This window comes from Phyllostomus hastatus, unplaced genomic scaffold (genome assembly GCF_019186645.2).
Source record: "Phyllostomus hastatus isolate PE091 unplaced genomic scaffold, TTU_PhHast_1.1 phas_contig_40, whole genome shotgun sequence".
Lineage (NCBI taxonomy): Eukaryota > Metazoa > Chordata > Mammalia > Chiroptera > Phyllostomidae > Phyllostomus > Phyllostomus hastatus.
This window is the reverse complement of record NW_025333872.1, coordinates 6,723,883-6,998,661: the sequence shown is the minus strand read 5'-3', so window position 1 is coordinate 6,998,661 and position 274,779 is coordinate 6,723,883. Positions and strand designations below refer to the sequence as shown.

Below are 274,779 nucleotides of genomic sequence, written 5' to 3'. Positions count from 1 at the left end.
TCGCCCCCCGGCCTTGACATTCCAGGCTTCTGTGGTTCTCTACACACTTGCAGACCACAGCCGACCTCACACGGACGTACTGCCCCGCGCCCCGACACGCATGGGCACACCTATGGACACACCCACACACTGGTGCGCCCTCCTGCACGAGCTGACACAGAAATGCACACACAGTTGTAGAATACTAACCAACCTCACTTCTCTCAGAAAACTAACACCTACAACCTCTGACACCCCCTCCAGACACACTTGTCATCGCTCACGTAGACAGGCAGTGCCTGTCCATGTCACAAGCAGAAATTGGCTCAGCACTAACTGACTGCACAATAGATAGGCCTGTGTCTGCACCCCCAAATCTCTCTCCTCACCCCCTTGGACAGAGCTCCCCAATGTGAGGATGACTCCAAAGACCGGGGTGGGAACCACAAGCTCTGCTCCCTCACTGTGAGGCCCAACTGGCATAGTCACCAGAGCCAGAGCCTGGGCCTCCTGCCTTTAATTCTGGGCTTCCTCTCTGCCCCACGCCACTACTGTCTGGCTCCTTCCCAGAATCTGTACTTCCTGGGGGCACCACCTGTTGTGCATATGATTTCTGATGCCTCGGGTACCCAGCCCCGAGTAGATGCTCAGTAGGTGTGGAGTGAATAAATGAGTGAGTGAACAAGTGAATGAATGAGAGGGCAGTGGGGGAGCCCCAGACAGATCTTGCTCCTACTCTCCTCCAGGAGAGCAGTAGGTCCTGGGGGAACAATGTCTGGGTCAGCCACACAGTCGTGCTAGCCCACACCCTGTCCCAGGGGAGCCTCCCGCTCAGGCTGGCTTGGACCTCTGGGGATAAGGCCCCACGGTATCCCCTTTTTGAGCCACCAATTTTCCAGAAACCAGGGCAAGGCCAGGATGCACACATCTCAGGATCTCAACTCAGAAGTCCTCTCTTCTAGACACAGGTGTGGGGCCTGAATACAGTCCCGCCTGGAGCTGCCCTTCTCCAGGGCAGCTGCACGTGCCCAGACTGGGCCTCCCAATCCGAGCGCGCTGCACATCTGGCCCCAGCCCTGCACCTCGGCATCTTCCAGAGCCACCTGGGGCTCGTCTCCAATGTGGCAAGATAAAGGAAACACAGCACAGCCCTTGAGCCCTCCAGCATCCCCTCCTGGGCTCTCCCCAGTCCCTCTGAGAGAACATGGGCCCCATTCGGCACCATTCAGGGTAAGAGTCGGTGCCACTTCCTGAGTCAGACAGAGATTACCCCACTTCCCTACACAGAGAAGCCAGGCCAGGCCAGTGGCCTTCTGCCTATTCTGACATCCCATCCTTGCCAGAGAAAGTAACCAAAATACTGTGAGACATGCTGCAGATCCTCAGCCTGGCATTCACAGTTGGGCCACCATCTGGCACCCCTCCAGCCCCTGTCCTTCCAGCCTTGTCCCTCAGTCCTCCCATACAAGAAGGGTCCACGGCAGCCTAACGGGTCCTCCCAGGGCCCCCAACATGCCCATCCCTCAGCCCAGCCTAGGACCCCTCCGGCCCTGGCTCCACTTCTCCCCATCACTGTCTGTCAGTCCTGGCTGTCAGGGTTCCCCTCCCGCCTGGAGCCTATCGCACCCGCACGAAACTCCCCTGGCCCTCCCTGCTGCCCTCACCCCCTTCAGCCACCCCTTCCCTGGTTGCTGGGACCCCTCTGCCCAGGTGCTCCTCCTACGATTTGGCCCCTCTTTCTCAGTTTCTCAAGGGCTCCTTTTTCTCTCCTTCTCTCCAAAAGTGAGTGTTTCCTGGTTCTGCCCTCACCCTTGACTCTCCCCAGCCTACACAGCTGTCTTGGGCGACATCACCCTCTTCTGCGGCTTCCATGACTCCCAAATCCATATCTGCAGCTGAAGCCTCTCCTGAGCGCTAAGGCCTCGATGTGAACATGGTAAGGTCCTTGTGTTCAAATCTGAATCCATGTTCCCTTCAAACCACTCCGTGACAGCACTGCCATCCAGCCCGAATGCTGGGCATCAGTGGAGGCCCCCTCCAGTCAGTCACAGCCTGGGCACCTCCTGGCTCCACCCACCTTGCCCTACGTCCAGAGCCCCCATCCTCATCCAAGCCACCAGGGCACCCTCCTGCTGGTGCCGGCCACGTGACCTCCCCACTTAGAGTGTTGTGCCCCTCCAACCCACTTCCCACACAGCAGCCAGAGGGATTATTCCAAAGAACCAATGTAAGTATGTTGCACCCCTGTTTAAAAGACTTCAATGGCTCACCAAGCTTTCATATCGAGTCCCAACCCCTTAGCTTAGCCCCAAGGCCCTCCAGGATGGGGCCCGGGACCTACCTTGCAGCCTCATCTGCTACAACATGCACTCAGCACAGTGTTTGCTGATTGTCACCTCCAGGCCTTTGCACATGTTGTCCTCCTGGCCTAGAAGGCCTTTCTCCTGCTTTGTCACCTGGGTGACACTACCCATAATGCAAGACTCAACTCTGAACTTGGAGGGGACTTCCTCCGGGAACCTTGCCTGCCCCCCAAACATAATTCTAGGCCCTTAAACCTGTCTGTCTTCATCAAAACATGCAACTGGCAGCTGGCCCACAGCCCCTGTGGGACATGTGGGGAACACTTCAGGCTCCCATACCAGCACTGTGGGCATCCAGGGTGAAGGGTGAGCTGCAAATCCAACCTTACCTGTCTCTGAGGGCCAGTGGGATCCGACTCTCTCCGCCGAGGGCGAGGTCCCGAGTGCAGGGGTGAGTGGAAGGGGCTGCCGGGTGTGGGGGGCTGCGATGTCTCTGACCGGCCATCGGCCTGGCTCAGCTGAGGTTGTGGGGGCTGGAATGGCGTCTGCCGTGGGTCCTCCTCAGCCAGTGTCTGCATGCTGCGTCCCCGGGGCCGGACAGTGGGCTCTGGCCCTGGCCGCCGCCGCTCCTCACCCTCCTCAGGCAGCGGCCGTAGCTCCTCGGGCTCCTCGTCCGTGGTGCCTGACGTGCTGGGCTCGGCCCCTGGGGGGAAGTCCTTGAGCTCTGTCTCCTTGTCAATGATGACCCACTCCTTGCTGTCGAAGTCCTCCTCCTCAGCCAGCGGCACGGAGCGGAAGGCATTGCTCAGGGCCTCCTGCTCCACCGAGGCTGACACGTCCATGCGGCCGCTGGCCTGCCGGTCCGCCTGGCCAGTGTCCACTGACAGCATCTGGGCCGGCTGTGAGGAGCAGGCCTGGCGTGAGGGGGAGCCAGGTAGATCCATTCGTGACCTGCAAAGCCATTCCAGGGGGGGCTCAGGGCCCAGGTTCTCTGGACCCCCAAGGACCCCACGCAGGGGGCAGGCCACCGTGACACCTGGACCCTCCTGACCATTGTCACCCTCCACCCCCAATCCCTGTAAAGATCTCATTCATTCATTCATACATTCATTCAACACATTTTTGAATGCTGAATTCCAGGGATATAAACGTGCAGGAAATAAAATCTGGTTCCTATGCTCAAGGAACACTCTCCACCAGACCACCCCCGGGAAACTGAGTCTTGCTAAAGCCAGTTTTCTGTTCTCTTGTCCAGTGCTCACACCCCGTCAGGAGCTCCCTCCGTCCAGGGCAAACAGCCACCTGCCCTTGAGTTTGCAGATGGTTTTTCTAGCCTGCTCTACTACCACCCTCCAGCCCTGCCTGTCCGGTTTCACAACCTTCAACAAACTCCAATGGCCTCCAGCCCCAAGGACAAAGTCCACATTCCGTAGTTTGGCACTCCAGGTCCTCGGCTGCCAGTCCTCCACCCGCTTCCCCACCCTCCTAGCCAGGCCCCTTCACACGCTTCCCCTAGACTGCCCATGGGCTCACACCTCTGGGCCTTTGCTCCTTCCGTTCCCGCCACAAGGTCTGTCCTTCTAGCCTTCACTGTCCACCTCCGCTCAGATGTCACCCCCTGTGGGGAGCCTTTCCATCCTCCACAGGGGTTGGTTTGCCTCCCTGGTGCCCCTTGCTGCCTCTCATCCCAGAGCAGAGCACGTGCGTGTTTCCGAGTCCTCCCCAGGGGATGGGAGCTCCGCCAGGCAGGGAACGGGCCATCTGACTGCTCACGTCTGGGGCACGCATCCTGGCTTGGGGCATCTCTTTCATTGCTACCCTAAACTGCGCTGGGAATCTCACATTACTTCCGGAGTTTCTCCACCACGGGTGTGCTGGCCCCAGTGTGAGGAGGACAGGCCACTGCACAAGGAAAAAGTATCCTCCCCCAAATGCCTGGGGAGCCCCCAGTGAGAACTGGGAAGGCTCGGCTCCTCTGGGGCGCGCGCACCCGCACCCTTGGCCTGTGGGCAGCGGGCTGAGGCCTGCTCTTCCCTGCATGGGGCCTGCAGGAGGGGGCGGTGTGGGGCTGGGGGCGCCCGTGGGGTTTGCTCCACATACTGCCACCCGGCCTACGCAGGACCGCCAAATCAGCACAATACCTTTACTGATTTGTTATTAGGCTTAAAATAAAAACACTCCTGAGGGAGGACACTCGGGGTCTGACATGTATACTCCCAAGGAACAGCTGACGTCACTTCCTTTCCTGAGAGCTTGGTTCCGATGGACAGAGGAGAGCAAGGGCACCAAGGGAAAAGGGGGGCTGAAGGTCAGGGGTGAGGAGGGGAGCGGGCACTGGGGGGGATGGGCAATCCCATCTGCTTCATACTGCCCCACTTCCCAGTGCCCCAGAGCCCCCCAAACCCATCTGCCCGCCTATGAGACCCTGAAAACTGTCAGGAAACCTCTCCTCAGCTCCCTCCTTTTCCACCATCTCTGGAACAAGGGTTCACTCCGAGCCAAACCAACTTGCTCTTCAGGACTGTTTCTGTTCGGGGCATTTCCCACCTCTCTTCTCCACTATATCCCTTCCAAACCGCCCCTCGTCATTTCCTCCTGTCTCCAGAACCCTCCAGGCTGCCGCAGATGAAAATGTAGGCCAACCTGTGTGATCGTGAGTGTAAGAGCTGCCAGCTCCCTGAAGACAGGGTCTGCATCATCTCTCTGTCCTGGGGTCATCACAGGGACTGGGAGAGTGAGCCCCCCGCCCATCTCAAGCAGCTCCACACCTCAAAGGAGCACTGTGACCCATTTGGGAGGTGGAGTATAGTTTGGGGCAGGACCCAGAGGCGGGGCCATGGCTGAGGTGGGGCCTGAAGAACCACACTGCCTGGGTGTAGAAGTGACCTCTCCCCCCGCCCCCCGCCCAGAGCTGGGCCCAGGGAAGAGATCCCCTCCCTGGTGCAGAGAAGGCCTCAGCCCTGCTGTGTGGTGAAGCCCCACCCAATGCCAAGGGACAGCAGGGACATCTCTCTTCCACCTGAGGAGGTTATCCTACCCACAGGTCCGGCCCTGGTCCCTGCCTGCCATTGGCCACCCAAGGTTCATCTTAGCTCTAAACTTTCCAACCCTTACTTCCATCAACCAGGTCCCCTCCCTGACACTCAGATCCCTGAGCCCTGACCCCCAAGACTTGGTCTATCCCCTCCTCAAGCTGAGCACTCCCTGAACCCCTCTCTCAGGTCCCTCCTCCCTCCTCAGAAGCTGAAGGGAACCTAGTCAGCTCCCTGAGGCATCTGTGATTAATCTCTAGAGAAAGAGGTTCTGGAAGGACATCCACCTACTAACTTGCTCCTCACCTCTTGCTGGGCATGGGGACCCAGCCTACCCCTCCTGCGGCCTGTCCCCTCCTCCACATCCCTTCGTGGCACCAGGTGGGACCTCTGCATACCCCACTCCTTCTCCAGGCCCCATCACTGCCTCTGCCCCAGATCTGACCTTTCCTCCAGGCCAGCCATGTAGAGGGGACTGGGGGCCTCAACCACCCCTTGGCCCCAGACACACCTCCTCTCGTGTAGCTCCACCCGCCCGTCCGCAGTGGAGAGCCTCTCCGACTCAGGGCTGTTGACCCTCCGGTAGCGCAGAGAACGGACCGGGGTTGTGGGTGAGTCTGGTGGGGCACGCACGGGAGAGCTGGGGACCCCCACACCTCGGTTCTGCTCCTCTTCCACCATGCAGGGAGTCTGCAGGAGAGGGGAGTCCCGTGAGTGGGTAACGGGGTTTTCTCAGGGTGGAGACAAAGGGAGATCAAGCAGGAGAGCGCTGGTGACCAAGAGGGGGCAAGGGCGGAAGCAGGGCAAGCAGGCTCGGGGTGGGGAGAGGGCGCTCAAGAGGACAGAGGGGGCGGGGCATCGGGGAGCCACCCACGCTCTTCTCCCCGGCTGCAGTTACTTTGCCGATGTTGATCCGGAGTTTGTTCCGGTTGACATCTGTCTCCTCCCAGACTTCAGCCTCAGGACCCCCAGGATGCGGGGCAAGGTGGAGGCCGGGGCCCAGCCCCTCCGGGGGCCGCCCAGGCAGAATGGGGGGCGCGTTCTCCTGGTCACTCAGGTGCTCGCCCTGCAGCACGTCCTCGGTGTTCTCCCGGAGCAGGTCTCCAGGCACCGGCGTCACGTTGACCACCCTGGAGAGGCCAGGAGGGGGCCATGGGCAAAGCTGGCAGGGTGCTGTCTCCTATCAGCACAGCCCTAGAGGCCACTGCCACCAATGGACGTGGGCACAGGGGAGGCCCTGGCAAGGGTGGGGGTGTCCCTAGGCCCACCAGCACTGCAGCTCATAAAACCTCTGAGACAAGACCATCCTTAGGTTGGCAGAGGGCTGTAAGAAGACGTGGCTGCCGGGATGGGCGCGATACCGCCCAGCTCTGTGTAAGAGATCCCACTGCCTTCCAGGCCCCGCCGGATTTCCACTGCAGCTCTCTGCTTGGGTTCCTTTACACCGGGACTGGGTCTGGAGAGAAGAGTTGCTTTGGAGCTCCTTGAGCAATGTCTTTACAGGACTGGGCACCTAATGTGCTGACAAGTTCTGTTGAGGCTCCTTCCCGAATGTGTACCCGAAGCCCCTGCCCATATCTCTCTCTGGCTTGCTCCTGGGGTTGGGCGGGGAGCCCTGCTCACACCGGCACCTCTGCCTTTGTGCTTGTCACATGGTTCTCACACTGCTGACCCATGGACGACAAGTACCCTCGACTCAATTGAGAGCGTTCGTCTCTGTGCCCCTAGTGGTGGGGCTCAAGACATATTTGCTAAATGAACGCACTTGAACGTGGAGAAATAAACTGTGGGGCTCAGGCAGTTTCACCAGGGCTTCCCGATGCCCACTAAGGTCAACAGCTCCAAACGAGGACCCCACTCTGTGCCCAGACTGAGAGTGCAGATGGAGCAGAACTCCCTGGGGTTCGAGAACTCCACTGTTGAACACCAAGAATAGGATAGATGGCCAGGTGTGCTCAGGTAGGAAGAGGAGTAGAGAGAGCTGGATTCTAGGGTGACAGCTCCAGGCAGAGGTCATATGGTTGCCCCCCAGCCATCGCCCCTCCCGAGACTCACCCAAACATGGCTGCTGTCTGCCGGGTGTTCTGCTGGGGTGGGGTAGAGGTGCTCGTGGACAGGAGGGCGTCGGTGCCCGCCTTCTCCCAGTCAAAGGCCTCGTTCTCGGCGATGCCCCGCTCCTTCATGCTGTTCTCAAACACTGACATGATCAACTGCAGGGGTGAGGGTGTGGGAGGACAGAGAGGTGACCCTGGGGCTAGCCAGGAGGAGGGGATAGTTGCTGGGACTGCAAGAGGCAGAGAGGGGCCTTCCAGGACAGGGATGGGCCAAGAGGAGGCATTGGGAGGAGAAGGGCACATTGATTTTTAATGAAAACATGCACACAATATGCAAATCAGCATGCAAATTATCACCTTGGTTTAAGCCCCACTGGCTAAACATAAGCCCCCTGATATCTGTCCCCTGATTACCGTCCCCAGGCTCCTTTGCCATTTTCGTTATCTCAGCCTTAGCAACAGCAGCCTGGAACCACTGGGAGCTTCCCAAACCCACCACCTGGGGGCAAGGCTGTGCACAGCAGCTTCCTCCGGCGGCAGTGCCTTTCCCACTCACCCATCCGCAGTCCTCCCTGAATCCCTCTCTGATTCCCCATCTTGGTGGGGCACAGTGCATCAGCCTGAACTGCTCACAGGCCTGCCTGCCAACTCTACACCTCTAGCAGCCAGCACGGGGCTCAGCACAGGGTGTGCTCTCAGCTGTTTGGTCTGGGGCACCCCCTTGAAGCTGAGCGGGGGTGGGGCATGGCCTCCCACCGCCCAAGTGAGGCATCTCTGCCAGCCACCAGGGTTCTGTGCTCAGAAGGTGACGGGCAGTTGCAGGCCGTCTGCGCCCCCGACCACTCCACTCTGACTGCTCTCTCCAGAACGCAGGGCGGGCGCTCCCGGCTGCAGCACCCAGTTCACTGAGTGCCCACTGCGTGCCCAACACTGTGCTCCCCACGCTGGCACACAGTGGGTCCTGGGCAGAACATGGCTGACGTCTTCCCCGCTCTTGGGTCAGGGTCAGCGGGCCCCATAGGGGTGTGGGGATGGCACCTTGGGAAGAGCACTGGACATGGGGCCAGAAGACGAGTCTGGCCCAGCCCTGCCCCCAGCCAGGCTGTCAGGCCTCCGTTTCCTCATCTATGACATAGGGACAACCATCCCGCCTGGACTCCTGCAGAGTTTCGGTGAAAAGTACTTGGAAGCACTTGGCTTAATGAATTGTTAAATGCTAAAATAATAACATAAGGAACACACAATTACCACCAAAGGCTTGTTTTGAAGCTTAAATGAATTAATGCATGAAAAGCACTGAAAACAGGGTAAGCTCTTGATAAATCTTAACTATGCCTACTGTTGACAAGAGTGCAAAACAGTTTCGTGCAGTTGGAAGACGAGGGGGAGATGGTGAGGGCCAAGCCGGCAGGGACGAAGGGCCTCGGCAGGAGGGTGCTGCTGGTGACGGTCGCCCACAGAGAGGTATCCGGGGATGCAGGCGGGCGGCAGGCTCCCACCTGGTAATCAGGCTTGGTGAAGTAGTCGAGGCTGGCGATATGGTCCAGGAAAAGGTGGAACTCGGAGGGCATGTGCTTCAGTAGCATCCGGTGCTCATACTTCTCCTTGATCATCCCTACCTGCTCCTGGAGGCAAGAGACACAGGTAGATGGAGCCCCAGAGGCATCCCCTACCCCCCGCCACCTCCTCAGACCCAGCTGCACAGGGCTCACTTTGTCCTTGATCTTCCTCCAGGGCAGCTGGCCCACTGCAAACTCCACCAACATGTAGAAGAGGGACCACAGGTCATCGTGGCGGCCCATCTCCTGGGGGTGGAGGGATGGGGGGTCACCCACAGCTCTCAGGCCCCTCCCTGAGGTATATATATACTGAGGTATATCGGTCAAGAGGCCTGATGCCCAGGCTTCTACAGGCAGAGTTGAAGTCTCCCTGAAGTCATGGACCCCTCCGCAACCCGCCAGCACACACACAAGCCCAGCCTAGACTTCTGTGTGTGCGTTCTCCCCCCACAGAGATTTATTTGTGTTGGGAACAGAGAGGAGCAGGTCCCCAAAAACAGCAAAGAAGGGGAAGCCAAGGGCAGAGCCTCCTTCCCGCCGGGGTCTCTGCAGTGGCAGCTCCCAGCCCCTGCTGCATACTTCTCCCCCCACCTCCCGAGCCCACCCTGCCCTCTCCCTCAGCAGCACACTCTGCCCCTGACCTGTGCCTTGCCAGCCCTCTCAACGCTCAGCCCCAGCCCTGCACTCACCCGGTTCTTATGGGCGTTGACTGAGGCGTATCGAACAGTCCCGCGAAACCCGGCCACATTCCGAGGCTGCAGAGCAAAGAACACCACCAGGAACCTCATCGGCTGCCCCTGACCTTGGCCACATTTCTACCCCTGCAACCAAGCCTACCTCTGCCTACTTTAACCTGACCGTCCCCGTCCCCCGAGGCAGCCCCACCATGCTGGCCTGGTCAGGAACAAACCTGACACACCAACCCAGTCCTAAGAGTGGGTGTGGCATCCACCGAGAGCCCAGGCTAAGGGGGAGAAGGGGTGGGCCGACTGCGGACAGAGGCGGGTGCCGCTGACACCGAACACCAGCTGCAGAAAAGCCGGCGAAGGGCCCCAGGAGGCCAGGATGCCCGTGCACAGCGGTACTCACGGGCCGGACGTCCCCCGTGGTGTTGGTGTACTGCCGGGCCAGCCCGAAGTCCAGCATGTAGCACTTGCGGTAGGTAGACGGCAGCCTGCCCATGGCAAAGTTCGACTGCAGGGAGACGGCGGCGTGAGCATGGGCTCCGGCCCCGCCTGGGTCTCCTCACGGGGCGCCACAAGATGGGGCAAGGGACCCTCGGCCCACATACACTCACATAAGAGAAAAACACCAGCACGTGCAGCCGGTTAGAGCACCTCATCTGAGGGGCAGGTGAGATTACCCTCATTTCAGAGATGAGGGGACCAAAGGTCAAAGAGCTTAGGTGGCTTGTCCGGGATCACACAGCAACTGATGACCCAGCCAAAACAAGGTCCGCCTGGCTCTAAATCCTTGGGACTCCCAGGCAGGGCAGTGAGGCTTAGTCTAACTAAGGCAGCAGGATACCTACATTGTCCTTGCTGTGTGACCTTGGGCCATTCAACGAACCTCTCTGGGCCCCAGTTTTTATCCCTTAAGATTGGCGGGTTTTTCCAGCCAAGATTCAAGGTGTTACAAAATGAGCTATTTGAAATTCCTAACGAAGCCCCAGCCCCTGGCCCCTTTCCTCAGTCCCCTGATACTGCCCGGCTCCCTGCACCTTTTGAGGCTGAAGGACTGACTGGTCAGGTCAGGGCGAGGGAAAAGAAAAGAGCCGTACAGGAGAGGGCAAGGGCATGGCCAAGGGGCGGACAGGGGTGTGTGCTCCTGCGAGGCAAGTGAGAGGCAGAGATGAGGCTTGGGAAGAGAAGAAACTGTTCTGGAGAAGAAAGCGGACCCAGAGAGGGAGGGAAGGTGTCTGTTGAGGGTCGTGCTTGGGGCGGATGCGCCGGGCGGCGCTCACCGGCTTGATGTCGCGGTGCAGGAAGCCCACGGAGTGGATGGCCTCGATGGACTCCAGGATCTGCTTGCCCAGCCGCAGCGTGGTGCTCAGCGTGAAGGTGCCTCGCGGCTGACTGCGGCGCAGGTCTGCCAGGTTCCGGCCCTTGGGGGTAGGGAGAGGGTGGCCCTGCTCAGCACCGATCCCAACCGCCTCCCCCACTGCTGTGACGGTCTGCCCGGCCTCGCCCCCAGGTCCTGGGCCCACCCCCCGCCCCGGGGCCCCAGTCTCCCGCCCGCACTCCTCGCGGCAGGAGTCGCACCCACGTTCTTGGGTGGGACTGGAGGGAGGGCAGGCCACGGGGACTCACCTGGAGCTGCATGACCACGTAATTAAACTTCTCATTCCGGCCGCAGCCGATGAACCGGCACACGTGGTCTTTCCCTGAGGGGCACAGACAGGGGTCTCCTGGTGCACTCTGGGTTCCTGAGCCCCCCCCCCCCGCCCACGCCCCACGACCACTTTGCCCGCCCCCACCCCGGGCCCTTAGCCCCATCAGCCCCATCATCGCTCTTAGACTCTGGTCCCACCTCACCTCCTCCACCACCTCCCCCTTAGCCCCTCCCTTCACCACACACCCCTCCTCCCCCGCTTCTTATCCCAGCACTTCTCCCGGCTCCTGGCTCCATCACCTCGCCCTTCCCACACTCCTGCCCTAGGCCCGAACCTTGCAGCTTTTTGAGCACAGCCACCTCCATCTTGAGGACCTGCTTGGGCTGCTGGGCTGACTCCACCTTGAGGGCCACATTCTCCCTGGTCAGCAGATCCATGGCCTCGTAGATCTCACCAAAGCCCCCGCCCCCAATCTTTTTCAGCTGCAGAGATGGGGGGAGAATAGGGGACACAGGGATCAGACTGAGCAGCTCCTCGTCCCACTCACTGCTGGGGGGGCCATGTCCTTCATTGGTGAGGGCAGAGGCCATCCTTCGAGGGGAGGGCCTCATGTCTCCTTTCTTTGCCCCACCCACCAGGGCCCCCACCTCCTGTATTAGCACTGGAGACAGAGAGCTCAGCCCTGGGTGGACACACACAGCCAGATGTTCGAGTGGGCAGTGGGAACCGGTATGAAGCCCGTGACTTCATACAGACATGGAGAAAAGGTTATACAGGACTGGGGAGAGAGAATGCGCTCTTGTGAAACGTTTCTTCTCTGGAAGGACAGTAACTGTCATGCTCATCCCAATCCCCTGCCTAGACTGAGCAACCTCCCCAAGGAAGATGAATTTCCAGACCCTGCCAGCTTCAGGGCGGATTCCCCAGGAAGGGGTTGGCAGGACCCTAAGGTGTCACCAGAGCAGGTGCGGGGAGGAGTTTTGGGGGAGGAGACTCAGGAAAAGGCACTCACTGCTCCTGAAGCTCACATCACTCCCTAGACCCCGGTCACGTGCCCAAAACCAAGGTGAGCCTCTTCTCTGGGGCAGGGGACGCTGTGGGAGCATGTGGGAATGTTGGTTTGGAGAGAATCTGTTTATTCCTGGGGCAGTGCTGTGGAGACCTAACCTCTGGGTCCTCCTCCACTAGCACCCCAGGGCAGGGAACTGGGATGGAGGAAGAATCAGAAGAATCAGCAAGGGGAGATGAGCAAAGCTGTGATGGGAAGGATGAAAGTCATGTCAAGTCAGCAGCCCAGGGGTCTTGGAGAGTGAGGGTGCTGCTGGCAATGATGGGGGGAAGGGCGAAGGTTCAGTGTTCTAAGTTCGGACTGCTTTGATTTAAGAAAGATGTACAGCTCAATTCTCGCCTCCTCAGGGAGCCTGCCCCTCACGGCGGGGGGGCTCGGGTTGCCCTCCAGAGCCTCACTGGTGACCTGCTGGCTTATAACTGCTCTGCCACAGCTGGTCTTGCTAATGATTGGATGGAGGCCGCTCTGATCAGCCAGCCTGGGCCGGACTCCGGACTCTGAGCCTCCTGCATGTCTGAGCCCGCCCCTAGCATGTACTCAGTACTTGGGTGCCCAGTAAACATTGAATGGCGGTTGTAATATGGGAGTGAAGGGAGGAAGGAGGCAGGACAGAGCTGAGGACTGGGAGTATCCGGCAGGTGGCAACTGAAACCACTCTAGGAGAAGGATGAAGGGAAGATTTAGAAGAGAAGTGGAAGGCTGGAAGGAATCTTGAAGATTCCCCTCTTGAAGAGGAAGCATCTTGCATCCAGGGAGGAGGCAGGGAAAGAGGGAGGGGGAAGAAGAGTGAGAAGCCACAGTCCCCCTCTGCTTGAGACAAAAGTTGAAGGTCAGCACTGGCTGGCGTAGCTCAGTGGATTGAGCACGGGCTGCGAACCAAAGTGTCGCAGATTTGATTCCCAGTCAGGGCACATGCCTGGGTTGCAGGCCACGGCCCCCAGCAACCGTGCATTGATGTTTCTCTCTCTCTCTCTTTCTCCCTCCCTTCCCTCTCTAAAAATAAATAAATAAAATTTTTAAAAAGTTGAAGGTCAGATTTCTAGAGGAATTTCAGAACCAGGAGGGAACAGACACAGACTCGGGGGAAGAAATGGTATGATGGTATGTCTTCCTCTGGGGACCTTGAAACTCAGGGGAGATTTCAGTGTCTTCTGAATTCCTTTGTGGTTGCTGTGTGCCAGCGTGAAGGAAAGGGCCGGGGGAGGGGCACCACTGCCGCCTCGCGGTTCTGTGCTCCAGACTCACAGGTGCCATCTCAGCTCATCCCCAGAGGTTCCCAACAACACAGGTGAGCAAGGTTGTAGGAGTCACTATTTTTTACAGAAGAAAAACTGAGGCACAGAGCTAAGAACCTTGCCCCAGGTCACACGGCTAGTAAGGAGCACCGCTGGGTGTCATTCAAACCCAGGCAATCTGACGCAGGGCCCACACTCCGCACCGCAATGTTACGGGAACAGTGGATTACACTGGGATGCAGTGTCAGGGTTGAGATGTAAGCTAAGCTCAGGTCTACTAGGCTCCAAAATCCCAGCTGGGGATGGCAAGGGGGCTCGGGCAGCCAGACATTTCTGACACCTATGCCTCGATTTGCTGGGGTGCCCAAGGGTATTTCCCTACCACCTTCATGTCCTCACAGAGCTGATTTTTCCTTCCTTAGTCCCCTTCTTACCCCCCACCTGCCCGTTACAGAAACCCCCCCAGGGGGAAGAGCTGGGCCTCTGCAACACCCATGTGCTCGACACCCTTCGTCCCTGGGCCCTCATCCCTGGGCCACAGCGGGCACAGAGACAAGGCCCATAACACTTAGGAGACAATGAAAATGTTTTAATTTCTTTTAAAATCAGAAGGAGAAAAAATTAACTTCTAGGTCAAAAATTTTTAATATATAATATTAATGTATTCCTCTTTATACCAATGTGGTAATAAAATACAACTTCAGTGCTTTATTATTGAGGAAGGGGCTCAAGGAGGACAAGTGCCCAGGACCCACGAAAGTCCTAACACAGCCCTGCCCCAGCCCAGACCCTGTTCATGACCCCGTGCCCTGCAGAAAGACCTCCCTAAGCTGCAGGAGAAATATGACATAACAGGACCAGCATGCACTTAGGGAAAAGGAAGCCTGGGTTTCTGGCCCAGCTCTGGGTGACCGGGGGTGAGTTTCTTAAATTTTCTGAGGCTCCATTTTTCCTCCTCTGTGAAATGAGAGGGTTAGACTGGCACTGGTCACAAAGACTCCATCGGCTCCTGGTCCTGACCCTTCTTCGATGGCCTCATTCTTGGAAAACAGTATGTTGACCCAGCCATCAGACAGACCTGGTTCTACCTGCCAGTCCCAGTAATTTGGCAAATTACCTAATCTCTGTGCCTCTGTTTCCACACCTGTGAAATGGGGCTAACAGTATCGACTCTTTTTCACAGTGGCTGACAATAGTCAGTGCTCAAAACAAATGCTAAGTTTCTGTTGCTATTATTGTTTGCTAGTCTAATTATTCTGGGAAGTCTGCCTCAACAAGAAGAAAATGTTATTATTTTTAAAGACTCCACCTAGTGCCACTGACCCATATCTTCTCCTGGCTACAGTCCATCTCTGGGCAACTCGTTCTTGGTTCCTGAGCTCTTCCTCGTGTCTCTTTTCCATCCCTCACAGGGAGAAGGCCTAGGGGAAGCATCTGGCACCCCACCATTTCTAGTTCTCCAGATGCGGGGCGGGGTGGGGGGGGTAGAGGAGTGAGTGTAAAGAGAGGTGAGCTGGCAAAGATTGCATGCATGGCCCCTTTCCCCACCTTCCTCTTGTCGCTTTTCTTTCCACTCATCTCCCACTTCCTCCCTCAGAAACACAAGAAAGTTCTAACCCAAACTCATGAACACAATCCTGTTCTCACCTCTTCAGTGTAAATGTCCTTCTGCCTCCAGGTTGCCAGCACCAGAAGCTGCATCACACCCCTCACATTACCATCGTAGCTCCACCTCCTTCCCCTCCACCCACCCCACCCCCACCCCGGGACGGTGGAAAAATTGTCTTCCAGGTAACAGGTCCTTGGTGCCAAAAGGGCTGGGGACCGCTGCTTTATCAGATCTTCATTTCTCTGATTATTGTTCTGGCTCCTTCTTCCCCAGCCTCTGTCTCCTGTTATTCTCCGTCTCAGGAAGTTCCCCTCTGAGATATACACAACCGTACCCTCAGCTCTCCAGCTCCTCCAGCTCCTCCCCCCTCAAAAAACATCTCTGACGCTTGCGCTACCTCTGCCCCTTTCTCTGCCCAGTGGGGTGGCTGTTGCCAAGGAGATCCACCTCCACTCAGGCCCACTCTCCTCTCAACCCCGAACCCCATGAGCTGAGTCTCTCCCCACAACACACACAACACACACACACACACACCACCAGACCTGTGCTATGGTCCCTCTCTCCCCCCGCCCCGGCTCCCCACCCAGGTGTACACCCACAGCTCACAGTCACCCCACAACCCCACAATCAGCCCCAGTTAGCCTGCCTCCACCATGGTAAAAGGCAAGCAGGGAGCTCCTATGCAACGGAAAGAAAGGGGATAGGGCAGGATTGATTTACAGTAGCTCTTGCTCCCCAAATACTGCCTTTCCCCTGTCCCTCACGTGTTCCCGTATCATCCAGACCCAAACCCCCCGAGAGACTCGGACTACAACTCCCAGCAGGCCGAGCAGCCTGAAGTCCTGGGCTGAGGAGCAAGGCACGCTGGGAGATGGAGTCTCGGCTTGTTGCACCTGCCGCAGCAACCAGTGAGGGGAGGAGGGTAGATGGAGAAGATGGAGTGCGGCTGCGGTGGGAGCAGCCTGCAGGGCCTCTTTCCCGTAACCAAGCCTTTCCGTCCTCTGCTGCAGCGGAGGGACACATGCTCTCTCACTGCCCTTCTCCAAGGTCCGGCAGAGGAAGAGCCCCCTCCCCCACCTCCCTTTCTCCCCCAGCTGAGCTTGCAGCTCCTTCTCCGACAACCAACCAGGAGTTGTTCCAGGCTGGGACCCACCAACGTGATCTAGCTGGGAAAGGGGTGAGAGAGGGCGGGGCTAGAGAGAGGACACTGGGAGAAAGCGGTTGTCCACAAGTGTAGGTAAAAATAATGACATGCAAGCAGTATGCAAATAAGCTCAGGGGCACCTCCCAGTTAAGGTAGGTGCGCGGCAGCACCAGTCTTTTACAGGTTTCCAGATCCCCTCCTCCCTGGGCCCCTCCGTCTGCCCCACTGGGTCACTCACTCACCACCTTCCAGCGATCCTTGACCACGTAGTTGGCCGGCAGGATGTCGGCCTGCTCCCCTCCCCCACTCATGTTGGTTTCGTCCTTAAGAGCAGCCGCTAGGCACTGCATCCGCCAGCCTGAGGGAGGGGTGTCCGCAGGGCCTGCCCTGTGGGGGCCATCTACCTGGGGGAGTAGAGAGGGACTGTGAGTAGGGTGGGCCACAGGGCCAGGACCACCTTGCAGGTATGATGATGGGAAGCTTCATTCTAGCAGGCATCCTTCCCTGGGCCCACTGGACAGATGCTCCGGGGTTACGGGGGAAGCATTGTGTAAGCACGGGCGTGGAGGTCAGAGGAGAAGACAGATACTCTCCACAGGAAGGGAGATACAGACTACAAGCTGGAAATGTGAAACCAGCAACACACAATAATGAAAAAAGGAAAGGAAAGTGATGTATGAACTGTCTGTGGGGAAAGGGCTTCCCAAAGAGACATACGCTAGCTAATGTGGGGGAGACTGGCTAGCCAAGGAGTACACTAGACTGGGACCGTTGCTTCTACTGAGGAGACCTAGGCCAAGAAGGGCCAGTCTGAGTGACTCGATCTGTGGCCCTCAGCACCCACACCTCTCCTGTGCCATAAAATGCCAGGGAGCTGTGCATCTGAGTCTTATGAAAGGGGAGAGCTGCCGATGAAGGGGTGACCCACGGAGACGCACACCAGGGTGACAGAGATCTGCTAACCAACCGTGGGAGAGGCGATGACCAGAGAGTGAAGAGAGAGCCGACAGCCCCTCGGGGATGGTGCTGAGTGAGGAGGAGGCAGCTGCTGAGAGGCACACCCATTCTCAGTGGTGAGCTCCCCAACCAAACAAGGATGGGAGCGAAGAAGTGAACATAAGGCAGTGGACTCGACATGGATTTTAGAGGAATAGCAGCTGTGTGGACACTCGGAGAGAGGCGGGCTGGACTTCGAGGAACTGGGGACTCCAGGGGAGTGAGAGCCACCTAACAGGAGTGACAGGGAGCAGCAGGTCTGAGTGGGCATGGGGGGACAGAGCCTCTGACCACACCTTTCTACTGTCTGCTCAGGAACCAGCGAGAAAGAACACAGCCCCTGTTGCATTAGGATAGGTAGAAGCTGAATACCAGGGAGAGTATCCCAACTGTAAGGGTTGGGGGCCAGCTAGTGTTAGAAAGATGCAAGTGTGTGCACATACATGTCTGCATGTGTGTCTGTGTGTGTCTTTGTGGTTCTGTCTGCACACCTGTGTCTGTGGGTGCTTGTGCATGTTTTCATGTCTCAGTGTGTGATAACGTGTGTAGGCAGGGGCCAGGAGAGATAACATTTTGAGCCCTCTGCCAACCCAGTGCATGAACAGAATGAAGATCTTTTCTTCTTTTCTTTCCCACTACACTTTTTACAAGCACACTGCACTGCCCTCACAATGACCCTGGAGAGTCACAGATGGAAGGAAGTCACTCAGGCTGGGTTTGGGGTGGTGGGAGAGAGGAGGAAAGTGTCTAAGATATCGATGGATAGCATGGGAATTCCATAAACCTGTCGTTCCTTGGAATGGGATGACTCCCCAGGGCTCCTGATACAGGGAGCAGCACGGAACGGTGAAGGCATGGAACCAGCCTTCGACAGGGCATGGTATGCCGTGAGGGACATGTGGAGAAGGGATCTCCATGGGGAGAGAGCATGTCACTCTTTCTGTGTTCAAATGACTCAGCTGACTGTCTCCTCCAATCCACACTACTTCAGAGTATTAGAACTGTGGGGCCATCACTCGGGCCTCTGCGCTCCTTCTGTCAGGTGGCCTGTGGGGCAGGAACTTGCAGGGCCCAGAGGGCCACGGCAAGATGAAGGGAGAGGTAGGGGTGGGAGGGCGCATCCTGGAGTATAGGTGGAGGGGACAGGTTGAGGACAAGATGAAAGAAGCAATTGAACCAGTGGGAGGGAGCCTCGAGGAGCTGAATTGGGTGAACTCTGGTGAGCCTTCCAGCCCTGTGATGGTGGATTCTACAGGTTGATGAGAAAAATTTGGGTCCTGCTCCCATTTTATAGGTGGGCAAGTCAAGAAGGAGCAGGTGAGGTGGGAAAAGAAAGAGTGGAGGCAGGAGGATGAATGAGGGTTCCCTGCCTCTCCCTACCCACTATCCCTCCCCCTCTCTGCCTCAGAGGACTACACTTAACTCAGACTAGGACTGGGAGCTGTGAACAAAAGTCACTCGGCTGCCCCGTTACTGCCCCCTTAGAACCCTTGGTTTGGGCGTGTGGGGCCTGTGTGTGCAGTGAGAGAGGGCTCGTGGAGGAGGTCTCAATGAACATGCGGCAGAGAGGGCATGTCTGAGAGCGAGGGGCTAGTGATGAGAGAGACAGACAGACCGACAGCAACATGCCTAAGTCGTCGGGAGCTTCTCACGGTGTGTGAGCATAGGTGTTCATGTGTAACTCTGCAAGGTGTGAGCCAAGTGTGTGTGGGAATGTGGGACCGCAGGTAAGGAGGGCTACAGGAGACCGGTGAGGGGTGATGGAAACAGATGGAAAGATGTGTGGGAGGGGGCAGAGGGGAGTGAAAGGGACCGGGGTGACAGGGTCAGAGGAGGGGGCTGGGTGAGACAGAGAGACAGGCGAGATGTCGAGATGGCGGAGGAGGACTCCAGGACCAGGAGGGGTTTCTGGGCACATGAAGGGGCGAGGTAGTTGGTAAGAAGGCTGGTGGAAGAAATGGAGGGACCGAGGACAAGAGAGAGAGGTTATGCAGAAAGCTGGAAAGACTTGTCGGGAGTGACAGGAGACTGAAGCCACACGCACAGGGACTGAGGTGAGGAGCGAGGAGCAAAACCCCTGGAGCGCAGGCGGGAGAGGGTGGGCATGTGTGGGGGGCAGGGAGCCGGTCCAGGCCTCGGATGCGGCCCAGGATGTGTAGGCCGGCGTCCCAGCCCGGGCGGAGACAGCAGCAGGGGGGGGCGCTGGGGAAGGCTGCGCTGGGAGGGGAGCCAGGCCGAGGCCCGCCGGGCCCGTGCAAGCAGCCCCCACCCGACCCCCGACCCCCGACCCCCGCCCGCCCCGCCGCGCCTCACCTGCTCCGGGCCCGCTGCGGCTGACGCTGCGGCGGCGGCGAGGGCAGCGGCTTGGGGCGGCGCATCCCCCGGGGCTGCGGCGGGGCGGGGGCGGGGGCGGGGGCTGCTCAGTGCGGCGCTGGGCGGCCCGCTCCCTCCGGCGGCGGCCTCCCGACCGGGACCATCCCGGCCCGGCCCGGCCCGGCCCCGATCCTCCTCGGGCGGCGGCAGGGACAGCGGCAGAGCGGGGAGCTGCCCACAATGCACTGCGCCGCCAGCATCAGCACCAGCCCTGACATCACCGCCCCACCGCCCCGGCTCTTACATCACCGCCCTTTCTCTGACATCACATTCTGCTCTGCTCTTTCTCCACTCCGACAGCTCTAGGGCTCTCTCTCGCCGCGCGCGCGGTCCTGCTCTGGCTCTTAGGGTCTCCTCGCGGGTCTCAACCGTTCACTTGATCCCCGTCCCCCAGCAGAGCCCCATCTCTCCTTACCTGTCTCCATAAACCTCACCTGTCCCCATCACCCTTTTTATCTTCACTCCCAGCATGTTTCTACAACTCCGCATCGGTCCCCGTCAGCCTCAACTGATTCCCCACTCCACCCTCCATGGTTCTGTTACTTCCCTCTAAACTCATTTCCCCTCACCTGCCATCTGTTCCCGCCGCCGATTCCTCCAACACCACCCCTCACCTGTAACTCTCACCCCACTACACATGCACTTTATCTCTTAGCTCAGCCTGTCTGTACCCCTCCCTCCCTCCCTCCCTCCCTCTCTCTCCCTCTCTCCCTCCCTCTCTCTCCCTCTCCCCCCTCTCCCCCACCCCTTGTCTCTTACCGCTTACCAAATAAGATGCACGCTCTTTACTGTGACATGAAAAATCCTTCCCAACATAGGCCCGCAGAGGCTGTCCCTGCCCTTCTGGATCGCTCCACATTGCCTGAACACACTTTGTCCTTCGTCTCTCTCAGGTCCTTCCTTCCACCCTCATGCCTTCAGTAAAGCACACTGAACACTTTCAATAACGGCGACAACAACAATAGCAGCAACTGTTTACTCCTGCCAGTCACTATTCTGACTTTACACGTTAACTCATTCATGTCTCAGAACAGCCCTATGAGGGAGCAGTGCTAATATGGTACCTGTTTTACAGATGAAGAAACTAAGTTACAGAAATTTGAATAATTCGCCTCAGGTTGCACAGCTAGCAAGTAGCAGAGCTGGGATTCAAACCCTGGCTCAAGCCCATGCTCCTCACCACTCTGCTGGGAGGAAGTGTCCCTGAGTCTGCAAGAACAGGCAGAGGAGGAGTCTCAGAGGAGGCGCATTCAACTGTAATCCGAAGGATTAGAAGGAGCTTTCCAACAGATAAATGGAACCCAGGCAGAGGGTGAGAGAGATTTCCAGGTGGAGAGGACAGCCTGAGGTGAGCTGGGCATAGGCCTGTGCAAGATGAAGGGCCTTTTGTGCTGTGCTAAGAAGATAGGGTTTTCTCCACTTCATTTTGGAAAGTGTACTGGGCAGTGTGGTGAGCCACCCAGATGCCCCGTCAGAATCTGGGCTGACTCCTTCTCTGGGAATTGCCCCTGGCCTGAGGAGATGCCTCATCCAAGACCATGCGCCCCTCCTGGGGCATCCCATCCCTGATCAATGATTGACCCGTGAGTACAAAGGCCTCACCTGTGCCCCCGGCTTGGGACAACTCTGAAGGGACATTCATTTTCAAAACTCCTGATAGGGTCAGCTTCTACTGAGATTGCATCAGAGCTCAACTCCCCCTCTACTCAATACTGCTCTCTTCACTCCTCCACAGAGGCTGGGCCTCAGAGCACTTCCCAATAAGTCTGTACCGCACGATCATCTCTGTCTCAGAGTCAGTGCCCAGGGCAATCAGGACTTTAGACAGAAAATCATTGAAGAATTCTCAGCAGAGCCCCAGTCGGGTAGCTCGGTTGGTTAGAGCGTTGTCCTGATACACTAAGTTTGCAAGTTTCACCTCAGGTCAGGGCACACACAAGAATCAACCAATGAGTGCATGAATAAGTGGAATGACAAATTGATCTCTCTCTCTCTCTCCCTCTCTTCCTCCTCTTCTCTCTCTAAAAATCAATTTTTAAAAAGAATTCTGACCAGAAATAATATACAGTCTGACTGGGTTAGAATTTTTTCCGTACTTAAAAAATGTTGCTCTAGTTTCTTCTTGTTTGCATTGTCTCTGATGGGAAATCTGCAGTCATCCTTATCTTTGTTTCTCTGTCACGTGTCTTTTTCTATTCTGACCACTTTTAAGATTTTCTCTTTATCACTGATGTTAAGCTATTTCGTTATGATGTGCCTTGCTGCAGTTTCATTTTTCTTGTGCTTGGGATTTGTTGAGCTTCTTGTGTCTATGGATTTACACTCATCAAGTTTGAAAATGTTTCAACCATTATTTTCTTAAATATGTATTCTGCCCTCTGCTTTCCCTCAGGGAACCCAGTCACCCTGAACACTGGGTGCTTGAAGTCATCCCCCCCCCCGCCCCCACCGTGCTCTGTCCGTTCCCCTGGCCTTCTACTCACTGCATTTCACGTGGGTAGTTTCTACTGCTCTGTAGTCAAGTTTATTAACCTTTTCTTTTGTAGCATATTTTCATTGTAGCTTACATCTCTAGAAGTTCAATCTGGGTCTTTAAAAATCTTCCATATTCAATTTTTCTTCTAACTTCTTAAACATATCAAATAATTGTGACAACTCTTTTAATGCACTTGTCTACTAATTTATTATCTGAGTAATTTCTGGATTAGTTTCAATTTTTTTCTCACCATGGGTCATATTTTTCTGCTCCTATCCCTACTGTAATTTTTTACTGGATGCCAAATATTGTGAATTTTACTTCATTGGATCCTGGATATTTTTCCATTTCAGTAAATATTCTTGAGCTCCATTCTGGGCTGCAGTTTATTTACTTAGAAACAGTTTGATCTTTCCAAGGCTTTCTTTTTAAGTCTTTGTTATGTGGGACCTGAGCAGCCTCTAGCCCGGGGCTGATCTTTCCCCACCACTAAGGTGAAAACCTTTGGTATAACTTACCCAATGCCCCATGAATTATGAGGTTTCCCACATCAGCTCGAGGGAACAAGCACTCTTTCCATCCTTGAGTGAGTACTGAGGACCGTTTTCTCTGCTCCTTTTAGATGGTTCTTTTCCCACCTCAGAGAGAGTTTCCTCACACCTATGTGCTGGTCAGTCCTCAGCTGACTGTCACAGGAAACCCTCTGAATGTTCCAGAGCTCTCTCTCCTATCCTGTGCTCTCCCCCACAAACTAGCTACCTAGGCCTCCCTGGACTCCCCATTCAGTCTCCTCAGCTCCGAGACAGCCAGGCTCAGCCTGGGTTCCTGCTGCCTACAGCCTGGAAATCCCGCAGGCAACATGCCGAGGCAAACGCAGAGCTCACCTGGCTTATTTTCAGTCCTTCCAGGATCGCTGTCCTGTGCTGCCTGATGGCCAGTGTTCAGACATACTGTGTCATACATTCTGCCTGGTTTTTGGTCATGAAACATGGAAAGGTATACAGTCAAGGAAACCATCGACAAAATAAAAAGGGAACCAATGGAATGGGAGAAAATATTTGCAAATCATATATCGGGTAAGGAATTAGTATCTAAAGTATATAAAGAGCTCATAGAACTCAATAGAAAAAAAACTGATTTTAAAATAAACAGGATCTAAAACAGACATTTTCCCAAAGAAAACATACAGGTGGCCAACAGGTACATGGAAAGGTGCGCGACATCACTAACCATCAGGGAAATGCAAATCAAAACCACAGTGAGGCACCACCTCACACCTATTCCAATGGCTGCTGTCAGAAATCGAGGAATTTACTAGTGTCAGTGAGGATGCAGAGGGAAGGGCATCTTTGTGCATTGTTGGTAGGATCGAAAATTGGTGCAGCCACGATGGAAAACAGTGTGGAGGTTCCTCAAAAAATTAAAATAGAACTACTGTATGACCCAGAAATTCCACATCTGGACATTTATCCAAAGGAAGTGAAGTCACTATCTTGAAAAGATATGTGCACCCCCACGTCACTGCAGCATTGTTTACAATAGCCAAGACCTAGGAACAGCCTAAGTGTTCACTGATGTCATTGACGGCTGGGTGGGTAAAGAAAGTATAGTATGTGATTCAGCCAACTTCAGAATGTTTCCACACCCTCGGAAAGGTTCCTCAGGCCTTCTGCACTCAATGGCCGCTCTCGTCCCAGCCTCTGCTGCCCTCTTTCTGTCTCTCTAAAGAGATGCCTTTAGAGAGGGGCATCCTATGCCTTTTGTGGACATTTCTTCTAAAGACTTTATTTATTTATTAGAGAGAGGGGAAAGGAAGGAGTAAGAGAGGGAGAGAAACACTGACGTGAGAGAGAAACATCAATCAGTTGCCTCTCATATGTGTCCTGACCAGACAGAACCCCCAGCCCAGGCATGTGCCCTGACCGGGAATCAAACCAACAACCTTTAACTTTGAGGGAAGACACCCGACCAGCTGAGCCACACTGGTTAGGGTGGACATTTTTTTTTTTAATAGAGTCATATACTAAGCAGTCTTCTGATATTCTCCCTGTTAGCACACGTCTGACATTTTTTGACATTTTCCATAATGAAAACAATTGTGTTGACTTGAACGATGACCTACCTTCATGCAGCACTGTGTGTTTTGTGAAGCGCTTTCACAGACCAGGGGAGTAACGCAGAACAACATTTTTCACCAATTTTACGGATGAGGAAACTGAGACTCAGGTCACAGAGCTCATTAGTAACTTAATTAGGATTTGATTCTGGCCTCCCGTCACCCGGTGATTTATTTCCCCCCACTGTGCTGCCTCACCAGACTGCCCACTGTCCTGGGTTCCTCTTCCCATCACTTGGTGCCCCACCCCCCTAGCTCAGGCCTCTCTGCATTGAGCCGGGAGGTCTGAGCTGCCAGCCACGGAGGGCTCTGCATCCTCACCAGCTGACAGTGGGTATAGAGCCAATCTCAGGGAGTTGTTTTCCATGTGGAGAAAAAGGCAAATTATCCCTTCTACTTTATTCAGCCTGAGGTGGAAAGAGGACATCAGCTACATCAGAGGTGTGGGCCCTAAGGAGATGGAGGCTGCTTTGTTTTCTTTAAGACACAGAGGCAGGAACAAGATGCTCTGTGTGTGTATGTGCAGGTCTGTTCCTCACCTGTGGGGGGAAATGGAGGGCAGGTGTGAGCATGGATAACAAGGGTGAAGGAGGGTACCCATCACGTCATCTGGGTGAGGTTTCCCCCGTAAAGGCGTGTGTGTGCGTGTGTGTGTGAAGGTGCCTGGCTCATGTGTCCGTGGCTGCACTCATCAATGGACAGAAATACCCTGAAATCCCTCTTCCTTCTCTTTGACTTTCTGTGTTTTTTTTTAAGATTTTATTTATTTTTAGAGAGGGAAGGGAGGGAGAGAGAGAGAGAGAAACATCAATGTGCGGTTGCTGGGAGCTGTGGCCTGCAACCCAGGCATGTGCCCTGACTGGGAATCAAACCTGCAACACTTCGGTTTGCAGCCTGCGCTCAATTCACTGAGCTACACCAGCCAGGCTTTGATTTTCTGTGTTTTAAAAAATTATTATTATGCCTTCCCTGGAACCCCATACTTTGATATTTTAATCATTACCGTTCAGAAGAAACTCCATGGTACTTTTCTCTGGGGAATGAGTTTGGGGTCTCAGGACTCACTTCCCACTGTATACCACCCTCTTGTTCCATTTAATATTTTATCCTATATTTGTGTGTTTTTTAAAATATTTATTTATTTATTTTTAGACAGAGAGGAAGGGAGGGAGATGCGGAGAGAAGCATCAATGTGTGGTTGCCTCTCTCGAACTCCTACTGGGGACCTGGCCTGCAACCCAGGCATGTGCCCTGATTGGGAATCGAACCGGCAACCCTTTGCTTTGCAAGCCAGCACTCAATCCACTGAGCCACACTAGCCAGGGCTATATTTGTGTGATTTTTATAATAAAATGAGAGGGAAATCATTATTATTACCAGTTAATAATGCTGGATTTGCCTATCTCCCTGAATATCCTGCTTCTATCAGCTTACTGCAGGGCTGAGCAGATTACGAAGTGCTGTCAAATGCAACTTCTCATTTAATCCACTCCTTCATCCAACAAATATTTGATAAACGTTTCCTATGTGGCAGGCACAGATCTAGAAGCTGGGGATATTAGCAGTGAACCAAACCGATAAAAAGTCCTGCCTTCCTAGGGACTTACATTCTACTAGGTGTAGAAAGATATACGACAGAATCAACAAAGTATATGGTACATGAGAAGAGAAAAGGCTAGCAGGGAAGGATGAGAGAGAATACTGGAAACAGGAGGCTGCCCTATAGAAGAGGGTGGTCAGGAAAGATGATGTGTAAACAAAGACTTGGAGGAGTTGAGGGAGTGATCCAGGGACAAAAGAGCAAAAAGGTCCCAAGGGAACAGCCAGGAAGCCAGTGTGGCTGCAGAAAAGTTGGTGAGAGTATTAGAACTGGGGTTAGAGAGGAGTTACCAGGTCACGTGGGCCTGGTGGGCCACTGTGGAATTTGGGTTTTCACCCTAAGTGAGGAAGGAGGCACTGGAGGGTTTGAGCAGAGGAAGGTCAGTGCTCACATGCGCAGTCGGCCTGCTGAGCGGAGACCGGACTGCGCAGCAGGGGACTGTTGAGGGAGGTAACAGAGGCTTGGATGAGCATGGCTGCAGCCCAGGTGGTGGGTGGACATCAGATTCTGGAAGTCGTCAGAAGGAGAGCTGACAAGAGTTGCAGATGGGTTGCATGTAGGGTTTGAGAGAAAGAAAGGAGTCGAGAATAACTCCAAGCTTTTGGACCTGAGCAGTTGGGAGGATGGAGTTGCCTTTGGTGAGATGGCAAAGAGTGGGGTCGAGGGGAGCGAAGTGGGTGAGGTGCAGAAGACTGCGACTTCCTCTGGGACAAGTTAGAGTTAAGATATACAGGAGGCAGTGGGTTCCCCAGACATGGGCACCGTCACCTACGTTCCCCACTCCTCCCCGTTTCACAGGTGTGAACACTTGAGCACCATGTCCCCGGCGCAGGCTCTGCTCGGATCACGTGGCCTCAGGCTAGCGCCCCCTGGCGCAGAAAGGTGAGCGGTGACGGCAGCCGGATGGCGGCGACCGTAGCCGGCGCGCGGGAGCGCGGGGAGCCCGGGCAGTCGGGCGACACTTGCCGTCGGGCCCTGTACTTCTGCGGGAGTATCCGCGGCGGACGCGAGGACCGGGCGCTGTACCAGCGGATCGTGTCGCGGCTGCGGCGCTTTGGGACCGTGCTTACGGAGCACGTGGCGTTTGGGGAGCTGGGCGCGCAGGGTGAGGCCGCAGGGGCGGGGAGCGCTGGCTGCGGGGTTGGGGGGGGGGGCGGCGGGGACGGGAAGGGTGCGGCCCCGCCTCTTTACTGAAGCTGCCTCCCCCGGGCGGCGGCCGCCCTCCGCTGTGCCTTGAGGGCCGTTGGCTGGGAGCGAGCGCCTCGCGCTAAAAGTAATTGGAGCCCGGACTCAGACCTCGTGTGTCCGGATCCAGCTGGACAGTCTCTGCACTCTGTTATTATCCTGACCTTTACATTCTTCATGGAGAACTTTCTCCAACTCTTGCCGGGGTAGTTTGTAGGGAGGGGCAGAATGGGCGTGGACGGGACTGCTAGGGTTTCTGCACCCGCTGGCATCTTCTCCCCAGGGATAAGCTCCCCAATGAAGCTTATCCTCCTGTGCCGTGCGCCTTTGGCGTGGGGGTGTCAATCCTGTCTTAGACCCGACAGACCCTAGTTCTCTCCATCACCACAGTCTCTCACGCCTTCTGATCAGGCTTCTACTTATGTGTTTAGCTCCTGGCCGCTGTGGGTGTTTGTTTTTTTTCTTCCCAGTGTTACTGAGCTCTAATGAACTTAGCACTGTACAAGTTTAATGATTAGACCTTCATGTGTTGTGAAAGAATCAACACAATAAGTTTAGTTAATGCCCATTATCTCATGAAATAATTTTTCTCCTTGTGATAAGATCTCTTAGAATCTACTCTTATAACAACTTTCAGATAACCACACAGCAGTGGTAACTATAGTCATCGTGTACATTACATCCCTAGTACTCATAACAGGAAGTTGGTACCTTTTGACCCCTTCGTGTATTTTCCCAGTCTCCGGCCCCCACCTCTGGTAACCACAAATTCAATCTCTTTTGCTAGGAGTTTAGATTTTTCTGTTTTTTTGTTTTGTTTTGTTTTTTGTTTTTAGATTCCACATACAAGTGAGATCATATAGTATCTGTTTGTCTGACTTATTTCACTGAGTATAATGCCTCCGAAGTCCTTCCATGTTTTCCCAAATGGCAGGATTTCCTTCTTTCTCGTGGCTGAATAATATACCATTTTATACATACACAACTTTACCTATTCATCCGCCCACGGACACCTAGGTTGTTTCCGCATCTTGGCTGTCGTCAAGGATGCCGCTTTGAACGTAGCGTGCAGACACCTCTGCGACAGTGTTTTTGTTTCCTTTGGTTATATTCCCACAAGTGGGGTTGCTGGGGCATATGGTAGTTCTGTCTTTTTTACCCTCACCTGAAGACATACTTACTGCTTTTGGGGGGGCGGGAGAGAGAAAAAGAGAAACACCTATCGGTTGCCTCTCATATGCACCCCAACCAAAGATCAAATCTGCAGTCTTTTGGTGTGCAGGATGGCACTCCAGCCAACTGAGCCGCCAGGCCAGGGCTGCTTCTGGGCTAGAGATTCCGTTCTATGGGTCTATGTGTCTGTTTCCATGGCAGTACCATATTGTTTTGATTTTATAGCTTTCTACTATAGCTTGAAATCAGGAAATATGATGGCCCCCCTATTTGTTCTTCTTTCTCAGGATTGCTTTGGCTGTTCAGGATCCCATAAATTTTAGGATTGTTTTTCTACTTCTGTAAGAAATGCCTGTGTGACCTAATAGGGATTACATCGAATCCGTAGATGGCTTTGGGTAGTGCGAACATTTTAACAATGCAAATTTTTCCAGTCCATCAACACGGGATGCCTTTCCATTTATTTGTGCCTTCTTCAATTTCTTTTATCCATGTCTTATAGTTTGCGGTGTACAGACCATTCAGCTCTCTGGTTAAACTTATTCTGAACTACTTTATTGTCTTCGACACGGTGGCAAGTGGGATTGCTCTCTTTATTCCTTTTTCTGATAATCCATCGTTAGTGCCGGCTCTGTCTAAAACATGGTTGGTCTGATTGAACTCTTCTAGTTTGAAAACTGTGTCTAACTGTTGTATCTCTGCTCACAAAACTTGAAGTGGTTCCCCATGCCCTGCCCAGGGACAGAGCCAGGATCTGTGGGCCCTAACGAAATTCTGGGAGACATCTTTAAAAAGATGAAATCACAAAATTGCTAGGGTATTGGGAAGGGCCTGTGCAAGTGAGGTTTGTTGGTTTCCACAATCGGTCCGCCCCTGCCTGGTGGTCCCTGGACTTCAGTGTGCTCCAATATAATGAGGGAGTTTGTTTAAATGCAGAATCTCATAACAGTAGTCTAAGGAAGCCTTCAAATTGCTTTTAACAAGTTCTGTGGTGACTCTGTCCTGGTGCAGGTAGCTGTGGGCCTTAACAGTACTGGAGGGTAACATTTAACCAAGCTGGAGCCGAGATCCTTGGCCTCTTACCCCAGGATGCCTCTGCCACCTCGGTTCCCGTCACCAACCACGGGTCACTTTGCATGCATTCAGGCAGTGGTTGTCAAACTTTGGTGGGGATGAGAATCACCACTTGTGAAGTGGCTGGGCCCACTGACACTTGGGTCTTTGTAGTTTTATCAAGTTCTCAGATGATTCTGGTACCTACCAAAGCTTGAGCGCCACTCCATTAGGCTCTAATCTAGTCTTCCTCCATCCTTCCTTTGCGTGGACCAGCCCCTGCCTGCCATTCTCCACCTGGGATGCTCTCCCTCCTTCTCCACCTCTAACCACTCTGACCCACAGTGAGTGAGTCCTCCCCTTAATTTCATTTGTACCATTCATCTGGCCCTGTTCACACACACCCCCTTGCACAGGATCAAATTTGTCTTGCAGCTCTTCCATTTCCTTACTCCTTTCCGTGGACTTTCAGTGTTGGGCCATCCGCCCGCCCTCCCTGGGCGGGCACAGCCTTGACCAGCTCTCTCTCAACCACAGGGGAAGTGGCTGCTGGGGGTGACAGGCTCATCCACGATCGGGACCTGGCCTGGCTGCAGCGGGCGGACCGTGAGTGGCCCCCTCTCCTACCTGTGAACTCTCTTGGGCACTGGGTTCCCCCAACACACCTGGCCTCCCCACCCAGGACTCCCTAGAGCTCCCTCCTCACCACTCACTTCCCTCTTTCTCTTACAAGCCCAGGCATGGAGCCTCACTCTGGTTTTTCTTCCAGTGGTTGTAGCAGAAGTGACCCAGCCATCCTTGGGTGTCGGCTATGAGCTGGGCCGGGCAGCTGCCCTCAATAAGCAAGTCCTGTGCCTGTTCCGCCCACAGTCGGGCCGAGGTGAGCACGCTGAGCCCAGGAAGGCCACTCCCTCCCTCCCCAGCTTTCTTGGGACCCAGTCCTCAGCTGCCTTTTTTTGGGGGGGCGGGGGTGTCTCTGAGTACAGTGTCTCCCCCTAGGGCTGGGGAAGGGAGCACAGACAGGGGGTACAGAGGGGGGGCACCTTGGCCTTCTTTTGCCTTCCCAGTGCTCTCAGCCATGATCCGGGGAGCAGCAGACGGCTTGCGGTTCCAGGTGTGGGACTATGACGAGGGAGAGGTGGAGGCCCTGCTGGATCGGTATTTTGAGGCTCATCCTCCCGAGTAGGTGGCTTCTTCCCTCGGCCCAACCGCTTGACTGAACCCCACTTTACCCAATTCTTCTGATCCCAGACTCGGCTGTAATACCATCCCTGTCTTTTATCCCAGTGCCAAATTAAAAGATATGTTTACAGTTCTGACTTTACATATGTATGTGTGTGTGGCGGGCCATGGCCGGGCCTCAATAGTATCTTCTTCCCACCCTACCGCACTTCACTTCCAGATGCAGAGAAACCCCAAGAGGGGCGTACTTCTAATGCCCTCGGGCCCTTGCCTGGAACATTCAAGAGCTTAGAGGAAGCCAACCACGGGGGCTGGCTGTTCCGTCTCCTCTGACCCGGGGCTGGGTCGGGGCAAGTGGGCAGGCCTGCGTCGGCCCCACCGTGTGGACCTTCACTGGCTGCGATCGGTGATCGGCTCGGGTCAAAGGGGCCGGCTTTGGGCCGTCTGCGACCAAAGAGTCTGGGGGTCTACGGGAAACTGAAGAATGAGGAGGGCTGGTGTGTGGGGGGACACGGCGGGGAGAGCGGCCCAGCGTGCTTCAGGGAAGTATGTGAAAAAAGTTTATTCAGTAAACGTGAGAAGGTGCTGCGGGTACTGGGAATCGTTCCCTCTGCATACCCCACAACAACAGGGTGAGTCCCGGCCCCCTCGGCCCCGGCCCCGTGGCTCTGGGGCGGCTCCAGGGGCTCCCTGTGTCCTGACCCTCAGTCGTAGCCCTCATCATCCTCTTCCTCGTCACCAAAGAAGAAAGTGTCTCGGTCTAGGTTCTCGGACTCCTCGTCATAGGAGAAGCTGTCGTTGTCCAGCTCCTCGTCAAACTCATCTTGCTGCCACGCGGACACCTCATCCTCGTCCTCCTCATCACCTTCCTCCTCCTCCTCAGCTGCCTCCAGCCCCGAGGGGCCCTGGGGCCTAGAGAGAGAGTGCTGCTCAGCCCCAGCGGGAGCCTGGCCTGTCCCGCTCCTCTGAGGCTCTGCCCATACTCACTGGCTGCCGGGCACATTGGACCCTTTTGCCTCCCGGGCCTCTAACGAGGGACCTTGGAGACTAACCCGGAAATCCTGCGAAGAGACGGGAGGATGCAGGAGTAGGACAATAGAGGCCACTGGGCCTCTGAGCCCAGCACTCCTTCAGCCAGCATTCTCCGAGGGCCCACTCGGTGCCATACCCGGGCAGGAGTGCTCCCGCCTGTTCTCCCTCGCACGCCGCGGCACCTCACAAACCACTACCTTGTGTGATTTAACTAGGACGTGGGTCCAGGGACAAGGACCCGATGGTGAGGCAGACCAGCCCTGTGTTCCTGGAGCTCATGGTGCTGAGCATGTCTCTTCTGCCCGAGTTACTACCAGTCTGTATGCTCCCTGAGGGCAGGTTTGTAGCCAACATCGGCATATTAGAGCTGAAGAGAAATCTCCGAGATATCTTACTCTGGTGGACCCCAGCCCCCTGGCCCCCCACTCCTGGGATTCTGAATCCACATCTGGGTACTATGTCTGAAAAAGTTCCCCAAGTGAATCTGATGAGCAAGGATCTGGCAAAATAGCCTGGATCTGGGTTAATTCCTTTATTTTGTAGGAAATGCCAGGCGGTTAAGTGGCAGGGTCCAAAGCATCCAGCGGCCAGTCTGGGAGCGGGGACACACACCCAGGTCTCCGAATACCCGTCCACCCTTGCGGCCTTTCGCCTGGGCGCTCCCAGAGCAGGGGCAGCCTACCTGGGTGGAATGCTGCAGGATAGCGAGCACCCTCTCCTGGATCAGCCGCAGCAGCTCCAGGCCCATGTGGAGACAGTCCGCCCGCAGCAGGCGCAAGGCCGCGGCCAGGTCTCTGCACTGCAGCAGGAGCTCCTCTGCAGAGGGCACAGGGCAGGGGGCTCCACCCTGCTTCCCTCCCCTCCACGCCCTCCTCCAACAAACCCCCACGAGACATCTACCAAGTTCTACTGACATCCACCAGACCCGGCTCTAGACACCCATTCGTGAGGCTTACACTCCAGTGATGGAAACAAAACCGAATCAAATCAAAGGTCAGGTGAAGACCTGTGTCCTCAGGCACTGACAGCCCGTACCAGTGACGAGGCCATGGAGAATTAGGAAGAGGAAGAGGACAGCGGCAGGTGGGAGGCTGGGGTAGGGGTGCTGTGGAGTCCCTGCTCCTTGGAATGGGATGCTCAGAGGGGAGGGGCAGGCAAGAGGGCTGTGCAGGCGGGCGGCTCACCGAGCAGGATCTGCAGGGCAGTGGTGTGCAACTCCAGGTGCTCGGTCTGCTGCTCCACCACATCCAGTTGCTCCGTGTCCTGGTTGTAGAAGCTGTACACGCAGGCGTAGGCCAGCACCTGGGGGAGCCCGAGTCAGGTCTCTCCCACCTGTTTCCTCACTCCCTCCAACCAAACAGGTCAGAGGACGGCTGCCCAGCCCACTAGACCCCCTTGGCCCATCTCTCCCCTCCCCCACCCACCACAACCTTTCGAGCCTGCTCGAGTCCCCGGCAAGCGTTGCTGAGGAAGGTGAAGGATTTGGGTGGGGGCACCTCGTGCAGGGCAGACACTCGGTTCCATAAGTTCACGGCAAACTCCTGCACAGAGGAAAGGGGCTCAGCACTGCACGTGCACACACGTCCCCATCTGGACCACACCCATCCGCCCTCCGACCTTCCCACAGACCCAGCTCTTTCCCCTGCCTCACCCGGGCCTGGTGATGGAAAGTACACCTCTCATTGTAGTCCTGGAACCGCTTCTCTTGGCGAGCTGCCTTGCTCACCTGTAAGGACACGTCGGAGAGGCTACTGTGCTTTGCTGGGGCGGAATGGGGCTCATCAGACTGGCTGCTATTCACAGAGGCCTTCCAACACTTTACCCAGATTTTTTCATCTAACCCTCGGAACTCTGTGAGGTTGGTCGTGTTACTAACCCGTTACCAACGAGAATGCTGAGGACCAGCACACTGACCCAAAGCCCCACCCTAAGCGCTGGAACTGGTCTGTGACTCGGCCCTTGTTCTTCTCCACTCTGCCTTGCTGCCCCGGGAAGGCCCAGCCAGCCTCGGCCCTCCCGTAGCCAGCTGGGTGTGAGCAGTCCTACTCTGGGGCCTCTGGTCCCTTGCACAGGCCCCGCAGGGCAGACCTCCCAGCATCTGTAGGCCTAGCTGGCTTCTGTCTTCTCCCCAGTGTCCCAGCAACTGTTGGGCTGCTCTGCACAGACCCTCTGCACAGAGCCCCTCAGAGAGCCCCCCCCGCCCAACTGCCCATGGGTCTCTGCCCTCCCTGGTGCCCTTACCATGGCGGAACAGTTGTAATAGTCTTTGTGACTTGGCTTCCAGGGCTTGAGGCAGCGCCAGCAGAATCCGTGGTTGCATTTGGCACAGGTCATGCTATGGAGGAAGCTAGCTGGTCAGGACTCCTGCCTTTGGCCAGGGCCACACCAAGGATGCCAGGAGCCTAGATGCACTGCTGACGATGTCCCTGGTTCCTCCATGCCCTTAGTGTCCTAACCTTACCGGTTCCTACTGAATACACCTTCGCTCCTAAATTCCCCTTTACTGTCTTGAGTTAAAAGTGGGGTAAGGGCCCTGGCTGGTATGGCTCAGTGGACTGAGCACCAGCCTGCTAAATGGACGGTTACCATTTCAATTCCCAGTCAGAACACATGCTTGAGTTATGGGCCAGGTCCCCTGGTGGGGGTGAGCTAGAGGCAACCGATCCATGTATCTCGCACATTAATGTTTCCCTCACTCCCCTCTCTCTAAAATATAAAATCTTTTTTTTTTTTAAGTGGGGGAAGGAACATGAGCTCTAGGAATCACTCTGGAGGGGCTGAGCGTGGGTGGCTGAGTAACTGCCCTCGCCGCTCAGCTCTGCAGCAAGCCCCTCTGCCTCTTTCTCACCGCCAGGCCTCCCTCCCTCTCGCGCCTGCCGCCTCCCCCAGGGCCCACAGCACCCCCTTCTTACTGCAGACACCCTTCATTCTTCTCGATGGGAGTCTGGCAGCTGGGACAGCGCTTAGAGATGAGCTTGGCCAGGTGCTTGCTCTGCGCCTCCACACTCATGCCATCGTAGTAGCCGCCATCATCGACCCACTGAGACATGTGGCCACAGCTGGCAGGGTAGTGTGCCTAGAGCGGGGGGGGAGGCGAGGACACGGCCAAGCCCTTACTGAGGGCAGCCGTGCTGCTGGTGTGCATGGGGGAGCGGGAGGGAGGGAGGGAGGTCCCGCTTGGAGGCCACAGGAGGAGGAACGGAGCTCAACTTGGTGGCAGAGAATGAGGACAAGGCCGAATCTGCGTGTGTGTGGCAGGCAGGGGGGCAGAGCGGGGTGGGATGTGGGCAGGGGCTCAGGATCGAGGCCGGGGTGGGCACCCACCTCAGGGAAGCTACAGTTGAAGCAGGAGGCCCAGCCGCACTTGGAGCAGGTGGTCCCGCAGCCCAGGCCTTGGCGGCACAGGATGCGGTCACAGCCTTGGGGGTTGGTGCACCAGGTCAGGTTGGAACAGCTCTCCACGTAGCCACGAAGGAGGGCCTTCTCATACTGTTGGGGGGGGGGCGCGGGTGGTGTCATCAGGTGAGGGCCTGGCTCTCTGGGATGCCGCCTCTCCAGGCTCCCCAGTATCCCGCACAGCAGCCCACTCCCGGGGGTCTACCCCTCTGGCTGTGCCCCAGGGCCTCTCTCAAAGGAGGGGGTACCTTGGAGATGACCTCTGGCGAGGAGACGATGGCACGAATGAAGGCTCCCGTGGGCTGGGCAGGGCAGTCGGCAATGGGGCAGGTGCAGTTCATCACAAGGTTCTGCTCTATCCGGGTCGTCAGATACTCACTCCAGCAGGACTGGGAGGGAAGGCAGGCGCTGCTCAGGGACAGCGCGGGAGTGGCACAAGGAGATGGCGTCCCGGTCGCTCATCTAGCCCCTGTCCCCAGCGACGCAGAGGGCCAGAGACAAGCCTGCCTCTAGATCAACTTCGAAACTGACCCTAATCTCTCTGGCTTCTGTGTGTTTTCCTAGGATTGGCCCAAGTCACAGTCATCTTTGGGGATGTGTGGACCAGGATAGCAGCCCAATTATTATTGTTGGGATGACATGGAGAAAATGGAGAAAGAGAATCAAAGAAGAAGAAAGAATCAAGTTCTGAGCAAGAACTGGAAAGAGCAAGAAGGTCAGAGAGGAAGGGGGCCTGGGGGTGGGTCCCTCATCCCCGCCGGGTGGCTGGCCCCGGTCACTGCGAATACAGCTGAGGCCTCCCCTCCTGGCCCACCTGCTCACCTCAGTGCCTCTCCTGAGCTCCTCCCCCCGAGCCTCAAGCCTCGATCTCTTCTCCACAAAACAGACTTGCCCACAGCACCGCCCAGATCCTGATAAACAGCCCCACGGCTCCCATCCAGTCCCAGGGCCAGAACCCCCCCACCTCCTGAGCCCTTGTCTGGCGCCCATGGCGCTGCCCCACCCTGAGTCAAGCCATGGTCCTCTCCCAAACTGCAGCAGGAGCCCGTCCCAGACGTTCTCCCCGCCCTGTGCCTCCCGGTCAAACCCACTTGGTTTTTGCGTGATCAGCAGCCTGAGCCTCCTAAAAGACTCCATTAGTAGCCCCTTCCCTCACACTGCCAACGGCCAGCTTCTGCAATAATGTGTCTGACCCCAGGAAAGGACATGCATCCATGGCATCAAAGCTCCAGGACAAACGGGAAGCACTTTACTGGGCTATTTTTACTCGGAGGAAGGTACAAAACAAAACAAAACAAACCCCTTTTGACAAAGTGAGACAACCCCAGATAAACTGGGATGTTGAAGGCAAAATTCCTGTATTTCCAAGATAAAACAGGAAATTTCTCCAAGTTCAGAGGGCTCACCTGCAGCCACACAGAGGCGACGGGGACCACCCCCCCCCCCGCCCCCAGCCACAGAGGACAGCCTGGCCGACGCCTCACTCCCCTAGGGAGCCCCTCTGCTTCGGGCTTGCTCTCGGCTCATGCTGTCCCCACTGCCCAGCCCAATGGGAACTGGAACTGCGTCTCTGGCCCTCTGACAACCCCCTCACCACTCAAGGCTCACCCCGGGAAGCCACCTCCAGTGCTGCAGACCCCAGGGTTCCCCAGCTCTGAGCTCTCCGGGGTGCCGTGTGTGCCGTTCAGCTGCCGCTAGCTCAGGGCTCCGCCTCCTCTTCCATCAGCCTACTTTTCTCAGCTGAGTTTTCAGGTCCCCTGTCTCCACACCTCTGTAGGGTGGGTGTGCCCCGACTTCAACGCCCTGGGCCTGCTTCTCTCTCCTTGGACAATACCAGCCAGGCTTCCCCACTTAATCCGGAATCCGAAAACCCTGTCCACCTGCCAGTCCCACATGGGTGTTCAACAAGCAGCTCAAACTTCATGGACACAAAAGACCTGAATCCCCAGTCCCAGGTCTGAGATCGCCCTGAACTCAGCCAGAGATGACACACCCCTTCCACCCAGGCGCTCAGGTCAAAAACCCAAGAATCACCCTCGACTCCCCAGTCCTAAACCCCACCTCCGATCCCCCAAGTCTGACCTGCTCTACCTGCAAACGTAGCCCAACCCACCCACTCCTCCTTTCCCCTCTGTCCCCAGGCCCGCGGCCACCTTCTCTTGTCTCTTTGCACAAATCTCCAAATGCTTGTCTCTGCTTCCACTCTTGTTCTGTCCAAGTTATTTCCCCTCACAAAGTGATCTTTCAAAAATGTAAGTCAGATCACATCACTCCCCTGCTCAAAACCCACCCTGGCTTCCCCTATAGAAACCCTCCCCTCCCCCATATACCAATCTTGACCAATCTGGCCGTGCCCACCTGCCAAACTGCCTCTCCCGCCACCGCCCGACGCGTCCCCGTGCCTTCACCCGCTCCTCCCTCTGCCCACCACTCTCTGCCCTAAGACAGTGGCCTCCCCGGCCTCCCCGGCCCCAGGCCCCTGACAAGGCCCTCAGCACACTCCCAAACCAGTTACTTCCAACAACGAGACCCCACTGGAGTCTCTTCCCTGCACTCATCCTAAGGGTGTGGAGGGAGAGCCCTGGTGTGAGACTGCCGAAATCCAATCCTGACCCTGGGCACATTCCTCTCCTCCCAGCGCCTCCGCCCGCAGCCTGTGAGGTGGAGATAGCACAATGCCAGCCTCACGGGGAACTGGGGTGGGAATTAAGCATGACAAACCAGTAAAGCAGCACAACGGCCCAGAGCAAGTCCCGGAGACTACTCCCTGCTGTTATTCCCAGCGCCCGGCAGCTTCTTGCTTGGACTTCCCCAAACGCCCACGCATGCTCTGCACACAGCACATTCATGACAAATATCGGCTGAACGAAAAAATGGAAGTGTCAAGGAAATAAGAACCTGGCAAAAAGCGAGCACAGGCACCTATGCGAGAGGAGGAACTTGGGGCCGAGCCAAAGAGCTGGAGAAAAAGTGCTGGCACACACGCACGCACGCACACAATGCCCGTGCCCCAGGCTGCCCACCACGGGGAGACGCTGCTGGAAGAGGCAGCAAGGGTTCGTGACCGCGGGGCGCACATCCTGACGACGATGAGGGCCTGACCCTGTCCTAAGAGCTGAGAGGCAGGGAGTATCGGGCAGCACTCGGAACCTCAACCCCTCCTCCCAGCCCCGGAGAACTAAGCGCTCACTCCCCAGCCGCCCGCCTTCTCTGCCTTGGCTTTAACACAGCAAACCCTGCCTTCCCACAATCCCCTTCTATTATTCTGGCTTACAGCACTTTTTATTTTTGTATTAAATGAGATACATGAGTGCACACCAGGGTAGGGCAAAAGCAGGTTTACAGTTGTGAATACATGAAACAGAGTTTATTCCTGTATTATTATTAATTATTGTATTGCTTCATATATGAACAACTGCAAACCTCCTCTGGCCTTACCCATATAAAAGAAGCGATGATGTTCGAAGGTCAGGAGACTCGAATGGTGAGGAGGAAACCATAAACTGCGGTCATCACCAGTTCAATCACACTTCTCATAGAGTGTCTTACCGTACACTGTGTGTGTGAGACCTGTGTGTGTCAGTGCACACATTTATATTTCTCAAACTTGGCTGAACACTGGAATCACCTGAGGTGCTTTTAAAACTCCATGTGCCTGGATTTCACCTGCAGATCTGACTTAATTGGCCTGGGGTACAGCATGAGCCCCAGGATCTTTAAAAGCTCCCAGCGTGGTTGTAATATGCAGCAGAGCTTGAGAACCACTGATGCTGGATCCTAACCGCCGCCTTCAGGATGTCAAGGCAGATGACAGAACTAGGTTAAGAGGGACTAGGAGACTGTCCAACATTCCCAGGCTAGGAGCAATCGTTCCAGGCTGGGGCTGGAAGCAATTGTTCCCAAGGAACTGTGCTGAGCAGAGAGTCGGGGCAGCAGAGAGCGGGTGGCCTCACCTTGCAGCAGCCGTGCAGGCAGCAGAGGGCGGGCAGGTCGGCGGCGGCCTCCAGGGGGCTGACACAGACAGGGCAGTGGTCAGGGCGTGCCGGGGCGGCCTGGGCCTTGGGCACCCGCAGCCCGGCTGCCAGCAGCAGTGGCTGGGGGTTCTCGCTGTAGCTCTGCAGCAGCTGTTCGGCGCCCCAGTGGGAATGCGCCAAAAGGTGCTGAGCCACATCTGGTTCTAGGTTCAGCGTCTCCTGCACCTGCCGCACCGTCCACTCCATCAGCCCTTCTACCTCCTGGGGGCTCATGGTGCGGCCTGCAGGCAGCTGAAGAGATGCCAGGGCGGCCACAGCTTCTGGGCTTGGGGGCAGAGAAGGATCAGTGGTCAGTCTCCCTGTCCTGCTTATGCAAGCTACAAACTGAACCCCACATTGTTCCCCTGCTCCCCGCTTGCACACCCCTGCTCGTGACTGCTTAACCAGCCTGAGGATAACCACCCAAACCAACTGTCACAGCAGGTTCCTCCCCAGAAGCATCTGCAGTTGCAGGGCCTGGGCTGGCTGTCGCAATGACAGGGGCACTACAGGAACCTAGTGGGCAGAGGTTGGGACGCTAACTGACCGACAGTAGATGGGACAGCCCCACTGTAGGTCCCACCCAAAATGCTACCCGCTCTGATGAGAAGGAGCCCACGGCCCTCCCAGTCAGTGCGGCCTGCGGGCCCGAAGTGCAGGTATCGCAGGCGGTTCCCTGAACCGGGGTCTGCATTTCAGCAAGCTCCCAGGTGATGTGTGCGCATGGACAAAGTTTCCTCTAGAGAACGCACTTACACCCCATGCAAATAACAGGCATCAAAGTGGTGCTGTAAAAACTTCTGGTGAACTGGATCCAACATGAAAAGTTTTAGTTAATTAGGGGGCACCTACAGCAGACTCCTCTGCAGGACAAACTTCCCAAAAACTAGAGATTGTACATTTCACTGAACAGAGTACACAGTTAGCACTCAGTACATACATAGTGCATATTTCATATTTGCTTAGAATGAGAGACATACACATAAAGGAGCTCACAGGTCTGGGTCCCTTTCTCAGGGCTGACTCTAGGAGGATGGGGACAGCAAGACCCTTGATTAGAAAGGAAGAGAAGGGGCACTGGCAGAGGGAACGAGGATGATCAAGCTGGGGAAAATTCAGGGAGAGGGAAAATGGGCTTAGACAAAGAAATGAGGTGCCTTTGCACAGGGGAGCCTGGCTTTGGCACGACAACCCCTCCTGAGTCACGGGGAGCCCCCCCTCTCTACTGGCTTGGAGCCCCTTCAGCAGGGGGATGGGGCTGAGAGCAGCTACCTGGGACTGGAGGCCCCGGTGGTTCGGCTGCCACAGAAGGGCACCTCCGCCTGACCACGGCAGGGCTCCGCGGGCTCGGGGGTGGCGTATGTCAGGATCTGGGGCCAGTCAGCACGCTGTTTCACGTAGCCCTGGCCCAGGAGGTGCAGGACGCAAGAGAAGACGTCTGTGCTGGAACACGCCACGCCCCCAGCAACGGTTCCGCCCAGGCTTCCAGGAGCATTTGGACCCTTCTGCCAGGCTTCCAGCACCTGGATGGGAGGAGAGGACACAGGCAGGCCCTGTTCACCTAGGGGAGCCACCCTGCCTAGGCTCGATGCCAGGCCACCCCACCTACCAGCTGTGTGACTACGGATAAGTTACTAATCCTCTCATGCCTCATTTTCCTTATCTGTCCAATGGGAATGACTATGACAATAATAATACTGCCTATCCCACAGAACTGTTGTGCAGACTGCCAACTCTTAGAGTTAGGACCTGGTGTGAGGGTACACACTCATCATGTCATGCCTTGTCTCTGCCTTGGGTCTAACTGCCCTGTCAGGAACAGAAAACCCAGACAGAGAGGTCACCCTATAAGACCTCATGCTGGGAAGTTGCCTTCCCTGGTGGTGACCCCTGGCTCCAGCCTCCATCCCCAGGCATGGCTGCCTCCCTCCCCTAACTGCACGGTGCCCTTTCTACGCACCAGACAAACCAGGTGATCGATGTGGAGGCCCTTCTCCCCATGGGCTTTGAGAATACGGACAAGAAGACAGCTCAAGAGGTTCCTTTTCTGTTCCAGGGTCCGGCCCTCATCCTTCTCTACATTCAGGTACTTCTGGGAAGGTACCAGCCACAGGGCCCCCCCACGGGGGTGGAGCCCAGGCTCCCGAACCCGCAGCACACCTGGAACTCACTTGCAGTTAGTACCCAAGGAGCGGAAGGAACAGAAAGGGGACCCCATTCTCATTCCCTGCTACACCACCCCACCCTGAAAGTGCCACCCACTAAGAGCAGGGTCTCGGGCCAGCCCCACTGACCTACCTCCACGGGGGAAGTCCTGACCCTCATGCAGGGTCAAAGGGCCATTCTCAGAGGTGAGGGGCAAGAGTGCCTGGAGCAGTAGCTGTGTGGTGAGGTCAGAATTCTTCAGCAAGGTTTCTACTGACACCTCCTGGTAAGGAGAAACAGGGCCAGTCAGAAGTGGAAAGAATGGAAGGAGGGAGTTTAGGAGAACAGTGGCAGACAAGGGGGAAGACAAGACAGAGGGAGGCGGAAGGGCCGAGGCACCTCTGTCTGATTGAAATGTAACAGCAGCCACATCTGCACGGTGGACACGTGCAGGGTCTGGTCCCCGAACTGCAGCTCAGCCCGGCCCAGCCACGTCCACTGCAGCCGCCGCTGTGGTCCCCGGACGGGGTGGTTCTGACCTGGGAAATGTGGAGGAGGAGGGTGGAGACAAAGAGGGGAAACGGGGGGTTAAGGGTTGAGGCGAGGGTGTACTATCAGTTAAGGTTGGCTCCTGCTAGTCTCTCAGGCCCCAGCAGAGAGCTCCCAGAGTTCAGCCCCCTCTGTGCCGCCTCCCAGGCAGCCACAGGTACCTGGGAGTCCACCCTGCACCCAGCCCGCGTCAGGCAGGCTCCGTGGGAGAAACACCAGAGACCCGGGGTTTTGCCCTCACGGAGCTGACAGTTCCACAGACCCACTACACTGGCGTCCTGTTTTACAGCTCAAGCAAGTGAGCCTGGCATGTTCGCTCGTACTGGACAGTGAGGATGCGGTCACAGGGAGAAGTATCAGAAAGAGCCAACTTGAGAGGTGCTCTCTGGCCACAGATGGGACAATATGAACATCGAAAAATAAACAAATAACACCTGCGATGGACTGAAACACAGGAAGTATCTTTTAAACCTAAGAATTCACAGTGATTGTTTTTTTCTTTTTAAGAAGACCTCATTGGTCATCTTTGGAGGATGCTAGAGAACCAACACATTATTCTGAAAACTGGTCCCAAATAAAGAGGAGGAGGAAAGAATCAAGCCTTTCCTGTACCAACTGTAGTTCAAGGTAACTAAAAAGTTGGTGAGAAGAGTTTCCCTTTACAGAGAAAGCATTTCAGCTAATACATGAAGAAACAGTAACAAAACTAGAACATCAGTGGTTCACAACCCCCAGCGAAATGACAGACCTCGGCAACGACAACGGACGAGTGTCTGGTGGAAAGCTGACGGGAGACTACGTGTGCGTCAGACTCACAACCCGGAAATCCACTGACCCCGCCTCGACACCAGAGACAGCCAGATGCCACGCGCCTCCTGGCAGAAGGGCACAAGGCCACCTGTGAGGTGTTCTTGCCCAAGAAATCAAACCCAAATCTGAAAAAGCTTCCACAGCTAAATACGGGTGTTTGGGAAATGCAGGAGACAGAGGAACATGCCAGAGGACACCTATGGATGCAGTCAGCAAAATCCAGCCGTCAACAACTTTATTTGGCAACAGCCTGGTTTCCCCCACAACTGCAAACAGGGTAGGAACAAACAGGGAGACGGACAGGGCCCGCCGACTAAGGGACGTGGCAAATAGAACCACATCAAATGCAAGGCGTGGACTTTGGATCCTCAATAAAAACAAACAAAAAAAACCCCTAACTTAAAAAACTCTGGAACATTAGATATATATTTGATGATATTAGGAATTATTAACTTCTAAAGACTTAATGACTGTAGCGTCCCTGCCTTTAAAAAGAGAGTCCTTATCTTTTACATTTCAGGGCCGGGTAGCTGGGCAGGGACACAGATGACACATGATCAGCCATGAGCTGGTACATGTTGCTCACTGGGGTTTGTCTATTTTGTCTACTTTTGTGTATGTCTGAGATTTATCATAATAAAAAGATTTTAAAACTGAGGCTGAAAATGAACCACTGTCAAACAAAAACTGATCGTTTTCTACCAATACTCCCTTAATGAGGAAACTTCTAAAGGACAGACTTTAGAAACAAAATTAAACTCAAAAAGAAGGATCAAGGTACAAAAGGAATGGTGTAGCCCTGGCTGGTGTGGCTCAGTGGACTGAATGCTAGCCTGAGAACCAAAGGGTTGCTGGTTCAATTCCCAGTCAGGGTCCATGCCTAGGTTGCAGGCCAGGTCCCCAGTAGGGGACACGTGAGAGGCAACCACACATTGATGTTTCTCTCCCTCTCTTTCTCTCTCCCTTCCCTCTAAAAATAAATAAATAAAGTCTTTAAAAAAAAACAAAACAAAAGGAATGGTGTAAAGAAACTGGTATGATGGCCAATTGAAGCACTGACTGAATGAAACGATAATACTGATGACTAAAAATAGGTCATTCTAACATACTGAACAACAGTAACAAGCAAGATTCGAGCTAAAGCTGAAGTTAAAATAGTCTATGGTCCTTTTGTTATTCAGGAAGGAGAGAGGGGATATTATTAACAAGTCAAACATACAGGTTAAAAATATAAGGATAATCAGCTGTGGAAACAGAACATGTAACTGCCAAAACTGATAAAAAAAAAAAAGTTTAAAAATAATCAATCTAAAAGAAAGTAAAAGCACAAAAACTCAGTGTAGAATCCTATCTATAAAGGTGTTCAATGTATTCTTCTTTTAACTATAGTACTTTATATACAGGGGTTGGCAAAGCTGATCTATAGCTGTAATACAAATAACACAGTAATTAACAATAAATAATACGAGAATAAACTGTTTCATGTACTTACAACTGTAAACCTATTTTGCCAACCCCTCTGTTCTGTTATATATCTGAAATAACTAAAATTTTAAAATATAAGAAGGATAGCCCTGGTTGGTGTGGCTCAGCAGACTGAATGCTGGCCTGCGAACCAAAGGGTCACCAGTTCGATTCCCAGTCAGGGCACATGCCTGGGTTGTGGGCCAGGTTCTCAGTGGGTGGCATACAAGAGCCAACCGCACACTGATGTTTCTCTCCCTTTCTTCTGCCTCTTTTCCCCTCTATCTAAAAACAAATAAGTAAAATCTTTAAAAAATAAAATAAAACATAAGAAGGATAAATAAATACAAAATAAGAGGTTAGAAATAAAAATCCAATATATGATTACTCGTAGTAATTATAAATAGGCTAAAAGTGACAACTCGAAAAGAGAGGTTATTAGGTTGAATACAAAACAAATTCTAGGTATTTACAAGACACATACCTAAAATATGAGAGTATGGCTAACTCAGAAGTACTGGGGGAAACTCCGAGGAGAGGAGCATACCAGCATGGTTTTAAAGTATCTCCCCCAAGAGACTGCTTACTGACAGAAGCAAGGGAAAAAACAGTAACAATACAGTGGAGAAATCAAACCTCCTCTTGGCCAGACTGTCAAAATCAACCTCCCAAAAGGACAGATCAGAACTGTGTGCTTCCCAGTGCAGCGCACACAGACCACTTACTTGGTGTTCTGGCCGGGAACACGCACCCTGAAACCGATCAGAAGGAAATACTATACAAATGTACAATGAGATACTATTAGGAAATTTAAAAAGACTGTGTCCTCCAGAAATAGCAATGTCACAAAAGACAAAGAAAGGCTGAGGAATTGTTCCAGATTCAAAGAGACCAGAGACACGACAACTAACAGAACAGGTGACCCTGGACTGAATCTTGTCCTGGACTAAAAAATAGGAAAAGACATGGAATCAATTGACAAAGCTGGAATATAGAATTATCAAATGTTTGAAATTGATAAATGAATTATGGTTATATTAGAGAATACCTTTATTCTTAAGAAGTATATATTAAAGTATTTAGAGGCAAACAGCCAGCATATATATGCAATTTACTCTCAATTTTGTATATACACGCACATACACACATACATACAATTATGTGTGTGTGCATACACTCACACAATTACAGGCATACATACACATTTATATGTGCACATAACACACACACACTTTAATATATGCATATATACACAAAGAGCAAATGATAGTAGCAAAATAGGCATAATGTTACAAAAGGTCAACTTTGACAAAGTATGTGGGTATTCTCTGTATTAATCTTAAATTTTTCTGTACATTAGAAATTATTTCCAAATAAAAAATTTTAATTGTATACTTAAAGTGGCTAAAATGGCAAATTTTATGAGGAGCATATTTTATCACAATAAGAGATATCTAAAAGACCCTGGCTGGCGTAGCTCAGTGGATTGAGCGCAGGCTGCGAACCAAAGTGTCGCAGGTTCGATTCCCAGTCAGGGTACATGCCTGGGTTACAGGCCACGGCCCCCAGCAACCGCACATTGATGTTTCTCTCTCTCTCTCTTTCTCCTTCCCTTCCCTCTCTAAAAATAAATAAATAAAATCTTTAAAAATAAAAAAAAGAGATATCTAAAAGAAACACAATCCAAACAAAAAGTAAAAGGATAGAAAAAGAGGCACTAGACAGATACCAACTAAAGGAAGCTGGTACACTATAAATACCAGATAAAAACAGACTTTCAGGCTTTATTATAAAGAAGGTCACATGTGGCTACTTAAATTTAAACTGGTTAAAGGAAATAAAATTAAACAGTCAGTTCCCCAGCCGAACTAGTCACATTTCAGGTGCTCAACAGCCACGAATGTCCATCATCTTGAACAGAGCAGAACTCCACCACCACCGAAGAGAGTTCTATAAGCAGCTCTGCTTTATAATTTTAAAGTTGTATGTAATAACACAGTCAAAATATATAAAGCAAAACTTGCATACTTAGTTTAAAAATTCACTATCACAATGGTAGATCAGAGCACACCTCTCTCAGCAACAGATCAAGTAGACAAAAGTAAGTAAGGGTACAGAAAATCTGAACAATGCTCTGGCCAGGTGGCTCAGTTAGTTGGAGCACCATCCCATGCACCAAAATGTTGCGGGTTCAATCTCAGGGAACATACCTAAGGTTGTGGGTTCGATCCCCAGTCAGGATGCAAATGGGAGGCAACCAACTGATGCTTCTCTCTCACATCAGTGTTTCTATCTCTGTCTCTTCCTCTCTCTCTAAAATCAGTAAATATATCCTTGGGTGAGGATTTTTTTAAAAAAGAAGAAAATCTGAACAATACAATTAACAACATCAATTTAGTGAAGTATGTAGACTACTGTACCCAGCAGCTGGAAACATACATTCTTCTTTTTTTTTTTTAAGATTTTATTTATTTATTTTTAGAGAGGGAAGGGATGGAGAAAGAGAGAGAGAGAGAAACATCAATGTGCAGTTGCTGGGGGCTGTGGCCTGCAACCCAGGCATGTGCCCTGACTGGGAATCGAACCTGCGATGCTTTGGTTCGCAGTTCTCGCTCAATCCACTGAGCTACGCCAGCCAGGGCTCCACACATTCTTCTTAATCACACATGGAACACTTATAAACTTGACCATCTACTTGGCTATATAGAAGTCTCAACAGGTGGCAAAGATTCAGTACCACAGAAACCATGTTCTTTGGCCACAATGGAATGAAGGTTGAAATCTAAAACAGAAAGATAACTAAACAAATGAAACAAAGAAAAATCTGCTTGGAAATTTTAAAATCTGCTTCTAGAAATATAGTAAGTCAAAGGAGAAATAATAAAAATTAGAAAATTAATTGAACTACACAAGAAAAATGTTACATAATAAAAACTTATTCAATATCCCATATACCCATCAGCAGCAGAAAGAGCGTATATATCCCTACAGTGAAATATGACTCAGCAATACCAAAGGACAAAGTAATGATGAAACTGACAACCTGCCTCATTCCCACAGACATTAACTTGAGTGAAGGAAATTAGACACAGCAAAATATATGCTCTATGATTCCACTTACACGATGTTCAAGTACAGGCAAAAATCTATAGCGACAAAGGAAAGACAATGGTGTCTCTTAGAAGAACATACTGACTAGAAAAGAGACATGAAGGAGGAAGATTTCTGGGTGCTGAAGTATTCCGCATCTTGATCTGGGGGGTAAGGTAATGCATATGATATAAAATTCATTAAGTCATACTTAAGATGTACACACCTTACTGAATACTAATTCATACTTCAGTAAAAAAATAAAAACAAACCCCAAAATCTTATAGAATGCAGCTAAAGTAACATTAAGAAGGAAATAAATAGCCTTAAATACTTTTTTTGAAAAGAAGTCTGAAAACACTAAGTATGTAACTTGAAGTTAGAAAAAGAGAACCAATCCATACACGGCTGAAAGAAATGATGAGGAATTAAAGAGGAGCTAACCCACACTCCTTCACCTTCCCCCGGAGACTGTCTCTCCCTGTCTGTGCACTCCTGTCCGAAGGTCCTCTCCTACTCCTCTCCTGCCACCCCAGTCTCGCCCCACTCTCCAACTGCCTGTCCCTATCTCCTCACTCTGGCTGTAGAAATTGGAGAAGCGGTCAAGGGCATCACAGAATTCTGTGGGAAGGCACTTTCTGGGATGGTACAGGTAGCAGAGTGGGGAGACCGGCCAGCAGCGTGGTGACAGGACCAGTATAGAAACTGTTGGACTTGGATCTTCGATAAATAGTTCTTTCCCAGCCTCCTCTTCCTCCTCTTCCTCCTGAGAGACAGAAGGATTTCAAGGGCTCTTGGGCTCCCTTCTTTGGTGTCCTATTCTCCCGCTCTTTTCCCTTGCTCTTACCTCCTCTTCTTCCAGACCCTGTTCTTCCTCATCCTCCTGCTCCAAGAGCAGCTTATCAAGCCGCTGGAGCTGGTAGACACGGAACTGGCGCTGCAGCTCCTCGGAGGTGCTCAGGCTCTGCAGCATCTGCTGGGGGAGGCGGCTGGGGAAGCAGGGGCCGATCTGCTCCAGCACGGCCTCCTCCAGCCAGCTGGAGCCCAGGCTCAGGAGACGGTCCGCCATGTAGTGCCTGCAGCACACACAGCCCAGGCCCGGCCTCAGTGTGGGCTCTCGGCACGGCCCAGCCTCCCGCTCCAGAACCTTAGGTCCCTCTGTTGCAGCCAACCTGGGTCACAGCCCTACCTGACCTCTTCCTTCCCACTCCCTTTCTACCAATGTCATGGCCATCTCTGGGTCTTAATCTCTCCTCCCCACTGCAGCCTTCCTCATCTTCCCTCTGAGGCTCAAACCTTTGCCCTGTCTAGACTCTCTGCCTCTTATACCCTACCTCTCCAGACCTTCACTCACTGGTAGAAGTGCTCAAAAGTAGTGGCCAGCTCCAGGCCAGAAAGGACCATGATGGGCTCCAGGTGCCGCTGAAGCTGCCCCAGCATACCTGCTCCAGGGGCTCCGCCAACCAGGCAGTGCTGGATTTGCTGGTCGATGTGCCTGGCAAACTGCTCACTCATCTGGGGCAATGGAAAGGGCACCAGCAAACAATGAAGAGGGAAAGGGGAATGGAGGAGAACGGGGAGTGAGAGGAGACAAAAGGGCAGAGACACGACGCTCAGGCATGAGCTCACAGCCCCCACTGCCTGGCAGCTCACGGGACTCACATGAGCGGAGGTGAGGAAGGGCTGCTGCAGCAAGGCACCCGAGAAGCCGCTGTGCAGGGCGAGCGTGAAGGCTGCCCGAGGCCCGAAGAGCTCTGAGCCTGCTCTCTGCAAATGCTCATAGAGGGCACAGTAGCGAGGCACGAAGTCTGGGGCCCTCCAGGCTATGGCCAGGAACCTGCTGACCTGAGAAAGAGCGAGAAATGTAAAAGAAAGTCCCAGTATGTGGACAGACTAGAAGGCCACTCCCCTCCCCCAAGTTCAGCTTCCCTCTGCCCACCTGCTCCTGCACCACACTCAGCCAGCACTGCGTTATGTTCCTCAGGCTGCTGCTTGGAAGAACCGGTGAAGGTCCAGGGCTCCGATCCTGACCCTTCCTGTTCTTGCTGACTGTGGAGACAGAAGGCAAAGCAAGGAGTTTTATCCCAGCCCCCAGGGGAGTCCTGGAGTTGGGTACTGACGCTTGGAAATGCTCATAGCAAAGCAGCAAGGAAGGGTAAAATCCAGGAGGGGAGGAGCCAGAAAATATCACCACCCAGGTAGGTTCTTAGCTCAGCCACCACAGCTGGGACTTACAGGGATGAGTGGATGGCTCAGGAGAAAGCCCAGGTGGAGGCTCCACGTGCACCAGCAAGCGGCAAAGGCGACGAACTCGAGAAGCAAAGGACGCTGCCCGACTCAGGGGGCTGTGCGAGCTCTCCTTCTGCTCTACGTACTGACCCAGCAGCCATCCCAGGGAACTCACACCTTCTGCGTCTAGAAGACAGGTCAGAACAGGTCTCCACAGGAAATGGGGAAACGGATAGCCCGGGAGGAGGAGAGAGAAAGAGCAATTGTACGAAAAGGTTTGGGGCGCAGCACAGCCCTACCCCCACCCCCGACCAAGGTTTGCTTCAGTTGGAGTCTGGGGATATGGTAACAGGCTGGTGGTGGGATGCAGGGGAAGGTTTAAATACCAGAGCCTCAGGGAGCAGTCTCTAGGCAGGAAGGAAAGGAACACTGAGGTGACAGGCCTTCAGGGATAAAGATAGGAACCAAGAGAACCAAGAGCATTAACCCAGGGAGTCCCTGGGAATAACAACAAGGAGCTGGTTAGTGGGGCCAGGGGTCGGGATGCTTACCAGGGCAGGTGATGTTCTGCACCAGGGGGCTGACCAGGGCCTCCCAGCAGGTCTTGCCCAGTGCTTGGGCGGCTTCATCGTCAGGGAGGAAGCGATCGGCAAAATTCTGTTCGTGGCGCAAAACCCTGTTCAGTCTGGGGACGAACAGTGAGCGGTCACAGGCTGAAGGCACAGACTCCTTTGAGGCCTCTGCTCAAGTGCAATCAACTCCTCACCGCCCCCTCCCCCAGCTCTTCCCTAGCAGCACACACTCCTCACCTGCGTTCACTTTCCCTCACGTCCTGGCTGCTGCTTTACCTTTCAGACATCCGCAGGAGCCCGTACCTTCTTCACAGTGTCCTGCTCCCTTCACCACCTCCCCTCCCACCTCCAATCCTGCCCACCTCCCGCCGCGCCCACCTGGGACAGAGCTGGAGGAGACGCCTGCGGTCCTCTGCTATGTCCCGGCTCCAGGCTTGCGCCCGAATTGTGTAGAAAAGACATGTACGGCGACAGAGTTGCTCTCGAAATAGTGGCCAGAAAGTGGGCTTGGGGCCCAGGACCTCCACACCCCGAACCCGGGTGTCAATGCCGCCCTGTAACATGGACACACTTATCTGTCACCTAAGCCACGCAGCTACTAAAGCCTGGCCTCATGCCGAGTTCTAGAGCTACTAAAGACAGCCCCACCTCTCCTTGGCCTGAGCCTGGCCCCCAAATGCTGGAACCCGGTCACTATGGAAACCCTGTGCTACCTCCTGACCCCCAGGCCCCCGCCTCTGCCCTCGCCCTACCTGCTGGCAGCGCTTTATGCGAATCTGGATGACGGGCCAGAAGCGGTTCATGTTCTCCAGGAGGATCACCCGGCTGGCGGAGGGCATCACGTTGACCTGGCGGGGCAGGGGAAAAGAGGGAGACAGAGCTGTCACCTCCAAAAGAGGGGCTCGAAGGACTGTTGACAGCAACCAAGTCTGTAATCCTGTGTGCCTGTCACCGCCCCTGCACTGGGCCATGGAGCCACATGGCCCCACATCCCGAATTCCGCTCTTGGCTTACAGGTAGAAAGGGGTGTGGGCAATCCCCAGGGGTTGGGTCCCCCTGATAAGACCCTGGGAAAAAGAGGATGGGGACTAAGGTGAGGGGGGATCATGAGGTCCCCACCGTGTTGAGCTCAGTGCTGAGGCAGCTGGTGCCATCTCCCCCGAACACCACCACCCTGGCTGGCATGTAGCTGGAGTCCTCGCTGGCCACCAGCAGCGTCAGCTGCCTGGGAAGAGAACGGAACCATTAGAACCAGGACCCCGATCTTTGCTCAAAATCACTCCAACCCAACATCTGCTCCCGACTCCTGTCCCTCTGCTTAAGCATCAATCTCCCCTAGACTCCTGCTCTTGCCTTTGTCTCCCCCAAAGTGACTTCACTCAGATTCATATTTTCACCCGAAAATTAACACCCTAATGACACCAAATCCACATCTTCACACCAGACTCGTCTCCTGAGCTTTCACACGTGTGACCCACGGACATTCCCACGTCGTGCCCCACAGGCACCTCAGAGTCAGCACGCCCAAACGGGACACCCGTCTGTCCACAGAACCCGCTCCTCTTCCTGCTCCTATCCTGGGAGAGGACACTGCCACCCGCCCAGTGCTGCAACTAGAACACCGCCACTGTGAGGTCCCCCTGTCCCAGCTGCCTTCAGCAGGGCAGTGGCAAGTCCTATAGCCTCCACCTCTCCGAGACCTCCCAGGCCATCCCCTCCTGGGAATTCCCAACCCCTCTCCCTACCTGAAAACAGTCATCACTTCCCAACTAGGCCACCGCTTAACGCTTCTTTTTCTCTTGGCCTCCAACCCAAACTCCCATAATGCCAGAGTGAGCTTTCCAAACAAAAAAAATGTAGTTTTGTCTCTTCCCTTCTTAACATCCTTCAATGGTTCCACCAAGTCAGAGTAAAGCTCAAGCCTCTTGGCTCACAGAACTCTGTGATCTGGCTCAGTCTACTTTTCTGACTTCATCTCCTCCTGCCTCAGTACACATACCTTTGGTTCCAAACAAACACACCTACTTAAAGTTCACCCAAACCCATCACTGTGTGTCTTACTTCCACCTCGTTCACACGCTATCCTTCTGCCTAGAATACCCAGTGCCCTCTCTTTATCTCACTGCATTCTAGTTTACAACTCAGCCAGTCGACCCCTCCTCCCGGAAGCCTTCTCTGACCTCTCGGTTGGCCTCACAATCCGGGGCACACATTACCACAGTGCTGTTTCTTACCCTACACTTTCACTATTTCTCCAGCCTGGTTTCCCCACTGGACTGCAAGTTCCCTGATGACAGACCGCATACCACACTGTCCTTGTAGCTCCAGACCATTGCACGGTGCCCGGCACCAAGTACACATCAACCAAAGCCCACAGGAAGAGTGGGTGAGTGAATCGTTGACCTCCTCCAATGCCAGGCACAGGGAGTGACGGCCGTACCTGCTGGGAGAGCATGTCCCCAGGCTCGGGAGGCAAGGGAACGTCTCTACCTAGCACAGGGCTGTGTGTCCGTCTACTCACTGCACAAAATGGGCCTGAGTGAGTCCCTCAGGGATTACAGCTGGGGTCGTGTGTGTGGGTGTGTGCACACCTAACCATAACACCACGGTGCATGTGCAAGGTGATGTGGTGGGAGCCGGTGCTGCCGTTGGACTCCCAGTAGGTCTTGGGGTTGCGGTCCGTGAGCTTGCTGGCCCGGTGCGGGTTGGAGGACACCTCCACCTTCTCCCAGCACTTGTCCTCCTTCACCTCCACACTGGAGCCTGGGGACAGTGGGAAGGGGTGGCGGTCACAGCCCGGTTAGTTGAGAGAAAAAAGGAAAGGGACTAGAGCATGGGAAAGAAATGGAACAGACGCTGGAGGGGAAGCCCGGAGAAAGCGCACGGGGCACGGACCCTGGCAGAGGTGCCTGAGGAGCACGTCGAAGAAGGGGATGTTGATGGGTCGCTGGGTCCGTCTGTGGTCTTCGATCTGGTCCAGCACCATCTGCAGCCGGAATGCGAGAGAGAAGGGGAAGGGGAAGAAGGGAAGCAGAGAAAATAAAAGACATATATGGAGAAAGAGTCAGGTGGCAACAAAATGCTGAACCCATCTTTCCCCAAATTTTGGAAGACTAGGAGCATGGGGAGTAAAGGTTGGGAAACAAATACCCCAGGGGTGCGACCACTCATGGCAATCAGGGACACCAGATGGGGACACACACTGACTCCTCTGCCCCTGCTTCCGGTTCACAGTGTCCCTGAGCTCTGTACCCGCAAACCTCCTTACCTGAACGCAGCCAGCCAGGATGCTGGAGGTGAGGCTGCTGTAGAGCTGGGCATGTTTTTCACACTCCGTCACCAGGTCCCGCAGCTCGCAGGCCAGCAGCAGCTGAGCCGAGTACTTGTCCAGGACTTTGGAGAGGGTCTCTTTGGCTCCCAGGCAGCAGAGCACCACTGCATAGTCCTTGTGCATCGAGGCCAGGTGATGCAGGAAGCAGAGCAGCTCCTGAACAATCTGAGCCCGGAGCCACAGAAATTAACGCGTGGGAAACAAGGCCAAGCCACGTAAGGGTTGAAGGGCAGGTTTAGTAAAAGGGATTTTGAGATTTTGGAGAAACTCAGAAACCTAGGGAAAGGAAAGTACCAAAGACAGGTAGGAAGGGAATACTGGGGTGCTGGGCCTCCAGAGTGAGTTGGCAGGAGCTGCACACGGCTTCCCAGGCTTCCTCCTGCCAGGGCCACACTATCTCAAGAGCCAACCTCGTGCCTGAGCCTTGCAAACACTGAAGGGTGGAGAGCAAGCAATGTTTGGGTTGCCAAATGTGGGTTTCTCCCACATGCAGAATCTAAAATCCAGGAACAGCCAAAAGGCTTATACAGGCAGACCTCATTTTATTGCGTTTAGTTTTATGTTTCACAGATGTGTTTTTTACAAATTAAAGGCAAGACCCTCCACCAGTGAAAAAATTACGATACTTTATTGCGATACTTGTTTTATTGCAGTGGTCTGGAACCAAACCCGCCACATCTGGGACACACACCCAAATTTCAGAGGCCCAGGTCTGGAGACTCTTAGATGACATTAGCCTTCTCCTTCTTACCCACACCTCCCAGCATCCAGACCCATCCAGAAAGGCTATTCTGTGCTCTCCAGAGGCAGCTGGTGCCCCCAGAGGCTGCCTTTCCCTCCCCAACCCTTGCCAGAGCTCGGGTACCTCAGAGTCACTACTGGGGCCACTCAGGCAGTTGAGGCAGGGCTCCAAGACCTCATGCCAGGGGAGGGCCAGTGCCTCAGGGTAATACAGCAGCTGGGTCATGACCCTGTGAGGGGATGAGAACAAATGAAGTCCCTGCAGTCAGCCAGCTCCCCTTGCTCCCAACGCACGGGTGCCCGAACAGGTCCCTCACCTCAGCGTGGTCAGCAGCAGAGTTTTGTTGGGTCCAGGGGCATCCAGAGCCCGCAGCAGCAGGAGTAAGGGCTGGGTCTCCTTCTGGAGACGCTTGAGGAGGGGCCTCACGGCACCCCTGGGGCCACCCTCCCGGCACAGCACGCGCTCCAAGTCCAGGAGGAGTTCTGCAGATGGGCTCCCAACCAGGGAGCGAATCAGGAGCTCAGGGGACCCGCCCTGGCCCCAGGCACTGGGGGTCTCCAGTGGTGCTGCCCAGACACAAGGGAGGAAGAAAATACGAATGAAGGAGATTCGTACAAACTGGTCAAACCAAGAAATGGGTTCCTGAAAATCACCCCAAATTTTCCTCCCATTTGGAGGATACCTGCAGTTTTTACAGAACTGTAGAGGATTTTCTTTTCTGACTCGAAATATTTATCTAGTTACATCTGAAAAAAAAATGCCTAGTACGGCAAACACTGTCACATTTATACATTTTTAATTTCTATGACCATACTATTATACTTTATTATTAAATGTGAGCTATGAAGCCCTGGCTGGTGTAGCTCAGTGGATTGAGCGCGGGCCTGAGAACCAAAAGGTCACTGGTTCGATTCCCAGTCAGGGCACATGCCTGGGTGGCAGGCCACTTCCCAGCAGGGGACGCACGAGAGGCAACCATACATTGATATTTCTCTCCCTCTCTCCTCCCCTTCCCCTCTAAAGATAAATAAATAAAATCTTTAAAAATAAATAAATAAATAAATGCAGGCTGTGCTGTTACATAAGCCAGTACAATCACAGCCCTGACCCACCTAGCATGGGGCTTTAGATGTACAGACCAACTGACACATACTGCTCAGTGCCATTTCTCCCCTGCTTCTGTGTCTTCACTTGTTTGTTAAACACAAAGGCCTTCCTCTCCACAACATCAACGTTTCATGTTTCTAACCACAGACTTTCTGTGTTGTAGGTTACAATTCCCCTGAAGAAAGCCTCTCTGTAAGTTAACCAACTTACCAGCCTCACTGCCCAACAAGACGGGACCACACCCAGACTGCACAGACGGCAATCCTCGCACCACGTTTAAAGCCCTTCAGAGCAGGCGCTATTCTAGAGTCTCCCTCTCCTTTTGGTCAGGTAGTTCTATGTAAGATCTAACTTAATCACCAAAGCCCTAGTTCATTTCCTGAAGGGTCACTGTGTCCTCCCAGTAAGGCACGAGGACATGAATGGCAGTCTTCCCGGCCACAGGCGGGCACTGTCTGATTCCTCGGCAGAACCGCCCCTTCCACAATGGTACCTGCGCGCTCAGGACTGCCTGGTGGCTCTGAGTAGCGATTGAGAAGCATCATGAGGACGGTGCGTGTGGTGGGCCTGGGCTCTGTCTCCAGTGCTACCCCTGAGTGCCTAAACAAGGTGTCTCTCAGTTCTTGGGTTACAATCTGATCTCCCAGAGTATGGTGGTTGCACAAAAGCAGGCTGAGCAGGATCAGGCCATTTCTCACTGCAGAGGAGCACCTGGGGGAGGGAGTTGAATGCAACAGAAGCAGGAAGTGAGTACACAGGGGAGAAGCCCTGCAGCTGGGGAAGAGTGGGCTCCAGGGGTCCCCGACCTCAGGTTACTCCGCCAATCCCAGGGAGGAAGGTCAGGGTGTCACTGCTCTCTAGGAGTTGTCCTACTCCCAACCACTTGCCCTCTCTTCCAGTGACAGTCAGAAAGGCCACTAAAGTTTCACCCAGAAGTTAACCACATGAGGGGAATTTCTGTGGAGCTTGTGAGAGTTGGGCAGAGAAGCAGTGGTGACTGGGGCTCAGCAGGAGTTTGAAGTTCAGGGGGGTGATGCGCTGACCCCTCAGTGTTTAGCATCAGGGTCACGGCTGCAGGGACGGTCAGGAGCAGGCTCTCGGAGCCCGGGCGGGTGGCTGAGCCGATGCTGGCGAAGATCTCTCTGGTCATCTGCACGTCAAACAACGGGTGGACAGGATCTTGGCCAGAAAGGAAAGTGGGGATCTCCGAGGAGCTGGCGATGGCCAGCATCTTCAGTGCCTGCAGGGGAATGCAGACGCAGAGTGGTGAGTGGGCAGAGGGCCACCCTGCGGGGCCAGGCCATCGTCCCAGACCTTCGACTTTGGGCAAGCTGAGCTGTTTGCAAACAGGTCAAGAGATGGAAATGGAAAAGGTACTGAGAGGACATCAAATGCTAAAAACCAAAGAAGAAAAGGAAAAAACAAAGCAAACCAAAAAAGCTGGGGCTCGAGCAGCACCAAGGCTGCACGAGAGCAGTGGCTGCCCCTCCTGCGGCTTCCCCTCAGGAGGCGGCCCTGTCACAGCTTCGAGTTGTCTTCAAAGCCTTCCTTGAAGTGGTCTTCCTTCGTGCTTGACCACTCCTCCCTTTGCAAAACCTCTCTTCCTTGACTTCCGTAACTCCATGTCCTCCTGGTTGTTCTCCCTCTCCGGTGTTCCTCCGCCTGGCCTTGCAGTGTGAAAGTTCTCGTCCCTCTTCTCTCCTCACGCTGCACTCCCGCCCTAGGCAACCTTGACCACTCCCACAGCTAGTTACCACCTACAAGCCAACACTCCCAAACCACGTCCCCTGGCCTCCAAAGCCAGTGTCCCGCCCTCCTCAGCAAGGCTACTTGGGTTGTCTGATAGGCAGAGTCATTGGGATTATAGAAAAAAATACTTGTATACCTGTAACATGCACACTTGTTTGCTGGTATTATAGAAAAAATAAAGATGAACACTATACCGCTTGAATGGAGACTGTCTCTCCTGATGAAAGAGTTGACCTTGAGAAGAAACCTTCTAGGAATTAGAAATAATTCTCAGGATAATCCCTCTTCTGAGACCTGGACCCTCGAAGCAAGTGCTGCCTCCTGGTTAGGCTTTCCCCCTGTGGCTGCCCGCTCTCCCCCAGTTAGTTGAATTCCGTAGATCTTAAGTTATCAACAAGATGATGCAATTTTGTTACAGGGCAAGAGTTTGAATTTAGGGGCAAATGCTGTACTTTGGTCATGCGGTTTGAAAGGGTCAGGGAATTTTTAAGCGGATCTGGTCTGGATATGAATGCTTGGCTGCTCTTGGGAGGAGCAGGGCCTACTAGACCCACAGAGGAAGGCGCCTCCCCGCCTCTCCCTGGGACAGCCTGGTCTAGGAGGACGTGTGTTCCTGTCCGCGCTGCTGCCTCTGCTCGGCTGGAATGCGCCCTCAGAACCAGAATTGAGGCCTACCTGTCCCCCACTCCCAGGCTATGCAGAGCACACCCTGCCCACATCCTGCCAGCCAGCACTTATGTCTGGATAAGCCAGGAAGCTAGTTCTGTTAAACTTCCCTGGACTAGGGCCTCCCTTCCCTACTCTCTGGTCCCAGGACAGCAAGACAATGGCAATGCTGGCTTTGTCTGACCCACATCTGAGAGAGGGTGTTTTCTGTGTAAGGTTACCACTCAGATCAAAGGGTAGAAAACTACTTTGTCACATCTAGAAAATTAGTCTTTAACAAGACACCTGAGGAATTCCGGCCAAGATGGAGGTGTAGGTAGACACAGTGTGCCTTCCCGTACAACCAAAATAAGGACAACAACAATTTTAAAACAAAAAACAACCAGAACTGTCAGAAAATTGAACTGTATGGAAGTCCAACAACCAAGGAGTTAAAGAAGACACATTCATCCAGACTGGTAGGAGGGGTGGAGTTGGGCTCGCAGAGAGGGCTAGCGGCAAAAAGGTGGCTCTGGACCCAGCAAGGTCGCGGATTGTGGAGGGGTGCGGCGCGCAAGGTGGCCGGTGGACCGGGTGGTCCCACATTCATGCACAGATAAACCAGGTGAAACTGAGGAGCAAGGCAGACCGCACAGCCCAGAGCCCCAGCTCAGGGAAAGAGAGCCTCAAAACACCAATTGAAAACACCTGTGGGGGCTGAGGTGCCGGGAGGAACCCCCAGCCTCACAGAAGAGTTCATGGGAGAGACCCACAGGGTCCTAGAATGTACACAAACCCACCCCCACGGAAATCAGCACCAGAAGGGCCCAATTTGCTTGCGGGTAGCAGGGGAAGTGACTGAAATCCAGCAGAGAGCCCAGTAACCTACTGTTCCCTCTTAGACCCCTTCCCCACATACAGCATCACAACCCAGCAACTGGGTTGCCCCGCCCTGGTGAACACATAAGGCTCCGCCCCTCATACATAACAGGCGCATCAAGACTAAAAAAATGGCCCAAATGAAAGAACAGATCAAAGCTCCAGAAAAAATACAACTACGTGACAAAGAGGTCACTAGCCTATCAGATGCACAGTTCAAAACACTGGTGATCAGGATGCTCACAGAACTGGTTGAATTTGGTCACAAATTACATAAAAAATGAAAGCTATGCTAAGTGAAATAAAAGAAAATGTACGGGGAACCAAGAGTGATGGGAAGGAAACTGGGACTCAAATCAATGGAGTGGACCAGAAGGAAGAAAGAAACATCTAATCAGAAAAGAATGAAGAAACAAGAATTCAAAAAAATGAGGAGAGGCTTAGGAACCTCCAGGGCATCTTTAAACGTTCCAGCATCTGAATTATAGGGGTACCAGAAGGGGAAGAGGAAGAGCAACAAGTGGGAAAGTTATTTGAACAAATAATAAAGGAGAACTTCCCCAATCTGGCAACGGAAATAGACTTCCAGGAAGTCCAGGAAGCTCAGAGAGTCCCAAACAACTAGGATTCAAAAAGGAACACACCAAGGCACATCATAATTACATTACCCAAGATGAAAAATAAGGAGAGAATCTCAAAAGCAGCAAGACAAAGGAGACAGTTACCTACAAAGGAGTTCCCATCAGACTGTCAACTGATTTCTCAAAAGAGACCTTACAGGCAAGAAGGGGCTGGGAAGAAGTATTCCAAGTCATGAAAGGCAAGGACCTACATCCAAGATTGCTCTATCCAGCAAAGCTTTCATTTAGAATGGAAGGGCAGATAAAGTGCTTCCCAGATAAGGTCAAGTTAAAGGAGTTCATCGTCACCAAGCCCTGATTTTATGAAATGTTAAAAGGACTTATCTAAGAAAAAGAAGATAAAAAAACATGTACAGTAAAATGACAGCAAACTCACAATTATTAACAACCACACTTAAAACAAAAACAAAAGCAAACTAAGCAATCAACTAGAACAGGAACAGAACCACAGAAATGGAGATCACATGGAGGGTTAGCAACAGGGGAGTGGGAGGGGGAGAGCAGGGGAAAAGGTACAGAGAATAAGTAGCATACATGGTAGGTAGAAAATAGACTGGGGGAGGGCAAGAATAGTATGGGAAATGTAGAAACTAAAGAACTTGTAAGTATGACACATGGACATGAACTAAAGGGGGGAATGTGGGTGGGAGGGGGTGTGCAGGATGGAGGGGAGTAAAGGCAGGGAAATGGGACAACTGTAATAGCATAATCAATAAAATATATTTTTTAAAAAGACAAGGCATTCACACCAGAAAATAAAACAAAAGAAAAAACAAGACACCTAACTGTAATTAAAAAGGCACAGGAGAGTCATGCCTTTTTCATACCTGAAAACGCAACTCCTGACCTTCCCCTCCAATATCCCCTCACCCAGTCAATGGCCACCCCACCCACCCTGCTGCTCAATTTTAAACCTAGAGTCATTTAAAGACATTCCTCTCCCTTCCTCCAAACATGCAATCGATCTCCAAGATTGTCCAGCTGCAACTCTTCAATCCATCTGCATCTCTCAGTCCCAAGGTCCCCTCCGTGGTCTAAATCACCGCAGTACCTCCTCAAGGTCAGCAGTCCCCCGGCCTGCCCACCTCGCCCGTCACTGACTCCCACCAGCCCAGTCTACTCACCGCCAGCCCTGCCTGCTGCACCAAGACAGAAGTCTTATGTTCTTGCATGCAGACCAGCACAGCATAGATGCCACCCTCCCTGGCAAAGAGTGGGCGCCACTCATGCTTGGTGATGAGCAAGTAGAGGAGGCGCAGGGCTAGCACCACCACCATCTTCTGTCCCACCTGGGTGGTCAGCAGCTCCACCAGCATCTTCACTAGCTTCTCTCTGGGAGGAAAGAAGTTGGAGTTTCTCACCCCAAGAGGCACGCCTGACTCCCCACCTAACCCTATACACTGAGTTCCAGCCCATCACCACCCACCCCTTTCAACCTGCTCTTCTTGCCTTAGTCTCACGCCTGACCCCTTCTCCTCTGCAGTCTCACTGCCTCTGGCTCCTCACTGCATGAAGGAGTCAGTGGAACAAAATGGGTGGTTACAAACTCTGGTTCATTTTTTCAGATAAGTCTATAAATTCAATGTAATCCTAATAAAAATGCCTAAAATGGTTTTTTTTTTAAGATTTTACTTATTTATTTTTAGAGACAGTGGAAGGGAGAAACAAAGAAAGGCAGAGAAACATCGATAAGTGAGAGAAACACCAATGGGTTGCCTCTGAGCCCACAACCCAAGCATGCGCCCTGACTGGGAATCGAACTGGCGACCCTTTGACTTGCAGGCTGGCACTCAATTCACTGAGTCACAGCAGCCTAAAAGGGTTTTTTTTTGTTGTTGTTGTTGTTTTTATAAAATATGACAGGCAGATTCAGGCCCAGGAAGAGAAAATATGCAAGAATGTTAAAAATGTTTGTAAAGAAAGAATGGCAGACTTGCCTAATAGTCAACAAAATATAAACTTCTAATGATTAAAACTCTGGAGATAATACAGGGGAGCCAAACAGATCGATAGCTGAGAAGAGAGACAAGGGCAGCATCTTCAGCCAGTAAGGATAGGAAGGACCGTGCAAATGTGACGTGGACACACCTGGCTACCTATCTGGAAAAAATAAAGCTGGGCTCTGCTTCACTACATCTGAAAAGGTAAACTGCAAATATTTTTAAGTAAATGTAAAAAACAAAGTCATAGATGTTTTTAGGGAAATATTTTTGTAATCCCGAAATAGGATAGATCCTCTTAAGTAGGACACAAAATCTAGAAGCCATAAAAAGGCTGACAACTACATTGAATTCTAACATATCAGCACAACAAAAGGCACCGTCCACACACTAACAGATAAGCAACACGGTGGGTTAGGGAGAGGTTCCAGTGGAAGCGCTGACTAGAGGGAAGGAAGAAGCTCTTCCAGAGTCCCCAGATCACCGTGAGCATCACAAGAGGGGAAAAACCAGCATTGACATCTCTCTCCACAGTGACAGAGATGCATTCTGAACAGGTGGCCTACGGACTACAGAGTAAAGGGATACAAAAGGCCAGCACGGTGGCGCACGCCTGCAGTCCCAGCCACTAGGAAGGCTGAGGCAGGGGGATCGCGGAGCCCAGGAGTTCTGGGCTGCAGTGCGCTATGCCGGTCGGGTGTCTGCACTAAATTCGGCATCAATATGGGATGGGGGCTGGGGAATGGGAGGGGGGCCACCGGGTTGCCTAAAGAGGGGTGTACCGGCCCAGGTCGGAAACAGAGCAGGTCAAAACTCCCATGCTCATCAGGAACACAAAAGGAGAAATTCTGGAAAAGAAGGCAAATAAAGGTACCAGGAAAGTTCTGTTTTTATCTGTCTTTTCTCATGTGCTGTATGATGGCTTTGATGTGAGTCAAATACACTTTAATACACACCCCCTTCTGTAGCCACGATTTCTTACAAACAGGCCAGCATATATAGGTAATGCCTATGAACAGGTACAGGAATGTAAGTAGGGATGTTTACCAAAATGGTAACAGTGACTATCTCTACACAAAGGGTTTTCAGATGATTTTTACCTTCATAATTTTATAATTTTTTACAGTGGGCAGGAATCATTTTATATTTAGAAAATAGTTAATATGATTTTGAAAAAAAGGCAAGCAAGATATTTGAAACATAAACAACAGATTAATATCCAGAATGCCTATAAATCAATTACAAAAAAACAAAAACCCAGGGAAAAAGCAGGCAAAGGTTAAAAACAGAGTGTTTATAGAAGAAACACGACAAAGGCATACAGATATGCCTAACTTCATACAGCCAAGAAATTTACACAAGGAGATACCAATCATTTAAAATTTTGCCAATCCGACAGATTTTTAAACTATGCTAATATCCAATCCTGACAGACAGGAGGGAAAGAGGCCCATCAACACTGGTGTTTGAACTTGCGCACAATCACGCCGCAGAGTGAAACCAGCGAGGCGGCCCCATGGGAATGACTGACGTGGAGAGCCTCTTACACATTCTGAGTGCGGGGAACGGTGCAGAAACGAAACGACCGAGTGTGACTATACACACCACGACACAGACTCAGGAAGCGCCCCCTATCCGAACACACTCAAATGTGTGAACCTAGAGAAGGCCTGAAGGATACATGCCAGAATGACAGGGATGAAAAGAACTTTAGCTTTTCATTCTATGTTCTTTTTGATAGACTCCAGGTCTTTTAAAATGAGAATGTATTTGAATGTTACTTATATAATTAAGAAATAGTAAAAAAACAAACACAAAAAACTTTTTAAAATAAAAGAAAGTAGGGAAGGAGAAAAAAAGAAGGGTAAAGAAAAGGAAAAAAACTGAAGTTCCAGAGACCAAGGGACCTAGGCTGCAATCCTTGCCCTGCTTTCTGTCAGACTCGGGCGAGTTCACCTCTCTAAGCCTCAGTGTCCTCACCCTCACGACAGGTAAGAACAGGAGCAAACCTTTCCCAGGTGTCAGGAGGACTTCATTAGAGACGGTAAGTAAAACGTCAAGCACAGAGCCTAGCGGAGAAGAGGTGCTCCGACAGTATCAGCATGACAACGTTCTGCCCTCCTGTTCCAAGGCTCCTCAGACTGACCCTTCTTCCACCCCTAGCCTTTCTAATTCTAGATCTCACAGCTCCTTCCCACCCTACTACTCCCCTGCCTCCTCCTCAGCTTAACCCAAGACGACCTCTTCCCTCTCCGCCATGCCAACCTCAGGGATCTGTCAGGACGGACCAGAGGGTGGTCCCGCTCAGTCACCTCCTCCACAGCCAGAGAGAGGGCGTGGAGCCCTGAAAGCTGCAGGTTTGTGTCCAGGCTGGATATCTGCACAGTAGCCACAGCGGCCGCCACCTGCTGATCCAGGGAACTGCGTGGACCTGGGCCCCGCAAGGTGTTAGCCATCTCTGAAATTGATGAGGAAAGGACATTGGCTTAAGAAAATGCGGCACCTCCATGTTGGAAGTCCTGAAAGGTCAAGCCCAGTTATCCTAATACATCACTCATTTTAATACATCACTCTTTACTGCAGCATGCATTCAAAACTTATCCAATTCTGTGTGAAGCATTTCACAGTCAAATGACGAAGATGAAGATACTCTGGATAATGGGCCCTCCTTTCCCAGGGATTCTTAAGAAGGGGAGCCGTGACTGATTAGATGTAATCAAGACCAAAGGAAAAATGGATATATGCTTCCAAAGCATTTTCCTGTGCAAACGTGACCTTACTCCACCCTCTACCCTAAATACCCACTTCTCTGGGGACCACCCAGGACTTTTTTCAACTTCTTTGCCCTCCCCTCCCAGCACCTAACTTACCTCTGGCTGCCTCCTTTATCTCGGGGGGCAGAGCCATCCCCTCAGTCACCAGAAGCTGGTTAAACAGCTGAGAATCACTCTGTGCCATGGGGGGCTCAGTTTTCCCCTTGGCAGGCTCTGCCTCTGCTTTGTGGGGCTCAGCCTTTGCTTTGGAGGACTTGGTCTCGTCCCTGGAGAACTTAGCCTCCAACCTGGACTCCCCTTCTGGACCCAGGGCACAGGAGTGACTTCGTGAAGAGGGTGAGCTGCCCAGTGCATCAGGCCGCTGTCCGTACTTGGTGTAGATGTGGGAGTTGAGTAGGTCCCTGAGGGTGCTCCCCTCAAACCGATTACTGAGAACCTGCAGCAGACCCTCAGCCACTTCTCTGGGTACAGAGATTTCACCTAGGGACTTTTCATCCCGGGTCTGTCAACAGAAGGAGGTGTACATTTCAGGAACGAGCAGATGCAAAGGTCCTGGGGACAACAGTGGCCGCCTCCTGCCATGGCCTGCACACCTTCCCCATACCAGACCCTCAGAGTATTTGTCTCCTCCCCCAGCAGGGCCCCTCACACACCCTAACTCACAGCACCAGCTTCCTCCTAAGCACCCCTGTATCTAGGACTCCCTCGGACAATCCCACCTCCAAACCCTCCTCCCGACTCTCTAGGTGTCTCAGGCCTGTGTACCTCATCCAGGTTCTCCCAAAGACTCTGAAAAATTGGCTGCTGCTCACGTATGTCCAACTTCTTGATGAAGAAGAGCAGCTCCCACCACTCAGCCTGGGTAAGGTATCCCAATTTCTCATCCTTCTGAGGCTCAGGCTGGAGATACGGCAAAGAGTACAGCCTATCCACAGGCTTCCAGTCCCAGGGGGGAAGTGCTGAGAATGCAGGCACAGGGGTCTCAGCACCCACCAGGGACAGAGTGCATTTCTGAATCCCTGGGGTGGCAGCATCTGGTTAGGAGTGGCTTCATTCCAGCCAGTACTCCTCTGTTCAGAGACATACCGTCAATGACCCCTCCAAGGCTCACCTGTGCCCAACACGGTGGCCCCTGGCCCTTTCTCCACAGCTGCCGAAGCTGTGTCCTCAGCAGCTTCCTCAGGGCCCAGGATCTCTAGCATGTGCCAGTGCACCCAGTAGGTGCGACCCATCGACAGCCAGAAGACCTGGTACGGAAGAGGACGGAGGGAACAAGAACAGAGAGGGTTCGCCCTCCGAGCCCTGGGTCAGGCAGGCTTGACCAGGGGCATACAGCCCTCAGACGCATACCTGGCTAGGCTTGGGAAATAACAAAAGGCTCCCTTCCACTCTCAGGGAAGGCCCTGCCTCTCATCTCTTCCTAACCCTGATGGCCCCTGCTCCTACACCCCCTCCCGGCCAACTCCACCAGTGGGGGGGGGGGGGGTCTCTATATATCAGTTCTGCTTCCTGGGTGTGAGTCTCTCCTTAACCCCTTAACCTCATAGCCCACTTACTCCTGCCAGATTTCCCCAGCCCCCTCTAAAGGCCCCCTTTTAATTGCTGATCACCCTCTAACCATTCTAGGTCCCTTGGGTGGCCTGCCAGAGCCCCTAGCTATGTTCTTCCCAAAGATCCCCAGCAGTGTCCCACCACCATGCGCCGGCTCACCTGCACAGGAGGCACACCACTGTTGCTCTGCCGGAACTCGCCCTCGTCCCCAGCACTGATCTCCTCGTAATCATCCAGCATCCGCACCCGCATCCCCGGCACCAGCGTCTGTTGCACATATTCTCCATAGCCACTCCGGCTAGAGAATTCATAACGCTGGCGGAAGGCCCGCCCTTCCTTTCTGGGGGTGGCAACAATGGGGGGGAGTAAAAGGCTAGGGCCTGAAATGCAGGGCTGGAAGATGGACCGGGATGGCCGGGGAGGTGACGTGCTCCTTTCGCTGAAGGTCTGGGACCAGCCCATGTTCTGCACGAGCTCGGAGATGAGGTTACCCACAGCCATACTGAACTCCAGCTCCTGCTGCCCCCGGCTTTTCTCCCAGGCGAACTCTTCCCCTGGGGACAGGGAGCCTGGGGCTCCAGCCCCTGACTCTGGACTGTTACTCAGCTGATCCAGCAGGGAAGTGACACACAGGTAGCGTTTCACCAGGGAGAAGAGCAGCTTTCCTGGGACCTGTAGGACACAGTCTGTGGTGTAGGCTCACCTCCTGGCTTGAGCCCCTTTCCTTTCCCCTCAGTATCACCCTCATCCACATACCTATAGTTCTCAAACTACGATTACATATGAAACATACAAGAAGTGTCTTAAGACAGACAGATTCCTGGATTCTAACCTCAGAATTCTGAGTGGGGAGGGGCATGAACCTTCATTTTCACAATCTCCCCAGGTGGCTCTGGTGCTACTGCAGTCCTGAACCGCATTTTCAGGCCCTGAGACCTCGAACAACACTGTCCCCACAGCCGCTAGAGTACCTGAGGCAGATGAATGCCCTCGAAGGCCATGCAGTGCTCCTCAGAGGATGTGGTTTCTGCAAACAGCTCCAGCAAAGTATAGCGGCTGTCAAAATCCATGTGCTGCTCAATGCTGTCTTGCTGGCTCAGTGACAGAAGGACGTGAGCCCGACTCCCTGCAATCCACACCCAATCCGTATCTTCTCCCCAATCCCCAAAACTCTCCCTCTGCCTTTCCCACACTCTCCATCCCCTACGTGAGGCTTTTACTTCATTGTGACCCAGATTCACAGTAAGATATACATTTCATATGGGAGCCTGACATAAGTGTACACATCTGTAACTGATATATATATTGCATGCTACAAAACTTACCTCCATTGCTACATACTAGTATTTTACATTTTTAAAAAATGTGCTTATAACTCACCAAACTGGTTACACAACCAACTAATGACTCTCAACCCACTTTAAAAATATAAACGTACCCCATTCTCTTCTGTCACTGCACTGAGAAAGAACAAGTAAACCAGAGTCTACATTTTATCCTGTGTAGATTAATAAGTAACAGCCTATTAATCTGTATTTTCCCTTTGCACTGAATTGGTATTACAGAGTTGGGAAATCCTTCCTTTTTCTGTTCTCATTCTTTATGGCCCCATTCTGTCCAGCACTCTCCTTCCTCCCCAGGCTGTCTCTTACCAGCGTCGTGGGCGGCCAGAGCCTGCAGCATCTTGCCCGCACTCCGACGGATCTGAGGCTCAGGGTTGCACAACATGTGCATGAGCAGGTCCAGGGCTCCTGTCTCCCTGAAGACCCCGGCGAGGGGCCTGATGCTGGCGTAGGCGCTGAGCACGTGGATGGTGTGGAGCACGGAGGCTGGGAGGCTCGAGGTCCCACCTTCTGCCAGCTGCCTGGCAGCCCTCTGCACCAGTGCCCGTACATCAGCCTCCATCTCTCCCATTGACACATCGTCCAGGCCTCCTGGATCTCGGGGAAAGCTTCCTGATTCCCCAGCTGGTTCATGCTGAGGTCTCTTAGACAGTGCCCATTCACCTAGCAACATGGGGCAGTTGGCGTAGACCTCGGGGGCTGACAGCCACATGAGGATGTGCTCTGCCTTGCCCTCTTCTATACCCACTCTACCCATTTCCCCACACCTCAGGACACTCCATCGGATCAGGTATTCCGGACTCCCATCATGCCCAGGACGCTGTCGAATAAGTTCTTCAGGATATGCCTGCAGCCGGGGCCCCAAGGGCACCATGAGGTCCCCAGTGCGTTGTTCCCCCACCATCCAGACCTCCTGGGACACACAGAAAGATAAAGGCAATATGGAAAAGGAGAAAGACTACATGGAGGGGGTGCAATCTTGAGACATAGATGGGGTGGGTGGTAACGGATAGGTTGCATGATGGAATTTAGAGGCCAAATAGAAAGGCCAAGAATAGGATGAAATAAATAACTTGAACATATTTTGGGGTTTATAAGAGGAGGATGGAGTGAAAACAGATGAGGATGAAATGAAGAGATTTAAGAAATGGAAGAGGTTATGTGAAAGACGAGGACAGGCCAGGTGACAAAAAGAGTTGGCAGTTAAGTAGGACAGTCTGGACAGAACAGCAGCGTGTCTGTAACCTCCACTTATTCTGTATGTATGGTGAGGGTAGGCAGCTATAGATGAAGGCAGTAAGCATGGAGGTGAAGGGTAGAGAATGAGGTCAGGAGATGGGGAGGGATGTATCAGAGGGACAATATAGTGAAGATTTCCGAGTCAGATAAATGTGACTCCAAATTCCGGCTCATTGACTTACTATGTATGTAGTTTTGGACACGTTACTTAATCTTGAGCCTCAGGTTTTCTCCTCTGCAAGATGGTAATAATATTCATATCTAACTCATGAAGCTGTAAAAACTGAAGATCACCTCTATAAATCACTTAGAACAGCCTCTAGACTTGCACACAGAGAGTGCTCAGTAAACATGAGCTAGCATTATTCCTAGGTGGAAAAGGTAGGGGCAGTCCTCAGATAAATGGCACATTGTTAGGCCAGAAAATTATAAAGGGGAGTGAAGTGATGGCTACACTAATAATCAGGAAAACACAGGTGTTAATATAAAGTGGTGTGGGGGCAGCGGGGAGTGGCCAGAGTAAGAACGTAAGGTAAACCAGGATGAAAGAAACGGTGATCAGCACAGGAGTCATGTTGGGCTACAGGGATAGATAAGAATTTTAAAAAAGATGTGAAGAGGAGGGGAAATACAGGGTGTGGACTTCCATGGAGGGTCCAGTTATGGGGTGGGGGAAGGGCAGGCAAGACTGGGAGGTAACCAGTAACTTGGTGATGAACAAATGCTGGGCAGGGTGAAGTAGAATAAGACAGGCCTAAATTTGGAGGAATGTATTGTCTATCAGGAGCAATCAACTGAGGTGTGAAGGTGAGGTCTGGACGCAGGGATGAGATAGCAGATAGGTGCAGGTCACAAGGTCAGGCCCAAGCTTGCAGACCAGCAGAGGCGGTGCAGATAGACAGAACCTGCACAGGTCTGGGGGGTGGGGTAAGGGAGGGGGGGGCTGAGCAGGGGCGGGGATGGGGTGGGTTGGGAGGCGCACGTTCGGAGGAGGGTGACAGAACTGGGCAAATCTCAGGCAGCTCACACGTCGTTAGCCCCACAGAAAGTGGGTAAGGGACTGGGGAGGGACAAGGCAAGGAACGGGTTCGCGCAGAACTCTCCTCTCACCTCCCACTGCCCTGCTCCGCTGGAACACCACTGCCGGCCGGCTGATCCCGCCGTCCTGGCCCCGCCCCCTCAGCAGCTCCCTTCCGGGTCACACAGTGAGTGCACGCCTTGCTGGGTATCTACGGGTCCCATCGCGGCCCAGGCCCACTGACGAGCATGCGTAGTACCTACAAGCCGCTCGGTTGGGGGCGGTGGTGGGGTTTGCTGCAGCCGGAACTTGGAATTGCTGGCACGTTGCCCCAGTCCTCGGAGCTGCAGGCAAACCTTCACATCCACACTCACCTTTCAGGCCCTCCCCTCCCCATCCCTGGGTCTGCCTTCCTCATCTGCCTGAAACCTAGCGAGCCACCCTGGTGCTGTCCTTTGAGTTTCCACTAGGTCACTTGGCCATGAGTTTACCAAACCCCTCAGCAATGCTTTGGATTGGTTGAGTCACTTTATATTAATTAAAATTGCTTCTATCTGTATTGACCCAAGCACCTAATAAAGCCACGCACATGAAGTCCTCAGCCCTGTGAAACGTTCCTTAAATTAAGTTGTACAGAGTTCAACAGCGCGAAGCACCCTTAGCATTGCTGTTTTCAATCAAGCAGCCAGGCTTCCTTCTCAGAGCAGAAACATTGGGGGTTTGATTCGTGTTCATACCTCTGTCCCTCCCTAGATGGAAAAACAGAAGCAAAGACCCCACAGTCTGTGCACAAAAATGATACATTTATTGAAAGAGTATTTTTTTTTAATACAAAAGAAAGCTCTGTACATAGGACTGTGACCATGTCCACTATTCCTGGGTCAGCATCCCAGGGGAAGTAGAAACCACTAACATACACACCCCACATTCACACACATACATTCACTCGAGCACACACACACACACACACACACACCCCAGAGCCACCAAGGAAGGGAAACACCAAGGGTTGCTGCACATGTAAATGCCACCTTATCCCTGATGCACACATGTTCTCCCAAGGCTATGCTCACACAACACACATTATAAGCACTTTGCTTGATTCACTCACTGGGTCTGTCTTTTGTGGGAAGGAGAGGAAGAATTCATCAAAGTCTCCTCCCCTGGGTGGGGGAGTGGGGAGTGAGTGAGTGAGGGTGGAGTGAAACGAGCAGAGAAAAGGGCTGGGCAGTTACAGACCTGAGTCCCAAGCCCCCCAACTCTCTGGCCCCTGATTTGCCATGCCCCAGCCTTGTCAGCCACCCATAACCCCAGCTGTCTCCAGGAGAAAGCCCAGAAAGGCAACTTCCATCTTGGCACCCCAAATTGGGGCAAGACAGCAACAGGGCTTAGAGGTTAGGGGGTTCTAAAAAAATGTCGGCAAATCATCCCCTTGATAACTAGGCTGCGCGTAAAACCTTTCCCCACCCCTTCACCTAATCACAGAAGCAGGCTCATTCCAACTGAAGGCAGACATAGGGCTAATAAAATTCCACCCCATCTGCTGCCCCGTTCTGAAAAAGCTTCCTTTCTGGATATCCGTGCTGAAGGTGGGCTCTGACACAGGGTAAAAGATCCTACCTGTGTGTTGGCCCACCCTGAAGGTCTACCCCAAAGGGGGCAGAAGAGGGTGGGGCACGGCCCCTGTACAAATTACATAAATACTGAGGTTACACTTAGAAAAATAAAGTCATTTTCTTCAAGGCTTTTTGTCTTAATTTTAAAAAGTTACAGTAGCTGCTCACTCCCTGGGAGAGCTGCCCACTTCTGGCTCCCCTATCGCTGCACTCAGCCCAAGAGCTGCTCCCATTTTTTTTCTGACCCCCTTTCCTGCCTCTCACCCCCTCCCAGACCCCACCCTGCTCACTGCAACTTGGGCCCCAGGTAGCTGCAGGCCTGGGGAGCACAAGGCTGCAATGCCCATGCATGTGGCACAAATGAAGTCAGTTTTCTCTTCCTGACACCCCCCCCCCACTCCCACCCCCACATTTGGTCTCCCTCTTCCCTCTCCCTAGCAATAGCCCTAGAGGGCAAAAAGAGGCCCAGGGCTGTGGGTCACCCTCCCCACCCCGTTGGGGCATGGCCTGAGGGCCCCTCCCCCGGTTTTCTCCTGGAAACAACCCAGGACCGGGCAATCCCAGAATCTCCCCCCCACACTGGTGGGCCCCAAATTGACGGGGTGGCTCTGTCCCCAGAGGCCCAGCCAGTTCTGGGGAGCCCCAGGGCTCCCCAGGGAAGGGGAGCTTGGGCAGGGAGGGGGATGAGAAAAACGCCATAAAAAAAGTTAAATATTTTAAAAATATATATTTATAGATTTGTTTTCACTTCGTCTCCTCAAATAAAAAGTTCAAAATCAACTTTAAGTAAAGCAGCTGGGAGGAGAGGGGGGAAGATGGGGAGAGGGAACAGTGATGGTTCCCTCCAACCCAGGAGCCCCAGGAGTTCCAAAAGGAGCGGCAAGGCAGGGCAGGCAGCCCCAGGAACCTGCTCCGTGCACAAGCCCAGCTTCTTGGGAGCTGTAGGGGCAGCGGGCAGCAACGTGAGGGAAGAAGCCCCATCTCCCCAGCCGGCTCCCTGAGGGGCAAGGGGAGGGTTCTATCCACCCAGCCTGTGGCAGACACAGTGCTGACTGTGGGGTCAGCAAGAAGGCTGGGCAGAGGACCCCAAATGCTTCCTCAGGAGTGGGGGGACACAGTGCCTAGTCCCACAGATAACCTGTTGTGGGGAGATAGGGCACGGTCCCACTGGGAAAGCTAATACTCATGGCAAAACATGGAGCCAAGCTGGCAAGGGCAGTCTGAGGAGGGAGGGCAGCCCCACCATCAACAGAAATGGGAGGTGGAGCCCAAAGGAGGGGAGAGTGAGGGAGGACAGGGTGGAGGGTAGGCTGGCCCGTTTCTTTGGCTGGAGTGAGAGGGCTCAGTCCCGTGGCTACCCACTGCTCCTCCCCGCCTCCCTCCTGCGGCCCGTCAACATGTGTGTAAAGAAAACGTGAAAAGGCAACAATAAATAAGTGGTGCCGTCCCTTGGGCCATCTGTCCAGGGCGGTAGGGCGGATCAGTCACTCTTGGAGCTGTGGGCGGCGTCCAGGTTCACCACCTGTAGTTCGGTGAGGTTGCTGCTGCTGCTCCCGGCCTGCTGCCCTATCACAGCCATCTGGAGGGAAGTGGGTATGTAAGGAAATGGGGGCAGGAACTGATCAGCCAGCTCAGGCTCCTCCTGCTTGCCTGCCTGCCCACCACAGTTCTGACCAGGAAAATAGACAGGCCTCCTGGCTAGGGGTGGTAGCTTTGACCAACCAGTAATGGAATCCCCAAGGTCAAGATAAAGAAGTAGTTGGCTGGCTGGGATGGGATGAAAGGGGCTCCCACCTACCTGGTGAAGCTGAACTGCAGAAACAGGGATCTGCACTGTCCCAGATGGCGCTGTCAGGAACACCTGGGGGACACCACCTGCGTTGGAAAACAGGAGATACTCCAATTGCTCATTCAAGAGAAACTTGTTATTGGAGCAATGCCAATAAATGCACAAATGACTGAATGAGTCTCAGATATAAGTGCCCCAGAGTGAGTGTCCAATATATGTCCCAAGTATGCATGTGGGTGTGTGTTCAAGTGTGCACAAGTGTCCAAGTGGACAAACATGGGTGCCAGAATGTATGTGCAAGCATCTGTGTGTATATGTGTAGGAGTATGTGTGCACATCCTAGTTTGTGTGTGTGTGGGTGTATATATCTCGTGAGGGGGCATTTGAGTGTGTGGGTATGTATGTGTGTAAGGGAAGTAATGGTCCTCCTTTGCTCAGCCCTCCTCCCCAACTCACCTTGCTCCTGGACCTGGCTGTGGGACACCTGCATGGTGGATGGCGCCTGGGAGAAGGCATTGAGCACGGTGAGGCTGCCATCTGTCAGGCCCGAGGTGGGTGCATACATCACCGCATGGGGGCTAGGGTACATCATGTGGCCGCCCACAGTTGTGGGCACAGATGACGTCATGATAGTGGCAGGCAACGTCACTGGCAAATATAGACACATGTCAGGGAGGTGGACACTGGTCCCTACTGATATCTCCTATCCCACTCCCAGGAATTTTAAGCCTCCAGAGCCCTCTTGCTAGTTCCCAGATCAGAAGAAGTTAAACAAGACTTGTTCCCCTGCCCCATGCCATCAACTAAGAAAAACCTTATTTTTTCTTGAGCACACCAGCACCAGGCTTTAATTGCCTCCCACTGCACTGTATTACTCAATTGTCTATCTGTTGAATTCTCTATTCCAAGACCCTAAGGCTGTGAAAAAACAAAGATTATGGTGACTGACCCAACCTAAAGAAGTACAGATACTTTTTTGGGAGCTCCATTATTCCATTTTTATTTGTCCTCATTCCTTCCTTTTCCTAAATGTGTGGCTAACAAATGCATCTTTTAAATAAGCACTTCTCAAATGTAAATATGCATACGAGTCACCTGGGGTTATTATTAAAAAGGCACATTCTGATTCAGTGGGTTTGGGGTGAGGCTTAATAGGCTACATTTCTGTCAAGCTCCAGGGTAATGCTTATTCTCCACAGATTACACTTTGTATAACAAGATGGTAAATAATGAGAACTTAAAAGTAATTTTATTTTGAAAGTGTCTCATTTCTGAAATGACTAGAGACACTGAGAGAAATTATGGCCACTCCAAAGCTAGAACACCTTCCCACAAGGAGACAACTGCCCTATAAATCCTTCCTGGTTAATCAAATGTGACTCTTTGGGCAAGTAACTTCTCCTTTCTGGGCCTCAGGCTTCTGATCTGAATGAGGAGGAAGGTGGCTCCAATGGTCCCTAATTTCTTCTTAGACTACGGCATGCAGGGCAGGATTCAAATCCCAAACATCCCCACCTGACTTTCACTTAAGAATTAGGGAAAGGGTGAAACCAAAAACCTTAGTCTCCACATTAAGAAATTCTCTGAGCACCTGCTGCTAGGTCTCATGAAGGAGACAGGACAAGGAAGTGACAAAGCTCTGAGCTATACCTGTCCCGCTGGAGGAGGTCTGCGTGAGGTCTGTGCTGCTGTCGCGAGAGGGAGACGCTTGCTGTGGGGCCTGATGCACCTGAATGGCCTGCACTGGGACCTGCTGGGCCACTGTCCCACCTATGAGAAACAGAGACTTATTCATGTTCTGTCCTACCCAGCTGCCACCTGCTCCAAGCACACTCAAACATCCCCATGCCCAGGGTTTGGCACACTGCTCCCTGGCTTCCTTCACTATCTTTCATGGGACCCTTCCTGTCCTGAGTTTTGGTCTCCAGGGGCTTCTATCCTCTGCTTTTGCCCTTCCCTCTCCTCCCACTCCAGGCCTGGCCTTTGCCCTCTTCAGGGAGCTGCCATTGACCCATCAAGGACATGATCTGCCCTCCGATCAAGGTAGGGAAGTGACAGAATATCCCTGTGGCAAAGGGGGGGCACAGGGCTGGGCTAGCTAAACAAGACCAGAGCATATGGTTGAAACTAACTGACAAGGATAGTAGGGGTCCCCGCGGGGAAGGGCATGCTTGCCTTGGGGAATGACAGGCTCCTCGCAGGCCCTGGTTCCATTTACCCTCCTTCTGAGCAGGGGAAGAGGTTCTTCTTGTGCCCACACTAAACCCACTCTTAGCATGCTCACCTTGCCCCTTGTGACTCACCAGACATGAGGGTGAAGCTGGTAGGCAGCTGCATGAGGCCGCCAGAGGAGACAGGCCCACTGCCTGCACTCTTCAGCACGGTCCCGTTGGCACTGCTGACAGCACTGGGGCTGACACTAGCAGACACTGGTGCCAGGTAGTTGGTGATGGGGAAGGAGGGGCCACTGCTGACTTGCATGGTGGTAGAGGTGCTGGGCGCTGTTTGGATGGTGGAGGTGGTACCCGGCAGGTTGGTGACTGTGAACACTGGTTTCAGTGAGTCCTACACCCAGAGTAGAGATGGAGCAGTGAGCCTCTACCAGACCCTGCCCCTGTAGAAGCTAGTGTGAATTGACAGCCAGACAGGAACCTGGGTACTTGGGTTCAAATCCCAGCTCTGCCATTTACCTGCTGCCTGGCCCTTGGGCAAGTTACTGAGCTGCTATACTCCAGTTTCCTCTCTGTAAAAAGAGGATAATACCTACCCCATAGGTGTTGTAAAAAAATAAACAGGTTAACATACATAAAGAACTTACAACTGTGTCTGGTGCATAAAAAGAGCAATAAGTATTTGCTGCTCTTATGAAGACAATGATAATGTCATTATCATAATTCCCTGAGTTCTCTGCCCCAGTGGACTGTGGCCAACACACTGGCTGAGGAATCAGGGCACCAGGGCCTGTTCCCAGGCCCGGTGATGACCATTTGTGTGATCCAGGGAAAATTACTCTTTGAGTCTCAGTTTTCCTCTTCCGTAAATATGAGGGGCTGGGCTACCGTGCCCTCTTTAAAACGGTCCTTGCAGCTCAGATTTGCTTGGCTTATGAGATGGGGACTGAGAGTTTTTCAGAGAACTTAGGGTTTGAGTGAGAGAAATCTTATGGGGCTGACACTTTATGACAAATATTTGAGATTTAAATTACCAAAAGAATTCATTCATCCAGCAACACTTCCTGGGAATAAATGAGCCCTACTTCTAAGTTTGAAGATTATAGATGCCACTAAGAGAGGGGGGAGTCTAGAGCACTGACTGTCCCCTTAGGGAGACTTTGTTTTTAGAAGGAGAAGGAGGAAGCCAGGAGCTGAGAGCCAAGCCCAGAAAACTGAGGGGTCTCAAAATACTGGGGACCGGTGAGCGCAGGATGTTTGCTAGGCAGACGAGCTCAAAATCCCTGATTGGTGGAGGCGTTGCTAAGGCAAACAGTACTGCTTCCCCCAATTGGTCAGATAGTGAAGAGCCACCCGGAAGGTGGAGTTCCCCAGAGGAACTAGGAAGGAAGCCCCGCCCCCTCCCCTAACTGGGAAAAGGAAGGGGGAGGCGTAACTAGGGCGAGCTCCCTAGCCGCCAGGAATACACTTCCTAACGTGCCCAGGTCCGGACATCCTGAAGAGGTAGGTGGCTGCCTAGTAAGGTAGTCTCCAGCCCAGTAAGTCAGCCTGCCTGCAGACAGTGCTGAGTTCCCAAGACCCTGGAACCCATGAATGCTCACTTCCTACTCCCTGGTGACCCGGCCTGCCGGGAGGGCAGGGCTAAGCTACACCCCCGCCCCCAGCGGGGAGACAGCTGGCGGGAGGAATGCGAGGGCCCTGCCAGGCGGGCGGGCTGCAGACGGGAGGCCGGCGTGGAGCCGGAGCCGGCCTTATATGGGCACGGAGGCCGCCCGCTTATCTACTGGGCCGGCCTCCTGTCAGGATAGCGAGGATGGACACCTGTCCCCTAGGATGAGGGGTACTAACCAGGCCCCACTCCACATCAGTGAGCATCTACCACACGTCCTCGCTGAGGAAGAGAGGGACCCCCTCCCCTCTCTGCCGGCCAAGCCCCTCCCCTTCCTTTCCCTCAGATAGGGAACCCAAACACACCTTGGTCTCCCCACTGCTGTCGGACTCGGACACCTGGTAGGTGAGGTCTGTCTCTTCGAAGCCCGTGGCACTCATTCTCTGGTCTGTGGTGGGGTCTGAGCGGGGTGGAGAGTCTGGCGAGTTGAGGCAGGTCTGAATCAGTGCCTTGCCAGTCTCACTGGTAATCATGGGCTGCAGTTTACGAGTGGCAAAGGTATACACATGGCCTGTCTCACTGGCCACCAGCAACAGCACCTGTGTCCCTGTCAGCGTGGACAGCTCATAGGCCTGGGGATAAGGGGGAGGAGATGGGTAGGTCAGCAAAACTTTTTACCTCTACTTGCCTTGGGAAGTAGGAAAGAGTAGCATACAGTGATCTCAAGCCCCACTCCCATAATGACCTTCCTCTGCAGTGACTCTAGGGGAAGGTCCTATCAGGGTATCTGAAGGTGAACTAGAGAGCAGAAAAACCTCATGCCTCTTCTCTAGGAGCAGCCCTACCGACCACCAGATATCCCATGCAAACAGTTACAATGCCCTGGTGATGGAACATATAACCTCAGTGGACACAGAGGAACTCAGCACTCCTCACTGCAGCTTGGTGCCCAGCCACACAGAGAAATGGCTCCCATTCCCTCCTTACTGTCACAGGGACCAGGATGAACTCGCTACTGTACTGGAAGTCACATAAGACATCAGGGATAATATTGAGAGTTTAGGAGCCACCTAAACTCTAAAATGTCCCATGTTTCTCCCCAGAAATTGCACAGATGCTAACCTGTTGCTATTTGTCTTTCTGTCCTATAAGTCTGTGCTAGCCTTTTTTCCTTCCTTTTGTCTTGCTTACAACAGTGTCTTGAGTGATGGGAGATAGGGAGCTAGATTAACAGCTACTACCCTGCTATGAGCCCAGGAAGGGAACTTCAAGGATGGTCCCATTGATGGTATCCTCACTCCCAAAAATGTTCCACAAACCCACTTTTAAAGCAATTCTGACTTTTACAAGGGGCAGATATAAACAGCCAATGTTTCCAGGATTCTAGCTACTTGTTTCCCAGTTCTTCCATTCAGTCCCATATCTTCTACACCCCAAGACAACTCTTTCCTCACCTCTCTTCACCAGATAATCCACTAGAAGAAAGGATTTTCTAGGTACCTCTGAAACCTCCCTGCCTTCCCACCAAACTCCATGCACAGATTCTTCCTAGGGCTGTAAGTCCCACTTGTCCAAAAGACTGATTCTGAAGCCTGTCCTGCAGGGAGTGTGCAGGGCTTCTAGGTGTTGCATGGAAGACACATGGCCATTGCAGGACTTAGGTTGGTCCCTGCAGTTCAGGGCAGCATCAGTTCTCCTCCTCCCTACCCCCCTTAGGTAGAGCTTGTGAGCCCCTTGCCTGTCCTTCCAGCCAGCACTACTTCAGTGGTGCCCACCTTCCTCCCACACATTCCCTCATGGTTACACTGTTCCAGCCTCCTCACCTCCATACCTTTTCTTCTGCTTCCTGATTTTCTGGCGACCTTCCCCGATCACCAGAGCCTAATGAACCTACTGATCCTTGGGTTTCGTTAACCACCTCCCCGGCAGTCTTGCAGCCTCCCGTTACCACTCCAAACCCCTTCACTCCGCAAGAACCCTGTTCCTCTTGTGGGCCCGTCACTCCGTGGTGCCTTTCCCCTCTTTTCCTGACGTTCGAAGATACTCCCCTCTACCCACATTTCCCTTGCGGCCCCTCCCCTAATGCCCTCCGGGGGTAATAGCTATCCCCTCCCACACACCTCCTGCGGACTCACAGCTTCTCACCTCCAATACCGTTCTGCCTTCTTTCTGGGCTCCCCCTCCGCGTCCCCACCCTCCAGGTTCCCCGTGGCCGGCCAGCCTCCCGGTCCGGTACCTTCTTCATGATGCCCGTCTTCCTCTTGCTGAAGGTCGTGTAACGCCGCAGCTTGTTGTCGATGAACTCCATCTTGATCTTCACGCGGCCCCGAGTCTTCTTACCCGGCTTGGCCCCGCTCACTGCACCGCTCACCGGCCCATAGCCCCCAGTGGCCGCCGCCGCCGCCGCCTCGGGCCCACCGACTACCATGCCGATCTCCATCTCACTTAGGCTTCGTTTCATGCCGCGCCGCTCCGGGCCCAGCTCCTCCTCCTCGCCCGACTCCGAGTCGCCCTCGCTGCCGCTGTAGACGGCCCCCGCGGTGGGCGCCGGGGTGGTTGTCGCTGCTGCTGCAGCCTCCCGCTCGAGGCGACCCGGCCCGAGTCCCGCGCCGTTCCCGGGGACCCGGCCCCCGTTAGCCCCACGAGTCCCTCCGCCGCCGCCACCTCCACTGCCCGGCCGCCCCGTCGGGGTCCGGTTCAGGCTGCCCCCCAGGGCCGAGCCCCGGCCCAGCGCCGCCGCGGCCCCAGCTTGGCTCGGTAACATGGCGCTCAATGCAGGAGGGCGGACAGGCAGTCAGCGAGGAATTGGAGCTGCCGCCGCCGCCGCCATCGGCTTCCCGGCTCAACCCGACGCTCCCGCTGTTGCTAGTGCCGCTTTCGCTGCCGCCGCCGCCGCTGCGAACCCGGGGCCCCTGCACGCCCGGGCCGACCTGGGCCCTCACTTTCCTGCCCCTGTGGCCTGGGTTGCCCCAGGCCGCGCGGAGCGCCCCCTGTCCGTATGCTACGGCGGCGCGCCCGGCGGCCGTCAGCGTCCCCCCGGGGGCAGAGGCTGCTGGCCGCCGCGGGGACGGCGGGTGGAGGGGGCCGGGACCACGCGCAGGCGGCAAGGGATCCCCCGACCCTTCCCCCCCATATAAAGAGATACAATGTTTCCTTTTATGGCGAGGCCGCTCCTTATATGGTGAGCCCCTGCGCCCCCGCCCCATTGGTCCACTGTTCCACCACCTCCGCTCCCCATTGGCCCACAGGGGGCGCTTATTTGCATAGACATCCCGAACTCGCTGCAGTCATCTAGCGTCAGACGGCGACTCGGAAAGAGGAGGAGCCGACGCCTCCTAAAGGAACGGGAGGGGAGGTACGACTCCACCCCCTTGACCAGAGATGGTAGAAAGAATTGGGAGGGACTTGCGGAGAGGAAACCTAGGAGGGGACTGGAGCGCAGTTTGCGGAGGACGGAGAGCCGTACTGGGAGCTCGGCACTGGAAGGGCTGGAAGCGAGCACTGGGGCAGTTCCTAAGTGCATTGTGAGGGTTGCGGTAAATGATGTAATACAGCCCAAATTCCACGGGAGTGCAGGAATTAGAGCATTTACCCATGCCTTCCTGAGGGAGGCGAAGTTACCGGACGAATAGCAGGGGCTTGGTCCCTAGTGTCCAGACTCATCGCCCCTTCGCCTCGCCACTGGGCTCCAACACCCCCCCCGCCACACACTTCCTTTCTCTTTCTTTTCAAGGCGACGACACTTTCCCATCAGGTTGATTCTCCAGTTCTCATTCATCAATACTGGGGCTGGGGCGGGAGTTAGCAGACGTACATCTGGAAAAGACCGGGGAGACAGTCGGCCTCCCATCCCAGATGGGGGCAGGGAGTAGTGATGGAGATCGGTGAAGACTTCCAGCTGCGCGTTGGGCTAGGGGAGAGGTTGGTTCCAGGGATAAAGCCTAACGCCCTCAGCCAGTGCAGAGGCCTGGGAAAAAGTGTAGCCGGGCAGAAAGTTTAAGCAAGCAAGCAAGCAAGCAAGCCTTCTCTGGAAAGCTCATAGGAAAAGAAAACTAGGGTGCTGCGAAGGCCAGGTTCAAGGTCTAGGTCTCAGCTCCAAGGCATTGAAAATAGCTTAAGCTTTGTTGTTACAAAAATTATTCAAATCAAGAATCTTTTTCTTCCTAACCCTGTGCCAGAAACAAGTGTCTGGCCTCTTAATGCTTCATATTCCTTATTATTGGCACCCATCCCATAAGATTCTTAATGCAGATTAAATAAGATAAAGACTAAATCACAGAGTAAGTGGTCAGTGAATAGTTAACAGGACCTTCATGGGGCCATCGCTGCATCCCTGGAATGAACATCCTTTTGTATTCAATAGGATGGGAGAGCATGATTATTCCTACCTTAAAAGTTGCTGTGAAGATTAAGTGGTAGTGAAATGAATTTAGTGTACTGCAACTAGAATTGAAAGTGAATAGGTATCACAAAAAGCAAGGGTAAATACTGTTGCATAAAATTTTTGTTTGCATTATGTTTAGATTGAACCAATAATTTGCCTTTTATAAGGCAAGAAGGTGGAATAGTATGGATTTCATATGGTTCAATGTGTGTGTACTAGATGACAGTGTCAACTGTGTATCTTACTGGGAGTTACAGTCCAAAAACTGAGAAATACTGAAATAAGGTATGTTCAAGTGTTTTGTGAGTTATGTGTATATATACATACATACACACACACATGCCCCTATATTTAAAACATGGACTTGTTCATGAAATTCCTACACAGGAATTAAAAGCCTGCCTCTTCTCCACTTCCCAATGGTTTTTAAAGGGTTTTTTCTTATCCTAATTTAGTCTGCACAACAGGTAGTTAAACATATGGAATGTGTTTGCTCGAGAGGAAGAGCTGGTCAAATAGATAAATAGGTTCCAGAAGGGCTTCAGGGGCCACAGATGGTGCTCGGGACTGTGATTTATCTCAACAGCAGTTTTACCATCACAGCCCTGCGGTCCATTCTTGCCTGGCTTCTAAGGACTTTTCTGTGCGAGGCCCTAGTTTAGATACCCTCAGCAGTGGCACCTCAGAGGACAACTGCTGCCTGCCACATCCAAGGGGTGGCGAACAGTTCTCTGCTTCCCTTTGAGTAGGCTGCCCTCTCGGGTTTCGCCCAACCCCGGGGCCACTGCACACCACCGTTGGTGCCATGGCTCCTTCACCAGCTTGGGATGGCTTCCATCTTCACAGCCCTTTGTCACCACCGGGCAGGGGAGCCAACATCCACACTATGCTGGATTCCTGCAGGTTCCAAAGCCAAAACTGTTGCTGCAGATAAAGTCAAAACCAAAAACTGGTTCATAGATGTGTTTTCTTTCTCAATCACGGTTTCCATTCAAGATTATTTTGTTAGTTTCAGGTGTTCAGCATAATGGTTAGATAATCATATACTTACATAATGGTCCCCCTCAAAAAGATGTTTTGTTTGGACTACATATTTTTAAAACAGATTTTACATAAAAATCTGAATATCCAGCCTCTCTTTTAAAAAATGGAATTTTTAGCAACTCCAGGCTGGCATACCTACAGAAGCACTACGGCTGAGAACTGGATTGAATGGTAGCCATAGAAGAGGCATCTGCTCTCAGGTTCGCTATAGACTCCACACGGCCCACTGAGCTGAGTCCCGTCTGGCCTCTCTGGAATGTGAGTTCGGTGCTTCTCTGATAAGGCCGCAAGTACAGCAGTGCCCTGGAAGAGGGGAGCTCACACCCACCCTAGACCGTGAAGCACTCCCCACAAGCGTATCACAGTTCTAGCCAGATGCCCTCATATCACAAGTCCACCTTGCTCTTTCTTTCTCCTGATTTTTATCACTCAAATATCAGAACAAAAATTGAGTGTTTTTTAAAAAAAAATTACTGTCACACACAAAACTTAAGATGACTTTGCATCTGGCGTTAACCTTTACTCATGTATCTTCACATAAAAGAAGAGGTCTCAACTGTAATCTCAGCACGGAGGGAATGGAAAGGAAGAGGGGGAGCGCGCCTAGGGAAAGTCTGCACGGCCAGGCCCCAGACGCTAATGTTCACCACTGGCGGTGACAAGAGGGACTAGTGGAGTATGTCCTTTGCATTACGCAAGTCTGTACCATTTGACTCATTCCATGATCGGTATGACTTTTATCCAACTTTATTTCTCCTAAAATTAAGCAAAGATAGAAACAGAAAAGAGGTAGAATAAGTGGATGTTGGCTACAGGCACGGGGATGGGGTACTCAGAGGATGGATTGAGATTTTTGAAGGGTGACTATCCTCCAGACAGTCATACCATTAATGGGAAGAGAGAACCTGGCTGGAGGCCGTTTGGGGAAACTGTTTGGGCCCACGGAAACAAGCAGAGGAAAACGTCCTGCAGGAAATGGGAAGTTTTGTGTGCACAGCTTGAGGCAGAGGCTGAAACTGCAGTTCATGCTTTGGGAACTGTCCACACTAAAGGACCAGTTAAAGCCACATGAGGTGAGGTGAGATTCCTGCAGGGGAGAACACAGAGAGAGGAAGACCAGGGACAGAATTCAGAACAGCCATCTCTGGGGCCAGCAGAAGGCAGCCTCAGCCAGGCTGGAGAAGGCCTGGTCGGAGAAGGCAGACATGGCACACCAACAGCAAAGTCAAGAGACGGAAGGTCAAGAAGACAGATGTGGCCAGCAGTGTTAGCTACTGCAGAATGGTCAAGGAAGACCAAGAGTGAGAAAAGGATTAGTGATTCATTTGACCTTCAAGAGTAGTGCCTTCCCAGTGCTTCCAAGAGCAACTCATGTTGAGAAATCATTTTTATGTTGCAATCAGTGGTGAATTAGATTTTTGCTCCCAATTCTTTAAACCCTGTGTTGGAATTAGACATCCACATCCTTTGCCATATTACTTTGCAGAACCTACCACTGCTGTTTGGTTTCGACATGTGACATGCCTTGGCCAATAAAATGTTAACAGACTTGTGGTTTTAAACGTGTGTGCATGATGTAGCTTGATTTCTGTGCTCCTGCTACTCTGCGAGAGCATGCTCTGGAACCAGCAGGGTAGACCCAAATCAGTCAGTCCTACAGCCTAGAGCCAAGCCCAGCTGAACTCTGCTGGGTTCCTCCCAGATCAGCTGAACCTCCAGATCCAGGAGGGAGAAAAATGTGTAAATTGTTGCTGTAAGTGACTGAGATCTGGGAGTTCAGCAGGATCGCCAACCCAAAAGCTGACTAACATAACCCAATATACACAAACAAGTATCAAATATTACAAAATTTTGTAAAAGATTATTTCTATATTTCATACTTTTAAAATGCTGGTTGCAATCCGCAGTTTGAAAAACACTGCTGTGGAGACATTGTTCTTGGGGCTTTTTTTCATTCCAACTTATCTGTAGGATGTAGCACACTGTACATCAACAAGTAGGTGGCTCAGTTACTAGCTGTGTGACCTTGGGGAAACTACCAGGCCTCCTTGAGGCTGTTTTCTAATCTGTAAAATGGGAACAATAACATCCAGCTGACGGAGCAGTTGCAGAGATTAAATGAAATAATGCATGTTAAATGCTTAGTTAGCAAAGTGACTGGTACAAAGCAAGTATTCAGTAAATATTGGCTGTTATCTTCATCACTGAGAAGTGTGGTGACAATCAACCAACTAGAGCAATTTCCGAGTTAGGGCTCTAGGATGGGGAGCCAGGCCGGCGCTGCTGGAATAAGGGAGAATATAACTGACCACACAGGGCTAAGTAAAGGAGAGGCAGAATCCAATCCGCTGAGGGGCCTGGAGCAATAAGGCATTAAGCATCATCTCTTTGCTCACTACTATCCACTCCATCTCCCTCCTAGAGTTGTTGTTTTTTTTTTTTTTTTTAAAGATTTTATTTGTTTATTTTTAGACAGGGGAAGGGAGAGGGAGAGAAACAATCAATGCGTGGTTGCCTCTTGTGCACCCCTCCACTGGGGACCTGGCCTGCAACCCATGTGCATGTGCCCTGACTGGGAATTGAACCAATGACCCTTTGGTTCACAGGCTAGAGCTCAATCCACTGAGCCACACCAGCCAGGGCGAGTTGTTGTTTTTAATAAAATGAGTAACATCTGGAAATGTATTCAATTTTTAGGGATCCAATATTATAAAATACTTCTAGAGACTTAAAGGGATTCTGAGACCTGAATCTGTCACTAATAACTCCTCCAGTCCTACTCTAACTTGTCCTCCTTCGCAATTCCTCCCTCCCCACCTGATCACGAGGACGAGGCCAGCCAACACGGAGTGAGCAGTTGTCAGAGAGCAACACAAGGCCCCATGGACAAGAGGTAGCCTTGCCTCTGGAGTCCACATTCTCGACTGCTCCACAAACCAGAGAGAAGGATCACTGCCTACCATTTATTCTGGTCCAAGCCTCAGCAGGTTCCATGAAGGCACATGGCCCCTTCTAATAAGCAAGGGGAGATGGGACATGATTCATGGGCAACAGCAGAGAATGAGCAGAGGTTGTAAAAAAGGCTTTTTTATTGAGAGCAGCGAGTGTAAAAAAAACAAACAAACACAAACAACAACAACAACAATAAAGGTGTGAGGCAGGGGTGGCCCCCTGCCCCCATCTCCTCCAGGGCGCACCCTCCCTCCCAAACCCACCCACCCTACACTGCAAGTACATACAAAAGCCGCCCACGGTGCATACAAAAAGGGCGGGTTCTATAATGTCAAAAGCTCCTGAAAACTCCTTCATCTGCCAGGCACTTAGGATGAGGAAAGGCGAGAAGGGTGGGGAGGAGGCACGGGTATGGTCAGCGTGCACAAGTCCATGCGGGGACGATGCACTGGCGTGTCCTCCCGGTCCTGGCGCAGACCCCAAGGTGGGCCTCGTGGGCCAGAACTACTCAGGATTTTGAGTATATTAAGGAACACCCCTCAAACCCAACTCATCTCCAGCCTAGCCCTCCCTGGGCAAAATTGGCAGGTGAGTGACAGAACTGGACCTGGTCAAAGGGAGGGGACCCAGGCCAGAAACTGGGGTTACCTGAGGCACCCACACTGTCCCTGAAGGGGAAAAGGGTGGCACAGAAAGCTGCCCGGCCCAAGGCCCTAGTCACCCAGTCTGGGTCCCAATCAGCTTCCCCAAAGGCCGAGGGTAAGAAAGAGGAGGAAATCCCAGGCCCTGCCCAGACCTAAGCAATGCCTATGGTGCCAGGGCCCCTGGGGCCAAGGAGGACGGGGATCTTGCCCATCATGCTGCAGGCACCCTTCGAGAGGTCCTCCCCTGCCCGTGGATCCTGAGGCACAGCCTGCCCAGGCTCCCTCCTCACGGCTTGCTCTCTGCGGGGCTGTCTCCCAGGGTGTTGGCGATCTCACTGAAGGAGGGCCTGTCCTTGGGGCTGTGGGCCCAGCAGCGCTGCATCAGCCGGTAGAGCTTGGAAGGGCAGCCCTCCGGTTGTGGGAGTTTGGCCTTCCCAGCCTGTAAGTCTGCAGGAAAATGGTGGGAGGAGTGTTAGTCAAACTTTTAACCAACCCCCCTGGCCAATACTCTTTGGAGCCTGCAGTTCCCCAGGCAGCCACTGGAGGGTGACTTGGGGTCGGGGGTTGCTGGCCAGGGTGGCTGGCTCTGACTTGAAGAGTACACTGCAAGAATCCTGTGACCAAAGGGGAGAGATAACTCCCCTAGCGCCAGCTCTGTGGGGCCGGTCCCAGCAGGGTCCACACAGCACAGGAGGCAACCAGTGCATGGGGCTGCAGTGGGGTCAGTGCTCGGGTGTCAGTGGCTAGAGCGGGCACCAGGGGCAACGGCTATTTACCAAGCAGTATTTCAGGATTTCACCAGCAGTGCCGTATTAGTGTTCCCACTAAAACCAGCCTCGAGGGAGGCAGGCTGAGCTGGCCCCAGGACTTTGAGCAAACTCTCCACCCAGAGAACATTTGGAATGATCCCTTGGGAACTCAGCTGCCTACCTGCCAGCACTTCGTCGTCGGCCTGTCCACCATGGGGCATCTCTCCATGGGTGAACACCTCCCACATCAGCACGCCGTAGGCCCAGACGTCAGACTTGGTGGAGAAGTCGCCCTCCAGGATGGCCTCAGGGGACATCCAGCGCAGAGGCACCCAAGCCTGGCGGAAGTGGTAGTACTCACTGCAGAAGAAAACCATGTGAGGGGTTGGGGCTCAGGGGGTGGGGTGGGGTGAACACAGATCATTGCTCCCAGGTCTCACATCCTAGCCAGAACCCAACTTTCCCACATCAGGGCACTCAGAGAAATCGGTGACACTCATGCTGAGCACAGAGGTGTGCTCAGGAAATCTGAAGGTATCCACAGGGGTCTGACAGCTGAAACTCCATTAAGAATCAAACTTTGCCTATATTTCAATAAAAAAACCAAAAAGCTAATAATCGTGCATACTTTCATTATTAGTTTTAAAAATGTGAAAAAGAACAAATTAAATGGAAAGCAAATTTAAAAAGCTTTACTAGTGATAAATCATGACTAAAGCAATAATCAGACCAACTGGGGTGACTCGAGGGGAAGTTCCCAGAGGCGCTATGTAGTGCGTGTGGGCATTCCAGAGCAATCTCTGGCCGTGGGTGCTGAGCTTTAAGTTTTAGGCTTCAAAATAGTAATTGCTGAATTCAGGAAATTACAGAGGGAACCATATGAATAGTTAAATTATATAAACTGTTATAAAACGTGACTAGTTATTTTAAAAAGGCGTATAATTTTTCATCACCAGAGGAAATGTATGAGCGGCAGAGACCTGTGGCCCCCGGCTGGGACGCCTGCTGCACCTTGGAGAGGAGAGAGGAAGTTTCTGCCCCTTCCCGGGGCCCCCAACTTTAGACTAAGCAGACACTAACCCCTCCTCACACCTCCCACATCTGCCCTCTGCATCTGGCCCCACCCTGCCCTTCCTCTCCCGTCTTGTGTCCTACCTATTGTACACGTCCTTGCTGAGCCCCAGGGCCGACACCTTCACCTGTCTCTGGGCGCTGACCAGGCAGTTGCGAGCAGCCAGGTCCTTGTGCACGAAGCGGTTGTTGGACAGGTGCTCCATGCCCAGGGCCACCTGGGTGCACAGGGCCACCTGGAGCAAGAGGGGGCTTGTCAGAGCAGCCCAGTCTAGGGGATCGAGGTGACCGCCCCAGACAAAACCCTTGGTGGGGTCTCAATGTCATCAGTGTGGTGGTGCTTGGGAAGCCCAGAAGCAAAGGCACAACAGCTTCAGTTTTCTTCTCTGTAAAACGGGGATGACAGCAGTGCTGCCTCAGCAGACTGTCAGAAGAAGGGAACCAAATGAAATGAAGCTCCTGGAACCACAGGGACACACGGCAGGTGCAAGACCAGGGAGTGGCACATAGCAACTACTTGTGGAAAACAATGGCATGAATCGTGGCTTACGTCTATGGGTTGTTCCTTTTCCTTTTCACTTCCAACTTACTTATTTTCTGCTAGTTGTATATATATAAAAAATATATAAAATTTCTGCGTGTGTGAACACACATATACACACATACACACACAACTGGTTGTCTCCGAGGAGGGGAGCTGGAAGCTAGAGAGAAGGAAGAACAACTTACGGTTTATACTGTTTAAATGGTAAACTACACAGAAAAAAGCTCATCAAATGTATGTGCACTTTGACAAACAATTATAAAGCTCACACCCAGGTAACAGTCACTAACTTAAAAAAACAAAACTGAGAATGCTAGCACCCCAGAAAACCCCTAAGGGCTCCCTCCTCATCACATGTGCTCCCTCCCCACCAGAGGGAAGCACTATCCTGACTTCATGATAATAATTTCTTGGCTAGTCTTTCTGGTGTTACCGTTACACACACACTGCTAAACAATACAATTTGGTTTTGCCCGTTTTGGAACCAGGTAAGGCTGGAAGCACACAAAATGTGTTCTCTTTCTGTGCCTGATGCGTTCCCTCAGCACTGTGAGAGCCATCCTTTTTGGGGGGGTGGGAGGGGGCGGGTACCACTGTACTGAGTTTTCATCCTAAATACACCACAATTCATTCACTGTAATGCCAAAGGATATTTGGAGTCCCCCCCCACCCAGCTTTGGGCTATTGAAAACAGTGCAGCTCTGACTGCTCTCATGGGTGTGCACGTGCATGAATTTCTTTACAACAGCCAGGTGCGGGTCATGGACTATGAGTATCTGTAGCTCTATAAAACAATGACAAGCTATTTTCCAAAGTGTAAGAGAATTAAAAATATAGTTCACTGATATCCTTTTAAAATTTTGAGCCATGTGAATATATTATATAGAATACCTTATAGAACATATTGAACATAATTATAATTAAGTTATACAAAGATTTTTTAAGTACATATCAATGCACTAAACAAACAGATGCTTAATTGAGCATCTACTGTACCCACACACAGCTGGGTGCTGGTAAAATGTGACAGGATGTGGCACAGTAGGGCTCCTAGTGAGAGAGGACTGTCTAGACAAGAGACAAGACTTATACCCGCAGGACGCCGCCACCCCCTCAAAGGAGGGGCTCCACGTTAAACAGAGGTGGAGCTGGAGCACCAGGAGAGCACCTGTAAAGACCTACAGCCTCTATGCCTCTGTCATCTGCTCCAAACCTTGGAGCAACCACTGAGGGACACATAGGACCTGTAGCATCTGTTGATAAAAAACAAGGCAACGGAAATGCAAAGAGAGCCCCTGGGCCTATGGAAGATCGTTTAACAAGTTACAGACCAGCTGTGTGCTGCCTCTGCCATACAGACTCGTCCCCCGGGTCCGTAAGGGAGAAGTCACCCTCCACAGAAACGCAGTCGTGGAGGGATGATGATACGAATGGGGCCAAAAACCAATCATCGGTTATCAAGGAAATATATGCCCAGACCCAATAAGATATCATTTAACCCCTATCTGCTGGCAAAAGGTCAAAAGTCTGCTGCCCACAACTTATCTCTAATGGTCAAAAAATACATGAAAAATAAGCCCTGGCTGGTGTTGCTCAGTGGATTGAGCACCGGCCTGTGAACTGAAAAGTTGCCAGTTCAAACTGTAGTCAGGGCATTCCAGTGTGGGCCAGGTCCCCAGCGGGGGGCGCTCCAGAGGCAACTGGTCCTGTCTCTCACACATTGATGTCTCTCTCCCTCTCCTTCTCCCTCCCTTTCCCTCTCTCTAAAAGTTAAAAAGCCCTAGCTGTCGTAGCTCTGTGGATAGAGCACGGGCTGTGAACCAAAGTCTCGCAGGTTCGATTCCCAGTCAGGGTACATGCCTGGGGCTTATTTTTGCAGGCTATGACCCCCAGCAACCGCACATTGATGTTTCTTTCTCTCTTTTTCTCCCTCCCTTCCCTCTCTAAAAATAAATAAAATCTTAAAAAAGTAAAAAAAAAGTGAAAATAAAACTAACTATATAAGTAAAGGCAGCCCGTGTGTGGACCAATAATGAGTATGTTATAGATTATGCAAAGATTATGGTTAATGTGATTCCGTTTCTGAAGTTCGAAGAGGAGTGAAAGTAAACAGCAGTGGTAGAGGAGCTGTCATCATGTTACCTAGTGCAAGGAGAGACCACCCTACCTAAGAGGAGGGGACAGGAACACGTGTCGTGTGCGGACCCCTGAGGGAGGCCGGCCACCTCTTACTTGCACCCTGTGCGGCGGGGCTCACCCTCAGCCCACGGTCCTGTCCTGAACTTTACACCTGGCCTGACACCAAAGCCTGCCTCTTCCCTCAGTACCACAGCCGCCTTCCCGGTCCCGTCACTGGTGCTGGGGGCACAATGGGGGGAGGGCTGTCAGCCCCTCAGGGAGCCCAGCGGCAGGGTGCTGGCTTCAGTCCGGCCCTCCGGCATCGCTGGCGGCTCTGAGCGGCCCCACCGGCCCGGCCCCCAGGGTCCCAGGAAGGCTGGCAGAGGAGCCGAGCCGAGAGGGCTCACCCCCAAAGACTTGAAACCGATTCAGTGAATCGGAATCCTCACCCGCATTAAAAAATAGAATGGGAAATATCAGGGTCTATTAATAAGGATATCATTTACAGCACTTTTCATTTTTAAAATATGTAACTACGCCAAATGCTGGGTTGTGACGTAAAATGTGCATTTTGCTACAGTGGGTGTCAGTCAAAAAAAAGTCTGAAACTCAATGGTCTGAACCTGTGCTGTCCAAGACAGTGGCCCAAGCCCCATGTGGCTATTTCAGTTAACTAAAAGTTTATAAAATTAAAACTCCCGTTTCTCAGTGGCTCTAGCCACATTCTGAGCGCTCAGCAGCCACAGAGTGCACTGCCGCCCCTACGGCAGGAGCTGCGAACACCCCTCCCTGCGGGAAGTGCTACTAGCCAGCGCTGACCCCGACCACCGCTGCCAACCTGGCCCATCCACAAAGCACACTGACGGACAGCACACACAGAGGTGCCTGCTGAACAAAGGACACCACCAGGAGTTGGGAGAAATCTCACCTCCTCGGTGCATTTTCTTTATCAAAAGAGAAGACACAAAATCTCCAGGTAGCTTCCAACCAAACGCGTGTCATCAGTGAGGAGGTTAAAGAGGTCGGGTGAACAGATCAACCGGGGCTCCCGAGCTCCGCCCCGCCGGGTGCAGAGTGCTGCGCTGCATCTCCAGGGCAAAGCAGAGGCCACACTCCCAGAACAGTCCCCCGACCGCCATCCTCGGAACGCCCCAAGGGCCACCTTCGGTAGAAGGGGCGTTCTGCCGAAGGGCCAGGTGACCACTGAAGTGAGCACTGTAGTGGACAGCCTCTACTTCAGGCTTCAGAACCCCAGGGCACCGCTCGGCCCGCCTGGTATCTGTGGGGGGCAAAGGCATGCGTGACGTGCCCTCATCCCACGTGCGGTCCCCAAGTCTGCTCTCCCTCTGCTGCCAGGAAGGCAGACAGAAGAGAGTGGGTCCGGCACGGTGACTAACTCGCTGTCTTTCCAGAGAGGCAGAGCTTCTGGAAATGCTGCCTACGTGAGGACAGCAGGGGGGAATCCTGTCAGACCCAGGCCAATCAAGTGTTCCCCTACTGCTGCGCGAGCCGCCATCAGAGGGCCACAGGGCTGTTTCAGATACTGTTATATAAAGACCAGACCCACCCCTTCCTTCCCAACTTTAATACTCTGAGGGCTTGCCCAGGTCCCAGCAAATCCACTGTGACACTACTGTGCTCCTCTCACAACGGGCTCTCCGTGTCGCCCCACAGGTCCCAGCACCTGACTGCATAAAGCACTATCCACCAGGCGTGCTGGGTTGACCTTGCTCCTTGTCTTGCCATTAGCTTACAGGTGACCCAGGGAGAAATCAGAGATTATAGCTCTCTGACTTTAAAATCTTCATCATCTTAGCATCTACTCTAACAAGCACTACCTACAATTATGCCTCCGCCCAGAGCTAGTGTCTGACTTCTATCACTACCGCATTGCTATCCTGAAATCCTCCTGGGGCACCCCCAACCCACCCACACTACGTACAGCACCCTGGTTCCAGCTCTAGCTGGCCAGGGAGCACCCCACCCACCCTCCCACCTCCCTTTAAAACTTAACTCTTCCTCCTTCCATTCCCCCGGACCCTCGGGCACATCAACGCACTAGCTCACTCAATTACCAGCACAAGACAGAGCAAGTATCTACAAGTTTTAGTACACATTTCCTAAGAATTTGTCATTTTCACGGAATCCCCAAAGAGCAATATTTTTTAAACTACTGATTAAGACTCACACAGGTCTCAAAACCACTTCTGTGGGTTAAGAGAAATAGGCTGGGCTGGGGTGAGAGGGTGGGAGGACTGAACGAAAAAGCAACAGGACTCGCGGAGGTGGACAACGGTGTGCTGACTATCAGCGGGGGGATGTACTTGATGTATCAAGTACAGTTGTGAAAGTTTAACTTTAGTTTGTGTGTGTGCTCGGGTCATGATTAAAATGCACTTCTTACAGGAGATGCTAATCAAAACACATTTCAAAAATCACTGTCCTACTCGAGGACTCTTCGAACTTTAATGAGCTCACAAATCAGCCAAAAAGGCTGTTTGAAAAACGTGAGTCCTCAGACCCTACCTTCAGATTTTCTGGCTCCCTCGGTCTGAGTGCGGTGTGGTCCAGAAATGGACTTCTTTTAAAAACAATCCCACCCCCACCAGATGCAGAATATTGCCCTTAGAGAGTGGAACCCACCTGACTGAAGCACCCCCAACAAATTCCAGGTGTTCTTTCGAAAAGTGTGGGAGAGATCTTTAGCAAAGGTGGGGATGACTCTGGGCCACAGAGTCTCAGGCCACATGACGGGTAACTGACTTCCTGCAGCCCGCGTCCCTACGCCAGCCCCAGAAAACCTACCTTGACCCCCCTCTCTCCTGAGTCCAACCCCTTCCTGCCATTCAGTGACATCCTGTCCTTGAGAACTGAACTCAAATAGCTTTCTCTACCAGGAATGCTTCTTTATCAGCCACATCGGTCTGTCCACGTGGAGAACGTGGATGTCCTTGACATCTCGTAAAGCACGCCTCTCCCCGGCTTTCTGTGTCCCACCTGACGTCGGTATGGCACATGCACCCTCATTTCCCTAAGCACCCCCCAAGAGATCCTGAGTGCCCCAACGATGCCTGGCAGTTTCAACGTTACAACCCCAAGGGCCCTTAGCGCCATGGCTCGCCAGTGAAGACTTGCTGGCTCCGTGCATGTCCTGATTTGTGAGCTCTGGGGTCCTGACATCCCACCAACCTGAAGTCGCACGTCCTATCCTATGGCTTCTCAGAGACGGAGAAAGGCGTGTGGTATTATTAAGAGGCCAGCTCGGCTGACCTGGGGCCAGGTTACTTGTCCTTAGTAAATTCACCTGTAATGGGAAGACGCCAGCCTAAAGGGCCCAGAGCCACTTCCCCAGCAAGATCAGGGGCAGCCAGGCTCCCACTCACCTGACTAATCAACCAGCCATACCTTTCTGCCCCAACGCCAGAGTCTGTGACCTGAGTCAGCTTACAAGGCAGGGAACGGTCACCTGGAAGGGCCTTAGCAGTCAGTCTGTCTACCTGCCCTGGGCTTTGACTGGGTTATTAGGTGACTTTGTTGTCAGCTTGGAAGCAAAGCACCCAGTCACATGGAAGGAGGTGGACCCATTTCAGAGGAAAGGGAGACGGCTGTGGACAGGAAGAGCTGAGCTGTCGAAGGTCTCATCTGATGTGGGCAGGGGGTAGGCAAGTTTTCCCTTCTTCACTGTTCCAACCCAGGTCCAGTCCACCATGGGGCTCCAGGCAGGGCTCTGTGCCCAGAAGGCAGGAGAACAGGAAGGAAAGACTGCACAGTTACAGCCAAAGTGAGAGTGAAAATGTGAAAACCACAGTGGGTGAAACATGGGCAGTCCACTCACAAGTTTCCACACTCAGAGCCTGAAAAAACATACTTAGGGACACACCCAGCCCAGCAGGCCCCCAAAACTCAGCTGCTTCCTATTCCTCCAGCTCAGGGCTCCCTGCCCCTCCAGCAGCTCAGGGCTCCCTGCCCCTCCAGCTCAGCATTCCATGCAGGGAGCTCATGTTCTGCTCTGGCAAAAGTAAAGAGCAGCTCTTCTATATGAAAGCAACATAGCAATACAAAGCTATGTAATTTCAATTTCTTCATCCACAAAATAGAGACAGTGACACACCAAGACGATCACTGTAATTACTGAGGAAACACACGTGAAGTGCTTACCACAGGGCCTGGCCCACCAGGAGCACTCGCTTAGCAGCACCTGCTGCCACGCCTGCTCTTGCTCCTGGCCCACCCTGGGGAACCGCCCTCCTCTCCCCCCATGTCCTCACCTTCTGCTTAGTGTTGAGGGGCTGTGCCTTCAATTTTTCATCCTTGCTCTTAGAAATCCTCAGGAACTGTTTGAGGTCTCCCTGAGGAAAAAGCAAAAGTCTCCGTCATGTCAGAACCCAGCCATTGTATCCAAAGCCTTGAACCAAGCAGGTGCTCACAGGGTTCCTGCCTGGCAGATGGAGACAAGCCTGGACCTAAATGCCCACCCGAGCCTGGACCCACCCTCCCCTGGGGGGAGTCCAGTGGGAATTAAAAAATACACAGGAGGTGCCTCCCAGAAGCTCTCAGTCAGAAAGAGAGGACGGTCATACCTACCCTCAGAGGATCCCCCAGGCAGGCGGCTGTCAAAGCCCCTGCCCGCCAGAAAAAAAACACAGCGCCCCCGACTGACTCCTGTTCCCCAAGGGCTCATTATCTAATAGGGAAGCAAACAGGGGGAGCACCAGCAGCAGAAACGTGCGTAAAGCGCTCATAAACACTTCTGATGGGAAGATTAAGGATCACTCCTCCCCTTCCTGCCCCGGAGCTGGAGGGCTGGGTAAGCAGCCTCTTGAGGACCAGGGGTAATTAGGCCTGCGTGAGTCAGGGGATGAAGAGCAAGGGGCAGGTCTGGGCACAGGCTAACACTGGTGCCTCACATGGGGACGTCGGGAAGGAAGGAAAGCAAGTTCTGATAAGCTTATTCTCAAGGGGTAACAAGCCCTAGGGAAAAAGAAAAGTGACAAACCACAGAAAACCAGAGTCAGGGAGGAAGATCTGGAAGGTATCCCTGCTGTGTGCAGAGTGGGAAGGCAGGAAGAACGTGGGACCAACCCCCAGACACAGGGCTGGCGGAGGAAGCGCTGCTCAAGGGAGGGCAGGTGTCAGAGAGCAGGGGTGGGGGGGGGGGGGGACGTGGGGAGTGGGGGTGCGGGGCAAGAGGCTGAGCATCTCAAAGTGGCGGCAACAGCAGGCCCTGGCTGAGACCACATGAGATGAGGTTCCCATGATGCTTCCCCACAACCCCGGACAGGACGCCGCCCTCCTGAGACACCCAGGTCCCCGGCTAGCAGCGTACCAGGTCTACATATTCCAGCACCATGTAGTGGGGCTCGGCCTCCCGACACAGCCCCAGGAGCCGCACCACATTGGTATGGTTCAGCTTCCCGAACATCTCAAACTCTCTCCGGAAGTCCAGCTGCTGCTGCTCATCCCGACTCTGCAGGCTCTTCACGAGCACCAGGGTCTCTGCCACTCCCTCCTCCAAGCCCTGTGCCTTGGCCAAGAACACCTCTCCGAACTCACTTTTTCCTGTGGGCACACATCTGAGTCAGCCGGCTGCCTGCACCCAAGCAGAGGAAGCCCCTGACTAGGGAAGCTGCCTCGCCCTTCTCTATCACACAGTGGGGGGTCTTCGCTACTCCCCACCCACCTGGACTGGGCGGTGGCCCAGTTCAGCTGTGAGACCCTGAGCAAACCCCTCACCTTCCCACTCTGGACTTCAAGTCCCCATCAGTAAAATAAAAGGGTGGGATTAATATTCAGGGTTTTCCAAAGGATGGTTTGTATGAAAATTTTAGGAGGCTCATAATAAATGTGCCTTAATAGTTATATGTTTAATGAATGCTTGGAAAAAATTTAACTGGCACAAATCCCTAATTTCTCACATTTTTTTTCCCTAGGACAAAGCTAAGTTTAGTTAAGTTTTAAAAAACAAGGAATCGATCTAAAGAAAAAAATCAAGTCAATAACACACAGGACCCCTGACCGTTGTGGCTCAGTTGGTTGGGTATCATTCCCCAAAGCGAAAGGTCACCAGTTCAATTCCCAGTCAGGGTACATGCCTGGGCTGTGGGTTCGGTCCCCAGTTGGAGAGCATACAAGAAGCAATTTACTGATGTTTCTCTCTCACATTCATGTTTCGCTCCCTGTCTTTCTCCCTCCCTTCCCCTGTCTAAAAATAAATAAATAAATAAAACCTTTTAGAAACACACACACAGGAACAACAAAAGTTGTGAAGGTGGGACATGAATGACAGGCAAAGGGGACACACAGGACTAGGTCTCCCCTGTGCTCCCCCCATCTCTAAGGTTCTAGGTTTCAGGGACTTCAGAGCCACAGACCATGACCTAGCCTCAAGCCAGAATCAATGACCTCCAGTTAAGCAGAGGAGTCGCGACCGAGGCAGCATACCCAGGGTGGTGATGGGCTGCAGGTTGGCCCTCGGGAAGTGCATCTTATCACTCGTGCTGTGGCGTTTGTTGGTGGCTGCAGCGCCAGAGCCCAGGCTGGTCAAGGCCACTTCCTCTTGGATTTCCGCTGAGGGCTGCCCATTCTGCAAAGGCCCACCTGGGAAGCAGGGGTACAGGGGAACATCAAGATGAGACCTGTCACTCAGGTTACCATGGAGACCTCAGTTTTCTCCCCCAGTCTCCCACTTCTACCAAATGGGTCCAATCCCAGTGTTCCACACAATAGGGCCAACCCAACTGATGAACTTACTGAGGCAGCTGATTATAACCTCTGAAATGGAACAAACTGCAAGTCTCATTTGAATCCAGGTTCCTGGACCCCAGATACACATAAGGGTCTTTTCCTTCCATAGGGCCTTCTATATGCAAAGCCCTAGGCAGGCACAAAGGGGAAGTCACAGCAAGGGAGACTCAGGCCCTGCCCTTAACACCTCAGCTTATAGGAGAGACCCAGATATGACTCCAGGGAGCTCCCAGTTGGAGAAGGAGGGTGGGAGGAGGGAGCTCCTAGGGAGCTCCCAGATTGTCCTTGGGGGAACTCAAAGACTAACAGGGGCCCTGGCTGGCATAGCTCAGTGGATTGAGCGCGGGCTGCAAACCAAAGCATCGCAGGTTCAACTCCCAGTCAGGGCACATGCCTGGGCTGCAGGCCACAGCCCCCAGCAACCGCACATTGATGTTTCTCTCTCTCTCCCTCCCTTCCTCTCTAAAAAAATAATAAATGAAATCTTAAAAAAAAAAAAAAGACTAACAGGAGACAAAGTGTGTACCAGAAACTTGATTATATATAATATATCACGGCTTATATATTGTGATTACCCACACAACACGGTGGCTTAGTGCCACAGGCGGAAGGCAGGGAAACCTGGGAAGCTGGCACAAGAGGCTCCAATGAGGAAGTCTTAAGTCAGGTTACTCAGAAGCCAAGGAAACTGGCCAACTTCCAGCTTCCAGTGGAGGCGGGGAAGCTCTGCTCTGGCCACAGCGGCGGCAGCAAGCCTCAGGCCCGAGGCCACCGGCTCCCTCCAGTGCTGCAGCTCTGCCCACATGGCCGCAAGAGGGCGCTCGGCACCTGCATATGGCAGCACTGCCCTCCAAGGGGCCCCTCACCGTTGAGGCACTCCATCTCTGGCTCCTCGCCCTCTGGCTGCTTCTGAAGCCGCTTGGCCTTGCAGCGCTTCTTGCAGTAGAACATGAGACCCAGGACGGCAATGATGTAGGCCACGGCGGCGCCCACCGACAGTCCAATGGTCTGGATCATCTTGTACGGGGGAGGGCTGCCTGGGCCTTCTGACTCCTCCAGCATGGGCTTGTCTGAGAGACACGGGGAGGTCTGAGTAGGGGATGCTGCAGTGAACCCAGCCCTGCTTCTCCACCAGCCCCTCCACACCCCACACAAATGGCACCTCCCAGATACTTGAGGGCCTGGTCAAGCCAGAGAGACCTGAGTAGGGTCACTGCTGTCACTGGCTTTAACAAGTGCCAGGCCCTCGGGCCCCACCGAGGTCACAGGGAGCGCTGAAGGAGTCAAGGCCAGTGATTCCCTGGCTGACTGTGCACCCAAACACTAGGCCGGGGACCCGAGTAAAAACCTTACTGTCGGGACGCACCACAAAACCCCAGTTTGCTATCAAGCGTCTCAAGTGACTCGATAATGTGAGTCAGGCCCTGCACAGAGCAGGTTCTTCAACACACATGTGCAGAAGGGCTCTTCTGGTCTAGGGGCTTCCAATGGCCTGGGGCCTCATGGAAAGGTAGGGGAGCTGGGGTGGGGGGGACTGAAGGGGACACAGTACAGGATCCCTCAGCGCCCACATACCCCCTATGGCCCCAGCCAAGGGGCCTGTCATTTTAGTGTTGTCTAGTTAAGCATACTTTCTCTAGAAAAACAATTTCGCTGCTAACCAAAAAAGTTTGAGAACTTCTCATTTAGATTATTCCCGCTTTACAGATGTAGAAACCAGCCCTGAGGAGGAAATAGCACCTGCCTGTCAGGACACACAGCTGGTCAGCAGCAGGAGCAGCCAGGCCCAAACCCCAAGTCCCTGAGCCTAGTCGGGCTGTTCGGCTGACACCTCGTCCTCTGCGGACCCCCACGACAAAGGAACTTTGGCTGCATCCCGACCTGACCCTCTCCCCACCCACCCAGGGGGATGTGGGGCTGCTGCAGGAGACCAGAGAGAAAGTGTTACAGGACAAGCGTGCTGCCCACAATACACACACACACATGCACACACGCCCCAGCTGCAGGATGTTAAGTAGAAGACACCCAGCTCTAAGCAAGGAAGCTGAAGCTGTGCCGTGGCACTGCGGAGGGGACACAGCTGACTCCCACCCCCACCACAAAAATGGTTTAAGTGCCATCTGTGTACAAGGGGCCGATGAATAGAAGTGAGAAAGAAGTCCGGCCCCACTGCTTCCTACCCCCAGCCCATACCCACGACGTAGAGCGGGGCCTCCGTGTGCTTGATGTTGCAGCTGTTGCCCGCAATGCAGGTGTAGCGCCCCGAGTCCTCAGGGGCCACATCGTGGATCACCAGGGAGCCATTCTGGAAGATGTGCATCCTGCCGGGAGAGAAGCCACAGCATGCCCACCTCACCAGCGCCCAGGAGGCCAGGGTGCAGAAGAGGTGGGGCTGGTGTGGGAGGAAGACGGCCCTACCTAGGTCCCAGCTTGGTGGGGTCCAGGATGCGGTCTTTGCCCTTCCACTGGATGAGTGGCTTGGGGTCCCCGTGGGCCTCGCAGCGCAGCAGAGCTGTGTGGCCCTGGTACACGGTCGTGCGCTCTGGCTCTACTTTGAAGGTGATGAAAACTGGATGGGAAGAGCCCAGCGAGGGGCAGGGAGGAGTGAGCCGTGGGGATGGCGGGTGGCGGACTGCCGCCGCACGGGGCCCACCAGCCCAGGCCCCAGGACCCTGCCCCAGCCGCACCTGCCACGGTGAGCTGGACGTGGGCACGGATCTGGCCCTGCAGCCCGTTGGAGGCGATGCAGGTGTAGTTGCCAGCATCATCGCGGGTCACCCTGGAGAAGTGCAAGGTCCCAGCGTTGTCTGTCACCCACTCTGGGAGGCTGCTCCCGTCTGCGGGGGCAACAAAGGGAAATCATGGGACTGACTGGATTTACATGGGCAGCTGGCTGGCAATGCCCTCAGTCACTCATTTCTCCTCAGTAACATGTCTCAACTCCTGACCACCCACAGACAAAATCCAAACTCCTCAGCCAGGAAGTGGGAATCCCCCATTACTTACTCCTTTACTAATTTTTCAGGCTCACCTCACCGCTCTGTATGACATCCCACTTCTGCCAAACTGCACTTCTGATAGGGAATCGAATTTGCCCTGTTCTCACCTCACTGCCTGTCACTCAGCACTCCTAGAATCCACTCCTGCTCTCTGCCACAGTCCCAGGTCCGGGTCCACCGTGAGCCATGCCCCACAGAGAGCCCCCCCCACCCAGGGCTGAGCAGAGAGCCCTCTTCCTCCTCAAAGCCTACACCCTCCTCTCTGACCCCCGTTCAGAAGAATGTAAAAATGGCTCAGCCCTTTAAAAAACAATTTGGCAAACCGCATCAAGGGTTGTAAAAATGTGCATGCTCTCTTATACATAATTATTCCATTTCTGGGAATCTTTCCCAAAGGAAATAAAGCCAAGTCCAGAAAAGACTTTGGCTTAAAGATGTTTATTGCAGTAATAAAAAGACAGAAAGAGAAAGACAGACAGAGAGGGAGGGAGGGAGGGAGATGATTAGCAACCCCAATCTCCAACACTTAGGGAATATTTAAGTAAATTATAGTGAATTCAATGACTGGAATATTATCACAACCATCAAAGCCAATATTTATGCATAAAAACATGGAGTAATGCTGATAATGCTAGGTAGAAAATATAAAATTACAGTTATCTGCATCTTCTGTTTTTATAGTAAGCATGTCTTTTACTCATATAAGCTTAATAAGTGAAAATGTACAATAAAATCGCTTTGTAAAAACAAAAAGTTATGCATAGAAAAAGAAAAGGGCACACACCCAGAGATAATGGATGGTGGGATTATGCACTTTTTTCTCCTGAAATTTTCTGAGGAGCCCAGGTTACGTATATGTCAGAAAGGACGGCTACTTTGGAAAGGGACAAGGGGGGCATCACAGCACGGTCTGGCCCAGTCCAGCCACTTGTCCTGAGCCGTCTCCTGCGTTGTCTACACCACAGTCCGACCTCTTTTGTGTCCGGCTTTCTTCCCAAGTGGAGTGTGAGTCTGCCCCATGTTTCTAATCTGTAGCCCCCACAGCTTCTGGCATGGTCCCGGCTCGCAGCCGGTCCTCAGGCACGGCCACATCTGACCAGCGGACAGTCCTGCCTGCTCCCCTCCCCACGCTCGCACGGTACTGACCGGCTCGTACCCACTTAATAGTGGGCTTCTCTCGGCCTGTGGCTGAGCAGGGCACCGTGGCCTCCTTGTCAAACTCCATGCACTGCTGTGGCCGGGGTGGTGGTGTGAACTTGAGCTTTTCTGTTTTGAGAGAGAGAGGGCAGGTGGGTGGAAGAGGAGAGACCGAGGCAGGCCAGGGCAGGCCTGAAGATCCTGGACCCTGCTATCCTCCCCCTGCACTCCCCTGCCCCCCGAGCGAGGCACTCGCCCAGGCACGCCAGCTCACCCAGCACTTGCACACGGGCTTGGGCCTCCACACTGCCAGCCGGGGTGCTGCTCACGCAGCGGTACCATGTCCCGTCATACACCTCCACGCTGTTGATGCGCAAGGTCCCATTCTTGGAAACCTCAAACCGGGAGTCCTGCAGCACAGAAGAGGTCTTGGCCTGAGCCCCCACTAACACCGCCCCGGGGGATAGCATCAGAGAAGAGCACTATGGAGGGAAGCACCGAGGGGAAGAGCGGGCGGGGACCCCCCTGCAACCTGCAACAATGCTCACTCTCACCTCCGAGATGAGCATCTGGTTCCTGTACCAGGTGACTGTGGGTTTCGGCGTGGCCTGAGTCAGGCAGTGCAAGTAGCCTGGCTTGCCCTCCTCTAGCTGGCTGTCCTCAGGCTTCTTCAACCACGTGGGCACAGCTGGAGGACAGGGAGGCGACAGTAAAGGCTGATTATCATGTCTGCAAAACCAAAGGATCCAATCCCAGGAAATTCTATTTCCCATCAGGTCCTGAGCTCAGGACCTGTCCGTTCCGGTGGTGACTGTCCCAATTACCCCTCAGAGACAGCCGACATGCCAGCGCCTTTTGAGCTTGCCTTTGTTAACAGTCACAACAAATGCCCAAGGTATGCATTTCTACACCCATTTTACAGCTAAGACAGAGGTTCAGGGCAGTAATGGTGATGTGCTAAAACATGACAGAGACAGAGCAAACTCTTGTCTGCATGACTCCAGAACCCCTGCTCCTTCTCTTACGCCACAACCCCGGATCTCCGTTGTTTACTCACTCCCTGAACGGCCTCATCCAATCCGCGGCCCTCAACTCCACACGAGTGGATGAGACTCGAACGGGTACCGTGACTCCTGACCTCCCGCATGGGCTGCAGACTTGCAAAGCCAACTGCCTATTAACATCTTCAACTGGGCTACCTGACAGGCATCTCAAACTTCAGATATGCAAGACAGAACACCTGGTTTCCCCCAAACTCATTCATCCCGGTTCTCCCATCTCAGGAAATGTAGCCACTATCCAGCATTTGCAGAAGTCACAAAACCTAGCTTTGGCTTCACTCCATATATTCCCAACCCCCTCACACTTATTCTGTACAAACCCCATCAACTTAGCTTCAAAACAGATCCTACATGTGACTGCCTCTCACCTCTGCCACCTCTGTCCCAGGCCCTCCAACCCCTCCCCTAGACTATTACAGTCATCTCCTAACTGGTCTCCCTGCTTTGCTTCTTGCCCCTAATACTCCCCTTTTCACAAAACAGCCAGAGTGATCTCTCAAAAATATCACTCTCCAACTCAAAACTCTGCAAGGACTTCCCGTCCGCTACCTTGTAGTGAGAGACTGTTTGCAAAGATGGTTGTAAAGAGCTTCCCCAACCCTTTGGTCTCTTTGCAACATGACGTTGCCACTTCCGTGCAGCCTGCTTCCCTGCTGCCTGGCACCTCGGTGGCTTGCCTTGTCCAACAGTGGAAACGACACTTTGCAATCCTAAGCCAATGCTTGAGAAGACTTGCAGGCCTCTCCCTGTGAGGAAGCCTGCTGGAGCAGCTACAAGGAGGAGAACCAAGACGCCCTGCGCAATACCAACTTTCCGACAGGTGAGCAAGGCCTTCGGGAAGAGCCGGCCACCAGCTGCCCTTTCAGCTGACTGCAGGTGCTCCTGAGCCTAGCCAACAGCCCAGGGGGCAGGTTTCCAGAGGAACCCTGCCCACAGCACCAGAAGTGAAACTGACTATTGTTTGAAGCCACTTGTCAGGGAATCATTTGTTCTGCAGCAACAGATAACCGAGAGGCACGGAATACAAGCCCACATCCTTGCGGCCCCACTCGATCTCGTCCCCACCTCTCAGCCTCAGCCACTCACCACCACTTCCTCAGCCTGAGCCACACAGGCTACTGCTGTCCCCCCAACGCATGAGCCATGTCTCAGGGCCTATCCACACGGCCCCCTCCTTCATTTAAGTATCAGCTCCAACGCCACCCTCTGGAGTTTTCCCTGAACTTCCCCTGGCCCTCATGTCTCTCTCTGCCACTTACCCCATTTTACTTTTCTTCACGGCTCTACTGCCACCTAAAATTATATGAGTTCATTTAACTGTTTTTCTTGTTTGCTTTGTCGACCCCACTAGACTAGGAGCCCCACAAGGAGGGGGGTTTTGTCTGCTTTGTTCGTTGCTGCATTCCTGGGACTGGGAACAGTGCCTAGCACGATGAATGCACTCAATAAATCTGTTGGCGGAATGCAGTCACAGGCTCTCCCTCCTCCCAACCCTGGCGCCCACCCCTCCACACCTCATCCGGGCCTGCGTGCCTCATGCACTCTCCAACTCCACGGCCTCCTTCTCGGGGTGCAGGGCCGGGCACAAGGCACAGCGCAGGCAGGCAGTGCCTCTCGAACAACTGATGCAGGCCAGCCTCTCCGCCTCGCGCTTGCGCACGCATCGCCTGGAGCACTTGTCCCACACTCTCCGCCCGGCCCCCAGCCCTGAGAGCCTGGGTCAGGAGAGCTGGAGTGGCGGCCCAGATTCCACATGTTGAAAAGTGCCCCCAAAGGAAAGGGGACCCGCAGATCCAGACTGGAGAGAGGCCGGCTGCAGCTGCGCGCACGGGTCTGCACGTCATCGGGAAGGTGAGCGCACCGTGTGCTGCACACGTGACCTGTGTGCATGGCTTCCCCGGCACCAGGCTCCAGTGCACCGGGGAGCAGGTCTCTGAGGTCTCAGCATCTCTAATGGGGTTAGTGTTGTCACAACTTCAACTTTACAAAGCCTTTCCACAGTCAAAATCTTTTTCAGTTTTTGAAATTTACCCACTGAAAGGAAGTCCAGATAAGTGGAGGAAGGAGGTGTGTACGTGTGTGTGTGTGTAAGCATTTGTCTTGTGTTCTTGTGTGTCTTTTTGTACTATCATAAAGCTTTGGAAGAGCCACAGTGTAAAGAAAAAAATACATACATCGCTATGCCTGTAGCAAGGGTATGTACACAGGTCATTATCACATGCACCTTCAGTCTCTTCACTGAAATATGTAATGCTTTCCCCCATCCTTAGGTCACAAATAGTGTATTCATTGTAGAAATTTAGAAAATATAACAATAAATAAAATAATTACCAAAAAAGTTTGTTCAACACCACCTTTTCAAAAAATTTCTTTTTAAAAAATCGAATTCACTCATCTTTCAGACCACCCTGTGGGGCAGGCGGCCAGTTACTGGCCCCACTTCGTGAGGAAGTGGGGGGCCTGGCAAGGCGGGCGACTTGCTACTCACGGCCCCTCCATGCGCTGCGGACAGAGTGAGACCTGGGTCTCCAGGCTCCATTCCCCTGCTGTCCTCTGAAGCCAGAGCACCATGTTTCTGTGAGCTGTCACGTAGCCTGCGTGCCTGGCTCCAGCATCGCCTCCCCACAGCTGAAGGACTTCCAGCCCGCAGGGGGCAGGGCTGAGAGGACCCTGGAGTGAGCACCAAGGAAGCCTCCGCCCATCACACCCACGGCCCGAGGCCTTGGGTCCCCTCCACCCTCAGGGCCAGGGCACTTACTGGCCACGGTGATGTTGACATCCTGCCGCCGCTGCCCGGCCAGGTTGGCCGCGTGGCAGGTGTAGACACCGGCATCACTCTCGGCAGTACTGGCGAACACCAGTTCGTGGCCCTTCTGGTAGACTCTGCCGTGGGCGGGCAGCCGGGCCCCGGCGTGCTCCCACCACAAGCTGGGCTCCGGCAGGCCCCGGGGGCGCGGGCAGGCCACACGCTCCTCGCTGCCGACCGTGAACACCAGGGGCTCGAAGGGCAGCATGTCGTCGATCTCTGTGGGGACGCGAGCGGGAGGGAGATGGCCGGTGACCGTGGGTCCCGGGATACCTGACCTTCTTCCATCCTGAGCTCTGCCCCTTTTCCGCCCAAACTCTCCCCCAGAACCCTCCGCACCTCCTCTTTCCACCCCGGCATCCTCGTCCTCCCTCTGTTCCAGGCTGCTCGCGTGGAAACAAACCTAAATCTCCACGCGCCGACAGTGTTGAAGGCAGCCCCCACCTCAATATCAATACCCCAGGCCCCGGAACCCACCTGCCAGGTGAAGCGTGGCCTCCAGGACGACGGGAGGGCCCCTCTGGCCCTGGCCTATGCAGCGGTAGACGCCAGCACTGCGCGGCCGGACCTGGGCCAGCAGCAGAGACCCGTTGGCAAACACTGTGGCTCTGCGGAGGTGCGGGGGGCTGTGGGGGGACAGAGAGCTCATTGAAAGAAGTGACCCTGGGGCCTCGTGTGGGAGGGGACGTGATGGGACCCCACCTCGCCAAGGTCGGAGACAGGAAGGTATTGGCCAGGCACAGGGCAGAGGGGAGGAGGCCGACACGCCATGTTAGTGTGCGTGTTTGAGTGTTCACTCATTCAAGTGCATGTGCAGGCTTGCCTTCGACTACAAGAGACCTGGCTTTTCGAGTGGCAAGGCAAGCAGCCGTGTTTGAATGAGACAGCAAGGAATCCACGGTGTGCAACTGTAGGGACGGGGGCCGCCTTCCTGCGGGGTCAGGGTAAGGCTGCTGGTAAGGCAGCCAGCTCCAGCAGTCGGAGGTCCCTCAGCCACACCGCACAAAACACTGACGACACCCTCGGGGCTGGGGCCCAGGGAGCCACAGCCCCGAGGACCACCGCCACACCTGGCACCACACAGGTGCTTTCTGCTTTCACAGGGCCTGGGTGAGGACAGAAGTCCCTACAGAGCAGTTGGCACCTTCTAGAAGTGCTCACTTCCTCCAAAACACACGCATGTGTGTGCTGGGTGTATGTGTGTACATAAGGTGTCTTTGTCATCCTATCCAGCCTGTGATCACCCAGGTCCCCTGTGTCCCTCCATCCCTGGGTCCTTACCCCTCGATGTTAGAACACACATGGGCAGGAGGTAACAGGGGAAAGAAGCAGAGCCAATGCTAGCTCATATAATGCCTTCGTGGGAAACCAAAAAAAGATGTCCTCCCTGGAGACTTCCCTTTGTTGGACTCATTTAGTAACAGCAAGACACTGTACTGCCATCTGCCGGAAGTCTAAAGTAATACATATAAGGTCTGTGATGTCTGTGATACGACTGGCCTTCCCTTTTAGAGCAGGGAACAGCTCAATACACGACCCGCACCACCGTTCTTGAAGGGCCCTGCCAGATGTCTTACCGGCTGCGGTTCGAGATGGGAGTCTCATCTTCAAAGACCCACTGCAGGCTCGGGGGTGGCTGGGCTGAGAACTGACAGTGAAACATTGCCTCCTCGTTTCTCGCCACTATCACATCCTGGGGCGCCAGCACCACCCTGGCAAAGCTCTCATCTTGGGAGGCAGAAGCACAGGCATGTGAACAGGCAGAGCGAGGAGGACCCTCCCACTCCTGCCCTACCATTTCCATCCCCACGCCGGGCTCACCAGCAATGCTCAAGGTAAAGTTCTGGCTGCTACAGGTCTGGCCAAAAGCATTGTGGGCACAGCAGGAGTAGACGCCACTATGCTCAGGGCTGGCTGGCCGGAGGGTCAGGTTCCGCTCCTTGCTGCTGACCGTGTGGTTGCTCTGACCCTCGGAGAGGGGGCTCCCATCTCGGAACCACTGATAGGTTGGCCTGCGGAGCGAGGGGGTCAGCCACGGGGAGGCAGGGGCACTCAGGTGGCCAGTGGACGGGGTACAGAATCAGCAGAGGGTCAGGGCTAGAGCCCTCAGTTTACAAACGGGGAAACACAGAGGCCTGGGTAGTGGGAAGTGACTTGCACAGGGGCACATGGCAATTCAGGGGCAGAATCAGACTGAGATTCTAGATCTCTCAGCTCCCAGAGTCCAGGATCATTCCGCAGCACAACGTGCCCTTCGGGTCACCTGGGGCTGGTGTGGAGGAGCACCGGGGCAGGGCTGCTACAGACCGAAGCGAGATGCATCTAAATGGAGTCCGGGACTTGGGGAAACGTCGCTGCCTGTCTAGAACAACCCTCTCCATCCCCATCCTCTAAGTCGGCTCCTTACCGAGGGTGCCCATCAATGTGACATCGCAGAGTGACCTGTGCCTGTGGCTGGATCTCGGCTTCCGAGGCGGGATGCTTCAGGACCACAGGCCCAGTCTCCAGCCCTGAAGCAGAAGCCATGGTTGCACAGTGAGGAGCAGAGCAGGCGTGGGAGGGCAGGGGGGGAGGACAAGCAGGAAACATGGAACCTACAGGCTCTGAGCCAAAAGACAGTGCAGGGCAGCCCCGTGAAGCTAAGGCCGGGGCTACGGCTGGGCCACCAGAGACAGTGCCTGCTCGGTCCCCGGCAGGTCAAGCCTGACACTCGGCCACGTTGCCTCACTGCTGTTGCCATTTGCAAAAGCATCCAGCAGATGAATGGTCTAAGACTTGAAGGTGAAAAAATTAAAACTTTTAACTTCCTCTTATCCACACAGGAGAAAGAGCAACCACACTACATTCTGCAACTCCCCATTCAACGGGAAACGGGAGAAGCTGAGAGAAAGGGGGGGTCCACAGGGCTCAGGAGTTGAGGGTCTGGCAGGGGGGACGCGCAGAGCCCCAGCTCTCACATTTGATGTTGAAGGAGGCATTGGCACTGCGGGCCTCCTCTCCAGTAGCCTGATCCCGAGCCACGCACTGGAAGGCTCCCGAGTCCTGCAGCCGGTCCACCGCCGCGAAGCTCAGGCTGCTGCCCTGAGCGAAACGCCGCTCGGTGTCCCGGACAGGGGCCCCATCCAGCAGCCAGTGCACGTGCACGGAGCCTGGGGCCTCGACCTCACAGCGGAGCAGCGCCCGGCGCCCCTGCAGAGCATCCTGGGAGGACGGCTCCTTGATGAAGACGATGGCTGCCTGGGCACCTGCAGACGGGGACGGGGACAGGCAGGGTCAAGGGGAGCTGCTGTGGTAACAGGTCACCGGTCGCCCTGTGCACGGGGAAAGGGGCCGTGTACACAGAAGACACCCAGTAAGTACAAGTGAGACGGCTCCCGAAACCGCCAATGCCAAGTGTCAATGAACTTGTACACGGTGCTGGGCTCCACAGGCGCCAGCCTGAAAAGGGACACGGGGCAGTTACACAGGTTACGGCAAAACTCATGACAAACGAATGGTGTGAGCACGGAACAGGCAGCCCCAAAGGTTGGGGTGGGGGTTGCTGGTGGCACACAGGAGGCCGCCCAGAGGAAAACGGCCTCGAACCTGTGGCCCCAGATCACAGGAGGTCTTGGTGCTGGGCTGGAAAGCAGGAGACATTAGCAGGCAACCCTCCTCACTGTATTCAGAATCCAGGATGCTGAGCAAAGTTAAAACTAAAGCATAATCCGAAAAGCATCTTTCAAGAACTACTGGCACTCACACACCCACAGAGGCCCGCAGGCCAGGGAGGGTACGTGGAAGCCCCCAGTAGAAACTCTGCAGCCCCGGGTCCCCCAGGGTTTCTTCGGGAAAACCCACCCCGTTGCAGGGGAAGCCAGTCCATTCTCTGGAACTCAGGCTACTCCCACTCCCCACCCCTAATGAACCCACGTGCGGCCAAGGCTGGCTTTTCTGTGCTAAGTGGAGAGGTGAGCCAAGTGGCTGCAGGTTTTCACCAGAATCCACTCCCCTTCCTGCAAGGCTACAGCTCAGCTCTGGTCAGGGGGCCCCCCAGAGAAGGGGAACCCTGCAACCAAAGGTGCAAGCACAGCCCGCGAGAACAAAGGGAAGAGTGAGAAGCCTGTGCTGAGCAGCAGACGGGTCGAGGAGGCGGAGGGCAGGGCCGGGCAGGTGGCATGGTTACGGGAGCAGGAATAACACACCGGGCTTTGTTCCTGGCCCACGTGAGTGCCCTGCAGAGGCCCAAAGCTGCTGGGCCTGGAAGACCAGCCAGGGGTGGGTGACAGCACAGAAGGGGACGTGCACCGCCTCCTCCCGGAAGAAGAAACGGACTACCCAGGGCTGCTACATGAAACGGCAGGCTCTGCCTCTGGCCAGACCAGGCCCGGCAAGGGCCCGAATAAAGAGGTTAACAGGTCTCGCCCATTCCTTCTGAAAACACTGGAAGCCGACCTCAGAATCCCACAGGCCTGGGTCCAGATGAAGGGCTGCCACTGGTGTTGGTCCTTCTCCCAACATTCCCAGAGGAGCCAGCCCACAGGATACACGGAGCTGGAGACAGCTCAGAGCACCCACCACTCTCAGGGGGTACTGTGGGCTCTCTTGATGGGACAATTCTCCACCATGCTGGGCCGTCTCACCCACTGTGCAAGTTAAAAATCGGCCCCCTGGGCACTGCTAAGCACCCGTAGTTGCCCTGACAACCCAACACCCCCATTCACTTCCAAACACCTCATTGTTCGTGGCCCCGCCCCTGCTGGGCCAATTCCTTTGTAGTGCACAAGGGTAAACTGAGGTCGAGGGATGAAGGCATTTGCTCAAGATAAAACAGATAATTTGTGGCAGAGCCAGAACCACGACCAGAGCCCCACGCTTTTCCCAGCCCCACCCAGGAACTCAAAACCAGCCCTGGAAGTATCCCAGCCCTCGCGGCCAGGTAGAGCGCCGTCTCCCGTGGACAATGCCTGGCACACAAAGGCGCCTGGCCGGCTACTGGCTGACCCGAGGTGACCTCTAAGGAAACGTGGGACCAGAGGCGTCTGGAACCCTCCCCGCCACCTCTCATGACACAGATAGCAGCCTCAAGCTGAGGCCCCGGGGGCCTCTTCAAATGTGACTCCCCAAAACGGGACCACAGACCCAGCACTCCAGGAGGCCCGTCAAAGGCCAGAGAGACGACCTGCCTGCCTGGGAGGACAGGCGCCGCCCCCACCCCTGCCTCCCCACCAGACCCAGTGCGGAGCCAGGGGTCTCACTCGCGCAGAGGAGCAGAGGAACGGAGGAGCATTGGTTACGGTTTAGAATCTGGCAGGCCCGGCTCCAGGCCTCGCCCTACCGCCCTGGGTGTGTCTACCTTGCACAGAAGTGCCTCACACATGGCTGCCCAGGTAAACAGCAGCTACCGTTACTATGACCACGACCGCTCTTCCTGCCCAAAGACTCACATTTTAAGAACATTAGAAAGCTCCCTGCCTTGCAAGGCCCAGGGCCACTCCCAGGCCCCGGACCAGACGGAGCTGCCACAGCAGCGAAGTCTGATGGGTGGGATGGCGGGAACGGGCCCACGGGGCTACAGGAACCACAGACCAGTGGCCACAGAAATCTGAGCCAGGAGAAGAAATGGCATGACTCAGAGGGGACCCAACAGCACGGCCGCCAGCGTCCCCTCCTCGGGCTGGGGCTAGGGCTGGGGCTGCCCCGGGCTGTGGTGAGTGATGCTGCATTCCCAGACTGCCACTCAGAGCCCCCTGCACCCCCACACTGATAGGGCCTGGGAAACATCAAAGCCGGCCCCGCAGGGCCCTCTGTCCTGACGTCAGCCCACAGCAGGTCCTGGTTAGTGCTTGGCTGGGGCAGACTTTAGATGTTACACAAGGCAGGGAGCACAGCCACCAGGCCTTCTCTGAGGCCCCGGGGCCTGCTCCGAGCCCACAGCTGGGCCACCAGGCGCCTGATGCAGGCGGCTGGCCCGGAGCCGTGGCATGGCCACTGCTGAGAAGACAGTGTGAGGTGGGCCCAGTCTGGCCATCTGCGCAGTTTGCAGAGAGGTCAGTTGTTTTGCTTGGAGAAACAGAAAGGAGACTTCAGGCAGACCAAGGAGCCTGCAGCAAAAACTCCAGATCCAGAAAAAGCAGGACTGCCTGCGCCCCGCAGGTCCAGGTCGGGACCTCTCCAGGAGCTTCAGCTGACACGACCACGAAAAAGGAAGGACAAGAATGACAGAGGGGGAGGAAGGCTCCGGGGGTTGAGGTGGTCCCTGCCTCAAGGTGGCACAGTCACCAACACGTTCAGAGGACAGAGGTCCCTGTACGACCTCTGACTTGAGGATGCCCCCGGGCTGTGGTCTCTGGTGGGAAACCATCACGGGCTTCCCAACACTGCCCTGGTGCGGGGCCGTCTTTCATGGTCCAGCCGCACCGTCCATGCGTCACGCCTTCTACACACGGGACCTCGCAGAGCACACGGCCGGCTGTGCCCCTGGAGGCAGCCCCACAGCCCGGCCGCTCCCTACCAATGCCTGCTTAGCCTGGCCTCTCTGTCCCCTGCCCCTCGCCATGAAAGGGGGACCCCACCGCTACCACCCAGGCTGTGTAAAGTTAAGTGGGTTCACACAGTCAAAGCTCATGGTGCAGCACGGAGCACACAGGGGGGCAGGGCACTGCCCCTCAAGAAGCCCCTGTGCAGTGACAGGCAGGGCCGCCTGCCCACCCAATAAGGACACTCTCCTGGCTGTTTCCTGGGCTCTCCAACAGCATCTATCTGCAGACACTCCCTCCACCCGGTCCCTGGCCCCAGCCCCCCGAGGAAGGGCTGCGTGGGCAGCAGCCCAAGTCCCGCTCCCCACCCCCCAGCACGCATCTGGTCTGCTGCCTGCCCTCCTTGTTGCTCTCTGGGCTCCAGGCCCAGTCCACCCATGTGCGTACGCGTGTGCATGTGTGCACACACATACATGTAAACACGAATTTATAGAGAGCAGAGAGCAGCAGGAAGTTTTTCTGCTCTGAAGTAATTTCAGCTGCTTCAGTCCAAATACCCATCTGGGCCACTGCACCGCCCGAACGTGTCTCGGCAGCCAGTCCTCCCCGTCCTGGAGGAGCCACCCGGCACGGCACAGGCCCCGGACTGCCCCGCTGGGCCAGCTGACTTCATCCGCCCTCTCCCTGTCATGAAAGAAACTCCACGCTTGGAGCAGATGCCCTGGGAGCAGACTGAGATGCCAGGATGACCCTGGCTGGCCTGGAAAGAGCGTTTTGTGGGTTCTGCGTGACCTCTCCCACACACAAGACCAACCAGCCCCAGAAAAGTGGCCGCCTCTCCACACCGAAGACTCAGTCCAGGCTCCAGGGCCCAGGGCCCTGTGCGGACACCCTGCCGTGTGAGAGCCCAGGCCCGGGTGGCTCCTGCTGGGCCACGCAGACCCCCGAGGGAGAGGCTGGCCGGCTCCCTGCACCCTGTCTATCTGGGCATCAGCATCAGGACACAGGCCAGAAGAGGCGGTCGGTCCTCAACCGAGGAGGCACAAACGCTCCAGGAAAGAGAGTGGCCCTGGGACCCTCACCCACAGGAGCGGACAGCCCTCTTCACAATCCCTTCCACACGGAAACTCCAGGGCAGGGGTCCGCAGCCCCGGGGGCTATAGGCCCAGAAGGCCTGCAGCCTGTGAGGAGCTGGGCTGCACAGCAGGAGGTGAGCAGAGGGAGCTGAGCTGGAGCTCCCACGGCCGCCTGAGCCCAGCAGCGCTGCCTCCTGCCCCTCCACCCAGGCTGCCCCCACCAGCCCCATCTGGGGAAAAACTGTCTTCCACAAAACTGGTCCCTGGTGCCAAAAAGGTCGGGGACCGTGCTCTAGGGGCACCAAGTGAGAGGCCTCAGAAGCCCCAGGGTCCCTGTCCCACTCCTCCTCCCTAAGAGACTGATGCACCATACCACACCCTTGGCCTTTGGGGACTTCACTGGCACACTTTCAGCTGCTCTGGAGCCTCTCCAAAGGCCCACGGCCCACAGACATTTGCAAGTGTTTGGAGAACAAATCTCAACCGCAGCAGGAACAAGTTGCTTGGGTGGACAAGCCCAGTCATCCCCCAATCCACCCAGGTCGGCAGAAACACAAACTGCTGAGTGGGACTGGTGGATGTGGCACTTGGAACATCCTTCTCCACCACCGCCAGCATGCCATTAATGCACTGCCTGGAACCTGACCGATAAGCCAGGAGCATCAGGGTCCAGAGGGCTGCTGCAAGTCAAGCACAGCTGACCGGAGATCCAGAGGCAAAGCATGAAGTTCTGTCCCCCTCCGCTCTCCCCAGAGTCTACAAAAGGCCCCAGGTCTGCTGACAGGAGCCCCGCAGCCCTGGCTCCAGCAATGCAGGAGGGCGCAGGGCCAGGGGCCCAGCTGAGTTTTCCTGTCTTGGGATTTAAATGTAAGTATCTGGAGGGGCTCCCACATCTGGGTTAGAGGAACAACAGGGTCACCAGGGACTAGGGCAGAAATAAGCCAGTGGGCCAGCTCTTCTACCTTAGATGGAATGCTCACCCCTGGGAGGCCCTGGAAGGGAGATCCACCTCTAACAGCACAAGTGCGACCCTGTGTCCAGCATCACGTGGCATCCAAGCCCAGGACGACACATGTGCCAGCTGGACATGTGGTTTAAGACGCTGCCCAGCCAGCGGCCACACCCCCCGTCCCTAGCTAGAGCCAGCCTGTCCTCTGCTGGGGCTGAGAGGACCACACCTGGACATCTCTCCCCCTCAGGATCCCTTCAGCAGCAGTGATGTCTCCAAGCAAGCAGCAATGAATTAAAACCCCAGCCAGAGTGAGGCTGTGTGGTCACGCAGAAGGAACATGGGGGCAAGAAGACCTGGGTTCTAGTCTCCATACAACCACTAACAAATGGAGTAACCCTCATCATCACCAGCAACCCCTGCCCCCTGCCAGCCAGGTAGTTTTATTATCTGTAAATCTGGAGAAATAAGAGGATGACACTGGACAGTCACCAAGACTTAACACTGGGTTCACTGCAATGACCCTCAGAGGCAGTTACAGAAACAAAGGGCTCACTCCCCAGAGTCCCCTCCCTGCCCCCAAGCTTTAGAGCTGGTCCCTAGAGCCCAAGCAGCCCAGGACAGGGCCAGCCCCGGAAGGGATTAAGAGCGAGGCTATAAATGGCAGGTGTGAGGGCTGGAGGCAGCTGGGGGCTGCAGACAGGGACCCCGTATCACTTCTGACAAGCTGCTCCCATTTCCGTGGCTCGGCTAATGTCCTGCCCACCCCCCGAGGAGACGCTGCCTCTGCCCTGGCCACACACTTGCACTGAAAGCTCACTGCCTGTGACATCGGGAATGTCCCCACCTGTGCCGTGAGCCGCAGCTGTACCCCCCCAAGCTGGACTGCAAGCCTGAGGGGAGAACAGACCTCCGTGCCCAGCAGGATACGTGTGGTCGTGTCTTTCACAGTGCTGGGCCACACGGGAAGTGCCCCCGCAAGCCTTCTTGGGGGAATAGTCCCTTAAGAATCTATCTGCCCTGAAATCTTGTTCTGTGTCCTTTATCCAATCTTGGCCAACTTGATTTTCCCCTCTGGGTCTCAGTTTCCTCACCTGGAAAATGGCAGCCTTGGAACTGACTTTAGTGAAAACTCCAGAAATTCAAGGAAACTGAGGACCCCGAAATGTCCTTTGAGAGGGTGACCCCTGAGGCATATCCCAAAGGCCTGGTGGCGGGGGTGGCTCTAGAAGAGAACTCCAGCGAGAACCAGGGCTTCTCTCCACACACTGGACCTTGGGACAGAGATCCATTCTGAGCCCCAAGGAGACAGACAGACACACAGACCTCAGTCAGCTGTCTCCTGAGCACGCCAGGGAGGGGCCTGCAGAAAGGACAGACATCGCAGAAAAAGCGATGGGCTGCTGGGCCAAGAGACTGGGAGATGAGCCAGCAGCTCAACCCCAGGAAGACCTCAAGGATGCTCAGCTGGTGTGCTCAGGGGTTCCGGAGGGGACGAAGGGCTGGACCCTCCTTGTCCAGAGAAGATGGAAAGAGATTCGCTGCAGGCCCCACTGCCTTTCATGATGGGGTCCAGACTGGCGGTGTGCCTCCCAGGTGCGGGGGCCAGGGCTCTGGGAGACCACAGCAAGGACACAGCGGGCCCAGGCTGGGAGTGAGCGGCCCACGGTCCTGCCCGTGGAGGCGGGGGCAGACTGGATGACAGGCTGGGGACCACTACCTTGGTCCACTACTGGCTGGACCATGTCTTAGACAGATGACTAGTTTTCAAGACAGGCTCAGAAAACTCTGTGAGACTCCGTTTTCTGAGCTCTTTTTACCCATCTTTGCATCACCCCTGGGAGGCTGAAAAGGCGATGAGCACAGACCCCAGACCTCACCAGGGTGGTCACAGCAGTTCACCCCATAGTCCCTGTGGAAGGGGGAATATGATTCCCTGCCCTTTAGGTGGAGTGGCCTCAACTATATTTAATGAGAAAAGTCCTCCCTCAGACCCACTCTGCCAAGATGGCAGCCACTGGCCACATGGGGCTCTTTAACTGTAACTTAATTGAAATGAAACAAAATTGAAAGTTCATTCCCTGGGTCACACTAGTCACCTTTCAGGTGCTCAGGAGCCACACGGGGCTGTGTGAAACAGCGCACACACACAGAAAAGTTCCACCCTGTCAAAAGTCCTACTGGACAGGCTGCCTTATCTCCTCTGACCACTTCTCTCGGCCCTGTGCACAATCACGCTATTTCCAACCCAAAGACCCTCTACACGGGCAGCCCATCTCACAGAGCAGGAACTCGAGTCAGCGCCAGCCCAGCAGATGACGGGTCGGCACTGCCCCGGGTCTGCCCGGCTCCTCCCACTGAAGCCACACTGGCTGTTTCCACACCGCTCGCTTACTCCCCCCACAACCGTTCCACCGGGTTCAGTGTAAGCCTATCCTTTGTGCTCTGGCGAAATGTGATTGTTGTGAAACCCGCAGGTACTCTCGACTTATGTAAATGGTCTTGTGTCATCTCTCCCTCTGCTTTTGCCCACTTAGCACTATGTTTTGAAGACCCTTCCCTATGGCCATCACCTACACGCTGCTCTTCTCAAAAGTCAAACTGACCGTTGTGTCTGGGGTGGGCTGCAAATGAATCTTTTCATCTTTTCATGGGGAGAAGCAAATGAATCTTTTTAAGACAAGGGCACGGCTGAACAGAGCTGTCCACAGTTTGAAAATCAGTCTTTCAGCCTCCACCCTCCTCTCCACGTGTCCCCCGGACCCTGCCCTGGCCTCTATCACTGCACCTAGTCCCACACCGTCTGCTGCCCCCACTGTCTGGGTGGCAGCAGAGCCCGGGGAAGCACACGTGCGAGCACCCACACCAGCTTCTCCTGCTCCCCGCCCTCCTCCCCGCAAACCCAGAAAGTCACCGAAGAGGCTGGACCTCAGCTGGTTTCAAAGGGAGGAGAGAAAAAGTCCGTCTCATACTTTCACATTTAGAAGCACTCTGCAAACCACTTCCTGGAGCAGACAAGAGCAGGGAATGTGAGGAAATCATTTTGCTATGTGTGATGTGGGAAGCACGAGCCACTCGGGGCCTGTGGCAGCCACACCCCCAGCGACAGGCGGCGATGCCTAACACATGTGCAGGAGACAGACGCGCCCCTTGGCGGCCTGGAGGAGACCCCCTCCAACGACTTGCTCAACTGCCTGGGTGTCCCCCCTCCCCCCGCAGGGCCAGAAATCAGGCAGGGCCCAGGAGTCAGAACTGCACCATCCTCAAAGGGCCCGCCCAGCCTTCCTTCCTGTCCTTCACCCGTCTGACCCGCAGCTGCCCTGGAAGCCAGCCCTCCTCTCCAGGGGGGGGTCTTATAAAGGGGCACTCCAGGCTTCAGGCCCCAACCCGACACAAAGATCAGAATCCAGGCTGGAGGAGGAGGCTTGGACAGCTACTGGCCCAGAGTTAAGGGTGCCCCCCTGAATTCTAGTCTGCTGGGGCTGAGGTGACGCAGGAGGGGGAGACACCTTGCCGTGGACATCGACTGCTGCTGCCACGGTCACGGGTCAAACATCCCTCGGACGGACGGAAGGGAGTCTGGCCGGCTGGCACTGGGCGAAGGGCGTCAGTGGAGGGAGGTGGGGAGTGGAGGGCAGACCCACGGCTTAATTCAAGTCGGACTATCAGACACTTCCTAGGTCCTTAGGAACCTCGTTTTACTGCTTCAAATATAAACTTCCTAATAAGGCAAAACTAAGTTCACTCTTTTGTTTAATCTCTTAGTTGCATTACTAATAATTTGTTCCTTTACTTTTTCCAAAAAAAAAAAAAAAATCAGTTTCCAAAAAGCACTGTGGCTAAAGATGGCCAAACAAGTATTCCAACCTCCAAATCAATAACAACAGATGAAAAAACACAAACTGATGAATAATAGAAACCATTTCTTGTAAGTTATTTTTAAAAGCCCCCAAAATTTGCAACTCATCACCAGATGCTTAAAGCCTAGGGATACCCAAGGGGGGGCAGGGGTGTTAAATGTTGTAAAACAAAGCGCATGTAGGGCTGTAGGGAAAAACAGCCCCTAAGAGGGGCTGACACAACACTGCAATAAAGAGACAAAAAAAGGGCAAAGACCTGAAGCTTATTTCAGCTTCCTCCGCCGACCTTGAGAACCTGAAAGGCAGCAAGATCTGAGTTCACTGAAGTCTGAAACTAGCTGCCCCTCCGTCCTGAGAGGTGCTTCTTACAGACCCTTCTCACAGACTTTCTGTTTAAAGTCGCGGGTGGGGTGGAGCTGGACACAGGAGCAGACACTGATGGAGAGACACAAGGAGACAGGAAGATAGGACAGAGGGAGTTGGAGGGACAGACACTGCATGACTGACTGACTGCATGACCAACAGACAAACTGGTCTACAGACAGACGGGCCACAACAGAGGAGCACTAACGACTGACAGACAGACAGAGTGGAATCAGCAGACTAGGAGAGAAGAGATGTTGGCAGAGAGGGGCCTGGACCTGACGGACGGTGGGAGAAGGCAAGAGATCAGCAGGTAGAGACACAGGCAGAGACAAGCTGAGAGGCAGAGGAAGAGGAGCGTGGCGTCCCAGACAGACCCAGAGAGAGGGCTACGGAAGGTCATGACAGCTGCAGCCAGGCAGCTCAACTGGTCAGAGCATCATCCGGACACATTGAGGCTACGGCTTCGGTCCCAGGTCAGGGCACGTACAAAGAATCAATGAATGCATAAATAAGTGGGACAACAGGTCAATACTCTTCCTCTGTCTCTCCCTTCCTATCTCTATCTAAAGTCAATAAATAAAAATTAAAAGGAAAGACAGACAATGACACAGAGCACAAGGAAGTGTGTGCGCGCACGTAAGTCCACCTAGGGCTTCCCCCAGGTCTGTGCCTGCGTCTCCAGTAAGGACGTCCTCCCCACCCCCTCCACCACCCTATCCAGCAGCTGCAGGGGCTCAAAATTCAGTCAGCCCCTGGCTACAGGCCACAGGGCTGCCCAGTGTAACGCCGGAAACGAAAGGGTAGAGCTGGCTGCAGGTGGGAGATCTGGGGGAGCAGAAGAGGGGAGGGGGCTCTACGGATACCAAATTCAGACCATTTGTAATGGAGGGCTTCAAATGAGAGGCTCCTGGTAAATAATTCACCAGGAAAAGTACCTTCCCCAGGCTCATCCATTATTCACAGAGATAAATGCAGCATATTGTTATACTTCCTGACGTTTAAAAATGGTCTGAGCCATTAGGCCAGGAGCAAGAAGACAGCAGGGCAACTTCCACCCAACTTTCCCAGAACCCCTGACCCAGCAGTCCTGCCACTTTGGGAACTCAGTCCGCTGTTCCTCACGCAAGGGCAGAGCAATCGGCTTCCAGAAAGGACCAGGCCGGGCTCAGGCTGTGAGATCCGAGAGGGGGCCCCCACTCGACCTTCGAGAGCCCAGAGCCAGGCCACGGCTGTGCCCAGAAGTACCCTGAGCAAAGCCCACAGTCCCCAAACCCCAGAGGTCAGGCCCTCTCCAAGAGAAAAAGCAACCACGTGCAACCTGTCTGAGGGCAACTCTGTTCCTAGAAGGTTCAAAGAGTTTCACTTCGATGCCAAATGAATGACAGTTACCAAAAGCAAAAAGAAACGCATCCCAGACCTGGTCCGCACAAGTCACTCTGTGCTTCAGGCCTCCCTAGTCCAGGTGTAAAATCAGCTCACTGCGCTCCGTCCTGCGGGGCTGTGACAGGGCTGAGATGCCCTCTGGGGAGTCTGAAGAGCTACCCGACTTTCAGGCCCCGCCTACCATGTACAGCCAGGACAGAGAAGGGACCGGAGCTCAGAGGAATCAGGCTGCCTGCAGGCGAAGTCTACTCTCCCACTGACCAAGTACAGAACGTGGGCCGGCTGTTGGTCCCCTCAGTGCCTCCACCTCTGTACCTGTAAGCAGTGCTAGTACCAGTACCTACTGCACGGGCTTGTGAAAGGTTAACACGCCAGCTAACTAACAACTGCAGCATGTCTGGAAGGGGGCCTGGCACATATTAAAGACCATGTGATTTGGGCTCTTAGCCATTATTTGCTGTCACTGCTATGTTGGTTTTTTTTTTTAACTTTTAGGAACTACATCTCGTCGCAACAGCCTCTTACCCAGGACAGGCCTTTGCTGGCATTCCCCCCGCACGGCCACCCGGAACTGCGGAGAGCCCTGCTGCCTCGCCACGCGCCCCGTCTCTGCCCTCCGGGTGCAGCGGTTCTCTCGCCACAGACGCTGAGGTCTGAAACTTCGTCCCGCCCTGCCCGACAGAGCCCTGGAGCCACCCGGTCGCTGGCTGCACCCAACCTGGGGCTCTGGGGTTCAGGGCCTGTGGCCCCGCGCTGGTGAAGCTCCACGGGGTCGCTGCCGACGGCTGGGAGCCTTGCGGGCTGCCCGCTGCCCTAGGGGCCCCGGGCAGGGCCCAAGTTAGTGGTTATTCGTAGTTCCATCACTCCCCCCACAACAGCTTCTCCAACGAGAAGCACCTTGTTCATATTGAAATATGAACAAGAATAGGAGCGATACAGAACTGTACAACTGAAGCCTATATAATTTTATTAACCAATATCACCCCAATACATTCAATTTAAAAAAATAACTGAAAAAAGGTAAAAAAAAAAAAAGCATCAAAGCGAGTCTGTCTGTCTGGGTGACACGGACCCAGACCACCCTGGCACACAGCAGGCTTCTGGCCTCAGGGAGCGCGACCCCGGGGCGGGGGGCGGGGTGAGGGGAGCGCAGCCGCACTCCCCGCCAGCTCACGTCTGGAGACAACCGCGGGGCTTCGGTTTTCTGATCTCACAGGGCCCTGATGGGAGAGGGCTGGAAAGTTCTGGCTATGTAAAGGAAAACACCTGACTGCATAAAATAGAAGTTGTAAGCAACTCTCAACGGCAAATGACAAATTAGGAAAATTATTTCCAGCAATTGACAGAAGTGGGGCTGCCGGCCTTGATATACAGTTACAAACCCATCACAGCTTCTACATTCCAATAGTAACATGATCAAAACAACATGAAGAGTTCTCAAAACAAATGTAAATGATTAATAAATATAAGAAAATGTTCTAATATATTAGCAACACAAGAAACGCAAATTAGAACAAATTATTCTACCCACCAGATGAATGCCAAGAACTTAAAAATAACATTCAACACTGGCAAAAAATGGTCCTCGTACTTTGCTAACGGAGTGTAAATGCCAGTAACTCCCTTCGGGAAAGTGGTTTGGTTAAATTGTACCAATATCCTAAAAAAAAAAAAAATCCATGCCCTTCCTCCTTGGAGAAGTGCCTGACTCCAAGTCTGCACAGGAAACGTGCGAGCAGACACTCGAAGACGAGCTGGGTCGCCTCCAAGGCCCGGGGCCAGCGGGAAGGGGTTCCCCTGGGCCACAGACTGGACCATTTAAGCAACCATAAAGATAACGACCACACTGACTTAAGCACATCAAACAAGCTTAAAATCCCTGAGCTCATAATGTTTAAAGAAAAAAAAAAAGCCCAAAGCTTTCCATTGGTCACCTTTGAAAGATGCTAGAAAACCAGCTCATTATTTTATACTTCATATATTTTTAGAGAGGGGAAGGGAGGGAGAAAGAGAGGGAGAGAAATATCAATGTGTGGTTGCCACCCCACTAGGGACCTGGCCCACAACCCAGGCAAGTGCTCCAGCTGAGAATCGAACCAGCAACCCTCTGGTTCTCAGGCCAGCGCACAATCCATTGAGCCACACCAGCCAGGGCCCAACTCATTATTTTAAAAACTGGTAAAGAATCAAACATTTTTCCCCTTTCTTGCAAAGCTATGCCTCATGATAACTGGTAACTCAACAGTTCATGAGGGGAGGTTTGTCTTTATGGAAGTCTCCCACGGATAAATAGAATATTACCATTTTACAGCCCCTAATGAAATAATGGATCTAGCAATGACTGCTGACGGCTGCTAATTCCCGAGAGAACCAGATGTTGTGTCTACGGATGTTCACATGGAAAAAAAATCCACTCTGAACCTCATGAAGTCTCTGGATCTAAGTTTCATTGTTAAAAAGCTTAAGAAGCTCTCCAGAACAAATTTGGAAAACAAGGAAGGGGTAACGATGTGCCACCAACTAAAACAACAGTGAATGCACATACTGTGTCTTCTACTGCCCCCAGAAACAGTTATTAAAGCGCACTGTTGTTTAACATTTCACATACTCACAACCTGTCTTGCCAACTGATGCCAAGCTCCCTGAGGACAGGGCCGGCCTTGCACCCTCCGCCCCCGCCACTGCAGGTGCTCAGGGAAAACCAGCTGGTCCGCAAGGGTTTTACCGAGCCGACATTTGGCCCCAGTACCGCTGCATGATGTGGGACCGGCAGAGGGTCAAAGCCCAATATGGAACACTCACAGGCAATTACGTTAGTTATCATTATTAATTCAACAAACATTTATTTAGAGCCTATTACTACCAAGTACTCTCCAAGACACTGGGGATGGAGAGAGAAAAACACACAATTACTAGCTTTAAGTATCTCGGTTTAGTGGGAGAGTCCAATAAACAAATATATAATTACAATAATGGTTAACACTTACTGACCACTTATGTGCTGGGCACTATTCCAAGAGCTTTAATCATATTAGCTCGTTAATGCGCATAATCACCCAGTGAAGTAGGTACCATGATCCCCAGTATGCAGATGAGGAAACTGAGGCACAAAAAGGTAAAGCTACTTGCTCAGAGTCACACGGCTAGTAAGTGACAAACGCAAGACTCAAACCTCAGGCCGTCTGTCTCCAGAGGAGAGCTGTCGCGGTCACTGGGCTTTACCGCGTTATCCCTCAGAGTGCGGGTGAGGGCACAGGACAAGCTCCCGACTCAGAGTAAAGGGAGAGGGCTTCACCCTGGAAGAAGGCTTTTAAAAACAAGGGTTTGAGAAGGAATGGGGCTTCCAAGGAGAACGAGACCGACGCACAAAGCGTGGTTAGAGGATGATGGGTAATCAGGGTGCTTCGCATGTAAGGCATGATGGCGGGGTGGGGGAGCACGGCAAGAGGCCACAAGAACACTGCTGGTGGAGGGGACAAAGGAGTGGGACACAGACCCACCCTGCTGGGGCTGGCCTGTCCCCGACCAAATGAAACTACCTCCAGAGTCCCTGTTTCCTAGAAGGTCGTTGTTAGGATAGAAAGCAGACTGAAGAAGTTCTTTTGTCATGCACCACGCAGCAGGGATACTCACAGAAGGCCTTGTCATACCTGCTCTATCAGTTTCCCAGAGCTGCTATAACAAATCACGTAACTGGGTGGGATTTAAGCAACAGAAGCTCATTCTCTCACGGTTCTGGAGGCCAGAAGCTGGAATCAGGGTGTCAGCAAGCGTGGCTTCTCACGGAGGCTCTGAGGGCGGGTCTGCTCCAGGCCTCGCTCCTAGACTCTGGCAGCCACCAGCAGTCCCTGTGTCCCTCAGCTCCCAGATGTCCCCTCTCCATCCTCACATGGCTGTCTCCCCACAGTGCGCACCTGTGCCTCTTTTTGTAAGGACACCACCCACCCATTGTATACGATTAAAGCCCACCTTAATGACTTCTCCCAACAACTCTATTTCCAAATAAGACCAAACCCACAGGTACCAGGACTTAGGGCTTTAACATCCCCTTTTGGGGGACACTGCTCAGCCCATAAAACCTGCTGTTCTGCAACTTGCTTTTTTCCTGCGGCTAACCACAGACATCCTTCTGCATCTGTTCCCATGACTCCAGCACATCCATCTCAATGGGGAACTCCACTGTATGAGTGACTCACACCTGTCTGTAAAGTGCCCTAATGGACACGTAAATGGTTTTAGATACTTGGCCATTTCAAACAACGCTCCAGTAGAACCTCTCTGTGCAGGAACTCATGCGTATTGGTAGTGAGAGTGTTTCTATAGGATGACTTCCTAGAAACAGAATTCCCCCCGGACCAAAGAGAACACAGCTTCAAGTTTCTGACAAATGATAAATTGCTCTTTAAAAAGGATATGCCAATTTATGCTTCCTTACCAACACCGATACTTATTACCCTTTATCAATCTGAAAGACATAAAATAATACTTTGTTTTAATGTGCAATTTGAGACGTTTAGTTTGTCCTTTAACAAGATAAAGCAGCCTTTCATATTTTCACTGGTTAGCTGAACTCTTTATTGTTCATTTGCTATTCAACTTCCTTACCTATATTTCCCCTGTTTACTTTTTATTGCTTATCTTTTATTAATTTGTAATCAACAAGATCAGGAAGACAAGGCCTTTTCTCCATTACATGCTACACATTCCCCTGAGTTCCCCCAAGAATGGTCGTCAAGCTACTGAACGCCTTCCATGCTCCAGGCATTGTTCCAGGTGCTGGAATACGGCAGTGACCGGGCAGCGAAGGCTCCTGACCTCAGCTGTTAGTTAACTTCTCGCAGGAAAATGTGTCTGCATGTGATTTGGGCTGGGCAACAGATAGGAGGAAAATTTTCACCCTTGGGTGCAGGACTGCCCTGAAATTAATTTAAATACTGTCCCATATGATTCACTTGAGAGTCTTCTGCTCTCCAGCTGTCCTGGAAGCATCTGCAAAGCAGCAGTGTGAGTCGTGAAGGTGGAAGCAGCGGAAGAGCCACGCCCCCAGGTGTCCAGGGTCTTCACTGGCTAAGCCCCTGGAGTTCAGACCGCCAAGGAATTTTTAAGAAGTAACTAACTCCTCCCCATTCCAGCAGAGGGGGTACCATCGGAGCCTCCCTCCACCCCTCCCAGAAGCCCCAGAAAGGGTGATGTCTGATGGTGTGTCTGGCTCTGACCCCTCCTCCCCAACTACTTAGGGTGCAGATAGAACACTTTACAGACGCAGCCTACACACACTCATTCAGGAATGAATCAGACCAGCTCATCCTCTTCAGAAAGAACTTTGTTCCTCAACCCAGCCTTTATCAATAATAAAAGTGGTCCACTGATCTCCGTCTACCCAATTCCTGTGTCGGGCTGTTTTTCTTTCCTCTCTGCCTCTACTGGTTTCAAATTCAGAGCAGACAAGGGTGACATTTAGTAGATCCTTCGACATACAGTTTCCAGTATTTTATGGGTTTTTGTTGATTTTGTGAAAGGGATAAATGTTTCCATTGTATTTTCTAAAAGGTTAACTGCGGATAGATATTGATCCTTCTGGGCTTTGTGTACTTTTGTATTTGGCCAAAAGACTCTACTGTCTTATTGATTCTAGTGTTTTCAGTTGATACTTGGGCTTCACATGTTAAAAAAAAAAAAATACCATCAGCAAAGAACAAAAACTTTATTTTGACTTTTGTTTTATAGAATTATTTCAGCTACAATTTCTAGAATGTTAAACAGTAGTGACTATTATTTTAATGAGAACAGTATAATTTCATTTTTAAGTATAATATTAGCTGTGGTTTGAGATTAAAAAAAAATCGAGTAGCTTCCCATTCAAGATGCAGGCATAGGTAAACATGGTTCACCTCTTAGCACAACCATAGAAAAAATCACAACTAAACTACAAAACGACTATCACCCAGGATTGTCAAAAAACTGAACTGCATGGAAGTCTGACAACCAAGGAATTAAGTAAGTCACATGCACTCAGATAGGTAGGAGACATGGTACAGGTGGTCCCACACCCACATGTGATGGATAAAAATCAAGAGGGACCCCAGCCCCGCACCACGCCACTCAGCCCAGGGTTCCAATGCCAGGAAGGTAAGTCCCCATAACTTCTGGCTGTGAAACCAGTAGGGGTTGGGGGAGTGGAAGAAACTGCAGGATTCTCAGGTGTCTCCTCCTTAAATGGTCCACAGTGAACTTAGACTTACACAGAAACCCCTCTGGGCTCCAGCACCAGGGAAGCAACTTGAAGGGCACCAGTGGTATACGAGGAGAAACGGAAGTGTCTGGCATCAGGGCCAGTGCTGAGGGATAGCTTCCTCCCAGACGAAACTCCAAAGGTCGGACTGTGGCCACTGATTCACTTCTGAGCCCTCCCCCACACAGAGCCACAGAGCAGCAACACCATAACTGAGACTCCATCAACCTGGTTCACACAGGTTGTGTGCCCTGTCCGGGCGATTACCTAAGGCTCCACCCCATCCAGCTTAGAGGTGTGCCATGCTACTAAGGCAGAGTCAGAGCATCTCTACCTAATACATAGAAACAAACACAGGGAGGCTGCCAAAATGAGGAGACAAAGAAATAGGGCCCAAGTGAAAGAATAAAACAAAACTCCAGAAAAAAAAAAAACTAAACAAAATGGAGATAAGCAATCTATCAATGCAGAGTTAAAAACACTGGTTATTAGGATGCTCAAGAAACTCACTGGGTACTTCAATGGCATAAAAAAGACCCAGGCAGAAATAAAGTTTACACTAAGTGAAATAAAGAAAACTTTACAGGGAATCAACAGTGGAGTGGATGAAGCCGATAATCAAATCAATGATTTGAAACACGAAGAAGAATAAAAATGCTATCAGAACAGCAAGAAGAAAAAAGACTCAAAAAACATAGACAGGCTAAGGAGCCTCTGGAACAACTTCAAATGCACCAACATTTGAATCATAGGGGTGCTGGAAGAAGAGAATATGCAAGAAATTGAAAACTTATTTGAAAAAATAATGAAGTTAACTTCCCTTATTTGGTAAAGCAAATCGACATACAAGTCCAGGAAGCACAGAGTCCCAGACAAGATGGACACAAAGAGAATCTTAAAAGCAGCAAGAGAAAAGCAGACAGTTACCTACAAAGGAGTCCCCATAAGACTATCAGCTGATTTCTCAAAAGAAATCTTGCAGGCAAGAAGGGGCTGGTGAGAAGTATTCAAAATCATGAAAGGCAGAGACCTACATCCAAGATTGCTCTATCCAGCAAAGCTTTCATTTAGAAAGAGAAGGCAGATAAAGTGCTTCCCAGACAGGTAAAGCTGAAGGAGTTCATCATCACCAAGCCCTTATTATATGAATGTTAAAGGGATCTATTTAAGAAAAAGATCAAAACTATGAACATTAAAATGGCAATAAATTCACAACTACCAACAATTGAATCTAAAAAACAAGCTAAGCACACAAGTAGAATAGAAACAAAATCATAGATATGGAGATTAATATAGCTGGTTACCAGTTGGGAGGGAGAAGAAGAAGAATGAGGGAAAAGTTTCAGGGATTAAGAAATACAAATTGGTAGGTACAAAATAGACAGGGGGATGTTAAGAACAGTATAGGAAATGGAAAAGCCAAAGAACTTATATGTATGGCCCATGGACATGAACTAAGGGGGGGATTGCTGGAGGGAATGGGGGGCACTGGGTGGAGGAAGGCAAAGGGGAAAAATCGGGACAACTATAATAGCATAATGAATAAAATATACTTAAAAATTTTTTAAATCAAGATGCTAATTTGTATCTAATGTCATTTTTGCTTCTACTGAAATAACTGGGAGACTTCTCTGAATTATTTTGAGGAATCACACGAGATTAAACCATCCATGCATTTTTTAAATAAATCCTTTCTTCATAGTACACTATCTTTAAGACAGTATTAGATTTAATTTACCAGTATAATGTTTAAGATTTTATTTATTGATTTTTAGAAAGAGAAAAAGGGACGGAGAAGAGAGGGAGAGAAATATCTATGTGCGATAGATACACTGAGCAGTTGCCTCTTGAGTGCCCCCAATTGGGGACCTGGCCCACAGCCCAAACATGTGCCCTGACTGGGAATGGAACCGGTGACCTTTCAGCTCATAGCCTGGCTCTCAGTCCACTGAGCCACACACGCCAGGGCTACTTTACCAGTATTTTATATTAGAATTTTACACAGTATTCTAAGAAGTGCATTTTTCTTTTCTGCACTGTCAGCATTTGAGAGCAAGGTTATACCAAATTTGTGCATTAAATCTGTGACATACAGGGTGGCCTTCCTGTTCCTTGGCTCTGGGACAGCCTGTAAAGCCCTACGAGGCTCTATTTCTTCAACATTTTTTGACATTTCCCCTCAAAACCCTCTGATAGAAGTTTGGATTGTTTTCTTTTTTTAAAAGATTTTATTTATATTTAGAGAGAAGGGAGGGAGGGAGACGTCAGTATGTGGTTGCCTCTTATGTGCCCCTGACAGGGGACCTGGCCTGCAACCCAGGCATGTGCCCTGACAGGGAATCGAACTGGTGACCTCTTGGTTCACAGGCCAGTGCTCCATCCAGTGAGCCACGCCAGCCAGGGCCACAACTTTGGTATTAAAAAAAAATCTTGCAATTGTTTTTAATAGTTACTGATCTATTCAGTCAATCTTAAAACTCTTGAGTAAATTTCAGTAGTTTATATTTTCCCAGCATAGATTTCTCAGCACAGCATTGAACGTAACCCTCGATAACTTAAAAAGTCTCTATCACAGTGACCACCAATGTACCACGTTTTCCTGAGCCCTGTTCAAGAGTGGGTGCCATCTCACTCGCTGCTCCATGTCCCCGGCATCCAGCAGGCACCTAGTGCACACCCATGATGTTGTTGTGAAGTGTAAAATGAAGTTACATCCTCTTTTTCTTTTCTTGTTTTGCTCACTGACCTTTATCTCTCTTTCTCCTGATGGGACTTGCCAGAGTTTTGTGTTTTTTTCATGTTAAGTTTTTAATGAAAGTTGGGTGTAAGATTATTTTATTCCTGCACCTTCTCAATTATTTCTTCCATATTTTTCATTTCAGATTTATTCATTTCGAAGCTGTATTCAGAATTAAATCATCTTATGTTATTTGCTCACTAATAAGGGAAAGAAGTCGGGCTACTGGCCCAGAGTCAGACAAAGCGTCACAACACAGCTTGGCAGCTACTTCAGGGTTGTCTCACGTAAAGAGCGTGCCGCTTCTCTTCCCTCCACCTTAACTTTAACGCAGTGGGAGACTTCTAATGCCACTGAGATTTAAAGTCACAACGGTTTTATTTTATTTTATGTTTTAATAAATACTACAGTGCTACTTCCTTTGTTGCATGTATTGTGTTTCATTTGTTTTCATTGCCTTTTAAGATATTACTTTTAAAAATCTTGAATCCAGTTCTCTAATTACCACATTTTTTAAACCATTTTCATCCCACTACATTTTTTCTGGATTCGGAGAATTCTGCAACTGCTTGACACTGATTGGATTAGCTGCAGTGCTGATTCGGCCCTTTAGCAGTTAGCCTGGAAACTTAATTCTCCTATTGCATTTTTTGTTTCCTTATACTCACTCCTTTTCGCAGCCAGTCCCCTTTTTATTTCTTCACCCTCTGAGTCGGCTTCCTTTGCATCTCAGTGTGTTGTTACTCATGTGACTTTTTTTTTAATCTCAGATTTCATAAAATACATGTCTTGTTGACATTTTTGAAGGGGAGGGGAAAAAAAGATGCCTTAAAAAATTCACTTCTTTTTTCCAGCAGTATTCCAAGAGAGAAATGACAAGACCCGAAGAAACCAGAACAACAGGATACAAGGGGAGGGCACAGATAAAAAGAGCAGGGACAGTAAATAACAAATGCTCATCTAGCCGAGCCTTCAGGATGCTCACCAGTTTTCGCACGTTAGCCCGTGTGGTCTTCCACAGGCCCACGGTACAGCAGTGACTTAGAAATTTGATGAAAGCTATAAACCCCCTCCCCAGAAAAATGATGACATAAACATAAAATTTTGTACACAGTTTTGACACGTTCATATCCTTTGACAGAGCAGCTCCACTTCTGGGAATTTACATACAAATATATACAAGTACAAAGGCAAGGCTAGGTACAAAGATGTTTGTGGTGGCTCTGTTTAACATAGCAAACCCTCAAGAACACCCTGAAGTCTATCAGCAAGGATGCTGTGAGATAACCCGGGAAGAGAGGTGGTGGGTGGGGGGTGTGAATGCAGACAGCACTTGCTTTAGGCTGACCTCCCTCTTAAAATATGAAGGGCTTTTCTGCCCCTCCCCCGCAACTCAGCGAGGTCCCAGGGGAGGAAGAGACAGGAGCAAACGCACAGGAGGAGGCTAAATAATGAATTGTAAGTGTGTGTTTTCTTTGGCCAGGGCAGTCTGGCCAAGCTCTGGGGGCTGCTGGGCAAACATTTTTCATATTTTAGTAGCTGGCCTATGCCCAAGGCAGTCAGAAGTTAAGTAAGCTCTGAATGAGCTGCGCCCATCCTCTCCCCAGCCCCAAGAATTCTTAATGAGGTTCTAAAGCAGCGGCCTCCAGCAAACCCGTCTTGTTGCCTTAAATATCACTCACCCTTCACTACTTTTAATGAATGCAAATGATTCAGCAACAAAACACTTAGCCTAGAGTGAAATCCGTCTTTGTGTGGCTGGTTTCACCAGCTTGTACAGCCCAGCTCAGGCAGGGCCCTACTGGGCGGGTGGCCCAGCAGCGCAGAGGTGCCCAGGCTAGCCCTGGCAGACCCCTGGACAGCAGAAGCTGAGTGCAGTAAGTGCTGGGCACCAGGGCAGACGCCCGCCCCCACCCGGCCACCAGATGCAGACCCTCACAACTCCACCTCTTTATGACTCTGGCTCCAGGGCAGAGGGAAGTGTGAGAGGGAAAACAAAAGGTTATTTCTTTGATCTAATGAAAGGGGCTGGTCCCAGGCACCTCAAAGGCCTGTCCCCTCAGCACACATCCTGCATTCAAGAGCACTTCACCCCCACGCGCCGACCCCCACCAACTCTTCACCCGCCGCCAGGTACCTGAGGAGCTGAGCACCCAGAGCCTCAAAAGCTCCCTTGGACCAGCGATCTCCTTCACCAACTTCATGGAAGAAACAAAAACAGAGACAGTATAAATAACCCAATTTACACCCTGTTTTCGGAGTTCTCTTTTGGCAGCAAAAACTGAGAGCAATTTGTCAGGAGTCTAAGAGCAACTTTTAACAAATTTACTTCCACCTAGGGCTCAGGGGGGATTTGTTCCCGTCAGCCTGATCAACACCTCTCCCCAGGCTGAGTGAGGCCTGAGGCCGTGGCCTGGCCCAGAACAGGCAGCTGTTAACTCACCCCAAGGCCAGTGGCTGGCAGGGGACCCACGGAGTCCATGCAAGTCCTCTCTAGGCGTTTCTGGTCATGGATGTAAAACAAAGAATCAGGAGGCTTAGACCCAAACTAGGCAACTGGCTAACCTGAGGACAAGTGAGGGCCCATACATATCACTCTGGGTGCCTGAGACATAAAAAGGGCTGAAAGCGGCGGTCCCGAACCTTTATGGCACCAGGGACCAGTTTCTTGGAAGACAATTTTTCCACGGACTGGTGGGAGGGGGGGTTCAGGATGATTCCAGTGCATTACATTCAAGCTCACCTCCTGCCTTGTGGCCCAGTTCCTGCCAGGCACCGCCCACTACCCCCATCCTGGGCCCGACTTTGGGGATTCCTGCTTTAGAGTATGTGCTGACCTGGTTTGGAAAGAACCAATGCCTCTTTCAACCTTCGCAGGACAGAGAACATGGGATGGTCAGGTACCTCAGAAGATAATTTCACATTGAATTTCAAAAGTAAGTTTTATGTTATCAAAAATGCCCTCACTGCCCTGCAGAGTGTGGCTTAGTTGGTTGGGTGTCATCCCACATCAATTCCTGGTCAGGGCATGCAAATAACCAGTCGATGTTTCTCTCCCTCTTTTTCTCCTTCCCTTCCCCCCTCTAAAAACTAAATAGCCTTCTTCTTTTTTGATGCCTTTACTGCCCTGGCCTTGTACCTCTGTTGACTGGAGTGTCGCCCTGGTCAGAGCACATACAAGAAGCAACCAATGAATGGATACATTAATGGAGCAACAAATCAATGTTTCTCTCTCTCCAAGATTTTTTTAAAAGATTTTATTTATAGCCCTGGCTGGCGTAGCTCAGTGGATTGAGCGCAGGCTGCGAACCAAAGCATCGCAGGTTCGATTCCCAGTCAGGGCACATGCCTGGGTTGCAGGCCACGGCCCCCAGCAACCGCACATTGGTGTCTCTCTCTCTCTTTCTCCCTCCCTTCCCTCTCTAAAAATAAATAAATAAAATCTTTAAAAAAAGATTGCCTTTTAAAAAATGTTTAAAAATAAATGTTTTTATATGTAAAAAAAAAAAAGATTTTATTTATTTTTAGACAGAGGGGAAGGGAGGGAGAAAGAGAGAGGGAAACATCAATGGCTGCCTCTCTCGCACACCCCCCAGCTGGGGACCTGGCCTGCAACCCTGCCATGTACCCTGACTGGGAATCGAACCAGCGATCCTCCAGTTCACAGGCCAGCACCGAATTCACTGAGCCACACCAGCCAGGGCAGGGCATTTTTTAAAATAAAGTTTTCTTTTCTTTTTTAAAAATTAATCTTGGAGAGCCCTGGCTGGTGTGGCTCAGTGGACTGATTGAGCACCAGCCTGTGAACCGGAGGGTCGCCGGTTTGATTCCCGGTGGGGCACATGCCTGGGTTGTGGGGCCAGGTCCCCACGGGGCAGGGTGGGAAGGGGGTGCGCTCAAGAGGCAACCATACATTGACATTTCTCTCCCTCTCCCTCTCTAAAAAATAAATGAATAAAATATTTTAAAATTTTCAAGAAATAAAAAGTATCCTTACCAATATATCAAAGCCTTTCAGGAAAAAAAGCACTGGAATTATCTCAACACCTCAGCTGCATTCTTCCTGGTTATTCAAGGTCCATCATCTACAATACCTTATTCTTTTTCAAAACACCAGCAAAGGTAGCCAAGAGGGGCACTCACTCCACAGGAGGGATGGGTCTCCTCAACCTTGGACCTGAGTTCTTGCCTTCCAGGTGATCCATTAATCAGCCCCTTTCCTAGCTGGGCACATCTAAAATTCTGTGAGAACAGAGAAAGAATCCTGCATCCTGAAACCCTGATAAGGTAGAAAATAGTGCTTAACGCTAAGAAAGTGAGCATCTGGAAGGTCTGAAACAAGTCTATTTAAAAAGGGGGGGGGGGCGGGGGGAAGCTCTGCTCTTGACATTCACTCACACGGAACATCTAATACCTAAGCCCCAACCCTATAGCCCATCCATCCCACGGTCACCTGAACCAGAACTCCACCAAACGAAGACTCCCCAGCATTTGCGCCACTTCAGTCCTGAAGAGGAAAAGGTGCGACTCAGCAGCAAATGCTTGGGCAGCACAAAGCAGAAAGGACAGCACCAGGGGTCTCCACGGAGCCGGGATCCACCCCTCACGACTGTGCGGCCTGGGAGGGCAGGAAAACGCTTCTGCCTCCTGTGCCTCTCCGGCCCACTCGACTCAGGCCTCCGACCCCGAGTGCCTGGCATTCCCAGTGTCCTCCTCTTTGGGGCTTCTCAGTGTCCTCGCTCAGTGCTCTCTCCTGGCTTGGCCTCGGTTTGCCTACCGTTCTCATTCTCGGTGTGAGTCTCCAGTGTCCCGGAGGAACAGTCCAGCCTTTCCAAACAGAGGCTGTACCATCAGAGAGGAATTTTCTTTCCCTAATTGACTCCTTACCATCGTAGGGACATCTGCCCCCTTTTCTGGATATCTCTTGCCTTCTAAGGGCTTAAAAGTCCCCCAGCCATACCCCCGACCAAGACGCGCATGCACGTGCGCACACACACACACACACACACACCATGATGCCTTATGCCTCAAGCATCATTTATTATTTATGTGCCAGACTAAAAGGAACACAGTTTCTATTCAAAGGTGCGGGTGGCTGGAGAACAAAAACAGGCCTGTAAACAAACCACACAGCACATTGTTAACTATCGTGTACTGCGCATTCGCTATGGTGAGAGAGTAAGTCCTCCGCATACACCGAATGTCGAAGATGTCGCTGATTTTAAGATGTGCTATTGTTTATGTTCCACTAAAAAGAATGGTACCAGTTACACTAAGAACAATACTGTACAACTGATACGGCAACCTGATTTCAAGGGAACTGTGAGAGGGGAAAAAAAGAGCATCTCATAGAGACATGATTTTCAAGCTTTTTCATCACAAGGCACAGATACATTAATCACTAAAACTGCAGCACCCCCCAAAATATATTTTATTTTTGTCAATTCGATAAAAAAAATAGGTATTATTTTGATTCATTCACACCACACGGCTATTGTTGTGTTGGCTGTTACCATTTTTTTATTTGACAATCTAAGGGAAAACAGGTCAGTGCCCCTGACTAGTCAGTCAGGTACTGCAGGTTTTAAAAGTTCTTGTGGCGCACTGGTTGAAAATCACTGTTACAGAGTGAATGAACTATAGTACTATCTCACTGAATTCTCACACACTCTGTAATAGGGGTGGTGTTGTCATCCCCATCTTACAAAAGAGGAAAATGAGGCTCAGAGAGGTGGAGTGGACGGAGGTCTCCTCGGGAGCAAGCTGTGAAGCCAGAGCTCAGTTCCTAAACAGATTTCTGAATTCCCTTGCCGGGTATGGGGAGGAGGGTGATGAGGCTTCAGACAGACCCTCCCTGGTTACGCTGTCCTATCAAAGGCTCCTAATGTGTGCTCGGCTGATTCTAAAAATCAGAGTCTTTTGCAATTGCGCCTTCTCAGATCCTACTTCCAGAAAAAACAACAAAAGGAAAACAGGTTTCCCGAGCTCCTTCCTTACAAGCCAGGCTGAAGTGAGGCGGGAACCCCTCAGCCAACTTGTTACATATAAAGTACATTTAACGAGCCTTTCAAGCCCCGGGAGTGGGAGAAGGAAGGTTCATTGGAAATCTGATACTTTGGCAGCCAAGCTAGAGAGACAAGGCCCTTTGCATGGGCCCTGGGGGATAAACACGGTCCCAACAAACCCCTTTGTCTGACAGCAGGAGACACTTCCTGGGGGTCAGAAGGCAGCAATGCTTTTTATGACAAAGCCCACCTAACAACAACCCTCCACCGGAGACCTGGCTGGGGTGTTTGTACGACCCACCTAACCATAAACCCTCTGTCCTTTCCCGAACCTGCTGGGGTCCCTCTTCCCACAAATACCTGTGACTGCCATAAATGCCTTTCAACAGCCCCCATTTACTGCCCAGCTTGCCTGCTGCTAAATGAGGGCATTTGTTTCAAATTTGCAAATACCGAAAGCAGTGGAAACCTAAGTCCACTCCTAAAATGAAATGTTCTGCATTCCTCGAGGCCTGAAGCCCCACGCTTCAAAAGCTGCAAGAGGCCCTGGCTGTTTACTCACCGGTGGGGCTATTGGGAGAGGTATTTCCCTGCTCCTTGAGGAGGCTCCTTTGATGCAGCCGGTGGGAAGGGGACAGAGAGGTGCCACCCAAGCCCAGGGCAGGCAGGGCCAGGCTTTTCTGCCCCCTTTGTGGGTCTCCCACAGCAGCTCCAGAGGGAGTGAGTCTCATGGGGAGGCTCAAATAGGGACTCACCTGAAAGTGCTACCAGAGACAGCGGGCCAGCTCCACAGGACCTCTCGGACCACCGTCAGAAAGCCCTTCGAGTAAAGGTAAAAGAGTCGGCAGCCTAACCTCTTGCACAGAACCCCACTGCACACACTGCACGAGCAACTCAGGATATATTGTCAAGGCAGGGGGCACATCTTTACTAAATAAAAGCCTCTTGTGTTACAGAGTTTTCAGAAAAGGGGGGGAGTGTGGACAGAGATCCCCCCCTTTCTAAGAAGCTTCTCCACAAAAGGCCAGGACCCCTGGGGTGGAAGAGACCAGATCACAGGTGGCAAAACTGCTGGCAAGTTGGGTATATCTTAAATCAGTGCGTTTAACAATTAGTTTAACCTGCTGAAGTAACCAACCAGAATGATCTGCTCTTTATGGCTGGAGCTATAAGACCAACAGCATCCCCTCCCTACCCGCCCCCCCCCCTTTTTTCCCTAAGGCTACAAGACAACTGTTTTCTTCATGATTTGTCTTCTTTTTCAGGTGGCTGGGAATGAACTTGGGACCTCAAATGCCATCCTAACACATCACCTGCTGGCCTGAAGGAACCCCTCTCTCTCTTCTCCCAGCCAGGAAACAGCTCAGCTTTGTGGTTTTTAATAGATGAGCTACACAGAATCAGAACACCGAAGTGTCACTTTGCACCCTTCCAGGCTAGAATCTGAGAACTTCGGGGGCAGAAGGACAAACTTTGCAGGGTGGCCAAAAGCAGTCAACAGCTCCACTGAAGAGAGAGAGACCAGGCACAAAGAAGCTTACATCCCCCAGAATGTCAGAAGTCATTGTCCAACCTCTTCTGAAACCTCTGAGAAGTCGAAGCCTTTTCCTCTACTCAGAATCAAAGGGGAAACCTACACCCATCGTACCCCTACTGCGTGCCTGGGTCCCTACTGCCAAACACGAGCACCTGTATCCATACAAAAGCAGTGGGAGATGGCAGACTAGGCGAGCCACAACCACAGCTGGGATGACTCTACACCACCCGTGTGGTCTCCAGCACGGCAGCACCCAGTGCACAGCTCCCAGCAGGCACACTGGTCTGGAATGTGGCGGCACACCTGCAAGCTGGGGCCTGTAACTGCCCGTGACCTTCTGGAAGCACCAGGGAGAAGATTCCAAGAACCATGGGTTCATGCCCACGCAGATCTGAGGGATTCGGGCACAGCGTTCTGGACTTCCAGATTACATACAATCTGGCTGTAATTCTAAAAATGTTAAGAGGTCTACAAACCTCAGGATGGGACACTGAAAACCTTAACCTGACTGTTTTTTAAGTAAAACGGGAAAAAAACTGGCTGTGGCCCTGAAGACAAATGTTACTGATACACTCCGTATGCAGGACGAACGAAGGTTACTCCACCCTCTGACTCCGGCAGGACTGCTCCTGAACCCACCTGGAGAGTCACCCCCTCTGCAAAGCCCACTCCCCAAAAACCTCCCCGTCCCAAGACATCTGCATGAGACGTTTCATAGCCTCTAGTGAGGACACGCACACAGGGACACATGAGAACGGGAGTCAGCTCTATCATCGGCTCTGCAGTCCTGAGCGAATCATATCTTGTGCCTTAGCTTCGTTACCTGACAAATGCCTATTACCCTCCCCCCCAAAAAAAAACCCCAGCACCCTCATCCTGCCGCCCTCGGACCCTTGTTGATAGGACCAAATGTCAGTGTGAGTGAAAGCATTCTGTCCGCTGCAAAGCTGGGCAGAGCAGTCAGCTCCTCCAGGAGGCTCTCCCATAGCACACCCACTCCCTCCTTCCCAACCTGAAGCCTCCCTTTAGTTGTTCTCCCTTCTGTGCAAAAGACAAAAACAAGTTCCCCACCCAGGCCCAGGCCCCAAATACCTGAGGACTAACCAGGTAAGTATTTCTGTCTTCTCTTACTCAGATAAAAACTCATTTCTCTCTCTCTCTCTCTCTCTCTCTCTCTCTCAAGAACTCCCTCTCAAACCTCCCCCAAATTCACTCAAACCTTTCCGCTCCCCTTTGCACCCAGGGAATTACACCCACAGCACCCATTGATCGAGTCTCAACACATCTGTGCCCACGCACTAGAGATTCCAGAATAAAATGCTCTCCTCAAAACCAAGGGCCAGGAGGAGAGCCTGTAAGTGTGGCAGAAACACAGCTAGAGGGCGTATATGGCATTACTGGTCGGGTCGGTCTCAGAGGTCACCACGGTAAAGGGTCCTCCAAGGCCTTCTGCCCTCAAGCTGAAGCCCGGGTGGAGGGCAGGACTTGCCCAGCAAGCAGACTGGGGCCACTGTGGGAAAGCAGGGTCCACGTGGCCCAACTCCCGCCTGGTGTTCCTTCGGTGTCTCCTCAAGCTAAGAGGGAAGCACACCTCCAGGGCACCCGGAACAAGAGCCCGTCAGGACCGAGGCCCCATCTTTGCTACTCAAGTGATGCCACTTCTCCTACAGGGCTTCCTGTAGATCAGGAATGCCCACCCATTTTATGTGGGGCATGGGAGGTCTCCTGGCGGAGAGACAAGCCTGAAGCTCCTTATTAAGTGTGAAGTCAACGCTGGGCAGCCTGGCCCCTCTTCCCTGAAGACTCGGCCAGCCGTCTCTATCAATTACCACAGAGGCTAAAAGCCTGCCTCTGCACGGCAGCAAAACCCTCTGGCGGGGAGAGGAGCCCAGAGACAGGCCGAGACCTCAGCAGCCACAGACAGGTACTGCGGAACAGGTGCAGCCGGGGCCCCAGCCACCCAGGCTTCTTCCTACTGTCGGAGCAGGAGTGCCTGGCCCCCTCCCCCGCCCAGCCCCTCACCCCCATCCCCACCACAGGAAGAGAACAGTAGTGAAAAGGGTTCATCTGAAATATATTATCAGAAGTCACCAAAATCCTTTTGGCCCATCAACTGGGAAGCAAAGAGCCATGGGCTACAGGGCCCTCGTTCCAATGGGACAGCCACGCGCAGCCAGGCTGTGCCCGGCCAGTCGAAACACTGTCTGCACGTGCTCCACTAGCCAAAGCCCTGCGTCCTGGTGCAGGCTGCATTCACTTGGAGCAAGGGTGCCTACTACTACTCCACACAAAGGCACTGTATGAGCTAGCTGTTGGGACACCTCAGCAGTCCCCAAAGAAGACAAGCATTCTCCTCATTGCCCCACCACCCCAAGAATCGGACAAAGGAGAGCCAGTGTATGCTACTGCCCACGCTGACCACTTTAACCACCCATAGGGAGACCACACAGCACCTCAGGAACCTCCCATGGCGCTCACAGAAGCCCCCACAAGTTACACAAAGTGAAGGACTGGGGAGGCCCCCACAGCCATCCTGGGATGACAGGATCCCCTCCCTCAGGTAATGTAAACGTCTGCCTCGGCTGTGAGAAGCACGGTGTGCAACCCACTCCCTGAAAGACGGTCAGCATGCCAGGGAGACGGTGGCCCTGCGCCAGCACTGATCACCCTGGGGAAAAGCTGCTGTTGGGATAGAGGGAGGAAGAAGTCCCACTAGGAAATGCACAGAGGCTGTGCCCACGTTTCTGAGCTGCTGTTAGAATATACTGAGACCCATTCAGAACATCTGTGCTTTAGAAAGAGGAAACCATTTCTAAAGCTGCCAGTCAAGAGCGACCTTGTTGAGCCCCTGCAAACCATTCTAGAGACTGAGGACTGGGAAGAAAAGGGATCCGAAGGGCCAGGGCAGCAGTCTCTGGGAAAGACATCAGAGCTGGCCAGAGAGGCTATTTCCCGTGTTAGCAACGTCTCCACAGCCCAGAGCACCAGGGGGCGAGGCAGGGATCAGCATCATTTGCATTTTGCAGATGAGGAAACTGAGGCTGGGGAAGTTCAATGAGGCAGCTCGGGATGGTGTGGCTAGGCAGCAACCGAGCCAGGACCAGAACACAGGAAAGCAGCTGTCGCATAGCTACAGATGTCACCTCTCCTCTATCACGCAGTGATGGTTGTGATGACAGAAAAGAACCACCCAGGCTGTCAGACTGCTGGTCCGATGCCTGTGCACAGCCTACAGCCAATCTCTCTCCTTGCCCAAGCCCTCCCCCTACGCTCCTGCGGCGTGGACTTACTGTCTTACAGTCTGGACTGTTTTTCTATCTTATTCAGCACTTTCCCAGATCATGTCTTTCAGTACACCTCATCTGACTCACATCTCTCCGTCTTGCTTCCTTCCTGCTTCCCATCCAGCCTGAGACAGCGTCACCCAGAGAACCTCCCACACTTTCAACGGACTGCCCCTAAGCCCCTTCTTATCAATACCGACCTCCTTCTCGCCACCGCACCTCCACCTCAGACCGACAAACTCTTCTTAGGGCCACCCCGTGCTTCTCAAACTTGAGTGAAGGGAAGAATTTCCCAGGAAGCTCTTTTAAAATATTGTTCCTTTTGAGAATTAAATTATGTAACTGGATTGGCTATTCAAAAAAATATAATATACTCTAGCAGACAAGAAACTAAAATTCACTTTAGTTTCTCCCCCTATGGTTCTTCTGGGCAGGTCTGCAGTAAGGCCCAGGCAACAAGTATTTTAACCAGTTCCTATGGTTAGCTGCCCGCCACTATATTCCTGGATAGTCTGGACCACATTTTTGAGAAATAACAAATCTATACCTTAACATGCGACTCATAACCCCCGTCCCACGACTCAGGACCCAGTTTTCAGAACTTGCACACACACACCTAAAACAGCAAGTGCTCGTGCGTCCTGCTCATCGTGCGGGGCCCAAGCTTCTGGCAGGAACCTGGATCCTCAGAACGGCAGGCAGGCTCCACTCACCTGTGCACTGGTTCAGTGTTAATGTGCCCAGGGACCCAAGAGCCAGGAGAACCCAAACCAAGCAGTAAGGGGGAAAGGCCCTGCATATGTCTCTCTTCCATCGAGGCTCCCCCCCTACCCCCCGCCCCACTGCTGCTGGGAGGGAAACAGTCCGCACGCAGAGAAGAAAGGGGATGGAAAAAGTGACATACTACAAAGTGCTTCCTCACCACCGCTCAGCTGCAGCCGCTCCTGCTCCTGCGCCAGCTCCACCACAGCGCCAGGGGGCCAAGTGCGCACCCAGCAGTGAACTCAGAGACCCCAAGACACCACGGCAGGACTTCCACCACCTCAAAGAACAGGACCAGGCGGTGGGGGGCCGGAGCAGGAAGTGAGGAAAGAGGCACGCTGGCAGCTGGAGGACAAGGCTGGAGCATGTGCCAGCAGTCATGGCCCCGAGCCCGTAACCCCGCCATGTGGTTCTGCCAGGGGGAGTGCCAAGGGCACAGTAGCGGAGAGGCATGCTACTGAGGCTAGGAGAGCAGAAGGGGGCCAAGGGACGCAGGCCAAGGATACCCAACCCTGTTTAATGACCCTTTCTTCCATTTGGAAAACACAGAAGGCTGAATCCCTGGCCCCAAACTGCTGTTGGCTCAAAAATTAGAGTCTGAACCGGCCAGTCTCCATCCCAGATGAATCTCATAGAAGCTGTAACTGGCTGAAGCACAAACCCCTTCACTCCAAAATATGAAATACTCTGAAGACTTAACAACACGACAACTATCAAAGCCCAGTGAAGACGTCACCTCCCTTTAGGAACCAAATGCATTCCTAAAAAGTCATCCACTGACTAAATTTCTGCCTAACAGATCCAGTTTCTCCCCACTATGAAATGAGACACACACTCCTCTGAGAACAGCTGAGACTCCAAGAGGAACAAAACATCATATTTATGTTGCAAACCTTCTAGAGTCACGCATTTAATGGGCAAGCTTCCTGACAGAATCCAATTGAAATTCAACCCAAAGTGAAGTGGGTTTTTTAAAAGATACTTATTTATTTATTTATTTATTTATTTATTTATTTGATTTATTTTTAGAGAGAGGGGAAGGGAAGGAGAGAGGGAGAGAAACATGGATGTGTGAAAGATACATTGTAGGTTGCCTCTCTCACGCCCCCTACTGGGGACCTGGCCACAACCCAGGCATGTGCCCTGACTGGCAATCAAACCAGAGACCCTTTGGTTCATGGGCTGGCACTCCACTGAGCCACACCAGCCAGGGCCAAAGTGAGGGGGTTTTTTTGTTTGTTTGTTTTTTAAATACAAACATCATATGGAAGAGTATGCACATGAACTAAAAAGTATGTGAGCCCTGGCTGGTGTGGCTCAGTGGACTGAGCACAAGCCTGCAAACTGAAAGGTCTCTGGTTGGACTCCCAGTCATGGCATTTGTCTAGATTGCAGCCGGGTCCCCAGTTGGGGGGGCGTGTGAGAGGCAACCAATCAATGTATCTCTCACACATCATTGTTTCCCTCCCTCTCTTTCTCCCTCCCGTCCCCTCTCTCTAAAAGTAAATAAAATATTTTTTTTTCTTTTAAAGAAAAAGTTATTTGAGGTAAGTCTCCAAATACTGTGCAAAATCTAGGGCCCCTAACTTGTCCTGTGGCAACAGGAGTTTCTGTGCAAGGAGATGCCTGGAGCGGGATTTTTGGAACACAGGTGCAGTCAGCTGGGGAGCTTGTTAAAACGCAGTCTGTATTCCGATTCATGCTCCCAGGGAATGCTGATGCCACTTGTCTTTGGACCTGACTTTGAGGGGCAAAGTTATAGATAATCAAGGCCCAGTTCATGGTTTTTAAGCTGTGGCCTTTCCAGGCAGGTCAGCTTCATATGTAGGGGTGGTTGCCCATGCCCAGGAACTCTTAGGGAAAGCCAGAAGCCACATCAAAACTCAGAAAGCACCACAAAGAACAGACAGCCCAGAAACAGGGAAGGAAGAGCTTGTCCCTTGGTTGGGTCATGGCAGAGCAGGCACAAAGAGAAACAGGCCACCCCAACCCAGAGAGGCTGGAAAGAGCACAAAAGACCTCCCAGTGCCCACGAGGCAAAGGGGCTGTGTACCTTTGCCCTTGATTACTCTGCCCTCTACTCAAAAGGTGCATTGACCTTTTTAATAACCAAATGTATTCCTGAAAAGTCATCTGCTGACCAAATTTCTGCCTAACAGATCCAGTTTCTCCACTATGAAATGAGACACACACTCCTCTGAGAAAAGCTGAGACTCCAAGGGGAACAGAACATCATATTTATGTTACAAACCTTCTAGAGTCATGCATTTAATGGGCAAGCTTCCTGACAGAATCCAACTGAAATTCAACCCAAAGTGCAGTGGGTTTTTAAAAAGATTTTTATTTATTTTTAGAGAGAGAGTAAAGGAGGGAGAAAGAAAGGGAGAGTAACGTGGATGTGTTAAAGATACATTGATAGGTTGCCTCTCTAGAGGCTAGCTATTTAAAGATCCATTACAAATAAGATACTGGGCCTGGTCAAATAGCTCAGTTGGTTAGAGTAGCATCCTGATATGACAAGGTTGCAGGTTCAGTCCCTGGTCAGGGCACATACAAGAATCAACCAATGAAAGTGTAAATAAGTGGAATGACAAATCGATGTTTCTCTCTCTCTCAAATCAATAAATAAAGAAAGTTTTTAAAATAAGATACTGTGCTGAATTCTAAAGGGGGAGCCCTTCAATAAATTAAAACCCAACTGGGGCAAAAATATGGAAGACGTCCTAAGAGTCCAAAAGTTCTCAAGCATCCACTTTCTCTCAGGAGCAAGAGGACAGTTTGGGGGAGGACGTGGAGGTGAAGCTGGCCAAAAGAGAGATGGGGAGGCTGCCCGTGCCCGGGACCCGGCCAGAGAGGAAAAAGGGGGTCTGAGAAACCATGTGGGTTTTAGGCGATGGGAATGAGACTAGTTGGGCTGGAATGGAGGGTTCCAGTGGGTGAAAAATGTTTATTGTTGGGGGTGACCATAAAGATGAAAGGTATGTTGGAAGACACCACAGGAGAGGAAGAACAAGAAAGGAGCCCTTTATATATTTCATTACATTTAATCCTCAGCAGAACTCCAGGAAGTAAGTCCCTGTACAGAGGAGGCCAACTGTGAGGTCAAGAAATTGGCCACAGGGCCTGTCAGAGCTGGAGTTGCTGTTCTGCCAAACTCTTCATCTCCACGGCCTGAGCTCTTTCTACCACTCAGCCATGCGCAGAGATTACCCGTGCCTTCCCACTGTACTTCCCAACGTCCAAGAAAGCCCATCACTGATAAAAGCAATTCCTAAACCTGAATTACAGGCTGTAGAGCGTCGAGGAGTCTACAGAACAGCCTCACTCAGAACATGACAACTTCATTTCCCCAAAGACACAAAGAGCCTGGAGGAACGGTTGGGGTGGGGTGGGGGGGGGCGGGGAGGGGAGGGGTGTGCAGGAATGGGGAATGACCACAGCTGACCGATGGTGCAGCTGGAGCTCAGAATCCCAGGTTCAAACATCTAGTCTCTAATCCTCCCCCGCCATATAGTGGTAAGGGGGATCTCAAAGTTTGGAAAGTTACTCAACCATTAACAGCATCATTACCCAAACTTCAAAATGCTCTAATCCACAAACCTAGCCAGCCTAGGTCCCTTGGTCCCTTACTCCAACCTTATGAACAGCCGAGTCTCACTACAAGTCCAGTTAACTATGCAAACAAGATGGAAAAATCTACTGTAATCTATTTAAAAATCATTGCCCCCTGAAGTCATGCAGCCTGGGTGGACTGAGTCCCCAGATTTCACTAGAAGACAGCAGGCGCCTCAGCCTTGACTGAAATTGTTTGCAGCACATGGACAGGTTCCACACCAAGGCACATTTGGTGGGACTGATTTAAGGCTCTCATTAAAATGTTCCTTTGTTGAGCACAAGACATCTCCCCACCCCCAGAGGGGATCCCAGACCTCCGGTCCCAAACCCTCAGCCCGCCCTAAATTCCCCCACACACACACAGGAGACCCCTCCCAATCACCAGATTAACATCGATGAGCATTAGAGTCCTCTTCTCAAGGAAGGAATTTAGCATTTTTAAACAAGAGCCCTGTCTCCACTAGAATCTCCCCTTGACTCCAGAACTTCAAACATCAGCAGTGAAGGCAGCCATATCTGGCAACCCACACACCAAAACCCAAACAGCTGGCCGACCTAGGAAGCCTGCGAACACAGGCTGCTGGCCCATATGGCTGGGCCCCTGATCCTGGCTGCACAAAAAAAACTTCCATACTTCCTCTGGGAGCAGATGTGGGTTCTGCCAGGAGCAATAACCACCCTACACATCACAAGAAACATGGGGCAGCTCCAGAAACACCTCCTACAAATCCCTGGAGCCTGTTCTTACCTCTGGGTCCTTGGTTATAATTATCCCTCCTTTTACAACTAGAGGCGGGGGAGATGCTGATTCCATCAGCACCAAAACCCCTCAACAGCTGGCAGGCCAGGAAGATGTCAGGAAAGGCAATTCTCTACCCCCACCCTCCCCATGGCCACTCTTCCAAAGAGGAAAGTGATAAGCTAATACCCGGTCCCCTGAGCAGAGTTCCCCAGAGAGGGCTGCTGCCATAATCATCACCAAAGATTTTAGCGTTTTTTTTGGAGGGACAAAGGTGGGGGGGATATTTCCAGTCCAAGCTGTTGCGGGTAGCTTGGTGCTTTCCTGTAAAGCACTTCAACACCTTGGTGGTGACTCTCAGGTGTGAGGAAGACAGGAAATAAAGGCGGGAAGGGGGGAGGGGGAACATCGGGGTCCAGTCCTGTCCTAAAGATATGGACCACACCCTCATCAAAATGCTGAGGCCCTTAAAGAAAAGACAGAATGAACTCTTTTTGCCTTACTGTTCCATAGAAAGTGAGATTTGCTTTCCTCGGTGAGGAGACACAGGATGGAAAGCCAGGAAAAATCAGAACAAACCCCGTCCACACCTTTGCAGGCCGGCCATGCCCGATTTTGGCAGCGGCCTTCACACATTAGTCACCGCGACAGCCTGGGACTCCGCTCCCCAGATTCAACCCTGGTTAGGAGTGGGATCCGGCCCAGGGACTCGAGTAAATGGGGCGGCCCCTAATTCTTCCCTTTTTCTGCCCTCGCCAGCAGGGACATCAGGGGTCCCAGCTTGGCCCCGGAACTTGGAGGGAAGCAGGGAGCGTCGGGCCGGCGTAGGTAACAAAGCTAGAGCGTCGCAGGTCGGTCCAGCATCCGGCCCCAGGCCAGCTTCCCTCACCTGGGTTGAGGCCGCCCGGGGACTCCATCTCCCCCACCGACAGTCACTTCACTGCGTCTCCCCACAAGTAGGGGGATAGTCGTTTTCCTCCCCGAAAAAAACTCCCCACCAGGGCTCGTGCGCCAGCAACTCCCGAACAAAACTCTCACTCAGGCCGGGAAAACTCTGTGGAAGCTGGAAAAGCGACTGTGATCGCGAGCGTGGGTGGCAGAGGGTGCCCGACCGACAGACCGAGTCCGCTGGGGACTTGGCCACCTCCCAACCGCCGGAACCTTGCACCCGCCGTCAGGCTCTCCACCACTCCAGTGTATCTTCTCCGCTCCAGCCTCCCAAACCCACTTCCCGGGTGACCTCTTGTGCCAGCGGGGTCCCGCGCTCCCCGAGCTTCGCTCCCCCAGCTCGCCGGTACTCACCGCCTAGCAGCGACAGCAGCAAGACGCTAAGCAGGGGCAGCCGGTGGGGGCTGCTCGAGGCTCTCCGCGTACCTCTCATCACTGCGGGCTCGGGGAAGGCGGCGGGCGGGAGCACGGCGGACGCGCAGACTGCGCTCCGCGGCTGGCCCAGAAGGCCGAGCACACCGGAGCGCGAGTGCCCCTGCAGCAGCCGGAGCCCGAGGCGTCCCTAGCCGGAGCCGCGCGCGCTCGGTACCTCCGAGTACTCGCGCGCCGCCGCCGCCGCCAAGCCCCGCCCCACGACGCCCCCTCCCCGCCTGCCGCTGCGCGGCGCCCCGCCCCTCGGCGCCCCCTCCCCGCCGGAGCAGGGAGGAGCTAGAAGTTGGGGGAGGGGTCTGCAGATGGATCCGGGACTAAGGGAGGCCCCAGGGAGTTCGGGTGACCTGAGCGAGATAGAAGGAGGTAGGCTGAGCCTACCGCTTAATCTTCAGGGACTCAAGGAAACAAAAATGACTTTTGTGATTCCTTGGCCCCTGGGGATGATGGTCAGTTCTGGGCCTTCCTGAGGACTCTGACCAACAATTTCCCCAAGGTCTCTGGGTGGGAGGGGACTTTGCAACCTGAAATCCTGAGGGAGACTAGAACAGAAGGCTGTGTTCGGTGTCCCCCAAGCAAGGTAACCTGGAGATACTGTGTAGCCCCAGGAGAGATGTGGCCCGGAGAAGTGAGGGACCAGTGCATGGCTGGGGTCTGGTTTGGGTCTAGACCAATCTGAACCCAGACGTACAAAAGGACTGGGCTGGGAACACCGGGCTGAGGGCTGTTAAACTGACAAATGCATCCCAAGTCCATCTCCAGGCAGTCTGGGCTGTGTCAGGGCATGGCCAAGTCTCCAGCTGCGGGGAGGCCCAGCACAGCCCTTGCTCCAGGCACCCCCACCCCCAGCGCCACCACCCCCACATTCTTTCTTTGTTGTGAAAGCAGCAAGGGGTGTAGGAGGCGGGTCAGGAGGAGTCAAGCTTTAGAAGATGGGCCCCAGCTGCTGCTCAGGCCTCCAGGATATGCTGAGAGGGGATGGATCCTGCTTAGACCTCCCTTCCCGCAAGCAGCTGGGAGGAGGAGGGGCAGCCACAGAGGGCCTCAGCCCCGGGAGCAGTGGCGCCAGGACTCCAGGGTCCTGCCACATGGCCACCACATGTCCCTCACAACCCAGTCCACAGCACCTTCTTGGGTTGTGGGCCTCCTCCCCCATCCTCCAGATGCCCTCCTGCAGGCCCTGCTGGAGAGGATACAAACAGGGTAAGGAAAAGAGAGATCCAAGAATCAGCACTCCTTCTGTTGCCGCATCCATCACTGCCCCCCACCCTTCTGTGAAGGGCCCCCATAAAGCCCTTGCTTCCTACCATCTTCAAGCAGGACTCAGGTGGCAGAATGGTTACCTGATTCTTTTATTTAAGAAAAGTGAAATACATGGACCTGAAGTGAGGCAGCAGAGGGAACAAGAGAGGCCTGGGCAAGGCATCTTGCTTGGCCAGCCCTGAACCGTCTGACAGAAGAGCCAGCAGCAGGCTGCATCTCTGATGTGCATGCCTGCTCCTCACCCACCCTGGGACCCTCAGAGCTGGCTACTCTAGAGGACTACAGGGTGGGGAGAGGATGTCCTGAGGGTTCTTCTTGAGGGGGATTCCTGAGGAGGAAGCTGAGACCCTAAGGGCAGCAGCAATCTTCTTGTTAACTGCTCCCCCTTCATTGTCCCACTGTGGATTTGGAAGAGCCAGGAGCAGTAGGGAATGCTGTGAGGGCTGTGGAGGAACCCAGCAGACCTGGAGGGTGGTGTGAATGTCAGCTTCTTGAAGAGAGGTCCATAGTGCTGGCGCTGAGGCCTCGGGAGACCTGAAACAAAAAATGTATGCCATCAGCTCAGGGACCTCAGCCTCCTGAAGACTGTCCCCTGGAGTCTGTCCACCTCGTGGCTGCAGTCTTATCTCTGGATCTGGGATGGAGCCTGTAACCTCAACCTCAGCTCTGAGGCTTTGTTAGGATTTTCCAGAAACCCACAGCCTGGTGGAGAAAATACCCAGAGGAGCCACATGAATATTGCATATAGTTTGAATGTGTTGGTACAAGTGATCATGTCCCATAAAAGTGTCATTACTGTTTTTTCAAATGGAGATGATTGAGTACTTTTCTTCTTCTCTTCTTCTTGACTACTGACTACTCAGTCCCCAAGGCAAGGTGTACAGCAGCTACATGAGGAAGCTCAATAACAATCCCAAAATCTTTCTTGAATTATTTGTAATTCCCAAGTACCAGTTCAGAGAACATCAGTTCCTGTTATCCTCCTGATTAATTCATTGGCTACTACCTCTGGCCTGAAACTGTCCCTTTCTAGTCACCATCACCACCACCACCACCACCACCACCGATCTGGCTGCCTGGTTCCGTCTGACAACCCCAGTTCCCTAGCTCCCATCTGCAAGATTGCTCTCCTTTCTCCCCGGACTCTGCTGGGCTTGCCCTGCAGCTGTCCGCTCTTTCCCACCCACCCAAAGGCTCACCAGTACCACTCTCACCTGAAAGGGTGCTGCATTGGGCTGGTTCAGGTAGTTTAAGGAGGCTGCCCGCTTCATGTTGCTGCTACAATGGAAAAGAAAGAATTGAGGCTTCCTTTCTTTCTCTTGAGTGTCACTAAAACTGTGGGCCCGCCACACAAAATCAAGCCCCCGCCTCCCCGCCACCCCGCTTCCCTATGTACACACATTCTCCTATCTTCATATCCTCAGGTATCTTTACCCCATCCTGGGGCACCCGTTTTTCCTGAACTCTTTCTTCACAGCCACCCACCCCATTGACCTCCTCCAAGATTCCCTCCAAGACACCTCTCCTCCAGAGGTGAGGGGCCAAGAGGACTTGGAGACAGGGCTTCCTTGTCTGCTTTGCCGTATCTCAGTCTCACAGTATACCTGGAGGACCGAGGTTCGGTTCCCTGGAGCTTCCTCACCAGGAGTTCACTGCTTCTACGAAGTACATCCCGGATCTTGCCCAGAGAGCCACTCCTTTGCAGGGTCCCACTACCATCCTGGTGGGGAGACATGGGAAACAGAAGCTAAGGGGATTCCATGCAGACTGGCTTCTGAATCTACTCCTGCCGTTAGTCCTGTACACATCTCCTCTCTCCTAAAAGCCCACTGACTGAAGGCCAGAGTCCTATCACAGAGATGCCTCTGAGGGGGAGGGGCTAACTGGACTACAGTGGGGACACGTTCTCATACTCCTCATGGACAGGGTCAGAGCCTCTCGCTGCTACCAGCAGGAGCGGGCACGAGAGATCAAGGGGCAACAGTCAGACTTACCCCTGACCACTCCACAAACACAGAAGCATCTTCACCTCTCTCAAATTTCACGCTGCTCCCAGGACCCTCCTGGGAGGTCCTTCCACTGTCACTCTCCCCAAGCAGCTCGGCCACCTTGGTCTGGCTGATAGGGTCAGTGCCCTGAAAAGAAAAGGAAGAACCTAGGACTTCCCACTCCTTAACTCCTCAGGATGGGGCTTTCAAACCTTTTATCACCACCGGCCACAGGCAAGCAGACATTTTTCCTTGCGATGTCCCAGGACACACATGCGGAACTGCACCTGCCTTTCCTATTTGCAGTGTATTCCTACACATAGATGCATAGGTATTTGCAGCCATGGCCCACACTGAACTGATTTCACGACCCACTACTGAGCTAACACCTGCAATTTGAGAAACTCTGACATTGGCTCACCTCAACCATCACCCCCTCATCCACACCACCCTTGTCCCTCGTTAATAGATTCTTCAAATGATGAAAAGGCAGGGCTTCCCTTTTAATATCCCATTCAGTGAAGTGAACCTTGAACTCGGAGTCCTGACCACAGAGGGCAGGTGGGGGTTAAGAACACACTTTAAAAAACAACCACAAGGATGTCTCATCTTCCTCCCCAGGTCTCCCTCTTCAGTCCTTCCTCTTATTCTTCAGAGACTCAGAAGAAGCCCCAGGGGGCCCTACCCTCCTGACTCCCGTCCCCTGCAAGTCTCCAACCTGTCTCCAGGAGCGCAGGGCACATTCCTCCAGGGTCTCAGCCGCCTCCAACTTCCCCTGACGCCTGTACAGAGCTCCGAGGTTTCTCAGAGTGGTATTCACTGTGGGGCTGTGGAGGTGGTGAGACGAGGGAAGGAAGTCAGAATGGGTTCAAAAAGGAAAGAGAGGAAGGGAGCAGAGCTAAGGCCAAGGAAAAGGGAAAGGGAAGAACGGGAAAGGTCCAGGGGGCCGGGATCAGGGCTTGAATGGAGGGTATCAGAGGCCGAGCTACCTCACTGAAGCCTACCTGCTCACTTTGCAGGCCTTGTACCAGCCTCCGTACTCAGCGTAGGGTGTGCCACCCTCACGGTGCCGGGTCTGCAGGAGAACAGAAGTTGGGGGAAGCAGAGGTGTGAGTACAGAGATGCTGGAGTGCAAGCTGGGCCAGGGTACGGGCTGGGATGGGGAAGGCACTGTGCATCTGGGGCTGGGGCTGAGTTGAGAAGTGAAGAACTGGGCTAGTGTAAGGAGTAAGATAGGAGCCCTGGTAGCCTCGGGCTCCCCGGGCTGGGCTCCCCGACTCACTTTGCTCATTTCCTCCCGCTCCTCTGCATGCATCCAGATGGGCTTGTGGTCATCTGGGGGTGAATCATGGGACGGGGTGGCAAGGTTAGAGAACTGAGCTGGACAGTATGGGGAAGCCAAGACCCAGAAGCCCCACAGGGCTGGAAGAAAGGAGTCTGGCTCCCCACCCCCAAACCACTATGGCCTAACCCCACCCACCCCACACTGTTTGGTCTGCATTTCTTTTTCTCCCTACAGGTCCCTTACCAAGCCCTCACCACTCACCATCCACAGACCCAAACTCCTGCACATGGGCTCGGGTCAGGATCTCCTTGTAGAGCGTCTCAGCCTCAGCATATTTGCCCTGTTTCAGGTAACAGGAAGCCTGGGAGCAGGAAGGCAAAAATCCAGGAGCAAGAGATGGAGACAAAATCTCAGCCAGGCTCAGGGATTTCCACTTCTTGGCCTCTTTATGACTTTCCCCAGAGATCCTCCTCACACCTCCTTTTCTAGCTGCAAGGTCAAGGGTGTTCCCACCCCATTCCCAAGAGGTTAGGGAACTTCTGGCTTCCCAGTGGAAAGAAGCAGGTTCCTCAGCCCTAAACACAGCCCCAGGGATGGGCACAAAGGTGATGGGATTAGTGCACCAGACTATAATGCTGTCCCTTCCCCTCCTTCCATCCCCTTTGTCCCTTCCTCCCTTACCAGGTTGTTCTTGGTCCGAGCTACATTGGGGTTGTCTGGCCCCAGCTGCCCCTCGTAGATGGCCAGTGCCCTCCGGTAATAGCATTCCACAGCCTCATACTTGCCCTGGTTTTGGCACAACAGGGCCAGGTTGTTCAGCTGCTTTGCCACATCTGGGTGATCAGTGCCCAGGACCTGAAGGGAAGCAAAGCAGCCATAGGTGGCTGTAAGTGCGTGTGTCCACCTAGGCACACGTGTGCGTGAGTGCACCTGCACCTGCAGGGAATAGGGGGAAGGGGATGGCGGAGAAGAAAATAAGGTGGAGACAGGGAGGTGAGAAACACAGTGAGGCAAGAGGGCAGACTGGAAGAGAGATGGCGGGAGAGGGATCACAGCGGTGGGCAAGAATGGGGAGAGGGTGTAGGCACCTTTTCTCGGATCTCCAGCGCCCGCTGGCACAGCGGCTCCGCCTCCTTGTATTTGCCCCTTTTGCCATAGAGCACAGCCAGATTGTTGAGTGTGGCGGCCACCTAAGAAGACAGGTCTGTCCCCTCAAATGCTGGTAATTTCAAGGACCTTGAGAATTGGAGGTTCTCCCCCACACTGTACAACCCCAAGAGAAAGGGACTCGGGCACCCTCGCCAGAGTCAGGGGAGGGGAATTGCTGAACTGGGTGGCTCTGAGGTTCTCCGTGGCAGCGGTATCGCCCTCTAGGGGCAGTTCTAGATATTTCTAAAGGTGTGTTTTGGTTTGGTTTGGTTTGGTTTGGTTGCCATGAAAATTGGGAGCACTACCACCTTTGGGGAGGCAAGGAAACTACAGATGTTCTGCACATGTGGGACAGCTGTGCCAACTTTTCGCTGTCGGCAAGACATTAAACACTGAATGTGAGCTTTGGCACTTGGTGGGATAAGATGAGCTACATCACCCCCACCTATCACGTCATAACACAGGGAACTATTTTACAGAGTTAGCTTATTTTCAGAAATATCTTATTTCTCATTTCCTCCACTTTGATAACCTATTGTTTACCTTAGCATGCTATCCCTACTTATTTCTCTAGCATACACAAATAAATCTGGTCTGTTGTTATTTATTCTAACACTGGATTTTAAACTCACATCCACCAATCCTTCTGCTCCATCATTTTTTAGTCCTTCTAATATAGAATGGTTTCCTTGCCCTGACTCAGTGGTTTGAATGCCAGCCTGTGAACCGACAGGTCACTTGTTCGATTCCCAGTCAGGGCACATGCCTGGGTTGCGAGCCAGGTCCCCAGGTTGGGGTGTGAGAGGCAACCAATCTATGTATCTCTTGCACATAGATGTTTTTCTCCCTCTCTTTCCCCGTTCCTTCCTTCCTCTCTAAAGCAAATTAAAAAGATTAAAAGAATGGTTTCCTGCCCTGGTTGGTATAGCTCAATAGATTGAGCATGGGCCTGCAAACCAAAGGGTCACTGGTTCAATTACCAGTCAGGGCACATGCCTGGGTTGTGGGCTAGTTCCCCAGTAGGGGGCACATGACAGGCAACCACACATTGATGTTTCTCTCCCTCTTTCTCCTCCCCCTTCCCTCTCTAAATAAACAAAATCTTTTTTTTTAAGATTTTATTTATTTATTTAGAGAGGGAAGGGAGGGGGAAAGAGAGAGAGAGAGAGAGAGAGAAACATCAATGTGCGGTTGCTGGGAGCTGTGGCCTGCAACCCAGGCATGTGCCCTGACTGGAAATCAAACCTGTGATGCTTTGGTTCGCAGCCCTCGCTCAATCCATTGAGCTATGCCAGGCAAGGCCAAAATAAATAAAATCTTAAAAAAAAAAAAAGAATGGTTTCCTGGTCTTACTCTTTCTAAATCTCAAGTTATTCATTATATATCAGACTACTATATTATGCCTTCTAATATAGTTATATTCACTACCACAACTGTTACGTTGTATTTTTACTTCATTGTAATGTATTGTGTATATTATTTTATTATAAGTTACATTCCTTGTTTCCCCTCTACATTAATACGGTATCATTCGACATTTTGGAACTTATATATGTAGATAGATTATATTACCTATGAATTAAGTGTCAGGAAAATACTCATCATAAGGAGCGACTTGGTTCTCAGGGTTGAGAACCAACAGAATCAGCAGATGGGGTCTGGAAGAAAGGAGTCCTCACACCTCCTTCCTGAGCAACCCCAGTGACTGGGCCGAGGGCAGCGGATGGGTGAGCTGGGAGAGGTCAAATGAGCATGGGGCAAGGAGGGCAAGGATACTGACAGCAGGGTGGTCCGGGCCTAGGGTGCTCTCCCGGATGCTGAGGGCGTCATTCAGCAGGTGGGCAGCTTCCTTGTATTTATTCTGGTCCCTGAACAAGGACAAAAGTGTCAAGAGGTTACCCTGAATTCTGCCTCCAAGCCACCCCCCTCCCTCCTTTCCTCTGGGATGAGTGAGACACAGTTAGGGACTGGGCCCACCATGAGGACACAAAGCCTGGTGTGTGTGAGCAATGAGAGGTTTCACACGCTCATACTGGACACAGAACTGTGCCATGTCAAGAGGAGGCCACAAGTTACTGGACACAAGAGACAGAGAGGAAAAGACCCTCTCCAGAAGAAAGACCAGAAAAGCAAAGAGCCTGAGAGATGAGTGTTCTCTGAGGTTAAGGGCTCAGGTATGAACAGAATGAGAGTTCCAGTACTGGAGAAAGCCCCCAAGTGGCATACACCAGGGAGGCGCAGCAGGGGGAAGAGGTACCCAGTGGAGAGAAGGAATGAGAGGCAAAGCTGGATCAAGGCAAGAATCTGGAGGCAGATTTGTGTCCAGAAGGAGGGCAGTACTCACCGATACACCAAAGCAAGGATGTTGAGCATGGTCGCAACATCTGGGTGGCCACGGCCAGATGTGCGCTCCAGGTCCTCAAGTGCCTGCTTACACAATGGCACAGCCACCTCATAGCGCCCCTGGGCTGCATACTGGATCACCAAGTTGTGCAGAGTCCGTAATCTTGCTGGGATCTCATATCCAGTATTCTGGGTGCTCTGGCCACGGGACACTAAACCGTCCCAGAAAAGAAACAGGAGACCTCGTGAGGGGACTCCTCCTCTCTCCTTCGCTGCCTGCCCTCCCCAGCCACGCTCCATGTCTTATTCCATGCCTGCACCTGTCCCCATCAGGCTCTCTCTCTGAAGACCTGTGTCAACTGCTATTCTTTTGCCCATTCTCTTGAACCTGTGCTCATCACAGTCCCATTTGTTCACCCAGTAAGTCATTCACTCTACAAACATTTACTAAATAAGCATGAGCCAGCGGCTGTGCCAGAGATACAAAGACAAGAAAAACCTGGTTCTTTCCCTTGAGGAGCTCATGTTCTTCCACTCCAGGGTCACTCTCCCACTCAACTGTGAACTCCTTACTGGCAAGACTGTCATTCTCATCTCAGTATCCCTAGTGCCCAGCACAGTACCTGGCACACATTAAGTATGTAATAAATGTTGATGAATAAGAAATAATGGGGAGGCTGAGAAAATCAAAGTACTGGCCCAGTCTCTGCCCATCTCCAGAGGAAGTAGAGAACTTATTTCTGGACGGTGAGCACCCTGTATACTCGGCGAGGGACTGGGGAACAACTGGACCAGGCTCCTGCTGCCCCCTCCACCCTCCCACTCCAGAGACAGACTCACGGCCATTGCTTTGGTCTTCTTCCTCCTCGTTGGGGAAGAGGTCATCCAGGGAATCCTTGGTGGCATCACCCTCCTTCTCCTCCTAGAAAAAAATCAGCAGCACATATGGGCCAGCACATCCCCAGTAACCTCTCAGAGCCCCTGCGAATCACGCAATCCCTGACAGGTGGGCCCAAGAAAAGGACCTTGTTCATGTCCCCGCCCCCAGGAAGGCCAGCATTTGCCTTGCCAACCTCAGGCCTCTCGTTTGCAAATCTCGTAACTTTCCCTTCCCTTACTTCAGAGGTTCCTTCCTAAGCACCTCCTTCTCCAGCCTCCACCTCTCACCCCCTCCACTCATAATTACAGTCCTGTGTGTTTATGTTGATTATATGTCTGTCTTGTCTCTCCTGAGGGCAGGGGGTGTGTCTGATCTTACTGACACGTACCCCAAGTGTCTACCTCAGCCTTGTGCCCGTCATCTGCCACAGCTTATGCAGGATTAGTGCCCAACCCACCTGTCCAACCTGCTTCCACACTGGGCAAATTTGCTGTGTCCACCAGGCATCGCAGCCCTGCACAAATACCTCCAGCCCTCCCGCCCAGCTTTGCCAACGTGTCCCATGCACTTCGCCCCACTTTCCCTAGAACAGACCAGCTTTCTGGCCCTGGAGCCTCCTCAGTGCCAGCCCCTTCCCCCAGTATAGAAAGCCCCTTCCTCTCCCTCATCATCCATTAAACTCCATGCCAACTCCTAACCATTTAAATTTTTTAAAAATCCAGTCTAGCCCTGGCTGGCGTAGCTCAGTGGATTGAGCGCAGGCCTGTGAACCAAAGGGTCTTGGTTCAATTCCCAGGCTAGGGCACATGTCTGGATTGCAGGCTGGGTGCCCAGTAGGAGGTGTGCAAGAGGCAACCACACATTGATGTTTCCCTCCCTTCCTTCCTTCCCTATCCTCCAAAAATAAATAAATAAAGTATTTTTTTAAATTTTAATAAAAACTTTCAAAAAAATCCAATCTAAAGCTTACCATCCCCACACCCTGCCCACCTCCTGCCTCTTTCTCAGACCACCCCAGCCTCCAGGGGCCTATCCCTGTGGACCCGCTCCCCCACCCGCACTGACCGAACCATGCACCCAGCACTGAGCACCTGGGCTTCGTGTTATCACACAGGCGTTCTCATGTGTGACTCTTGTCCTTACAGCCACATTACAAGCTCAAAAACGCAGGAAACTCTCTTTTACAGTTCTTTACGTGTCCCCTACACACACCTTTTTGAACTGCTTAAGGCATAAAGATATACAAATGCCTGTTGAGTGAGGGTTCATTTTACACATTTTAAGAGCAAATTTTAGGACAGTCTTGCTCAACTGTATTATGCTTTCCCTAATTCTCACACTTAGGATTCTGGGTTGGAATTGTCCGTGTGCTTATCTGTCTCCCCCACACAAACCTGTAATCATGAGGGCAGAAACTCTATTTGCCTTGTTTACTGTTGCATCCCTGGTGGAGTGCACAGTGCCTGGCATATGGAATAGTCTTTTAGTTAAATGGTGATTGAGTGAGTAAATATTCTTTCCCCATTGCTGTCATCTGGAGTTGGGGTCAGGACCTGAAGTCTGCTACGTGGAGCAGGCTGGGCAGTGTTGCTGTCCCCTGCAGATGATGGAGCAATTGTCCCACATCTGTGATGACTCCCAATTACCCATCCCCCATGCAGCCTCGCCTGTAATGCTTACTGTGGCATGCCCATCCTCGTCATACTGCCGTAGCTGCCCCAGGAACTCCAGGTGCTTCTTTTCCTCCTCCAATTGGGCCACAGCCTGCTCACTGCGCTGGAGCCGCTGCTGGGTACCTGCCAGCTCATCCCGGAGCCACTGGTTCTCCTGGCACAGCCGCCGTACCTGAGCCCGCAGCTTCTGTTTCTCTGACTCCACTGTGCTCAGGTGACTGGCCAAAGCCAGCATCACCTAGGTGGGCACATCCTGTGAGCACCAGACTCTGGCTAGGAGTGTTCAGGAATGGCAGGAGGGAAGCCTACTGGGAGGTGGCAAGACTAGCAGGAGCCAGGAAATGGGGTTGGGGAGCAATGGTTCTGCTTTCAAAATACACCCTGAATCCAATTTCTCACCGCCTCCATAGTCACCCCTGGGCCAAGCCACCATCAGCTCCTACCTGGATTACTACAATAGCCTCCTCACTGGCCTCTCTGTTTCTGCCCTTGTTCCTTAGAATCTATCCTCAACCCAGCAGCCAGATGACCTTTTTTAAAATGTTAAGTTAGAACATATCATTCCTCTCCTCTGTCCACATAACCTGTCCCCCTCTCCCCAACCCCATGACCTCTTGAACTTCATTTTCTATTTTGTTTCCCCTCATTCATGCTACTGCAGCCACAATGGCCTCTTATTGAACTCATTGAGAAAACTCTGGTTCAAGGCCTTTGCACTTGCTGTTCACTATGCTTAGGATGCTCTTCCCCCATTTACTGCATGACTCAATTCCTGATCTTCAAACCTTTGCTCAAATGTCACCATTTCAGTGAAGCCTTTTTGGACCACCCTGTATAAAGTCACAGGTTCTCTCCATACTCCCTAATCCCCTTCCCTGCTTTATTTTTCTCTTTTTATCCTTAGCAATTATCACTCTGGCATACTGAATCATTTACTTATTTATTGTGTACTATCTGCTTCCCCCAGACAGAATGTAAGCTCTAAGATGGCAAGTGTTGTGTTCAGTGATATGTCTCCAGAGCCCAGAGGAATAGTGCCTCACACATAGTAGGGGCTTAATACATATTTACTGAATGAATGTAAGAATCTAGGACAAGGGGATCCCAAGGGACCTCAAACCTCCAATAAGAAAACTGCTCCTCCATGGGCCATCTGGCCCCACCTCCTCCCTCTCACCTGGGCCTCGCTCAGCCCCAGCTCAATGTTTTCCATAGAATGGCGTAGCTGCCGAGCCTTCTCATGCACCAGCCCTTCTTCATGGCCTCCTTGCTGCAGACACTCAATGGTCTGGGACAGGCTTTGTAGTACAGCCTGGTGTTCGCTGTGTAGGGCTTCCAGCCCTTGGCTCACCAGCCGAGTACGTCCCAGGATCTCCTCCTGGCTGAGCCGGTGCCCTGCAGGTTCATCCCGCTGCCCCAACACCAGGCCCGACATCCTGGACTGGAAAACCTTGCCTGGGCTAGGGAGAAAAAACACAGCTCAGGTGAGGTAAAGATAAGAAAAAGAGGCTGAGGTAAGGGGGTGGTGGGATCCAAGTTAACAGATGAATATGGGCAACCCTGTGGTTTAATCAGAGAGAGCAACCAGTACAGAGGGACCCTACAATACTAAAAACACAAAGCTTAAGGTTGCGGGAAAGAGAGAGAGAGAGAAAATTATTTAAATGAAAAAAGAAAGAAAGAAAGAATAGACCTCTGACTGGTGTGGCTCGGTGGATTGAGCACCAGCCTGCAAACCAAAAGGTCACTGGTTTGATTCCAAGTCAGGGCACATGCCTGGGTTTCAGGCCAGGTCCCCAGTTGGGGGCATGAGAGAGGCAACCAATGGATATTTTTTTCTCTTGCTCGTCAAGGTTTCTCTACGATTCTTTCTCCTTCCCTTCCCCTCTCTCTGAAAATAAATAAATAAAATCTTTAAAAAAGGAAAAAAGAATAGAGAAGGAACAAAGGTCTTGAGAACTAGCAGGGAGATTTAGAACTTAGGACCAAAACAGAAGAGGAGTTGGAGAGAGTTTGGGTTAGGAAAAGGAATCAAGGGAGCCCTAACTGGTGTGTCTTGGTTGGGTGTCATCCTGCAGAGCGAAGGGTAGATTCCCACTCAGGGCCCATGCCTGGGTTATAGGTTCTTCCCAGGTCAGAGCACGTATGAAAGGCAACCAAGAGAACGTTTCTTGCCCTCTCTTTCTCCCTCCCTTCCCCTTTCTCTAAAAATAAATAAAATCTTTTTTAAAAAAGGAATCAGGAGCCCTAGCTGGTGTGGCTTAGTGGATTGAGTGCCAGCCTGTGAACCAAAGGGTCACCAGTTCGATTCCCAGTCAGGGCACATGCCTGAGTTGTGGGCCAGGTCCCCAGTTGGGGGTGTGTGAGAGGCAATCACACATTGATGTTTCTCTCCCTCTCTGTCTCCCTCCTTTCCACTCTCTCTAAAAATAAAAAAGTTTTTTTTAAAAAAGGAATCAGGAGATGAGAGACGAGCACTACAAGAAACACGGAAAGTGTTTGGTGACAGTTACAAAGGATACAGATTTAAAGCAGACAACAGATATGTAGAAAATGGTGCAGAGGTTTTGCAAAAAGGGAAGGAATGTTTCAAAGTTAAATCAGGGAAAAGAGAGGAAAGAAGAAAATAGGAGCCTTCATTGCAGGACCCAGATGAGAGGACCCAAAAGGCTCAAGGTCTTCAGACTGCTTCAGCCACGGAGCTAAGAGCAGCCATCTGATCACCTCTCTCTCTTTCCCCACAAGCTTTCAACCCATATTCCCCCCGACCGCCCCCCACCTCGAGGTCTCAGGCTGTCTTCCTATATCCTCAAAAGGGCCTTGTTTCTCATCTTTGAAGTCCTCTTACCTGTTTACAGAGCACAGCCCTTGGCTGTGGCACTCAGGCCAGAGCCGGAAAGAAACTGTTGAGCAGCCAGGGACTCAAAAGGAGCTTCCCTGCCCAGAGTCCAGAAGTCCAGCATTCCCACCCCTTCCCTCACCACTTCACAGACACCCAGAAGACCTGGCACAGAGCCCCACCCAGAATAAACACCCTCCCTCCCCCAGCCGGCCCACAAGTCTTCAAAGACAACCAGTGTCTCTCCTCTTTCTCCAGGCCAACCTCTCGCCCCAAGCCTGGGGAGCTATTTTCTCCCAAAAAGGGAGTGAGACTTGATCTGGAACCTGCGGCAAGGGGCGTGTCTGGCTAAGAGTAAAGAGGGAGACCTGGTCACTCCTGGCTCAGGCACTTCCACGGCTTTGTCTCTGTTATAATCACCGACTAACAGGCTCTGAGAGAGTCAGCTTAGAGTGCCTCCCAGATGCCTGATGATGCAGGAAAGAATGGCAGGTCTGCTGAGCCGCTGCAGAGTCACAGGGAAACGCGGCACCGGGAGGTAGTCTCGCGGGCCTTGGAATGCGGTTGAGCAGTGCCCCAAACCATTGACCTGCCCTGAGGCCCTGGGTGGGGATAGTGAGATGGGCGGGGACGTTGGGGAGGAGGTACAGGTGGAAGACAGAAGTACGCGTCACGGGTGAGGACTCAGTGGCCCCACAATCCCGAGGTCATTGAGACAGTTGGTAGGGCAGGGGGCGGGGCAGGCCGACTGCTCTGTCTGGACACCGAGGGGCGGGAAGAATAGTGGGGGGCGGAGTTTTTTAGTCTTGAGTTGTGTGAGGTCATTCGGCGAGGGTTTATTCATCTGTCCAAAATTGCGGGAATAAGAATTAGCGGGACCTCGACCCTCAGCCCCAGATGCATCTCAAAGACTCACCTGCCGTCGGTCGACCTGCTTGCTGCGCTTGCCGGTACTGCCCCTTTAAATGCATCATGGCTACCGCTCGAGGCAATTGTTTTGACGGGTCCGAGGGGCGGGGGCCTGCTCCGCAGTCACGCGACCTAAAAGCCGCCAGAGGATTGGTTCTGACCACGCGCAGCAGAAAAGGGGGTGTGACACAGCTGGCCCTCTGGTTCTCCCTCCGCCTCTTTTACGTCATGAAGAAGCGACGGCACTGGGAGTCCTTACCGTCACTCTGGGGCGCCCGGTGTTGTCTAAAAGTAATGGTGGCGTGCTGAGCCCGGAGGGCCTTGGGTACTCTCATGGCCCTGCGAACACTGACCCGTGCTCTGGGCTCTCTGAGCCTGGCGCCCGCGGCGGCTGCTGCCCCCGGCCCGAGCCTGCTTCCGACCGCCCAGGTAATCCACCTTCCCCGGAAATTAGTATATTTCCGTTCGGGCCGCCGGAAAGGGGACCCCCGGGGATGGGAGGCAGGGATACGAGTCTAGTCAGAAGTCACTCCGGCCCGTGACCTTGAGTAAGTCAGTCTAATCCTCAGCCTTCTCCTCTATAAGTGTTGCCATCTCACAGAGCCGCTGGATTCCTCAGACGAGATACTGGAGGTAAAAGTGCTTTGCAGAGAACCGGTTGTACAGGTTTCAATAATAATTGACACTTAACTGGGTGCCTGTCATAAGCCAGGCTTAAGTAATAGAGGTGTTAAATAAGTGAACTCGTTTCAACTATTCTACAAGGTAGTTAGTTATACCTCATATTAACATTCCCATTTTTTAAAAAGAGATTTTATTCATTTATTTTAGAGGGAAAGGGAGGGAGAAAGAGAGGGAGAGAAACATCAATGTGTGGTTGCTTTTCGCGCGCCCCCTACTGAGGATTTGGCCTGCAACCCTAACTGCATGTGCCCTTACTGGGAATCGAACTGATGACCCTGTGGTCCTCAGGCCGGCACTCAGTCCCCAGAGCCACCCCAGCCAGGGTGAACATTCCCATTTTCATATGAGAAGACTGATGAGTAATCCAAGGCCATTCACCAACTATTTGAGCTAGGCGGTCTGGCTTCAAAGCCTGAACTCTTGACCATTATAAACATTAAGGATGCTGACCTTAGAGAATACAGGGCAAGATACCAAGAATAGGAGCCTAAGGTGAAGGTCACAAGGTCCCTAGTGGGTGATTCGTGAATCACAGAAAAGAGTTGTTAAAGTCTTGCTCTAGACTTCTTAAGCTGATGGTAGAGTCTGGCAGAGGCACACTTAAAATTCAAAACCCATTCTGTGAAATCCTGGGAATATAGCAGGGAACAAGACAGAAATGATCCCTTCCCTCTATTTGTATTTGAAAAACTCCCAGAAATATAATGCAGATTAGCAAAAGGCATTGGTGCTGATGGTGGTATATGGATGTGTGGAAGCTACCAGCTCTGGAAAAGGGAGTAGTTTGGGGAAGGAAAAGCTTCTCCTTCCTGGAGGTGGAGAATAGAGCCAGATTTAGTAGAGCATCAAGAGAAGAACATTCCATTACAGAATAGAAATACTTAAGAGGTGAAAGGATCGAATGAGAAGAGGTAATCAACACACCTGGATAAACAGTGCACACTGGTATTTGTACAAGCTGTGAAGGGTAAAGTTTTTGGACTGCTAGTCTGGGACACTTCCAGGAAGAAGTGGGCTACACGCTAAACTTGGTCTCTGCCCTCTCCCTTGGTTCTGTGATGCTTCTCCTTCAATTAGCTTTGAAGTGTAAGAGATTTCTGTTTATCTCCAGGTGACAAACAATGGCCTCCTCAAGTGTCCCTCTGCCTTGTTGCTACCTTGCCGCCCAATCCTTACCTCTGAGGCCCTTGGTGCCAAATCTGTGTCCTGGAAGAGTCATACCAAGTACACCATTAAACCACTGAAGATGAGGAAGTCTGGGGGCCGAGACCACACAGGTGGGAGCAAGGGCAAGAGGATTTAAGCAGTAAGGAGAAAAAACATAGTAGGACCCTGGTTCTGTATATTGATACAGGCAGAGGAATGTAATTAAAACATTTATTGGACTCCTACATATAGTATGTGATTAAGAATGAGCGAATAGAATACAAAGCAATAGACAAGTGGTCTGTGTTCCTAAAAACAATCTAGATAATTGAAGAAAACTGGACATACACAACAAGTTTCATGGCATTCTTCACACCCTTCAAACACTGACAGCAGTTAACCTGAAACCTATAAAATTGTATTAACCAGTGTCATCCCAATCAATTTAAGGAAAAAGAAAACAAAATTGTAACAGTTGAAATCAAGCACTGTTTACATGGCCCTCAGTAAACTTACTGAACTGAGTAATTTGTAAAGAATTTATCTGGAGGTTTTATACAATTTTAATAATAATATAATTATGTTTTTACCAAGGTATGCGTGTGTTTCCCCATCCCCATTTACCCCATTGTGCTCTGAAAATTTTTTATCATTTTCTGCTTGGGTCACAATTCTGGGAAACACTGTTCCCTGCCAAAGACAGGCCTGTTCCTCTGACCTGGCTTATGTCCCCTCACTGCCCTGACCACAGGCCGAATCAAAGTGCATGGTATTGGCGGGGGCCACAAGCAACGTTACCGCATGATTGACTTTCTTCGGTTCCGGCCGGAGCAGGAAGCCAAGCCAGGACCCTTTGAGGAGAAGGTCATCCTTGTCCGCTATGATCCCTGTAGGCAAGTTTGCAATGTGGGGTGATGATGGCATGACTGAGTGACTACTCTGTGGCTTTTCAGAAGATGTGGGGTTGCCTAGATGGTCTGTTCACCTGTCACTCTCCTTGAACAGGTCAGCAGACATAGCTCTGGTTGCTGGGGGCAGCCGGAAACGCTGGATCATTGCTACAGAAAACATGCAGGTTGGAGATATAATCCTGAACTCTGACCACATAGGCCGAATGGCAGGTGAGAAATGGTCACTGAATGTGCGTGGGCTGGGAGGCTGCAAGTGCTCTGGTGCTGATGAAATTCTCTCTTAGTTGCTCCTCGGGAAGGGGATGCACATCCTCTTGGGGCCTTGCCCGTTGGGACCCTGATCAACAATGTGGAGAGTGAACCAGGCCGGGGAGCCCAGTATATCCGAGCTGCAGGTATGAAGGAAGGATGTGGTTGGGGTCTTATCATTTGGAAGGCCAGGGGGTAACCAAGGTCACAATTCTGTGAGGCCATGGGCCCATATCTGGTCCACAGGCAGAGGAAAAGAAGAAAAAAATGAAAATGAGGATGAAGAGGTGCTTGTGTTTTTACCTAAAACATGGCATGTGTCCTGCTTCAGTGTATATGCTCCTAAAGGGCAGGGCTGCCCTTTGTGGAGCGTGGCCAAGCTGCTTCTCCCTCCCCAGGGACATGCGGGGTGCTGCTTCGGAAGGTGAATGGGACAGCCATCATCCAGCTGCCCTCTAAGAGGCAGATGCAGGTGTGTGGGGGAATATGAATGGGAGGGATCAACAAGGGAGGGATTAACAAGGGAGGGATTTTTAGAATGTACCTTTCCTGGCCCACATAGCTCCCAGATGTTTTATGTTAGGAACTAGCCCAAGCTCGGTCTGACCTTTTCTGCTGCGTGAAGTGACTGGGAATGCTTAGTCAGGCTGTCACCATAATGGGATAGAAAACTGTCTTTTGTTTTCAATTTCTATAGGACCTGCACTCAGGCTCACTTGTGTCCTGCTTTCCCCCATCTTTTCCCTTCTCACTGAGTGTCAGGACCTTCCCAAGAGTCCTGCCCTCGACATTAGCAGGTTTTTCCCCCACATGGTGCATTCTCTTCCATCTGCTTTCTCTGTCAGGTGCTGGAAACGTGCATAGCAACAGTAGGCCGCGTATCCAATGTTGATCACAACAAACGGGTCATTGGCAAGGCGGGCCGGAACCGCTGGCTGGGCAAGAGGCCTTCCAGTGGGCTGTGGCACCGCAAGGGGGGCTGGGCTGGCCGAAAGATTCGGCCGCTGCCCCCAATGAAGAGTTATGTGAAGTTGCCCTCAGCTGCTGCCCAAAGCTGATAACCCCTGGACTATAATAAAATGACTTGATTTGTATCTGTTACTGTTGTTTTGGAAGGGGAGATGGTAAATACTAGACCCGGGGAAAAGAACGGAGCGAACAAATGTGTGGGGAGGAGAAAGGGAAGGATGATATGGGGCAAAGACTGCGGCTGCAACCTCATTTCCGTTCCTTCACAGGTAATGGAGGAGGGGGTGATAAATGACCTACAGGGTATTACATAGCTCTGACTTGGGGAAATGGAGAAGGCACTTCCGGTGGCAGGAGGGAGGAGGGAAAGGAAGAGGATAGGGTGGAGAGGAGGAGGTGGAGTCTTGCCGTAGCCAAGGTGGCACCCACAGCTCCGCCCCAGGGCCCCTAGCTTCGCTTGGGGTGCAGCGGAATCAGCAAAGCCGCTGGATGAGTGGCACAGCTCCCAAAGCTGGGTGGGTGGCACAAAGGGCTGGGGACCTGCCCCTTCCCTGCCCAGCTGTAGCAGACCTGCACGCACTAGCAGTGACAGTAAGCCCAGCCTCTGGGCTCTGAGTCCCTGCAAGCCACACCCCCTGCCCCAACGCCTGTCCTACGGAGGCACGCCCCCTCCCGCCTCTCTACCTTGACCCCCTGGGGGGCCCAGGCGGAGCCCAAATCTGTGCTCGCCGGCATCGCCGCCATCGTCTGCGCTGCGTCCCTAGCTCAGAGAAGGACAGGCCTCTCACCAGGACCCCAATCGACTTCTGAGGTGGCCAGAGCCCCACCGCGGCCCCCTGCTCCTACCCCGGGTTTTCTTCCCCCAACGAGCCCACCGAGCTTTCCCCACACCCGACCTCGCGTCCCCCTGTTCCATTGTGCTTCGGGATTCTCCTTTATCCTGCCTCCGGCCACCCACCCCCCACCTGGTCGCGCGGCCACCCACCCCCACCTGGTCGCGCGTCCCCCCCCCCACCCCCCTTTGGCTTCTTGGGTTTGTGACCCTCGTCCACCAAGCCTCCAGCCCCTCACTTACCGGGTCTCCTGCGCACTTTGCCCGGGGCCTTATGTTGCCCTCACTGGCCTTTCTGCTCCGGCGCCTTCAGTCACAGGCGCCTGCAGCCCACCAGCCTGTCCTCCCAATCCGTGGCGCCATGCGCCCTACCCAACCACTAATTCTCTGGGTCTCCTTCCTCTGCGACTCACCCTCCTGTGGTTCACGCATCGGAGCTTACCATACACATTTGTGTCATTCCTCAGCGTCCCACCGCCCAACACACCTGGCTCTGGGCTGCCCCCACCTGTCCCAGGGCCTCGGGCTTCCCTTGTATCTCTGAGACGGCCCAGCCCCCACTGTCCCTTTGCCACTGCTCGAAACCAATCCACTCTAGACTACAGGGCCTTAGACCCTCCTTTTAGCCCCCAAATTGTGTATTCTCTCACAACAAACACCCCAGTGTTCTGCTTGGGTCTGGACCCACCCAGCATGCAGCAGGCAACTCCTGGGCCCTGCTTTACTCCTACCCAGCCCAGCAGCTGGTGCCACATTTGCTTCCCCTCTTGTGGCGGTCCTTGATTTTCTGACCTCCCCTCTCACTTTCGCTTGCCTGTTCTCTTTTCCCTGTTTGCCCCAGGTGCCAGGATGGTGGGGGAACTCCGCTACAGGGAATTCAGAGTGCCCCTGGGGCCCAGCTTGCATGCCTATCCTGATGAACTGATCCGCCAGCGAGTGGGCCACGATGGGCATCCTGAATACCAGATCCGCTGGCTTATCCTCAGACGTGGGGAGGATGGGGAAGGAGGCCAAGTGGACTGCAAGACTGATCACATCCTGCTATGGATGTCCAATGATGAGATCTATGCCAACTGCCACAAGATGCTGGGCAAGGATGGCCAAGTTATTGGGCCTTCCCAGGAGACTGCAGGGGAGGCCGGGGCTCTGGACAAATCTGTGCTAGGGGAGATGGAAACGGACGTGAAGTCCCTGATTCAGAGGGCCCTTCGGCAGCTGGAGGAATGTGTGGGCACCGTTCCGCCTGCTCCTCTGCTTCATACTGTCCATGTGCTCAGCGCCTATGCCAGCATTGAGCCCCTCACTGGGGTCTTCAAAGACCCAAGGGTCCTGGACTTGCTCATGCACATGTTGAGTAGTCCTGATTATCAGATTCGCTGGAGCGCAGGGCGGATGATACAAGCCCTGGCCTCTCATGATGCTGGTGAGGAGTAGTGTGCAGAGGAGGGGAGAGCAGGAGAGGGGCTGGGTCACCTTAGGGCTTCACAGGACACTGTAGCAGGAGTGTGATCTCATCAGTACATAAGTGATCTGTTGCTCTTCTCTCAGAATGGAAAGAAAAGGAGGTGGGGGATAGGTATGGGCACGTCTGCAGAAAGAGGAAAGACTGAGTGTCCAAAAACCTCATATTAATTGGCTTTCTATGGAAGTTTTATCTTTTGAAGCAAATCAGCAAATCACGTCATTCCTAGTGTGTGGTGGAAAAAGGATTGGACTGAGGGAGTAGGGGGGCCTAGGAGAGATACCTGGGAAGGGTGAGGTTAGGGAGCAGTTACTGACTGGGGTGTGGGTTACAGGGACCCGGACCCAGATCCTTCTGTCACTGAGCCAGCAAGAGGCCATTGAGAAACTCCTGGATTTTGACAGCCGCTGTGCTCTGCTGGCTCTGTTTGCACAAGCCACACTCTCCGAACACCCCATGTCCTTCGAGGGCATTCAGCTGCCACAGGTATTCTGTCGGGGGTTTGGGGGTGAATCTAGGAAAATCTAGGGGCCAGGCCTTTACAATTCCCCATAGAGGATGGTGTAGGGAGGGGTGCTAAAGGTTGGACAAAGCGGATGTAGGCCAAAGGTTGTGTCCTACAGGTCCCAGGAAGGCTGCTTTTCTCCCTGGTGAAGCACTATTTGCATGTTACCTCCCTCCTGGATCAACTGAATGACAGTGCTGCAGAACCAGGAGGCCAGAACAGCTCTGCACCCGAGGAGTTGAGTGGGGAGAGGGGTCGCCTGGAGCTGGAATTCAGCATGTCCATGGGCACCCTGATCTCAGAGCTGGTGCAGGTCATGCGCTGGGACTGGGCCTCAAGCAGACAGGGGCCCTCAGCAAGGTCCTCCAGTTCCATCTTTCAGCCCCCACTAGCAGGTGCAGGCCTCGGGCTGCCACCCACCCAGGCCCAGGCCTCCCTCAGGAGGTCAAGGAGGTTTCGTCCTCGCTCTGAGTTTGCAAGTGGCAATACCTATGCCTTGTATGTGCGGGATACACTGCAGCCAGGGATGCGGGTGCGGATGCTGGATGATTACGAGGAGATCAGTGCTGGGGATGAGGGCAAGTTCCGGCAGAGCAACAGTGGCGTGCCCCCTGTGCAGGTGAGCTGGCGCATGGTGGTGGGACACTGCTGGGGATCTGTTTGGGTGACACATAGCTGGGGCTTCCATGCAGTGGGCTCTGGGAGGTCACCCAAGGAGAAAACCCCAAGGGAATTGAAATGGTCAAAGTAGGGTCAGCAACTGAGAAGGGGGGCATTTGAAAGGCTGAGAAAATCTGTTTCGGAGTCTGTGAGGTCAGAAAGATTCCCAGGAGGGAACGGATACAGCAAGGCTCTCCCCAAGGCCAGGGCCGGGGAGGCAGGGTGGTTGATGCCAGGAGGAAGCGTAGGGGTATAAGCCGTCGAGGACGGGTGAGAAGATGAGGCAAAGCATGGTCGTGTTCTCCCTGTGCCAGTGTTTTGCTGTCTGACGGTTTTTACAAACTGGACGAGGGTCACCTGAGGGCTGTATGTCCTCATCACTGGTCCACAGCCAGTCATTAAGTGAGCTCTCTATTCCCGTTCCCTCTCTGTTTTCCCCCATGTCTTCCAGGTGCTGTGGGGATCGACAGGCCGCACCTATTGGGTCCACTGGCACATGCTGGAGATTCTGGGTTTTGAGGAAGACATCGAGGATGTGGTGGAGGCTAATGAGTACCAGGGAGCTGTGGTCAGTGGAGCCCAGGGTGTAGGTGAGCCCGGAGAGGAAGCTGGAGGAAGCTTTAAGCACAGGGGCAGCCATCTGGCTGGGTGGGCAGTGACACTGTGCCCTGCGACCCATTTCCACAGCCCTGCCCTCCTGGCGGTGGAAGCCCATGGCAGAGCTCTACGCCATGCCCTACGTGCTGCCTGAGGATAAGGACACTGAGGAGAAGGAGCACCTGACCCAGGCTGAGTGGTGGGAGCTCCTCTTCTTCATCAAGAAGCTGGATGGACCTGCCCATCAGGAGGTTCTCCAGATCCTCCAGGAGAACCTGGATGGGGAGGTAGAGCCTGCCCAGAGACAGAGAAGTTGGAGGCCTCCACTGCAAGGATTGCCCTGTGACAAAGCATTCGGGAGGCTCAGGATGGGTGGGCAGATTGACAGTGTAAGGAGCTGCAGGGGAGGGATCTAAAATGTTCAGGGATGTTGGCGAGCTGTTTGGGAGGAGCCAGCTGCCAGCCGTGAGAGCTTCGGGGTGGGGAAGGCATATGCAGAGATCCCCGCCCCTACCAAGTGGCCCTGGAGCCTCTCTGCTGGCAGGGATGCCTGCAGTGAGAGCTTCTCCCCGATGACAGATTCTGGATGACGACATGCTGGCTGAGCTGGCCGTGCCCGTGGAGTTGGCTCAGGACCTGCTGCTAGCTCTGCCACAGCGACTCGATGACAGCACTCTCAGGGACCTGCTTAATTGCCGTGTCTACAGGAAATATGCGCCAGAGGCCCTGGCAGGGCAGCCAGCTTACCGGTCCCTGCTGGAAGCCCAGGCCCAGCCTCAGGAATCAGAAGACACGGCCAGAGTGAAAGGTGGGGCACCAAACAGAAACAGCAGCTCTGCAGAGTGGCCTCCGGGAGGGCATGAGCGGAGGAGCGAGGGCTGTGCTGGGTTTTGTGCAGTCCCATTTGGAAGAGATGGCACCTCGGGGAGAAACCAAAACTTAGAGATGAGCAATGAATGAGAAAAGCAGACATTGAGCTCCTTCCAAAGAATGAAGGAGGATGTAATGTTTAAAGCCTTAAAAAGCCCACCACCCCCTCATTTAATTTTTTCCATTGTAGAGAAAAACAAATTATTGCTTGTTTTTAGATACAGGGAAAATGCTGTTTTTCTGTAGTCAGGAAGCTCCTTTGCAAGTTTAAGCACTCACGATATAAAATTTGTCACGAAGTTGTCTTGTAAGTACATAATAAGATACAATGAGATCCCAAAACCTACCTTTTAGGGGTACAGAACAAATCAAAAACATTTTTAGGAGAAATTAGGAACAAGATTGAGAGTTATGAACCTGTCCTCTGATTCTCACGTCACTAAGTGGCCAACCCTGAGACTTCCCCCATCCTGCAGCAGAAGAGCCCCTGACGCAGTGCCCCAGCAGTCCCCTGCGACATCTGGTGGAGGGCCACGGGCCAGCTGGGCAAATTGTCCTGGACCTGGAGCAAGCCCTCAGCTCAGAGGGGACCCAGGAGAGCGAGGTCAAGTCACTGCTGCTGCCACTGCAGCGGCAGCCCCAGCCCTTCCTCGTGCTGATGCGGAGCCTCAACTCTCCAGCGGCCGGCAAGGCCCTGCACCTGGCTGTTCTGAGGTGAGGGGGCGGTGAGAGGTGGGGCGGGCGAAGGGGTCTCCAGGGCTCACTGCACATCTCTCCTCCCACCCCTGCACCCCAGAATCCTGACTCGGTTGGCGGACTTCCCTGAAGCACTGCTGCTCCCCTGGCACGAGGCCCTGGATGCCTGTGTGGCCTGTCTGCAGTCCCCCGACACTGACCGAGAGGTACCCCCGCCCTGCTCTGGGGAGGCACTGAATGCAGAGGATGAAGGGCAGCCTCCACTGAGGCAGACCTGCTGGGTGGGGCTCCGGAGGGCACAGTGGAGCCTTTGTGCTCTTGGTGTGGGTTTTGTTTTTAAAACTGAATTTTATTTTTTTAAAGACTTTATGTATTTATTTTTAGAGAGAGGAAGAGACATCACTGTGTGGTTACCTCTTGTACACCCTCCCACTGGGGATCCGGCCCACAGCCCTGGCACATGCCCTGACTGGGAATCAAACCTACAACCCCTTGGTTCATAGGCCGGCACTCACTCCACTGAGCCACACCAGCCAGGGCTGAATTTTATTTCTTTAAATGGGTACTACATTCACACAGTTCCCAAATCAAAGTGATATAACAAGGTATACACTGAGAATTCTCACTCCCACCTGAATTCCTGTTTTCCCCATACCCCCCAAATGCCCCTTAGTGGTAACCACTTGTATTAATTTATATATCCTTATGTGTTTCCTATGTAAATATAAACAAACCCAAATATATGATCTCCCCCCTAAATGTATGATCTTATTTGCCATCTCCTTTTTTACACAAAAGGTTATGTTCATATTGCATCAAGAGCCTCAGTGGCTCCCATTTGGCTGGACCTGTGGGCGTGGAAGAGGGTGAAGGAGGCAAAGGGGACCATCGTATCCCATAGTCCCCTGCCACAGTGGCATTCTGGGCATGGAAGACTTGGGAAGGGGTCAGAGGACTAGGGTCCTGGTGACAGTGGGTATCTGCAGTATCCACCTTTGGCCGTTACCCAGATTTTAGTTCCCAAGGCGTGCACACACCCCTGGCCCCTCTCAGCCGCCTTCCTGCTGACAGGTGTCCTCTTAGTGCCTGCGGATCTGAAGATGCAGCCCCACAGCTGGGCCTGCAAAGAAACAAGCCGGGATGCACTCTGCACCTCTCACAAACAATCAGCAGTTAGGGACCCTAGCCGGCAGGGCATCTGGCTTTTCCATTGCAGTTGTCTTTGGTTCCCTCACTCCACTCAGCCCTCATGTCCCCTCCATCCCTGTCTTTTTCCTTCCTTATCTGACTAGTTCACTGCAGTAGCTCCAGCACCCAGTACACAGTTGGTGTAAGTAAACATTGCTGCAGCTGCTCTTGTGGCCTATGCCTTACCCCTGTAGTCACCTCCCCTGCCCCCATCCTAGGTGCTCCAGGAACTAACCTTCTTCCTGCACCACCTGGCCTCGGTGAGCAGGGACTATGCCGTGGTGCTAAATCAGCTGGGAGCCCAAGATGCCATCTCCAAGGCCCTGGAAAGGCACCTCGGAAAGCTGGATCTGGCTCAGGAGCTGCGAGACATGGTGTTCAAATGTGAGAAGCATGCCCACCTCTACTGGAAACTCACCACCAACATCCTGGGAGGCTGTATCCAGGTCAGGAGGAAGGACAGGGAAGCTCGTGGGTGCATAGGTGGGTAAGAATAGAAACCTGAGCACTGGAGGGGCGGGGGAGGGTGTTTCTGAAGTGGGGGCAGACAGGTGAGTCTAGTAAACCTGGGGGTGTTTGTTCTCTGCACCTCTGCCCCACCTGGACCTGTTCTGCCGGGGTTATGGAGGAGTCCCATTGCTGCTGAGTCTTTCTCCATTAGTATTTCTGTGTTTCTCCACGTTCCTCCTTCCTCCCTGTGTCCCTTCTCTCTGGTGTTCCGGCTGCAGATGGTGCTGGGTCAGATTGAAGACCACAGACGAACCCACCGACCCATCAACATCCCCTTCTTTGACGTGTTCCTCAGATATCTGTGCCAGGGTTTGTGCCTGTACCCACATTCCACCGTGTCCCCATCCCTGTGTCTGTTCTCCCTTGACTTGTACCAGGCTGTGACCGCCACCCCTTCCCACTGTCCCCAGGCTCCAGTGTGGAGGTGAAGGAGGACAAGTGCTGGGAGAAGGTGGAGGTGTCCTCCAACCCGCACCGGGCCAGCAAGCTCACGGACCGCAACCCCAAGACCTACTGGGAGTCCAACGGCAGCACCGGCTCCCACCACATCACCTTGCACATGCAGCAGGGCGTCCTCATCAGGTAACGTGCTGCATGCGCATGCTTGGCCACACCTATACTTTCTCACAATTTCCATGATTGTTTGGGGGGAAGCACCACCCCCGTGAATATGATCAAAGGGTCCCCTTGGCTCTGTCTTCAAGGATATGACCGGTCCAGTTTCAACTGGTTCCTTTTCCCTGCTCCCAGGCAGCTCACTCTGCTGGTGGCCAGTGAGGACTCGAGCTACATGCCGGCCAGGGTGGTGGTGTTCGGGGGCGACGGCACCAGCTCTCCTAACACAGAACTCAACTTGGTAGGGGCCCCTGTGCCATTAGACCACCCCTGACAGGACCAGCTCTCCTGCCTGCACTCGTACATTCCTCCCTGTCTGGCGCCCTATAGAAAGCAGTTCTTTATCCCTGTGCCTTTGGGATGGCATCAGGCCCTGAATAGTGAGAGTGGCATTAGCACCCTTTCATCAGGATGCTGCACAGCCAGGGCTGGGGAAGGGAGGGACACAGCAAGGGGACGGGAACCAACTTGTGCTTTCAGCACTCTCATCCACACGTGTGGAGGCAAAAACCCTCTCTGCCCCCCGCCAGGTCAACGTGATGCCCTCCGCCAGCCGGGTGATCCTCCTGGAGAACATGAACCGCTTCTGGCCCGTCATCCAGATTCGCATAAAGCGCTGCCAGCAGGTAGGGCGGGCTGTGATGGGTGGCCCCGGGCACGGGGCTCTGTGCCCCACAGCTGTCATAGACCGTGGGCCAGAGCTCCGGCCTGGGTCGTGGGCAGCTCCAGGGGCGAGGCACGAGGGTGTGGCTGACTCCAGCCCATTCTGAGGAGAGTGTGGACCGGGTGAAAACAGATGTGTGCGCCTTGCAGGGCGGTATCGACACCCGCATTAGAGGGTTGGAGGTCCTGGGCCCCAAGCCCACATTCTGGCCAGTGTTTCGGGAGCAGCTGTGTCGTCACACACGCCTCTTCTACATGGTTCGGGCACAGGCCTGGAGCCAGGACATAATGGAGGACCGCAGGAACCTCCTGCACCTGAGTTCCAGGTGAGTGTGAGCCTGTGTGTGTGCCTGTGTGTGTAAAGGGTGAGAGTATCACAGATGGCTGCTGGGTGGGTTCTGCGGAGGGCCTAAGATAGAGCGCTAACACGCTTGTGGAGGGGCCGGAATGCTCTGCAGTTTGGGGAGGGGAGGAAACAATAAAGAGAAGAGGTTTCGCTGGCGGGCTGCGAGTGGGGTGAGCCAGTTAATGTGTGGGGAGTTGTCTAGTGCTGAGTGGGGATTTGGTCTGGTTGCTGGGGGTGAGCTGGCAATCTTAGTCTGGGTGGTCACTGGGTCACTTAGGCCTGGAATCTCTGACACCTTCCTCCATCATCATGTCCAGACTCAATGGGGCTCTGCGCCAGGAGCAGAATTTTGCCGATCGCTTCCTCCCTGACGATGAAGCTGCCCAAGCACTGGGCAAGACCTGCTGGGAGGCCCTGGTCAGCCCCCTGGTGCAGAACATCACCTGCCCCGGTAAGCATCCCGAGCCCTGGCCCTCTTTACCATCCTGTCGTTTACCCACTAGATGGCCTCTTCTTGCTCTGCCCTATAGCCACCTGGGTGATGCTCTTGGCCCTTTTAGGACGCTCATGTTTGTTTGGAGCCCCAGTGCCCCCTTCTCAAAGCCCAGCGGCCACCTACTTCCTCATGTCTCTCCATGCCAGCTGACACCATAAGGTCGGGAGGGACCTTGCCACCTCCTTTCCCCGTATCAGTCTGTCTAGTTGCTCTTTCTCCACGCTCCAGTCCTGCCAGCCTCCCTGTCTCCCTGGAGATGTGCTCTGCCTTGGCTTGTTTTCCCTGCCTTCTAGATGAGAATGGCATCAGCCCCCTGGGCTGGCTGCTGGACCACTACCTGGATTGCCGGGAGGCTGCTCACAACCCCCAGAGCCGTGCAGCAGCTTTCTCCTCAAGGGTGCGTCGCCTCACCCACCTGCTGGTGCACGTAGAGCCCTGTGAGGCGCCTGCTGTGGTGGGGGCCACTGCTCAGCCCAGTGAGTACCAGGGGATTCGGGCAGGAGCTCAGGTAGGTGTATGGCCATGTGCCCTCAATCACGTACTACAGCTTCTGCTCCTCCTCACCCTGCTCCTCCCTATGTGCTCAGCCTGTTCACCTTCCAGCTGTTTGTCACTCCCACCCAGGAACACCATTTGGGATGGTAACATGTCAGGAAAGGCCCCAGGGCTCACCCTTGAAATGGGACCGAGGAGCTGAGGGGCTGCCCCCATCTTGCCTCTGCCCCTCCCTCTGTCTCCACAGAGGGCAGAAACAGAAGCCACGACTGGAGCTCCCTGGCTACCCAGGGGCTTCCCAGTGGTATCCTGAAAAACCTGACCCGCTGTTGGCAGGCTGTAGTGGAGGAGCAGGTGGGCAGGGGCCAGTGCAGGGAGGGAGGGTGGAACTGTAATGGTGGCATGTTGGGTCGCCTCCTCACGCTGCTGCCCCTCGTCCCCAGGTGAACGCTTTTCTGACCTCACACTGGCAGGATGATGACTTTGTGCTGCGCTACTGCGAACACTTTAATAAGCTGCAGAAGTCAAGCTCTGAGCTGTTTGGGCCACGGGCGGCCTTCTTGCTGGCGCTGCAGAACGGCTGTGCTGGGGCCTTGCTGAAGCTCCCTTTTCTCAAAGCTGCCCACGTGAGCCTCCCAGCCTCGCTTCTGCCCTGGGCCTCCTCCCACAGGCTCTCCACTCCCACCTCCTCAAGGGGCCCAGCTTTCCGTTCCCATTCAACAAGCAATGTGTATCAGCATGTGACCCTGTTACCTAAAGTTCAGAGAAAAAAATCATTACCCACAGCGTGCAGTCCTACTATATCTTGATATACTTTCTCCTGTTTGAATGCATGATTTAACAGTTTACTCAAGAGGAGCTAAAATGCTCTCTCCTGTTTTTCTTGATCATTACATTAAAAGCCTTTTCCAGTGTTGGTATTCACCCTTATTTTTTATTTGTGCATAAATTCCATCTAATGGATGTACTATAATTTACTTCCCCATTGCCATCATCCCATAAATATTAAACAAGTGCTTAAAATGTGTCAGACACTGTGATAAGAGCTGAAGGTAGATGAAGTCTCTCTCCTCAAAAGTTTACTGTCTTCTAGGGAAGACACAGAGTTAAGCAAACGATAAATAGACGAAAATGTGACAGGTTCCCTGGTGTGCAGAGACTGGTGCGGCGGGAGCGGGAGCAGCAGCTGCCTGGTTGCCCCCGGTGGTTCTGGTGGTTCCGTTTCTGACCCGGTGGTTCAGTAACGCCGCAGCCCGCCCATCTTTGTGCGCGTAACTTATTTCCTCATATTATCGTTACTAGTTTGACTTTTAAACATGCTCAATGTGAAAAAACACTTAACAATTCTTAACGTTGATTTGCACAATTGCTAATGACTTTATAAGAGTTTTATGAAAGTGTTGACCAGTTTATGAAGCTTTGAGCCATTCCCATCTGCTGTGTCTGACCCGTCTCCTTGCCCCCACCTGCCACCTCTACTTGCCAGTTCATGGTTTTCCTGTGCTCTTCCCACTGCCCAGGTGAGTGAGCAGTTTGCCCGGCACATTGACCAGCGGATCCAGGGCAGCCGGATTGGTGGGGCCCGGGGGATGGAGATGTTGGCGCAGTTGCAGCGGTGCCTGGAAACTGTGCTGATTTTCTCCAGCCTGGAGATAGCCACCACATTTGAGCATTACTACCAGTGAGTGTGGACCTAGTGAGTGAGAGCTGGGGGGAGGCAGGACGACAGGGGCAGGTCCAACTCTCGGGGCCTGGAAGTCTAGGGTCCAGGCAGGCTGGAGGCCAGGAGTGGGAGGCTGGGCCATGCCGAGAGCCCCCACTGAGGCCGGGCCTGGGCTGTGTGTGCTGCAGGCACTACATGGCGGACCGTCTCCTGAGCCTGGGCTCCAGCTGGCTGGAGGGGGCCGTGCTGGAGCAGATCGGCCCCTGCTTCCCCAGCCGCCTCCCCCAGCAGATGCTGCAGAGCCTGAGCACCTCCGAGGAGCTGCAGCGCCAGTTCCACATCTATCAGCTCCAGCGGCTTGATCAGGAACTCCTGAAGCTAGAGGACACAGAGAAGGAAATACAGGTGGGTGCCAGGGAGGTAAGGATTAGCAAATGGCAGCTAGGAAAGAGGAGCGACATGGAGCAGACCAGAGGAGGCCCGCTGGCTTTTGGGAACCCTGTGTTTCTTCCCTTCAGGTGGGCCATGAGGCCGGTGGCAAGGAACACAACAGAGAGTGTGAAGAGGAAGCCGAGGAAGCTGGAGCAGCAGCGGCCACAGATGTGGCAGAAGAGGAGGAGGAGAGTGAGGACCTCTACCATGAAGGGGCAATGCCAGAAGTGTCTGTGCTAGTCTTGTCACCACGCTGCTGGCCCATGGCCTCCATCTGCCACACACTGAACCCCAGAACCTGCCTGCCCTCCTACCTGAGGGGCACTTTGAACCGATACTCCAACTTCTACGACAAGAGTAAGGAGGGAGACAGAGGGAACTGGGGCCTGGGAAAAGGTTGGGATACTGGGGAAGAACCTGGGGTTGGGAGCTTTAATGGGGTGGATTTGAGAAGGAAGAGCAGGAGTTGGGTTTGGTGTGGGAGTGGGGTTATCATGCACCAGGTCCCCAGAGCATTGCCTTTTCCTGTCAGTATTGTCAGGACTGTCTTTGTGGGTGGTGAGGAGGATGGAGGCAGGAGGCACCTGAGGCCACCAGAAAGGGCCCTCTCTTCCTCAGTGGTAGGTGTCTGACCCCTGGTCAGTCACAGTAACCTAAGCTCCCCACTTGGGGCTGATCCGGGGCCAGGCAGTGGCAAAGGAGGGGGAAGAGAATCAGACCTGCCCTCAGGGAGTCCCGGACATTGGCTTCTCTCTCAGGGATATTCCAGTTAATGGGAGCCCCTGTCCTTCCTTCCTTCATGGTTTTGTCTCCCTAAAAAAAATGGTGAACTCACCCTGGCTGGTGTAGCTCAGTGGACTGAGTGCGGGCCTGCAAACCAAAGGGTCGCTAGGCCCTTTGATTCCCAGTCAGGGCACGTGGCCTGGGTTGCAGGCCAGGTCCCCAGTAGGGGGCGCACGAGAGGCAACCACTCATTGATGTTTCTTTCCCTTTGTTTCTACCTCCCTTCCCTGCTGTCTAAAAATAAGTAAATAATTTTTTTTTAAAGTGAGGAACTCCTGAGAGTCCCTAATCAGCCTGCCCGGTACAGGGCTGTGCACACAGCAGGCTCCCCGATGCCTGAGGCTCACGTGGGAGTCAGCAGAGAAGGCTGAGCTCTGGAAGGCTCAGGCCAGGAACCACAGTGCCCACAAATGCTGGGCCGCACACTCTGCAGAGACTGGCAGGGGCAAAGCTCCACCCATGGCACACCCTCACCGGCCCCAACTCCCTCCTTTCCCTGCTCTTAGTCCCTCTCCTCCTCCCTGATCCTCCTCAGGTCAGAGCTACCCTGCCATGGAGCAGACCCCGCAGAGGCAGCTGCAGTGGACGTGGCTGGGCCGGGCCGAGCTGCAGTTTGGGGAGCAGACCCTGCACGTGTCCACCGTGCAGATGTGGCTGCTGCTGCATCTCAATGACCTGAAGGTGCCCCAGCTGTCTTCGTCCCTGCCTCTTACCTTTCTTCCTAAACTTGGACTCCCATCCTCCTCCCCTCTACCCTCTCTGTCTAACTTTTGGGGGAAGCCCTGAATGTTCCTTTCTGTTCTCTAAGGAAGTCTCCATGGAAAGTCTGCTGCCACTCTTGGGGCTCTCTCCAGAGATGCTGAATCAGGCAGTTGGCCTTCTCACCTCTTCAAGAGGCCCCCTGTACCTTCACGAGCAAAAGGATGTCCCAGGAGGTTCGTACTTAGGGCAGAGGGGCTCAGCCAGGGTCAGCCTCATCATAGACACCCCACCGAGTGACCAGTGCTTGTTTCAGGTGTGCTCAGGGTTCGAGATGACAGCGAGGAGCCCAGGCCAAGGAGGGGCAATGTGTGGCTCATCCCGCCTCAGACCTACCTGAAAGCTGAAGACGAAGATGGCCGGAACCTGGAGAAGAGACGGAACCTTCTGAACTGCCTCATTGTCCGAATCCTCAAGGCCCATGGGGACCAGGGGCTGCACATCGATCGGCTCGTCTGTCTGGTAGGTGGGGGTGGGCACTGGATGAGGGAGCTTTGGGGTTGGGGGGGTCCACAGCAGCAGGTGAGTCCACATTTGAAGCCTCTGGTTCACTCTGGTGCCTGTAGGCATGAAGATTGAGGTTGGTGTGCACCTGGTGTCCTTAGAACTGACTGCTCTGGCAGCTTGTGCTCAGGGTGGGAGTGAGACGTGGGGTCAGCTGGGTGTCTGACCTTTTGTTCTCCCTTCCTTCCCCATACCAGGTGCTGGAGGCTTGGCAGAAGGGCCCATGTCCTCCCAGGGGTTTGGTCAGCAGCCTGGGAAGGGGGTCTGCCTGCAGCAGTACCGATGTCCTCTCCTCCATCCTGCACCTCCTGGGCAAGGGCACGGTGAGACGCCACGATGACCGGCCCCAGATGCTGTCCTATGCAGTCCCCGTGACTATGATGGAGCCTCACACTGAGTCCCTGAACCTAGGCTCCTCAGGCCCCAACCCACCCCTCACCTTCCACACCCTGCAGATCCGATCTCGGGGTGTGCCCTATGCCTCCTGCACCGTCACCCAGAGCTTCTCTACCTTTCGGTAGCCCTGGAGAAGGGACCAGGGCTGGGGCTTTCTACAGAAATAAAACACAGGAGTTGGAGGACACGGCCTGTGTGGTGACTGCTGGGGATCTGACAGGGGCACGGGGCACTTTCCTGGCTAAATGGAGAGAAGAGTCCTCTGGTTCCAAGGCCAGCTTGTGCCAGCAGCCACTTGTAGGGTGAGGGTGACAGCCTGGGGAGGAAGGTGGAAGAGTCAGGTGTGACTAGCAATGCCCTCTCGGCAGGGGATGAAGTGGACAGGGATGGACCTCCCCCTTCTTGGAGGGGGTGTGGTCAGCAGTGCCTTCACCCGGCCAGCTGGAGACTCAAGCCCATCTTGTCACACGCTGGACGACATGTAACCTGGGCAGATTATCCAGCAGGGCTCCATTTTCCTTCTTTGTGGAACTGGATCGGTCACTGTGGGATTCTGACCAGCACTGGGTGTGGGAGCACTTGACACGGTGAGGCTTTGCCAATGGCCACCACACCCAGCAGTGAGTGCACCTTCCCTAGTGAGGCTGACAGGGGGATGGTGAGATAGAGGGCACTTGAAGGCACCCAGGAGCCAAATGTGTGCCGTCCAGATGCTTTAGGATCTGGGTTGGAAGCAGACCTAGATGGAACTCTTCTCCTCATTGCCCACCCGCTGGCTGTGCAGAGCAGCCCACGTCACCAAAGCCAAACCCCACCAGCCAGGTAGGCAGGGCTGCACTGCGGATGGCTCCCCTGGCACCACCCACACTGAGGCAGGGCGGGTCAGGCTAGGGGGGCCGCGTGCCAGGAGTGGAGCTCTGCCTTTTGGCAAAGGCCATCAGGGGAGGAGGGAGGGAGTGACCCAGGCATCCTGAGTCCATGGTTCTTGCAGCCAAGAGGTGACTAGGAGAAAGCTACAGAAGAAAGGAGGCGGGTGAAGGGGTGAGTCAGGTGGTGACAGAGTTCAGAAGCCAGACAGATAGAACTGGGTGCCACCCAGGACAGATTTGGAATAGAATCCATAAGGGAAAAAGAGGTCAGGGCTTGTGAGAGTCAGGGTGCCCAGGACGAGGCAATGAACCTGAGGGCCAATAGGATGGACACAAAGGGCCTGTGCTTGCTTTGCTCTACAGTAGGATAGCCCCATGGAGCTGTCAGTGGTCCTCACAGCCGAGCCACAGGCAGCAGCAGTCTCGGGCTGTGGCAGGCCCCAGGGCACACCCAGGCTGCTGCAGTGTCCCACCTGGGTGCCTCTCCGTCTTCATGCCAGAGATCATCGCCTACTCTCTCTTACTGAGCAGCCCATGCCTATTCTTGAGGTAGCCTTTAGAGTCCAGAGCTTTTTGCCCTTTTCTGGGTTCTCACACTCTTTATGGACCTATCCTCCATCCGAAACCCAGAGAGCTCCTGGGCTCTAGTAGCCAGGCAAGTATGCAGCACATGTAGGGGACAAGATGGGTCTTTCACCCACTTTAACGCTGTGCCACTGCCGCCGCCCCTTGGGCTCCTAGGTGGGCTGAGCTCCATGCCACTAGGTCTTCCTCCGTGCACTTGTTCAACTCCGTTCATCCTCAGCCACCCGTCCCTCGGTCTCCCACAGGGGACCTACCTGCTCATCTGCAATGGACAAGTCTCCAGCATTTCATTAAGTGAAGAACTCCCCAACTGTGGCCCCAAAACTTCGCACGTTCTTGTCTGCCATCCAGTTCCTGTGTTGCCCACTGTCCTTAGCATGCAACCTAACCCCACCTTCAGACTCTGTCTTGGCCGATTTGCCCACATTCAGCTATCCAGGGAGCAGTCTGGACTTGGCCCTTCTCTCGCCAGCACCAGTGAAGACCTGAGCCTCTTTGCCCACCGTCAGAACTTACCATCCCCAGAGGGCAAACCATGGATGAGTCAGTGGACAGCAGTTTGCTACCCTAAGTGAGACCATCCCCACAGCCTCGATTCCTCGTATCCCTACAGCTGGTTTGCACACTAAGGACAACACATTAATTCCATTCATAAGAAGTGTCCCAAAACAGAGACAGTGGTTCAGTGATCGCCTTGAACTGGGGGAACTGGAAGAAAAGGGAAGTGACTGCTAGAGGGCTGGGGCTTCTTAAGGAAGGGTGTCAAAAATGTTTTAAAATTGATTGTGATGGTGGTTGCACTATTCTATGACTGTAGTAGAAATCACTGACTTGTACCTTTTTTAAATTAAAAAAAAAAAGATTTTAGTTTGATTCCCAGTCAGGGCACATGCCTAGGTCACAGGCCATGGCCCCCAGCAACCGCACATTGATATTTCTCTCTCTCTCTCCCTTTCCTCTCTAAAAATAAATAAAATTAAAAAAAAAAAAAAAGAAAAAAAGAAAGACCCTTGGGCCCCAACCCAGGCCTGCTGACTACGAATTTAAAAAAAAAAAAAGATTTTATTTTTAGACAGAGAAGAAGGGAGGGAGAAGAGAGGGAAAGAAACATCAATGTGTGGGTGCCTCTCATGCATCCACTACTGGGGACCTGGCCTGCAACCCATGCATATGCCCTGACAGGGAATCGAACTGGCTGGTGTAGCTCAGTGTGCAGGCTGCTGATTTGTACATTTTAAATGAGTAAATTGTATGATATTTGTGAATTATATCTCAATAAATCTGTTACAATAAAAAAAAAAAGAACAACAAAATCCACCCCAACAAATCCTTAACTGAAGCTCAGAGCTCTCCAATGCCTCCTCCACATCCCTGAAGGGAAAAGTAGCAGTTTGAGGGCTTGGGAGCCCATATAGCCTCGCAGTGGACACAGGTGTCCTTGACCAGCCTTCATTGGAAACCCCTTCTCATGCTGGGAAACTTACCACCATAAATCTAGATGTAAGGTAAGAGCCCGCCTCCCACCATGTAAAAGAGCAGGTACTTGCTTTCCCAGCATCCTCTTGCAGCCGTGTAACCAAGGCCTGGGTAATCAGATGCCTCTGCCAGTAATTTCTAAATTTAGAGCCAAGCAGGAAGAAAAGTGGAGCGTACCCTTGGTGGCAGCAGTGACATCTTCACAACAACACTCTGGTTCCAAGGTAGGATTTAGAGTGCTTTTAACTGCTCAGAACCACCTCCCCTCCCCAACACACACTTTTTAAAGTTACTCTCCAACCTTCTTAAGAGTTTCTGTGAGCCTAATAGTTCAATAGTCTTTTTCTGCTTTTATCAGCCAGAATCTGTTCTTTGGCTTTAAAGTAGCATTGTCACATGTCATTGGGGACCCTAAAGCCCTAGATCCCTCCTCCTTCTGGGCAAGGCAAACTATCTTGGTAATTAGCCTTCTGCTTACATGTTTCATTTCACTGTCATCAGAACATCTTGCACCCCATTCCAGAAGTATCAAGCAATAGACATCCTAGGGTTTTGTTTTTTTTTTCCTTAAAGATTTTATTTATTTCTAGACAGAGGGGAAGGGAGGGAGGAAGAGAGGGAGAAGAACATCGTGTGGTTGCCTCATGTGCCCCTTACTGGGGACCTGGCCCGAAACCCAGGCATGTGCCCTGACTGGGAATAGAACTAGTGACCATTTGGTTCTCAGGCTGGCACTCAATCCACTGAGCCACACCAGCCAGCCACATCCTAGTTTCTTCTGCCTTTCCCCTGCTCCCCGCACCTTTTATTTTATTTTATTTTATTTTAGAGAGGCAGAGAAACATTGGTCTGTTATTTCACTTACTTATGTGCTCATTGGTTGCTTCCTGTGTGTTCTGAGTAGGGACCAAACCCGCAACCTTGGTGTATCAAGACAATGCTCTAACCCACGGAGCTACCTGGCCAGTGTGTTCCTTTTCTTTATAGCTGTTTTTAGGTATGTCTTCCTGATGTCCCATTAATTTGTTATTTATCTATTTCTTGCTTGGAATTTCCTGAGCTAGCATTTATAAATTTCAGTTCTAGAAAATTTTCAGCCTTATCCACACCTTCCAGAACTCTGATGTCACACTTCACTCTATCTTGTTTTGGTGGGGGTTTTTTTTGGTATTTTTCCCATTACTATTTAGACCCCTTGTATCCTCCTCCCCACTCCTGTTTTCTAACCTCATTCCCCCAGTTTCCATTTCTTTGTGACCCTGTGCTCCACCTGTGTAACATCTTCAGATTTACTTTCGGTTCATCCCCTTCTCAGGTGTGTCCAATCTACTGCTTTACCATGAAGTTTCTAAATTTGTATTTTCATTTTTAAGTTTCAAACAAGCTAATCTGGTGTTTTTGATATCCTTTTCATTAGTCATGCTTTTTCATTAAACATAAGACATTTTGTATTTTGCATGTTATACTTTCTACATCTATCTTTGCTGGTCTGCTTATCTATTGTTCCTAATGACTTGCTCATAGTGGCTTCTTGTGTGCTTTCTGTTTCATTATAAACTCAGAGTCTTTGAAATTTTATCTCAGGTACCTAATTTTTGGAGGCCCAGGTTTAAAGGACAGTCCTCGAGAGACCTGTTTTTCCTGCTGCCAGGTGCCTGGAGGGACCACCAACCTAAGACCACTTTAAACTGAACTATCAGCTTAAGGATTTTTCAGTCCACACAGGTAGCATGACTCCTAGACCCAGACAGTATGGAAAGCCAGCTGTGCTTACATCACTGGGGACACGTTTTTTTTTTTTCCTACTTCACACCTCCCCTTGCATCCAAAGTGAAAGTTCAGTAGGTGAGTTGTGGGACTGGTTCACTCTAAATGATTGTGTCATCTTTTGGGTTTAAATAGGAGGGATCTCTGATCTCACTTCCCACTCTGTATGGGCCTTAGGTTTCTGCTGCCCCCACACATGGTCCACCAAGACAGTAGTTCCAGGCCACCCACAAACCCCACACAAAAAGCAGAATAAAAAAAAAGATGAGTGACGAGAATGTTTATGAACTGGCTCCTACATAAAGTCTGAGTCCTGAGAGCCATCAACAGACTGGATGGCCTTCACTAGCCCAAAGGTCACTGATTCTTTTTTCCTAGGTCAGAATCATTGGTTTAAGGTAAAGGTTGGAGGCCATGAGGACATGATGCACCAGGTCCAAGCAGAGTGAGTGAGTAAGTGTGGCATGGCAGAAGGCTGAGCTGCTTTTATTGTCCAGCCCTGGGGCAGTCCAAGAATCCTCGAGTCATTTCTGAGCCAACCTAGTTGAAGGGCAGCTGTGATTCTTGTCCTTGAATGGGAAAGAACCAGGACAGGCCAAGCCCAAGTTTGTCCTCACAGATCCACTTCTCATCAGGGCAGCGGCAGAGCTGAGGACAATTCCTCATTAGACTTTGTTCAAAGGGAGATGTCTCCTGTCCTTGCCTGCGTTTCGGCGCCTTTTTCGACTCAAGAAGCTTTCTAGCTTCTTGCTGCGTTTCAGCTCCTTGAATTTTTCAGCTAGGGCCAACTGGCGCTGCTCAGCTAGATAACAGAAAAAAAAAAGTTGGTGAGCCAAGGAGGGCACACCCCTCTTTCCCTTAACCTAGCAGTAATTCTCAACCACTGTGCTGAGACACACAACTTTATTAGAGTTCTCTGGTGTGTGTATGCAAATCCATGTTTTCTGATTCCATTCTTTCTCAGCTCAACTGTTAGCTCTGGTGTGCCCAGCCCAGCATATGTCGGGGGCAGGACAGAGATAAAAGCAACACCCCCTGCCCACAACCTAATTAGGGAAACAAGAATCATTACAAATAACTCCTCCCCACTACGTTTCTACTTTCCTCCAATTTACCACGGGATCGTCTTCATACTCCCTTAGGGAGCTCGTGGACCTCCAGCACAGTACCCTGCTATGGCCTCCGGCTCCATCCCTGTTACTAGCCTGTAACAGTTGTGCCCCACTTACATTTCTTCAGGAAGTATGGACGATGGCCCTGCTGGGCCTGAGCCCGCCGCTCCTGCTTCAGGGCCAGGTGCAGCTCCTGCTGCCGCTTTCGCTCCTGCTGTGCCATTTCTTGCTGCTCCTGGGGAGCAAAGATGAGACGGGTGAATAGGAGAGACTGTGAATCATCATCTCTTGCCTTGAACTACTTTTACCACCCACCCACAATTCTGACTCACCATTCGCTGTAGCAGCAGCTGCAGCTTCTCATGCTCCTCCCCTGAACGGTGCTTCTTCAGTTGCTTTTTCACAAGCTCCACAGTGGGAAATCAATATGATGGTTAGCATTCTGTAAATGTTAGCTGAAATTCTGTGCCAAGCATTACTCTAAGAGGTCCACATACATTAACTCAATAACACTATGAGACAGGAATTATTACTCTCTTTTTATGATTAGAACACTGAAGCAAAGCCAGGTTAAATAACTTGCTAATGGTCAGCTAATGAACTGACAAGCCAGGATTTGACTATAAGAACCAAATTAAGAAGAATTAAACCTGCCCCACCACCATGTTCCTGGTTCCTCTGCCAGACCCTCTAACCTGTGCCCGTTTCCTACCCCTCAGAACCCTGTGGACCAGCTTCACACAGCACACCTCTTTCTCTTTGGCTCTGATGTCATTCAGGAATTCATACGTTTTGTCAAACACTTCAGGATTATATTCCCCTGACAAATCGTCAAAGCGGGGGTCGCGGGCTACCTTTGGAGAGAACACAGAAAATATTTAAAAACAAACAAACAAACAAACAAACAAAACCCAGTTCAGTCTCTTTTCACAAGAAAGCATTTTCTGCCTCTCACCTTCTTACTGATGGGAACAACTTGACGCAAAAATGGCACCTGGACCTTGGCTGACATTTCCAGAGGCCTATGGAGAAATTAAAGGACAGTTTAAGGGGACCCTAGTCTTGGTCAAAAGCCTCCCACCTGCCACCTGAGAAAGCAGACACCTATTCAAGGTCCCCGTATCCTCCAACTCCTGGGGCAGGCCTTGCTCCTCACCTGTGCTTATCTGCGACACATGCATTTTGGATAGGTGGTCTAGAACCGTGCTTCTTAGTGCTGTTTCCAGCTACCAATTGTTTGTAAGTCTTAGTTCCCACTTTGCTCTGCAATTTCAGCAGCTCCTCAAATGACATGTTAGATGTGTCTGTGGAAAAGGGTAAAGGCGGGAGGGGCACACAACTCAGCTCAGCACCTCCCACTGCTGGAAAGACACCATGCCATCTGCTGCCTCACCTCCCGCAACCATTGCTCAGATGTCACATACTCGGTGAGGCTTACTCTGATCACTTACAATTCCAACCTCTCCCCTGCTTTATTTCTTTCCACAGCCCCTACCACCTCTTTGGGAAACTGAGATACAATTCACATGCCATAAAATTCTCCATTTACAACATACAATCCTGTGCTTAATATTGTCTTTTAATATATTGATTTACGTATCTTTTTAAAAGATTTTATTTATTTTTAAAGAAGAAAAGGAAGAAAGAGAGGAAGAGAAACATCAGTGTGTGGTTGCCTCTCATGCACCCCATACTCGGGACCTGGCCTGCAACCCAGGCATGTGCCCTGACCGGGAATCCAACCAGCCACCCTTTGGTTCTCAGGCTGGCGCTCAATTCACTGAGCCACACCAGACAGGGCACATATTCCTTTTTTTTCTTTTTAACTGCCTTTTCTAAAAGACAAGTTCTATAAGAACAGAGGCTTTTGTCTGCTTCATTCATTACTGTATCTCCAGCATCTAGAGTTGTGCCTGCATACAGATGCTAAATAAATGTTGGCTAAATTTCCTGAATCTTGACTTACTAACCAGCCTTTCTTCCCCAGCAACCCAAGCCCTTTTCTGACTGTGCTTTTGCACACGCCTCTTCTCCCTGGGGAAAATTCCTCACCCTCGCTTTAAGAAACTGCTCAGGATGTCCTAGCCCAGTGAGCATCCCCTCTCACTCCTCACTTCTCATTGCGCTGGGGACGCTCCTCGCGTTAGCCCTTCAGAGAATTTACCAGGCTCACGGTAACTGCGCCGCAGGCTCGAAACCCGCACCAGACAGGGAGCCCTGCATCTCGTCCTCCTCCCGACCAGCGCTGCCGCGCGCCCTCACCCTTCCGTAGGTCCCCGGAGGCCACGCCCCCTCCATCCTCCTCGTCGTCCCGGGCTCCGCCGGGAGACCCGGGAAGCTCCGGGACGCGGCGGCTCACTCTCCGCATTGCCTCGTTAGGCGCGGCGAGGACAAATTGCGTCACTTCCGCTCCGGGGGCTCCCGTCCCGCCTCTTCCGGCAGCCCCGGAGGCCAAGTCTGCACACGTAACTGGAGACAATGTGCTGCTGACTGCTGAGCTGCTTGTGTGAGAACCAGGAGTGCCGCCTGGAAGCTCTAGGCCGCAAGGAACGCCCACTGGATTTACCGGCACCTTTTTGTCACAGGGCTCGGGCCTCAGCGCCGGAGAAGCTAGGGCCAGGCCGCAGTGGTATTCGATCTGCAAATGCTCTTGGCTGAGAAGCCGGAACGTCAGCACCCCAACCCCCCTTTGCAATCTCATTCCACAAAAACAGATAATTACGTTTGGAGGTTTTTAATTCATTTTTATAAAATCCGAGCTGGCTGACAGCATCAGGGTTACAGCAACAGCTCGAGGAAGGGGGGTGGGATTATCTGCTGGTCCTCGCCTTCCCCAGGTCAGGGAGAAGGAGGTTTCATGGCAACAGCTGCAACTTCTCTCAGCTCCCAATCAGTGCTCATGGCTTAAGCAGGGACGGGGTGAAAATAGAGCTGGGGGAAGCTTCTGAGACCCAGACACTGCTCGCTTCTCCCTTCTCCCCATTCCCTTCACTTCTCAGCAGAGCCTGGCTGGCCTGGGGCAGAGCAGAGACCCAGGAGCAGTTGGAAGGAGGTGGATGGGACAGAGCACCAAGGGAAGGGGCCCTCGGCCCAAGGAGGGAGGGAACCTAGCCCTCCCCCCACAGCTCCCCACTGAGTTCACAGCACTGAAAACACCTCTAGTCCAACAACTCCACATAGAGGTAAACCAGGGTCCAAAGGGGCAGGCAGGTGAGAGATGGGCAGGGGCAGTGGAGACAAGAGCAGGCTCAGTAGGGGTGCCGGCAGAACTTCCTCCTACCCATGGGAGGAGACGATGGGGCGACTGATATTGCTGTTGGTGGTCATGGCATTCAGCTCCCACCTGGAAGGCAAATGGTGACAAACATAAAGGACAGAAGAAGGAGCCTCCACCCCTCAAGTCCAGAACTGCTAACAAAACCATGAATACACCAGTGTCTTCAACTTCTTTAAAGCTTAACTATCAACAGCCACCTCTTCCTTATAGCCCTACTATGTTTATCAGGTCCCACCCACCACTAAATCCAACACCACCCACAACTCCACCTGCAAGCTCACGTGAACTTCCTGTTTATGTTTATATAGATAATCTTGTGCTCAACACCTGGAGAAAATCATGGGTGTACACATCTCGGTAAAGTTCCTGACCTGCCTTTTCTCTTCTGGTCAGATCCCACAAGGCAGCTCGCTCCCCCTGCCCCATCAGGAATGGCCGTTTTTGCTCTTAAGTACCATCCCTTTCAAGGAGCCTGATCATGCTCTCCTCTCCCTAATGAGTGCTTTCCCACTCATCCCATTCATATTAAAGCTAAATCTATCTTTTTGATAATTTTGTCATTCTAAAAAGATATACCAAAAACCTCTTTATGCCAAGACCCTCACTGGTATTAGGTGCCTACATGTCAGTCAGTCCTGGGCCAGCCTATGACCCACCATTTCAGGCTCGTGCACACAGACCCTCAGAAAGTAATAGTTAAACTGAACTGATACAAGGAAAGGGATGTGTCATAGAATGACCCAGAAGAGCACAATTATACACAAAGGACTTTCAGTGCTTGCTTTGGACCTATTCAAAGGGAAGTAGCTAGGAAAAACTTCTCTTAATTCTGGAACTTGTCTTTACTTTGCAGCTAGGTCCTAAGATTTAATCAAACTTTCTCAGCAAGTTAACAAAAGCAACAGTATAGGCTCAGAGCTTAAGAAGTGATGCTTTTGCCCTGGCTGGGTACCTCAGTTGGTTAGAATGTTGTCCCGATATGCTAAGGTTGCAGGTTTGATTCCAGGTCAGGGCACATACAAGAAGCAACCAATGACTGCATGAATAAATGGAACAATAAATCAATGTTTCTCTCTCTCTCAAATCAAATTTTTTTTAAAAAAGCCCTGACTGGTGTGGCTCATTTGGTTGGGTGCAATCCTACAAAGCAAAAGGTCACTGGCTCACAGTCAGGGCATGTACAAGAGGTAACTCCCCAGTGTTTCTTTCTTGCATCAATGTTTTTCTGCCTCTTTGTCCCTCCCTTCCCATCTTTCTAAAAATAAATAAAACCTTAAAAAACTAATGCTTCTGAGCTTGGTTTGAAAAACAATTTTTTTTCATGCAATTTACCCAGCAGATGGTTTATATCCCCTTCCATCTCACTCTCCATAAGTCTGCTACATCTCTAGCAGAACAAAAACTATTCCTCTGTACCGAGACCAAGCTAACCAGGTCATGCTTGTGCTGCCACCCACCCTCAACCAATCGCTCCTCTCCACTCACTCACTGTACCTGATGTCATGGGGCAAACAGGACTGGTCCAGGTTGTACTGAATCACAGCCAGTTTGCACAGAGTCTTCAGACTAGGGCCTTGGGAGGAGGAATGGGAGAGAGGGAGATGGTCAAAGCTGAGGAAAGGATGTTGCCACCCACAGACAGGGACCTGATGACGGGAGCACTTTGGGAATAAGTATACTTACTAAAGTCCAAAATGTGTAGGTCAGAATGATCTATGAGGTCAAAGTCATCCACCAGGCCTTCCTCAGGAGACGGACTATAGGGATCCAAGGAGAGAGGAAAGAAGAAAGCAGACCCATGAGACCGCCTTGCTCAAACGCCTCCCATGTCAGCCACAGACTCAGTCCCTTCCCTGAGCCCTCTCCTCTCCCCTACTAACCTGGTACCCCCAAAGAGGACAATCTTGTCGCCAACAATACAGCAGCACTGGCGCCGGCGAGGACATGGCCCCTTTCCCTTCGGTTCGATCTTTTTCCAGGTAAAGGACACTAAAGAGGAGTTTATATGGAGATTTAATACCTGCCCAGTCAACATCCTCTCCAACCTCGACCTCTCACCTACTCAGGATTATTTCTTTCTTTTCCTCCCCCTTCAATTGCTCCTTGCTTCTTAAAGGCAGTGTTCTTTACCCGGGTTAAACTTCCACAGGTCATGGAAGTGCCGGTTCAGCCTTGCATTGTAGCCACCAAAGATGTACAGCTCCCCATTATAGCCAACTGGAAGGAGAGAAGAATGTCCAGAGTGTGAGGACAATGGGCGGGAAGGGGGAGTCTGCAGGGACATAGCAGACACTCACAGGCTGAGTGGCTCCGGCGCCCCTCTGGCAGCACCGGAGTGGGCGGACAGTCCAGCCAGGCCTCTGTCCTGGTGTCAAAGACTCGGATGCGGTTGCAGTAAATTTCATTGTTGGAATGGAATGGCCCAAAGCGGTCAGCACGGCCCCCAAAGACATACATGTGACTGCCCAGCATTGTGGCTGAGTGGAAGTCCCTCCAGCGTGCGGGATTGCCCTGGGCAGGAGCAGAGAGATGAGGGTGAGCATGAAGGCTGTGAGAGGATCTGCTCTCACTATCTGAGCTTCCTGTGGTTTCTTTGACTGAGGGTGGGGACCTGGGATAAAGAAGAAAGGGCAGACCTTTGTACAGATAAGGGTCCATGTCATGGTGCTGGTGTCCAGCTTGTGAATGTCATTGGAAAAGCAGTCCGCCTGAGTGGAAAGAGATAGGAAGTAGAGGAGGAATATAAGATGGGGTCAGCAGTCACTCTCTGACCCTCCATGCCTCCCCTCAAAACCCACAAAGCAAGCCAAAGCCTCCCATCCCACCATCCTCAGTTGCCCTCCTCTTTCTCATTCCCACCCTAAACCTCTTTCTTCCCAGACCTACCAGCTGCTCATAGCCTCCAAAAATGTACATGGTCTTGCCCAAGACACAAGCTGAATGCCCGTCCCGGGCTCCGGGAACTGTTCCTGACACTCGGGGTGTGGACCACTTGTGAGTATCTGAAGGAGGTGAGAGGATGGGCCAGGTAAGCACCTCTGGCAGTCCTCCTATCCTCTGGAGTACCCCCTTCCCAGCCCAACCAACACCTCCCCAGCCCCACGAGGCACCACGTGGGAGAATGTAGCTCCATACTCACTGACGTCAAAGGCATAGAGCACATTGCAGGCCCCTTCTGTGTCATTCCGCCCGCCCCAAAGGAAGACTGTGTCGTCGATGAGGACGGTTGAGTGTCCATACCGCATGTATGGTACCACAGGAGCATGCCCACGGATGGTGGGTCTCACCGGGGGCAGCTTTGTCCAGCGCAAGGACACTGTGGACACAGCTCAGCTCAGCCTTGGGAACCTTCTTCCAAGGCTGTCTAACTTCTCCCAAACAAGACATCATTCTCTCATCCCCTTTGGCCACGGGGCCCACCACCAAAATTCATTCAACCACCTATTCCCCTCCCTGACGTGGGCACCCAGGGCCGTGCCCAGCACTAGCTTACCTGCATTGAAAATGTGCACATCAATCTGACGCAGTGTTTCATAGTCTTCGCCAGAGCAGTAACCCCCGAAGGAGTAGACTCGGTGCCCGACAGCCACTGCAGCATGGTTCACCCTGCGGGGCCCGCCCTCCAGGTGCACTGTCCACCGTAACATCCCCTGGGCCACTGGTCACAGCAACATGCCCCCCCGGCACGGCCTGCTGCCTCTGCTACCTGCGTACAAATTGGGGCCACGGCCTACTCAGGCAAGGCTCTTTGCCTGCCTCACTAGAACTCTGCCCAGGACCAGCCCTCTCCTCTATGTGTCACCCTGGTGTCCCTCCCACACCACCCCTCCACAGCTCAGGTGGCTGGCCCTGCCCCAGAGGAGCTGCTGAGGTCAAGGAGCTAGCCCTGGTTCTGTGTTCTCCAAAAGCCAAGGGTGGGGCCACTCCGACCTGACTGCCAGCCAGCTCAGAGTCTGCTGATCGAGGTCTTAGCATGATCGTCCCCTACTCACGGAGGCTCCACCATGCCCGTGGTCTGGCACAAGCCCCAGCTCCCTTCCCAGGGTGATGGCTTCTCTTATATCTCTGCCTCTGCTCTGCTTACTGCCACCTCTCTAAGAATCTCTGCGCTCTTTAAGGTGGGGAGAGGGATCTCAAAATACTCAGAGCTATTAATAGCCCAGCCAGCCCCAAAGAGTCCACTGAAAGCTGGCATGGGTGCTTCCAGCAGAAAAGCTTTTAGGCTTTTACAGTGGGACAGTCCCGCTTTCCAAGACAGGGTGAGGTCCACGATAGGGACCTCCATGTTACCATGGGTAGTTAGCCCCTCATAGGAAGCTCTTGTCAAATGGAGCTGTTGTTGTTGGGGTCACCCAGGGCACCTCACAGGCATGAGGAGTTCCTCTGACAGCTGGGCGTGGTATGCTGCCAAAACTAGGACCTTAAGCCAGAAAGGTATGTGTCTGCTGTAGATTGAGGGAGTGGGGGTGGGGAGGAGGGGTTTTCTTTTCCTGCCATTTCCCCAACCCTGCTATTGTGGTAGAGACACAATGTTTCCAGCAGCTGTTCTTTCACTTGGGTCCCTGAAACAGGGGTGGCGGGTGGCGTGGGGGTGTGCCCTGGAAAGTAGGGGAGCAAAATTGGCCTTGGACAGGAGAAAAAAAAGACCCAGGTCTGAGAGGTCACAATCTCTTTAAGACAACCTGCAACCTAGTGATACTGTATACATTTGAAAGCTCTGACAGGCAAAGTCTCCTGCAGCTGCTGGCATTGCCTTCACTGTCAGGCACCTGCCGTGCTTGGGTGGATCATCTGCTCCCAGTTCAAGGCAGAACTTCAGGCACCGAGAAAGCTCAAGTAAGGGAGGCCCCTCGCAAAAAAAGAGACATGGCTTTCGGCAGACTTGCAAGTCCTCTACCCCCCACCCAACCTCCCTCAACCCCCACCCCAGGCTGTAAATAGCCACCCTGCCAAACCTGAAAGAGCCCCAGCAGGAGCTCTTTATTACTCCTGTCCTCAATCCAAAATATGTTGGATCTGGACTTGCAGGGAGGTTGAAGGGCTTAAGAATGGGAGTCCTTTGCCTTCCCTCATAGCTTCTACTCCCCTTCAGCTGTATCACGGTACAGAATTCACAGGGCCACAGAGAAGCAATTCCACGCAAAGGTGGAGAGAGAATCTTAGCTTCTCTTCCACAAGGAGAACTCAAGCTCATGGAAAACAACCCCCTGAAGTCCCAGGGTCTCTGTTATCTTGGGGTTTCCCCCATACTCCATAATTACCACATTCTTAACTTCGTTAATTCCCTTCACGTGCCTACTCTCTCCCTAGTCTCTTGCAATTTTCATTCCCCCTTTCTGGCCCTTTTCGATTTGAGAGCTTTGCAGTGTTCTCTTTTTCCCTTTTCTCATCACTCCAAGCTCCATCCGACAGCTCTCCATTTTCCCTCTTCCACTAAGGGTGAAAATGCTAATAGTCATCGACATCTTTCGCCCAGAAGTATTCCTCCTTGTATATGACGCGATCTCTGGATTCTTCCAGTCATCCCAACCTCCCCTCCCCCACAGCGCCAGACAGCCCCCCCCCCACCCGCGCTTCCATTATCCTCAGCTTCCCCGTTCTCTTCATAGCCAGTCTTCCTTCCAGTTTCCTCAATGCCTTCCCCAGCCGCCAGATCTCTCTCACCGGTCACCTCTCCATCCTCCCCGGACCCTTCCTTCCCCATTAACACTCTCCTTTCCCCTCATTCCTTAGTTCCCTCCCCACCCCCACCTCATCACTCTCAGGCCCCTTCCCCACGACTCCAGCTCTGGGGAAGGACGTCCCCAGCACCTCCAATTTTCCTTGTAACACCACCCATCCCGCGCTACCTTGCCAGGCCGGGCCGGGGCGGGGTCGCGGGCAGCCTGGAACCCGCTGCGCGTCAACCGACGACTCGGTCCCCAACAAGATAAACACAGCCAAGCTCGATTCTTCCGGCGGGCAGCTGAGTGCGCACGTACAGTCAGAGCTAAGTTCCGGAAGCCTACCGGGACTTGTAGTCCCCCGGTTTCGGGACGGACGCCAGGGGCTGAGGAGTGGGCAGGATCCCAAAGAGATTCTACGCCTGTGAGTAAAAAGCCACCAAAAAAAAAAAAACCCCGTGGGGGTCATTGGGTAATGTAGTTCTCTGTTGTCTGGACCGGGCATAACGGAGGCGGGGCAGGGGGCGGAGTCGTTGTCCTCGCTCGCGTCAATCATGAGCATGGGGCGGGGCTGGAGGGTACGGCACACAAGCTAGTCCTACCCCGCCGGAAGTGAAGGTGAGGGTAGGGCCCCGGGCTCTGAGCTGGTAAGGCGCGCGCGGAGATACCGGCGCGGACATTCGGCGGGGGCGGGTGGGGAACGCTCAGCTGGGTCCATTTAAGGGGAGCCCCTGGGGCCTGAAGGGCCTTTGTCAGGTGGTACAAAGGGGAACGATATTGAGAGGGGAGGAGGGAACGGGTACTCCCGGTCTGGGGCAGCTTGTTTGGTGACCTGGAGTTCCCGAGTCAGGAGTGGGGGCTGGAAGGCGGGGTTCTGGAGGGGGTGTGTTTTGGGAGAAAGCTTGGTCTGCGGTTGAGCTGTTGTTTAAGATACGGCCAAACGAGGCGAGTGGGCCTCGTTTTGAAATAAGAACTGACTTAAAAGATGGAAGACCGAGGAGATGCTGGGGTGGGTTGGGAGCGTTGAAATGTTTTGTGGACACAGGAAACCACAAGAAGTTGGACTGGAGACTGAATGTAAACCTGATTTCATCAGAGTTCTATCCTGCCTCCCTGTTCTTGCAGCCCCTGCCCGGATGGCAACAGTAGTTCTAGGGGGAGACATCATGGGCCCTGAGCGTATCTTCCCCAATCAGACTGAGGAACTAGGGCCGCAGCAGGGCCCTACAGAAGGCACTGGGGATTGGAGCAGTGAGGAGCCTGAGGAAGAGCAAGAGGAAACCGGGGCAGGCCAAGCTGGTTACTCCTACCAGCCCCTGAACCAAGATCCTGAACCAGAGGAGGTGGAGCTGGCACCAGTGGGGGATGGAGATGTAGTTGCTGATATCCAGGATCGGATCCAGGTATGGTGGAAGAGGCGTTGTTCCTGAGCAGGTAAAGCTGGGACCCTTGAAGGACCGGCCCTGACTGAGCTGTCTTCTCTGGCTATTCAGGCTCTGGGGCTTCATTTGCCAGACCCACCATTACAGAGTGATGATGAAGAGGAGGAGGGAGCTACAGCATTGAGCAACCACAGCTCTATTCCCATGGATCCAGGTAAAAGAGACCCCTTTTTATTTTTATTCTGGTATAATTATGGAGGAAAGGGACTGGCCAGAGCCAATAAAGGTCACAGAGCAGCACCCTCTTTCTAAAATGACAGTTTGTAATCTGTATTTTGCAGACTTCAGAATCCGGGTGAAAATGCCATTCTGCTAGACTTAGGAAATGGGCAGCCTTGCCCAGAAATACCAGATGGACTTGGTGACTGCTAACCCAATGGCCCTGGTTTAATTCAAAGAATAGAGAGGGAGCTAGTCCCATTGTTTCTATCCACTAATTGGTCTCTACCTGTGCTTTCAGAACACGTTGAGCTGGTGAAAAGGACAATGGCTGGGGTAAGCCTGCCTGCACCAGGAGTTCCTGCCTGGGCTCGGGAGATATCAGATGCCCAGTGGGAAGACATGGTACAGAAGGCCCTCCAAGCCCGGCAGGCACCCCCTGCCTGGAAGTGACCATCTTGAGAGCTGCCTTACCTGCCAGCATTCCAGACTGGAACCAGCACAGGACTGGACACAACCCTGGTTGTAATGCCCATCTCCATCCTCCCCATCTCCCTTTCCACATCACGGCAAACCAGACTTCTTCTCAGAGACCCACTTTATTCAGTTCTGTACATATGGGGACACTGGCCCGAGCCCAACCCACCACAGCATGTATCACTCTGGAGAATAAAGCACCCTGTGCACACAGCCACAAGCTGCACTGCCTGTGCCCCTGGAACCCAGGCCTGGCTCTCCTAAGTCCCTTGCCCCTCCATGATGCCTGAAGGGGACAAGTGAGGGTCTGCCCAGCACAAACAAGCAAATAAATAGGTGTTGGAGGGGAGCCATGCTTAGGACACTGCTCCCTGCTTCCTTCCTCCTAACTTTGGGAACCAACAGCACAGGAAAGCAGTCAGCCCCAGGTGGTCCCTTCTGTATCTATGATCCTAGGGCTGCTGCTCACCAAAGTAGGGGCACAAGGTAGGGTGTTTGTTCATCCCCTTCTCTTGATCCAGCTGGGCTCTTTATTCGTCGCCTGTTGTCCACAACCTATGCAGTTCTCCCTTTGACCACCTACATGGTCTTGGTCAGGCAGGGGGTAAGAGGAAAAGTACTGCCCCCTCAGCCTGCACATTGCAGGGGCTGGGGGCCTCTTTGTGCTGTTGGGGGTTGGCAACCCTCCAGCTACTGACTTTAGGGGCTAGTGGGGCTTGACATAACTTTGGTGAGAAGAATCTCCTGCTGCTCCCTGTGTGCTCTGCAGAGGAAGAAAAAAGGAGACCCCTGGAGTTCAGATGAGGATGAAGGGAAGAGGGGAGGAGCATATGGATTCCTGTGTGTGTTTCTCAGCAGCCTCAGGTAGCTGTGGGGTTGGGAGCAGGAGGGGACAGGCATCCCCGGCTGTCTGAGCGCCAAACATCTCAGTGCTCAGCCTGTCTGCACTAGCCACTGGGAGGCACGGACACATTTTGGGGAGAAGAGGGACCACTCTGTGAGTGTCTCTGCTTCACGTGCCATGTCACTCTCCCTAGAGTAGCTAGAGAGGCACTGCCTTGCCCCAAGTCAGCCAGTGGGGAGCAGAGGGTGGAGGGCTGGGGCGGCATCCCAGGGCTGGGTGGGCTGTGGCCCGGCACAGGGAAGGTGAGGGCGTCAGAGAGCCTCCTGGCTGGCAGTTAAGAACTCTTCCGCCCGCTTGTGAGCCTCTAGCGCCTTAATGGTGTACACGTCCTGGGGCAGCTCTGACTTCCTCCGAAGCAGCACTTTCTCCTTCTTGATGTCTTTTAGCATCTGTGTGCAGACATGGAGAAAACAAGGAATGGTGACCAATTCCCAGTACGTTCTATTATTTCCCCCCTCCCTCCTTGGCTCTGCTATTCCTGTCTCCTCCCCCTTCCAGAGCTGTCTTTATTTCTGCTCTCCGCCCCTCCCACCTCCCTCTGTGCCCTGCCACCTGCACAGCCTCTGTCTCCACTGTCCTCTTCAGAAGCTGGATGTCCTCTGCTGTGGGGGTCTCTGTCTCCATCGAGTACACGGGAGGCAGTGGTGGTGGAGCTCGGAACATGGGATACTGAGAAGGAGGCATAGACAAGTCGGGGAACCACTTCAGAAGTCTGGACCTGTTTGCTCTATTCCTCCTCAAACCCTCCCCCAGCCTAAGGTGGCCCCTCAGTTCCGGGCAGTGACAGGAAAACCTCACCTGGGGATTAAGCCGGGCCAGCTCTTCGATCTTTTGCCACATCTCTTCTCTTTCCTTCATTCGGAACCGGCCCCTGAGGGAGCGAAGACAGGGGAGTTTGAGAGAAGCAGAGGAGGGGGCTGGTGATGGATGACCAAAGCCCCCGGGCAGACACACTCACTTCTGCTTCTCTGCCTTGTACTGCTGTGTGCAGTCATCGAACAGCTTCTGGTTCATCTCCATAAACAGCTTCAGGGCGTTGTAGATCAGCCCATGGATTGTCCTGCCAGCAGGGGAAAGATGAGGTGTGAGGGGCCAGAGCCTGTCCTTAGTGCCAGGTCCCACTTTGCTCTCTTCTAGGAGGTGTCTCTGCTAAGAGCTTTCTCACTTACCACGCCCGTTTCCCAAACCTGTCTACAGTGTAAACTCATCTCTGGTCAAATCCTGTGATGAGCCTGGCATTTCAGGGTCTTTACAAGTATCGGTCGGCCTGTCTGTCCTTCCCCTCACCCCGTACTCCAAGGCCTGCCTTCCCCTAACTGCCTCCTCCGCTGCAGCCCACACCAATGGCCTCCTGGCAGTGGGACGTGCGTCTGCACCGCAGTACGTTTGTGTTTAGCAGGAAAGCCTTTTTACAACATGGATTCAACACACACTAGGAAGATCACATCAGCTTCCTAAAGCATAGAGTTAAGTCTCCAAGGAGACACAGTATCTGACTGCAAGAAGCAGTGTGATGCAGGCCACTGCCCTGCTGTTTGTTATCCCCGAGATCTCTCACATAGGTGTCTTTTTTCCCCAGCCAGTCCCTCAAGGTCCTATGAACGTACAGCGGGCACCATCCCACTTGCAGAGTGACCAGATGAAATTGGCTCTTTAGATCTCCCACACCCTCACAGCTCACAAAACCAGAGCCCCACCACAGCCTCCTACTTGTTCCAGTGGCTCTTGGAGTTCCTGTAGAGTGCAGGGAACATGATGGGGAGGACTCGGGCAGCGTTGTCACTTATCAGGCTCATGATGTACTCGTTGTTCCAGTAATAGAGGGCGCGCTCTGCCACCTGGTGGGGACAGGCAGGACTCGGTGGGGGTACAGCTTGCTTTGCTTAAGAAACCCCTCAGTTCCCAGAAGTCAGGGCTGGGATTATGCTGGGTCTGGATCTCACCTGGAAATGGGGGCTAGAGACACACTTGGCAAGCTGGCGGAAGAGTGGTTCCATCACTTTGCTGAACTCTGAAGGTTCAATGACATCCAGAATCTCCTCTAGTTCATTCAGGAACATCACCTCCTTCGGGCTGTGGGTCTTTGGCCAGAACTTGAGAAGCCCCACAATGACCTGTGAGACAAGGAGGACATGGGGACAAAATTCTCAATAGCTACCTGATTCTCCAAGAAGTCTCCCTCTCCCTCCCTACCACAGTGGGCAGAGCACGGGTGGCCTCAGCTGGCTGCTGATGTCTCTGGCTTGGATCTACCTCCTAGGTATGCATAGGTTTCTCTTCTTCAGAGAGGAAGCCATGTCACCTGTTGGGTGGGCTATACCCCTCCTGAGCACCTGCCTATGGCACTGCGTGACGGATACAGATTGGCGTGAGCTACTGATAGACGGGGGGGGGGGGGGGACACGCTGGGGCTTAGAAAGGGAATTACCGGCTCAGTGAGACTGCTCTCCTTCTCCAGGAACTGCACCACGCAGTATGCCAGCTGCAAAAGGTTGAGGTAGAAAGGAAGTGAGGGCAGGGCCCAGGTCTCACGCAGCTCCATGACAGAAGCAAGACCCCAAATGGAAAAGGAGGCGTAGACAGGAAATGACCCCACCGGCTCCCTCTGCCTCTGCATCCCAGCTAGAGAGCTTCCTTCCCTGTCATTTCTCTGCTGTCAGGGTCAGGGATGGTCAGGAAGAAGGCAGCTTACTTGAGGGTGGTAGACACTCAGGGATTTGACTTTGTGAAGGGGAAGCAGTACACGAATAAGGAACATCTTGTGCTCTTCCTTAAGGGGCAAGGCAAAGCCGTTGATGATGCTAGGAGTTAAGAGAGGGTTATTAGGACCAAAGGACCTGGTTTAGCTGAATGCACCAACCTCCCAACCTTCATCAGGCGTATGCACCCCCATCCCTCCTCTCACCTGCCCAGGATCTCCAGGAGCTCGGCAATCCCGTTGTGATGCTCCGTCTCATAGATGAACCTGAGGGAAGAAAAAAGGGTCTCTTGACAACCCTGATGCCCCTTCTCAAGTCCCCCTACCTCCCTTCTTCCCCCAACTTAGCGATGCTTGCTTTGCTCCTGACCCTGGGGTCCTGGCCTCACCTGTAGAAGATGTGGTTGATCTGTCTACGGATATAAGCCCGGAGCCCCAAAAACTTGCCATAGATTCGATGCAAGATAGTCTTGAGGAAGTCCCGCTCTCGAGGGTCCTCACTGTCAAACAGGTCCAGGAGCTGGGAGCAGGCAAGAGGGAAGGCAGTGAGTGAGGCGGAAGCTGAGAAAGGAAGGGCTGGGGTGATCTGGGGTCCTGGCTAGGAGAGGCCCAAAGGCTCTGTGGAGAGGGGGGCCTGGGGACAAGTGTCTGGGGGGAGTGGTTTTATTATACTGCTGTACCGAAGGTGACATCTGAGTATGCATGTTTGCATACCCCCATTGAGGGGGCTGGATAACTTGCTTTTTTGTTTCCTTTCATTATGCCGGAAGCTTCTGAAGGCAGAGTAGGTTTGTTTAACCCCCAGTCTCCTGTACAGACACGGCTGAAACCCAATATATTTGCAGAAGGAGAAAGAGCAGCTGGGACTGGAGTAAGGGTTGTGGGCCTACAGTTCACATGCTAGAAGGAGGGAAAGGACAGAAACTTCGGGGACTCACAGCAAGGACAAACTTCTGGTCAATGTACTTCTTGGCTATGTTTGGCTGGAAATCAGGAGACTCGAGGAAACGTAAGAAAAACTCGTACACGAGCTGTGGGGAGAAAGGACCATACACTCAGGGAGTATTCCCAAGGACCAGGAGGCACCCCGGCTACAGGTCTGAGTGTCCCAGTCCCCGCAGCCAGGGCCGACCTGGAGATGTGGCCAGGCAGCTTCCAGGGTGGGCTCGTCTTCCTCTGGGTCGAACTCGGCCCCGGTGGGATTTGATGAAGGTGGCAGTGTCCGGAACAGGTTCACTGAAAACTGAAGGTTGGGCCCAGGTGAGAGCTCTGCTCGGGCTTCTCCAGGGCCCCCAGCCCTGCCCACTCTCCCCCTTCCCCGTGCCCACCATGGTGACAGCCTCAGGGTAGATGGCCTCAGTGACAACGTCTCGGCTGTGGGTGATGTACTCCACCATTTCATTGAGTCCTGCCCGCTTCACCTCCTTGAATTTGAGGTCACTGAGTGGGTCTGACACAAAGTCGAAGAGGACGCAGCACTGGCGTAGCTTCTGGATAAAAAGCTCCTCCCGTTCCTGGGTTGGCGAGTCTAGAGGGGAGGGCCTGGCAGTCAGGCTCTCCCCCCCAGTGCTTCACCGCCCCCCACTCCCTACTCGTCTTACAGGGCTTCCACTTCCCCATCCTGCCCCCTGGCACTCTCAGCCCAGTAGAACTCCCCTCACATTTGCTGAAGTCCCATCCTCCCCAAACACCTCAAACCTCCATTTGCCAATGCCCCGTGCCCCCTAGGCCTGGTGCACCAGCCCCCTTGACCTTTCCCAAGTACCTTTCAGGGCAGGAAGTTTCTGAAGCTCCCGGTTCTTGCTGAGATTGAAGCGAGATGAGCTTTGCCGTCGCTCCTTCTTAACAATCTGGGGGCCCCCTGAGTACTTGATTTTGCTGAGCTGCGTCGGGGGTGGTGTGCTGTTGCTGGGACGCTTGTTGGATGGCGGTGGCTGAGACTGGGGCTGCGGCTGCGGCTGGGGTTGCGGCTGTGGCTGGGGCTGAGCCTGGTCAAAGAAGTGAATGGTTGAAGTCCACTCCCCAAGTGATGTCTGCCACCCCAGGCCTGGACCATCCCTCACCCCCCAAGCCCACTTATGTCCCCTGCCCTGAAGGAACTAAGGCCAGGATCAGAGATAACTATGGGTTATCCCCAGAAGGGAGTGTTCATGAAGTCATGTCTCCCAAAGTAATGCCCACAGCCTGTGCATCAGGAGCCTTCAAAATGGTCATTCCAGTCCTGGCCAGTGTGGCTCAGTGGATTGAGCACCAGCCTGCAAACCAAAAAGTCACTGGTTCGATTCCCAGTCAGACAGAGCACATGCCTGGGTTGCAGGCTGGGTCCCCAGTAGGGGGCGCACAAGAGGCAACCAAGTGATGTTTCTCTCCTTCTCTTTCTCCCCCACTACCCCTCTCTCTAAAAACAAATAAATAATATCTTTTTTTTTTAAAAGGTCACTCCAGTTCATGAACAGGTGGTGACAGAAGTCAGAAAGGCCGCTACGTCTCCAGGGCCGGGCCAGCATGGTGAGGGGAGTTGTGTGCGTACTGACTGAGAAACGGCACGAGGAACCTTCTGAGTAATGGAAGCATTTTATATCTCGACTGGGTCCGGGAAAGAGTCCATAGCAAAACATATCTAAAAATTTATTGAGCAGACACCTAAGATACTATACTGTATGACTTTACTGAATGTGTGACATTCTTCCATTAAAGGTTAAAAGAAATTCACTCCCACGTCTTGGTGGTTTAACTACTAGAAATATAGCTTAAGAAAAATCTTAAGTATAAAAAAAGGCTTTGGCCTTTTTACACTTTTTACAACCTTATTTATAACAGCAAATAAATACACGGGATATCATGGAGTTAAGATTATGTTTCTGAAAACTGTGTACTAAATGTAATCATACACGGTTCAGCTGTGAAAAATATTTATCCAGTTATAGTCATGTACCTAAAATTGATGGTAAGAATTCTGAGAGGGGAAATGTGTGTGCAGAGTTATAAGACACCGAGGTTTTAATTTTCCACAGTAGCAAGTCACTAGTTAAAATGAAAACCTCAAAAAATTTTGGAAAAAAGCAGTAAAAGAACCTTATCTGGAAGCACAGAAGTCACTCTCCAAAGAAAGGGTGAGGAGCTGGAAGCGGCTGCCACGGAGCAAGGGAGGAGAGGGGCCTGGGCACGGCTGTCCTCCTCGCCGCAGCCCCAGAGCGCCACCCGGCTTTCTGAAAGCTGTACGTGTTTGTGTTTATCACACTGATAAAAATTTACCATAAGACAAAAAGCCTGAAACTATGTAGTGACAGAAAACTGCCTGCTATGCTAAGTGATGTAAGGGTGATACCGAACTAGACAGGCCTGAGCTCCCACATCAAGACACGTGGAACCGGAAACCCACCTAAGATGGGAAGATCAAGAGCAAGCCCACCACTGTGGTCAGGACGACCTCCTGTGGCAGCAGAATGATAGGTGACTTTTTTCTGCTTTTCTATATTTTGTAAATATAGCTAATTTTTAAAAGCTACCTCTTTACTTCCTCCCAGACTTGGGTGTCCGAGCCCCATGAGGCCCATCTTCAGAAGCCTGCACACGTCCTGGTACCCATCCTGGGAGAGGGGAGGGGCTGAGCCGCAGGACAGCCCTCACCCCCAACCAGAGACCAGCTGCAGCAGGACAGGTGGCCACATCCAGCTGGGCCCTGGCCACAGGAGAGCAGTCCTCCCTCCTGTCCTCACACCTGCTGTCCCTACCTCCTCTCCATACATAGCACACATATCCTGTCCATTTAAACCCCATTACAGTTTGATGAGATAGTTATTATTAATATTTCCCATCCCCTGGGCTTTAGGAATGCAGCCGGGAACTTCCTTCCTCAAATGCACTGTCCTTATTTTAAAATGGGGACACCAGAGGTCCCTGCATCTTTCAAAACCCAGTTTAAGTCCCACCTTTTCCCAAAAGCCTTCTCAGATGACCCCAGGCCGTGGGTGCCCATTCCCCGTCCCCAACCTCCTGACACTACTTCTCTTTCTTGGCACCTCTTTGTTGGTCTGTTCAGTATCATTCCCCCACTAGACAAAGAGTCCCTCAAAAGCCTGGATGCTGGTTTGCACTGCACTGGGTCCTCCCAACACTGGCACCTAACAGGCCTTCAGGGAACATCTGGTTGGTTGATTGGGGGCCAAGGCCTTTCCTGTCCCAACTTGGGAAGCCTCAGCACAGAGCCCCCAGCAGCGGCAGGAGCAGAGTGGGAGGGAGAGACATTAGTGATAGTAGGGCAAGGGGCCCCGCAGCAGCAGAGGAACAACACTCAGGGAAAAACAAGTCCCTCCCTGTCTTCCCAGGTAAGACACAGACAGCCTGCACCTTCGCAAACCTCACACCAAGAGGACACGCAGGGAAAGGAGGCATTCCTCCCAGAACACGCTGGGAAAAGCAAGGTCTCAGTTTTCTCCACTAATGAGGAGGGGGTGGGACTAGATTAGTGGTTTCCCAACCACTCTGCACGTAGGTTTCAAGAGAAGGTTGCATGGCTAAAAATAAAAATTAAAAAACCACACTGGTTTTGTAGGGACCACTGGCTCCCAGGCCCCAGACCCAAGGAGCATCCCTGGTCTGCTCTCCCTTCGCTAGGAAGCATGCTGGCCAGAAGGGAGGTAGGAAAATACGCCAGAGACTCACTTCATGTTCAACACTTTCTCCTAAAAGCTCCAGCTTCTGACCTCCCCTCCCTGACCGGGGCTGGCTGTGGGAGGCAGGTGAGTCCCCTGGAGGACCTTCTGCAGCTGTCAGAGCGTGACTGGACCAAAGACAGCTCGGCCAACCTGCTCCCCACCTGTGTCCCACATGGTCCCACTTCTGAGAGTGGCCCACTCCGTAGTGGCCATCGCCTCTGCTTGGACTCCCAGCAGGACCCAAACTCCAAGGAGCCCTCCTAGACTCAGGCCTCCAGCCGTCTAGTGGCGCTTTGATTTATACACCATGCCGACACTCAGGAGACGACAGCTGTACTTGCTCATTCTGAACCAATGCTGGTCCGACCGCATCCTAATAGCCACCATTAATAATTCAACCCACATGTGGGCCAGGTCCCCCGTCAGGGACATGTGAGAGGCAGCCCCACACTGATGTCTCTCTCCCTCTGTTTCTCCCTCCTCTCCCCTCTATCTCAAAATTAATAAATAAAATTAAAAAAAAATTCAGCCCACATATTTAAACATAAAAAAGTAGAAGGTAGAAATATTATTTAAGCACTATAGAAAGTGTTATAACAGAAATATGAAAGATAAACAGTGAAAAATGCCAAGACTAATGTTATAACTTTTATATAATAAATAACTAGCCAAATAAAGATAATTTTAGTTTAAAACCCTGAAAATCACAGAGGCATTCACTCCTATACTGACATCTAGAGCTCTATCTAGTTGTGCTTAAATTTTTCCTCCTTTCACTCATTCAATAAATATCACGCTCTCAGCATCAGAGATTAAAAGGTGGATGGGACGTGGCCCTTGCCCTCAAAGAGCTCAGAGTCCAGTGGGTGAGACAGACACGGAAAGCCCCTATTAGAACGAGGGAAATGCAAAGGCAGAGAAAGCAGGAAAGCATATGGGAGCCCGCAGGGGTGAACTACAAACTCTGCCTAAAGGATTAAGGAAGACATTCCTGAAGAGGTGACTTTTATTTTGGCCCTTAAAGGATAAATGCAACTTTAGGCAAAGGAAGAAAGGAGAAAAATAAAGCAGTCCAGGTCAATGGAATTACATCAGTAAGGACCCTGAGCCACAGAAGGGCTCAGGTGACAAGAAACCAGGATGGGAGTTAAAGGAATGGGTAGGCCAGCTCCGCAGGGCCGAGGGTGTGAGTCTGAGTTTGTGGACGAGATGCCAACAGAGGTTTTGAAGTGGAGGACTGATATGACCAAACATGGTCTACGGTAACAGTCAGGCTGAAGTGGGGGAGAATAGGGTAATTTCTTCCTCCCTCTGCCTTCCCTCCCAGTACCTGGGACAGGGCACAGCACATAGAAAAGCCCACAGCCCCGAACTGCTTCCTCCAAAGACAGACCAAACAAGAGCCCGGCCTGCCGTGGCAGGTCAGAGTAAGTCTGACCAACCTCCTGAGGCCCCTTTCCAGTTGAGACTGGAAAACCTCCCAGAATCTCAGAGCCAGTGTGTGGTGTCACCAAGGACACAGAAGAACTGGCTTCCTAGCCACACAAGCCTGGGGAGGATTCTAGCTCTGCTGTTTTATTGCCAGGTAAGAGCTACTTTGCATTATTAAGCCTCAGTGTCATCGGTTGAATAGGGATAATGATAAGGGAGTGACCCGATGGGAGCTCAGTGAAGATTAAAAGAGAAGGTTATAAGATTAAATGCATGCAAAGTCCTCGACACAATGCCTGGTACAGAGTATACTGAGTAGAACAGTGTCCCTCCCAGATTTCACATCAACCCAACATCTGTAAGTGCAATGTTATTTGGAAATAGAGTCTTTGTGGATGTAATCAAGTTAAGACGAGGTCATCTGGGATTAAGGTGGAACCTAAATCCAACAGGACTTGTGTCCTTACTAAGAAGGAATCTGGACACAGAGACATGGACACACATACAGGGAAGAAGGCCACGGAAGGCCGGAGGTGGAGACTGGACTGATGCATCTACAGGCCAAGATGCACCAAGGATCGCTGGAAGCCACCAGAAGCTGGGGGAGGGGCATGGCTCAGATTCTTCCCTAGAACCTCAGAGGGAAATGGCCTGCTGACACCCTGATTTCAGACTTCTGGCTTCCAGAACAGTGAAAAAATAAACCTGTTATTTTCATCCACCCAGTTTGTGGTCATTTGTTATGGCTGCCCTAGGAAACTAATACACACAAATTCAATAAAATCAATGTCGCCTGCTGTAATTGTTAGGGTCAACTGGAAAGACTGGCAAATGCTTAACACAGGGCAAATGGCAAATCTGGCTCTAAGAGCCCGGAATTCTGGACTACATGAGGGGCGAGGAAAAGACTGTGCCAAACAGCTTTTGATGTCCTGGGCCTCACAGCCTGGCCATGAACTTTTCCACTGTCCCTCTCCCTGGAGCCACATGGGTACATTTCTAGAAAAGCATGGAGCAGAATTCTTGCAGCTGTCTTACAGTTAAGCCCTGAGCGGCGTTTCACAAAACAGAGCAAAAGGTGAACTCACTCCTTTCCCAGAGGGCCTGATATTGACTTACTGCCTTTATCAGATTTGTTGGGAAAGGCAGTGGAGAAATCCTAGGAGCTGGACTTGGCATATTTCTTAACCTTCTTGGCCTTCGTTTTCTCACCTATGAAAGGCGGGGTTAGACTCTAAGGTTCCCCCCAGCTCTCATTTGGAATTGGTTTATTTGCTCATCCACTCTTCACTCACCAATGCAGTTAAATGCTGGTGTCTCCCGGTGTGCCAGGTCCTCTGGCATTAAAAGGCTTCACATTAGAGCTCGCGTGCTAACGAAGGAGCCAACCGATAAACAATGAATTCACATGGAATTGTTGCATTACAGCTCTGGTTAAGTGCTGCTATCGGTGGTACTGGGTGCCAGAAGAGCAAATAGCAGGACCCCTGACCCTGTCCTGGGGGACTGAGGGAGGTCAACGTAGGCCAATTTCAGGAAATGACACCAATGTAATAATGGAACAAGTATGAGTTAGTTAGGCAAAAGGTACGGCCCCTAAATATTCCTTTCTGTACTTTATTTTTTTAAAGATTTTATTTTTAAAAAATAAATAATACAAATTATTTATTAAAAATAAATATTTATATTACTAAAAGATTAAAAAATATTAGGGGAAGGGAGAAAGAGAGGGAGAGAAGCATCAATGTGTGGTTGCCTCTCACACACCCCCAACTGGGGACCTGGCCCACAACCCAGGCCTGTGCCCTCACTGGGAATCCCACCAGCTAGTCTCCCTGATTTGCAGGCCCCCAACTCAGTCCACTGAGCCAACCAGCCAGGGCCCTTTCTGTCCCTCTAAATCCTGTTTCTAAGGCTCTCTTGATGCTTTGAATTCAGGTGCCAGTTCCCAACCACCTTCCCTGTGGGTTCCACACGTCGTTGTTCCTAAAGGGGAGACTGAACCCAGAGGGAGTGCTCCCCACCGGTGTCTACCAAGCTGCTGAGAACCGCGTGCACGAGCACACAGGGGCGGGAAGGAAGCCAGCTTCTTCCCTCAGAGTCCGCACTCTGGTGGGGAAAAACACGTGGGAATGAACAGTTACAACACCCAGGGATCAGGACTATTCTGGAGACCTGATCGGACTGCTGTATCAATGTAGAGAACAGAGAAATTTATCTTCTGTGGTCCTTAACTCTCATGTCTATAAAATGGGGGACAGCCACCCTGCTTCTTCCGATTACTCCAGTGAGGCCCAGCGCAATGGCCGCAAGTGTGAAAAGTGCTTGGTTTTCTTTAAAGGTGATAGGATAGGGACAAGAATTACCCGGAAAAATCTAAATCCAGAGTTAACCCCAAACACTTGTTAACAGATCTCTTCTTTCCAAAACACACCAGACCTGCCGCTATTTCCTCTGCATCCTTCTGAACAGTCTGGAACAGGAGGCAGGAAGCAGAGAAGTAGAGGACCACCAGCCCCTGGTAACCCAGGCACCGGCTGTGTGTTCATAGGGCCACCCACTGCCCTAAGAAGCCCACTGAGCACGCGCACAGACCTTCCCGGACATACTCTGGACTTCCTTAAGGCCCTCCTCCCCACAGTGCTCTCTCCGCTTGCCATTTATTGCTTTACAGCCCTAGATTGCTGGGTTGCACTGACCTCTGCTCATGACCGTCCTTCAGTAGCTCCCATCTGATCGGGACCAAGGGCAGTGAGCCCAGCTCAACTCGCGAACACCAGCCACTCCCCACTCCCTACCCCACCCAGAGCCACTTGCCACCCCACTGAGCACCCATGTACTTCTTCTCTTCCCCAGGACCTGGTACCCCTAGCTTTTTGCCCTAAGGAAAAGGAATTCTCAATATTCAAACTGGTAGGCAGAGAACCAACTTTCACAGGAACCACTGGGGAGTCTCAAGAGTGGGAGAGCTTCTCTGCTCTATACCAGCCAAAGAGACAGGCTGCCTGAGGGCAGCCTGGATGGGCAGCCCCAGGCCCTCCCAGGCTGTGGAGCCTCCTTCCCTGGAGCTGGTGCCGGCAGCATAACTAGGGCGGCACCCGCATTCAAATTTATTACCTCCTCAGTGCTCTCGCCTCCACCATCCTTGCCTGAGCTGCTGGGCTTGGCTGTGCCTTTGGCAAGCTTGGGGGGCTCCTGAAGGAAGAAGATGGAATTAGAGTTAGTACATGCCAGGGGAGGGAGAGGACTTGTCCAGACCCCTTCCTTTGGTCTTTGCTGTAATTATCATCTTCCAGTTGAATCGATCAATCAGTAAGAATCACCAAGAACCTACCTTGTACCTAGCCCAGGGGAGGAGGGGTTGCAGTACACAAAGGGAAACTCAGTCCCTCCAAAGAGTTTGGAATCTGGTTGGGAAGACATCTCTAATACACAATAATTAAGCATGAATGCTCTTCCCCTCCCAAGGCTGGTGTGTGAATCAGGGCCAGGGAGCGTCTCCGTCAACATCCAGGGTGAAAGCACTGTGGAACAGGCTACTGTGGGCAGAGGGTGCCTGAGGCTCTCACGCTGGACAGGAGGGAGTCACTACTCTCTCCGCAAGGAAGAGTAGGAAGCTTTTTATTTTTGAGGTCACTAATCGCACCCACACAAGAGGGTGCTACCGGCACAATCAGTGGGGCCCAGGAATGCTAACAGGTACAGGAATTGTCCCAAGAACACCTCAGTGCACAAGCACAGAAATGGGGGCAAGGCCCTGAGCTGCTGCAAAAAGTGAGTGCTAGTCCCAGTCTCCCTTGGGGACCTGGCCGTTGGCTTGGAGCCCTGCTCAGCAACTCCTTCTATGTTTCGGGCCCAAAAAAAGCAACTGCACAGGGACACATAGAGAAAATGTGAAAAAGACTTGGGGATTGTGGTCTGACTGCAAGCTCCAAACTAATCATCTGTGTGCCACGGATGTCTTGGCAGCCCACTTGACCTTCTGTACACTTAACAGACTGTGGAGTGCTTGGCATGGGGGGACATGAAAGCACCCCTGTCCTTGGCACTGACGGAGCCGTTCTGGAGGCTCTGGTTCAGCTGTGAGCATCAGACTTTGGGAGGGACAAGGACAAATTCCAGGTTTTCTTGGGGGGGGGGGATACAACCCATAGTGGGAGTAGATTCAAAAGCTTGTCCTAAGAGCAACAGCTGCAGGGACGGGGAGAGGTAACAATGGAAAGGAGTCACGGTGGGAGGGGGAGCAAGAAGGGGAGCTTCACAGATGACTTAAGGGCTGCCCTGTGGACAAAAGATGCAGCTTGTTCTATGTGGATCCAGAGGCTTAAGAGCCATAGGCTGAAGTGGCAGGAAGACAGGATGACGCTCCAAACAAGGAAGAATCTTCTCCCCGAGCAGCTCCACAGAAACAGGCTGCCTGGTGAGGCTGCAAGCTCCCCAAGCCCAAGAGCAATCAGGCAGAGGGGCATTCATGCCTGCCCCAAGGCGTGTCACAGAAGGGACTCAGGCCTTAAACGAAGACTGGATTAGAGGACCTTGGAAATCACTTCCAGCTCTGAGACTCTGTGACTCAACGACATCCAAGCCCCTTCAGTGAGAAGTGTTAAATCAAATGACTGTGACTATGGGGGCAAAAGGATTTCGGAGAGAAGAAAGCTTTGTGTGGGCTGGAGTAGGGGGAACGCTTCGTGGGGGCGGGGAGGAAGAAAGCCAGTCGCAGGTGCGGAGCAGCTCCAAGCAGTCATATCAGCAGGCGGGCTCCTTCTTGGTGCTGAGTGCTCTCCTAGTGCCTACTGACTGGGCTGGTCACACTGACCCCTCCTCAAGGGGCCAGAGAGTGGCTCAGACCATGGGGCAGAGAGGAAAAGGATGGGGGGGAGCAAGTAGGACACAACACCGAGTGGGCTGCACACACCCCAGCTGTGGGCCTCTTGCACAAAACTGACCCCTCTCCATTTATGTCTCATCTTTCTACTTAATCATAAGCTCCTGGATCTCTTTTGTGTCCCTCCACCTACCTACCTACCCTACAGCACTCAGTCATGTCTCTTAGGAAGTGTACCTAAGAGAGATCCCGGCTGCCTGGGTGTGTGCAGGCGTGGGAAGGCCAGGCCCGCAACTCGCCCCGCTCCCTGGCTCCTGCAGAACGGGTGAAGTGCACACACTTGAGCCCAGCCCAGCAGTGCAAGGCTGTGAGGCACGGTGGGATCAGCTCTGTGTTCTGGGCCAAATTCTTACTAGTTATATAACCAGAGCAGCAAGTTAACTAGCCTCTCTGAGTCTCAGTTTCCTCACCTGCTAAATGATGACCATCACAGTTCCTAATTCCCTTAGCATAGTGTCTGATACACGAAAACCTTTTTTTTATCCTCACTTGAGGACATTTTTTTTTTCACTGCATTTAGAAAGAGTGGAAGGGAGAAAGAAACACATTGATCAGCTGCCTCCCATACGCACCCTGACTGGGGATCAGAGGCATCCAGACCAGGGGTCACACGCGCCCACACTCGGACTGGGGATTGAAGCCACAACCTGGGCATGTGCCCTAACTGAGGATTGAACCCACAACCTTTTGGCTATAGGATGATGCTTCAACCAACTGAGCCACATCGGCCAGGGCTAGTACATGAAAACCTTAATGTTAGTCAATGTTATTACTATCACTATGAACAAGAACAAAGCGGGAGGGAGCAGGGGCACCTGACTCAGGAACCTAAAAGATGTTAAGTCCCAGATCAGAATACAAGGGAAGAGGAGGGATGTAAATCCCCCCAAGGGATTGACTCAGCACCCATGCACTGAGCACCTACTGTGTGCAAGGAAAATACCAAACCAAAACGGAACTTAGTTATTATCTCAAGGAGAAGAAAGACTTACCCATAATTAATTCCAGGCCAAGAGAACACAAAAGGGGCCCAAGTGACCTACTAAGTGTTCTGTAAATCCAGAGGGGGAGGGAGAGTTCACTCCCAACTAAGGCTTCAGGGATGAAGCTCTGAAGGATGGTCATGATTGGGAGCAACAGAGATGAAGGAGACACAGGAGAAGTGATGGATGAGCAATAAAGATGCTCTACCCACCCCTCCTTTTGGTCCCCACCCCATCCAGGAAGACCTCAGTCACATGTCACCTTCCTCCTCCTCAGGACTTGCCAACCAAGGAGGAGGCCAAATGCAACTGGAAATCAAAAGCAGAATGTTAAACCTCGAAGGGGATCAGAGATGCCTGGCCCCACGTATCCTACCTAAATCCTTCCAACACACTTTTCCAACCAAATACTTATACCTGCGGTCCCAGCAAGTCTAATCAAAATTTTTCTTCTTCTCAAATCATCTAATAGAGAAAGGCTTTCTGTGGATGGGACAGTATCTGTTCCATCAGACTGAAAACCTCAGATAGGTAGAAACCTCACCAGCTACTCCTGAATTCCATGCCCCTCCGCCCTTTTGAAGGAGTCCTTTCGCCCCCAGTGTGGCTGACCTGTGGGTGTATCATCAAAGCTAAGCTGTCCAAACCACCGCAGCATGCCCACTCCCCAAGGACAGGCTCTGGGTGAGGTACACAAAGCTGACCAGCTCAGCACCCCAGGAGGTTCAGTGCCTACTACAACATCACCAACCCTACGTCAGGCCCTGAGAGGTTATGGGGACAACCCTGGCAGATCTCTGACAGCCCCAGGATAAAGAATTTAATTAATAAGGTCAGAGGTGAAAGCCCAGCAACCCAGCCAATCAGAGAGCAAATGAAAGCATGACACCTCTGGAGTCATAAAGTGGGTTGCTTTATATTGGTGCAGAACACAAGGCCAGAGCTGTCCCTCACAAGGAGGGGCCAGCCCAGGAGAGGAGAAGCTGGGGGAGGCTGGAACTGGTATTCTAGCATCCTCTGTGTGAGTCTGTATCTCAAAGGAGCCACACCTCTGAGTCAGACCTCGGCAACAGCAGGAAACAGAGGGTAGAGAAAAGCAGGGATGAGGAACAGGGGAAAGTGGTATGGAGGTAGACGGGGAAGGTGAAAGAAGGCAACATCAAGAACAGCCTGCGTCAGGACACCATAACAAAGGTGAGGGTGTCCAGGGGCAGCTAGTCCAGGGGGTAAGAAGGAAAATTAATCTGTGAGGGCAGATTCCAGATTTGCGGACAGTATGGCCCAAGGAAGACATAAGTCCAGCACAGATGCAAAAAGGGAAAAATGCAAAGAATTAAGGGAAGGAACCTGCCCACATTAGGAAAGGTGACTGGTTTAGAATGAACCTGGAAGTCGGTTGATGCCTCTTAGAAGAGCCCCGATATTGTAGCTGGGCCTCCAGCAGGCTGTGTGACCTTGGCCAAGTCCCTTTCCCTCTCAGGGCCTCAGTCTCTTCATCTGTATCACTCCGGATTGCACTGAATGCATTCAGAGGTCCAGTCCAGCACTGACATTCTGAGGTTCCACAGACAGAAGGAAAGGCTCAGTCCTGTCTCACAAGTTTGTGTGTGAAGAAGAACTAGAGGGAGGGGCCTAGGCCAGAATTGATGGAGAAGAGAGAGCAGAGCTGTTCTAGGTCAGGGAGCTTGGCAGAGCAGCAGAAGGGGCTGTAGGGGACGGTGGAGAAGGCCGGCCCAGGCCCAGGCGGGTCAGAAGGGGAGGGAAGGGGCTGGAAGAGGGAGTAGTTCTGGAGGGACTACCCCAGATGGCGGGCTGTACCCAAAGGGCAAACGGGTAGGGGCTTGGAGGGAGTGAGTGGTAAGGGGAGAGAAATCAGGGAAGTGACCTGGGAGTGGGGCAGATCTGCAGGGAGGGGGTTACCCTGGGCCCGGGATAGATCGGGAGGTGTAAGTGGGGAGGAAGACTCTATCCCGCGCAAGGTGAGGCGCTTTCCCAGCTGCCGCACCGGCTGGGGGTGCGACCAGCAGCGGGGCCTGAGGGCTGGCCCTGGGAGTCCTGCGGGGGCCGGACGGGAGGGTCAGTCTGGGGCTGTCCCGGGCCTGGCTCGGGCCCCTCCCAGAGCTCCGCGCAGGCCCCAAGGCGGAGGCGCGGGTTAAAGGGCCACGCTCACCTTCTCCTTCTTGAGTTTGTAGGGCATCTCGGCCGGTCCGGACCCGGCCCAGCTTCTGCGGCCCCGCTCCGGCTCCGGCTTTGCTCGGCCACACTCGGCCCGCTCGGCGTCTCTTCGCCACCGCCTGCGCGCTGCGCCCGGGTCGATCGGTGTCTGCGCCTCCAATTGGCTCGAACTCTTACAAACCTGCCTGACAACCAGGCACCGCCTCTTCGGATTGGTCATTGGAGCCAAGCTGCTTCCTTTTTTTCTCATTGGGAAGGAAGAGTACAAACCGCCAGGGTTAGGCTCCAAGAATTGGCTCTAGTGGGAGGTCCCGCCCCAAAGTGGGTCGAGCTTAGTTAAAGAGGCGGGGGTAAGGGGAAGCCCAAGCTCAGTACCGAGTGCCGCACTCTGGCGTCTTTGGTACGTGGGCCTCGGCCTTTCTTCGCAGCTGGTTCTTTTCCAAAGTGGCTCTCACTCATTCCCCACTCTGCTCCTCCTCCCAGTTCGAAAGAAGGCCTAAAATGAAGGGTACCTATCTTCATCAGAGTATTGCTGCACTAATTGCATAAGCAAAATTAGTGCAGAGAGCGCCCAGGAATACTAGAGGGCATCCGTTTCCTACACACGGCTTGCAGAGAGTCAAAGGGGAAGCCTGGAGGCCAGGGCATGGATAAGATGAGATGAGTATCCTGGGTATGTTGCAACTTTGGAAAGAGGATCCATTTTCTACTCCAAGTATCCCAGGATTGGGGAACCAGCTAGATTTGCGCACTTGGGAACGCGGTGGAAAAGCTACCTCATTGTTTAGTGTCTCAGGAAGTACATCCCTTAGGTCCCACCCCTGCCCAAGCCAATGTCCTAATAATGGATAAGATCAGTTCCTGCCCTGAAGGAGTTCCAGTGCGATGAAGTTCACAGACATGTATAAACAGATGATTAAGATACAGTGTAATAAATTGAACAAACCTAGAGGCTGCTGGAGGAATATGTTTCAGAAAGTGGACACCAGTAACAGATTGATTACATGAAGCAACTGGAGAAGGCTCAAGAATAAGCGTGTGGTCCTTGCCCAGGAGAGCAATGTTATAAAACAATGACCACGGGTATGGAGAAGAAAGGATGGAATTGAGAAATGTGTAGAATCAACAGGATTTGGCAATTCACTGGATTGTGGGGAGGATGGATGGTGAGGGAATGGGAGGAGTTGAATATCAGAGATGTAGGAGGAAAACTAGTGTCATAATGGCAAAGGAAGTGAAAGAATTGGTCAATAGTGTAAGATTCTGGAGAAAGATAAAGATCAAACAGCATCACCTTGACTCTACAGTTGAAAGGTTATGGGTGATCTTGGCAGGCAAATTTCAGACGAGTAGAAGGAAGCTTATAGTGGGTTGAAGAGCCTAAAGAGGTGTGGGAATAAAAACAATAAATACAGGCATCTGGCTATCTTACAGAAGTAGCATTTGGCTCCCAGTGATTAATGGCGATTTCAAGGTAATGCAGAGTGGCCTGCATGCCAGCCATTATTTGCTGGGGGCAACACCTGAAAGGAAAGGACATTTATTTGTGGATGGATATTTGTGTCTGTATGGGTGCCGACAGAGACAGGATACCAGATGTATTTACCAGTTCCTAAGGCCTCAAGGGGCACCATAGTCCTACAGCCTAGAGCTTGCCTGCTACTGTGTATGAAGTAGGCAGGCATATCCTCTTTGGACTCACCCTACCATCCTCCCAGTCCTTGGTCCCTCTAGGAGGCAGGGGACAGAGGCACATAATAGTTTAGAACTACCAAATAGGAATTTTTATTCATGCAAATTCAGCTACCTAATATATTCTCATATATATATATATTCTCATACATATATACATTTATTGATTTTAGAGAGAGGGAGAAACATCTATGTGAGAAAGAAATGTTGACTGGCTGCCTCCCACATGAGCTCCAAACCCAAAAACTAAGCATGTGCCCTGATGCAGAATTGAATGCTCAACCACCTGGTGCAAGGGATGATGCTCCAACTGGCTGAGCCATACTGGCCAGGGCTATCTAGTACATTCTTGCACACTGCTGTGAAGATGTAGAACTGGGTAATTTCAGGTTTAGGACTAGAGGTACCTCCAGAAACTATAATCAGACATTCAAAAATATATCTTCTGCCCTGGATGGTGTAGCTCAGTGAATTGAGTGCAGGCCTGCAAACCAAAGTGTTGCTGGTTCAATTCCCAGTCAGGGCAAATGCCTCAGTTGCAAGCCAGGTCCCCAGTAGAGGGTGCACAAGAGGCAACCACACATTAATGTTTCACTTCCTCTTTCTCCCTCCCTTCCCTTCTCTCTAAAAATAAATAAATAAAATCTTAAATACATATATATCTTCTTATAGCTCTAGGGATGGAAATACCTTATTACATGTAAGTCTAATATTCAACTCTTGGATTTTCAGGAATGCATAATGTTCAGAGTAGAAGACTACCTCAAGATGCCTGACGTGAAGGAAAGGGGGAAGTTGGTAAGGAGTAGCTGGAAGAGAATGCAAGGTCCAGAGAGTAGATTGCCACCAACCGATCCATTGATTCTAAGTACAAATATATTGTTAATAACTGGATGTATGGCCTACCAGTGTCCAGTGTCTTGTACAGAGCAAGGGGACAGAAACAAATATGGGATCTAAGTGACAGCACAGGCGGGAAACAAGCTGTTGGTTTGGCGCTCATGACGGAAGCCTTGAACCCCTCTCTTCTTCCCGCTCTGCTGCCCCCTCTCTCCCCAAGCTAGAAACAGGAAATGGGTCTCGAGTTTGTAAGGATTGGCTGGGGAGAACAACTGGTTTTGGAGGGATGAAAAAGCGAATCTGCTTTGTCTTTGCTTCATGCTTGGTGGGAGTAAAGAAACAGGACAAGAAACACTGGGACGAGGGTTTCGTAGGATGTGTGGGAACAGGTGTGGCAGCACCAAGCACTCCAGGGCCACATGAATCACATTTAGTAATTCAGCCAGCAGGCACTACATATCCATAAGCATGTCGGAGACAGTCTTATAATCCTACCGCTCCCTTCTGCAACCTTCCCACAACCCCCAAACCTCACTGCCTACAGTTCCACAGTGGGAACTGTAGAATTTCTACAGAGGAATGTACTCCTTTCTTAACACTCCACCCACAGCTCCTAGCCCCAGGCCGAAGCTGGTCCACGGCTCGTGGTCATTCAATAAACTGTTAAGTACATGCTATGTGTAAGGGAGTTGAGAGGACGTTACTTTCCTAGAAGGGGAGAAATGCAAATCCCCGGAAACAGTTCAAAGGACGCGTGCGTAAAAACCATGCAACCACAGTCATTAGGTTACCGCCAATTGAGGCGCTGTCCTGGTCAAGCCTGGGCGCAGCTCAGCCTCTCAGAGCAAGCGCACTGCACCCGACGCCCCACCCACTCGCCTCGCACCTCCCCCGACGGAAGCGGAAACGGTGTGCGCGCCTGTGCGGTCCGGCTCTCGGGCTCCGGAAGGTTCGCTGCTTCACTTTCCTCCTCGGGCTCCTGTCACCATGGTGTTGGCGGTCTTGCGGGTCCTGGAGCCTTTCCCAAATGAGACAGCCCCGTTGGCGGTGCTGCTGCCGCCTGGGGGCCCATGGCCTGCGGCGGGGCATGGCCTGGTGCTGGCCCTGCGGCCTGCAGCGGAGAGCCCGGCCGGGCCGGCGTTGCTAGTGGCGGCCCTGGAGGGAACGGGCGCAGGGACCGAAGAGCAGGGTCCCGGGCCTCCGCAGCTGCTGGTTAGCCGTGCACTGTTGCGGCTTCTGGCCCTGGGCTCCGGCGCGTGGGTGCGGGCGCGGCCTGTGCGGCGGCCCCCGGCGCTGGGCTGGGCGTTGCTTGGCACCTCGCCTGGGCCCGGGCTCGGACCGCGAATCGGGCCGCTGCTAGTGAGGCGCGGAGAGGTCCTACCAGTGCCCGGACCACGGGTGCTGGAGACGCGGCCGGCGTTGCAAGGACTGCTGGGCCCAGGGACGCGGCTAGCTGTGACTGAGCTCCGTGGGCGGTCCAAACTGGGCCCGGAGACTGGGGACAGCAGCCAGTCCACACCCCCGCCCTTGGTGTCCTTTTTCGCGGTTTCCGGTACAGTCCGGAGACTCCGGGGAGTTCTGGGAGGAACTGGAGATTCGCTGGGGGTGAGCCGGAGTTGTCTCCGTAGCCTCGGCCTCTTCCAGGGCGAATGGGTGTGGGTGACCCGGGCCGGAGAGTCAGCGAACACTTCCCAGCCACATCTGGCCACGGTGCAGGTCCTAGAGCCTCGCTGGGACCTCTCTGAAAGGCTGGGACCCAGCTCCGGGCAGCTGGGAGAGCCCCTCGCTGATGGACTGGCCCTCGTGCCTGCCACTCTGGCTTTCAATCTCGGCTGTGATCTTCTAGAAGTGGGAGAACTCACAATTCAGGTAGGATATAGGACTGAGGTCAGGAATTCTTATCCCCCTTATCCCTTCTTTGTTTTAACTGAATTGAAAGACCAGAGCTGTAAAATTGAGGTCCCGTACTCCTTAGATCTTGGATTTTTCGCTTAAGGTCTCAGCTTTATTCATTCTCTGCGTTCAAAGCATCATTATCCTCCAGAGTGTGGTGGTGCATGGGAAGGGCTGTCTTCAGGTGAAATGTGAGATGCACAAATTACCGGGGGTATACATTAATCTCAATCTAATCGGAGGTTTGTTGAGTTGCTACAATGTATCCAGTATTGTGCTGGGTAATATGGAGCATGATACTTAAAGGCATTTGCCCATGCTTATCCTTGGCTTCAAATTCCTTCCTATCCTTCTCACCTTTATGTGTTAAAATGCTACCATCCTTTCCTTCAAAGCCCATCTAAAGATACCACCATCTTCACAAAACCTTTCATAATTTCACCATCAACACTTTAATATGACATCTTCCTATAGCGTTTTGTTCCTTTTTATGGCATTTATTTTATTCTGCCTTGTTATGTTCATATAATCTGTCTAATCCCCAATTATATATTGTAAATTCCTTGAAGGGAGGGGAGGGCTCTTTATTATGTTTGGTGCCTGGTGTTTCATTTTAATATCTTATTAAATGTATCCAAGTGAAGTTCTTGGTTTCTGCCTTTAAGGAGGTTACTTCAAGAAGATAATTGTATTTGGGGGGACAAATATATCCCTCCAAATGTTTAATGTTTAGTTAAGCACCTAGGTGGATGGTTAGGCCTGCACTGTCCAGTATGGAAGCAACTGTCCACTTTGTGACTCTTTAATTAAAACTAAATAAAGTTAAAAATTCAGTTCTTTGGTTGGTTTAGTCACATGCCGAATGCTCAATAGACACATATGAATGTAGAACATTTCTATCACCGTACAAAGTTCTAATGGGTGCTGCTGGCATACCCAGTTAGGGGCATGGGATGTCAAGAAGAGCTAAAAGATATGCATGAATGGGAGCCAGGAGTGGGTTTCCTTCTGAATGGAGGAAAAACTACTGGAGTCCTCAGACTGGAGCTCATTCAACTAAACTAACCCTTTAAGCTTCAGTGAGATCATATCCTTTTCCCACAGCCTGGATTCAAGAGTATGCCCATTAATGTCCACTTACTATCAATCCCAGTGACTGCCTGTTGCCATTCAAAGGATGGTGGGAATGAAATGTCCACCATTCTAGTGGCTCTGGTCCAACTGAAATATATCTCAAAAGGCTTATCTTTTAGGGAACTTTTTGGAACTAATGTCAGAAAAGTCACAGTCAGAAACCTCTTCCTCGTGCTCATTAGGAGAGGTTTCTGTTTTCTAGGGAAGACACTGGTATTCAGCTCTGCTACCGTAGGCTTCTCTTCCCATAAGCCTGTGGGAATGAAAGAGGATGAAAGTAGAAATATTGGCTGCTAGGAGATAGGGCAGAGTGTGACTCTTTGGAATATTATAAGGTGGTGGGTATTTCTTTCATAGAGATACTTGGAAGGCTCCAGCACCCCTGAAGACAAAAGAAGCTGCTCAGTGCTGCCTGGGCCTCCGTTTGCCAAAGAGCTACACATCGAAATTGTGTCTTCTCCCCACTACAGCATTAATGGGAATTATGACCATGCTCTTTACCGGCACTTTCAGACACCCAGGTTAGCTGCCCCCCCCCCTTTTTTTTTAGGATAGCATCTTTTTTTTAGGAGGATAGCGTCTTACCCTAGTTGCTCTCCTATCCCATCATACCTAGATCCAGGTACTATGGAGCCTCCGATTTTAAAGAGCCACATTTTAAGCAATATTGTGGCTAGAAGCCTCTTAGCATGTCAGACAATAGTAGAGAAATCTGGACATTTCTAAACTGAGAGACTACTTCAATTTGAGAGGGCTCCAGGAAAGCCAGGATCCTGCTTCATTCCTCCCTGGTTTCTTATTTCTTTCTTTTTCTTTTTTTAGATTTTATTTATTTTTAGAGGGTGGGGAAGGGAGGGGGAAAGAGAGAGAGAAACATCAATGCTTCCTCTCACACGCCCCCTACTGGGGACCTGGCTCACAACCCAGGCATGGGCCCTGACTGGGAATTGAACTGGCAACCCTTTCATTCACAGGCCAGTACTCAATCCACTGAGCCACACCATCTGGGGCTCTCCCTGGTTTCTGATTCCCCTTTCTAGCCATTTCCTCCAGTTCATTCTAGATCAGACTTGTTCTCTGGGCAACTGCTTGGGATCTCTGGGTGGGCAGTAGGCTCCTAAGAACTAGTGTTTGTGTTGGAGGTGGGAGTGGGCAGGAACATGTCAGGAACATGCTCTTGACTCCCACTGTGAGCTGACCAGGGCCACTGCTGTGTTACAGGGCAGTCCAGGAAGGGGATGTTCTGTGTGTGCCAACAGTTGGGCAAGTAGAGATCCTGGAAGGAAGCCCAGAGAAACTGCCCAGGTATGCAGCTGTCTCCTGTCTTACAGCTAGAATTCCTAATCTGGGTGCAGGAGTTCTACATCCCCCTCCTCCCAAGTGGTATGGAATAATTTTGTGCATAAGAACATTGTGTTGTTACACACTTTTCTGGAAAGAAGGTACGTAATCTGCAGGTTCTCAAATAGGCACATGACTGAAAAAAAGTGAAAACCACTGCCTGCTAGCTTTGGGAGGGGCTTATCCTCAAATTGAATGGTGGTCCTAGATAAAGTAAAGCATTTAAAATAACTTCACGGCCTAGCACAAGGTGGAATTCCTTGTTTTCCATTCTCAATCACAATGTTGTTTGGGCCATACTTCCCACATACTCAATGGCAGGAGACCCTAACTGGTGGAGGTTACATGGGCTGCTTCTCAGTCTTATGTCCCAAAAGAGGAAGAGAAGGGTTGTGCTGTCCTTGAGCGCCTTCTCTCTGTCCTTATCCTCAACAGAGAATAAGAAATAGAGCAGAACTGAGCCAAGGTTCAGTCTCTGCACCTTAAAACAGGGAGTCTAACCTTTCTCTTCCTGTTGACTCTTGACCACAGAGGTTCCTTGTAAAATGGTGAGGCAAGGAATTCAGAAACTGCTTTGGCCTTATGTAAAGGGTGAAGAATACGAGGCCCCTATACCCCAACCAGTCCCTCTATTCAGGGCTGATTTCCCATAGCAGTTTACCAGAACACAACTGATAGACACACAAACCCAACTTTCAGGGAAATCTCAGTGAGGTGATGGGACCACCCGGCGGGAACTTGGGTGTAAGAGCCATCAGAACTGAGGTCTCGGGCCCAGCCAGGCAGGGTCCTCTTCCCAGAGAGAGATGTCTTGTCTGGGGTGTCTGATTTATCCTTGACTGACATTCAGAGCCTGGTTCTGGCCATTGCCCGATCTCAGGGCTGTGGAAGTGTCCTGTGTAACCCATGGCACCTGTTTGAGCTTTTCCAGGTCAAATCTACAATGGGGCTCAGTGGAAAATGCCATGCTGGCACATATCAGTCACTTCCTACTTCTGTCTCCCATCCTAAATATAGCAAGTGTCTATGAGCTAGCTTTCTGCAGGAAAACTGCAGAATGCCCTTCGTACTTTTGAAGGAAAACAGGCACTGGGCTCTCCTGAGACAGAGCAGCAAGCTAATCCTGTTCCTGGATGTCTGCCATTCTAACCCTGGAGAGATCTGTCTCCCTCCTCTGGGTGCTGAGCACATACTTCTTCCCCCTGAGCAGGTCCTGGAAAGAACGGTGGGGATGGGCGGCTGGATCCAAGGACAGATGAGGATGAGTGCCTTAGTCCTCTGCTCTGGACTCAGTAAGGGGAGCTCTGCAGGGAGATCCCTATGACAGAGTAGCAGCTTCAGATTCTGTCCTGTGTTCTGCTCCCCTAACCAGGTTGATGGGAGCCAGCTTCACAATCAAGTGTTTTCCAGCAGAGTCCAGATATATTCCAAAGTTCTGGCCCTCATACTCCGTGAAGTGGTCCAACTGCCCTCCAGGGAAAAGAGGAGTCTCTCCCTAGCCCTCCAGTGGAGTGCCGGTCCTCCTTGGACCCCAGTGCTGGCCACATGCACTGTGACTCAGGATGTTGGCACTGAGTGAGATCCTAGGTTATAGACCAGCTCACTGTTTACAATGATGCATAGTGAGACACACTTTTCCCTGTGTACTAATTCTTAGCATATTCACTGCCTACTGTAATGGTTCCAAGAATTTCATGATGCTAACGTGGTATGCTTCCCCTTGCTACCTCAAGGCATTCCCACCACTCCCCGTTTGCTACCAGAGGGAGTGGCTTTGTGACCTGGGACACTGTGAGCAAAGGAGTTAGCACCTTGACTGGACCTTAACAAGGTCAAGGCTGCAGACTGACTTGCTCTCACTGCCTTGCTGCCTGAGGATTAAAGAGGGAAATAGTTCGTCATTTCTTTATCTGAAAAGGTGGGCTAGTAACTGCTACCCGCAGTAGCAGCAGTAGGAGGCTGAGTAACCCTAGTTCACTCTGACACTGGCCGGTGACTGTATAGCCCTACTTATGACTGGGAAGCTTTTGAAAAATGCAGATGGCTGAGCACACCCCAGACCTACTGGATGAGACCCAGGTGAAATGGGCCCGTGCAGTCTTTTGATTTTTCCCCAAAGAATGGGGAAATGTTCATTTTTAATTGAGATATAATTCACATATCATAAGCCCATGCTTTTAGAATGTACAGTTTGATGGTTTTTAATGTATTCACAAGGTCGAGTAACCTAATTCCAGGACAGTTTCATGACCCCTAATAGAGACCTCGACCCATTAGTGGCCACTCCCTCCTCCCTCCTTTTTTCAGCCCCTGGCAACCACTTATCGCTGAATGGAATCATACAATGTGTGAGAGACGTTGATTTTTAAAGGTTTCACAGTTCCATTTTCCTTGGATTATTAGTGTCTTTGTTGCTGATTTCTAAGAGCTTATTTATTACTAAAATGTTAACTATTTCTCATGCATTGCAAATGAAATTCCTTTTTTTTTTTTAATTTTGCTGTGGTGATTTATTTTTTGGTTGTACAGAGGTTGTGTATTGAAATATGTTCTGCTTTTTTTTTAAGTTGCACGGATAATTCTAATGTGCAGCCCAAATAGAGAATCCTTAGTCATTAGATGTAATTATTGAGGAATCTGCCTGCACTAAGATTTTGTGGATCATTGACTAAGAACCGAGGGCCGTTCCCTCTGAGGTTCTGGGGGCACTGGTGGGCGTGTGCCTGGGGGAGAGACTGTATTGTGAAGCTGCTGGAAATGGCCAGATGAGCACTGCTTCGGGCAGCAGCAGTGGCGTCTCCCACTGGAACGAGTGGGTAGGCCATTTGCCTGGGCAGCCCCCCACGGCTCTCCAAGGTCACCCTGTGGGATGCGGGGGACAGGCATAGCCCCTGCCCTCAGAGTGAGTGCGATCCAGTGAGAGAGATACGAAGGACCACTGCTTCCCCCTACTCTCCCCAGCCCAGTCTCCACCATGTCTGGGTACTTTTCGGTGCCTGTCTTGAGTTTGTCCCTGCAGTGGGCCTCTGTGATGGAGACAGCCACCTTGTCCTTGGGAGGGGATAGGTGGGTCTGGATCTGGAATTCATTGAGCCTCTTTCCTGCAGGTGGCAGGAGATGTTCTTTAAAGTGAAGAAAACAGTTGGGGAAGCTCCAGGTGGGCCAGCCAGCGCCTACCTGGCCGATACCACCCATACCTCCTTGTATTTGGTGAGGCCCTGGGGTAGGAGTAGACCTGAGGAAAGGAGTAACAACAACTTTTAGAAGCTAACAGTTCTCCCACCTTTTGCAGGTGGGTTCTACACTGAGCCCTGTTCCAAGGGTCCCTTCAGGAGAATCTAGTCTCTGGAGCAGCTTATCTCCTCCAGGCCTGGAGGCCTTGGTGACTGAACTGTGTGCTGTCCTGAAACCTCGCCTCCAGCCAGGGTGAGTGCGGCGGCCGCAGCCTCAGAGAGTGAGGAACGCCTGCGCGCAACATCCCTGGGGGCAGGGGGTGGTGAGGTGGCAGCAGGCCAGATCAGTAGTTCCCAGTGCCCTGGTGGAAGTGCTGTTGGGGGAACCTTCCTCAAGGAAGTATGCCAAGGCCACTAGCCCACATGCTTTCTGTCAGCAGATTCCCAGACCCCTTTCCTGGGATAACATCCACCCTCCAAGGCTGGCTGTGGAAGACTCTCCACCAGGGACAGCTGTCTCTGAGACTGCTTTTGCCCTTAGGGAGCCCACTAGCCATCCCAGTCTTCACCACCCAGACCCTGAAAGACACAGCCCCCCACACCACTGGTCCACGTGTAGACACAGGCCCGCCCTGATTCCAATACGGTCCAGACCAGACACAGCAGTCAAGGCTTTATTGAAAACAGCAGTGACAAAAGGGACTTAGTCTTGGCTGCTGGACATGCTCTGTGGCACTGCCGGAGCACCACAGGCGGTGTGGGAAGTATGGCCTCACCGTGTGGAGACAGCCCTCGGGGAGGGGGTGCCTCAAGGAGCGAGAAACAGGGTGTCTGCGCTCTGGAGCCAAGGGTACCTTTGTTCCTGGGGACACTAAAGTTCAGGCAGAAGGAGGAGATGAGTGTCTGTTCTCTGGTTGCAGGGGTGCCCTGCTGACAGGAACTGGCAGTGTCCTCCTGCGAGGCCCCCCGGGCAGTGGGAAGACCACAGCAGTTGCTGCTGCCTGCAGCCGTCTCGGGCTCCACTTACTCAAGGTGAGGGTACCCGGAGGTAGAACCCCAACTGCTTCCCCTCCCCAGCCCAGATTCTGCCTCTCTCCCTCTGCCCTCTCCCTTCTGGCTACTAGCCTGGCCCTGACACCTCAGCCCAGTGGGTCAGCTATTTTCCCATGATGCTCAGCTCCTAAGAAATGCTTTCAAGGAGGGTGTTTTCAAGATTTTGATGGACAGTCCAGGGAATGAGGTTAGGATAAAGAAGATGTAGGACTTGGCCAGCATTACCTTCTTCCTCCATCCCTGCCCTTCAAAAAGAGACAGCCTGCACCTTCTTCAGACTCCTTCCCCCATTCTCCTGCCGCTGCTCACAAGCCCTTTGGAACCCTCTCCCCAGGTGCCCTGCTCCAGCCTCTGTGCAGACAGCAGTGGGGCTGTGGAGGCAAAACTGCAGGCCACCTTCTCCCGGGCCCGGCACTGCCGGCCCGTGGTTCTGTTGCTGACAGCCTTAGACCTTCTGGGCCGGGACCGTGATGGGCTAGGTGAGGACGCCCGTGTGGTGGCCACACTGCGTCGCCTCCTCCTCGACGAGGACCCCCTCACCAGGTAATGTACAGAGCTGGGCCGGGCCCTCCTCCCTCTCTTCAGCCTTTCATCCTCTTGTCCTCACCAGCCAACCTCAATGGCCAAGTTGGCCGCTCTCCTGACAGCCCTGAGGAGCTTAGGGGTGTCCAGAGGGAGAAGGATGTGGTCCCTAGTTTTTCTTGGGGAATGTTAGGATGCTGAAAAAGCACAGCCTCTGCCCTTGGTGAGCTCCCTGTGTGAGGGGGAAACACAGGCCCCCCTCAGGGAATTCCCATGGAGCCCCGTCCAGGAAGCCTTGGGGTGCTCGTCCCCCTATCCCATCTCAGCACCCACCCACCTCCCCGCCCTCCTGCACCAGCCTCAGGACTAGCAGTGCTCAGGGGCTGCCAGCCGCGTTCTCTCCCTCAGTCCCCCTCTGCCTGCAGCTGCCCTCCACTAATGGTTGTGGCCACCACCAGCCGGGCCCAGGACCTGCCTGCCAACGTGCAGACAGCGTTTCCTCATGAGCTGGAGGTGCCCGTGCTGTCCGAGGGGCAGCGGCTCAGCATCCTGCAGGCCCTCACTGCCCGCCTGCCCCTGGGCCAAGAGGTGAACCTGGCACAGCTGGCTCGGCAGTGTGCAGTGAGTACCACGGCAGGGCCTGGCCCTCCCTTGTTCTTGTCATGGGGGCTCACACCCGCTGCCCTGCCAGTGAGGGCAGAGAGCCCCGAGGCATCAGCATTGGGCCTCTGCTCCAGCTGGGGGACCAGCCGCCCAAGAGCCCCTGCCTGCTGTGCCCTGCTCATGTGTCCTTTCCTGTGCTTCCCCAGGGCTTCGTGGTGGGAGATCTCTGTGCCCTTTTGACCCACAGCAGCAGGGCAGCCTGCACCAGGATCAGGAACTCTGGGTAAGAACGTTGGACACAGAAGGGCAAAGGAGACAGGAGGAAATAATGGGTGGGTGGGGCCTGGTGAGGAAGGGAGTAGGAACAAGGACCCCGGTGGGACGAGGGGAGAGAGCCTTGGGCCAGGTCCTCCAGACAGCTGCCTGAGCTTCTCCTTGCAGTTTGGCAGGTGGCTTGAGTGAGGAGGATGAGGAGGAGCTGGTTGCTGCTGGCTGTCCTCTCCTGGCTGAGGACTTCACACAGGCCCTGGAGCAGCTGCAGTCGGCTCACTCCCAGGCCATCGGTGCCCCCAAGGTAGACACACTCCAGGCCCTTGGAGGTGGGACCGGAGCTCCCCGCTCCCGCATAGCCCCCACCATGCACTTTGCATCTCCTAGATCCCCTCGGTATCCTGGCACGATGTGGGCGGGCTGCAGGAGGCGAAGAAGGAAATTCTGGAGACCATCCAGCTCCCTCTAGAGCACCCTGAGCTTCTGAGCCTGGGCCTGCGGCGCTCAGGCCTCCTGCTCCATGGGCCCCCAGGCACTGGCAAGACCCTCCTGGCCAAGGCAGTAGCCACTGAGTGCAGCCTCACCTTCCTCAGGTGGTTGGGGGCCCGAAGGGATGGAGGGTGGAATGGGCACTGCACAGGCTGGGAGCAAGCGGGGCAGACCAAGAGGCTGACGGTGTGTTTGTGCGTCTAAATGAGCGTTACCCTCCCAATCCTCTCCCTCAGTGTGAAGGGGCCAGAGCTCATCAACATGTATGTGGGCCAAAGTGAGGAGAATGTACGGGAAGGTGAGTGGACAGAGCAGGCCTTCCAGTCCTTCCCAAACCCTGAAGGCCCCTGTGTTACCCGCTCCCGCCCCCAACCCCCGCTGACCCTCAGGCTGCTGGTGGTCATTCCTAGTCTTCCTTTCCGTGAGTCAGGTTCCTGCCTGTGGGGCCTGTTACCTGGAGTGCTAGTTATGATTGTTAAACCTGGGTTTTCTTCCCCCATATCCTGATTTCAAACTCCCCTGAGATTCCCCCTCCTGTGGGCCCTCTCTCTCCTCAGTGTTTGCCAGGGCCAGGGCGGCAGCTCCATGCATTATCTTCTTTGACGAACTGGACTCCTTGGCCCCCAGCCGGGGGCGAAGTGGAGACTCTGGAGGGGTGATGGACAGGTGGGGGTCTGAGCCAGAATGGAGTCTGGGGTCCAGGACCGAGGGATGTGAGATAGGTGGCAGCAGTCTTCAGAACCCATAGAGTTCCTGCCCTTCCGGTTCTCAGGTAGTGTGGTCGACGGACAAGGGGCTGTGGCTTTGGGTGTGGGCCGCCGAGGAGAATGGGCACCCACATGGAAGGGTGCACAGGACATGACTGAGCAGGGGCACTGGGAGAAGGCCTGCAAGGAGAGGTACCACGGTCAGGGCCGAACCTGAGGATGGGCCAAGGACTCTCTCACCTTCACGCCTCCTTTGCAGGGTGGTGTCTCAGCTCCTGGCGGAGCTGGATGGGCTCCATAGCACTCAGGATGTGTTTGTGATCGGAGCCACCAACAGGCCAGACCTCCTGGACCCTGCCCTTCTGCGGCCTGGCAGGTGCGGACCCTGTACCTCTCCTCTGCCACGCCCACTTAGACTTGTCCCTTGAGCCCATCCTGTGCTTCCTTCACTCACCCTGATGCTGGGCTCCCTGACGTGTACGCCCGCCCCTCTCCCTAAAGATTTGACAAGCTGGTGTTTGTGGGGGTGAGCGAGGACCGTGCCTCCCAGCTCCGTGTTCTGAGCGCCATCACACGCAAGTATGCCCTGTCGGAGACACCCAGAGGGTTTAGGCCTTGGGCTGGTTGGGGAATAGTGCAGTGTGCAGAATGGGCTGGTCAGGGGTGCCTTTTGAGGGAGTAGGGCATGCTGGATAAAACTTTCCGTATCCCCACAACAGATTCAAGTTGGAATCCTCTGTGAGCCTGGTGAACGTGCTGGACCACTGCCCTCCCCAGCTGACGGGTGCAGACCTCTACTCCCTCTGCTCTGATGCCATGACAGCTGCCCTCAAACGAAGGGTTCAGGATCTGGAGAAAGGTGAGCCACCCGCCAGCCCCAGAGGTCAACCAAAAAGCTAGTGGGAAAACCAGGCCGGGTTCCAGATTTCAGAGGAGGGACTCTCGACGTTCGGGGGACTCTGGTCAAGAAAGTGCTCCTCCAGGGCTCTCCCTTGCTTGGGCATAGCCAGAGTTCGCCAGCAGGGATGGGAACCCTGGCCTCACCTTCCCCCTGGCATCCCCCTAGGGCTGGAGCCTGGGAGCTCAGTGCTGCTACTCACCATGGAGGACCTACTGCAGGCTGCCACCCGGCTGCAGCCCTCCGTCAGCGAGCAGGAACTGCTCCAGTACAAGCGCATCCAGCGCAAGTTTGCTGCCTCCTAGGAGCCTCCTACAGTCCCGGACCCGACCCTGCCCGCAGTGCTGAAGGTACCTAGACATCTGCAGAGACCTGAGACAGCAAAGAGCTCTTTCTCAGGCTGCTGCCAACTCCTCTGAAGGCTGCCTACCTCCAGGAGATCCCCCGGGTGCCAAGTGGGGGAGCCCTGAGAGAGTTCAGGAGGCACCCTCTGTCCATTTTTCCAGACCAGCCCCAAGACCGAGGCCTCTCTGCTTAGGAAGAGGGGTGGGAGCCTAGAGTTCTGGGAACTGGGCCTGGAGGGAGCCTGGTCTGTGGCTGAAAATAAAGTGTATGCTGCCCTCTGCTGGTGGTGTGGTCTGAGATTGGCATGGCGTGGGGAAGAGCATGACTGTGAGAGGAGTCAGCCCCAAGGGAGGGCAAGGTGGGCTCCACTGGAGCCTGATCCTTCTGACATAAACACAAGGCATGCAGGAACTGAAAAAGACAGCGACTATATTGTCATCCTTCCATTAGCCTAAACCCAATCCCTGCACCCCGGCTGCAGTTGGCCCCTCCCCTTACCCCCAGGATCTACACGTGGTGGTGCTGCTGGTGTGGGGCTCCCCAGACAGAGCCTGGCAGCACCTGGGCAGAGGGTTGTGGGAGCTGAGGCCACGCTCAGTCCGTCTTCTTGAGCACGTGGATGAAATAGCAGGGAATGTAGGTCTGGCCTGGCTTGTAAGGCTTGAAGTCACCCAGGATGCTGTGCTGGCACTTGCCCCCAAAGGCTGCTTGGAGCAACTCGGTGAAGGACGATAGACAGTGAGGGTAGTAGGAGAGCCGGAACTTACTGCAACAGAGACCCTGATCAATCAGGAGGACTGGTGGCCTCAGCAACCCCCCCCCGCAAAATCACTCCCCACCTAGCCAGGCAGGTACCTCAGACCAGGGGAACCGTCCTTGCCAGCCTCTGGCACCTGCACCGTGTAGTCCAGGGTCACCATGTGGGCCTTGTTGTTCACTGTCAGCACGGATGTCGTGATGTCCTTGGTCAAGTCACTCTGTAAGTGTGGTGCAGGCTGCATCAGTCTCTGTGACCGCTGTGGGGGCCAGGCCCCAGAATCACACCTCCCACTCGGGCCCCCCCTTGGGGCCCACCTTATAGTAGATGTTCTTTCCTGGGGGCGCACAGCCTGTGCTGAGGATGTGGTCGTAGTTACGGTGGTCGATGACCAGCAGGCCCCCGGACCGCACCATGTTCGCAATGTTCTTCAGTGCCAGCCGGTGCTCACTCTGGTCCCCTGAACTCCGAGCAGGGGCGGAGAGGCTGTGTCAGCACCAGTCCCTCTCCTGTCTTTCTACTCCCCCAGGACACCAGTGCCAAGGCGAAGAGGGGCAAAAAGGCATAGTCTTCTCTGGCAGGAGAGCAGGCGCCCAGGGGTCTGTGCAAGGGGGGCATAGTCCAAAGCAAAAGCCATGCCCAAGGCCACACCCTCTCTCACCTTTGCAGTCTGGCAAGTGGGCAAAACTGTTTCCAAGGCAGATGACGGCATCAAAGCCACCCTCTGGAGGCTGGGGCACATCTTTGTCCAGAGTCATCCAGTTGGCTTCCTCAATGACTGGGGACCAGGAAGGGGAGATCGGGCTGGTATCATGGTACCAGCAGAACCCATCTCTGCTGAGTGCAGCTCTGCCTCAGTTTCCCCTTCAAGAGACACACGGGGACTCCACATCCAGTCAGAGGAAGGGGATCATTATGGAGATGGAGGATGAAGGGGAGGTGGGGTCAAGAGAGGAGGGAGCCATGGTTCGAAGGATGGCTCTGTGCTTATGGGTTTTTATTTGGAGGGAGGGACAAGACATTATGCACATAATTAAAACTAGCCCCTCATACCTGATACCTCATTGTGGTAACTAAGCCTCCCTTTTCAAGGAAGTGACAGTAATTTTGCTGTGCCCTTGAGGAAAACAAAACACCCCACCCCAGGAGCCCAGGGCAGAGAGGACTGTGTCCTTGGTGGCTGGGCTGGGAGGGCCTGCCTGGCTGGACCCACGTACCCCACTTGTCGAAGGCGGGCTCATGCTGCCGGTTCCAGCGCTCTTTAAGTGCATATTTCAGCATCTTGTCGCTGGCATCCACACTGGTCACGCTGAAGCCCTCCTCCACCAGCATGATGGAGTCCACCCTGGGCAGGGCCGGGGATGAGAGGCAGGGAGGGGCAGTCAGCGGGCCTGGGAAGGCGAGGAGGCCCTCCAGACCCCATTCCTCTGCTTCCTCCCCCTAGGCCCTCGCCACGGAACTCAAGTGGCCTGACAAATCTGTTTTTTTACCACCGGGAAGCAATATTGCATTTTGGTTTTTAGCACCCATTCAGAGTTAGTCTACAAATGCGCATTAATCCCCTTGGCAATCCTGTGAAGGATTGAGTACCCCATTTGAGAGCTGGGGCAAACTGAGGCTCCCCGGAGTGAAGTAACTTGTGAACAGAAGGTGGCTCGCATGGTGGTTTAAAGCACGGGCCAGACCCTAACGGACCTCATCCGGTTCTCCTCTCGGCCAGATGGGCGATCTTTACTTCTCTGAGGCAGAATTTCCACAGCTGTAAAAGTGATATTGCTATCTCCTCAGGTTTTGTGAGGATAATTTTTAAATATATTTTATAAAATGTTAACTTCCTTTTTTTAAATCCTCACCTGAGTACATGCTTATTGGTTTTAGAGAGAGGGGAAGGGAGGGAAAGAGAGAGGGAGAGAAATATCGATGTGAGAGAGAAACATCCACAGGATGCCTCATATGTGCCCCATTGGGACCAAACCTGTAACCAAGGCATGTGTGCAACCAGGAGTTGAACTTGTGAACCTTACGTTTATGGGCCAGTGCTTCAATCAACCGAGCCACACCAGCCAGGGTGGGTCTTCTTAGGATTTTTTTTTTTTTTAACGTGTTTCAAAAGTTCCTGGCAGAGTGCTTGGCATGGACGAATGCTGAGCAAACATGAATTGTTAGCAATTGCCATCACCCTAGGAATAATGCTGGATCCAGGCTCAGGTCTCCTGCCGCTGTGGCCCAAAGCCCAGCTCTGGCGCTGCCGGGGCGAACCGCCTTCCCCACCCACTGGGCCTGCACCCTCATTCCCAGCTCCGTCCCAGCGCCCTCCAGTCCGCCTCTCCCGTGCGTCCCACGCCCGTGCGCCCGTTCTGCCCGCGCAGGCACGGTTCTGGCCCAGGCGGCGAGGACTGCCCGGATGTGTCTGGCCATGGTCCTGCAGTCCCGTGGCCACGCTCCCCAGATCCCGGCCCCCCATCTAGGCTCACCCAGTGCCGCAGGCCACGTCGAGCACTCGCTGGCAGCCGTGCTGGTGCAGCAGCCCGAGCAGCCAGGACTTGTACTCGGCTGTGCGGCTGCGGGTGTCTCCGATGTAGAGCTGCCACACGCGCGCAGCCTCTCCATCTGCGTACTGGTCCGGGAGCCCTTCTGCCGCCACCCCCAGGGAGCGGGTTCGGTACACACTGTCCACCATCCTGCGCCCGCACCTGGCTCTGGGGCCACTGGCCCCGCATTTATAGACTGGCCCCTGCGGGAGGCCCGGCAGTCCCACCTGCCCAATAGCAGGTGAGAGTGGGGACACGCCCCTCCTGGGTCAGGGCCCGGCACCCGCCGGGAAGGCGCCGCCTCAAAATCCTGGATGAACCCTTCTCTCCCGCCTGAAGATCGAGCCCTCTGGCCAGTCCAATGCAGGAAAGGACCATCCCAGCATCCTGCCCACTTAACTCAAGCGGCAGGAAGACCAGGGAGGGTCCAGGAGAAGGGGGAGCAGTGAGATTGTCCACCCCACCCCCACCCTGGAAAGAAAGGAAAGGATTTTCTTCGGTGCCAGCCGGTGCCCACTCTGGTCCCCTGAGCTCCAGGCAGGGGCGAAGAGGCTGTGTCTGCTCACACAGTCCACACAGAGCTGAGTGCCCAGGGCTGGACCATCCTTTGTGAATGAAGGTATCAGCATATATAAGAAGAAATATCCAGCTGAAGGAAGGCCTGGTCAGCCAGGGAAGGGAGGAATGAGGGGTCTCTGGGGATAAGGCTGGTCTGGCCACCCGAGTTCAGGAGCGGTTCTGGATCAAAGGATCATTCTGTCCACCCGGAGGCTGGTGCTCCTCTGTCCTGTAGGTGACACATCAAGCTTTTTCCTGAGCCACGTAAGGAGTCCTTCCTCAGAAGTCTTTGCTAACTAAGCATGCTTCTAAAGACCATCTACTTTCTGCGGAGGTGCCCACAGGGTAGGAAGTACAGGGTCAGGGGTGAGAGTACTTGGTGCTCTTGCTATTATATTGCTCATTGTCACTGCATAAATTGGTCTTGGTTTGGTTGGTGTTTTCATCAACTCTTCCTTCCGAAGCAGAAGGTCTTAATCTAGGAAAAGACTGCACTGAGGTGGATTCAGTAAGATGATTCCACCCAGTGAAGCCCAGGACAGCAAGAGCAGCCTTCCCTGCCTGTCTTCGTTCTTCTGGCTGCAGAAAGAGTGAGGTATAGGCTTTAGAAAATAGGAACCTCTCCCCAAACACCATGTGTTTAATTGATTTCAGAGAGAGGTCGAATTGTTCCACTCACTTATGCATCATTGGTTGATTCCTGTATGTGCCCTGGCCACCTCAACCGGGGATGGAACCAGCAACCCAGGCATGTGCCCTGACCAGAATTGAACCAGTGGCCTTTTGCTTTGCGGAATGACACCCAATGAATTGAGCCACACTGGTCAGAGTATAATCATTAACTCTAGCACACAGACTGCTTCAAATGGGCCTGTCCATGACCAGGTAACAGCCTTGTGTTTATGCTGACCCTACAGGCAGGTCTTTGGCAACAGACTTACAAAGGCATTGTATGGGGGAGTTGCAAGTAAATCCAGCGTTTCCTCTTGTCAGAATAATCTGGGGAAAATGCACTTCACCATTCCTTGACTTTGAGAAGAATCTCAGGTTAAAAGGATTATCCTCAGTTCTGGGCAGCAATCAGTGTTCTGTGTCCTTGCATCAAGGCATAACACAGGGTCTGGCACAAATAACGCCCCCCCCCCCTTTTTGTAAATCTTTTTTTAAAGAAGATTTTATTTCTTTTTAGAGAGAGGGGAAGGGAGGGAGAAAGAGAGGGAGAGAAACGTCAATGTGTGGTTGCCTCTCCTACACCCCCAACCAGGGACCTGGCCCACAACCCAGACAAGGGCCCTGACTGGGAATTGAACCAGTGACCCGTTGGTTTGCAGGCCGGCACTCAGTCCACTGAGCCACACCAGCCAGGGCTAACACTCTTTTTTTGGTTACAAAATCATAAGTATATAATTCTGTAACATAGCAACATCACACTCAAGCACACCATATAACAATTCAGGTGAAATGTTCAAATTAAAACTCTAGCCCTGGCTGGTGTGGCTCAGTGGACTGAGTGCCGGCCTGTGAACCAAAGGGTCGCCAGTTCAATTCCTAGTCAGGGCACATGCCTGGGTTGCAGGCCAGGTCCCCAGTGGGAGCACATGGGAGGCAACTACACATTAATGTTTCTCTCCCTCTCTTTCTTTCTCCCTTCCCTTCCCTCTACAAATAAATAAATAAATAAAATTTTAAAATAATTAAAACTCTAAATTATTAAACCCATATTATTAGCCTACCAACCACACTCAAGCAGGTGTTACTTCTGCTGGACCCCGTATATGACCATCTGTCTTTATGGAGTGGCTTTTTTTTTTTTTTTAAGTATAAGCCCTTTACAAGAAAATTAGTTCCTTCTGTGGGAAGAAAAATGCATTCTGTTTTGTTTTTTTTTTTTTAAGGAACATGCATTCTTAAACTGATATTTATTTTACCCCAAATCAGGAGGAAAATAATTATTTGGCTATAAATTAGTGAGCTGAGAGTAATATCTGTTAACTTACAATTAGCCATAAGATATGAAGTTTTAAGGAAAAATAGACCTACTAAATTATTTGCTTTTGCATACTGGAGTTCTGAAATGCACTTAATAAATTTGAGGAAAAATGATGAATGATATTAAATGGGAATGACAACCAAAATAGTAGGAAAATAATTTCTTTGTCACTATTTATAAATTAATTTACTAGATAGAGAATATTTGAAAAGTTAAGTGGCCAAGGGCAATTTATTCTTTTTTCCCTTTTGCTTTCTTTTCCACTTCCTTTTGCCTCTTAACCTTCTCTGAATGAATCTGAGGTAAACCTGGAATTTCCTCAGGACACCAAATGCTGTTGGGGAATGTCACCTTTGAAAGACTAGAATAAGCCCTAGCCAGATAGCTGAGTTGGTTGGAGCATTGTCCCAATATACCAAGGTTTCGGGTTTGGTCCCTGGTCAGGGTATGTACAGGAGTCAACCAATGAATGCAAGAGTATGTGGAACAACAAATTGATGTTTCTCTCTCTCTCCCTAAAAGTAAAAATAAAAATAAATAAATAAAAAGCCCAGGATAATCATGTCAACAGGTTTACCAGACTCTTTGGTTCTCAATATTTAAGGACAAGTACTCTTGTGATTTTGAATACTTTCCTCTCCTAATATTTATATATGTGTATATAATAGTGAAGCCTGGGAGAAGAGCATTTATTGGTAAATTTAGACATCTCTTCCCACATTTTCATTAAAAAGTGTCATTCCAAGGTTAAACTGTGGAGCTCTTTGATAAAACTAAATTTTAAAAAAGTATTTTTATTTTCTTCTTCTATTTCATCTAGAAATAAAGTTACCGTGGCGGGGGGGAAACAAAGAATTACCTAGAACAATTATTTAAGTGTCTTACATTTGATTTGGTGTAACATGATTACCCACACCCTCCCCAGAAAAATTTTTTCTTGGCCAGAAACTGTTTCAGCTCTTTTTTTCCCTTTCCTGTTCTAAAACAAAGTTGTTTGAATATTTATTTAGCATTTTTGTGATTATTTTCAGTCTTTTTTTAAAAAGATTTTATTTATTTATTTATTTTTAGAGAGGGGAAGGGAGGGAGAAAGAGAGGGAGAGAAACATCAGTGTGGGGCTGCCTCTTGCACCCCTTACTGGTGACCTGGCCCACAACCAAGGCACATGCCCTAGATTGGGAATTGAACCAGTGACCCTGGTTTGCAGGCCAGCACTCAATCCACTGATCCACACCAGCCAGGGCTGGTTTTCAGTCTTTAAAGGCTAAAGCCCATACTCTCCATAATGATAAGAAATTTTATTGAAATATTTGGTTTTAATTTAAATATTTATGCTTAAGATTTTTTCAGAAATATAAAATTTTACTCACATAACCATAATATGGTTTTTAAAAATAATAAAAATGCTGGTGGTAAATTTGGATTAAAAAATTATAGGTTGTGAGTAGCCTGTAAATGCACTTTCCATTTCATAGATGAAAATTTTTGTTCCTGAGTTAATGATTACTTGATTTCTTTCTCATCCAGAAATATTTTTTAAAATGTCAAGATATAGTGCATATGAAATTTCATGGGCTTCTTTTCTTTCTTTTTTCTTTAACTTTTAACTGTCAGAAGCATATTTTCTGTTTTTGATCATACTTGTCCTTAAGCATCTTTTTAATGGCTACACTGAGTGGACAAGCTGAGACTTGTTAATCATTTCCCAAGTTCTGAACATTTAAAATGCTCAATTTTAAATGTTTTTTTCAATTTTAAATGCCACAATTTTTCAAGAAGGTGAACATGTCGATGATTATGATCAAATCATTTTCCAAACGGAATTTTTCTATTAATTGACACTATCACTCAAACTGAATGTTTGTTTCAACTTCTCTACATGAAGATGTTATTCTTTGATATTTCATTAGGTAGAAAATTATATCTAATTGTTTTAATCTTCTTTCATTACTACCAAATGTACCAAATAAATACAGTCCTTTATCTCTAAATTGTCCATGTCCTCTGCTCACTGACATATATTGAAGCTGTCTTTTGTTTTACTTGGTTAGTCCCTGTGAATTTTAGGTAACCCAAATGTGAGGCTCTGGGCCATGGAACACAATATCACAGAATATAAATTAAAGTACAGTTTGACTTCACAGAAAGTAAGAATAGGTAATATTTTATATATGCAGTGGTTATTGTTTGGAATTGGCTGAAAAGACTAAATTCTTCATCCCAAAATACTTACAAAAATACATTTAGTTTGAACTGCTACATGATCTAGCTCTTCCATTTCTGGATATTTATCCAAATAAAACAAAAACACTAATTCAAAAAGATATATGGATGCCTATGTTCATTGCAGCCCTATTTATAATATACAAGATATAGAAACAACCTAAGTGCCCATTGTCAGATGAATGGATAAAGATGTGATATATGTAGCCCTGGCTGGCATAGCTCAGTGGATTGAGCATGGGCTGTGAACCAAAGCATCGCAGGTTTGATTCCCAGTCAGGGCACATGCCTGGGTTGCAGGCCATGGCCCCCAGCAACCACACATTGATGTTTCTCTCTCTCTTTCTCCCTTCCTTCCCTCTCTAAAAATAAATAAATAAATAAAAATATTTTAAAAAATAATGAAAACCAATAAAAATATCACTTATTTAAAATAAACTGATAAAATATTTTTTTTAAAAAAGATGTGATATATGTACACAATGGAATACTACTCAGCCATAATAAAGAATGAAGTCTTGCTGTTTGGGACTACCTGGATGGACCTTGAGGGCATTACCTTAAGTGAAATAAGTCAGAGAAAAATAACATGATTTCACTCATGTGAAATATAAAAAAGGGCAAACAAAACAAAAACAACTCATAGATATAGAGAACATATTGGTGGTTCCCAGAGGAAAAGAGGGTTGGTGGGGCTTGGGCAAAATGTATAAAGGGGGTTAATTATATGGTGGCGGATGGAAACTACACTTTTGGTGGTGATCACGTTGTAGTATATATACGTGTTGAACTATAAAGCTGCACATCTGAAACTTATACAACGTTAGAAATCGGTTACCTCAGTCAAAAGAAGAGGAAGAAGGTCAAGGGCGCAGGGAGGAGTAAGAGAAGCAGCTGCAGGGAGGCCTGTGAAAGAATGGAGTGGGACGTTCTTTTTATAGGAAAAACGCGTGGGGTGGGCAGTCGGGGAGAACATTTGGCAGCTAGTGTGTGTGTATGGGGGAGGTGGGTTTGGAACCTAGTCTTTGAGTCGGCCTGTGATTCAAGGTGAACTTGCGGCGGGGCTTCCAGGATGCTCCTGGGTGGCAACCCGTGTAGCCGGTGGGAACTGCCCTCCGTCCCCACGTAAGCACTGGGACATTGGAACGTGAGGGTTCCCGGAGCCCAGCAGACAGACTAAGCGCTCAACACTAAGCGCTCTACTTGCGGACTAAAAGAATGAGCGGCAGGAAGTGTCGCGACCAGCAGCTACGTCATATCACGAGAGAACTTTAACTAGTGTATCTTCTCGTAACTTCCCCAATTCAGGAGGCCCCCGGAACCTTTGTTGCTCTACCGACGTTGCAACTCGGGCGGAAAGACAGACGGACTTGAACGCTGAGAGGCGGAGATGAAGCCAATAAAAAAGGGCGAAAGGTGGATCCTGTAGCCAATAATAGAGACAGAAAAAGGGACGTAGACGGAAATATGCGGGACGGTCGCGGAAGTTCAGTAGACCGGGGTCCTAAACGGTTCTGTGCTAGTGAGAACAGAAGGCGAAGATGTCGGAGCGAAAAGTTTTAAACAAATACTATCCTCCCGACTTTGACCCGTCAAAGATCCCCAAGCTCAAGCTCCCCAAAGACCGGCAGTACGTGGTGCGGTTGATGGCCCCCTTCAATATGAGGTGTAAGACCTGCGGAGAATACATCTATAAGGGTAAGAAGTTCAACGCGCGCAAAGAGACAGTGCAGAACGAGGTCTACTTGGGTCTGCCCATCTTCCGTTTCTATATCAAGTGCACGCGCTGCCTAGCAGAAATCACCTTCAAGACAGACCCCGAAAATACAGACTACACCATGGAGCACGGAGCCACGCGGAACTTCCAGGCTGAGAAGCTCCTGGAGGAGGAGGAGAAGAGAGTGCAGAAGGAACGGGAGGATGAGGAGCTGAACAACCCTATGAAGGTGCTGGAGAACCGAACCAAGGACTCCAAGCTGGAGATGGAGGTACTGGAGAACCTACAGGAGCTCAAGGACCTGAACCAGCGGCAGGCCCACGTAGACTTTGAGGCCATGCTGCGACAGCATCGCCTGTCTGAGGAGGAGCGCCAGAAGCAGGAGCAGGAGGAGGATGAGAGGGAGACAGCGGCCTTAGTGGAACAAGCTAGGAAACGAAGACTGCTGGAGGACTCCGATTCGGAAGAGGATGCTGCTACACCTGCCCCGCCTCCACTGACCCTCCGGCCCAAACCCACCGCTATCCTGGACGAGGCCCCGAAGATGAAGAGAAAGGCGGAGAGCTGGGAGCGGAGCGTGGGCACCCTTGGCAGCAGGCCCCAGCTGTCAGGCCTTGTCGTGGTAAAGAAAACAGATCTGAATTGCAGCACCCCACAGGACCAGCCGGCACCCACCCTGGGCACTGTGAAGAACGGGAAGGAGGCAGACCCTGCACCGAGGACACCCGGCACCTCCTCCCTGAGCCAGCTAGGTGCGTATTCGGATAGTGAGGACAGCAGCAGCAGCAGCAACTGAGCCTATATCCAGGCCAATGCTCATATGTCCAACTCCAACTGGTGGTTCTGGGAGGAGGCACCAACCATAGCACAACCAGACAAAATTAACATCTTCAGAGGTTAGCGGGACCAGCGAGGGCTTCAGCTGAGGAACTTGGTTTCTCTCCTGTCCCCTCAACCACCAGTGGAAAGTAGCTCATGCTTCCCATCCACCTGGCACTAAGTTGAGGATTGTGACATCCTTGGAGGGATGCATCCTTTCTTAGACAGCCCTTGAGATGTTAACCATGTTTTGGGCATGTGGGTGAGCCCACCCCACCGATTGGCTCCATCCCTTTCCACCACGAACAAGATCGTCTGGAACCAATAAAAGGGACTCCCACCCCCCAACACACAAAACCACTTTAGTTTGGGAATATTGCTGCCACTGGACATAATTCAAGTCAATTCCTACATGAGGACACATTAAAATCCTAGAACTGTGAAATATACATAGTAACTACAAGTGGAAGACATCCTGGCTGTTTTCAATTCACAACAGGTAGAAATTCATTTTTCAAATGATAGATTCTGAACTCAAGTCCAAGCTACTGGAAAAAAGTGTTTTCTGCTGATTGCCTACCCAGCATGAACACTGGGACGCTGTGGGAGGGGTGGGAAGCCACCACTCCCATGGACTCTGCTAGCAGATTTGTTACAATGGATCCTTTCTTGGACTGTTTAATATACCAAATAAGACTCAATTTGTTTAATAAAGTTTCGTTAAGTGACTGTAAAGTTGGTCCCTGTATTCTTGGGTTGTAACATTAATTAATGGTGCCTACATTTCTATTAGCTGTGTGCATCTATGAGAATTGCACCAATGTATATGAGAGAGCTCTTTGACCTTTCCACACTTTGTTAAAAGCAGTTTTAAGGTGTATTAACCTCCAGTAATATCTTTTTGGTATATGCCAAACTGCTGTCTGAGCTGTTTTTCCACATAAAAATGACCCACTTTTTGTCCCCTGGTAACAGGCTAAGCATTGCTTATGAAACAGGTGACTTACTACATGCCATTACATGTAGATGACTTGGAGAGGAAAATACCAAGATCACTTTGGTAAGTAATTCCTAATAAAATAAAAATTTGGGGGATGTTTTGTTTTGGTTTTTGAACGGAGAACCTTTTGTATTTGAGGGGTGGTGGTGGTAGTGGTAAGTGTTGCCCCTGAACTGGTGATGGGGTCAGCCTGCTTCTCTTCCCTCTGAGTGTGCAGCCACACCCCCCCCCCAATACACCATCAGAATCATTTTGTGGAATTTTAAGTTTTGTTGGCCTGTACAACCTTAGTAGATGGAGGGTGCAGTTTTAGAGAAAGAGTGAATAAAATTGGATTCCTCTTAAATTGTAAAGAGAGGAAAGCCAGCCTTTGGGGCAGCTTAAGGATCAAGCTGGCCTTAAGTTATACGCAAATGTAAAATTTGATGAGAGAGAGACTTGAAGGTTAACTCATTGAATTTCCAACATTAAATTTTGAAGACATAAATAGACTAGCAGACAGCAGTTGGTCTGCCTTCTAGAAGACAGCTGTGTAAGAAAGGGGAGGGCGGTGTTCAAACCAGCTGCAGCTGCAGGTACTGTGGCATGCGGCCGTGTCCCGGGTCACTGAAGCTGTTCCACCTAGGCTCAGCCTGGTTGGGCCACTTACTAAACATGTGACCTTTGGGCAAGTAGTGTCACCTTTCTATGCTTCATTCATTCAAAAGATATTTATTAAGCAGCTACTCTGTACTAGGCACTATATTAGGTGTTGGGGATACAACAAGGAACAAAATAGAAAGAAATCCTTGTTCTTTTTGTGGGGTGTGATGTTTCTGGGATGATGGCAATAATGTTTCATGGCCTGGATGCTGGTGACTTGGGTGGTGTCTGTAAAAATTCATTGAGCTGTATACACTTACGTGCATTTTTCTGTAAATGTATTTTGCTTCAAAAACTTTTTAATTTTAAAAAATCTTTGGCTGTGCAGCAGTCACAGCTATATTAAATGAGCAAAGCATGCAGAGCTGTGTGCTTGCCACATAGCACTCAGAGAAAGTGGTTTCTGTTATTAATTCAGTGTAACTCCTTAATGAAACAAACTAGGCCATTGGGGTATTTTCTAGAGATCCAGCTGGCTCTGCCACTGGGATTAGTTCACAGAGCCCTTCCGTAAACCAGTTAGGCATGGATCATGCCTCTGTCGTGAAAAATGTGTGTGTTTTTTTCAAGATCAAAATATAACAGGAGTCTTGTTAGCACGTCAAGCGAAGTGATGTACAGCCGCTGTGAACATTTGGGTAGGCTGTGCGCTGCACCAGGGCTCCATCTTTAAGGGGCTGCCATTTATGTCACAGACCTCATGGGTTTGTATATTACACTCTTCTGGCAGAAATTCTGGTGATTAAGTGTCTAATTTTAACAAAAGTTGTATTAAAATATCTTTCTGACCGAAGTCAAAGGTGTGAAGAGCACCACTTTCTAACTTGCAAAACGATGCTGAATGGAAATACCACCCAGGGAGTTCGAAGTTGAGGAGTCTGCCTTCTAGGAGCTGCCCTTTAAAATGAATGCAGGGGCCCAACCCCTGAGACTCACCTATTTGAGTCTATGGTTCTTTCAGTCATCGAGTTGGAACAAACTGGCTTTTTGCTTTGTCCGTCAGCCTTTGATTCTGGATGATGGAAGTCTTCAACAGAGACAGATCCTGTCTGGGGTTCTGACAAGTCGTGTTTCTGAGGATGAGACCCTGACAGTGTGACTTTGGTGAAGCCCTGCTCCTTCTGAGCACAGCACCCCAGGTTCCTGCTGGTGGAATGGGTTGTAGCTAGCCTCATCTTAGTAACCATAAGAGATCTTTGTGAAGTGTGCTGGCTCCTAGGTCTCCAACTAGGTCTCCAGCAAATCTGAGGTGGACCCAGACATCTGTATGTTAACAAAACATCCCAGGGGACTCTTTCATCCTATTCTAATAGGGCTTTTAAGGAGGTTGAAACCAGCTTAACTTGAGCTCAGGCAGTCCCTTTACCTTATGGAAGGAAGGGGTGTGGGAAAGTGGGAGGCAATATTCAAATTCAGAAAGGCTTGTATGTGTGTGTGGGGCGGGGAGAGGAAAAGAAAAACCTGGCAAGCTGGAGCCCTGCCTCCTGCCTTTTTTAGGCTGGGCTGGGGAAGAAGCTGCCCGCTAGAGTGCTGGTGAGTATGCAACATGCCTGCCCTTGAGGGGGCTGGGAGGAGGGAGAGGGTTCTCATCACGGGGCAGCCACAGGTCAAAGAGCAAAGCAGTCACGTCGCTGTCTGCCCTCTGGTCTGGGCCTGGCCTGGGATTGGGCCACTGGGCCAACACCCCGGTAAGGGGATAGATCTTTGTCTCTCCCTATCCTAAGGATCAATAAAACTTTGGAGAGACGTAAGCCAGGCACTGAAGTGTTATGGGCTCGGGTTAGTGACAGAATGGGGGAATCAGAGACTGGCCATCAAACCCTAGACAGCTCAGGCATTTGCAAATGGTTCTCCAGCCCTGGGTTCCAGCCCTGATCCCTACTCTGTCATTTCCTATGCTCAGAACAAAGTCGAGGACGGGATCCAACAGCCCTCCACTGCTCCCAGTGGAGGCTAGACCAAAAGTGTCATCCTTCAAGAACCTGTCCTAAGCAGGTGGGCGGGGCAGGAATGCTTCGATCTCTACAACCTACTCTTCAGAGTGTACAGGTCACGCTGTTTGTGGCTGACCTCCCAGCTTATGTAAGATCCCTGCAGAGTGAGAAAGTTCAAAACCAACACCCGCCCAGTGCTCACCATCCAGTCTGTTAGAGTGTATGACTGTGTTAACACGGACGCCTGCCTGGCTACTTTATGTCTTTCTTTTTGAAAGTTGGTGGAGAATAAAGCACCTGCTCTAAGCTTCACCAGTCAGTTTGTTCCACTGTCTCCAGTCTTGGCTACCCCACCTTGAGAAAGGGGAAGGGCCGAGCCCAGGCTGCGAGGGGGCTCCTTACCCCAGGAATTCAGACCCCAGAGCTGAAGAATTGGGGCACTTCAGCAGTGCATCCCCTCCTGCCCACTGGGCACAGCCAATTAGTGTGAGGAAGCCTCAGTGTGGGTGCTGGCAGGAGACCCCGTGGGGGCGCTGTGTTGGTGGGACCTTCCACCATGCCCTCTCTGTAAGAAGAAACGGCTGCTTCTCATTTTTCTTTTAAAAGAGGCTTGTTGAACCAGGCATCGCAGGTTCGATTCCCAGTCAGGGCACATGCCTAGGTTGCAGGCCACAGGCCCCAGCAACCACACATTGATGTTTCTCTCTCTTTCAGAGAAAAAAAAAAAAAGCCTTGTCAGTGGAGGTGGGTTGAGGCCAAGAAACCAAACCAAATGAGTTCGATGTGAATCACACCGCCCGTGCCAGAGGCCAGGGGCAGCGCTCCTGCGGTAGTAGGAGTACAACGGCTGGGCTTGCAGCCTGAATACCAGAACCTGTGCGCCAGCTGTGCACAGACTGAGCAACAGTGGGACTCAGGTCGCTTGACTTGAGGCTCAGTTTCCTTTTCTCCGATACAAAGTTTATAGCACCCAGTCCCCAAGCACACTGTAGGGGGAACACACACTTGGAATATGCAGCTGTCCTCACCACTGCTACTGCGAGCCCCGACTCCTACCCTCAGGGCAGGTGCCTGAGTCCCACCCCGCCTCCCCAGAGGCCAGCCTTCCTGTCACCTGTGGCTCCCAGGAAACATGATGTAATCAGCTGCTGTTAGAGGACTGGGGTGTCCTCCCTTTTAGGCTCCAGGAACAACCGCTGGAGGAGAGTAATCAATCAGGGAACAAGGTTCAAGACCAACAGGCAGGGCCAGATGGCGATGGGAACGAGGGGCAGGAGCTGGTGGAGTCACCAGTAAACTACACAGCAAATGAGAAAGCCTTGGGGGGAGAGGAGAGGCAGGAGGAGGGGAGTGAGGGCAGCCGGGCGCCCAGGGCACAAATGATGCCCCTCGTGTCCCAGGGAGCTCAGGGAGACCAAGGGCAGCTGAGGGGAGGGGCCGGAGCACTGTGCTGGGCCTCACCCCATGCCCATCCTTCACCCCTCAATGGCCTGGCCCCTTCCCATCCTCAGCTCCCAAGGCTGGAAGGTGAGGGGCTGAGGTGACTCAGAAATCAGAACAGAAAAGGCCAAAAGGTTTTTACTCTGTGAGCCCTGGGGAGGACCCGGCAGAGCACAAGGTGTCCACAGGAGGGTGAGCAGAGGAGGAGCTGGAGCCTGTAGTCTTGCTTTCCTGTGGGGGCAGGAGTGAGGGGCAATGAGGCCAGGTGTGCCCTCCTCCCACGCGCCGGAGGGCTCCAGTCCTGGGGCCCAGCGACACCTGGCCCTCCTGAGTTAAGTCTGGAGTCCCTGGCGGTCCTGAAATCACAGGGCCTGCCTGGAGCCTTGATGAGACAGAAATGCTTGCTGGAGGGAAAAGATTGGTGTGGGCAGACTGCAGCCGATCCGAGTTGTTCTCAGGGTTGTGTCTTCGACATGAGAGGACACAGAGGAGGCAGGGAGGACCCGAGGCCGGGAGATCTGTCTTTGCCTGCCAGAGCCCGGCCCCAGATTCTCCAACTTCCGTGCCAGGGGTACTGGTTCAGGGGGTGCTGAGTGAGGCTCAAAGCTCATCAGGGGGGCTGTGTGTGAGGGGAGATGCCTTCTGGATACCCTCATCCTCCTCGGGGCTGGGGTCTCCCTCGAGGCCACCCAGCTCCTTCCTCTGTTTGCTGCTGCTGCTGCCACCAGATGCTTTGGCCCTGCTGCTCTTCTTCTTGGACTTCTTCCCTCCTAGGGTGGCTGTGTCCCCCTTCTTGCCAGACCACTTCTCTGCCAGGCAACCTGGGTGAGGAGGAGAGACACCCTCAACAGACTGGTTTCCTGGGTGGGGAGCACTTCCCGGGGAGTAGCAACTGGAACTGGTGCCCGACGTCACTACCTCCACCTCACTGTGGCCCCCGGGCCCCTCCGGGGGCACCTGAGTTCTCTGAGTGTTATTTTGCACCTGGTGTTGGTGCCTCTTACCCTGCCCTGTCACATCAAGCTCCCCGAGAGCAGAGATCCTACAATGAATTCTACTTCTTATTTCTTTTCCATCCTCTGCCCACCCACCTCTCCTGAGGGAAAGCAAACGATGAAATTGAAGGCCAACCCCCCTACCCGCTCCCTTGCTCAGACTCACTGGTGTCCTTGCCCTTCAACACGTGGTTGGCACAGAGGAACTGAGTCAGATCCTCCTCCTGGTGGTTTCTGTACCAGTCCTCGATCACCTCCTCAAACTCTTCCACCAGCACGTCGCACTGTCAACCACAACACCAAGAATTGGCAAAGCCCAGTATCGACTGCCGTCCAGAGGAGCTCAGCTGAGCCTCACAACCCACCACAAGGTGGGCAGGTGGCTGTGATTCTCCCGAGGAAACTGAAGCCAGACAGGTGAAAGGACCAAAGTCCCCCAACTCTTGGTGGCCTTCCTCAGCAGCGGAACCAACCCTCACCCATCCCTGAGGGCCGAATGGCCTGTACCTGCTTCTTGAGGTCCGCCACTTCTGCAGAGGTCTCGTTCCACAGCTCATAGGGGATGTCCATCACCACCTTGACCCCTTTGTGTACCAGGTTGTGCAGCGTCTCAAAAGTCTCTGACATGCCCTGGAGGAGGCGACCAGACGTGAGAGGCAGGGTCGCTCCTCCGCCCCCAGCCCTCCTCTCCAGGTGGTGTCGGAAGCCCAAGGACCTCGCTCTGAGGTGTCAAGACCCCCCAGGCTTGTCACACTTGACCTCTCCTTCCTTTCCCCTCTTTTAGGCCTACCTCCCCTAACCCCCCCCCACACACACACCCTGTCCTGCCTCCCCACCCCTCACCCTTTGCAAAAGACCTGCGGTGGCCCCCAGGCCCTTTGAACAAGTACTCCTTTTCCAGGAAATAAGTTTGTCTCGGCTCTTCCTCACTGTGGCTGGGCACACTCCCCACCCAGGTTCTTCCGAGGGCTGGTGTCTTTCCGTGGTGGGAAGAGGGCATAGGCAAGGCAGGGAAGACTCTCTGCTCTATAAAAAACATTTCTGCCAGCTACCTAGGTTTCTCCCAGACACACCATACTATCTATCTTTCCAGAGATAATGTGTACAAATACACCCTCCTCTCCTCCACGCGCACATTTACACAAGCAGCAATGAATCATTACTATGCACCTTGCCTTTTTAAAATTTAATAACACACCTTGGAGATAATTTTAGTTCGGTTGGTGAAGAGCTACCCCATTCTTGGTTTTTTAGGCGTGGAACAGTCCCTTGGACAGCCACACCGATTTATTTACCACTCCCCTACCGGTGGATGGTCAGGTTGCTTCTCATTTTCTTGTTATGGAAAATAATTTTAAATTTTTTTCCATTGAAGCAAACATTAATTTATCACCAACTAGGGTACAAAATGCATACAAATTTTAAAGATAAAACCTAAGACTTCTGTTGCTTGACCCTATCCCTCTGGGTTCCCCAGGGGTTTCTCACTTATCCCCTTTGCCAGGAGGGGACTTCCGCAGAGAAATGTGCCAGGCACCGAAGATGCAGAGATGAAGACATGTGCACTGTGCTGTAAAAAGCTCCTTGCCCGGGGAGAGGCGCATTTATCCACACATTAAACGCCTTAAATGGCACAGAGGCACCCTGATGGAGGTCAGGGTGGGTGCCCTGCGGGCCAGAGGAGGGACAGTAGTCACCGCCCGCTAGGGGTCGTCTGACGTCTCTAAGCCCTACAGCGCAACGTCTCCCGCACACGTGCTTTCGGTCCTCCTGGGGGCTGCGCCTGGGAGCATTTCTGCCTGTCTGAGACCGAAGCAGGACCCTGACGGGCAAGCCCAGGCCATCACGAATGTGCCTATTGCCATGGAAAAGTCAGGCCACCCAGCAGAGGAGGGGTGCGAACAGCAATCCCCATAGAATGGGAAGAAGCCAAGAAGGGCAGCTCCTCGGGCAGGATCTGCAAATCGCACCCACGCCGACAGATGCGCTCAGCCACACGCAGGCCGAGCCCAGCAGGAGGAAGGACAAGCCAGCCCCACCTTGGCAAACCGGTTGCTGCCAGTCCGCTCCTTGTGTAGGCTGTAGTCCAGGAGCCGTTTGCAAATGGTCTCAGTGACTTCGATTAACCGCAAGTCCCTGCCGAGACAGCAGCGCAAGGGGCTGAGTCCCCTCCCAGCCCCGCAGGTCAGCGTCCGTCCCTCCAGCCCTGCTACCCCAACACCTGCGAATCTCACCAATGGGAAGTCAGAGCTGGAAGGAGGATAGGTCATCTGGTCTGGGTACTCTGAAATGCTGGAACACAGACCAGAGAGACAAAATTTTAACAGCTCTACTGGAAGGAATTTTTTTTTAAAGCTCAATGAGTCAGTAGATTTTTTTTATAAAGTAAAATGTATAAAAGTTTGATGTTAAAATATTGCATTTGAAAGAATGATCATAGCTGATGGAAGTTTTTTGTTTTTAATATACCTGGCAAAAAGTAAAAGTTGGTAATTGTATGTTACCAGTATTCTTAAAATTGCACTGGTCTATGAAATCTAAGAGTTTGGGAATCACTGATAAGGCCCAACAGTCCTTCTTTTACTGATGAGGAATCTGAAGCCCAGAGAGGTTAAGGGATGGAAGAAAGCCGTCCAATTAGCTCGGGGTAGAACCAATGTGCACATTCAGGTCTCGGTGAGAACTGCCTCCCTGTGGTTGGTCTGCCTGGCTAGAAGGGAGAAAGGAGCTCCAAGCTGCTGAAGCCTTGAGGAACAAAGCAGGCCAGGCCAGTGGGTCCCCGTTCACTTACGACTTGGTGTATTTGACGCCGGAGGCCTTTCGGTCCAGGATGCCATAGCCTGTGTCAATGACCTCCTTGGTCTTGCCAGTTTCCTCAAAGGCTGACTTCAGCTCCACAGCGACATATTTACACACTGGGGGAGGGAGACACAGCACAGCCTACTGAGTACACATGTCTGTTGGCAGCCAGCTCCCAGCAAAACAGACTCAAGTGCATGCCTCTCCCAGAATGGGCTGAGTCAGTCAGTGTTCGGCGCAGAGAAGGGGATAGCACTAGACCACCGAATGGCGTTCACTGGGTGAAACTTGGCCTCAAGGTCCATGGCCCCATGTCCACTCTTGGCCCTTATCCCGCACTCACTTCATTTCTCCTAGCTCCATCCCGCCCCTTTGCTCCCCACAATCATTTTTCCTTTACAGTTTTCAAACACACAGAAAAGCTGAAAGAGTACAACGAATATATACCTTCCATTCATATTCAACAATAACCATTGCACCAATGGTTATGATGCACCAATGGCTCTCTCCAATATGTAACATACAACAATGAGATAATGTAGCAACAGTGTACGGGGCGGGCCAAGTAGACTTAGTCATTACAATAAATAACACAGGAATAACTGTTTTGCATACTCACAACGGTAAACCTGAGTTTTCCCACACCTGGATGCACTGCTCCTGCTAAACCATTAGGAACACTACAGACATCACCATCTTTCATCCCTAAATATGTCACGTGCACCTTCTGAGAACAAGGACCTTCTACCTACTCATGAAACAATTTTGATACTTGGAAAATTAACAATAATCCCAAGATCATCTAATACTTACTCTACATTCAAATTGCCCCAGTTGTCCCCCAAATGTCTTTTATGACTGTTTCTTCACTGGGTTTCATATGCTGTGACAACCCCAGCTCTCTATCCCTGCGAAGTTAATTTGTTCAATTCCCTCCACAGGCCTTGTTTCTACTGTTTCTGTACATTTATTTCCTCATTTCCTCTTACTCTTCCACAAATAATTATTAAGCAACTCCCATGTGTTGGGCACTGCCTGGGAACACAGAAATAAAAACAAAGTTCGAAAGAAGTATAAACAAATAATTTTCACTGCATAAGGAGCGCCATCACTGAAGTGTGGGGTGCCTCAGGCCTTAGGAAAGGGCTTAGTGCCCTCTAGGGCCTTCGAGGCTTTCCTGCCAGCGATCCCAACCTCACCATAAAAGCACCTCCGCCCAGGAAGCCTTTCTGAACAAATCCCACTTGCTCTTAATTTCATTCTGAGACTGTGCAGAACCCATGTTCTTACTAAGGGTCTTTGGTCATTTCATGTGCCTCTCCAATTAGACTACAAGAATGCCCAAAGTGAGCGTCACGGCCTGGACTTTTTCGGTATTCCTCCAGTCTGGGACTCTGTACGTGTTAGATACACGGTGAATATTGCCGAGAGAGACTGTTTGTGGTTGAGCAGCTTCTGATGCATCTGAACAGAATATGGTCTGCAGACTAAATGCCATCAGTGTTGTTACACAGCAGAGTTAGGTAGAAAGCCAATTTATCACTAAAATGAATACACCCCCTGGAGGCTTGCTTGGTAAAATTTTGTAACACATACATTACTAGATGGCTTGGAGAACTTGGAATGCACAAAAATTCCAAAATAAGAGCTGGTGATCTCAGAGTCCGCGGTGAATCGAGGGTGTCTCAGCTCCCTGGCTCTCTATCCAGGACCATCTGGGCTCCCTCCCCTCTTCTGTCCTGTACTCTGTGCCAGGCCATCATTTTCCCGGCTCCTCTGCCCCCTTCTCCCACACCTCAACATGCAGTATTCTAGGCTCAGGAGGCTGGAACCCATCAACTCATCTCTCTTATACTCAGTAGCCACAATCTTGCTACTCAATTCTTCCAAACCTTAATTCTTTAAGACCCCTTCTGGAGATGCCGCCCAAAACCACTTCAAGGAGACTCATGGCACAGACCCCAGACCCCCACGGACGTCTACCTACTCTTTTTCTGGGCAGCTTCTCCTTTCTGTGCGCCAGGGCCTGTTCCAGTGAGGCTACTGAGCCAGGAGGCAGGCTTTGTGGGCCAGATGCAGTCAGCATTTAATAACAAAGGTGGAACAATGATCAAGAAAAGTAAATACACTATTAAGAAAAGCCTAAGGGTTGGAATTTGCCCAGCCTTCCTGTGACTGCAAATCCCTTTTAAAGTAACCTTTACCAGTTACCTCCAAAATAAGACTGGACAAGAATACTCTCAAAGATCCTTGCCAGTTCTATCATTTTATGAGTCTGTGAATACCTCTAAGAAAAAGAAATGCGAGCTTCTTAAGCTATGAGAATAATAAGAGAAACAGTAGGGGCGCTTTGGTATCAGTGTAACATAGAAAACAGAGAAGAGGAAGTGAAAGCTCCAAAGGATGTCCGTTAGGACTAGAGGGAGAGTGAAAGGAAGGCACAACCCTCTGCCTGCCGGTTCAAGGGACAGCGGGAGAGGATGCGGCTGGACTGCGCACCAGGGCATAACGGTGAAGCTGGCCCAGCTCTGAGGCATCTCCCCTTTAATCTCGCCCACGGGAGGTCTGTGTGTCCCACAACAGCAACCCCCACCCCCCGACTTCCCAGTGCTCAGGGAACATCTGGTCTGCTGTCTGCTTTGAATTGGGATGAAACAGATATACAGTCAACTTTCTGGATGGCCTGGGGTTAGGGAGGTGAAAAGAAAGGAGTGACTGACCATAAAGGCCTAAGGAGGAATGGAGAGAAGGAAGAAAAGGTAGCCCTGACTTGGCCATACAGCTTGGTTGCTTAGGGCAGCATCCTGACATGCCATGGTTGCAGGTCTGACCCCCGGTCAGGGCACATGCAAGAAGCAACCAGTGAGTGCATAAATAAATGAAACAACACATTGATGTTTCTGTCTCCCTTCCCCTCTCTCTCTAAAAATCAATCAATTAAAAAAAAAAAAAAGAATAAACGAGAACGGGTAGGCCCTTCACAGTCCTGGGTCCCTGCTGTGTGTGCCAGCACTTCTCTCTCTCTGAATCCTACCCTCTGGCATCAGGATGCTCCCTTTTTCCATATCCCTGAAATCTCCCTCCCTCACCTAGCTCTCCCAAGCTCTATTTTTCTCTTAAAGTTACTCCTTAGGCTTCAGACCCTCCTCCTTCCTTCACATATATCCACAGTCCCCCATTTATTTGTATTTATTCAAAAAATACCTGAGAGAAAGTCCGTTTTCAAGGAGCTCAAAGCTAGTGAGGGAGACAGCCAACTATGCAAATTAGGTTTCATTTGCTGAGGGCACGAAGAGGGGGATTTCAGGTTCTCCTTCCCCTCAGCTAGTCATATAAATCTTTTCAGTTCCTCAAACTTGGCCTTTCCACTTGTCGTTTCCTGAGTGGGACCCTCTCTTTTTACTTCTCTTCACCAGGCTAACTCCTAGTTACTCTTGTGCTTCCAATACGAAGCCTTTCCTGACTTCTCTCTATGCCCCGCCTTTCCCATCTCTGGGAGCGGGTGAACTAGTGCTCCTCACCCGGCCCCCAAAGCCCTGTACCTCGTCTATCGCGGCACCTACTACCCTGGATGATAACTAGGTTTGGTTTGGTTTTGCTTTTTTGTTGTTGTTGTTGTTGTTTCTAAACGATTTGTGAGCTCCAGGTGCACCGAGACCTGATCTCTCGCCCAGCCCTGTATCCCCAGCGTCCCGCACAGAGCTCTAGGCACACAGTAGGTTAAATGAATGGAGAGACCTGCTCGGGAGCCAGCAGCACCTTTCACCGCCAGAGTATTCTCCATAAACCCTGCCCCTCCAGCAAGACACTCCCGTGGGCCCCGCCCCTTCACCTTCGCATTTGCTGGGCAGCCGAACCCAGTCGGTCTCCTCGGCTTGGGCCTGGCTCGGGCCCAGCTCCGGGGTGGACAGTTGCAGCAGCAGGGGAAGAAGCAGAAGCAGAAGCCTGCGGGTCCCAGGCTGGGGTGCGGGCTCAGGCAAGGGCTCCATGGCCCAGCGGGACCCGACTCGGAGGGCTGCGCTTCCCACGGCTGCGCGTGCTGGGTGGCTTCTGGGAGCCGCTTCTGGCACTGCACACGTGCCCCGGCTTAACCCGGGCACCGGGGAGCCCCGGCCCGCACCCTCCTCCAGCCGCCGTGCCTGCCCCCGGAGCCGACGAAGGCCGATGGACTGCGCAGCCAATGGGCTTTTCGGGGTTCGTCCTCTAGCAAATGGAAGGATGATCTTTTCTCGGTTTGGACCAATAAAAGAGCGGATGGTGTCCTCAGTGACCAATGGCAACATCTTTCCCCACACCCTAACGGAGGCTCTGGGAGGGGCTAGGGGACTAAGACGCGGGGATAGGAAGCAGCCCGCAGGGCCTGAATCGGCGGGGGTGGGGCGTGCTGGTCCTAGAAGACTTGAGGAAAGCGGTCTTCACTGCCTTCTCCGCCTGCTTTCACGTCACTTCCCTGCTGGGGCCATAATGCAGCGAGAGCTCTTACTGAGCACCCGTTTTTAAATTTTATTATTATTATTTTTATTGCCAGCCAGTCTGGTAGGCGCTGTGAGTGAGAAGAGGGCGACTCAAACAGTCTCCAGCCTTTAAATAGCTTTCTTAATGCCCAAGGACCCTAGGTTTGTCCCAGTGAGAACTCGGAACACATCCCTTCCTACCTGAGCCTCAATTTCTAGCTATATGACGACCAAGTGATCTTTCTAGCGGCTATTCAAGGCTTGCCTGTTGCTTGGAAGTTCAGAAAGGTTAATGGACTTAAAGCTCATCGGGCAGATTGTAAAAAGTAAACGCATTAACTTTCTTTGTAGTGTGTAACGTTAGTCCTCTAATGCCCTATTATTTATTTCTTTGGATTCTGAGTTCCCAGAAGTCAAGGACTTCATTTATTAATACCTAGATCCAGGAGCCCTCCTGGAAAATAACAGTAAGCCAGTGTCAGTGGGGATTTATAGTTCGGAGCAGGGCAGGATTGGAGTAATTGGAACAAAATGGAGAGGGGTTTTGAAACTAAGGGAAACCCTGCTTCCAGAATGAGAGGACATTTACTGAGGCAAGAAGCTCAGCATCTGGACTGAAAGCTGGGAAGGGGTGATGACTGGATAAAGTCTGAGGCCGTGACTAGACGTGCCCCCTCCCTGACCCAGCCTCCGCCCTTCTCAGTCTGATTGTCAGGGAAGGATCAGGCCCTGTGGGCATGGTGGACAGATTCACCCCTAGAGGTTGTGGGACACTCCCACCCACCCCAAATACTCCAAAAAGAGGTGGAGGAATCTTCCCACAGGTTGGTGAGAGGTGGGCAGTGGAGGAGACTGAGGGTTTTCATGGGCCAGCAGCTCAGAGGGCACAGAAGCTCAAGAAGCTGGAGGTGTCATTGACACCACATGGGGGGTGGGCAGTGTTAAGAGCATAGTTCTCCTCCTACACCTTGGGGGAAGGTGAAGGTAGCACCATTTATCCAGTAAATGTCCTGTGCTGCCCAGGGGACATTTAGATTCACGTGAAAGCACCCAGAGATTCTTGGGCTGGTTACTGAGAGGAACCTCTGGGAAAGGCTGGATTTCCTGGCAGTGCTGGAGAAACGGGGGACACGAAGGTTACACTCCACTCCAGGAGCCTCATAGTCTGTCAGTGCAAAAACCCTCTTTAGGAAACAAAACAAAACAAAAACCTCTGTAGTACCTGGCTCGGAGTTGTTGCTCAGTAAATGTTTGTGAAATGAATAATGACCCTTAATTGATTCATAATGTGTAAGTTTGGAATTACCATCAGAGCTCTTGGCATTGGACAGACCCCCGTTACTCTGGGATCCTGGCCCTGTTCGTGGCTTCCTGGGCTCCTTGCCCTGACCTCTCAAGGCGTTGCGTTGGGCCAGGGTGAGGAGACAGAAGGGGCCTTGTCCCATGCCTGGCTGTGGCGCAAGGAGACAGAGGAGGGATAGAGTCCTCCTCAACCCCTAGCCCCACTCTGCAATTCCTAGGGTCTTGCCCTCAGTAAACCCTCTTCCCCAGGGCAGCCTTCCCAGATTTCTGCCCCCTTGAAATCTGCTAAATTCCCTCCTCCCAGAGAAGACATGAATTAAAATACATATATTTTTTTTCATTTGCTTGTGCCGCTTAAATTCTCCTTTAATAGTCCTCAGTTATCTGCACCTCACAGGTCCCAGTGCCTGGGTCAGTCACAGCCCTCCAGGGGCTCCCAGTCTGATGAGAGACCCGCAGCCTTTTCTCTCAGAAGGGTCTCGGTCGGAAGGTGGAGACAGCCTCGCCCCTAGGAAGTTCTGGGCTGCGGGAGGAGGCAGGTCACACACAAATCTTCCAAGGCAAGAGGTAGGGAACCTGGGCGCGGGTCCTGAGCACCAGGCCCAGGCTGGGTGGGTGGAGAGTGCCCCCTCCTCCCAGACTGGGCTCCTGCTGGGATGCGGACCCGGACCCGGAGGGCGAGTGTGAACCCTGCAGCCGGCCCCAGGCTGCCCTTGGCCTGCGATGCCCCTTTCACTGCGGTGACTCCAGTCGGTGCGAGCGCAGGGTTCTGCTGGCGGCCGACGCTGCGGGCCCAGGGCAGGGGTGGAGAAGCCGGGGTCCAGCGGGCGGGACTCCCCAGGCGGGTGCCCCCAGGCGGCGGTATGGGCGCGGAGGCGGCTGCAGGTCAGGAGCAGGTCAAATAGCAGCAGCTTGAACAGCAGCAGCCGTAACGCCCCGAGCCGCAGTACCTCGTCCGGAGTCCCTGCGGGAGGGAGAAGGAGAGGCTGAGAGCCTGCGGGCTCCTCACAACCCGCCGCCCCCAGCGTTCACCTGATAAGAGGGCTTTGTCTTCTGCTCTTGCCGCTCCTCCTCTGTGACGTCCCCCAAATTCAGGGAAAGTCCTTCCTGGTGTCTAACCTCAACTCTTACTGGTAACAATAACAAATATGTGCCTAGCCTTTATTTTATTTTATTCCTCCAAAACCAGGGGGATGTAGGCCAAGCAGGAATCAGCATTCGGTGCAAAGAGGAACCAGCTCAAAAGTCTTATTCGGTCAGGAAGAGAACCCGATTGGTGACTCTCTGTCCAGCGGGTGGTGGGACTTTCCACCACCCAGACACTCTCCCAAGAGTCTCCCAAGGCTCTGATGCTGAGACTGTTCATCTAGGCTGTCCAAGGAGAGCTTCAAGAACCCTTCTGTCTGCTCTCACCTGTGCTTCCCATTCGGTGTCCGGGAATTGGGCTGGGGTCAGAGGATCTCCCACACTGGTGGACAGAGACCCTGGCTGTCCAGTGCACCAGCCCAACAAGGCAGCCTCGGAGGGAACACCTCCCATCCCCCAGTAGGACCCGTCAGGCCAGAGCCCAACAGAGCCCGAGGTCCTGGTCCCCAGTACTCACCTGTAAGGGGTTCCCAGAGGCAGGTCCTAGCTGAGGGAATCTCTCCTGCCAGCCAAGGAGAAGGGAGTGAGATTTGGGGTGGGCTGTGCCCCAGCCCCAAAGCAGTGCAGTGTTCTTGGCATGTTGGGTGGACGGAGGAATCAGCCAGCAGTGGGGACCCTGAGCTCCTTGGCTGCAAGTCCTGGAGGGGCCCAGGTCTCCCTCACTCCCTTCTGTCCCCGGTTCTGTTCCTCCCCCCGCCCCTCCCCTGCCAAGGCTGAGGTGCCTGAGCACTTTTAGACATGGAATGGATCTTCTCAGCAGCCTTCTTTGGAAGGCAGGGCATTTGTTCAACAAACATTGCAATTTGGAAGGTCACAAAACTAACATAATCCAAAAAAGAGGAAGTCAGTCATCTGGTTATTAATAAAGTAATAATAATGGCCGGATTTGACATATTACTTAACTTCTCTGTGCCTGTAAAATGAGAAAAATTATATGACCTACTTCATAAATGTAAAGTGTTTGCAATAGTGCCCGGCACAGAGTAACACTGATTAAGTAAGTGGTAGCATTTTATTATTTAATTATGGTTTAGTTCTAATAGGTAGGGTGTCGTATATAGGGTGATACATAGATACTAATCCTATATATATATATATATATATATATATATAGAGAGAGAGAGAGAGAGAGAGAGAGAGAGAGAGAGTTTAGCCCTAGGTAATAGGGCATATATATATATATATATTTATATATATATATATTTTGACGTGTGTGTATATATGTACATACAAATATATGTATATGCCTTGATATATACCTCAATCCCAGGAGAAAGGAGGCATTATTACCTCTCAGAAGTCATGCATCAGAGGCTGGAGTTGAACGAGATATCACAGTCACAAATCCCAGGACTCAGGGCCCCGAGGTGACCCTGCCCTGGACCCAGGCATCACTTCATCTAGATGGCTGGCATTGGACACCCTTCGTGCCCCCATGGTGTGGCCCTGCCTTCCCTCCCACCATGCCCTGGTTCCAGGGTGTGTGAAAGGGGTAGAGAGCACCCACAGAGCCCCAGGCGCCATCCCCACCTGACAGCAGTAGGGGCTGTGTGCTCTGGCTGTGGTCCCCAGCCCCAGCCCCGGTGTGGCAGACCAAGGTTTCCCAGGATGCCAGCTCGTCAGAAGGCAGGGACAGCTGGGCCAGGCTAGTCCAGGTACCGTCCGCGGCTGGGGAAGGGCCGTAGGTGAAGGCATCCAGTGCACTGCCATTGCCAGCTGAGAACCAGATGGGGCTCTCAAGGCCAGGGGGAGCAACATCAAGGACCAGGCAGACCACCAGCATCTGCTGCTTCCCGTCCACCAGCAGTGTGATTGGGGGAGCCAGAGAGGGGAAGGGTGTGCCGCCCACACCTGTAAGAAAGCACGTGCCTGTGGGGGACTGGATCTGTCCGTGCCTCCCCCTGCACCCCCACCCAGGCCAGTCTCTCACTGTAGGTCTCTGTGCTTCCATCTGTCCTTTTGCCACCCATCTATCTGTCCATCTTCTCAACCATCCCTCTCTCCTTGCATTTCTCCATCTAAACACCCTTCCTTCCCTCCATCCTTTTATTCACCAATCTGCTCACCCATCCTTTCTTCCCTCACCCGTGTTTCCTACATCTGTTGTACTTTCCATCTCTATGTCCATCCATCCATCGGTCCATCTGTCCATCTGTTCATCCACCCATTCCATCTTTTCATCACCTCTCTGTCATATTTGAACCTGTCCATGCAAGGCACTGGGGATACATCAATTAATATATTGTCCCTGCTTTCACGGAACTCAGTCTCATGGAAAGACAGCAGATGCATAAACACACCATACCCTGTTGTGCCAGCCTCAGGAGAGAGGTTGCCTCTGGGGAGGAAGGCAAGGAAACGTGATCTGGAACGAGATCAAAGGGGCTTCAAAAGTAGCTGTAGCTTTTTTGTTTCTTTAAAAACAAAACAAAGCAAAGCAAAAGAAAACAAGACAAAACAAAACCAGCCCTGACCAGCGTGGCTCAGTGGGTTGGCATCATCCCACAGACTGCAAACCGAAAATTTGCCAGTTTGATTCCCAGTCAGGGCACATGCTTAACTCGTGGGCCAGGTCCCCTCCTGGGGACATGCCGGAGGCAGCCCATCCACGTTTCTCTGGCACACTTTTTTCTCTCCCTCCCTTCCTTCCCCTCTCTTTAAAAATAAATAAATATGCCCTGGCTGGCATAGCTCAGTGGATTGAGCATGGGCTGCGAACCAAAGCATCGCAGGTTCTATTCCCAGTCAGGGCACATGCCTGGGTTGCAGGCCACGGCCCCCAGCAACCACACATTGATGTTTCTCTCTCTCTTTCTCCCTCCCTTCCCTCTCTAAAAATAAATAAATAAAATTATAAATAAATAAATAAATACAATCTTTAAACAAACAAGCAAACAAACACCCAACTCACTTTCCCCCACAGGCATGCACCTCCTAAACTCTAAGGGTCCCCACGAAACTTGCAACCTGGGGAGCGGTGAGTGGCACAGCTCCCCCTGGGCTGACCCCCTGAGCCTGTCTCCAAGGCCCCTTGTCTCAGACTTCCCAGTGAGCTGAGACAGCCCCACCCAGGTGCTCCTGTTGCTGCTTCTATGCTAGGCCCTTCCTTGTTTCAGTGCTCCCAGCTTTAATAAACACATTCTCAAAAATAAAAAAAAAATAAATACAATTAAATATATAAGTTTGATTCAAATAGGCAGGATTTTAACCATTTGTTAATCTAGGTGGAGTATGTACAGGTGTTTATTGTATTATTCTAGATTGTATTCTGTAAGTCTGTAGTGTGTGTGTTTTTTAATACAGTATGTTTATTGATTTCAGAGAGAAAGGAAGGGGGAGAGAGAGAAACATCGATTGCTTGCCTCCCATATGCACCCTGAACGGAGATTGAACCCGCAACCTAGGTGTGTGCTCTGACCAGGAACTAGCCCCCCCACCTCTTGGTGCACAGGATGATGTTCCACTCAGCTGAGCCACACCAGCCAGGGCTGCAGTGTTTTGTTTTGTCTTTTACCAGCTGTGTCTAGATATAATTCATATACTGTACAAGCCACCTATTTAAAGGGCATGTCTGTACTATTTCATAATTAAAAAAACAAAAACAAGTCCTATAGACCCTGCAAACCTCTGTCCTATATTTTCCCTAATAGCCCTTATTTTCCATAAACTTATTCTTTTCAGCAAAGAGGACTCATTTAACATATAACAAGATGTTATTTTTGTCCCTGGCTGGTATAGCTCAGTGGATTGAGCATGGGCTGCAAACCAAAGGGTCGCCAGTTCAATTCCCAGTCAGGGCACATGCCTGGGTTGCAGGCCAGGTCCCCAGTGGGCGCCGCGTGAGAGGCAACCACACATTGATGTTTCTCTCTCACTTCCTCCCTTCCCATCTCTCTACAAATAAATAAATAAAATCTTTTTAAAAAGATGTTATTTTTGAATAGTTGGATATTTGTTCATGTAAATTAAACCTTAAAGGTGAAAACCTCCAAACAAATTAAAGCTGTGATTAAGTGCACCAAGGGCAAAGAGATGCCAAAGATGCAGGAAGGGTGCCAGGGTACCTTGTGGGGTTGTGGGGGGTGCTCATGTGAGATTTCCTGAAGGTCAAATAACCGACCTAGTAGCACACGGGTGGTAAGTAGCCCACTCAAGATTTGAACGATCTCTGACTCCAGACCCCACCCATCACTCCACCTGGAAGGATGACTGAGATTTTGCTAGTAACACGGTGGGCCAAGCCTGGGTTGTGGCCTCAGACAGAGTTGGTTTGTCTCATTCACTCAATATACTGAGTCTAAAGATCCCATCAATAGCGTGGGGTTGATAACGCCAGCCCCACAAGAGTGTTGTGAAGAATAAAGTTCATGAACGTGAAACACTGTGGAGACGAGTAGTCATATTATTATCAACACCAGTGTTAGGAAGGTATCACTAACCGAGGGCGCAAACAGGGCTGGGTGTGAGCTCCAAGAACCACAACTGGAGCCTTTCAGTTACACGGACAGAGACACTCCCCAAGTGAAGTTAAGCATCTACCTCCTCCACAAAGCCTCCCAGGATTGCTCCTCCTAACCCTGGCTGCTTCCTCGCCAGAGCTCAGGCCTTCTGCATTGGGCATGCCCTGTTCCACATCAGTGTGGCTCGTCTCCTTAGGAGGAAGAGCTGGTGGCACGCTGGGGGCCAGCTTTAGCTCAAGGAGATGTCCTAATGCAATGGTCAAGGACTTCCCCTCACCTCACATGTACAAATATTCATATGCTTCTAGATTAAGCTGGAATTCTCAAAATTTGAGTCCTTTGGTTCCAGCATTGATCTTTGGAGGACTGGGGGTAAGTATACCTGGGAAGTAAGGAGGCCTTGGGACTTCTCCTGAGAGCCATTGATAAGAGGGAGCTGGGAGTGGACAGGAGACACTCTGAGCCCTGTTGGGATAGGACATGCTGAGGGCAGGAGACCTGGACTGGAAGGACAGGAGAGGACCTTACCAGGTTGCCCATGTCCCATCACCCTATATCACATAATAGAGCCCTGGCTAACCCACCTTGACGCCCATGGACACCCATCCAGCTTGCTCTTGTTTCTCTGTACCTCCAAGAGGCGACCACTCTCCCTGCAAACACTGTGGGCTCCAGGGGAGCAGGACTTGGGACCCCTGAGCAAGGTAGCTGGGAGGCAGAGTACGATGGGGAAGGGGAAGATGGCCTTCTGGTGAGACCCTCTCCAGGCGGCCCCAAAGGCCCCTCTGTTCTGCCTCCCTTCATCTCACCCACACCCGGAGGCCCAGAGGGAGTGGGGCTTGGGGCAGAGGAGTAGGGCACAGAGAAGGATGCAGGGAGGGGACTCACCTGTAGGCAGGGCTGGACACCCGAGGGCCAGGAGAAGCAGCAGCCAAGTCCCAGCCATGGCCCACCTGAGAGGAGGCAGGACACAGCTGCAGACCTGAGGTGTGGGCTGGGGGAGGAGGCACCCACAAGACTGCCTCCCAGGCCACAGGCCCAGCTGCACCTCAGCTGCTCCACCACGGAGCCGTTTCCCTCTCGAGGGGCCCCTCCCACTCCACCCCAGCCCCCAAACCTGATTCTCTCTCACAGGGCCAGGAAACTCAGGGCACCCCTCCCACAGCAGCAGCTGCGTGCTCACACTCCCTCCCATCTGAAGAGCCTTTTCCCAGTCACCGGCCCTGCCATCTACAGGACACAAAGCGTGAGGTAGTATGTCAAGGACTTAATACACAGCATTTCATTCCGTCCGCCCAATGGCTGTGGGCTCTGTCTCACAGGTGAGGCACCTGGGGCTCAGAGAGACTGAGTGGCCTGTCCAGGGCCGTGTGGCTGGCAGGCGGCAGAGCCAGGGCTTGAACTGTCTCTTGATGGCTGGCTCTATCGTAGCCAAACAGCCCGGTGAACTTATTTCCGTGTTATCTCACCGCCCCTTTGAAGCAGAATTTATTTTTCTTAGAATAGTTTCAAGTTCACAGCAAAACTGAGCAGAAGGTCCAAAGATTTCCCATATATTCCTTGCACTGTCACATAAACCCCCCCTTTAAAAAATTTACTTTTTATAAATGACATTTTCAATGGCTCCACAAATTTTAGCTAGGTGTCATTTAGACCCTAAAACTTCCCACCTAGGTATATACCCTAATGAAATAATAAGAGATTCGGTCATTACAAGACAAAGATTTATGCACAAAAGTGTTCTTTGAAGTGTTACATTTAAAAAGCAACTGGAAGCAACCTAACTGTTCGATGCTAGGGGAAGGGTTACATGAATTCATGTTCCGTGTATTTGTATTAGTGAATATTAGGCAGCAGCTTCAAATCAGGTTTTCAAAGAAGGTTGTTTTTTCTTTTCACTTCTTTATTGAATTTACTGTGGTGCATTGGCTTTACAGGCTTTAGGTGCCCAGTTCTAGAACACATCATGTGTATATATTGTGTTGTGTTCACCACCCTAAGTCTGCTTCCACAGCTGTTTATCCCCTGTACATCTTCTACCTCCCCTCACCGCCCCCCCTCCCCCCCACACAGAGTGTTTCATGACAGGCGATACAGGATAGAGTTTGGTTCAGAGAGTGTGTTGCGAAGGCAGCATGCCTGGCTCTCAGCCCTGACTAGGTCACTCAGGAGTCGTGTGACTTTCACCAAATTACTTACTTCCCTAATTCTCAATTTCCTCATCTACGATGGGGATGGCAATACCTCAAATGGTCCTGTGATATTTAAACAAGATAAACCTCGGAGAGGATTTAGCACCATTCTTTATATGACACGTTCTTGAATAATAGTGTTCGTTCAATGTTGTTTCCTTATAACATTAATGAGGAAATAAAATTATTTTCGGCGGGGCCACTGTCTGTGTAGTTTGCCTGGGTTTTCTCCAGGGACTCAGGTTTCTTCCCGCATCCCAAAGGTGGGGTGAATTGGGTGTCTACGTTGTCTCAGTCTGAGTGAGTGTGGGTGCCCGAGATTCGCCCTGCATTGGAAGGGTGGCCTGCCCGGGGTGTCCGTCCTCCTGGTGCCCTGGGCTGCTGGGATGGTCTCTGGCCAACTGTGACTCTGAACTGGAATAAGCAGGATGGAAAATAATTATCTCATTTGTTTTTTACTAATCTTTTTAAAACCTATGTATACTTCATATTTATTTCAACATTTAACATTAGAAGTGTCTTGGGTCTTAGAATTTTTGTGATGCTTTTGTGACCACAAATATGCCACAGGAACACAACCCTTGTTTATGTCACTTAGCCTGTGGGGACACTGGTTTCCCAACACGCCATTTCACTGTAAGTTGTATTGATGTTGAGCACCTACAGTGCATAGTAAGAAGTCATAACCGTCCCCTCTTCATATGTGTGTGCACATACCTACATACACAGAAAGTTGAAACGACGGGATACAAATCTAAGTAGACTCTATATTCCCAATTTTGTATAAGAAAGATATAACTATTCCTAGAAGGAAGCAGACGAAATGTTAGAAATGTAATCTCTGCATGTTAGGATTTTGGATAGTTTTTTATTTTCATTTTTAGAATTGTTTATTTCTCATATTTTCTACAGTGAATCTGTATCATTTTAAATCACAACATAAAACGTTATTAAAAAGAAAACTACAGATGTACTATAGTTTGTTCAGCTGTTCCTTTATTATTAAACATTTGGGTTTTCCAGTTTGGGGCAATGGATATATCTTTGCTCATAAAGAATTTTCCTTAAAATTATTGGCTTAAAGGCCTTTGATGCTTTGAATTAACTTAAAAATTTTAAGTTGTAGTAAAGTACACATAACATAAAATTCGCCCTCTTATCCATTTTGAAGCGCACAGCGCAGGGGCATGGAGCACCTCCACCAAGGCTCCCCCTAAACAACTCAGTTCCCCATGCCTTCTCCCCCCGCCCAGCCGCCCCCCACCCCCCACCCCCCACCCCCCACCCCCAACCCGCCCTGCCGCCTCCGCCTGGCCATCCAGCAATCATCTTTCTGTCTCTGTAAATTCGACTACCTCGTTAAAGAGGAGCCATAAAGAATTTGTATTTTTGTGCCTGGTTTATTTCATTTAGCATGATGTCACCAAGGTTCATCTGTGTTGTAGCCTGTGTCAGGGTTTCCTTTCTTTTTAACGCTAAATAATATTCCATTGTCTGTATATGCTACATTTTGCTTCTTATCCACGCATTTCTCAATGCACATTCCTCAGTGGTTGCTTCTGCATTTTAGCTGCTGTGAATACCACCACTGTGGACGTGGGCCACGGATACCTCATCACGCCCTGCTTTCCACTCCCTCGTGTGTACGCCCAGAAGTAGAATTGCTGGAGCACTTGTTTTCAATTTTATTTTTTCTAAAGAGTTTATTTATTTATTTATTTTTTTTTTCTAAACATCAATGTGTGGTTGCTGGGGTTCATGGCCTGCAACCCAGGCATGTGCCCTGACTGGGAATCGAACCTGAGACACTTTGGTTCACAGCCTGTGCTCAATCCACTGAGCCATGCCAGCCAGGGCTGTTTATTTATTTTTAGAGACAGGGGAAGAGAAGGAGGAGGAGAGGGAGAGAAACATCAATGTGTGGTTGCCTCTCAAGCACACCCCACGGGGGACCTGGCCCACAACCCAGGCATGTGCCCTGACTGGGAATCCAACCTGCGACCCTTTGGTTCACAGCCTGAGCTCAATCCACTGAGCTACACCAGCCAGGGCTATTTTTTATTTTAATTGATAAAGGCCATCCTAATGGGCATGAAGTGGTACCTCACTATGTTTTTTTTTATGTTTTTTAATTACCGATTTTAGCAGGGGGAGACAAGCATTGATTTGTTGTTCCACTTGTTCATGGATTCACAGGCTGATTCTTGCATATGCGCTGATGGGAAAGTGAGCCCACCACCCCAGAGTATCGGGACAACATTTTAACCAACTGAACTAGCCAACTAGGGCTCTGTCTGGTTTCAGTTTGCATATCCCTAACGATTAGTGATTTTGAGCATCTAAGGCCTCTGTATTTCAAGGCTCCCTGACACAAATCTGCTGTATTAGCTTATACTCTACTATAATGCACTAAAGGCCCGCTTCATCCCCATCAGCATTTGGCATTTCCTGGGGGAAAAAATCCTAGTTTAGTTAAAAGTGGTACATCCCCTCTCTGACCACAACACCATTCTCCCACTCAGTCATTCCCTCCCCTGTGCGGTCTGTGCATTGCCCTCCTGCAGCCCCAGCGTCGCGGTGGGAACTCTAGCTCCCTAAGGACGCCAGCCCCTTGTGCGCTGCACTTGGCTGGAGCCTTTCCCCATTCACTGACGACTCTTAACTTCATTTTTCTTTTCTAAACCTGCAGTTTTTTGTTTTGTGTGAACCGACATATTCATCTGCCCTATTGGGATTTCTCTCATGACTTTGAAGCCTAGCAGACACCCCCCCCGCCCCCCCCCCGGCACTTTACAGAACCGTAGGAGACTTGCTTCTTTGTCCTTCCGTGTGCCTGTAGTTTAATCCCTGCTCCCTCTATCCCAGATTTAATGCCATCAGGGATTAATTTTGGTGAATGAAAAATGTACATCTGAAGTTTTTTTTTCCCAAAGAGCTAACCAATTATCACAGGATTATTAACTGAAAGATTCTTCCTGTCCCCATTATTTGAAAAACATTTTTTTATTACGTGTTAATGTCTTTTACATGGGCAGGTTCATGTCTTCTGGGCTCCAATTTCTTTATTCTGGGGCTAGCTTCACTCAATTTTCTTTTGATTATTTTAATCAAAATAATAATCATGTCGATTACACTCTCAGATGTCCTGAGGGAACCTCTCAGCCAGGGCTTCCCTCCCGCCCCTCCCCGCAGGGCAGCCTGGAAGCCTCGGGCGCCACGTGTTCCCAGGCGCTGCCCGGCCCAGCTGTGGGTTCCTGCTGGGAGGGGCAGGAGGGAGGCAGGCAGGTGTCCCTAACGACTCTCCCACCCTGCAGCCTGGGGAGGTCTTGGCCCGGCTCCCTCACCACATTACAGGTGGGGAGGAGCCTGCTGGCCTCTTTTGGTTTCAAGACCTTCCCAAGGAGAGGAAGGTGGAGACCCCACTGATCACTTGGGCCACCTCGGGGCCCTTGCACTGGCCCACCCCAGCTCCCTGACCAGAGGTCTGGCTGGAAGCGTTCTTTGTCTGTTCTCACACACGTTCCCTCCTTCCAGGCTCCCCAGCTGGTCCTAAAGAGGCCCGCCCTCAGGGCAGGGGGCGGATATCCTGAGCTGCTGTCAGATCCTGGAGCTGAATTCCTTCCCTGAGCTCCTCACCTGGGACTGAATTTGCCACTTGCCCCCGGCCCTAAGAGAGAGGCTGTGTTCACAGACATCTCGCTTAATCCTCACAGCCACCCCCTCATCAGGGTATTTTCATCCCTGTATTGCAGTCAAGGAGACCGGCGCTCAGAACAAGTAGGTTGTGTGGCAGTTGGAGTCCCCACTGGCTGAATCCAAGCGGAGGGTGTGTCCTTCGATGCAGCTCGGCTCACCCGGCACAGGGCCTGGGTGGGGCTGGGGGCGGGGGAGGGTGTGTCTGGAGGGTCACGGGAGTTCCTCTTATCCGCAGTTCAGATAAAAAATTCCGTCCCTGGCTGGCGTAGCTCAGTGGATTGAGCACGGGCTGCGAACCAAAGTGTCGCAGGTTCGATTCCCAGTCAGGGTACATGCCTGGGTTGCAGGCCATGACCCACAGCAACCGCACTTTGATGTTTCTCTGATGTTTCTCTCTCTCTCCCTCCTTTCCCTCTCTAAAAATAAATAAATAAAATCTTAAAAAAACACAAAAAACTAATGTTTAAAAAAAAAAATTCCTGTCCCCAGCACAGAGGACACACAGTGTCCCATCAGCTACCACTGATGTATCCCTGGGAGGGACTATCAGTTTGGCAATACTCCTACCGAAACCTAAAATGTTAGCTACCACCAGCGTTCTTCACAGAAGTTAGCAGGGTTCAGTGGTCGTGAGGTCTGAATTTATAACCATAGCCACCTGCTTTCACCCCCACAGACACCGTCTGATAATTCTGTGCCAGCACTTTGGCTGGACAGGGTTCTTTACCTGGAGGGTGACTCAGACCTTTACTCCTACAGGGTCTGCGCTCTTGGTGGTCTTGACTTTGTTGGGTTGCTGAGGTTTTCTGTTAACCAGGACCACCGGGTGGAGGATCATCAAGAAGCCCTTCAGCGAATCCCCTGGGTTCCAGATCTAGCCCTGATCTCTATTTTGCCACAGCCACCTAATTTCTCTGGTATTTGGGATTGATCACACCAGACCCCTTTCTCTGTCTGTTGGTTCAGTAGTACGAGAAATTAAAATGGCCAGGGGCCGTCTCAGCTTCCAAGCCATCAGTAGTATGGTTGTTCCACGGAGGAAATGTTTCTCCCAGACTTACTGGGTCCACGGTTATGGAAATGGGTAGCAAAAATTATAGACTTTGGGGCCCTGGCTGGGTAGCTCAGTTGGTTAGAGCATTGCAGGTTCAATCCCCATTCAGGGCACATAGAAGAAGCAACAAATGAATGCATAAATAAATGGAACAACAAATCAATGTGTCTCTGTCTCAAAAAAATAGATTTTTGAAATAATAGTGAGGATGCTGCTATACTAACCTTTTGGCTGTATATGATTTTGATTCTGGTTTTGGTTTAAAAAATATCCCGAATCCTGTAGGTTGGCACCTTCACCTTGCAGGATGTAGTTTCTCAGCTCTGCTCTCCCTGAGCCTTCAGCTGCTTAATACACTATTCTATCCAGCCAGCTGCCTCTGGTCACGGGCCACATGGTAAGACCAGTACATTCTCTGGGCGTGGGCTCGTTTGTCCGTTTCCTTGGGTGTAACACATGTGCCCTGGTTGGAGGAGGTGCCGTGCCATGGTGATGCGTAAGGTCTTCTGCAATCCACGAGTGGTGGTGCTGACAGAAGGAGAGTAGGCAGAGGTGAATTCATGCCTGGAATGTGTCTATTCTTGTGAGGCTCAACATCGCCCCAGTCAAATCCATCTACAACCAGGTGTGAATGATGCCCAATCGAGGAGTCAGCACTGGGCTGTAAGTAGGAAGGACAGCCAGTACTGGCCACAGCCAGACGAGCCTTAGATAGGTGGGGACTGTATCACTGAGACAAAGCATAGCCTCCATCCCTGACATTGTGGATTGACGAAACGAGCCCTACAGCACCTGAGGAAAGAGGCTGATCGTGGTCAACAGAACTGTCATCTTGTCTACCTGATGACTATTCTTTCAATGACCGTGCTTTATTGTGGGTCATTGCCGTTTCCTTACCTTTGGCTGGTAAAGATCACCACCTGCTCTTTCCATCAGCAGGATGCCATTACTCTCACTGAGCTCAGGGAGTTCAGTGCCAGTGATCCTTCCAGCACCCCAGCGAGCATTTGCAGCCTACGGAGGACAGCCATCAGAGCGAGTCAGGAATGCTGGGGTCCCTCACTAATGCATTTCTTAATGTTTTGGCAGAGAGAGTGTTTTCCTGACCCCCTTAAGCTGTGTGGTTAGAGGTGGCTAAGCCAGTTACAAGTCGTGAATCCAATCCAGCATTCCTATCTCTCTGAGATTTCAGATTCCTTCCTCTATAGCATGCCAGGGAAATTCTGGCATTTCAAGTTTATTACCTATAGGCCACCATTCAGTTCAGGCTTAATTAACCGACCCAGCAGACTATTAATGCCTCTCCCAGGTGCTGGAGCCAATGCATTAAATTCTGAATCCTGGAGGAGCGTCCATGACCATGAGTTTGGCCAAGCTGAGCCTTACATTCCACTCTCCTGGGTCTATTTCCCACACATGTTCCCATGGCTCCTGCCAAGGCAATTTGTCAAGGCCTGTAACTCTTTCTGTCTGGGCATTCTCCTCTTAGCGTGGGCCCTGTGCTTCCCCACCCAGGCTGTGCTGGGACCTAGCTCACAAAGGGCCTGGGGTCAAGGTCAGAAGGGTTTTAAGGCTGATGCCCTGGGAGACAGGAGCACTACAGAGGATGTTTCAAGAGAATTTGGGGATTCAAAGTTCTCAGCTTCAACCATGTCTGCCCAAATGTCCCCATCCCACCTCAGTGGCCCACCCATTCCACATCAGTGCCCTTACCTAGAGACCTAAGAGACCTAGAGGGCCGAGCATTTAATTAGCACTGCAACTTGGCAACCCTCATGATGACATCCTGGGCCAGGCCTCAGCCATGTAGGACATGAGGGACTTTTTCAAGGTGCCATCAAGCTGTCCCTATTGCTCACTCACATTTCCCATCAGACATCAGTAACTTCCTCTTCTTTCCCCTGCACATGTCCTGTGTGGCCCTCAAAAGCCGGATGACTCCATGCCTCAGTGAAGAAGAGCCACAGCCATTTCATCTCCCATCGCCCCACCCCAACAATGCGGTCCCCTGCGCTCGTCCCATACCACCCTCAATGAAAACCCGAGCGATGGTGAGGCCTCTGCATGCGGTGAGAGACCTGGGTGCGTGTCCCCTCTGCAAACAGGCTTCCCCTGCGCTCCTTGAAGTTACGATCCATCCAGTTCCATGCCCTGTCCGAGGCTGCTTCTGGAACCCATTCCTGTATTAGTGAGTATGGGCAGGCAATAGGTGACACACTTATTGGGTGATTGGAGGAGAATTTCGTAAAAGGACTGTTTCCAGAGGTGTGGCAGCATGAAGGGAAATCCCAAGGGACAGTGTAGTACCTGGGACTAGCAACAGGCCTGAAGGAGTGAGGGGAGGGGACCATGGCAGGGAGCTGTGTGGGGGATCCTGCAGCCAGCAGAGGTTCTGTAGAGAGGGGGACTGAGGAGTAAACGCCCTGACCTTTCCCTCCTTTCTTCTGCTGCCTCCCCATTGTCCAAAGCCAAAAGTCAGCAGTGAGGGAGCCTACAGAAGGGGTCTGTAGATGCCACCGTCCAGGAGGCTGGCGGACAAGGGTGGAGAGAGGACCTGGAGGGGCCAACAGAAGAGAACCAGCATCCACAGTCATCTGGTAAGAATGTTAATGACTGCCTTGTGGACATCACTCATTTTCCCATCTAATCTGTTGGGCAGCCCTATGAGGTGGGCACTATCACCACCCTCATTTACAGATAGGAAGTCAAGCGCAGGTAAGTGAAGAGAAGAGCCAGAGGTGGGATCAGGACCTGGGCTCCAGGGTCAGACTCGGGCCAACCCTGCCGGCTGACAAGTAGACCATAAGGGCAGCTCACACACGTGTGCAGAGATCAGATACATTTTAAAACCAGTATAGAGAATGGTAATGGTTGTGGTGGGCCCTGTGGTGGGCCCACAGGACCCTCTGTGGGCCTGTCAGAGTGTACTCATGCCAGAGTAAATTGCAGCCTCGAACCACTTCCCAGCCTCCTTAACAGTGATAACAATAAAGAGGCTCTCTCTGGAGCACGCCCACACCTTTCCCCTGCCCCTTCCCCCAGGTGCATTTCCTTGTCTCTCTCTCTGAAGCTCCAGGGGCCCTTCTTTTGCCTCTGTAACTTGTCTCCTGAGCTCATTTCTTCCACAGCTCACTTCTACCTCTGTTATTTTCTTCTTTTAAAAAAGTTTTTATTTGTAGATTTTCAAGAAAGAGAGAAAAAAATCGATTTGTTGTTCCACTTAGTTACGCATTCATTGGTTGATTCTTGTATGTGCCCTGACTGGGGATTGAACTCGAAACCTTGGTGCATCCGGACGATACTCTAACCAACTGAGCTACGTAGCCAGGACCTACCTTTGTGACTTTCTAAATAAACTTTCTGATATCAATCAATCAATCAATAAATACCAGTATAATGCATAGGCTGCTTATTTCAGTTAGCGCATAACCACACCGGGCACTGCACTATATTATTTATGTAATAATATTTTTGATTTATCTATATGATTTGATTACATCGTAACTACTGCAGTGCTCACTTCTGTGACATTTTCCTGGGGATGGGTGTGAGCCCCTTGAGGACAGGGATCTACGCACCAAGCATCTGGCACTGTGCGCAGCATAAGGTGGGCTCCCCCGTCAGTGCTTACGTGGAGTTGAGTCCAACCTTTCCTCTTTAAGTTGACGATGATGCATTCAGTCAGTCAGTCATTTAGCTAATGTTTTTTGAGCACCACCAGGTCTCTAAGGTTTTAGTCTAGGCACACAGGGATACTGGATGCGTAAGACTCTTGGTCTAATCTATACACAATGTGCAGATGGTGAGGCGAGCAAGGGATTGTGGGAGTGCAGAAAAAGGATCAATTAATTCTGATGGCAACGTAGAAGGGTGGGCAACATAGAATGGCAACACTGAGGAGAAGCCTTCGAAGGATGAATTGGGTTTCAGTAAGTGAGAAAGGGAAGGGCGTTTCCTGCTGAGACAGACTTTTAAAAATTGTGGCTGAGCCTTGGCTGGTGTGGCTCAGTGGACTGAGTGCCCCCCGGTGAACCTTTAGGTCGCTGGTTCGGTTCCCATCAGGGCGCATGCCTGAGTTGCGAGCCTGGTGCCTAGTCGGGGACTGTAAGAGGCAAGTGATGGATGTTTTTCTCTCCCTCTCTTGTCCCCCTCCCTTTCCCTTACTCTAAAAATAAATAAATAAAATCGTTTATAAAATATGTAAAAATCATGGATAAAAGATGTCTAGTGAGTTATAAATGAGCTTGGAGGGTTTGGATCTTGTCTCTAAAATTAGAGGTTGATACCTGGCTTTCCCAACCCTGCTACAATGACCTCTTGGCCTCAGGGTCCCCCCTGATGCTTGGAGAGGTTGTGGATTCCCCTGCATGGGAAACTCCTTCCACCTTCCCATCTGTGGGCTTATTCAGTTTTCTTTCTTTTGCCTCCTTGTCTCAGAGTGTATATCGATGGCAGTGCTCAAACTCAGAATGGCCGCCCACAGGGGAGGGGCCTCTGGGCCCCATCAAGGAGAGGCAGCCTGGGATAGGGAGAAACTATGGGATTGAGTCAGGAGCTCTGTTACTCCCTTTCGAGAGCTCAGTTTCCTGCTCTGTGTATTAGAAGGCTGAGCTCAGTTGGGTCTGAGGTCCCTTTTGACAATCCCTGATTCCTAGGCTTATCCTGCCCATCCTATGGCGTTGTGCTGAGGATAAAATGGGAGAATGTGAGAGAAGAAAAAACGATGCCAAGACAACTCCCCACTTCTCAAGCACATACACATCATGTTCCTAATTCGGAGAACATTTGGTCCTTACAGTGCCTGGGAGGACACCCAAGGTTGTTGCTGTAGGGTTGTTTTTTTTTTTTTATTTTATTTTCAGTTACAGTTGACATTCAATATTATTTTGTACTAGTTTCAGGTGTACAGCATAGTGGTTACACAATCATATACTTACAAATTGTTCCCCTCGATATTTCTAGTACCCACCTGGCACCATCCATAGTTATTACAGTGTTATTGACTATATTCCCTGTGCTGCACTTCATGTCCCTGTGACTATTCTGTAACTGCCAATCTGTGCTTCTTAGTCCCTTCATCTTTTTTCACCCAACTCCCCAAACCCCACCCTCTCTGGCAGCCATCAGTCTCCAAGGTTGGTTTCTCTTTTTTCTTTCTTTCTTTTTTTTTTTTTTACATTAAAAAAAGATTTTATTTATTTATTTTTAGAGAAGGGAAGGGAGGGAGAGAGGTAGAGAGGGAGAGAAACATCAGTGTGTGGTTGCCTCTCATGCACCCCCTACTGGGGAAGGATCTGGCCTGCAACCCAGGCTTGTGCCCTAACTGGGAATTGAACCAGTGACACTTTGGTTCTCAGGTGGTCATTCAATCCACTGAGCCACACTAGTCAGGGCCCTTTTTTAAAATTTTTTACTTATTGGAGAGGGAGAGGGGAACATTGATTTGTTGTTCTACTTACTTATGCATTCATTGGCTGATCCTCTCAGGTGCCCTGACCAAACCCGAAACCTTGGAGTATGGGGATGATGCTCAAACCAACTGAACTACCTGGCCAGGGCTCCACGATGTTTTCATCTTGTACTTGGTTGGCAGGAAAGAAGGTGTGGTGGCACAGAACATCAGACCCCTGCCCCAAGGGCATCTAAAAAAGTGAAACTGGTGAGTGGGGGGGGGGCATCTTTGGGGCAAGAACTGCAGGAGATTGCCCAGGAAACTGATGCAGGCCACAGAGAGAAGGATGAGCTCCTCATTCAGTGTTCTTTTAAAACCCTCACTGGTGCACTGCACTTGAATTCTAGTGCTAACCACCTAGAGCTAGCACAGACCCCGCAAGGTAAAGGGCATGGTCCCCAACAAGCCTGCTCTTACTTCAGATGCCAGCTGTGAGTTCAAAGGGGTCCCCAGGCACAGGCAATTCTGATTGACTGGGTAAAAAATTGGGGAGTCCCACAACCCCCTTCAGGTTCAATAATTTACTAGGACAACTCACAGAACTCAGGAAAGTGTCATTCTTATGATTAATTTTATTAGAGAGGACATGAATCAGCAGGACAAGATGAATGAAGAGGTGTATAGGGCAAGGTCTGGGAGGGTCCCGAACGCACAACTTCTGTGCCTTCTCCTCACGAAATCAGGACATGTCACCACCCTGACACATCAATGTGATCACCTATAGGAAGTTCTACTAAGCTTTGTGTTCAGAGTTGTTATTGGAGTCTCATTATGTAGGCAGGGCTGATTAAATTAGTGGCTGGAGACTAAACTCAATCCCCAGGCCCCCCTTCTTCCTAGACCTCTCATGGCTCAGAGCCCCCACCCCCTAGCCACATGGCTGGTTTTCCCGGCATGGCCAACTTCAGGACTGAAGCTACTTAGAGGCCACCATGAATCACCTTGATGGCTTAAAATATCAGGGCCCACCATAAATATCGCTCCTAATGCTTGGGAAATTCCAAGGGTTTAGTCTTCCTCCCAGGAGTGAGGGACAAAGCCCAGTCAAATCCTTTATTATAGAGCGCTTGGCATAGTCAGTGTCCTCTGGGTTGGCTTCTGAAGGCCCCCCTCCCAGCCCAGCTTTTTATTTTGAGAAGTTTCAAACCACTTAGATTCACTAATTCTTAGCAATTTTACCACATTTTGCTCTCACTGTCTCTCAGTCTCATCATGACACTCCAACCGTAAATCATCCAGCATGTATCATGTATGAACAAAGTCATCCTTCTACATAACTAAAGCACAAATGCTGCGCTCAGGAAACTTAGCATTGCCCCAGCTGGGTAGCTCATTTGGTTAGAGCATTGTTCCCCATACCCAAGGTTGCAGGTTCAATCCCCCGCTCAAGGCACATACAAGAATCAACCAATGAGTGCTTACATAGAACAATAAAGTTGATCCCTCTCTCTGACTCTCTCTAAAATCAATAAATAAAAATGAAAAAAAAAAAAAGAAATTCAGTATCTCTATACAGTACACCTCCCCCTTCTTCATTTTCTATGGTTTCAGTTGCTGAAGGTCAACCATGGTCTGAAAATATGAAATGGAAATTTCCATAAATAAACAATTCATAAGTATTAAATCACAAGCTGTAGCTGTGATAAAATCTTGGGCCATCTCGAGCCCCTCCACCCGGGACATGAACCCTCCCTTTGTCCAGCATCTCCACGCTGTATACGCTCCCTGCCTGGGAGCCACTTAGTAGCCGTCTCAGTTATGAGATGGGTTATCAGATGAGGAGAGACCACATTCACGTAACTTTTATTACAGCATATTGTTGTAATTGTTCTATTTATTATGAGTTATTATTATTACTCTCTTACTGTGATTAATTTAGAAATTAAACTTTATCAAAAGTATGTGTGTAGTTATGAGGTTAAACATAGTATATGTAGCATTCAGAGTATAGGTATCCATGGTTTCACGCATCCACCAGAGGTCTTGGAATGTATAGTCTGCAGATAAGGTGGGACCACTGTAACACTATCATCTAGTATATGGAATCATATTCAAACTTTCCCAAGGGTAAAATGTCCTTTATAACTGATTTTCCCCCCATCTTGGATCCAACCCAGGATCACACTTTGCACTTTTCCCATCTCTAATCTGACAGTTCCTCAGTCTTTTCTTTTTTCTTTCCTTTTTATGGTATTCACATAAAAACCCCCACACATTTGTCATCTCACAATATGGAGGTCAAAAGTCTGAAATGGGTTTCACTGGGCTAAAATCAAGTTCTTGTCAGGGCTGAATTCTTGCTTTCTAGATGCTTCTTGTATTCCCTGGGTTGTGGCTCCTTCCCCAGTCTTCAAAGCCGGCAGCCTGCGTCTTCAGTCCCTCTGCCTCTGTTTCCATCTTCGCATCTGCTTCCCTGACTCTAGCCCTCCTTCGTCCTTCTTCTAGGGACCATTGTAATGGTATTTGCCCACCTAGATGATCCAGAATAATCTCCCACGACTTTAACATTTATCAAGTGTCCAGGCCAGTCATTCTGTAGGATGTCTGTCACTCCCATTTGTTCATTTCTTCGGGACTAGAGTCAGGGTGAACATTTTGGCAGGAATTCAGCAGAAGAGATGTAGTATTCTTACATCTGTAGTGTCCTTCTCAGTGCATATCACGTGACACGTGGTGCTAGTCTATCCTATTAATAGTAATTACACTTTGATTTGTTATTAAGGCTAGATCAGGAGAGCTTTCAATAAACATAGAAACCTGAGAGTTATTGGCACAGACTGCAGCACACCTGGTCTGGCTTTATCTTTTCTCATTCTCTTTGGAAATGAGTCTTAAAAAAAAAAAAAAAGGAAAATTAAAAAAAAAGTTTCTTTACTTGGGAAAGGGAGGGGAAAAGAGAAGGAGAGAAACATGGACTGGTCGCCTCCCACACGTGCTCCGAACAGGGACCAACCGCAACCTAGGTCTGTGCCCAGACCGGGAATCAACCGGCGACCCTTTGCTTTGCCCAGCCAACTGGGACACCCCAGTCAGGGCGGGATGAACGCTGACTGCGGGAAATGTGCAGGGAGTGGCCTGGCTCCGCAGTGGTGTCACTCGTTCCCAGTTCTCTTGAGGCAGGCCCCTGGAGATGGCTCCGCGGCTACTTTCCGTCGGAAGCTAAGGAGGCAGAGATGGAGATTATCCCTCACCTCGTGTCTATATCGGTGTCCCTGTGCGTGCGCACTTCCGTGTGTGCCAGAAAGTAAGAACGTGAGCAAACGTTGGTCTTTTGACCTGCATCAGCCTGTCCACATGCACGTTCAGTTCTGTGCAAGCCTTCCAGTTTCCTCTTAAGCCTTTCACTTTGGAGTCTCGGTGGATTAACTCTGTGTGTTGTCAAGCGTCTCAGCACAGAGCCAGTCACGGTTCTCAATTGCTCCCCTATCTGGTCCAGTTTGGTATGGCCTGTGACCCCCTCCCATGGTGGTTGCACCCATACTTCCGGATTATGTTTGCCTCCCGCACGCCCATCAGCTGCGCTCACCTACATGGACTCGTCTGCCAACCCTAGCTGGTCGGGCCAAGCTCCCATGCCCGCGAAGCCAGCCGCAGCCTCGGTGACCCTGGCGCAGCTCCTGCAGCTGGTCCAGCAGGGCCAGGAGCTCCCAGGCCTGAGAAGGCGCCATATCCCGGTGACCCAGGGTGAACCCACGGCGTCCCAGCTCCCGCGGAGGCCCAAGCCCTGGGAGGCCGCTGGCTCGGCCCAGGGCCCCGCGCCGCCACCCTTGACCCGGTCCACAGGCACCGCGGACCCCCAGGTTTGGAGAGAGGAAGACCCCGGAGGAGCCGGCTCCGCGCACGCAATGACTAAGCCTTCCTGAATGTCAAGCGGTGGGTTCTCGAGGCTCGAGATCCTTTGCAGCCCTGAGGTCCGGAAGGTGGGACTGCCCCGCATAAACTCGTACTGAAATGAAGTCTGAGTGCTGACCAGTTACTCCTCTTTTGTGCTTTCGTCCTGACCATCTCAGCCGGACTTTAAAGCCTCCTGGGAGCGCCACCGGTGTTTTCTGCATTCGTATTTCCGTACCATTATACTAATTAAATTTTTTAAAAACCCTGTTTCAGCCCTTAAATGTAATCGAAACAAACCTCATGCTATCTGCGATGCATAGATGTGTTTTCATTAAAAAAAAAAAATGCAACTTAGGACACATTGGGGTCTCACTCACTGGAAACAACTTCTTAGAAATACTGAGAATGTGTTTATTTCGGGCTTCATTTATTCTGGTGGTTGTGGAAGTGAATTTGTGATTCAAGTGGCATTTTGGTTTTAGACAGCCATTCTCCAGAATGACTTAACAAATACACCAACAAATGATATCCCAAAGCATTACAGAATAGCCAGTCAGCAAAATCCCTAGAACCCCCTGGCTCTGAGCACCAGGTGGGTAAGACAGTGGGCCTTGTGGCTCCCCGCACAGACTGTTCCTTCACTTTTCCCAGAAACAAAGGTAGTCCCACTTGTTCAGGGAATGGCACACCATGTTACACCATAGATACAAACCTCTTATAATTCTAAGTTAAAACTATTAGTTTGCTTAATCCTTTTAACAGCCTTGGGAGGCAGATGGGCTGGCTAGACCATATTATCCCCACTTTAGTGGAAACATTATTCCTGCGTTTAGTATAAAATCTGGGATATAAACTGTGGGCTCCCACACGATTGCTCTTTTCCCACCCATTACTTTCACCTGATTGCACAATGTTTTACAGTTAAGAGTAACATCCATTTGAGGCAAATTAACTC

At 52.1% G+C, this 274,779-nt stretch overlaps 16 protein-coding genes across 32 annotated transcripts in view; 6 read left to right on the top strand and 10 right to left on the bottom strand.

Moving 5' to 3' along the window:
* TTBK1 (tau tubulin kinase 1) overlaps positions 1 to 19,704 on the bottom strand; it is a 40,403-nt gene extending 20,699 nt beyond the window's left edge. Inside the window, exons 1-13 of the mRNA XM_045843110.1 lie at positions 19,626 to 19,704; positions 16,559 to 16,720; positions 11,594 to 11,741; positions 11,237 to 11,310; positions 10,891 to 11,031; positions 10,017 to 10,121; positions 9,617 to 9,682; positions 9,081 to 9,173; positions 8,868 to 8,993; positions 7,370 to 7,524; positions 6,213 to 6,444; positions 5,826 to 6,004; positions 2,672 to 3,233 (exon numbers count right to left, since the gene is read on the bottom strand). Coding sequence (XP_045699066.1) covers positions 2,672 to 3,233; positions 5,826 to 6,004; positions 6,213 to 6,444; positions 7,370 to 7,524; positions 8,868 to 8,993; positions 9,081 to 9,173; positions 9,617 to 9,682; positions 10,017 to 10,121; positions 10,891 to 11,031; positions 11,237 to 11,310; positions 11,594 to 11,741; positions 16,559 to 16,666 — 1,989 coding nt within the window. The 5' untranslated portion in view covers positions 16,667 to 16,720; positions 19,626 to 19,704. The remainder of the gene's footprint in view (positions 1 to 2,671; positions 3,234 to 5,825; positions 6,005 to 6,212; positions 6,445 to 7,369; positions 7,525 to 8,867; positions 8,994 to 9,080; positions 9,174 to 9,616; positions 9,683 to 10,016; positions 10,122 to 10,890; positions 11,032 to 11,236; positions 11,311 to 11,593; positions 11,742 to 16,558; positions 16,721 to 19,625) is intronic.
* A 7,054-nt stretch (positions 19,705 to 26,758) lies between these two features.
* Positions 26,759 to 30,612, top strand: DNPH1 (2'-deoxynucleoside 5'-phosphate N-hydrolase 1). Its single transcript, XM_045843814.1, has 4 exons — positions 26,759 to 26,982; positions 29,826 to 29,894; positions 30,058 to 30,168; positions 30,356 to 30,612. The coding sequence occupies exons 1-4, from the start codon at positions 26,781 to 26,783 to the stop codon at positions 30,472 to 30,474; spliced, it is 501 nt and encodes a 166-aa protein (XP_045699770.1). The 5' UTR covers positions 26,759 to 26,780; the 3' UTR covers positions 30,475 to 30,612.
* A 395-nt stretch (positions 30,613 to 31,007) lies between these two features.
* On the bottom strand, positions 31,008 to 68,881 carry CUL9 (cullin 9). Its single transcript, XM_045843240.1, has 41 exons — positions 68,822 to 68,881; positions 66,782 to 67,385; positions 66,101 to 66,255; positions 65,289 to 65,801; positions 64,690 to 64,825; positions 64,344 to 64,537; positions 63,675 to 64,080; positions 63,070 to 63,262; positions 59,989 to 60,196; positions 55,994 to 56,190; positions 55,444 to 55,661; positions 54,160 to 54,409; positions 53,967 to 54,072; positions 53,039 to 53,266; positions 52,666 to 52,756; positions 52,362 to 52,533; positions 50,890 to 50,995; positions 50,523 to 50,618; positions 50,149 to 50,324; positions 49,750 to 49,883; positions 49,205 to 49,384; positions 48,909 to 49,018; positions 48,632 to 48,814; positions 48,324 to 48,484; positions 47,817 to 48,045; positions 47,546 to 47,735; positions 41,456 to 41,595; positions 41,210 to 41,339; positions 40,872 to 41,071; positions 40,184 to 40,434; positions 38,852 to 39,197; positions 35,147 to 35,287; positions 34,827 to 34,991; positions 34,415 to 34,578; positions 33,744 to 33,837; positions 33,154 to 33,228; positions 32,933 to 33,043; positions 32,687 to 32,804; positions 32,185 to 32,318; positions 31,458 to 31,531; positions 31,008 to 31,382 (listed from the first exon to the last, which is right to left on the bottom strand). Exons 2-41 carry the CDS (start codon positions 67,374 to 67,376, stop codon positions 31,175 to 31,177), a joined length of 7,578 nt encoding a protein of 2,525 aa, XP_045699196.1. The 5' UTR covers positions 67,377 to 67,385; positions 68,822 to 68,881; the 3' UTR covers positions 31,008 to 31,174.
* A 630-nt stretch (positions 68,882 to 69,511) lies between these two features.
* Positions 69,512 to 79,064, bottom strand: SRF (serum response factor). The gene is made up of 7 exons (XM_045843732.1): positions 78,151 to 79,064; positions 76,280 to 76,546; positions 74,438 to 74,699; positions 73,785 to 73,904; positions 72,591 to 72,782; positions 72,144 to 72,220; positions 69,512 to 71,924 (listed from the first exon to the last, which is right to left on the bottom strand). Exons 1-7 carry the CDS (start codon positions 78,676 to 78,678, stop codon positions 71,826 to 71,828), a joined length of 1,545 nt encoding a protein of 514 aa, XP_045699688.1. The 5' UTR covers positions 78,679 to 79,064; the 3' UTR covers positions 69,512 to 71,825.
* A 5,344-nt stretch (positions 79,065 to 84,408) lies between these two features.
* PTK7 (protein tyrosine kinase 7 (inactive)) lies at positions 84,409 to 144,730 on the bottom strand. The gene is made up of 20 exons (XM_045844054.1): positions 144,473 to 144,730; positions 107,125 to 107,412; positions 106,575 to 106,677; positions 105,989 to 106,179; positions 105,745 to 105,895; positions 104,645 to 104,793; positions 104,120 to 104,386; positions 100,855 to 100,988; positions 100,575 to 100,710; positions 100,310 to 100,429; positions 98,852 to 99,001; positions 98,583 to 98,733; positions 98,358 to 98,485; positions 97,031 to 97,234; positions 95,862 to 96,017; positions 94,747 to 94,979; positions 93,689 to 93,769; positions 86,843 to 86,994; positions 85,869 to 86,047; positions 84,409 to 85,385 (listed from the first exon to the last, which is right to left on the bottom strand). Exons 1-20 carry the CDS (start codon positions 144,549 to 144,551, stop codon positions 85,225 to 85,227), a joined length of 3,213 nt encoding a protein of 1,070 aa, XP_045700010.1. The 5' UTR covers positions 144,552 to 144,730; the 3' UTR covers positions 84,409 to 85,224.
* Positions 144,731 to 145,880: 1,150 nt separating this feature from the next.
* On the bottom strand, positions 145,881 to 158,995 carry KLC4 (kinesin light chain 4). 7 transcript variants are annotated; one of them, XM_045842974.1, is made up of 16 exons: positions 158,884 to 158,995; positions 156,306 to 156,588; positions 155,136 to 155,366; positions 153,416 to 153,497; positions 152,577 to 152,787; positions 152,013 to 152,100; positions 150,172 to 150,273; positions 149,765 to 149,938; positions 149,345 to 149,444; positions 149,081 to 149,133; positions 148,803 to 148,873; positions 148,517 to 148,625; positions 147,805 to 147,945; positions 147,453 to 147,530; positions 147,025 to 147,088; positions 145,881 to 146,344 (listed from the first exon to the last, which is right to left on the bottom strand). In XM_045842974.1, the coding sequence occupies exons 2-16, from the start codon at positions 156,561 to 156,563 to the stop codon at positions 146,082 to 146,084; spliced, it is 2,025 nt and encodes a 674-aa protein (XP_045698930.1). In that variant the 5' UTR covers positions 156,564 to 156,588; positions 158,884 to 158,995; the 3' UTR covers positions 145,881 to 146,081. The 7 variants fall into 7 exon arrangements, with proteins under 7 accessions (XP_045698930.1, XP_045698934.1, XP_045698932.1 ...); XM_045842978.1 differs by lacking the exon at positions 158,884 to 158,995 and adding an exon at positions 158,388 to 158,550; XM_045842976.1 differs by lacking the exon at positions 158,884 to 158,995 and adding an exon at positions 158,396 to 158,521.
* Positions 158,996 to 159,111: 116 nt separating this feature from the next.
* On the top strand, positions 159,112 to 162,960 carry MRPL2 (mitochondrial ribosomal protein L2). The gene is made up of 7 exons (XM_045842980.1): positions 159,112 to 159,305; positions 160,672 to 160,837; positions 161,458 to 161,599; positions 161,712 to 161,827; positions 161,902 to 162,012; positions 162,265 to 162,338; positions 162,712 to 162,960. Exons 1-7 carry the CDS (start codon positions 159,210 to 159,212, stop codon positions 162,922 to 162,924), a joined length of 918 nt encoding a protein of 305 aa, XP_045698936.1. The 5' UTR covers positions 159,112 to 159,209; the 3' UTR covers positions 162,925 to 162,960.
* A 564-nt stretch (positions 162,961 to 163,524) lies between these two features.
* On the top strand, positions 163,525 to 177,494 carry CUL7 (cullin 7). Of its 4 annotated transcripts, none has more exons than XM_045843600.1 (26): positions 163,525 to 163,646; positions 164,509 to 165,090; positions 165,464 to 165,615; positions 165,753 to 166,253; positions 166,746 to 166,884; positions 166,982 to 167,178; positions 167,471 to 167,699; positions 168,241 to 168,475; positions 168,558 to 168,663; positions 169,864 to 170,091; positions 170,374 to 170,464; positions 170,566 to 170,737; positions 170,906 to 171,011; positions 171,301 to 171,396; positions 171,584 to 171,759; positions 172,097 to 172,230; positions 172,569 to 172,751; positions 173,018 to 173,124; positions 173,214 to 173,396; positions 174,291 to 174,451; positions 174,622 to 174,838; positions 174,952 to 175,222; positions 176,184 to 176,329; positions 176,457 to 176,583; positions 176,664 to 176,869; positions 177,109 to 177,494. In XM_045843600.1, the coding sequence occupies exons 2-26, from the start codon at positions 164,517 to 164,519 to the stop codon at positions 177,430 to 177,432; spliced, it is 5,061 nt and encodes a 1,686-aa protein (XP_045699556.1). In that variant the 5' UTR covers positions 163,525 to 163,646; positions 164,509 to 164,516; the 3' UTR covers positions 177,433 to 177,494. The 4 variants fall into 4 exon arrangements, with proteins under 4 accessions (XP_045699556.1, XP_045699557.1, XP_045699555.1 ...); XM_045843601.1 differs by having other exon boundaries at positions 168,238 to 168,475; positions 173,244 to 173,396; XM_045843599.1 differs by having other exon boundaries at positions 168,238 to 168,475.
* A 4,775-nt stretch (positions 177,495 to 182,269) lies between these two features.
* Positions 182,270 to 192,376, bottom strand: KLHDC3 (kelch domain containing 3). 2 transcript variants are annotated; one of them, XM_045842893.1, is made up of 15 exons: positions 192,243 to 192,376; positions 189,887 to 190,099; positions 189,533 to 189,709; positions 189,280 to 189,395; positions 189,030 to 189,101; positions 188,691 to 188,904; positions 188,524 to 188,610; positions 188,274 to 188,382; positions 188,077 to 188,150; positions 184,273 to 184,420; positions 184,072 to 184,138; positions 183,866 to 183,970; positions 183,449 to 183,523; positions 183,234 to 183,351; positions 182,270 to 182,806 (listed from the first exon to the last, which is right to left on the bottom strand). In XM_045842893.1, exons 2-15 carry the CDS (start codon positions 190,038 to 190,040, stop codon positions 182,670 to 182,672), a joined length of 1,653 nt encoding a protein of 550 aa, XP_045698849.1. In that variant the 5' UTR covers positions 190,041 to 190,099; positions 192,243 to 192,376; the 3' UTR covers positions 182,270 to 182,669. The 2 variants fall into 2 exon arrangements, with proteins under 2 accessions (XP_045698849.1, XP_045698848.1); XM_045842892.1 differs by lacking the exons at positions 182,270 to 182,806; positions 183,234 to 183,351; positions 183,449 to 183,523; ... (1 more) ...; positions 184,072 to 184,138; positions 184,273 to 184,420 and adding exons at positions 185,835 to 186,459; positions 187,888 to 187,966.
* Positions 192,349 to 194,354, top strand: MEA1 (male-enhanced antigen 1). 4 transcript variants are annotated; one of them, XM_045842894.1, is made up of 4 exons: positions 192,349 to 192,480; positions 193,182 to 193,459; positions 193,550 to 193,652; positions 193,959 to 194,354. In XM_045842894.1, the coding sequence occupies exons 2-4, from the start codon at positions 193,193 to 193,195 to the stop codon at positions 194,108 to 194,110; spliced, it is 522 nt and encodes a 173-aa protein (XP_045698850.1). In that variant the 5' UTR covers positions 192,349 to 192,480; positions 193,182 to 193,192; the 3' UTR covers positions 194,111 to 194,354. The 4 variants fall into 4 exon arrangements, with proteins under 4 accessions (XP_045698850.1, XP_045698852.1, XP_045698851.1 ...); XM_045842896.1 differs by lacking the exon at positions 192,349 to 192,480 and adding an exon at positions 192,564 to 192,674; XM_045842895.1 differs by lacking the exon at positions 192,349 to 192,480 and adding an exon at positions 192,633 to 192,703.
* PPP2R5D (protein phosphatase 2 regulatory subunit B'delta) lies at positions 194,238 to 212,055 on the bottom strand. Its single transcript, XM_045842891.1, has 16 exons — positions 211,864 to 212,055; positions 206,943 to 207,020; positions 199,502 to 199,724; positions 199,065 to 199,264; positions 198,869 to 198,979; positions 198,675 to 198,767; positions 198,126 to 198,256; positions 197,944 to 198,003; positions 197,731 to 197,839; positions 197,467 to 197,520; positions 196,982 to 197,152; positions 196,749 to 196,876; positions 195,997 to 196,098; positions 195,837 to 195,909; positions 195,591 to 195,707; positions 194,238 to 195,427 (listed from the first exon to the last, which is right to left on the bottom strand). The coding sequence occupies exons 1-16, from the start codon at positions 211,888 to 211,890 to the stop codon at positions 195,290 to 195,292; spliced, it is 1,815 nt and encodes a 604-aa protein (XP_045698847.1). The 5' UTR covers positions 211,891 to 212,055; the 3' UTR covers positions 194,238 to 195,289.
* Positions 212,056 to 214,255: 2,200 nt separating this feature from the next.
* PEX6 (peroxisomal biogenesis factor 6) lies at positions 214,256 to 227,108 on the top strand. 2 transcript variants are annotated; one of them, XM_045842889.1, is made up of 17 exons: positions 214,259 to 216,269; positions 217,785 to 217,948; positions 218,649 to 218,732; positions 221,876 to 221,978; positions 222,061 to 222,194; positions 222,862 to 222,973; positions 223,329 to 223,537; positions 223,942 to 224,137; positions 224,326 to 224,402; positions 224,561 to 224,693; positions 224,777 to 224,982; positions 225,115 to 225,176; positions 225,436 to 225,544; positions 225,845 to 225,961; positions 226,087 to 226,164; positions 226,305 to 226,444; positions 226,652 to 227,108. In XM_045842889.1, exons 1-17 carry the CDS (start codon positions 215,388 to 215,390, stop codon positions 226,786 to 226,788), a joined length of 2,943 nt encoding a protein of 980 aa, XP_045698845.1. In that variant the 5' UTR covers positions 214,259 to 215,387; the 3' UTR covers positions 226,789 to 227,108. The 2 variants fall into 2 exon arrangements, with proteins under 2 accessions (XP_045698846.1, XP_045698845.1); XM_045842890.1 differs by lacking the exons at positions 217,785 to 217,948; positions 221,876 to 221,978 and having other exon boundaries at positions 214,256 to 216,269.
* A 132-nt stretch (positions 227,109 to 227,240) lies between these two features.
* Positions 227,241 to 230,296, bottom strand: GNMT (glycine N-methyltransferase). Its single transcript, XM_045843218.1, has 6 exons — positions 230,060 to 230,296; positions 228,803 to 228,930; positions 228,247 to 228,363; positions 227,903 to 228,045; positions 227,684 to 227,805; positions 227,241 to 227,594 (listed from the first exon to the last, which is right to left on the bottom strand). The coding sequence occupies exons 1-6, from the start codon at positions 230,263 to 230,265 to the stop codon at positions 227,423 to 227,425; spliced, it is 888 nt and encodes a 295-aa protein (XP_045699174.1). The 5' UTR covers positions 230,266 to 230,296; the 3' UTR covers positions 227,241 to 227,422.
* Positions 230,297 to 236,316: 6,020 nt separating this feature from the next.
* Positions 236,317 to 238,159, top strand: YJU2 (YJU2 splicing factor homolog). Its single transcript, XM_045843217.1, has one exon. It carries the CDS (start codon positions 236,430 to 236,432, stop codon positions 237,399 to 237,401), a length of 972 nt encoding a protein of 323 aa, XP_045699173.1. The 5' UTR covers positions 236,317 to 236,429; the 3' UTR covers positions 237,402 to 238,159.
* Positions 238,160 to 242,560: 4,401 nt separating this feature from the next.
* CNPY3 (canopy FGF signaling regulator 3) lies at positions 242,561 to 250,415 on the bottom strand. Of its 3 annotated transcripts, none has more exons than XM_045843215.1 (6): positions 250,067 to 250,415; positions 246,227 to 246,350; positions 245,475 to 245,727; positions 243,943 to 244,065; positions 243,602 to 243,719; positions 242,561 to 243,261 (listed from the first exon to the last, which is right to left on the bottom strand). In XM_045843215.1, the coding sequence occupies exons 1-6, from the start codon at positions 250,221 to 250,223 to the stop codon at positions 243,041 to 243,043; spliced, it is 996 nt and encodes a 331-aa protein (XP_045699171.1). In that variant the 5' UTR covers positions 250,224 to 250,415; the 3' UTR covers positions 242,561 to 243,040. The 3 variants fall into 3 exon arrangements, 2 of the variants coding, with proteins under 2 accessions (XP_045699171.1, XP_045699172.1); XM_045843216.1 differs by having other exon boundaries at positions 245,475 to 245,571; XR_006786147.1 differs by lacking the exons at positions 242,561 to 243,261; positions 243,602 to 243,719 and having other exon boundaries at positions 245,475 to 245,571; positions 245,670 to 245,727.
* Positions 250,416 to 252,320: 1,905 nt separating this feature from the next.
* On the bottom strand, positions 252,321 to 258,597 carry PTCRA (pre T cell antigen receptor alpha). Its single transcript, XM_045843926.1, has 5 exons — positions 258,485 to 258,597; positions 255,442 to 255,501; positions 254,667 to 254,987; positions 253,594 to 253,638; positions 252,321 to 252,954 (listed from the first exon to the last, which is right to left on the bottom strand). Exons 1-5 carry the CDS (start codon positions 258,540 to 258,542, stop codon positions 252,407 to 252,409), a joined length of 1,032 nt encoding a protein of 343 aa, XP_045699882.1. The 5' UTR covers positions 258,543 to 258,597; the 3' UTR covers positions 252,321 to 252,406.
* Positions 258,598 to 274,779: the final 16,182 nt, after the last annotated feature.

Coding starts and splice junctions, on each gene's coding strand:
- DNPH1 (XM_045843814.1), top strand. CDS start 26,781: ATGGCGGCGACCGTAGCCGGCGCGCGGGAGCGCGGGGAGCCCGGGCAG. Junction 29,895..30,057: donor CTGGCTGCAGCGGGCGGACC/GTGAGTGGCCCC, acceptor TTTTTCTTCCAG/TGGTTGTAGCAGAAGTGACC. Junction 30,169..30,355: donor CCGCCCACAGTCGGGCCGAG/GTGAGCACGCTG, acceptor TTGCCTTCCCAG/TGCTCTCAGCCATGATCCGG.
- CUL9 (XM_045843240.1), bottom strand. CDS start 67,376: ATGGTGGGGGAACAACGCACTGGGGACCTCATGGTGCCCTTGGGGCCC. Junction 49,019..49,204: donor TGAGCCATCCACTCATCCCT/GTAAGTCCCAGC, acceptor CTGTCTCCACAG/TCAGCAAGAACAGGAAGGGT. Junction 41,072..41,209: donor TCAGGACTTCCCCCGTGGAG/GTAGGTCAGTGG, acceptor AGTGAGTTCCAG/GTGTGCTGCGGGTTCGGGAG.
- SRF (XM_045843732.1), bottom strand. CDS start 78,678: ATGTTACCGAGCCAAGCTGGGGCCGCGGCGGCGCTGGGCCGGGGCTCG. Junction 72,221..72,590: donor CAGCCAGGTCCAGGAGCAAG/GTGAGTTGGGGA, acceptor TTTCCAACGCAG/GTGGTGTCCCCCAGGTGTTC. Junction 71,925..72,143: donor CTGCAGTTCAGCTTCACCAG/GTAGGTGGGAGC, acceptor ACTTCCCTCCAG/ATGGCTGTGATAGGGCAGCA.
- PTK7 (XM_045844054.1), bottom strand. CDS start 144,551: ATGAGAGGTACGCGGAGAGCCTCGAGCAGCCCCCACCGGCTGCCCCTG. Junction 107,413..144,472: donor GCTGCTGTCGCTGCTAGGCG/GTGAGTACCGGC, acceptor CCCCGTCTGCAG/GTGCCCAGGCAGCCATCGTC. Junction 99,002..100,309: donor TATTAAGTGGGTACGAGCCG/GTCAGTACCGTG, acceptor TTGCCCCCGCAG/ACGGGAGCAGCCTCCCAGAG.
- KLC4 (XM_045842974.1), bottom strand. CDS start 156,563: ATGTCGGGCCTGGTGTTGGGGCAGCGGGATGAACCTGCAGGGCACCGG. Junction 152,101..152,576: donor ATCCTTGCTTTGGTGTATCG/GTGAGTACTGCC, acceptor GTCCTTGTTCAG/GGACCAGAATAAATACAAGG. Junction 147,531..147,804: donor TGTTTGTGGAGTGGTCAGGG/GTAAGTCTGACT, acceptor TCTCCCCACCAG/GATGGTAGTGGGACCCTGCA.
- MRPL2 (XM_045842980.1), top strand. CDS start 159,210: ATGGCCCTGCGAACACTGACCCGTGCTCTGGGCTCTCTGAGCCTGGCG. Junction 160,838..161,457: donor TGGGGGCCGAGACCACACAG/GTGGGAGCAAGG, acceptor CCCTGACCACAG/GCCGAATCAAAGTGCATGGT. Junction 161,600..161,711: donor GTCCGCTATGATCCCTGTAG/GCAAGTTTGCAA, acceptor CTCCTTGAACAG/GTCAGCAGACATAGCTCTGG.
- CUL7 (XM_045843599.1), top strand. CDS start 164,517: ATGGTGGGGGAACTCCGCTACAGGGAATTCAGAGTGCCCCTGGGGCCC. Junction 174,839..174,951: donor ACACAGAGAAGGAAATACAG/GTGGGTGCCAGG, acceptor TCTTCCCTTCAG/GTGGGCCATGAGGCCGGTGG. Junction 176,584..176,663: donor GCAAAAGGATGTCCCAGGAG/GTTCGTACTTAG, acceptor TGCTTGTTTCAG/GTGTGCTCAGGGTTCGAGAT.
- KLHDC3 (XM_045842893.1), bottom strand. CDS start 190,040: ATGTTACGGTGGACAGTGCACCTGGAGGGCGGGCCCCGCAGGGTGAAC. Junction 189,102..189,279: donor TTGGAGGCTATGAGCAGCTG/GTAGGTCTGGGA, acceptor CTTTCCACTCAG/GCGGACTGCTTTTCCAATGA. Junction 184,421..188,076: donor CCTACACATTTTGGACTTTA/GTAAGTATACTT, acceptor CCTTTTCCACAG/ACACATCTAACATGTCATTT.
- MEA1 (XM_045842894.1), top strand. CDS start 193,193: ATGGCAACAGTAGTTCTAGGGGGAGACATCATGGGCCCTGAGCGTATC. Junction 193,460..193,549: donor ATATCCAGGATCGGATCCAG/GTATGGTGGAAG, acceptor CTGGCTATTCAG/GCTCTGGGGCTTCATTTGCC. Junction 193,653..193,958: donor CTCTATTCCCATGGATCCAG/GTAAAAGAGACC, acceptor CTGTGCTTTCAG/AACACGTTGAGCTGGTGAAA.
- PPP2R5D (XM_045842891.1), bottom strand. CDS start 211,890: ATGCCCTACAAACTCAAGAAGGAGAAG. Junction 197,153..197,466: donor AGAGCAGTCTCACTGAGCCG/GTAATTCCCTTT, acceptor CTTGTCTCACAG/GTCATTGTGGGGCTTCTCAA. Junction 195,428..195,590: donor TGGAGACAGAGGCTGTGCAG/GTGGCAGGGCAC, acceptor GTCTGCACACAG/ATGCTAAAAGACATCAAGAA.
- PEX6 (XM_045842889.1), top strand. CDS start 215,388: ATGGTGTTGGCGGTCTTGCGGGTCCTGGAGCCTTTCCCAAATGAGACA. Junction 218,733..221,875: donor AGCCCAGAGAAACTGCCCAG/GTATGCAGCTGT, acceptor TCTTTCCTGCAG/GTGGCAGGAGATGTTCTTTA. Junction 225,177..225,435: donor TGAGGAGAATGTACGGGAAG/GTGAGTGGACAG, acceptor CTCTCTCCTCAG/TGTTTGCCAGGGCCAGGGCG.
- GNMT (XM_045843218.1), bottom strand. CDS start 230,265: ATGGTGGACAGTGTGTACCGAACCCGCTCCCTGGGGGTGGCGGCAGAA. Junction 228,931..230,059: donor GACGTGGCCTGCGGCACTGG/GTGAGCCTAGAT, acceptor GGCCCTGCCCAG/GGTGGACTCCATCATGCTGG. Junction 228,046..228,246: donor CCACTTGCCAGACTGCAAAG/GTGAGAGAGGGT, acceptor CTCGGAGTTCAG/GGGACCAGAGTGAGCACCGG.
- YJU2 (XM_045843217.1), top strand. CDS start 236,430: ATGTCGGAGCGAAAAGTTTTAAACAAATACTATCCTCCCGACTTTGAC.
- CNPY3 (XM_045843215.1), bottom strand. CDS start 250,223: ATGGAGCCCTTGCCTGAGCCCGCACCCCAGCCTGGGACCCGCAGGCTT. Junction 246,351..250,066: donor GCTGCCCAGCAAATGCGAAG/GTGAAGGGGCGG, acceptor TCCCTCCCCCAG/TGTGTAAATATGTCGCTGTG. Junction 243,720..243,942: donor TGGCGGACCTCAAGAAGCAG/GTACAGGCCATT, acceptor TGTGGTTGACAG/TGCGACGTGCTGGTGGAAGA.
- PTCRA (XM_045843926.1), bottom strand. CDS start 258,542: ATGGCTGGGACTTGGCTGCTGCTTCTCCTGGCCCTCGGGTGTCCAGCC. Junction 255,502..258,484: donor GTGTCCAGCCCTGCCTACAG/GTGAGTCCCCTC, acceptor ATCTCGTTCCAG/ATCACGTTTCCTTGCCTTCC. Junction 253,639..254,666: donor ACAGCCCCTACTGCTGTCAG/GTGGGGATGGCG, acceptor CTTGGCTGGCAG/GAGAGATTCCCTCAGCTAGG.